At 44.3% G+C, this 272,477-nt stretch overlaps 5 protein-coding genes across 6 annotated transcripts in view; 2 read left to right on the top strand and 3 right to left on the bottom strand.

Annotated features, from left to right (window-relative positions):
• Window positions 1-10,263, top strand: part of AP5M1 (adaptor related protein complex 5 subunit mu 1) — a 10,658-nt gene extending 395 nt beyond the window's left edge. Inside the window, exons 2-8 of the mRNA XM_042864486.1 lie at window positions 3,635-4,280; window positions 6,789-7,016; window positions 7,564-7,703; window positions 8,414-8,499; window positions 8,604-8,719; window positions 8,995-9,091; window positions 10,096-10,263. Of these exons, the coding sequence (XP_042720420.1) occupies window positions 3,635-4,280; window positions 6,789-7,016; window positions 7,564-7,703; window positions 8,414-8,499; window positions 8,604-8,719; window positions 8,995-9,091; window positions 10,096-10,178 (1,396 nt within the window). The 3' untranslated portion in view covers window positions 10,179-10,263. The remainder of the gene's footprint in view (window positions 1-3,634; window positions 4,281-6,788; window positions 7,017-7,563; window positions 7,704-8,413; window positions 8,500-8,603; window positions 8,720-8,994; window positions 9,092-10,095) is intronic.
• Window positions 10,264-41,031: 30,768 nt separating this feature from the next.
• NAA30 (N-alpha-acetyltransferase 30, NatC catalytic subunit) lies at window positions 41,032-59,702 on the top strand. The gene is made up of 5 exons (XM_042863127.1): window positions 41,032-41,135; window positions 41,418-42,356; window positions 49,592-49,715; window positions 51,551-51,606; window positions 58,442-59,702. The coding sequence occupies exons 2-5, from the start codon at window positions 41,421-41,423 to the stop codon at window positions 58,577-58,579; spliced, it is 1,254 nt and encodes a 417-aa protein (XP_042719061.1). The 5' UTR covers window positions 41,032-41,135; window positions 41,418-41,420; the 3' UTR covers window positions 58,580-59,702.
• Window positions 59,703-74,493: 14,791 nt separating this feature from the next.
• CCDC198 (coiled-coil domain containing 198) lies at window positions 74,494-80,783 on the bottom strand. Its single transcript, XM_042868766.1, has 7 exons — window positions 80,561-80,783; window positions 79,088-79,170; window positions 77,378-77,464; window positions 76,929-77,027; window positions 76,508-76,670; window positions 75,023-75,449; window positions 74,494-74,691 (listed from the first exon to the last, which is right to left on the bottom strand). The coding sequence occupies exons 1-6, from the start codon at window positions 80,739-80,741 to the stop codon at window positions 75,190-75,192; spliced, it is 873 nt and encodes a 290-aa protein (XP_042724700.1). The 5' UTR covers window positions 80,742-80,783; the 3' UTR covers window positions 74,494-74,691; window positions 75,023-75,189.
• A 1,299-nt stretch (window positions 80,784-82,082) lies between these two features.
• On the bottom strand, window positions 82,083-185,023 carry SLC35F4 (solute carrier family 35 member F4). Of its 2 annotated transcripts, none has more exons than XM_042867285.1 (8): window positions 184,921-185,023; window positions 103,390-103,578; window positions 99,125-99,422; window positions 92,115-92,334; window positions 86,099-86,224; window positions 84,598-84,790; window positions 83,339-83,428; window positions 82,083-82,501 (listed from the first exon to the last, which is right to left on the bottom strand). In XM_042867285.1, the coding sequence occupies exons 1-8, from the start codon at window positions 185,021-185,023 to the stop codon at window positions 82,260-82,262; spliced, it is 1,461 nt and encodes a 486-aa protein (XP_042723219.1). In that variant the 3' UTR covers window positions 82,083-82,259. The 2 variants fall into 2 exon arrangements, with proteins under 2 accessions (XP_042723219.1, XP_042723228.1); XM_042867294.1 differs by having other exon boundaries at window positions 99,125-99,419.
• Window positions 185,024-215,437: 30,414 nt separating this feature from the next.
• Window positions 215,438-264,503, bottom strand: ARMH4 (armadillo like helical domain containing 4). The gene is made up of 10 exons (XM_042869628.1): window positions 264,488-264,503; window positions 263,747-263,957; window positions 256,851-258,256; window positions 255,096-255,314; window positions 253,685-253,903; window positions 242,953-243,204; window positions 219,433-219,464; window positions 218,073-218,177; window positions 216,017-216,151; window positions 215,438-215,809 (listed from the first exon to the last, which is right to left on the bottom strand). Exons 1-10 carry the CDS (start codon window positions 264,501-264,503, stop codon window positions 215,741-215,743), a joined length of 2,664 nt encoding a protein of 887 aa, XP_042725562.1. The 3' UTR covers window positions 215,438-215,740.
• Between the last annotated feature and the right edge of the window lie 7,974 nt (window positions 264,504-272,477).

Below are 272,477 nucleotides of genomic sequence, written 5' to 3'. Positions count from 1 at the left end.
TTTTTTTTTCCTTCTTTTTCCCTCCCTATTTGCCTTCCTCTTTTTTCCTTCCTTTTTTTTTTCTTCCTCTTTTTTCTCCCTTCTTTTCTTTTTTCTTATTTTTTTTTTCTTTTTTCCTTTCTTCTTTTTTCCCCTTCTTCTTTCCTTCTTTTTTTTTTCCTTTTACCTTTTCCTTTTTTTTTTTTTTTTTTTCTTTTCGTTTTACAATGTCTGCATTTTGTATTTAATTCTCTTTCCCTCTTCCTCTTTCTGTCTTGGCTTCTCTTTTGTTGCAAACATTTTACCTCACCGCTCTCTGTCATCATGTGACAAAGGACAAGGCAGCAGTTGGGAAATGCTGCCAGACACACAGGCAGAACACGTGTCCACTTCTGTTCATTAGCATCATGCTGAATTGCACCGAGAGTACAGAAATGTTTCGGTTTGGTTCTAATCTTTGCATACAAAGTGAGGTTGACCAAAGGAGGGCTTTTTGCGTTCAGAACTGTTGCAGAGTTTTAAGTAAGATTTTGGGCGAGGCAAGCTGGTGTTGTTGGTCTGGGCAGTGTTGCACCCATTTCCTTTGTGGGAGGAACAAGAGGAAAAATAGGCTGGGGAAGGAAAAAATGTGTGGAACAGCATACAGTCTTCATCTGAATTCTGTAAAGCTGAGAAGCTAGAAGGATGCAAAAAAGAGGAGTAAGTAGAGTATTGTCCATCTTTGGGTGCAGCCAGCTCTCCACGCTGGGCATTCCTCTGATTGTTTTAGGATTAGTATTATCGTCCTTGTATTACCTACAAGTTGAGAGATGTGGCCTCCCCTCTACAAACGCAGAGAAAGAGAAAGCCATGTCCCAAAGCTGGTGAGTGTAATCACCATGGAGGCCGGGAGCTGCTGACAAGGATCTGTGAAGTAACTTGTCACACAGTCAGCCAGGAGCGCTCCTTTGAAAAGGGCAAACTCGACTTGATACTTCAAGTGATTTCCAGACTTAGATCTTTCAAGTTCCCAGAGGAAATAATAGGGCTGTGGAAACCCCAAGTTTATCCTCCTAACTGACCTTAAATTCAACAAAGCGTGCAGACAATATAAAGAATGCCAGATCACATGGAAGCTGTTGGTTTCGGGACTTATGCACTCAGCTGGAGATACGTGAGCCCTGATCTTTAACCTCAGAGAAGACATCTGGGACATCAAAGCATTCCACTTTTTTGAGCTGATCATAACTTAATTCAAGCAACAAGCGTGGTCGCTCTCTTGAATCACTAAAGCTCATTCAGCCCAGGAAACTTTCATCTTTTTAAGTTTTCATCGCTTCCTAGAAGGGAATACTGAAAAACTGAGATCAGAAGGGCTAACTAATTGTCTAATGACTCAGCTGAAGCTGGGAAGATGCAGTGGGAGGAGGAGGAGAAGGTGGTTGTGCTGTGGGGACAGCTCTAGCAAATGCAGCCAGCTGGTTGGGATGGACAAAACTAGGCTGAAATATCTCCTCTTCCTTTGTTTTGGGAACATCAGCCAAAAATAAGAGATGCTCACCAAGGTTACCCGCAGCCTCTTATCAGTGTCCTTGCACAGGAAGTCCTTGTCAATTTTTGAGCAGCAAAAACACTCTGTTTCCTTGTTGTTCAAAACAGAAGTGACACTGGAGGGAGGTGTTTCACTGTCATCTGTATCCTGTTTACAAATCCCGTAGCTCTGGCTTCTGTCTGCTTATGCATACCTTTTCCTTACGGGAAAAAAATGGTGCTCCAGATGCATGATTAAGAATCAGACGAAAAAGCACAGCCACGAAAACAAGCATGAGGAATCATGGCTTGCCTCCAGCAAGGGGCTGCTGCTCTTGTAGATGGTGCAAGTGAGACGTGGGGGCAATAAGATAAGAACCACACAAGTGCTCAGGAACGTTACATGTGGAGGTCATAGATAAAACAAAATACCACATCACTGGGATTACAAAGTCCATGGCAATTTAAGAAACACGCTGTCACTGTATTAAAAAAAATAATAATAATAGTATTTAAAGGGGAATAAGTGAAGGCGTTGATGTATCTGGGCATTTTTTTCTCCCGTGTTCATTTATAAGTGTGGTCCTCAGCACAAACACATGGCCTGAGTACAGATTGGCTGCAGTGTGATTCAAAGGGTTCCTTCTTGTTCTGCAGTGTGCAACTCATGGCATGGCTTTTGAGGGGCCATGAGTAACTGCTATAAGAATCAGTAAAAAAGAATATTGAAAAGTTAGCCTGTCATCAGACTTAATTTAAAAGGCTCGAGGGAGTCGGTAATTTAAACAAAAAATGGTGGAAACTGATTTTTCATTGCCATTTAATAAGGGAACTCTTCAATTCTTCTTGATAGGTTTTAGTTAGCTTGAGAAGAAGTTCACCCCTCTTTCCTGTGAAAAATGATAGTGCTTCAGAGGAAAATCCTGTGCTTATTCTCAAGCATTATCTGCAGAACATTTGAAGTGCAGTAGAGTATATACATCGATGCAGCACTGCAGTTTTAGAATATACAAAACCGTCCCACTGTGATGTTATGGTTACATTGTAAATCCTTCAAAATCAAAAAGAAATGAAGGAGCAGTCATAACAGCTCTCAAATAGCATGTATTGTACCTGCACTGCAGAATCCACTTTGCTCTCCCACAAAAACTTTGCAACTGTTGCTGGAACATTTGAGCTTAGGTACACTGAGGTCTTCTCGGATTTACAGTATTGTGAAGAGTTTTAATTCATCTTGCTTGTTAGTTGAACAGCTGCTGCAGATCGGTTGTGCAAGCTCAGAAGTGCAAACCCTGTATGTAGGTAATTTCAGTGTATTTAGCAGAGTAGCAGAACTACAGCAGTAGCTGTATGTAGGCAAAAAAAGCTGAAAAAGTAGAATTTGGTCATGTGTGGCATTCGTTTTCTTAAGTGTGTGAAAACTTGTGTTTAGAGCGATCTCACCTCTTAGAAATATTTTGCTGTTGGAGTTTTGTTGCATTGGTGAGTCATGCTTGGCTTCATTAGTGTCGTGAAATAGTCTATGTATGCAAAAGGTCAGACAGATAGGACTGTAAATGGTAGACAGACAGATACACAGTTTGTTTAAAAAAAAAAAAAGTGAATGTATTTGCTCAAAGTTTCCAGTAAAAATCTGCTTGTTAGTATGATTCCTAATTACATGTGAAATAGTTTTACTGACCATGATTTAGTGTGTGATCCTCTTGCTCTTTGTGTCGGGGCAGTGCTGGCATTCACTGGCACGAGGGTACTTGTAGGAGCTTTCAGGAGTTCCATCTGTAGAATCATAGAATTGTTTCAGTTGGAAAGGACCCTTAAAGGCCCTCTGGTCCAACTCCCCTGCAGTGAACAGGGACACCCACAGCTCCATCAGGTGCTCAGAGCCCATCCAGCCTGACCTTGGGTGTCTGCAGGGATGGGGCACCAGCACCTCTGGGCAACTTATGCCAGTAGCTGAATATCTGAGCATCTGTAATGGTTGAATGAGTGTACCTGAAACCCAGCAACACTCCAAGGACTTTTGTAGTGCTTTTGCATTCAAGGAGATCATCAAGGAAAGAGACAACGTGGTTCTGCTTTTAGGAATACTGTATTTTGAGTGGGAAAAGAGGAGTAGCACTGAGACGCTCTTGTTTCTGTGTCACAGGCATTACCCCACCGTTGAGGCACGCGCGGAGGCCTTCAATGGATCAACACACGTGGCTGTGCCGTCTGACAGCGATTTCCTCAAGGCCTTGCTTTTTGAGCTCAGGCTCACAGAGGACCAGAGCTTTGTGGAGCACCGAGATACGAGCACTCGAATCGATCACTCCTCGGTGCGCTCGGTTCGCGTCGAGGGAAGGGACCTGTGGCCCGTGGTGGCTTTCCAGAAGAGCGGGCTGATCTACGCTTGCCTGCCGCTGGTTGAGGAAGCCTTGGAGCCTCGGCCGGCCCTCCTCACCATCCCTGGGCTCTCGCAAGGACTCGCTCTTCTATTTGGCATCCTGGACTACATTTCTCCCAGTCGGAAAAATGAAGCGGAGTTGAGTGCAAAAGCAGGCCAGCTTCGCACTTTGATCATACAGGCATGTCCGCTTGGCACCCCCTTAAACACAAACATCAGCAGCTTGAGCAGCTCGTTTGATGACATTCAGGTTGTTCCCGCAGACGTGAAGCAACCAGCCTGGAGATCCAACACGTATAAAGGCAAACCTCAGGTCAACGTCTGCATCACTGAAAAAGTCAAATGTATGCAGTATGACAAGAGAGATGTTGTGGACATGTGGCAGGTGTACGGAGCTGTGAATTGCAAGGTGAGAGCATTTGTTGTGCCGGTCTAACCAATGTGTTTTTCGTGTGAGCACACTGGGAAAGCAAATGCATGTTTCCTTTTACTCAGTGATTTCCTAAAATTGCAAAATTTGGAAGATTAGCAAGCTATTGCATATTAGACTCATGTGCTAGTAGTGTGTTTTAGTTTGATCTTCACTGTTTATTCCTGCATGCTTCAACATTTATCAGTAACTATTTCTGGGCCTTCAGTTACCAGCAGTAGATACAATGCATGTATTTTACCTTTTTTTTTTTTTAATTAAATTCTAAATGAAATAGAGAAAAGTCATTTCATACAGTCTTTGCATATAAAGGCTTAGAAATGGTAGTGCTAACACTTACTTCATTTCTACCTATCTAATAAATGATTAGAAGCTATTTCTGAGTCTTCTACTTGAGTGTCTTTACTTGAGCATTTTTAATTAATCTTCCTACCACATGAAAATGTAATTTTCCATCCTCCTGCATTCTATTCAACTCTTTGAAAGGGTAGATAATAGCAGGACAAGGGGAAATGGTTTTAAATTGAAGAATGGAAGATTGAGGTTGGATGTCAGGGGGAAGTTCTTTGCTATGAGAGTGGTGAGGTGCTGGAACAGCTGCCCAGAGAGGCTGTGGATGCCCCGTCCATCCCTGGAGGTGTTCAAGGCCAGGTTGGGTGGAGTCCTGGGCAGCCTGGGCTGGTATGAAATGTGGAGGTTGGTGGCCCTGCCTGTGGTGGGGGTTGGAGCTTCGTGATCCTGAGGGTCCCTTCCAACCCAAGCCATTCTATGATTCTGTGACAATGAAATTTTGAATCCATAAATGCTGTTTGTTTGACTGATGTAAGAACTGTTGCTGCAGAATCTGTGTAAAGAAACTGATTGCGTAACAATTTTGAATGTTTTTATATGTAGCAATGGTTTTCATTGTTTGATACTAAAATTTGGGGTAATGTTGACAAAATAGATCAATAACAATTACAAAACACATTAATATTTGTATTTTCTACTTTTGTTATATTTAACATTCCTTCTTCCAAACTATGCTTCATAAATTATCTTAGTGCAGTGTATTTGTAATAGCTGTTGTTGTAAGGGTAGAGAGACTCATTGGAAAAATAAACACGTCATTCCCATTTATAAGAAAGGGAGGAAGGAGGACTCAGGAAACAACAGGCACCTCTGTGCCTAGGGTGAGCATGGAGCAGGTCCTCCTGGAGGATATGTTAAGGAACATGAGGGATGAGAAGGTGATCCGAGACAGCCAGCACGACTTCACCAAGGGAAGGTCATGCCTGACCCATCTGGTGGCCTTCTATTATGGAGTGATGGCATTGGTAGACACAAGGAAGACAGCTGATGTCATCTACCTGGTCTTCTGCAAGACTCGTGACATGGTTCCTCACCACATCTTTATCTTTAATTTGGAGAGATATGGGTTTGAAGGGTGGGCTATTTGGTGGATAAGGAATTGGTTGGATTGTTGCAGACAGAGGGCTGTGGTCAATGGCCTTGTGTTTAGGTAGAGGCTGATCATGAGTGGGGTCCATCTTGGGATTGGTACTCTTCAGTATCTTTATCAATGACATTGACAGTGGCATCGAGTGCACTCAGCAAGTTTGCTGATGACACCAAGCTGAGCAGGGCAGTTGATCGGGCAGAAGGAAGGGATGCCATCCAGAGAGACCTTGATAAACTCAAAAGGTGGGCTGATGTGAACCTAGTGAGGTGAGTCAGTCCCATGTGTTCAGACTGGGAGAAGTACTCCTTGAGAGTAGCCCTACAGCAGGGGGGATGGAACTTGGTTATCCTTGATGTCCCTTCCAACCCAAACCATTTTGTGATTCTAAAGTGGATTGTGCTTATGTAATTAGTAAGAGGTGAGATAGTCATCTTCAAAGGGAGCCAACTTAAATACTGCATTTCTGGAAACTGAGTTATTTCACACCAACCATGCTGGTAGGGACTATATGGCTGAACAGCTTCCTGTTCTCAGAGGAACAAGTTTCTAGGTCGTCTTGCAGAGTGGATGGCCTTACGTAAAAGGAAAGACCTGGTGGAGTTGTGTACTGCTGAGCTGGCACGCAAAGGGACAAGAGCATGAATGTGCTGCACATGGTTGCTGTGAGAGAGCTGGCATGGGACCACAGTGGCCATTAATAGCATGCTTGAATCCATTCAGCAAATGTTGTAAATGTAACTGAATTAATTGGACTGTCACCAAGTGTGTTTATGTAATAATTCAGCTATAGCAGTAAGTCCTTGGCTTGCTTATGGGCTTATTTCTTGCTAAGACACACTTGTAAATTAAGAGACAGCTAGCTAAGGCTTCAGCTGTACAGAAAGGAGAAAGAGACTTTGTTTTGAAAGTATTTGTCAGTACAAACATTTGAAGCCAGCTGAAAAACTTTAGCGTGATGGTTTAATGTTTGTGTTTGACTTTTGAACATCTAATTCTGACTTGAAGGAAATACTGTAGCATAACTTTTCGTCTTCATTTTTTTCAAGTGTGATATAGAGGGAGCTGCACCAAATGTAACCCTCACTTTGAATCTCCCAACTAATGGCTCTCCACTCCAAGATATCTTCGTCCACCATTGCGTGACATCCATTGACCCTGCCATGCTCATGTCCAGCAGTGTTAATCCACTGGATGATTCTGTGTACAGTGGGCCTTACAAATTTCCTTTCATTCCTCCTTCAGAGTCATTCAACTTGTGTTACTACACTTCCCAGGTAATGCCATCACCGACCCTAGTTGTTTTCCAGTCCTCAAACAGAAATAAAAATACCCGTGTTGTTGAATGCATCCAGGAACATGAGTTAGTGGGCGTAGTGGTGATGGGTCAGCAATTGGACTTGATGGTCTCAGTAGTCTTTTCCCACCTTAATAATTCTATGAGAAGTGACTTTCAGTTCAATACAAGGAAATAGAAATCTCCTCATATAGTAAATTGCTTGGAACTTCGGGACTTGAGTCATCTGAGTCACTTTCATAACATGACAGTACCTCTGACTGCTTGGCATTACTGTTCATACTTGAAGTTCTGAACCACTCAGTGCCCAAATTAGACAAAGTGAATCCAGGCTAGGATGTCAAGAGCATACGTAACAAATCTATGTATTGTCAGCAGCCCAAAGGGTTTGACAGATACTGTTCAAAACCAATCAGCAATTGATAAGTTTGTTAGCCTGTAAAATACCTTAGTAATTAAAACAGCGTGTAACTGATCTTACCATGATATTGCTGATAAGTCTTGAGAATGAATATGGTTTTCTCCAGGTGCCGGTTCCACCAATTTTGGGATGTTATCAACTCACTGAAGAGGGATCACAGTTAAAAATAACAGTAAATTTGAAGCTTCATGAAAGCATAAAGAATTCTTTTGAGTACTGTGAAGCTCGTATACCCTTTTTCAACAGGTAAGAGTAAAGGAATCCTAGATACATTTCCTCCTTTTCTCTGTGATCTTCCCAAAATGAACTTCCTGGCAGTCAGTGTAACAGATTGTGCTCCATCAAAGGACCAACACTGGACATCAACCTTGGTAATGTTGGGAAGCCTTGGAATTCTTGTGACTTCTGATTGGTTCTCAATACCTCCATTAAGTATCGTGTTTTCCTGTGGTATTTCCTCACGTGAAACACTGCCACAATCCTCCAGGTGGATTAAGCCTTGAGATACTTTCTAGCCCAGGGTTACCTGCTCCTTGAGGCTGCTAATCCTAGCTACAGATCAGCTTATCAAAAATACAGTCATTTAAAATTAAAAGGATAGTTTTTATTTAAGCCTTTCAGACCGCTGCCTGACTGCACTGTCACACAACAGCAATGAAAATTCAAAGATGGAATGATGCAATGTTGGTGATGCTGATCACAGTGTTAGGAAAATGCTGTCGGTGAACTGAAGACAGTAAAATACCAACAACTTTGATGATTACTAGGTTGAAAACACATTGATTTCCTCCTGCTCTGTAATTTCTTTCCATAAATTAACAGTGTGCTTAGATACATACGATTTGTCTGTGTGCGCTTAAGTATTTCAGCATTTGTTGTTTTAACAAAATGATTATTAACAAATAACTGAATAATATTAATTCCAGTGGCCTTATTGCTCTTTTTTCACACTGCAGGGGCCCAATTGCTCATTTGGAGTACAAAGTTAGTTATGGCCAACTGGATTTGTCACGAGAGAAGAGCCTCCTGGTTTGGGTCATTGGTAAGTACAACACTCCTGTGCATTCATCATTTCTTCCCAACCTGATTTTCTGTAGGGGAAGCACAGCTGTGTAATTCCTTAACAGATGTTGTTTCTGGCTTTAGGACAGAAGTTCCCTAAATCTTCAGAAGTTTCTCTTACTGGAACTGTGACTTTTGGTGACATAGGTGAAGAGCACCCAACTGATTATGTTTGCACTGGCAACACAGCTTATGTAAAAGTAAGTCGTAGTCTCTGTAAAAAGATGCCTTAGTAGTAAATAAGTGAGAAAGATACTATTTTTATTGTCTTCAACCAACTACAAAGATATTAATCAGACTTAATTATTAAGCTGTTTTTTTTTCTCAGTATGGAGTCTTTTTTAACTTACATGAATTGACATCCTGTCATTTTGGGGTACGCCTGCACACCTGAAGCGCGTAACGCAGGTTGCCAGTATTTGCACAACAACCATGACATTATGCATCTCACTGTGTATTTCCTTTCATTCTGTAGATGTATTTTAGGATCCCAGACTTCACACTTACTGGGTGTTATGTGGACCAGCATTCTGTTCAGATCTTTGCACCAGGAAAACCCAAAATCACTGCATGTGAGTTGCTAAAAATGTCAGTTATTTTGCTGAAACAGTTACACGTTGGATGTCAATGATTTAAGACACACTTTGGATGTCAATTACTAAAATTATGTAACTAAAGTTGTACAAATCTTTTTCTTGCTGTGCTTAATGCACATGAAGTCCTTTGGAATAGGGACTGTCATCAGTCCTATTAGTCTAGTCCTAAAACTATTCTTTTACGTGTGCTAAATTACCTGTGATGTTTTACAGTGTTCTACCTAATGATAGGACTTAAACTGGGAGACAGAGAACACTTTTCCATAGTCTGCCCTCTTGCTTAGGATGCTTTAATTTGGAGATATATGTGGTCTAGAAATACGGACTGCAGGCCAGAATGCAGCTCCTGCATGCAGGCTGCGGCTGTTGCTGTCTTAGTGTCATCATACCAACATCTGCTGAGCAGAAACCAAATCTGCCTGTTCTTGAGTTAACATTGCAAGTCTGCAGCAAAAATACACTGAGAACACTGTAAGCACCAATAAAATCAGGGTACTGCTGTCTAATGGCAGCATTTCTATTTGTTGCTCTCTGTCTTTCGTGACTTCCATCAGTCAAAAGTCTGTAGATGCCTTTTGGAAGCTGTGATCTACGCTGTTAATTTTGTGACAGGTCACAGTCAGTCCTAAAGTGTAACACAAAAAAGCATCATTTCCATACTGTATGTTTTATGTCAAGTATGTAATTTATATTCATTGAACAAAATCCAAGTTATCCACCTGCTTTTGACTTAACCTCTGTTTGAATTTTAAGCTCATGACTGATACATTAGTAAAGGTAATTGAAGCTGAGACTTTAAATGTGTTATTATCAGAAATAATTTTCAAATAATAGTAAGAGTCTTAGAGTTTAAAGAGGCCATTATACCCTTTCTGTAAACTTGTAAGGATGGATTAGTAGTCTCTTAACTTGACTGAAGGAATGGCTGATTGTAAGGCACTCTGTAATGCTTATATTTCTTGTCTGTTTTATTTTTTTAGCCCGGGAACTGATTTCATCAGATTATTACATCTGGAATTCCGAAGCATCAGCACCTACCATGTACAAAAGCTTATATTACTGATGTGACTGTGATTGATTTTTGTATTTAAACAAAATAGCAAATGGAAGCAGTGCCACAATACTGTGAAAATAAATTTGTCCCTGCATTGTGTGTTTGTTTAAAAATGACAAATAAGTCGTTTCACTTAAATATATATGTTGGTTTAAAAATGTTTAGTTCTGGATAACAGCTTAAGGAAGATAATTTGAAATAGTTTTTTTTCTGGCCATTTTTAATCTCTTTTCTGACACAAAGTTTACACTCCCTTCTATCAGAAAGGTTCAAAATATGTACCTAGGGGCACAGACAATACAAACTGGTCTGACAGGGATCAGGGACACAAGAGATGGAACACATCCCTACGAGGACAGGCTGAGAGAGCTGGGGCTGAGCAGCCTGGAGAAGAGAAGGCGCTGGGAGACCTGAGAGTGGCCTTTGTGTATCTGAAGGGAGGCTGTAAGAAAAATGGGGACAGACTGATGAGCAGGGGCTGTTGTGATAGGACAAGGGGAAATGGTTTCAAACTAAAAGAGGGGAGATTTTCTGGATATAAGGAAAAAGCTTTTTACAGTAATACGGTGAGGCGTTGGCACAGGTTGCCTGGAGAGGTGGTGAGTGCCCTGTCCTTGGAGACAGCCAAGGTCAGGCTGAACCTGAGCACCTGATGGAGCTGTGGGTGTCCCTGTTCATTGCAGGGGAGTTCAACCAGATGGCCTTTAAGAGTCCCTTCCAGTTCAAACTATTGTATGATTCTGTGATTCCATGACTGGGCATGTCCAGGAGACCCTGTTACTTCACTGGTTTTGTAAACCCCAGAGCTCTACAAGGACACAAAAGTTTTAATTGCCTTATTCTTTTCCTTAAATCACAAGAATCCCATTAGTGCCCTGATAAGCAGGATATTTAAAAGGAAGAGATGTTGTTTTCATGGCATTATTTTGTGCACAGAATACACACGAGTCAATAGTTGACGAGAGTTTTAAGTGAGGAAGTATGACACAAGCAGTGCTTCTAAAAGTGGAGACAATGCATGAATCTGGATGGCCCCTGGCAGCAGAAGTTTTGAGTTCCTTTCCATGCAGGCACGCAAAAACTCACTGTTCTTAAGATCAGCAGTAGTCAGAATCTGGGGACATAAATCCATTTTTCCAAATTGTAAGACTAGTTCACAGTAAGCACAAAACAGATGAGTTTGCTGGATGTTTCAGAAAACATTGCTGAGCCAATTTCAGTAGAAAAGTAGGCATAAAAGGGAAGGACTCGGTTTGTAGAGGGTGTCTTCTAATTTTGGGAGGAAAATTGGTATCTGCAGGAACACAGGAGATGGACTTCAAGAGAGCTATCAGGATATGAGCAAATTCTGAGAGGATGATGAAAAACAGGGAACCTGGAGAGCAGCACAAAAGAAGAATGCCATCTAATAGCTGGACATGTTGCTGCTGCCATACCTCTTGTTTAACTGTATGGTGCAGGATAAATAAGATTAATGATTATGTAAGGAGAAGAGTTTAAAATGTAAAAAATGCTTAGGCTGAGATAGTAATTAATTGGTTGGTGAAATGTTCTGAAGGGTGGATTAATTCATGTGAAACTTGATATTCAGTTGAAACTGTTATGCAAACGTACAGCAGTGCTATGCTATGACCTATTTCAAGATGACACGCAATTTGCTTTGCATGCAAAAAGCGACTTAATGAATTTGCCCAGAACCCAGCCTCACCCTTTACAGCCATCTGCACGCCTCAGTGCTACAATGAATGGGGAAAGACACCTCTGAAAGGGTTTAGCTTGTGTTCTCCATGATTCAATGCAGAATTTCAGCATATGGTTTTGGCTTTTAAACTACCCATGAGAAAGATCATAGAATCATAGACTGGCTTGGGTTGGAAGGGTCCTTGAAGCCCATCCAGCCCAAAATCCTGCTGTGAGCTGGAACACCCTGCACCATGGCTCCATCCATGGCCTTGGGCATCTCAAGGGATGGACACCCACACTCTGGGCAGCAGTGCCAGGGCCTCACCACTCTCATAGTGCAAAAGAACTCTCTTCTCCCCTCTTTCAACTTAAAATCATTTCCTTTTTTCCTGTCAGACCCTGTAAAAAGTTGATCTCCCTCCCATTTATGAGCTTCTGCTGAGTCTAGCAGGGACACTGCTAGAAAGTGTCCCTGGATCTTTCTGTTCTGCACTGCAGCACCGTGGAGGAATAACTTTTCTTTCTCACAGGTGTCCAAAGAGAACTCCCCAGGACTTGCTTCTAACACAAATTGCATTCCATTTGGTTTTCCTCTCATCTGTGTTTCTAACTCCCGAATTTAGGACAGTTGCAGTACTCAGGAATGGAGGGCTGTTGCTTTAAATTGCTTTGCATACATCAAGCAATGCAGGTTTGTATATAGAGTGTATGGGTGATGTTTCCCTTCTAGCCCTGAGTTTTACATAACTCAGTAGAAGCAGTTTTGGTTAAAGTTTTGCTCCGTAAACCTCTGGGTTACAGCTCTACTATGCTCCCACTGCCATGCTATACTTCTATCTCTTTCTCTTGAAGTACTTACATTTATAGTTTTGTTACAGCTATGGTAGAACCCTAGAATGGCATGGTTTAAACAGGAGCACAGTGCTCATCCAGCTCCAACCCCCTGCTGTGTGCAGGTCACCAACCAGCAGCCCAGGCTGCCCAGAGCCACATCCAGCCTGGCCTTGAATGCCTGCAGGGATGGGGCATCCACAGCCTCTTGGGCAACCTGTGCCAGTGCCTCACCACCCTCTGGCTGAAAAACTTCCTCCTAACATCCAACCTAAACCTCCCCTGTCTCAGTTGAAGACCATTCCCCCTTGTCCTATTACTGTCCAGCCACATATACAGTCGTTCCCCTTCCTGTTTGTATGCTCCCTTCAAGGAGTCCATTCATGTATGGACTATGTGAGATATATACAGATAGATTTGCACAGAGAGTTCTTCAAGACCTGGCCAAAGAGTTCTCCAGGCATAATATTGCATTTCAGAGGACTGGAGGAAAACTAACATGCAAATATTTGAAGAGAATTAACAGAAGGGTGTAATTAAGTATTGCTTGTCAACCCAAATAAAATAATGTGTATAAACAAGAAGAAGAAAAAAAAAAAACCACCAATATAGATCTTAAATAAAGTGAACTCACTAGATCTGATAAAAAGTTGGGAGTAATGTAAGGAATGCCAATCAACATCAATCTATATTGCTGGTGGGTTGATGGTTGGACTAGATGATCTTAGTGGTCTCTTCCAACCTTAATGGTTCTTTGATTCTAAATAGTACCAAACAATCCTTCTGGATGAACCTTCACCTTTATATGGTAAAGATAAGAGAACTGGCACAACAGATCTCTAAGAAATTCATGTATAATGTAAGTTCACGTATAATGCATTAAGCACAGAGAAACTTGGCTGACTTTTCCAAATGGAAACGTCATGGTGATGGGGTGCCTTCATCAAACATGTTCTGTTTCCCACCTGTGTTATTGAACACTTTGTGGAAGGTGTGGAAAGAAATTGATTTTGCATTGAAGTTCTCAGAGGGTGCAAGGACTGAGAAGCAGTAATTGCCCAGGCCACAGGAACACCCTAACACCAGTCATCATCCACATCTCTTCAGCTCATGATTGTGTCAGTCACAGCAAGTCAAAGCATCACCAACACCTATGTGTGAGACACCAACTCTTCCCCCACTCTGGGAACCACAGGGCATGTTCATATGACCACAGAAAGAAATCAGTCTACCTAACATGGTCCAATGGTGTCAAATGTGTGCTGGCTGCTACGTATCACTGCTCAATTAAAGGTAATTTATTGCTTTTCTGTTTTCCTTTCCTCCCACCAAGTAACAAGGTATTTGGTGATACCAACAAGATGGTCTCTGCCAGTTTCCAAAGTACTTTTGGGTAAATCCCATTACTTCAGATAAGTTGTAAGCAGCTATTTTTTCTTCGTCTCCTTTACCTATTCCCTCCTCTGCATTTTAATTGTTCTGTTTTTCTCTTTTTTCTATTTTTTTTCCCCAGTGGTAGTTAATACTTTGGCCATTTGTTAACAAGTAAACACTGAAACAACAAAGCATTAAACACTGAACAGCAGCTTTCCTCTATTTGTTCACGCCTGCCTAGAAATTTGCCACACTTAGTCCTATTTGTACAAGCCCTGCTGAGTTTCAAGTCATATCACAGCTTGTGGGTAAGCCCATGTTTGTCCTTCACCTCATTTGCTGTCTCCTTCATCACTGCCTCCCTTTACCCTTGTTCTCTCACCCTGTTACTATAGAAAACCCCATTCCTCTGGGCAGTCTATTTGAACTACTCTCTGTAGCCTCCCACTGCTGTTTGGTCCTCTCTTTCTCATGCCTGGAGTTTCCCAAACTATTTTTACTGTCATCACCTCACACATCACCCTCTGCTGTCCTTTGGCTCCACAGACCCTGGGACTGAGTAATCAGCACACACAAAATGCCAAGTATTGCCAACACTGCCACTCAGGTTGCCCAGAGAGGTGCTGGTGCCCCATCCATGGAGACATCCAAGGTCAGGCTGGATGGGGCTCTGAGCATGTGATGGATCTGTGAGTGTTCCTGTTCACTGCAGGGGAGTTGGACAAGATGGCCTCTACAAGTCCCTTCCAACTCAATTGATTCTATGATAAGAAGGAGAGCCCATCTGTGGTTGTGCCTGCCCTGAGAGCACCATGGCATGCAATCCCTGCAGCCTTCAGACCTGAATGAGGCATCAGATCCCAGTTTGTACACCCACGTGCACGGGAATAGAATGATGATTCATGCAGGGGAACAGGATATGAGATAAAAAAAAAAAAAAGCTTTTGTGTTGCTAAAAACATGAATTCTTTCCCCTGTGAACAAACAGGCAGTAAAGGTGCCATATCTCTCTGCCCTGTACACACACCCACAGGGTTCATCTCCTTCCATGAGACAGAGCACACAGCAGTGTGTCTCCAGAAGGCTTTCAGAAGACACGAGCATCCTTGCAGCAGGAGTGCTGAGCCCTACCAGGGAGGGGCAGCTGCTTCCCAAACCTCCCCTCCCTGCCCCACACAGGGCTTCTTTGCCCAAGCTGCACCTGCTCCTTGGATCACCCTCAGCAACTCAAGCTGAGTGCTGATGGGGAAGGCTGAATCACTACAGGGTTTTCTTTCAGGGACTCACATCCCACAGTACGACTGAAAGCCCCATATTTTAAGGGCAAAAGCCTCCCCCCTTCCCCTTCACAGAGCCTCCTAGTAACCTGGCTGAGCCCTGTACATATATACAGATTTAGAGCTCATCCTTGGCAACACATAGCAGCAGAGAACCCAACCCAGCCCATTTTCTCCCCATGGAGATCAGCTGGTGGCACTGCGGTACTTTTGATTTTCTCTAGAAACCTGTCTCTTCAGGATTTTTGTTATATATTTTTTTTGAAGTCAAAGTCTGTTTCCCGTTTGGTAGGTGACCTGTTTAATGTTTTCCCTGTGTCTGGGAACTCCTTAGTGTAATTAGCGACCTTTGAACTCCACAACTAATCCTGAGCTATTTTGTATTCCTTACTCATCTTTAAGGCTGGACCTTTCTTTTCTTTTGAGTCCGCTGCCACAATTAAAGAAGAAACAGCTGCATTTCAAAGGGATTCCAATTCCAGAAGCTTAATCGTGATTGACATGTTCTTATTCTAAGCTATAAGAAACTCTAAGAGTCCTTTCTTGGGTTAAAACTTCAATCATTTTCTAAAAAATTATCTCAATATGGATTTTATTCATTTTCTTTGATAACCATTCTTTGCAATTTTTTTTTTTTTTTTTTTTTTTTTACTTGAAAGATGCTTTGAGTTTGCAATGAATATGAACTGCGCCCTCTGAAAGAATGAATGGTGTCAGGCACATCCTAGATGCAGCAGTGGCTAAATTCCATTTATTGCCAAAATCTGATTATGAAATCTGATGTCCGCCATGTAGCTTGACATCCTCCCATACACCCAAAAGGTAGGAGAGCTGGAAGGGCTTGCAAATGGAAGGCAACTCAAAAGCATCTAGCAAAAATCTACATTTTTACCTGCTTTCTCCAATTTTTAATAGCACGGATCATCAAGCCATTGCCTGACAGCCATGGAAGAGCCCCTTCTTTCCAATGTGAATAGATTGTCCACCAAAAAAAAAAAAAAAAAAAAAAAAAATCATGATAAAATATAAGTAATTCATTTGGCTTAGAAGTGTTGACGCAACTGCACAACAAGAACCGAGCTTGGCTGGTGTTGGAAAATGATGGAAGCCCGTTGGCTATGGTTATTTAATTATTATCCCCATCTCCCTTACATTTTATTCCATTGGGACCTCAGAAAGACAGGCTGGGGGAAAAAAAAAAGTCCTGACAATTTGTTTGCATGCATTTGTTTGTGCAGATATATAGGTGAGATGGGCACACAGCCACGCGGGCATCGCTCATAGCCCTGCGGATAAAGCTCTGCTGAATGAACGTGGAGAGCCCTGGGGAAGGCAGCAGGCACGATGCGTTGTTTCTAAGACAAAGGTCAAATAAAAAAAGGATGTTAATAAACAGCCCTCCGGTTTAAGGGACTTTTTTTAAGGATTACATCTTAAATTCCAACAAATCAGATTTAGGAGTTACTGAAAGTGAAATTGATCCATCCCTCAACCAAACTTTGCAATACTTTCCTGTTCTGACATCATTTAGATAGTTAGCTGCATTATCAGATTAAAAACCATTGTACAGGGCCGCTGAAAGGCAAAGGAGCCAAAAAGCTAAACACTGGATGAATTCCGAACCTTTTAACCTGGCTGAAGTACGCGGGTCCCTGTTATGCAAAAACCTTCAATCCTCTGCTAAGTTCAGTGGAAATAATTTTCTTGAATGACAGGTTTATTCAGCACGGATTCAGTTGGCGATTAATCCCCCTTTGATCTAAGGTATTTCACTTAACGACCAGTTACCTCGTTCTGACAAAGTGCAACTGAGATTAGCGAGATCACTAGAACACGACCAGGGTGTGCGCTTATTCTCCCCAACCTTTCAAAGCGAGGGCCAAGAATGCAATCTATTTTCAGTATTTGAAGATGTGAAGTCCTGTCTGCCGAGTTAGAAAGTCAATTGAATGCCAAATAGGGTTTGTTTCTTACGTAACGGGACCGGCGGCTCCCCTTGCTCTTTAGCAATAAGGATTCAGGATGCCGGCTGCAGAAAGGAGATATTCCCATTCCAGCCAGCTGGAATTTCTGCTACTTGACCCATCCAGGACCGTGTTTTGCAGGCAGGCTTTTCCTTGCTGGTACAAAGCTGCTGCTTTATTTCAGATTAGTACACGGTGCATGTAAACGATCTTTCCTTTCTGAAAATCCGATAAGGCGCAACATTTCCCCATTTAATCTGTTCAAATATTGTTCCTTAGGATTCACCTTGCCTTTTTTTTTTTTTTTTTTTTTTTTTGGCTAAAAATCCCTTTTCTCCTTCTCCAGCTGCAGCCCTAAGAGAACGGGAGCAGTGCTACAACCTGTGCGGGAAGGAAAACACATCACAAGAGATTACAAAAATCATTCTCTAAAACCAAAGACTTCAGGCCGCCCGGCATCTGAAGCAAGATGTGTTTTTCTTTGCTTTTCCCCTCTCTAACACGCTGTCTTTTTGCTGAATTACTGCCTCACTTTGCACCGAGCCCCAGCAGCAGTGAGGTGCCGATCCATGCCTGACTGATCAGCACGGCCGTGCACAGAGCTGGGTGTCCTCCCTGCATGTGGAAGGGAGGGTCAATATCATCCATGGGATCATTCATTCAGTGAAAAAATAAATAAATTTCCACTTATAGGATCTTGCCATCTTTAGATATTAGGTAGTTGCCTCAAAGTATTCCCTTTCGACTGAATCACTCTCCTAAAGCTACGCAATGTACATATTTTATTGCAGAGCTGAGTCTGAATTTGGGATTTCTACATTCCGCAGGCAGCCTTTAAGCCATTCACCACATACTCTGTGTGTGTGTTTACTCTCTTATGCTCTTAAAAAGTGAGCACCTCTTATAAGGGGGTCCCTGACTTTATCCCCTCTTTTTTCCCCCCATCTTCTACACACTTCCAAGCACACCTCGCTCACAGCAGCCACACAAACCCCCCCAACTCAGCAGCCCCATCACACTTCATTGGGTCAATGATACACAAACTAAGAGGGATTTACACTTTAGACAGTAACAGCTTCTTAAGAGCCATTACAGTGCCGTGGGTTTAAGAAAGAAATCCTTTTTGAGAAATGCCAAAATCTGAAGTAACACGATAGTCTGTAGGGAGCATTTAGGGGCTTTCTGGTGAATATAATTTTGCGTGTCCTCATGATTCAGTGAGAATCAAGAGGGAGGATTTTAGACTGTTGTATATATTTGCCACCATGACTGTATGAACTCCACAAAAACGCCAAGTGGGAGAAAACTGAGCTTTGATGATGACCCAAAACGTTGCCTGCCCAAAGTTACAGCACAACACAACACAGTGTCCATTAACTGTCGATCCAAAAAGCAGAGGGCACCGTGCTGATCCTTACACCATTCCACTGGGGATGGTAATTGATGACTTGATAGTGCTAAATACTGGGCTAAATTATTTAGGAAGATCGGGTTGAATTTGTATGGGATACAGAAGATGCCTCAATCTCATCACTTGTGTATATAAGCAAAAAGAAAAGTGGGGGGATGATATTTTTTTGCAGTGAGTATGTGTGTATGTAAGTACACTGTATATAAGTATGGATATAAATATGGAAATGCAACGCAGAAATAAGATGAAAATTATCTGACAAAATATCTGGGGGGCATTAATCAGTTTCGCTCACTGTTCTTCCCAAGTTGAGTAACAACAGATTTCCACTAAATGATATTGCATGTATGATGTAGGATGATATTCTCTTCTGATTACATTAAAGGCTATTTCCTAATTAACCACTGCAATCTGTTTCTAAATTTCCTAGCAAACAGCTTTTTCCACAGAACAGAAGACTCTTTCCCCACTCTGATGGTGCTGCTAATTTCCCTTCTCAGCCCTACAGAGCATTTCTAGAGCACAAAGACCATAAACTGCCTTCCACTGCACAGCCTTCTGCTCAGAGCACCATGTGCACGGCAGGGCAACCCCCTAATTTCAACGAAGGGTAGGAATACACGGAAAGGAGGGCTTGCATTACTTTGAGAAGCGCTGCAGCCCTAATGGGAAAGGCTCACATTCAGCAAAGGCCTTTTCTGCCCTCCGGTGGTGACACCAAACCACTGCTCCAGCTGCAAAAGCCTTGCAAGAATAGATTGGGGCTTGGTGATGGCGTGGTTTCTAGCTGTTGTGCTGGCTGCCCCATAGGTCATCGGTTCAGGGTGCATCTGTGTAGCTGCACCTTTGTATTTCTTAAGCACTGCAAAACTCATTGCTTTGTTGCTCGGGTTCCGCTGTCCCATCCCATTCTTACCCCTTTTATTTTACTCTTTCAAATGTTACTCTTCCGAGTAGGTGTTGGGTAGGGAATGGCTTTGTGATTGCAGCTTGCCCATTGCAAACGCCACACTTTGGGTCCCAGCCCCACACTGCAGCAGCCCCAGTCCTCTCCGGCACATCATCAGCTCAGGCCACAGCAGCTCACAGTGTGGGTGAACAGGGGCACTTTTGAAATGGACACAGGGTGATGCTCTCACATTGCTACAAAATGGCTCTACCACTTGCAGGATTTCTCTAAAGTTTCTTTCAGACTGCAGGTTCCACACCTTCAAGGCTCAGGTGTGCTTTCACCCTTAAACCCTATCAGAAATGCAGTAACAAACACGAACTATGGTTTTCTTTCCATTAGTCTGGAGATGAGGATGTTCAGGGGCAACCGTATTGCACTTTACAAACCCCTGAAAGGAGGTGGTGGCAAGGTGGATGTCAGCCTCTTCTTCCAGGTAACAGTGATGGGATGAGATGGAATGGCCTCAAGTTGTGCCAGGGGAAGTTCAGGTTGGATGTTAGGAGATATTTTTTAGGAAGAGAGGTGAAGCACAGGCACAGCTGCCCAGGGAATGGTGGGCTCACCGTCCCTGGAGGTGTTCCAGAAGCGTGGAGGTGTGGCATGGAGGGACAGGGAGGGACATGGACAGTGGGCATGGTGGGGTGGTTGGGGTTGGGTTTGGGGATCTTGGTGGTCTTTTCCAACCTTAATGATTCCTGCATGATTCCTACTAAACCTACATGGTTTAGTGGGAGCTATTGGTAAGAGGTGAACAGTTGGACTGGGTGATCTTTCAGGTCTTTTCCAACCTTGGTGATTCTATGATTCTATGATTCTATGATTCTATGATTGATTAATTAACCTACTTACTGATAGAAGCATGTTAATAATTAACACTATCTTTAATCCAGCAGGCTTTGCTGTAGCACAAGAATCACAGAATTATAGAATCAGAGAATGGCTTGGGTTGAAAGGGACCTCAAAGATTTTCTGATTCCAACAAGGTCAGGATCCAGTTGATAACTCTGCTGGTGGAGCTGAGACTGCAGACTGAGCAATTAGAAAAAGAGCACTTTGCATTGCTAAAACAAGCACATTTGCCCTCAAGCCAAAGGGACAAGCAGCACAAAGCACCATCAGCCCATTCCCACAGAATCACCTTCTGAATCACTGCACCTTCAGTCCTTTTCCCAGCTCCGTGATTGTGATCCACCATCCCAAACCCCAGCTTGGAGGAGGGCTGCTGCAGTCGCCTGAGGGAGTTCCATTGTCAGACCAACCCGAGAAGCAAACTGGGGGCTATCATCAGGGGAATAAGTCACCTCCAAACATTTCTTCACCTTCTCAACAGGTGCACGTATCTGTTTCTGCAGCCGAAGGGAGCGGGTTTTCTACATGAAACCGTAGATCCGCAGGCGAGCTCCTGGTGGCACTTCTTAATTCAATTAACTTAGTCAGTGGAACTACCGGAGAAACCAAATATGAGGAGAACAACAGGAGAGGCTGGGCCAAATTAATAGAGCGAGATCCTTTTACAGGCTCGCCTGCAATCCTGATCAGTAGCCCTGAAAAGCAAATTGGAACAAGCAAATTGCTGTTGAAAAATTCTTTCAGCGCTCTGCCGTTGCCACTCAGGCGGTCATGGCTGGGAGTCAGAGGTTGAAAAATCCCGGGTTGGGGCTAACAAAGGAGGCATTATTATGACAAACATTTACATTTTATTTATTGAAGTGCTGGAGATAGATTAGCCTCATCTTCAACCACTCGGTACAGACTGCCCCGCTTCGGGGGGGAAGACAAGCGGAAACAAGCAGTTTATTGTGAGGAAAAAATGTGTATTTCCCACTCCCAGCTCAATGAAAGGAAATTCAGTTCTTGAGGATTGCGCTCAGGAGAAAGCTTACTTCCCCCTGGCCCAGTTCTTTTTAGGAAAAGTGCCGTGCGGGGGGTTTTTCCTCCTTCCAAATCAAGTTCTCTTGAAAATAATGTCATTTTGTGCATATGGCTGACTTGACATGTGCTTTATGCAACAGTCCTGCTGATTTGCTTCGTGGAGTCCAGGGTACGCAGCGAACAAACAGTTCAAAGTGTCCAATCAAAGCCTTATACAGATGCAAACTGGTGTGTGGGTATTGTTTAAGTGGTTGTGTAATTGAATATTGTGATCAAATATGCATGGGATATTCGTTAGCCTGTAAGAAGAATAATTGCGTGTTCATAGCTGCAATTTCCACTGAACCTTTTGACTTTAAATAAGCAGTGGAAAGGGAAAGGGAGGGGAGGCAGAGCTGGGGGAGCAGGGACAAAAAGGAAGTTACATGCACATCATGGAGCATCCTGCTTCAGATCTATGTCCCCAGATTTTACTTTATAGATAATAAAGCACTAATACATCTGCAGAATAATTTGGTTTTTTGGGGGAGGGAATAGGGAAACCATAGTAGCTAGAGCCCAACGGAATGGTTTCAGCTGGAAGAATAATTGCAGCTATTAAACAGAGTAGTTTCTCTCCCTCGTGGCAGTGCTGGCTTTGGTGCAGCATTTCCCATGCCAGAACTCATGATTTTGGACTTCAGATATCCAAATGGGGGGCACCACCACCAGGACCCTCACCCCACAAGCTTGGGGACTGCTGCTATAGAGAGGCAACACCCATTGTCACCCCATTCCTTGGCTCTTGTCTGATGGACTCACAGAGAGAGCAGACCTATGCTGGTGGGTTTTGCAGAAACAGCCTCAAATCTAGCTCTGTCCTTGTCAGTTACATGGGAAAGCTAAGCTTCAAATAATTTCATACCCTTCTGCAGCTCATGTCTGCTGGCCCACATCTAGGATCTGAGGGAGCTCTTGCTCACAGAAAGAGATGTTCTTCAGCTTTTCTGTGGTTTCCATCTCTTCTCCTTCACATCTGGTAGCAGAGTGAGAAGGAAGGTCCATGAAGGATGGCAACCCTTGGTCCAGGTGTGTGCTGGCCCCAGTTCCACCTCAGCACCATCCCAAGAGACACGATCTGCACGTTGGGTGTTCTTGGCTGGCACAGCTTGCATGCTCAGGCCCAGGTGGTGAACTCCAATGATCTTCCTCTGCCAGGAGAAAGCATGTGTCCAATCTACCTTGATGTGTTGTCATGATGTCAGGTAGGGACTGTTACACCACAGTCATAGTGGGACAAGTAGATTTAGGGGGGGATTTTTGCCTGTTGATCCTGAAGATGGGCACTCCCAGCCCATGGACCTCTCTCCAGTCCCATTCCAGAAGCAGGAGGACAGCAAGCAAGTTTTAGCAAACACCCACATCCATAGCAGACTGCCCTCTGGCTCTTCCTAAACAGCAAAGGCTAGGACAAGCCTTAACAACACCAACTCATGCTAGAGGTTTGATGCAACTCCCAGCCAGCCTTATGATCTGGGATAATGGCCAAGGTCCATCTTGATCTCCAAGCTAAACCAGATTGAGCTACAACAAGATCGCCATGGACAGCAAAGCTGCTGCTGCAAGACTTGGGTACCTACAAGGAGGTGCTGCTTCATCTTCTTGGAGCGTGTTCATACACTATCAGAGGCTGCAGAGGAGAGATGTGCACTGCATTTCTTCTGCATGATCACATATGCAAGGGAGTATTCCATCCATTTGAGCTGGAAATAGCAATAATGCTTTACTTGTCCCTGAGGAATGGCATTTGGACCCCTTTATGCACCACTGTAAGCATAAGGCTTCCCTAGCCCTGTAAATAATGAGACTATTGGCACCTGGTCCAAAGAGAAAGATCACTCTATTAAATTTTAGAATCATGAAGTCCTTAGAGTTGGAAGGGACCTTTAGAGGTCATCTAGTCCAAAATTCTTTGCACCTTTGCAGTTCCAGCGATTTTATTTAAAGCATTCCATACTTTCTGTCATTGTTTCCACTTATTTTTAGCCGTTCTTTCACCGTCAAATATATTGAAGCTGACATAATTATCACTGACTTTCCCAAAGACATGTATTTACCTACTTGTTAAAAGGCTTTTTCCATGCTGCCATGCTGTTGCTGTGACAAGATGACTTTGAAGGCACAGTAGGTAAAATAATATTGTATATTGCACAGCAACCCCAACAATGAAATGTTAATTTAACCAATAAAGTAACCACATCGTAATTATAATAATCATTATTCCTTATCTCTTAACGGGGCTAAAAGTGGATTCACATTTGCCACAGAGTTCTTGTCAGCTCTGAAATCACTGCAGAGTCACTTAGAGCAGGGAAGATAGTGGCCACACCATCTCTAACTGATGGAAAGTGAGAAAAGGATTTTCTGGAGATCAATATGGCCTCATAGGCATTGTCTTCCTCCTTCAGCTCCAGATTCAGCTTCACATCCTGGTATGACTTTCTTTGTCGATAAATGGGATTTTCTTGGGAGGAGCATACATAATTTGTGCCTTTTTACCATTAAAATCAAGACTCAAAGCAGCTGTGCCCAGGTAGGTCTTGCTCTTGTAGCCAGTCACCCAGGAGGTGTCCCAGGATGTGCTCTCTGACCAGGTAATCTGAAATCAGATATAGGATGTAGCCATCATTCCTTTGTGCTTCCAAAACACTCAGCTGGCTTTGAATTAGGCGACAAGAGAAATTAAAAACAGAACCATAATAATTTGTGCTGTGATACAAGAGCTTGGGTCCACACTAGGGTAGTTTTTGAACCTTCCCTCAGGATTTTTGACAGGAAAAGTGATCTTTGACTTTACAGCTTACCTTGGAATCATAGAGCCATAGAATCATTGGAGTTGGAAGGGGCCAACCCTTAAAGGCCATCTGGTCCAACCCCCTGTAATGAACAGGGACACCCACAGCTCCACAAGGAGCTCAGAGCCCATCCTCTGACCTTGGGTGTCTGCAGGGACGAGACAAACTCCACCTCTCTGGGTAACCTATACCAGAACTTCACCACATTCTTAGTGTAAAAACCTTTTTCCTTACATCCAAGTCTAAACTCCCTTCTTTTAGGAGTCATCACTAAAAGTTAACATATCTAATGCTTTCTACAAGCAGATTTTTGAGATATCATAGACTTTCCTCACCTTAAAGAGCCATGGGAAGAGCACTATTTCAAGTAGCATGGTGCAATAAGCCCTGATAACCACTGGGCTGCAGTCCTGAAGCTGTGCTGCTCAAATCACCCTGCACAAAAAGCAGCATCTCCTTGGGAGAACTGTACCCATTACAACCCATGGTTCAAACTGCCCACTTGAACTAGAAGCAAAACATACAAATCTAACAAGACATCTCCTATATGTCCTGTTGCTGCTTCCAAAGCTGGTTTTTCCTCTTTATTCTCTGGGGATATAGCAGGGACTGGACACCAGAAAATTCCTCCTAGCCACTCTATCTTCTACCCCAGCTAATGAAGCAATGTTCCAGTAACTCCTTCCCCTGCATTAAAAGAGAGGGGGTTAAGCCATCTCTGCATGCCTTCCCGTCACCCCAGCACTCCCAAAAGCATTTAGCACCAAATCCCCACCACACATGGCATTTCATAGGTCCCAGTGGTGAGAAATGCTCATTGTCATTGGCAAATGCCACATTGTACGTTCTGGGAAGTAATGGCAAGCAAATGCAAGCGTGACTCTTTTTCATTTTCTCATCAGGTTAGAGGCATGTACATCATAGGGGTTAATTGTCAGGAACTTTAATTGTTACCCTATGACTCCTGCTTCCCTTGTGTGTTAGTGGCACACAGTCGGGGCTAATAGTGAGAAAATTTGACTGCAGCTCTACCACACTCTCTTCATTAGGCTAATGGAACATTTTCCTCTCATTTTCTCCCTAGGGTAGCTGTAGGAGTGCTACCTTATAATTGTTGCTCTTACTGTAATTGGCAGTAGTAGGAGTATGTATAATCTCATTGTCTTTCCTGTGCGGTGGTAGATTTATTTATGCCCTATTGACAATTCCCAGCCAGCAGCTGCAGCGCAGTGAGTGTTGCATTAGCCTTTCCCCCCCACCAAAGAGAAGGCAACGCAAAGGCTGTTATTAACAGAAAGAACATGAACCCAAGATGTCCCACGGGACCAAAGATCAACTTCAGGAACTGCTGACAAAGGTGTTGCTGACCCCAGGGACCCGTAGGTGGCATTGCCAAGAGTAGAGCCAACCATTGTGAATGCAATGGTTTCAGCATCCAGGATCAAGACCTGGACAACAATGTTTGGACTGTGCTACAGCAGCTGTGGTATGGGGCTTCTCCATTGGAGCAAATAAATAACCATGGAATTACAGAATCGTTTGAGTTGGAAGGGATGCTAAAAGGCCACCTGATCCAAACCCCTGCAATGAACTGACACCCCCAGCTCCATCAGGTGCTCAGAGCTTGACCTTTGCTTTTTAACAAAGCAAAGGAAAGAATAAAAATACAATACAATACAATACAATACAATACAATAAAGAGAAGAATAAAAAAGAATAAAAAGAAAATAAAAAGAAAAAAAAAGAGAAGAAAAAGAAATGCTGATGCAGAGTCAAAGGCAAAGCAGAAATAAAAGAAAAAGGTGAGGAAACAGAAGATACTTGCAATCTGCTTCTGCATTAACACCTACAGCTAGGGTCCTGTTCATGTTCACATTGACCGGGCAGGTCTATTTGTGCTTCCAGTTGTTTTGTGTCTGGAAATAGCAGGGCTGTAGCTGACCAAGGGCATCTCTTAGCAGGCACTATACCCCCTCATGCAGGTGTTTGCCAGGCACACCCCAGAACGTGACCAGGTAATGAGCTTTGCACTGGTGCTACTGTCCAGAGCACTGTAGGTGCCCCACTCCTGGAGGTGCCCAAGGTAAAGCTGGATGGGGCCCTGGCAGCCTGAACTGGTGGGGGGCAACCAACCCACGTCAGGGGGTGATGCTTTTGGGGCTTTAAGGTCCCCTCCAACCCAACCATCTTTTGAATCTATGAAATCAAAGAGGGAACAGGCACTCAGCCTCCTAGCCACACACTAAGCTTTCCAAGTTTGAGATTTCCAACCTCTGTGAACTTTCCATGCCTCAGCATAGAAACCACCCTCACATACTCCTTAAATACTGCCATCTCCCCCCACTGAGCCTGACCCATGCTCATGCCCTGGAGCTGATGCTGTAACAGAACCCAAGCCTCCCAGTCTGAGCCCTGCTGGGTGCCACTGGGAGCTTTGTATGCCCAAGAGGTAAATGCTACTCTTATCAGCACAGGATCAGCTCACAAACACTAGCACACAGATATCGATGGATGGAATGGATTTTCAGAGTCAGAAGGGAGGTTTTGCTTATCATCTGCTGCACACAGATGAGCTTATTATAACAAAATAGGTCAGGCACATGCTATAAGAGCACAGTCTGTGTAAAGGGCCCTGGGAGGTGTTCATTGTGCAGAGACACCTCACTCCTGAGAGATTTATTCCTCTTTATACAGAATGCTCAGCCAAATCATCCCAATAGAGCTGAGGGGCAGCAAACTCCCCATTCACTTCAGAGAGACCAAGACTGCAGCATCATTCACTGATTTCTAAAGTAACTACTTCAATCTGTCCACAAAAGGAAATATTCTGTCTCTGGAAAGTGTGGGGGGAAAGAAAAAGGAGGGAGGGAGGGAGGGAGGGAGGGAGGGAGGAAGGAAGGAAGGAAGGAAGGAAGGAAGGAAGGAAGGAAGGAAGGAAGGAAGGTGGACATTTGAACTGGATGATTTTACAGATCTTTTCAAACCTTAATGATTCTATAATTCTACAACTTCAACAGAAGGATGAGTTTATTTCCTGAAAGTTGTGTGTCACCGTTGAGTGGGACCATTGCTGCTCCAGCAGATCCAGACTCACAGACCCAAGTAAAGCTATGTGATCATGCATTTCAGACTCAAACCTGGAAAAATACAAATACAACACATTTACAGGATCTTGAACCCAGCAAAAGCCTTTTTTCCAGCTTACGAGATGCATATGTGATGATGCCGCAGGGCTCACTCCTCTCTATAGCCCTCACTAGTGGGCAGCTGGAAGAGGTTTCACTTTCAGCTGGTGCTAGGTCCAGCAGAAGTCCTCTGCCTCCAGCCCAGAGATAACTTCCCTCTTGCTCTTGTGAGTCCCCATCTGGAATACTGTGTCCAGACCTGGGTCCCCCAATACAAGAAAGATGGAGAACTCTTGGAGTGGATTCAGAGAAGGGCCATGAAGATGATCAGAGGGCTGGAGCACCTCTCCTGTGAAGAAAGGATGAGGGAACTGGGCTTGTTTAGCTTGGAGAAGAGAAAGTTTCAGGGAGACCTCATGGTGGCCTTCCAGTACTTGAAAAGTGTATAAACAGGAGGGGGAACGGCTGTTTGTGAGGGTGGATGGTGATAGGACAAGGGGAATGGCTTTAAACTGAGACAGGGGAGGTTTAGGTTGGATGTGAGGAGGAAGTTTTTCAGCCAGAGGGTGGTGAGGCACTGGCACAGGTTGCCCAAGGAGGCTGTGGATGCCCCATCCCTGCAGGCATTCAAGGCCAGGCTGGATGTGGCTCTGGGCAGCCTGGGCTGCTGGTTGGTGACCTGCACACAGCAGGGGGTTGGAGCTGGATGAGCATTGTGCTCCTTTGCAACCCAGGCCATTCTATAATGCTATGATTCTGTGTGCTCCCCAGCGACCTGCCCCATCACCGTTATCAAACCCTGCTGATTTGCCTGGCTGGCTCCTGCTCCATCAGCAGCTTACTTAGAAAAGTCAGTTTGCTAATTGGGAAAAGTTTAATGAATTTTTGTGTATGAAAAAAAAAAAATTATGATTATATTACCAATGTGTTCATTTGAAAAATTCATTACATTTATGTATTGTGTTTTCATGTAAATACCTCTTCCAAAATGTATTAGCAAAGAATACAATATTATGGTTCATGGTTCATGTGGTATCTGAAAGGAATAATTGTATAACTAATCAGTGAAAACAAAGTAAATGTTCCTCTTGAGCTTGTACAATAAAAAACTGAATTAAAACTATTCAGGCTCAAAAATGCAAATATGCCATGTTTTCCATCAGCAAGAAAATAAGAAATTAATATTTTGAAGGAAATGGAAGGTCTCCAAAATCCTATGGCCCAGCTCAGGCTAGACTGGGGGTGTTTTGGGGGCTTTTATGGCAACTTAGGCACATCTGCAGCTCAGACCAGCTGCAGGGGACAAGAATTGGGTGGACTTGTCATTCCTCCTGCTGCTGGAGATGTGGTGCAGGATCTTCCTCTTCAATCAGTGCCATTGATTGCAGTGAAATCTGCCATGGCCAGCTGCAAAAAATCGGGCAGAAGGGTATTTTAATGTTGTGAAGCCATACATTCACATGTGTGTAGCTCAGAGTGGAAGCACAAGACAGCTTTTACCACTGATTTCACAGGGATCCCTGTCCTTCTGTTTTTCACAGCCAAATGCCAACACCTTTCTCATTACTCAGGTGCCAGCAGGTCTGAGGGGCTTTGTTCCTACGAAAAAGCAGCTTTCTTCAGCAAAACTACAAGAAGCAGAGGTGGAGGATGTTCAGAACAGTGAGGCCAGCTGCTGAGATTGTGGGATGCAAGATGGAGTAGACAACAAAGCATGAATGGTGACACAAATCCCATCCACCACAGAACAGCTGAGGATGGCAGCACCTCTGGGTCCACCCGACCCAACACCTGCTCCAGCAGGGACAACCAGAGCAGGGTGCCCAGGACCACCTCCAGGAGGCTTTGAAGATTTCCAAGGAGATCTCACAGCCTCCCTGAGCAACCTGTGCCAATGTTCTGTCACCTGCGCAGCACAGAAGTGCTGCCTGATGGTCAGAGGGAACATCCTGTGCTCCAGTGTGCATCCATTGCCTCTTGTTTTGCACTGAGCACCACTGAACTGAGCCCAGCTCCTTCTTCTCTGCATGTCCCTTCAGGTATTTATGGATGTGGATGAGCTCCTGCTGAACTTCCTCTGCTCCAGGCTGAGCAGCCCATCTCTCCTCACAGCAGAACTGCTCCCTGGTGGCCTACATTGGACTCTCTCCAGCATGCCCAGCTCTCCCTTGTACTGGAGACCTTGAACTGGACCCAGCATTCCAGGTGCAGTCCCACTAGAGCTGAACAGGGTTTAAGACATGCCTCCTCAACCTGCTGGTGATGCTTCACCTACCACAGCCAAAAATAGCATCAGCTCTCTTAGCAGCAAGGGCACACTGCTGAGTTGGGACCCCAAAACCCCACCCCACAATCCAGCAGCTCCAATGTTCCTTCTCCCAGAAGCTCTCTCCTGCAGACAAGTTAATAGCCGCAGTGCTAAATAATTAACTTCCTCTGACACACAGCACTGAGCTGAATCCAGTTAGAAGCCCTCACGCAAGCTTTTAAAGCATTTTGGGATTTACTGCAGCAGCTTGGGTCATTATGAGTCTGCTGGCTGCATTTCACGAGCTGGTGCCAGACCTCAGCAGGAGGACGAGCCCCAAGGCCACCCCATCTCCACTCGGATAGAGTTCGAGTGTGCACTAGCTGCCTTCAACCACAAGAGTGTGCCTGGATCACAGATTTGGGAAAATGTTAGCGTTTTCCTAAATGCTGCTGCGACTCTCCTCCTTCCATACCAAGGACCAGATGCAATGTAGGCTTGGAGAGAAGCAAGAGTATGGAGTGGGGTCTGTATGAATTGAGGATCTCTGTCCCAAAGACATTTTTATATCTCCAGGCATATAGCATTGGACTATATGTTCCTTAAAGCTGTAAGCTCTGATGATGAGTCCCTGAGTCTGCAGGGCTGCATTCTTCTCACTGGTATTTAATGGGTCACTAAACTGCTAATTTCATTTGAGCTGCTTACCCAGTCCTTTTAAGCAGTGGAAAAAATAGGGATTTTTTTGAGGCAATATCCATTGGACTGCATCAGCTGGTGGCTGTGACATGTTCCAACCCATGAAAAAGGAGCCCTTCTGTAGGTGTCTGTGCCTGCAGAGCTGGTTCTGGTCAGTAGATCTCACCTTCAATGTCTTGAGATATGTTTGTTCAATACTTTCGAGTAAGTTGTTTTCTGGGTGATTCTTATAGGGAAAAATAAATTGATGTGGCAATTCCCTCTTGCAGTTTGATACTTCCTTTCCATGCAGGACAGACACACACATATTTCAAACATGTAGCTGGGGGTGATCACTGAGCAAGGCTTGATCTCACATTATTTGAGCATCAATCTGATCCTTCCCTGCAAACACTATTTCTCCTGGATGCTCTGACCCACGTGGTGGGCTCACACTGGGCATCTGAGGCCTGAGGTGGACACTGCCATGCCATAGAATCATAGAATCATCAAATCTTTTGGGCTGGAAGGGACCCTTAAAGGATCTCTGGTACCCTGCAATGAGCAGGGACATCCACAGCTCCATCAGGTGCTCAGAGCCTATCCAGCCTGACCTCTGGTGTTTCCAAGGATAAGGCACCTCCCTGAGCAACCTGTGCCAGTGCTTCGCTGTATGTATTGTAAAAAACATTTTCTTTATATCCAATCTAAATCTCCCCCCACTCTTTTAGTTTGAAACCATTTCCCCTTGTCCTGTCACACAACATCCTGCTAAATCGTCTGTCCTCTTCTTCCTTACAGCCCCTCTTTAGACACTGAAAAGCCACTCTCAGCTCTCCCCAGAGCCTTCCCTTCTCTAGGCTGCACAGCCCCAGCTCTCAGCCTGTCCTCACAAGGAGATGTTCTGCCCCTGAGACCATTTTTGTGGCCCTCTTCAGGATGCACTCCAACAGGTCCATGTCTGTCCTGCACCAAGGACTCCCCATCTGGACGCAGTGCTCCTGGTGAGGTCTCACAGCGCAGAGCAGAGCAGCAGGATGGCCTCCTTTGCCCTGCTGGCCACGCTGCTTTGGATGCAGCCCAGGGTATGGTTGGCTTTCTGGGCTCTGCGAGTAATCCACTGGTCTATGGGTAATCTACCGCAGGAATCAAGCTGAGCTGCCAAGCCTCAGGCTTGGTACAAAGTTGGGCTCAAATAAAGGTGATGGGCTTAGGCTGGTGGCAGCTTCCTATCATTTTCCATTTCTGAATAAAGACTGAACTCTTCCAGCAGCTGCCATCTGTATTGGCCTGCTTGGGCTCTCAGCATGGCATCCAGGCAAAATATGAAGGTAAACATTTGGTTCAAAACATGCTCACAGGCCACCAGGAGTGAACTGACACATTGCTCAGCTGAAGGCCAGGTTTCCTACTCAGCCACCGTCCAACTCTTCCAAAGTGGGACCTGTGGCCTGGCCTTGTGTTCAGTGCTTTTAACACCACCTTTTCTCATGCATATGGGAGGAAGGAGGGAGAGCATAACAAATGGAAACATTTGAGCTGAGGGCATTTCGGGAGCTACCTCAACTCTCTAGATAATAGCAGGACAAGGGGAAATGGTTTCAAGTTGAAGAATGGAAGATTTAGGTTGGATGTCAGGGGGAAGTTCTTTACTATGAGAGTGGTGAGGTGCTGGAACAGCTGCCCAGAGAGGTTCTCAAGTATCCCACTGTAGGAATTATGTGATCCATTTTGGCACTTTGCTTGTCAGAAACAGCACTGCCAGTCCATGGCTCCCAGAGTATCCCTTACAGCACCTGGCATCATAACCACACTGAGTCACACTGATTCGACCAACACTTGTTTTTTTATCTCATCTCCAGCACTGGTCAAAGGGAACACCTAGGAAAATTACATGAACAGGATGAGCATAAGGTGATGTTTCCTCTCATGCCATCTCCATCTCCAACAATTTGCCTCTCAGGAACTTCAGGAGCCAAAGATGTTTGCAGATGTTTAGTAATCCTCAGCGAATGCTTCTCTCTGGCCTCTTGAAGCCATGTAAGCTGTTGTCTTTCACAGTTTCACTTTATCTATAGCCTGTGTTACCTATAGCCTAAGTACCACTGTGTTCGTACTATTTTTCGGTTAAATTTCTGATGCTTAGTTTCCTTTCATAAAACACAAATTTGAAAATTTCACATGTTTTTCTATCCTGGGTGGTTCAAAAGATGCTGGAAAATATCCAAGACTCATTTTCTCACTTCATTTTTTGGGCAGATTTCAGCGTAGCGTTTTTTCTTTCATGCAAGCAATTAGAAGATCACACAACAGGTTACTTTTCCTTCTGCTTTATTGCCTTAAATAATTAGTTTAATTTAGGCTCCTCTCGTGTTCACTTTCACAGACTTTGTGATCAATATGCTTACCACCAACTGAATGCATCAATGAATATATGTGTCTATTAGAGGATAAATGCAGAAATTGTTTTCAATTCACTGACATGAGCATGCACACCCACAACATGCCTTTCGAGAGTTTAATCAAGGAGCAAAAACTTGTGAGCCCAAATAAAACATCTTTGACTTTCTCATTTCAATTGCTAAATACTCACCCAGGCTGCATATGAATGAATTGCAGACCAGAAATTATGTGCATATATTTATTTGGCAAACAAGTCTGAGTAACGAACAAATGTGGGTGAACTGCTGTGTTGGGGAAGAGAAAGCAAGGCATGATTCATTCAATCACCAACTCATTATGGCTGATTCCCAAGGCTCAAATTAGGTGATAATCAAGGATGTGTGGTGGTGAGCCTGCAGACATGGGATCTGGGAGCTCCTGCACAGCTGGGGCCAGCGCCTCCAGCACCTGATGCTCATCCGTGGCACTGATGTGTCCAAACACTCAGCCACCTGGGATCAGTCAGGGAATTACCACTCCTAATTTCACTTCGAAACACATTCAGGTGTCTCTTTCTCTGTGCCAAATATTCAGCCTAATCCACACCAGCCACTGTCTTGTAGTGTGAGCAGGGCTTTCACGTATGCACAAGTAAAATGTATCCCATGTTGTATCTGAGTCTCAGTGCTTACAGTGGATACAGAACATACCCTAAAGTCTAATGTGGATGGCTTCTGCAAACTCTGCTTCCAGCCTATCCCACAGGCTAAGCCCAGCAGGGCTTTGTTTGCAGGAAGCCCTGTCCTCCAGAAACGTCAACTCCAAATACCCATCAGTAATCCTCATCTTTACAGAGCGGCATGGCAGATGGATGAGGGCTCTCAGGATGTGAGCCTATTCCTCCTGAAGCCTCCCTGCAGTCAGCCTGGCTGGGAGAAGCCAATACTCATGCTGGAGCAGCCCCACCATGCTGTCAGCATGTACTGCCCCAAGGCTCCCTACCACACTCTCCCAAAGGTTTGAACAGGACTTGGCAATGGGTTTCCTAGGTGTTATTCTAGGACATATTACCCCTTTTTCTGCTGCCTGCTGTGGGATGACTTCATCCTGCACAAAGGAGCAAGAGATCCTGTTACCATAACGCCCGTCTACATTCGGCCATTACCTGAAAATGTGAAAATGATGCATAAATCAAATCAGATCCTATTGTTGGTTTTGTTGTTGTTGTTCTTTTTTTAATACAATCATAGAATATTCCAAGTAAAAGGGATCACTGAGTCCAGCTCCTGGTTCCACACTGTCCCAACCAAAACCCAATCCTACATCTGTGAACGTTGTCCTAATGATCCTTGAATGCTGGCAGCTGGGGGTCGTGGTCAATGACCTGGGGAATCTGTTCCATGCCTGACCACCCTCTGGTGCAGAACAATTATAGAAGGGGTTTAGGAGAGGCTCAGGAAAGCTCTCTTGAATAACAGTCCTGATCAACCTGTGTGCATGTTTCTGATGTCTTGGGAGAAGCATTGCACTGGGTGTGCTAGACAGGTACTTTGTGTGTGCACATATAACAGAGCCTGTATCCAGAGGGCAAAGAGGACACCAGTGACAGAGCACCCTCTGTCCTGAAGCTTTTCAATAAAACACACATCCAACCAGACTTTCGGCTGTCAAATTACAGGATGTAACTCAAATTGTAGGAAAGAACAGCAGGTGGATGTTTTCTATGCAAACACTGGGCTAGATAGATTGTTAGAGCAAAAATGACCTATGCTCTCCTCTCGTGTGTCCCCAGTTTGTTTTCAGCTGCCTATGGCCATGGTTTGACTCACAAAGCTCACTCAGTGTTTAGGCAAGATGGAATACATGTTCACAATGACTTGAATGAAGATGCTGCCTACCATTCGCATTTTAAAGGAGAGCAGATATAAAACACAAAACACAGTCATGTTGTGGATAAACAGGCTTCCACTAGACAACCATTTGCATTTTGACAGCTTTACCATTAAATATTTGCTGTTATTTGCCAGTCATTTTTTCCAGTTTTTAGATCAATATGATGACTGTCAAACTTTTATTTGGAATAATGAAAGCGCATCAGTGACAGAACAGAGGAATAGTATTCAGAGCACAAAAGGTCCCATTATTTTCCTTTCAGGGAAAATACATAGCCAAGAGGAACTGAATATTAATCTCAATTTTGATCTTGCTGACCATCAGAACAAGCCCAAAGGTGAGATGTCTTGGCAAGCTCTCCAGCCATCCTACTCCAGCCACCCCCACTTTCCTGAGCAGCACTAACAGGAGATGCACAAGACGCTGCCAGCACTCACTTGGAAGATATTTTTCAAAGCATTACAAAAATTCCCTTGAACTTTTGTGAGAGCTCAGCAGGCAGCACTCATCTGCTTCAAAAAGGAATCTGGATACTTTTATTTCCACAAAAAAAAAAAACCCAACAAAATATATCTGGCCCTGTCTGAGCCAACCAAGCCTCAGCATAGAATAGGCAGTACCAGTTGAATTCTTGCCCTAGGAAAATCAGAGCTGAGTTATTGTTCATCAGCATCAGGATTTGATTCAGCTTGAATGGGAGAAAAATCAAGGCATGGCTATGAGATCCCAGCCAGCAGTGTGCTTTAACTCACATCCAAGCTTAAGGCCACGAACAGTCCCAAACCACACACAAGTACTGTATGTACCGGTCTTAAGGGAATAAAATGGGTTCATGCATGCACAGCAATAAATTCTAAGAAGGATGATGTTTTAAGTTGCCTAATTCCTGCAGGATGTAGGAGTTTCTGTTTCTAGTTATCTTAAATATCTATACCATGACTTAAGAGAGAGTGACAAGACCAGCAGTGTAGTTAGGAGCATGCAGGAGTTTCAATGCTCAGGCCAGACTTCTCCCTCTCTGCTCCCCCAGGAAGTCCCATTGGAGGGGGAATTTGTTAGTTCTATTTTCAGTGCCCTGCCTCTGCAGCCAATAAACTGAGTGATGAGGCATTATCTTCCCATTTGACACATGCATCTGTGATGTAAAATCCACTTTTGGCAATAGAACATACTGCAGAAATTTGAGTAAAAGCAGGGCAAGAAGAGACCTCAAGAATCTTTTCTAATGTATCCATCCACCTATGTTTTCTGTTCTTAAAAGCTTTGCACAAGCTTCTCCAGGAGCTTGTTGCAAGATCTCACTATCTTCACAGTTCACATAATCCTCAGCAGCTTAATCAGAATTCTTAATCAGAGTTCTTGTCCTGCCCACCATGAACATGAACAAAAACATGACTGTGGCCCATGTTAATGAACCCTTTTGTAAGAACCCCAGTGTGCTCACCTTCCCATCACAGCTGCTGTTTTCGAGCCCTCTGCCCTTTTCTGGTGAGATACTGAGAATTATTCTCTGAAACGCCTTGCATGCAGCCCTTTATAATTTCATATTTGCTGTGTTTCCTTGGCTTGCTTATGAGACTGCCCTGACAAAAGTCTAACTAATGGCAGGATTCGTGACTTGAACTGTTTCTCCTTTGTCTCAAAGTCTGTTGCACTGTCACGTAAGGAAATGAGATTGGTTTAACTTCACTTATTCTTGACAAATCCACACTGATTGTCCCTAATCTCTTTGTTTTCTCTTAAATGCTTACATATTGTTGGATTATTTGTTCCAGGATGTTTCAGGAAACTGAAGGGAATCTGGTGTGTCTGTAATTCCCTAACTCCTCCTTCCAATCCTCCCCTCTTTTAATAGGTTTCCATTCCCATCTTCTTCCTTTTCTATAGTTTTGGAGGTTGGTACTCCTCTAAATATTTCCTACCACAGGGAGCTCATCGGCAAACAAAGAACAGCAGTTGGCAGAGGGCCTTCTTAAAAGACAACCATGCTTTGATGACCAAATACGCTAAATCATATTTTAAGCAGTTTTAGGTAGATTATTAAGTGGGTTTTTCAAAGGTCTGTAGCATTGGTCTAACTCTATTCTTGCTGAAATAAATAACAGATTTTGCGTTGGCTACAAGTGGAAGCTTGAAGATTTTAAAAACGTATTTCCCTTGCTCTAGAGATGTTGAGATTACATTGAAATGATAAATGGTGAATGTGGTGCCTATTGTATAGCTGTCAGCAAGCTTGAAATGTTACAGAGTCATGTGATTTTCAAATATACAATAACTACATTTTCTTTTTGCTTGGCAGATGTAAAACAAACCCAGCTGAAGTGGTCAAAGTGACCCTGAAACTGTGGGATAAGCTTATTGCAAGGAAGAGTGCCTGAATTTCCTTTTGCATCATATGGGATTGGGGCAGATCATGTGGGTGAGCAGTTCATGCAAGAAGATCAACATATTGACTTGCTCAACTTAAAATATCTCCTTTTGCAATACTGAGAGCTCCAAATGATGATGGAACAAGCAACCAGCTGGATGAGAAAATTAAAGGTGTGTAATTCTCAAGCACTTTTTCCCCTGTGCCAGAGGCTGCTCTCAGCAGACCCGGGCCTATGAGGTCTCAGCTACCAGCTTTAGATCTGCAATAACGTATTCAGTTTTCTCATACCTCACATCTGCACCTTCTCCCAAACTCTTCCTTCTCTGTGCCTTTTTCTATAAGGAGTGTGGAAGAGAAGAGCCGTGTCTGGCTGTTCACAGTGAAGCACATCGTTTTACATCAGCTCCGCTGGCCAGCTGCCAGACACTGTGGAATCAATCCTCTTCCACAAAATCATCCCTAAGTAGCTCTTACATATGTTTTCATTTGATTCCTAAGCACTAATCAAGCCCTGGTATAAAAGAAAGGCAGGGAGATTCCCTTTGTGCTCTCTGTACTATTTCTCCCACTCCAGTGTCTCCATGAAACTGGGAGACATGAGCAGAATCACAGCAAGGTAGCAAAGGCAGAAACTCTTCCTGAAAGGCTCCAGAGCTCCCTACTAGAAGGAGTGCTCTTGAATGAGGCTGCTGACACACTTTTTGCTCCTGCTGAGCCATGACTTTTTCCTCCCAAAGAGACCAGGCACTAGAAAGAGAAGCCAGCTGCAGTTCATTATCAGGGACTCGTGTGATTTCACCTGTAGCAAGAAAAAAAAAACAAGTAAGACTAAGAAATTGAATAAATATCTTCATGGTTGGATCATCCTGCACAGGCCCCTGTCTTATTTTATTTTTTATTTCCACCCCTGTCAAATGTCCCTCTCTATCATTTCGCACTTGGTTTCAACGTAGCTGCAAAGGTGGAGACGGCAATTTCACTGCTGCGCTCATCTTGACCCCACAAGACCCAGCCCTGCACAGAGACAGAAGTCATCCTCCCAGGACTGCTGCCAGAAGAGATGCAGGCAGTGACTCTTGAATCTTTCAGCACAATGCGCTTGGCTTGCGGCACAGGGTCACCGCTGTTCTGTACAACACCACCCCCTTGTGATTTCTCTTGCTAACAACACGCTAATGTGCAGTTCTTTCCGGAGCGATCATTTGGCATGAAACGCTCCCTTTCTGAGCAGCACGAATCCCTACCACTACACAGCCGGTGTCCTCAGTGGGAACCGAACAACACTATTTGACATGTACACATACATTTTGTTTTCAGTGAATTCCTCTTTTCCTATTTATGATTCTGTAGTTGATGCTTCAGGAACTTGGACAGACCTGATAGTCCCACCTCCGCACATGTTGCACCTCCCCTCTGAAAGCAGAGTGCAGCACAGAAATTCCAGGACTGCTTGTGTATGTTTGCTGTCATCTTGCATTTATTTGGGGTGCAGACGATCAAGGCCAGGATGCTTTAATTGAACGACAGCATCTTTGCCCATGCAGTTCATGGCTCAGCTGGAGCAGCTGATGCAGCGCTGCGGAGATGCTGATCCACCTCTTTCCCCAGTACGACTGTATGAGGGAAGCACTCATCATGATGGGGCAAAAACAAGGGCAAGCAGGCATGGTTGTGCTGGCAGCCAACCAGCTGCACTGTCTCAGATCAGTCCCTAAGCCCAAACAGCTGGAGACCTAAGAAGGGAGATGTGCTGAGGGCCACAGAACTAACACAGCTCACAGAAAACTGCATGTGCCTTCCTGAAAAATCAGACTGTAAAACATCTATAATGGACTTTGACAAGTGGAAAAGAAAGTGAGACATTGTTTTATTACTGTTTTGCTCATCAGCAATTGCTCAGGTGCTTGAGTAACATGATCACTGTAACATGCAGGGTAGCTGTTTTAGGGAACCACTGCTAGTAACTGAAGAACAATTTGTCTTCGTTAAGCATTGGCTGCTCTTCCTGTTTGTTGCCCAAATTAAGTGCAACTCAGCACTCTGTCTGCAACATTGTGGTGCATCTGGGACGACATCTTTACTTTGACAAGAAACAGAGTATGTTTAGATGTCAATTTTCCACCATGGTTTCCTTGATATCTAGTGTAATCTGCGCATAGATTTCCCTAAATACTTCAAAGAAAAAGAAGAAGGGCATCGAAACAAGTAAGAAAACAATACAGGAATAGTTTCCTGAGTGCTCTCTTGTTAACAGATAAATCAGCCACAGAAACAGGTAACAGAATTATTGAACAATGAACTGGAAACAATGAGGCTTGTGTTCAACCTCCATTCCTCCTTCAGAAAAAGGTGTGGTTTGCAATGATGTGAGGTTGCTCGGGGTTGCTGGAGATTCAAAAAGGAGTGAGGGAAATCTGAGGAATGAAATACACAATTTTGGTTCAGAAAGTTTTCTTTAAAAGCAATTGTCATCATAATACTTACAAGAAATAAGACAAATTTAAAGGCCAAGTAAGCACTCAGACCAAGAACATATCAACAGTAGTTTTAGGACACCTTTCATCTAACTTCAGACAGTGATAGCAGAGGTATCTGAGATGAACCAGTTATGCAGAGGTCCCTTTATTTAATGGGGTGACATCACTACCAAAGCAAGATTTACCTGCTCTGTTTTAGAAATCTAAAACGTTTAGGACAGGCTGAATTCTACCACTTCTTCCTCTCCATTAGCTTTAAGGGGAATTAAAGATACTAGCTCAGAGCACAGCTGCCCTATCCATGCTTACCTTTGGTCAGATGGATCCTGGCTGTGGACAATGAACTGTTAACATCAACATCAACATCAGAACAAGGAGCCTTCCAAGTCTGGAAGTGGGACAAATAGAGCACACAGGAGAGGGTTTTTTTTTCCCATGGTACTGTAACCTCAGTGCAGACAACACAGTATGTTTGCATAACATCACCCCATCCCACAGCTTTTGCTGGATCATCTTCCTAACACAGATATCACCAAAACATGTGGCTCAGATGCTTTCACCACTGTAACATGACAAAGGAAAATTGAATTTTAGGCCATTACTACGCTGACATTTGTTTGCTTTTTCTGTTTAAAATACTCGAGGACAGTGAACCTCATTGCAATGTCAGTGTGCCAGAGCAGTTCAGATCAGGTCCACAGGGATACTTTGATGCCTGAAAACACACACACACACACACACACACACACACACACAAACACCACTTAAATGAAACTATGTGCATGAACACCTTCACAGAGCAGTCTAAAAATCCACCTGCAAAGCAACTGCAGAACGCATAAAGGCAACGCGAATAGAGATTAGACCAATTTCAACCTCAAAATCCGAGTCTTTCCATCATCAGTTGCTTTGGATCAAAGTTTGATAACTCGTTCTCTTTCAATCAGGTGGTTGTTGGTGTTTGTTTGTTTGTTTTCCTTCTTTACTTCAGGACTCTGTGAAGTTTTCAGACTGAAATTCCACAGCCTGCTTCCTTCCTAATTACAGAACCCTGTTAGGGCACGCAGAGAAAAGGCTGGATTTCCCTTTTAAGCTCAAGCCTGTCACTTCCTTGAAAAATAACTGCAGCAAAGGAGAACAAGCAGCCCTGCAAGGCTTCCGGTGAGAAAAGGCAGAATCCAGCCTTCCTCTGCATTTCAAGGGCTGCGCGTGTGTTTTAAATAAAACTTTCCCATTTAAAGGGCTTTACTGTTACGGTGAGATCCAGCAAGGCTGATCAAAAAGCGAAGAGTAAAATGAGCGCTGCTGGAATGGGAGGCAAGGTAACGGGTGGCAAAAGGAGCGCTCTGACCAACAGCCACAAGCGCTCGCCGCACGGCCGAGCTCGCCCAACACTGAGCCGCAGACTCGAGCTGTGAGGCCCCGCCCAGGCCCGTAGTGAAGCCCGCCCCGCCGTCGCTAAGCTCTGTCGCCAAGGGAGGAAACGTCGCAAAAGCTGACAGGAAACTTGGCCGCGCGTTACGACAGCAGCGGCCGCGCTTGGCGGCCGCTGGATGAGCGGGGAGTGGGAGCCGCGGCGCTGAGGAGACGCGGGGTGAGCGGCGGCGGCGTTGGCGGGCGGGGGGGCCGCGGCGGCCGTCCGGGGCCCGCGAGGGACAGGGGAAGGGCCCCGGCGGCGGCGACGGCGGGGGGAGTGGGACGGCAGGAAGAGGCGGCGGCGGGGCGGCGAGGCGGGGCCCGGGCACCGTCTGTGCCTTTGTTCGTGGCCCCCCCGCCCCCCCTCGGCCGCGGCCCGTGAGGCCGCTGCCTCGGCCTTTTTCCCCCGTCCGGTCTGACGCTCTCTTCCTCGGTGGGTTTGTGTCGGTCTCTCCCGTAGGATATGGCCGAGGTACCGCCGGGGCCTAGCAGCGTCCTCTCCCCACAGGGGGACACACTCTCCCCCTTCCCCGGAGGAGGAGGAGGAGGAGGGGGGGGGCCTGCTTCCTCCTCCTCCTCGTGTTCCACCTCCTCCGCCGCCGCCTGTACCGGGGCCCAGGACGAGGAGGCCGAAGAGGAGGAGGAGGAGGAAGAGGAGGGACCCGCGGGCGGACGGGAGCAGCAGCGAGGAGGAGGAGGAAGCAGCGACGGCGGCAAGGGGGGGCCGCAGCAGCAGCACCGCCTCCACCACCACCACCATCACCCCCCGCACCACAACCACCAGCTCAACGGCCTCATCAGCCCCGAGCTGCGGCACCTGCGGGCCTCCCTCAAGAGCAAGATCCTGGGCTCTGAGGCAGGGGCGGCCCCCGAGGGGTTGGAGAACAAGCGAGCCGGCAAAACAATGGGCTCCGGACAGCAGCAGCAGCAGCAGCCGTCTCCCCCGGCCGCAGCACCGTGCTCGTCCCCCCTTCCCAACCACCTCCCTCCCCAGGGAAGGACTGCACCCTCTCCTCCTCCTTCTCCCGCAGCAGCAGCAGCAACAGGGGACAGGAGCCAGCCTGCTGCCACAACTACGACTGCTGCTAAGACTGCAGCCCGCAATGGGCTGGCAGGAGGGACTGGCTTGGAGGAGGAAGAGCAGGAGGAGGGGGATGAAGGTGGGGAGGAGGAGGAGTCCTTGCTGCTGCTCTCTAGGTCCTTAGCAGCAGGCTGCAGTTTGAAAGGCTCGGGAACGGACTCTCAGCCCGAGGAGGACCTAACGATACGATACGTCCGATACGAATCAGAGCTGCAGATGCCCGATATCATGAGACTGATCACCAAAGATCTGTCTGAACCCTACTCCATTTACACGTATAGGTATTTTATCCACAACTGGCCACAACTTTGCTTTTTGGTAAGTGCTGAGGGGGAGTGGGCAAGAATTGGGAGTGGTTTAAAGCTGGGGTGGAGGCATGATTAAAGGGCTGACATGTGGAAACGCTTCTAAAATTCTTTTTATGGCTAAGAGGAAAGGCCAAGCTTTTTGGAAAGTATGTAATACTAATGAATTCTCCTTCTCACCTGAGCCTGAATAAGCAAAGCTTATGTCTGAAGTTCTTACATTCATTAGCGCACCTTTCTCAGTGGTGGGGAAAGGGTTTGAACACAGGGCTAGGATCCAGGAATTCAAGGCTTCTAATCTTGGTGTTGACATTGACGTCTTTGACCTTTGGTTGCTCATTTTGTTATTCTCTCTCAGTTCCTAGGTTTGTATTTAGAAAAGAAAGTATACTTAGTCCACGGGTATCTTGTGAGTGCTTAGTAATTCTTGCACAGTGGTTCTCAAACTGACTTCAGCAGGACTGGCATATGAATGTTGACGAGCGTAGGGGCACTGTTGAAGGTTTTGTAGACTTTTTGATCTGCTTGCTTACCTTGAGAATTTCAAGTACAACTGTATCACTTTTCAGGTGTGGTAGTATATGCACTGTACAGAAATTCTCATTTTGTTCAGGCTGTCTTGCAGTACTAATGCTACCCTTAACTGTTGTATTCTTCCTTCTGCACTGTCAAAAAAAGATTGTTTTAGTTGTTACCCAGACTTTCTAAATATTTAGCACTTCTTGTGGAAAGAGAACAGCCAGATGATTTTGGAACGTGTGTCTCAGCTGACAAGCATGCTGTCAGGGTAGCAATCCATGCACAGGTATATGAGACTGAGCATAAATTGGCCTGAGGGGTATGTATGCACAAGAGGGGGGCTTAGCTGTGTTTGTTTTACTCTCTCTGTCAAACAGAATGTTTTGGGGAGCGTATGGTGCTTCCTCGCTCAAATAAATGATTAATTCTTCTCTCTTGATGCTTCAATTAAGGCAGGACACCACTCTGACAGATACAATTTAGCCAGAGCCAAGGTACCCTTTTATTCAATGGTACCTCTGTAAGATTTTAATTGGATATGAGTACAGAAGGTGAAGCTAATGGAATCCATCTGGCCTTAAACTTACTAAATGTTATTAGTTTAGGACGTGGTGTAATTTATAGTGGGATTTATATGATTTATAGGAGGGTTTCCAGAAATGTGCCTCTTACAGGCCTGAAGAAGGAATACAGTATGATTGATTACAGGAGGTTGACCAGAGTGTTACCATCTGGAACAACATAAAAATAAAAAAAATTAAAAAATATATTTGAAAATATCCTTCAATATGTAGTCATGTTGATCAGGGTAGTGGTAATTTTTCAAGTGTAGTGCCTGCACCTAGCTATGTGTGTGACTGATTTGCCTCATCTTGGAAAGAAATGCTTTCGAACTACAGATCTTGTCTGTACTTGCAGCATCAGGTGTGCCCTCAGTAATGCCAGCATGGTGTTGGATGCTATTAGAGCATCATGCATCTCTTTACTTTGCCACTCAAGGAGCAGTGGCAAACTGTTCAATAGCACTAAAGAAGATTATTTCTAATGTGTTTTTGAATGCATTCAAGGAGCAAGGAAAGGAAGTCATCCTAAGTCTATTTTGTAGCAACATCTTCTTTTAATAGTCTTGAACAATCAACAGAACTTTATTTGAACTCTGTAATTTTACTCAGTTTTGCCATTTTTTTGAAGGGTGGAATGATAGGAAGTGTGTAAAACAGAAAAGATGTCTAAAGCTGTTAGCAAATAGTTCTACGTGCATAATAACTTGAAGCTCTTCCAGTATCTTGAGTCACTTGATATAATTCTGTGACTGATTTTGGTGTTTTTAAGGCTTGTTTAGTGGTTGTCATGAAGACTTTCTGTTCTATAAAATTGAATTTGTTCCTGCAGTTAATGGATTTTTGAAATACTTCTATCTAATAACTCTTTAAAATATTTATCTTCAGCAGGAACTGCATATTCCAATTAGCAAGAATAATGTCAGGTTGGTGCTCGGAAGGATAGCGCCTGATCCCGCAGAATCATTTGTCTTTAATGCCTCACAGCCTCATACCCTTCTGGTTCCAGGTTTTGCTTTGACTTTGATTCTTCTTGGGTATGGAGCTTAGACTGTAACTTGCTTGTATTTGAGGGGAAAAACTGTAGCATTTCTATCAATTCAGTTACTGAATTTCACCATTGCTACTCTTGTTGAGGTCCTCCAGTGCAATAATTCGAGGTCTTCATTGCACCCTTCCTCCACAGCATGAGGGGAAAGAACTAACTCTATTTAAATGGACAGGATGTCTCTCTTCCTTAAATGATCAGCAGTTCTCCCTTGCTGATGTATTCAGTAAACAATCTTAAACGTTGTAATTCTGCTATGTGGCATTTTAGATCCCTGACCATGTAGAGCTTTTCCAGGGGAATTAATAACATTATTCCTCTGGATGATGACCTCATGGGTTTGGCTTGGCCTTTGCAAGGTGATGTGACTTAACAGCTAGTGCCAATCATAGGGCTGCTTGCTGCTTCTGGTTCAGGCACCTTGTCCTCACTTGTGCAAATTTGTTGTTTATCTGATTTGGGAAGTTAAGCTAGCTCCAGTGCCCTACCATGCATTTATACATGTTTGTGTGTTTGAGGGGATATAAGTGTCATGGAGTTAAGTTTCAGCCAGTTTAGCTCTCTAAAAGTGTTCATAGCAGCGTGGCACAAGTGCTGGTGTTGGTGCAAGAGGGGAGGTGAGAATACACAGCTGGAGGGAAGGCCTGGGACCAATCCTCTCTGATCACTAGCATGGTTTTGCAGTGTCAAACCATTTCCTAGCTATACACTCAAAAACAAGTTCACATTCTACTTTTAAAGGGTCTAGAAAACCATCAAAACCTATCGTTGAACATCAGATGAATCTGTGTAACCATATTCCTGGCCTTTGAGTTCACACATTGAGAGTACTTGATAAATAGCTCTGGTATGGGACACTGCTGCGTTATCTGACTGAGCTGTAGCAAGATAATAGCCTTCTCCTCCTTAAGTTGTGACTGAATGCTTAAGCTTAGATTCCTCCTGTCTTTGGAAGAGCAGGTGTGGGTGTGCTGGGTGTGGGTGCCCTATGCTTGGGTTTTATTTGTTCCCAGGAGCTTTGTCAGCCCATTTTCTCTTCAGATGACCTACAGTAACCACTGCTGTCAAACATGAGAGAGGAGAGGGCTATCTTTCTGTTTCACATCTTTAAACATTGCCACAGCTTTGTCCCTGTATTGATTGTAGGTGCATCTTTGAGGCTGTAGCTGTGTTTGCAAGTATTTTTGCAGATTCTAGAAAGTGTTCAAACTCCTTCCATTTAGGACTGATAAGTTGAAAAAAAAATTGTTTCCCAAATACTGTAGCGTGGGAGAGGTGAGCTTGGGAAACCTTGCTCTGTTCCAAAGTTTGGGTAAGAGAGGATATAATAACAGCAGGGTTCTGACTGAGTGTTGTAATCTTTCCTTTACTCATCACTGCAGAATCACTGCTCTGCTCAGCCACCTTATAAGAAAAATCTGGAAAATGCGTGCTTTTATTGGGTTCTGAACTTTGCCAGTAGCTAGAGCAGTGATTATAATTTAAACTTTAGTAATTTTAAACGAAGCAATTAATTCCATGTACATGGATTTAGATGGGCTGTAAATCCTAAATGGCCATGGCTAAGATCTTTTTTTTTTTCCTACTGATACTTTGCTGTTTGTCTCACTGGATTTCATTTATGAGTTTCTATGCTTCGCGTTCAAATTAAAGACTTGTAATAAATCATCTCCTTTTTTTTTTTCAGTTACAGAATGCTTGGGGGGATAAAAGAAGAACCAGAAAAGTTAGGGAACTGCATGGGGAGTCTTACCAGCCTCATGGCAGACCTAGGAAGGCATTCTGTCATATCCATATCCGCACCCAATTTGCAAACTGCTGCAACTCCTCTGTATTCCAGTTTCCTCTTAGGAATGCTCACGGTTTGAGACACTTGCTGTGCTGCTTCTTCCTCCAGCAAGCTTTGTGAAGGATTCAGACTCTGTAGTGTATGTGTATTTAACAGCAGCTAGTGGAGCTCTTTTGGCATTGAATTGCACAGGAAGGAATTACTCGTGTCCAGTTTCATAGAGTGGAAGCAGGGAGAGTGACTTTGTGATTTGCCCAGCGCTGTAAAGAGCTCTGACTGAACTGCCAGACTCCAGGTTAAAACCATTAGCCTAAATGTATTCCTTAATAGCATTTGGTAACATGATCGTTAAATGTGAGCCAAAGATTTGGACTGAGTTGTTCCTGTGATACTCTGGGATGGATTTTAGTGCCTGTGTAGAAAAGGAACCTGCAGTAGTGCAGGTTCTACTGCATTTGAATCACAAGCTATTCCTCTTTTAGGGGCAAGTTAGTTGGTTTAATCATCTTTAAGTGGGAACTCTGAGTCCAAAAGGCACAGAGGCAGTGGCTGACAGATGCAATGCCACCTTTGCCAATGAAACTGGTGCCAGTTCTTTAATTATAAGAGAGGCAACGTTCTTGCTGATTTATAAACATCTGTGTTAACTCTGGGCGTGTGTGGTTGCAATACAAAGGTTTTAAAATCTAGTTTGATTTGAACTTATGAATAAGAGCAGAGTTGATGCAAATATTAGATTTGAATATGCATGTGTTAATGTTGCTGAGAACTTAGGACTGAAGTAAATCTTATAGTACTCCATGGGGCTTATGATATATCATGGTAACTTGGGCTGAATTCTGTTTGTGGAAGCTTGTATGTTTAGAAGTTCTCTCATGTACGTGAAAAGAATATTTGTCTTATGATAGTCTTCTCCATATATGATGTTGTACAGGAGCTACTTTTTCTCCTTCCTTCCCCCAGCTCTCATTCTTTTTTCTTTTTCCCCATATTTACACAGCTAGATGTTTTCCAAAGAAAAAATATGACCGAGTTTTACTTCACATTTTGGATTTGTTTCCAACTTTAGATAAGGTTGGAAAGAAGAAGAAAGGAAAAAAAAGGCAACGAGAAAACTCAGGTTGCAGTGCTCAGTGTGGAAGCGGAGCAGTCAGAAGTGAAGGGGCAGACTCACCTGGTCCAAGACAGAAAGACAGATTTAAGTGTTCTAGGAAGTGGTAACGAAGTGGTACTGTATGCAACTTTGTGGCAACATCAGTGGGAATTTCCTTTGATTGCTGCAACAAAATTATTTGCTGTTCATTTAATGTTTAATGTGAGTACACGTTTAATGAAAGTAGGTTTTTTGGAAAGTAGTTCTAACAAGGAAGAAGGCAAATCTGCTGTTGCCTGAGATGGTGCTGCTCCTGAATGGTGAGGAGGAAAAGAATCAAGTGCCAGTTCGTGCTGTCTTTTTTTTTTTTTAAAGCAAGGTATAAGATTACATCTAGGTACTCAGCATAATTATAGCAATGTTATGAAGTGTCTGATGATACTCTTTAACTCCCTGCTTTTCTCAGGTCTGAGCAGAGATAGAAGATTTGCCTTGAGCTGGTACTTTGCATGCAGTTTTTGTATAAGTACAGCTTTTCTATGAAATGAAGGTGTGTTTTAGAACAAACAAAAGACTGCTTAGAGGCTGTGTATTTCAGTCCACTTGGATCATGTTTCATTTGCTGTTTCAAAAATTACAGGTTTAGATTGTTCGGGGTTGTTTTAAAAATTACTGATGTATATTGTTCAGGGTTGTTCTTGGGTGCTGTTAGAAAAATATAGATTTTTGCCAAATGCAAAAATTAGCTATATTTGTAATTATGTTTGCCTGACGAGCTCGAACCGTATTAGACTTGTTGTTAGGCTCACGCTGCATCACAGAGGTATGGAACTCATTCATTTTGGGCTGCTTCCTGTCACCTTCTAATGGGCTTCTGGCTGACAGCTGGCTTGGTTCATAACCCACTGTCCAAATGGAGAGCTGGAAGACATCACACTTCAGGCAGAAAACCTGCAGATTGGTGCCTGTGGTGCGATCTCTATCTAAGAGCTTTCTGCCTATAGATTCTTACCCTACAAGCTGCACAGTGAAACCTTCTGTTTACAGAGTTCCTACCAGAGACTTTGGGGAGATGAGCACTGGAGGCGTGGTAATACTGGCTCAGGCAGGTCTTTTTTGTTTGATGTCTCTTAGTGCTGTGAATTTGGATTATCCAGAAGCTGTTGTGCTAGCACATGCTTGTGCCAATCATGTGCTGTAGGCCTGGTTTAGGAGGCACGCTTGAGCGGAAGGCTGGTTCTCCCTGCAGATACAGGTCTCAGAGTTCTGAGGATCCACTTACACACCCATGCATGCAATTTTCAGCTTCTTTTTTATCTGTCAATCTTTCTCTGAATAAACAGTAATAATTCATTCTCTTTTTGGATGCTGCCCTGCTCTGTAGCATTATTCACTTGACTGCTGTAGGTTCTAATGTCATTAGTCTCTCATGCTGCCTAGTCATTCAGTTAACATATGACTTAGTTATTCTGTCTCTAATGTATTTCATGGTAGATCTTTTAGTGTGTGTGAGCACAGAGGCTGTGTGAATGGTTTGATAAGGAGAGGGGTTAGGATCTTGGGGTATTTTTTTCTTCTTACAATTTCAGAATGTCTCCTTAACCACACATTTTGTGTGGTTAATACCATTGGATCTGTCAGTGCGTAGCTCATAGTAAATAAAATCTCAGAACAGTGAAAATGTGTGAAATTAACTGGATGCATTTTTTTGTTTGTCTGCTGCTGGGATGTCCCACGACTGAAAATGACTGTTTGTAAAGATTAAATGCAAAGGCATTTTTCTCTGACGTGTTACGACCGTGATGTAAGCACCAGATAAAATTTAAGTATATTACCCACCCCAGCCATTGCACTTGAAAATTCAGATCACAAGAAAGAGCTTTTTACTTTGTGGCAGCACATATGGAAGCACGTATCTATACCTTAACCTGGTCTTTATCTCTTTTCTGCCCCTTTCTGTCCCAGATGTTCATATTGGTAGACTCCATAGAGTAGCACTTTGATTCTCTCCTGGACAATTAATTGCCTGTTGATGGACTGTAATTTGATTTTAAGATGATAGAGAAATAAGAGACCTTTATTCTTGTTCATACTTCTGGAAACGTTCTTAAGACTGACTTGGTTGTCGTACACAAGCAAATGTTGTACAGCTGTTTCATTTTAAATGTACTGGTTTACTAATTCTGGTAGTGCTGCAGATCATAAACTGAGAATACATACCTATATGTTTGTCTTTAAGGCCATGGTAGGGGAAGAGTGTGTAGGTGCCATCGTCTGCAAGCTGGATATGCACAAAAAGATGTTCCGCAGAGGTTATATAGCCATGTTAGCAGTGGATTCCAAATACAGAAGAAAAGGAATTGGTAAGAAGAGCCTTTTTGTTGTTATTTTTTAAATCCTACGTTGTTGGGGTAAACATAGGTGCATGAAGATTGAAGCAGAGCTGCACTTCTAGATGTGGTGGTTTGATGTCATCCCTGCCTTGCTCACCTGCACAAACTCCCCAGTGTCTTCTTCCATTCAGCTGAAATAACCTGAAGTGCCCATTCCACACGAGCTTTACGTCTGGTTTATGAAGCTAAAAAGAAAGGCATTCAGCAGCCACTTACCTCTGCAAATTACCACCATCAAATAACAACTGCAGGAATTGCTTTTTGGTTTTATATGTGCTTTCATAACTTTGTCTTTATTGTGTTCAGTGTATACATATATATTTATTTTTTTCCCAGTGGATATGTCCCCTGGTTTTCCCCTATGAATTATGTATATATTGCCCACTGGGGACAACATATGTAGCTCATTGCTGTATTAATGCTTGAAAAATAGTTGTGTATTCCTGCTTGAACAACCAAAATGGAGAGCTGTTTTGATGGGAAGTCACACAATGAAATAAACAGCTCTTGGCAGGGAGTTTGCCTTCATTGATCACTTTTTGCTCTGTTGGAAGGGATTTTCCTCCTTTAATCAAGCCATCTAGGAAACCTGGCATTAGGATTGCTCTTAGGGACCTTAATTCTTTGAGTTTGTTATTTTGAAATTAATTTTGTAACATCTTTAACTTGAAAATTATCACGACTGTTTGGGCATACGTGATTATTTTATTTTGATGCAATTCAGAAGCTCTTATTGGTGTCTGTAGTGGAGCAGAAGGAAGTGGATAGTGAGAAATGGTTCTCTCCTTTCCTTTTAGCTGAGTCATGAAGCAGCCTGCTGTGTTTTAGTTGCAGGTGCTTGGATTCATAAGTAAATAAGAACTAGTGCTGTTCTTAAGATCTCCACAAGATTTTTCCTTTGCTTTAGTCAGATCATTATTTTAGAGTTATATAAATAAATTTTATAGTTAACATTTTGCTTACTTTAGCATTATGTAAATGCTAATGTCTATCCTGCATTTATCATCTTGCTGTTGCTCAAAGCATGCTGTTAATCTGAAGGTGTTTTATATGCAGTACAGTTATGTTCAGTGAAAATCTTAATTGATTAAAGTTCTGAGGATACTTGAAAACAACCTCTAGATTCCTTGGGGTTCTTTTTCCTTTTCCTTAGCCTTCTTATGGAAGTGACATTTATGCCATTTCATTGAACAGCAGTTTTTTCCAGCAATAACTTTGAAATCAACTTTCAATTTCACCCCAATTCTCCAGACAGGTAGGGATATTGCATTCGTAGAACTGTCGTGAAATAGATGAGAAATAATGATAAATAATTAAGTTAATGCTTGACTGAAGGGAAGGGGTGGCTTCGACCACGTTATTAGTTGCTGGCAAATCCAAATGGGGAGTGAGCTGCAAGAAAAGTGGTTTCATAAGTTCTGTTGCTAGTAGAAGTATTTGTTTTAGTAAGAGGAAATTCCCTTGGAAGATGAATGCCCTTCAAGTACATGCCAGCAGAGTTTGCCTTTAAATGCAGCAAAAGGGAATGAATCACATCTTGGAAGGCTATATATAACACCATGTTAAACATAGGAGCCTGTTTCTAATATCCTTGCGTTAGAAGACTTTTGCATTCAAGCTGAGCCTCAGGATAACTTTAGGGATGATTTCAATATTCAAACTTGAGACTGCAACTTCTTGTTACATTCTTTCCTCCCTAATTTCCCCAGATGTCACAGCACATAGGTAGTACAGGTTAGCTGTACATAAACTGACATCTCTTGCACCTCCACTCTAATTAATACTTACTGAACTCTGTGTTTCAGGTACAAACTTGGTTAAGAAAGCTATTTATGCTATGGTCGAAGGAGATTGTGATGAGGTAAGATCTCCATAATCAAAAACTTTCGTATTGTTTATGGTTTGTGTTCTCCCATGTGTGAATTCATTTCACAGGTTTGTCTTTTAATTTCACAGGAATGTGTTTTGGGTGGGAGGTGGGTTGCTAATGCCCTCTTTCTTTTATAATAGAAGGGAAAAAAGCCTCAAAAACATATGGCGTAAATAAAATAACTTTCTCAATTTGTCATAAATATTCAAGTGCAGTGTTTCAGGTTCTGTTTTACATTGCAAAGCTGTCTCAGCCTTCAGTTGTTGGCATATTTTCTTCTTAAGAGTCAGCTTTAGGTTCAGTTGACCAGCGTAACTTGCATGTTGTTGTAATATTTCCATGCTTTCAGAACGCACGGGATATTGGAACAGTACATGCTGTAATATTGCAGATTATAGTTTTATTGCAGCAAGTAATCAGGTAACTTCAACAGGGCTGAAGCTGTATCACACAGCACTAAGTTCTGATGATTTAGCATGGCAGTGAAGGAAAGTGACTTAATTACTGTCAGGCTTTTTCTCTGGCCTATTTGTTAGTCTTTTACCAAATTATAGTCCTATGTTTTTGGTTTTTTTTTTCCCTCCCCTTTTTTAATGTATGAAGCAACTATCTTTACGTTCCCTGTTTAACTTGTGAGGAACTCCCCTTGTAACCAATCTCCTTAATCCTGTTATCTGATTCTTTAACTTCCATCTGCTTGCTACAGTGCAGTTGTTAGCTTATTCCTGACATCTGAACACCGTGTCATTTCAATGTGTCATTGCTAATGATCCTTTGTTACCTCATCTCACTCCATTCCCTCAGTTGTCCATAGAATCATAGACATGGCCAGCTTGGAAAAGGCCTTCAAGATCAAGTCCAACCACAACCTAACCATGCTACCCTAACTCTAACCACCCTTCACTAAATCATGTCCCTGAGCACCACATCCAACTGTTTTTAAACACATCCAGGGCTGGTGACTCAACCACCTCCCTGGGGAGCCCATTGCAGTGCTTAACAACCCTTTTTGTAAAGAAGTGGTTCTTGATATCCAGCCTAAACATTATCTGGTGCAACTTGAGGCTGTTTCCCCTTATTCTGTCACCAGTGAGAGGAGACTAACCCCTCTCTCACTGCGGTCACCTTTCAGGTATTTGAAGAGAGCAGTTTTCTGGTGTCTTTTTCTTTTTCTCCTACCATTTGTTGTATCCAGGCAGTGTACTGCAGTCTAATAGTTCTGTAGTTGTTTAAGTTCTTTGTTTTGTCTCAATGTTTTTATCATATATACTGTGCTTTACTCTATTTTCCCACTTGCTACCTTTAATGCATCTTTTCCATTGCTTTCCACTGTGGTCTTGTATTCATTTGCAGCTGCTACATATCTGAGATTTGAGGAACGAAGGGGAAAAAAACCAAGTATATCAGTGTACTCTCATCAGACTGGGAGAAATAAGATGCAGGGTCTTGAAGCCTACTGCTGTTAGAGAGTCAGTAGGCAAACTTTGTGATTCTACCCAGGCCACCAGAGTTGCAGTGCTCCCTGTGTTATGTATGAGTGTGTGTGTGCTGCTTCTCCCATAGCATTGTTTTGATACTGGACTATCTTTGAGGTATACACTTACTGAGCTCTCCTGTGTCATTCTTCTTTCCCCCTCCCCCCCCTTCTCCTCCCGCTTTAATAATAATGCAAGAGTCTTTCTTACCATTACTTAAAATAAACATGGTGAGGATTGCAGGCTACTCTGCAGTAAGACTCATTAAGCCTTAGTCATAGATTTTCATCTTTAGCCTTGTGTAAATGCTCATAAAATCGTAGGTCATTTTTCAGGCTTTTTGCTGTCCCTATTTAATCAAATGTGCTTCAGTGCAAGCTCCTTAAAGTGTGTGCTGGATGGGTGCAGGCATGTTTCACTCCCAGAAATCATCTAAGTGTTTGTGGGATGATGATTCTGAACTAATCATGCCATGCTTCTTGGGGGCTTTTGCATCAACCTGGTTTTATACGGGTACAAACTTTTGAAATGGGAACTCATGTCCAGGCAATGAGGAGCACAAGCAGAGTGTATTTCTGACTTCCTGCTACTCCAGTTGGCAGAGGCATGCCCAGAGTAATACAGTGTGTTAATGCTTAACGTGCAGGTAATGTACAGCCAATGGGAAGCATATTCCTTTCCTTTAGCAGAAAGTATACGTTTCTTCCTGATATGTGGTACAACAGTACCAATGTTTACATGTTGCATGTGGTAGATTGCTGAGAAATTGTCAGTCGTGACCAGGATTTGAAAGATCCAGTTAGCCACCTGCTATTTAAAGCTCTCAGACAGAGCTGAGAAACTTACCCTCACCATTTATTACAGCAGTTGCTGGTGGGGGAACAGTTTCTGTCCATCTGATTGATGCCTAGCTGATGAAGCAGTGCATGACAGTGACTGCTCTTTGTGAGGTGTGTAAATAGTTTCTCTCTGCTGCTTTTAACATGTTCTTCTACATCCCTAAAATCAAAAGCATGGTGGAAATACAAAGATGCTGTTGATACAAAACAGATTGCAATTCAAAAATGCTCTCTGGAAACTCGCTTAGAAAATCATTAAAAACAGGAACGTGGACCTATGATTGTCACTGAAATTTTCTAAAAGCTGTTTGTAATCTTTTCCCTTCAGTCTAATTATGGAATAGTTGCAATCAATGCATTTAGTAACTTGTGACATGTAATCTGATAAATGCTTAGTTCATTGTGGTTCTTCATGAAGTATCACAGATTTTAGACTTCTGGGGTATCAACACCAAGCCTTGCAAAAGGTGTGTGTGCCAACTCCAGCCAATAGAGCATCTGGCTGCCTTTTGTACGTTTGTTTGGTCTTTATGACAAGCACTTTTCTTAAGTTATGCTGCTTAAGATCGTCATACGGAGCTGCTCCATCCCTTAATCAGAATAAGGACAGGAAGAGTTGTTTGTTCACATGTAGACTTTCCATCTCTAACAAGTGACTGTAAGTAATTTGCAAATGATTATTTACCTCATGTTGCATTATTTCAGCAGCATGTAACTACTAACTAATCAAAAAAGGACTTGAATAAGTGGAACTCTTCAGAGCTTTTTTGGCAAAGCGTGGAGAGGAATTGTGACTTCTTCTGAGAATTCCTATGAGACTTTAAAATGTTTTAAAGTCAGATTTTTGTGAGTTCACCACTACGTGTGTCTTTCTAATTCAGTGCCGTGCTTCTAAGAGCGATGGATTTTTATATAATCCTGTTTGAAACTATCAAACTCTTGGCATCTTTAGCTTTTTTGAATCTACAAAATCATTTTGTATAAGTTTTACATTTGAGTTACTGCATATCTTTAAATGGTAAGTCAGTCAATCTGATGAAGGATGCTGGGCAAGCATCCACAGCTTGAATCCCATAATAGGCCAAGCTTATTTGTAGGAATAGTGGCCTCTTCTGTGAGTGCTGAAAGAGTTATTTTCCTCATTAGTTTATTTGATTTGGTTTCTAAACTTGAGTGCATTCAGGATTTGAGCTGAAAAAGCAAGAAAGCTTGACCTCCTTTTTCCTTCAGTTCAGATAAACTAGGTACAAGAAGGTAATAACAAGAAACATTGTATCCTGTTCTTACAGGAGATTCCTTTTTTCTAAAACCAGTTAAAGTTGACCAGAGTTGAGATAATAACTGTAAGTTTTTCTTATTTTGGGCATAAGAGAAAATAACAGCCTACAGAGTGTTGCAGAAAATTGTGTTCAAACCCAGTCAGACCTTACTGATCTACGGGAGCAGATGGGTTGCATTATGAGAAGACTTAATAGGCATGTTTGCAGAATAAAATAAAGGTAACAACTGAAGATTTTGAGCTTGATTGAAGAGAAGAATCCTTCACAAATTCAGACTAACAGAGCACGTATAAATCTTAGGTGTTTCCTTACTAGATCCAGGAGTGTGTCTTAGCCCTCTGAGATCAAGGCACTATGTTGAGATCAAGGAATTATTGTTCATTGTGCTGGGTTTTTCTTAGAAATACCAGGACAAATCTATTGCATGAGCTTTCAAGATGAGCATTTGCTCAGGTGCTAAGATTCCAGCAAACCTGAATTTCAGCATATAACCCCTCCCTTGGGTCTGCAGTGTTGGAAGTCTTCTAGCACTGCAAAGTATGCAAGCTTGCAGTTGAATACAGACATGTTGTATCACTCTGCCAGAATAAAGAACTTTCGTGCAAGTGAATGCCATTTGTAGGCAGAGTTCAAATAGGAGTTTCCTGCATTGTGGATTTACATGGGTCAGATTTCCTGTTTGGCATAATGCTTTGTTTTAATTTGAACTAAGAAGTTGTACAGTGTGCATACTCGTGTAGAAAAGAGGAACTCTTCAGGTAAATTATTGCATTGCCATAATTGGTGATAACTTGAAAGTTATTTATTTTAATAGATTGAAATTGATAAGAGTAATCAATCGAGTTGTAAGGCCTGATAGTACTATTGCATGAGGTGCCAGCAAGAGAAATTCAATCTCTAGTTCTTCCCATAAGACCAAGAATTGAATTTGCTTGTCTTAAGAGTACAGGTACAATAGACTGTCCTGTAACTTAAGAACTATGGCTATTAATATTTTAATGTTTGTTCTAGAAAAACTTCTTTTAAGTCTTATTTTCCTGCAGTGTGTGGTGTTCACTGTTAGCTCCAGCTTTGCAGTTCTTACAACATCCACAAATTAAAAAGCACAGGGGGAATTGTCCATAGGAATGTCTGAGTGGCTTGAAACTGAAGTAATGCTCAAATACATAAACAGAGCAGATTTTTAAACCTTACTGAAGGAAATCAGTGTAAATGCTAGTAACCTCAGATGCAAAGAGCAAACATGATGGAGAGAAAATTGAGTTGTTTTTCTGATAGTTTGCTTTATGAAGTAGCGTGGTAGTGAACCTAGTGAGCTGGCAGAAGAGCTGAGGGGGAGTGGAAATGCATACCTGAAGGCCAACTGTGTTCCAGGTAGGTTAGCTTAAAATGCTCTACAAATACAGGCTAGCATTTTTAATTTAAAACAGAACAACAGCAACTAAAAACTTCCTGCTTTTGGAAGATGAGGGAGTCTTAGGTTCTGAAATACAGATTACTTCTTATTTTTTTTTTTTTTGGCTGGGATTTTTGTGTAGAGTGGTGGGCATCAGATACTGGTTAGATGTAGCCATTAGTGGTTTTGTACCTGCACTGCTCACTGGCTTGCTGCATAAATTTCTTGGAATGTCCTTCTACAGTGTCCATCAGCTCTTGTTTAATTTGTGAATGTAGGTGTCTGTGGGATATTAGTGTCAGTTTATTAGTTCTGCCAGTGTTCTTAAGCAACTGTGGTCAATCCTTAACAGTAGAATCTCTGAATAACTGAGGTGGACAGCAGTGAAAAAGGCAGAACAAATTCTTACTGGTTGGAATGGGTGTGTTGCTGACCAGGTGAGGTGTGCCATAGCTCTGTTCATTGTGTTTGGAGAAAACTGGCAAAAAGAATTCAGAGGGATGTACTTCAACAGTTTAACTTCTTGTTAAACTGATCTGGTATTAAATGTGGAGGTTGGTGGCCCTGCCTGTGGCAGGGGGGTTTGGAGCTTCATGATCCTTGAGGTCCCTTCCAACCCAGGCCGTTCTGCGATTCTGTGATTGTTAATGCCAGTGTAGTTATTGGGCAGTACTTGAGGCTCCTGGGACATTTTTCAGTCTTTCCTTTCCATGGACTACACTTGGGTTTGGTGTCAGCTATTGGTGACAGCTTTTCTTGCAACTGTGGTGTTGTCAGCATAGAGGGTCAAAAGGAAAGAAAAAAAAAAAGATAAAAAGGAAGGAGCTGCTCTTTCTTCCTTGCCAGGCAAGTTGGGGACAATAAATGACCAACAAGTTTTAAAACCAATGCATTACTTGAAATGTAATGATAAAACCAATGCATTACTTGAAATGTAATGATATGCCTTTTACTTGCTCACTATAATCAATTACTTCCAGCCCAGGCCTCTCTTGCAACAGCTTTGCACTCTGTAAGTTTTGATGTGCCCTTTGGCATATGAGGAATTTTGGTATGGGCCATACAAGAAGCCCCAAATAGGACTCTGTGAACCTGGGATCTGCTTGGTGTGTGCACTCTGGGATGAGTCTGAGGTCCTTGTGCTGAGCACAGATATGTATAATAAACATTGGATCTGATGGCGGGACATAGAATGAAGGAGTTTGTATCTAGGTCTAAATCCTTCAAATTAAGAGGTGAGAGATATTCAGGGGTGAAATATAACTCACTGCATACCAAGTTCTTATAATGTGTAGAAGTTCTGGGCAGCCTGGTGTGGTGGTTGGCGACCCTGCACACAGCAGGGGGTTGAAACTAGATGAGCATTGTAGTCCTTTTCAACCCAGGCCATTCTAGGATTCATTCCAAATGTTTGTGTTCAATAAATGTGTAGCTGTTATACTGGGGGATGTGGTTTAGTGGGAGATACTGGTGGTAGGTAGATGGTTGGACTGGCTACTCTTAGAGGTCTTTTCCAACCTTGGTGATTCTATGATTTGGACCCTGAACTGTTCAATTGGTATTCTCTTTTTTTAATATATTTTATTGCTATCAGGTAATGGTTTGAAACCCTTTTCACAGCAAACAAAACCTTGAGATGAATGAAACATGCTTACAGCTACTATTAACTGCTGTTTTCTTTTAAATGTGAGGATTGAGGGGGGGGAGTTGTTTGTATAAACGAGGACTTGAAAATATCGATTCCAGAGGTTGCTCTGAAGTGTACCTTTAAGTAACAGCTTTGGGATTTGTTCATACAGCTTTCTCATACGTGCTTTCTCCTTTTTTCTCTTGAAGGTTGTATTGGAAACAGAAATCACAAATAAGTCTGCTTTGAAACTTTATGAAAACCTTGGGTTTGTGCGAGACAAGAGGCTGTTCAGATACTATTTAAATGGAGTTGATGCACTGCGTCTTAAACTATGGCTGCGTTAAAAGAATCCATCACATCAAGCAACTGACGTCCCAACAGCGCAGAGTTGTCCTTTGCATGCAATGCAATTTGTACAAAATTGCTTTGCAGGTGGACTTAGTAATTTCCATGCAGCTCTTATCTGTCAGTGTCTCATTTGAGTGTCGCACATATTTGTTGCACTTTGGCATGGCGCATTTGTTCCGAATTAAAGCCGATTGTTTCAAACTTCGAGTTCTTTTGGTACCAGCAAGATGTGCCAGTTGATAGCCAAGATAGGTTCGTTCATTTGCAAGTCTACTGACTGTATTACATACACAGTGAACATTTTATTGAAGAACCTGTTATGTGGAACACAACTTTTGGTTCCCGAAAAAAAAAGAAAAAAGCCAATGTAGATTGTAAAATTCTATAAGTATACTAACATTTCATACAAAAAAAAAAAAAAAAAAAAAAAAAATTGCCATAGTTTTCTGGAAAAAGGCTTCAATTTTAGGTTTTATTTTTCAATATTGAATTTTCCATTCTTAAATATTGGTACCTCAGTGATTAGTGAATGAAAAAATGTATTGTAGGGTGGGGTGTGTGTTACAATGAGTAACAGTAACAATTAAATTGCGTCTGCCAGTGCCTGTATAGATAAGTATATTTGTCTTCACCTCTTAAGTTTGGAGTGCATGCTTTTATTCTTTTACTTTCTTCAATTGTCTCTGCAAGGAAAATTTCTGCTTTTATTTAAATTCTGGATTTGATAATAAATTATTTCAGATTTTTATGATTTGGATACTTCTCCCAAATGAGGGTTTGGAAGGCCCTTCTTTTCTTATAGCAGGAAGTGTAAGCTATTTTGAAATCCTTGAGTAGCTGCTAAAAGAGAACCTGATGTTGCCAGTGAATCTCTGCTGGTTTTGGATGCACTTTTTTCTTTAAAAGAGTGAGGGACTTTTAAAAGAAGATATAGAAAATTAATGTAAATTGGTATGATTTTATTTAATCAAAATTATCACTAGAAGCTCTGAGAAACAGCTATTTTAAAATAGTTTGAACAATTTTTTTTTTTTTTTTTCAGATTGCTTTGCTTCAGTGTTCTAAAATGCTTCAATCTTTGGTTCTTGGTCTTGGAAATAAATTTCAAGGTGTATTGTATCCATTTTTAGCTGCTCTCATTTTCTCTAAACTTACATGAGCTAAATTATTGGGGGATTTTTTTTTTTTTTTTTCCTTCCAAAAAGATTTCTCTTCCTCTTCCTCCTCTTCCTCTCTCACTTTCTGTCTCAATTGGGCTTACACAGGTTTTAACAATACCCATCAATCTGTTCAGTAATTACAGTGTCTAGGCTTTCTTGTTCAGCGTGGCTATATAGCTCAGTTCTATGAATCGGTTGGTTGGGATTTTTGTTTTTATTTTATTTTTATTTTTCCTCCACTTCAAAAAAAAGGAGTATTAGTTGACTTCTGGAAGAGTCTGCAGGGGAGAAGAGGGGGAAAGGATGAGCTCTCAGTGAATCTGCTCTTTGGTAGTTAAGCGTACTCTTCAGATTTGCCTTACACTTATTTTTTTTTTCTTTAGGGTTTGGTTTGAGTCTTTTGTTGTTGTTGTTTTGTTTATGTTAATTACTGTACATTTAAAGAAAAAAAAAAAATCAGAAACAAAAAAAAACCCCTACCTCCATTAACATGTGGAAAAGATCCCTGTGCAGGAAAACTGGATTTAAAGGAAAGCCTTATTTTGCGCAGACCGATCGCAAATGGTGATGGGCATTTCTTACCAAGTACAAACGATGAGTTGTGTTTGAAAATGAAGACTTGTAGTAGAAATTGGCCCTTCTGAGTTTTCTGCCTGGAAACACTGTGTTTCTGAGAGGGCTTGTTTCCCCTCAGTAAGGAAAACTCGCTTAAAATGGTGCCTGAATTAGTGCTGTGAACTGGAATCTTATTTGCAGAGTTCAGAGCTAAACCTTCTGTTCAAATTTTCCTACCCCCTCTGGTTTGCCAGTTATTTAGAGCAGTTCTTCAGGAGGTGAAGGCTAAAGTGTTGGGAATGCTGAATTGATGGAAACAGGCTTTTCCCAGATGTATTCAAGTTGTCTGGAAAGTAACGCCTGCTCTGGCTTGCTTGAACTAAGGAGGCAGATAAGAGAAGCTTCGTTCCTTGTTAGCAGCTGCTGGGCTGCAAACTGCAGAGTAGGCTATCTTGTGTGCCTGCTGATGTTTAAAAACTGAAAAGCCAGACAAGCAAGTTTTCTGGAGGTTAATATTTAAGCTGTGGGTGTCTTGAGTTTGAGAGCAGACTTGAAACTTAGCCTACGTCACTTTTTGTGAAGGTACTGCCGAAAAATACCAGCACTGCTGAGCAAACTTCAGATACAGCTCTGTTTATTGTAAGAAGTAATTCGTTCTTACCATGCCATCTTTGAAAACACTGCGCAAGATAGGTGTGTGTTTCTTTTCAAAGAGCACATTGCCTGAAAGGTTCTCGTTTTGCTGCTGTGTAACACACAGTTCACTGCGGAAGAGACTGAAGCTGTATGCATTGGCTTACGTTAAATGAAGCAGATTTATTCTCTGTGTTGCTTGGAATTGGGTCTCAAGTGGGAAGTCAAGAATTGCAGAGAGGTGAACACAGATGTTCAAAATGAATTTAGCAAAAAGGAGCTTGGTTATTTCTCGTGTCTGTTGTTAAAACACAGTTCCACTCCTCCTTACCTTTTGCATTGACAAATCTAGCTAAGGAGTTTTTATTTAGATTTGCCCAAACACTGCTATTTGCTGACATGTCAGGTATGGATGTTTGCGTTATGTTGGGTTTCTTTTGTTTTTTTTTCTTTGTTTTGTTTGGGTTTTTTTGCCTTTTTTTTTTTTAAGGAAATGATCAGGTTCATCACCCACAAGAAAAGCAGGCATAGTCTAATTGGCATTGCATAGTGAATCACAAACTTTTCCAGGGCACCACAAGGCATTGCTCAAACCGAGTGCTTTGTTCAAAATGTTCAGGTCTTGTATAAGCATTGCAACCTGTATTGGAGTTTAGGTATCAGAGGGGCATCTATGGAAATGTCAAGTGTATCTCCAAATACTGGACTGCTGTTTTGAGTGGATTATATTCTTCTGTCCATTTATCCTTTTCGATGAGAACAAAAACAGTGGGGTTATGAAATGTACAAGCTGTCTAAATACAATGCAGTCAAATAAATGGTTAAGTTGTTTATCTATTTCCTTTTGGATGGAAATGTTCGTATGGTTGTTTTGCTCTGTCTACAAAACAGTGAATGTGCAGTGCCTGTATGAACTTCAGTTTCATAGCTGAACTGATGCTTTTGCCATGTGTGCCAAGTTATGGTGAATATCACTGGACTTTTCCTGAGAGATAGGAGTGGTTTTATTATTATTTTAGTTGTAACAAGCGGGAGTTGGGAATTGCTTGCAACTCTTGCAGAGATGAAAACAGGCTCTTAGAAATGCATTGGGAAGCCTATGGGTTTTGGAAATCTCCTCTGTTTTATTCCCTCTGCAGTTGCACTGAGATTCCTAAAACTTGCCAAGAACTCAGCAGCAAGTGTTGCACGTGTTTGGCCTCTGCTGGAAGTTGCTGCTCACCTGGCAGCAGCCCCAGGTCTGTTCTTTCAGCTGCTTTCCTGATTCCTTACAACTCAGCTACCTGATCACTACAGTTTTGTTATGGAGCTACACTTTCACAGATGTTTTACTACTTTTCCATTTCTTACTCTGTGCAAGAAGCAGGTTAAATTGTTTTCCTATGTCTTGCACCGCAGTGTATTTTTAGGCCTAGTACATCTAGTTAGTCCATGTGGGCTAGAGTAGACCTGGAGAAGCCTAATATTGATTTCAGTGTGAAAAAATAAGAAGTACTTTTCTAACAGACAATCCAGGCAGGGCTGGCTGGGTGATATTTTTAGGAATGAATGTTTTATGTTTTATTGCCCACTCATGCACACTTTGGAAATCTTTGATTTCTTTAAAAATAGAGTGCAGAGGGATCCTGACCCATGAGTCATACAGGGAAAAGGGGAACGTTCTCAGTGCATGCATGTTTGTGGTGAGGGATGCTGAGGCTCTCTTCTTCCTATTGATATCTGATTCCCTGTGGGGAAGGCAGAGCTGTGACTGCATTTTGCTCTTGATTGTTGCTCTTCATTGTAAGGCTCAAGGGTAAGGTAAAAGCAAGCAGTAATTCAAAGGGGTTTAGAATAGACGAGGTATTGATCTTTTAAACTTGCTGTCCTCTGCAGGACGGTTCTCCTTCAGCAAAGCGTGCCTGAGCCCTCTTCACAGGAAGATAGAAGTGGATGCTGGCAGCTTCTGTGTATTCAAGGGGAGGCTTCTTTAGATGATGCCTTGTTAGATGATTACTGGTTCTTACACCTTGCTAGGATTGCAGTTGTGTTGATCCATTGCTGAGGTACACGTGTTTTCCTCCTTCACTGAACATCTGCTCTCACTTAGAAAGCACAGCTAAGGAGAAGAAATGTCCCTTCTGTCTCACTGCCAGCAATTCCTATTGATCTCTCTTCAGCTACAATAGGAAAAAGGTCAAATCCAACTTATGATTTATAGTCTGCACAGTCCTCTGCCAGAGCTCAGTTCACTGTGTGCTTTTCTTATAGCTGTTTCTGTTACCTTAGACCCATAGGGCCTTGATTTCAGGTAATTATGAGTAAGAAATAAGAGGTTTTCCTGGTCTGAAAAGACATGAGTAGAAGAAAAAAAAAAAACATACTGAAAGGTTGTAATTAATTTTTTTTTTTTTTTTTTTAAGTTTTTGAAATATTTTTAAGTTCCTATGGGATAAAAACAGAAAGCAACAACAAAAAAACAATCCAACCTCTCAGATTTTGTGTAATTTTTAAGCAGGGATGGAGAAGGGAGTGATTCTCTGAGGTTTTAGCCATTGTCTTACAGGTTGCTGAAACATGTAATTTGGAGGTACGGGTTTAAATTCGACCTCTGCACTGACTAGAAGCTCTATCCCAGACCTAGGACATTTTCTGGCAACCCAAAGGCGATTGATAGTACCGTACAAAATATTTCTTGAACTCTTTGTGGATACTTTTCCTTCTATTGTGTGTATAACACGGCAGACTATGACAGATTCCAGTTCCTTGTTTTGGTCTGTAGTAAGGTGTGAACCACGAAGGAAAGCAGCAGAAGAGCTACACTACCAGGTGTGAAAGAGCATTGAAAGTGAAAGTTGAAAAAGCAAATGGTGGAGCAGCTTTGCCGAGGTAAGAAAGCTGTATGCAAAGCTCACATTACTACTGAAGGAGGGGACCAAAACTCTGTTAGCACTGCAGCCCCTCCCACGTGGGTCTTAAGAAACACGCTGTCTGTCCATGTCAATCCACTCCTCTCCGTGAGTAATTTGGAGCAGACAGCTAATTGAATGCTCTCATATTGCCACGGCTCTTTCCCTAGGGGTGGATGCACTCAGGAAGGCTCTTAGTCTAAGTCAGAATTAGTCTTTAATATCGGAAAGAACAAACAAATGAACCCTCTGAGTTTGATGCGTTTGATGAAAATAGTTGATGTGCCATTTCTGAATTGAGCTGAGTGTGCTTCAGCCTCATTGAGTCGAAGCATAAGGGCCTGCTGGAGGAGCTAATTAGAGTGAGAAGAAAACCAGCTGCTCTTCAGCCAAATTAAGGGTGCCCTTCCTTCTCCACTCAACTGCGGATCCTGCAGCTTTCCCAGCAATGAATGGCAGTTTCAGGTGTGTAAAGCTGCCTTTTGTCTAATTAAAGACCTGCACCACTCATGGTTAATGCTGTTGTTTAATGACAGAGTTTGCCAGAAAATGTATCTTCCTGTTTTGGGCAGAATTGAGCCAGAAGCCTTTAGGTTGCCTTAGGTCTGAAGTCTTTCAGAGGGCTGGCACATAGTGTGTTTCTGCAGTGCTGAGAACAGGAGACCTGGACCAGTATGCAATTGTAAATAACCTCCAAAAAGTAAATACACAGCTCACTCTGCAAGTAATGCCTCCTGTTTATTTCCATGGGAACGGCAGCAGCTACGAAGAGCACAATAACACTAATTGATAAAGCAAATTCTCAGCAACAGAACGTGATGGAATGTTGGTGGGAACGTTCAACATCCTCTGCCATCCCATCAACATAATGGGCTGACATAACAAGATAGGAGGCATTGCTTTCGGAGCAGCCTTCATACATTGGAAAGCAATGCACGCTGCAAATGGCAGGGTTCTGTTCTGCAAATTACAGAGATTTCTATCGTGCTGTTTGAAAGTGACATTCAAAGAATTGCTCTCTTGGGGCTGGAAAAGAAGTTCTTCATTACAGAAAGCAGGGCTGGCTATGATTAAAAAAAGAAAGTGTTCTCCTTGGGGGTTTTTTGTTTTATTGAAGTGAAAATTGAAGAGCTGGCAATCTCCAGACTGTCCAACCAACAACGGCCTGAACGGTTTCATGTGTAAGTTAACAAATGGAACATATAGAATGCATCTACACAAATATGTTACTTTGCCTCTTAAGAGACTGCATCGATGGCTGCTATATGCTCAATCTTAAATACATCACTGAGATATACCAAAAGCACAGTTACTGAAATTCCCGTTTATCACAGGGCAGTCACGCTACAGATGACCTTAATGGTTCCTTCCAACTCAAATGATTTTATGATCCTATGAGATGTGAAACATCTATGTTTTGGCTGCTTCCTTGTGGGAACAGCTTTTATATCTCTCAGCAGGAATTCTGTAGTTGTTCTGTGATAGTTTCGCAGCAATCTGTGCTTTCTTGGAAAGACCTTTGGAAGAAGAGCGCTCTGGAAACCTTTCCAGTGTCACAATCCCTACAGCCACCTACAGGAAGAACCCATTTTTCCCCCTTGGAAGTGGCTCCTTGTGTCTCACCAGCTGAAGACCTCAGTAAGTACTCACAAACATGGAAATACAACTTACTTATATCACAAGTTTGGAAATGTATTTTAGAGCATCATTCTTCAGCTCCATCCTTCTTCCTGTTCTGTCTGAGCTTTGCAAGCTTTTTGTTTTCAACCTGTCCTGGTATTGAAGGAATGAGTCACTGTAAGGAAGCTTTCTTTGGCAAACAATTCCCAGAGAACCTCAAATTTCTTCAAGCTGTGAGCTTCTGATCCTTAAAAGCTTATTTTTAAGGTTTCTTTTGAATTATTTCCAACCTCAAAAATATCTTCTGTGTTGAGTATCTAGCGGGGCTGTTTTATGGATATGCTTCTAAGGCGTTCACCTGTTAGCTCATGGTACTTTTGGAAGCCCTCCCTCGTGCTGCAGAGAGGCAGTGCTGCTGGAGATGGGGCAGTCATGGCAGTCATCCCACCTGAACACCATGAGAGTCCTGTGCTGTTGTCATGTTCTGGTGCACAAGGGTTACCTGGCTGTCATGCAGGCATGAGATGCCTGATGTGCCGTGGGTGTGCATCCTTAGGACATTTGCAATTTTCATCCTCTGTGCAGCAAAGAAAGGCTTTCCCTAGTATTATTCTACTTGGAACACAAGGTCATAGAATCACAGAATAACCTGAGTTGCTCACCGAGCGCTACCCAAATCCAACCCTGTATCTGAGAGCAGTGTCTCAGAGCTCTCTGAGCCCCAGCAGCAGCCCCAGAAAGGCAGAGCCTTTCTCTACTGCCCAACCTGAGATCATGTGCTGGTGGAGGAAAAGCATAAGAACAGCAGTTTGTAAGCTATCCTTTATCTGTGCTTGGTTATTACAGGAGCATGATCTCATGGACTTGCCCCAAGGCAGGTTTTGCTGCGGACTTCCTGCAGGAGCAGGGATTAATCTTCTAATCTGGTTCTGACACAGAAGAAAGAGCTTCTGCCTTCACTGGCTTGAGGGCTGGACTGCCTCACTCCGCTAAACAGAAACCAAATCCTTCTTTAAAATTAGTACTTCAGGAGGAAATGGTAAGCTGCAGTAAGTCATAGTATGCTGCAGATGTGTGGTGAGGGCACTGGAGGAGGTGGGGAATAGCATTGGTTTCAAAGAACAGCAGGAAAATGGAAAGCAAAGGGGGAAAAAAAAAGGAGCATTGTGTTTTTTTCAGCATCCATGTTTATATCAGGTGTAGATAAATCAGATCCTCTTAATGGAAAGTCAGATCTTAATTAGAAATCTGCCACTTTCCTACCATGTTTGGCAAGCTGAATTTTCTCCCCAAAATTCTCACATCTCCATGCTGCCCTAGCCTAGCCCTGCTCCTCCATGTGCACATGTGTTTAAGCAGTGAATAAAAGCCAGAAGAACCTCCTGTAAACATGAGGCTTTGCATAATTTAAATGCTGCCTACTTTTCCCCAGACCAGCCCAACTTGCTTAGAAATGGATAGATTTAAGTTGGAGGCTAGGGGAAAACTGAAGCTTGCAGAAACAGCACTGTGCTTGAGGTGCAGAGTTTTCCCACTGCTGTGTGACCATTTGGCTCACAGCAGATGTGCGAGTGAACCTTCTCATAGAATGGTGTAGGCAGAAAGGGACCTTAAAGACCATCCTGTTCCAACCACCTTCCATGGCCTGGGTACCCCCCACCAGATCACACTGCTCAGGGCCCCCATCCGTGGCTCCGAGGATGGAGCACCCACAGCTTCACTCAAGTGCTTGCTCTGAATTCACAGAGTTCTCAGAAATGTCAATGCATGGACCCCATGCAAAGAACTTCTCATGAAGAGTAGCAGCAGATTTAGCCTCATATTAAACCCAGACACCTTACAAAGGCAGAACTCACTACAGCTCAAGCTTTACCCCTTGTGAAAGGTTCTGTACATCTTCCGAGTTAACTCACAGCTGGCTCTGGCAGTGGCTGAAGCATGGGGCAAGGGCCTAATACTGTATTTTCAGGCACCAGAAACTTCACAGGAGGGAATTTCATCGGGTTATTTCAGTGCCCACCACAGCCCCTGCCCAATGTACATAAGGCCTAGGCCTGCTGTGGTCCCCTCAGGTGGTTTAAGCAGATGGATAGATGTTATCGTGTTGAAGAGCATGGAGTTAATCACAGCTGACAAATCCTTCTTGGTAAAAAGCATTAGGCTCCAAGACCCCACCTGGAGGGCTGTACCTAGCTCTGGAACCCTGTGTAAGGCTGTCATGGAGCCATTGGAGCAGGTCTGGAGGAGCTTTTTAGTGGCCTTTCCAACCTTACTGATTCCATGAGGCTCCTTGAAAGAACCTTGAGCACAAGCCCACGTACCTCTGGAAAACCACCTTAGGAAAAAAGACATGGCTATAAACGAGCAAGGACCTTCAGCTGCTAAGCCTTTAGGAAATGTTACACTGCAGCAAGAGATGCTACAGCTGTGTAGTCTTGACAGAAGTGAATAACATCAACCAATGTCACCTGGATGGATGGGGACAAAAAGCCCCCACGCCATCCTGTGGTTCCTTCAGACCAGGCTCCACATTCCAGCACATGTAGCCCAAGATCTCCATCTATCTGCAAGGAAAGTCCATGTTTCACTCTGACAGATTTAACTGCATGGGTCATGTTCTTGCATCTCCAGGTCTTTGTTACTCACTGCCGTTTGGAAGCAGAGATGTTTCTCCTCGAGGTCATGAGCTTTGTGTGTATTTGTCAGCTCACTGAAGCAAAACCTCTCCTCTCGCTGAAGCAGGAAGGCAGCAGTGCTTTCTGTGCTGTGAGAAGGACCAGTACAAAATATTGTTGGCAGTTCTTTGTTTCGCATTTCTTTTTGGGATCTTTTTGCTTGTCTCTCAGAGAAACGTCATCTTTCCCAGTCAGCCCTTTGAAACACCACATGGATGGCTAAGTGCAGGAAGCATCCAGTCTCAGAGCATGCTTTGCGTGCTAATCAATGAAACCAGCACTGCTGAACCATATTATGCTGGAACATCAAAACAGGCCATTAGAAAGCAGCTGGGAGAGACCTTATTGAAACCACAGGCTGGCACTGGAGGCAGCTATGAGTGGGAGACACAGCAGAGCAATGCTGGGGCCTCTAGTTGGCAATATCCTCTGCTGAAGGGGTTTGAACTTCAGGAACGCTGCTTTAAAAGCATTTCATTGATTTTCAATACAACAGAAGCCATCTGAATAAAAGAACTTTGGAATGTTGAGACAAATTTTGTAACGGCCTCCTCTTTGATTTTGTGAAACTTCTGCAAAAAGAGCTTCAAAAACAGCTTCTGAAGACCATCGGTGCCATGAAACCCACAGGCAAAGGGCTTCATTGAAAGGCTGAAGCAGCAAATAAACAGGTTGGATTCCCATAGCAAGGTGTTTCTCAAAAAAGAGCCTGAGCCTGGACACATTTGGCATTAGAGTAAAGATTTCCTTGCAGGGTTTTGTTGGCATGGATTCAGTCCCTGATGCAGATCTTGGTGCCCCTCTCTGGTTCTGTAAGCACAAAGGCAGGGCTCACAGTTCTTAACAGCAACATCAGTTACAAAATCAGAGCACTGAGAAGCTGGAAAGAGGCGAGACTGCATTCACTTTAACTGTTTCCTCATCATCGTAATCACTTACATGGCTTTTTTTGGACTATAAATAAAAGCTTTTTCTATCTCTGCAGCTTCCTAATTCCAGACACTGAACATTCTTCTCTCTATATATATACATATTTTTTTTAAGTTTTGAAACATATAATTATTTTTTTCTTCTGATGCAGATGAAGTCCAGGTTTCTGTAATTCGAATACACAGATCATAAAACTCACCAGTGGGTTGAGTCAGTGGCATGGAAATAGTCAGTATGCTGGTGTTATGTGCAGCTGGACATCCACCTTCCCACGGTAAGTGAAGATGCACCATGCTGGTTGTGCCCAGCTCCATCATTCCCCCATCCAGAAGTGACACCCCTACAGAGAGGGGACCTTGGTAGGATGGGTCCCTGCCATGGTCAGGTGTAGGAACAGTTGGAAAGGCAGCAGCTCCTTGTCAAAAACATTGCTGCGGGTAGTAATCAAGTATCATCATCATTTCAAAGATGAAGTTGAAGGAGAAAATAAATAAATGAGAGCAGAGCAACGTAGCATGCCCAAGGCAACAGGAAGAAGTGGTTATCAACACCAGGAGTAGTAGCAGTTTTGTTCCCTGCCTGTTTTCAAAAGGAGAGGGAAAAGGGCACTGGGGCACACACACAGCCTCAGTGGTGGCTGTGATGTGAGGTCCTGGTGTCCATGTGGATGGAGAGATGGGGAGCTGCACTTAGGGGTTTTTTTTTGAAGACAGAAGAGCACTGTGAGGCAAATCTGCTCCAGTGAGAAGCCTCACAAGGGAGGCTCTGTGTGGCAAAAGGCTGTATTTTTAGGTCAGCTTGGCCAAGCTGAATGAGGTGGTTTGTGTGGTAAATAGAAGGGGTGCCTGGCTTTGAAACTCGCTGTTTTCACAGCACAGAAGTCAGTTGTAAGCCACATTGATTATTCTAGGGTGGCAGTTGCAACAAGGATCAAATGGTGACCAGATAGAGGCAGGTAGCTGGCCACACAAGTTCAGTGAGGCCACAAAACTAGCAGTGCCCTGCTTTGCTTTTCTCCCAGAAGAGCTGTGAGCCAGCATTTTAAGCAAGTTCTGAGTTAATGCAGTCTGTTCAGTCGTTATCAAAAACATCATATGCTGCATAAAGCCTGATTTGATTAAAAGGGTCATTTGTTGTACTACCAGCTAATAAATGCCAGCACAGGTAACTTTGTGTCTCACAATGACTACACTGGAACAGGGAATTCAAGGCTGGATCAGCAGCATGGCAGTTTTAGTCTATCCCATGACTTAAGATGCACGTTAGCAAACCACAGTGCTGATGGAAGCTAAGAAGAACAAAAGCTGAAATGAATGAATGAAAGCCCCGTTCCTGGAGGCATTCAAGGCCAGGCTGGATGTGGCTCTGGGCAGCCTGGTTCTAGTGGTTGGTGACCCTGCCCACATTAGGGGGTTTGAAAGTAGATCAAATTTGAGGTCCTTTTCAACCCAGGTCACTTTATGAACAGACAAAAATGAGAGAAGCTCTGAGTAGATGAAGGGGGGGTCCCTGGAACCAACACAAATTGGGACACTTCATTTACACTAAGAGTCACAGGGAGGCCAAGGATAACCATGCTTGGTAAGCACAGAGAGGACTCAGCTGAGCTGAGCTTTGTCAAACTGCATGAGAGAACAAGAGCCACAACAGAACTGCCCACAGAGATGACACATCATCCAGCATCTCCAGAAAAAGACAACAAAAAGTACTCTTGGCTGTCTCACAAGTTTTGAAATTCACTCTGAGCAATGAGTCAGCACTTTCAGCATCGTGTGTTGCTTAAAGCATCAGCAGAGCATTTAAGTGAAGCTTAAGCAACACTCTGGATCCTGCAGAGAGCTTCTGTCCACCAGTAAGGAGGAAGATGCCTTGGGCAAGGGCCAAAGTCAGCAGAGACTTTAGGAGTAGGTGGAAGGGGAAAAAGTAGAGGAATGGGGGAAGAGATAAAAGGAGAAGAAGCCAAATGGAATGTCAGATTTCTCCCATGGTGCTGCTCTTTGGAAGGAAGCAGTAAGAAGTACTCAAGGTGTGGGATGAGGAGAGAATTATCCTGAAATCACAGAATGTCCTGAATTCGAAGAGATCCACTGGGATCTTCAGCTCCTACATAGCAAGGAACGACTGATCAAATGCATCCTGCTCTCCCATCTGTGTGCCAAGGGAGGTACCTGCTCTCTCTTTCATTCTTGTGGACTGCTCAGCAGATGCTGACTGCACAATCAGACTTCATGCAGGGAACTGCAGGATGAGCCATTCCCACAGCACGTCAGTAGGTGGCAAAAAGCTACAACCCTATTGCTAAGCAAGGAATAAATGCTTGTTCTCTCACAGAACAGGAGGGATCTGTGAGCAGCTCCATCCCATCAGAGATCATGTGCCTCCTGGCCAGCAGCCCAGCACTACCAACAGGGTGTGACACCCCAGAAAATGCACCATCCCTTCATACCCACCCCTCTTTTTTCCTCAGGGTCCCCTGTGCCATACTTTACCTTCCTTGAGTAATGAGTCATAGACTCGTTAAGGTTGAAAAGACCACTAAGATCTTCTAGTCCAACCATCAGCCCATATAGAAAAGCTGGGAACCCAGAGGGATTAATCAATACTTCCAAGGTTGGGAAAGAAGAGCATTAGGGCTGTGCTGCAGCACCATCTGAGGTTACCTGGTTGGACAAACCAAGCAAATGATCACACCATAATCTTCATGTACAGCCTGAAACTGAGCTTATTGAAACCATCCCCGCTGCCTGTCACATGTCCCAACAAGGGAGGGAGATAAGGGATTAATCAAGTTAGTGGAAATATCCAAGAGCTATTGATGGTGGGTTTTTTTTCATGCTTTTGAATGGTTGCAGGTGTCAGGGAAGGGAGGATGCTGGTTGGTGCTGAACACCCACATTTCTATTCAAGGAGGTCTAATGCTCTGAGCACCGGGTGAAAACAGAGCCTGGAAAGATGAGAAAATGACATAAACACAGGCTGCATGGTGAGAGCCAATTACAGCACAGCACTGAGCTTCATTCGGTTTTCTTTACCAGCTGTTGCTCTTTGCTAAGTGTTAGTAAATTGTATTTCTGCTGAGGAACAAGAAAAGAGATTACAGCAACCTGGGCCTCCAGACCTCTGCAGTAGCATCTAGCTTTTCTAAATATAGAGGAAAGGTTCTTCAAGATTTCTTCTTTTAAGTGGTGCATTTAATTACTAATGATTTAGCCAGACATTAACCATTGGTGCTGACTTTCCCCAGCTCCACTGCCTGCCTGAGGCTGAGCACAGTCATTTTGTCTGGACATTTCAGCAAAATCAGTTTGGTTAATCCTGAGCAAGAGAAACTTATCTTGCTCTGGCCATTTGTAACACAATGGGAAGCGCACCAGTGTCAGCATACTAGCAAAGTCCCAGGCTGCAGCAGGTGAAGGTTTGCTCAAAATGCAACAGTCATGGACACAGAAACAAAGAAAATAATCTGCTTACCTTTGGAAGACCACAGGTATACAGGGATCTCCAGTGAGATATCCTTGCTTCCACTGCCAACATTTAAATGAGGTATGGGAAGGGATGGATCCTGGCTTTACCCCTTCTGGTCACTCAGTTGCATTGCTTGCACCTGAGCTCACCTGGGTTGGCCCTTCCTTCTCACCAGGTGCTCCATCACTGCTTAAAGCTGTGACAGCATTTCCACTACACCATCTCACCACCAAGTCCACCACCAAACCCATCTTACAGCCCTTTCACAGGGAAAATCCTATGCTCTCGTGCCTCGGGGCAGAGATCTATCTGAACTACATCTCCTAGAATCATTGAAAGGACTTTTAGAAGTCTTTTAGTTCAGCTCCCCTGCAATGAATGAGAACAGACAAATCCCACTTCACTTCCATGCTGCTGATCCTTGCCTCTTGGCACCACCAAAATCAACCCCTGCTCATGTGCTGTCCTTCAGTCCTTCACGAGTTCCTTCAGAACTCATCCCATGCCCATCCCTGGCAGTTGGCAGGACCTCTCCAGCCTCTCCTTGCTGTGGAGGCAACCTCAGACCAGGAGTTTCATTCCATCATGACTTGCACGAGCACCATGCGCTCAGTTCTGAGCAGCCAACCTCACCCCTTGCGTAGCACCTCATCCTTCAGATGATGAGATGGTATCAAGCATTTGGAATAGGGAACTTTTCAGAACCACCTCTCTGAGTTGCAGCCCTGGCATTGTAGTGTTCCCCCCCCCCATCTTCTGGAATTTGCAGAAAGGTTTAAGTTTCAACTTCACTAATAGAGAAAACGTTTTCATTTCCAGCCTCTGAACAGATGTTGAGAAACTTGAGAGCAGGACGAGCTACCACTTGCTTCTCTCCAGGTCATGATGAGTTAACACAACTGAAAGCAAAACAGTCAAAGGACTTTGAGCATGAGAAGCAGGAAGAGGGTTTCCTGGCTTCATTGCCTCCAGAAAAGCCAATTTTGCACACTGTGAGTTGATAAATGAATGCTCAGAGTCTCCATGCAGCCTGTGCAATGGATAGACTGCTCTGCACATCCTCTCCATGGGCACTGCTCTTCCCAAGTGCTGGCAACGCCATTATCGGGAAACAAATGAGCTCTATCTGAGATAAATTGCATTTACACCAATTACAGCTCAATTGTTGACAGATGGGAACACAGAAGGGAGATGCGTCGAATCATTAAGAGGACAGGTGTATAGAAAAGTGCCAGATTAATTGTTCCAGCCCATTAAATCATTGACCTTTCCAGCCTACCCTCAGTGCTGAATTCAGAGCTCTCAGGATCCTTCCAGCTCACACACGATGACCACATTTACAAGAAAAGCACACAGGGGTGCTTTTAAAACACATGCTCCGGACCCAGACTCATTAGCAGGCCTTCTTTCTCATGAAAAGCTGTTTTCTTACTGGAGTTTGTTTTCTTGGCTTTTCCATGCACTCACACATGGCTCCAAGGAGCAGCTTTCTCCCCAAAGAACAGACTTGCTATACATCCAGAGAGGTTGCAAAGGGCGAGGGGATGAAGGCAGACAGAGATCAGTGCTGAATGGAGGCTTTGGCTTTGAGTTGAGGCTTTGGCTCTGATTTCCAAATCCTGCTTTCCCTGGGATTTTCAGTAAATCCTGGGAGAGACAAATAGCTAAAAACTGCTGAGAGCAAATCAGCCATGGGTGTCTAATTCCCCTAAAAACATGTAGAAGCGTGCCTCCTGCTGAGAGCCAACACCAGATCCACTTATTCAAGATGGCCTGGCTTGGAAATGCTGAGGTTGGAAAAGACCTTCAAGATCATCAAGTCCAACCACAACCAAACCAAACTACCCCAACAACCTCTCCACTAAAGCATGTCCCTGAGCACCACATCCAAATGGTTTTTAAACACATCCAGGGCTGGTGACTCAACCACCTCCCTGGGGAGCCCATTCCAGTGCTTAACAACATTTCTGTAAAGTGTTTCCTGATATCCAACCTAAACTTACCCCGGTGCGACTTGAGGCCACGAAAACTAAGGGGATAAGATTTCCAGCAGAGGGAAATGAATGGCCATGAGGGAGATGGGAGGAAGAGTAAACCCACCTCTCTTCTCAATGCCAAGTGAGCAAAACGTAGGTGTTTTATAGCAGATTATCCATTAAAGCTGGAGGTGAAGGAAAGTCACCTGGGACAGAGGAAATTTAAAAAAATAATAATAAAATATTTAGAAATACCAGAATGTTTATTAAAAGACCTCTGACCAATCGTTCTGCCTTTCAATTTGAATGGATGTTCTGTGGCTTAGAAAAGGATGCAGGATTAAAAACAAGCAGAAAGGCCTAAGTGACCTTAGGGCAAGCAAAACTTTATTTCAGTTGGAACTTACTATGGGGGTTAACCCAGAATATTCTCCAGCTCCTGCTTGTTGGTTCTGCCAGCCTCCTCCTCCTCCCTCTGCCCCCATGTTATTGTTGTTCACTCCACACCACTTTTCCCCCAGATATTCTTTCACATACCCAGACATGTCATTTCTGTCCACACATCAACCATCTCATTTCCAGTGCTCCTCTCTGCTGGTCTCTGTGTTCAGAAATGCTGCACATCACAAACATCATGTCTATGTCACGGTCTATCCGGAGCAGAGATCACAGCTTGTTCCTTCAGCACATCCCAAGCATAGCTGCTAGAACTCTTTATCAAAGAAGTTATCGAAGAGTGAAACTCTCTCTGTCCTGGTTCTCACCAGCGGAGGTCTGCGGTAAAGCTTCTTCTCTTCCCTCTCCCACTCCTCAGAGTCAGTGCTGGAAGTGTCCCAGAGCAGATCCCTGCTGCGTGGCTCCTTGCAGAACCACAGCCCAACCTTGCTGCTGCTGCTGCTGCTGCTGCCCAAGGGAAGCCCAGCTCTGGCATGGTGCCCTGCAAATCCTCCATCCCCTCTGTTTCCTGAGAGAGAAAATAACAATAATTGCAGTTTTCCTCAGAGGCATGCCCATCCTGTTGGGTTCAGCTGGTAATCCCTATGAGGAAGATCCTGAGAAATCCCTGCAAGATCAGAGCACGTTCCTGGGGCTGGGCAGACCTGGCACAGTCTATTCAGAAATAGAATCTTGGAACTGGCTGGGCTTTAATGTCCCTTCCAACCTAAACCATTCTGTGATTCATTCTGTTGGGTGAATTAATCAAGTCTGACAACTTGATTAATGAGGCAACTGGTTTAGTGCTGACCCATAGGAATGGTGGGATTTGCATGTTGTGTCCCAGGGAGCACATTCCTGCCTGAGATGCTTTAAGACTCCCAATGTATGTGAGTAGGTACCATCTCCAGTACCTTCACATGGCACTGTCTGATCTTCTGCTGATGGGAACCTGCTCCTGGCCCTGGGATCTTTGGTTCTGTGCCCCTATGGCTATTCCCTGGCTTCCATAGGGAAACTGACTTAGAGACTTAGACTAGTTGGGTTGGTAGGGACCTAAAAGATCATTGAGTTCCAACCCCTGCAGTGAGCTGCCTGCTCCCCCCAGCTCAGGCTGCACAGGGCCCCATCCATGGCCTTGGGCACCTCCTAAGATGGGGCACCCACAGCTCTGGGCAGCAGTGCCAGGGCCTCACTGCCCTCTAACAATTTCCTCCTAACCTCTAACCTAAATCTCCTGTTTTAATTTAAAGCCATTCCCCATTACCCTACCACTATCAGAGGTCTATATTCCTCCTTTTTATTTTGACCACGAGAGTTTGTTTTGGGTTCATTAGCATGAGAAATAGGACTTTTAAGAATAGATGTGCTCCTATAAAGCTCACTTTCAGCTTTTTCCACCAGGACCCCCAAATCCTTCTCGCAGGACTGCTCTCAAGGGGTTCTTCCAGTTGTACACATAGCTGGGATTGCCCTGACTCAAGTGCAAGACCTCGCAAGGTGGCTTTGTTGAACCTCACGGGGTCCAAATGGCCACATGAGGATGCTGAGGAGTTTTACATCTCCTCAAAACATGATTCTGCTTACCAGTGTTACTATCAAAATGCAGACTGTGCTCAGCAGGGATGAGGTCTTGGCTCCTGGTGCTGTCGCCTCTCTGAAATGTGTCAAGGACCATCTCTGAACCCAATTCCTCCATTTTTTGTTCATTGATTTTTGCCTCCCTGTGGAGATCCCGCTTCAGCTCCGCCTGGGTTTGCAAACAAGTCATCAGCACAAGCAGCAGAGGAGCAAACACGTTCTAACAGCTTGACGCAGCACGTCATTAGAGAGCTGGCACTGCAAGTAATCACACATCCAGGTAGCTCAACCAGGGCAATTCGTATTTGCCAAAACGAGCACAAGACAGAACGTGACCCCATGGGAACTTCCTCACCTAGGGGGGAGGCAAAGAGATGGAAAAACCCTTCCAATCCTCAGCCTCTCCCCAAGGCCATCCCCACGTTACCTCTCGGCGCCGGCGCGTCAAGTCCAGCATCTGCATCTTGTGCAAGTGCTGCCGTCTGCCAGGGAGGGCTCTCAGGCTCTGCCCCCTCTTCTCCAGAGTCTGTGAGGTATTAAAAGCATCAGTAAAGACACCTGCGTTGGCTGAAAGGAAAAGAAACTCCTGCTTGCCAACCCACACCCGGTCCCTCAGGTGCTGCCCAGATGAAGGCAGCGAGCGTTTTCCTGTCTGGCCGATGTGCAGCAATTTAGTGTAGGTTTTCAAAGCACTCACAGCTTATCTATCTCACAGCTAAGGGGCATGACAGAAACTTCTCATTAAAGTCACGTATGCCTGCTCCTGCTCCCAAGGTGCTGCTCTGCTCTGCTGTGCATTGTTCAGGCTGACATCAGGAGCTGCACATGGACAATCGTGCCTGCTGCACAGCTCTTGGCCCTTTGCTGTGTGCTCACCTTGGCTTTTGGGCCTCCATCCATCCCTTGCTGCCTCCAGGGCTTTGCAGCAGTGATCCCCCTTGGAGTGCCAGCAGGTTCAAGCCTCTGCAAGTGCAATATTTAGTGTTCAGCATTCCTCTTTTCATACAAACACCCAACCCAACATGAAGATACTTAGACATTCCTCCAACTCCAATTCTGGCCTGGTTGCTTGGGATACAAGAAGGAGTTTGGCACATTCAGCAAACGCTCAACATGCATCAGTATCACCATTGAATACAGTGTCTCCTGGCAGGTCACCCGAGGCCAGATTCTGGTTACCTGGCCCTGAAAACCGTCCCCTCCATCCAGCTAGACTGTTTTGGAGGCTAAGGCCTTACTCTGCAGGACTGCACGTGGTATGGAAAGTCCTTCCTGATGGAGTTCAGCAGCTTTACAGGCTGTTCTGAGCATGGATTTCCATCTCAAGAACTAAGATATCTCCTTCAGCCTCCCAGATAACACTGGCTCACTTCTAGTCTCAATACTCCTCATTTCCCACCTATGATGGGAGCTCAGCCTGACTTCCATAAAAATTAAAAGGAACATCATAGAATCCTAGGCTCATCTAGTTGGGGAAAGAGACTTAAGACCATCAAGACCAGCTATCAATCTAACACTACCAAATCCACCAATAAAACATGTCCCACAATGCCACATCCACGTCTCTTAAATATCTCCAAGGATGGAGACTCTACTGGGCAGCCTATTCCAATGCCTGAACACAATTTTTATGAACACGGGTTGGATACCAGGAAACATTTCTTCTCCAAAAGACTGGTGATGCATTGGCACAGGCTGCCCAAGGAGGTGATAGCAACACCATCCCAGGAGGTTTTCAAGAGCCATGGAGATCTGGCACTGAGGGACATGGTCAGTGGGCATGGTAGGATGGATTGGGCTTGGGAATCTGGGAGGTCTTTTCCAGCCTTATTGATTTTATGATTCCATATGTTCAGTCTAAACCTCCCTGGCACAACTCAAGGCCATTTGCATCAAAGACTCTATCTGGAAGACCTATCTTGCACTTTATATGGGACATCATTAACCTCTTGAATGTGAACAAGAGTGTCTTCTGACTGGTGACACGACTCTGGCTGGCTGCACCAAGCTGCTGCCAAAGTCTGGGCTGTAATCTTCAAGGATCCTGCAAATAAATCATGGGATCACAGAGTAATTAAGGTCCAACCATCAGTGTATCATTATGGGAGATTAAAGGCAGCAGTAAAGAAATGCTGGAGAGGAATCCCAATTCAAGCCAATGCAACCGGTAAAGGTAAAAGAAAGCTCCCTAGAATTAATAGAATTATGGGTTCCTACGTACTTCAGCTCTGCCTATGGCATCCCCATTTTCCACCATGCCTCCTCCATGCAGTGCTGCATAACGTGTGCTTTCTTTTCACCTTGCTCCCCAGCCCTGGCATACAGCTCATGGCCAGCTTCTGTGTGCACGAAGCTGAACGCGAAGCTGAAAAATGTGGCACTAGATGGCAGCATGTGACACCACAAGCTGCAGCCCGGATCACACATTGCTCACATCCCACATCTCACCGATCACTGCATCCCGCAGGAAGCAGTTTTGGGCTTTCTGCTTAAGTTGTGCCATGTGCTCAGAAAGCAGGATGTTTGCTTCCCCGTCCCCAGGCCAAGCAGAGCAGCTCTATGTGAATCTTCATACATTCACCCTACCTGCGGTTGCCGAGGCGGGTGCAGCTTGATGATGCTGCTGGCTTCATTCTCTCCAACCAGCACCGTGCTGAAGTCAAAGGGCCCTGAGGGATCAGAAAAGGAGAAGATGAAGTGAAGTCACTTTCAGTCTGCTCCTGGGCTTTACTCAACTACAGCTTTCTACCATATTTTTATTGGCATTTCCCAAACCCATCTGTCCCAGTTTCTTGCCCATTGAGGTGGTGGTGCCCCATACCTGCAAACACCCAAGATCAGGCTGGATGAGCTCTGAGCACCTGATGGAGCTGTGGGTGTCCCTGTTCATTGCAGGGGATTTGGACCAGATGGTCTTGAAGGCAGCTTCTTTCCAATTCAAAGAGTCTGTGATACTACTCCAGTAACAGAAGGTATAAATTATTGTTACCCACAGAAATAACACATGGATGTATTTGCATCTAAGAAACCTGTCTGCCACACGCCTCTCTTCTCCCTTTACAGCCCCTCACACAGTCCATATATGACAACGACCAACCTCTGTGTCTCCTGTAGCATCTCTGGGGCCTCTCCTTCTACACACAGCACCTCGCTGAGCTCTATGGCCACCCCGCTGTTTCCTGTCCTGGTGTAGAGAACAGGCAGAGAGCTGAGCCTCCTTTTGCCACAAAATCACACAGAAGGGACCTTAAAGATCACCTGGCTACCACCCACCAGCACCTGTTACTTATTAAGGCAGTGCTTTAACTGAGCTCAACCTGCCCTGAGCTCTGTGCTGTTCCTCCTGGGTGCACAGAAGTGTTATTGCTTGCACAATTAAACACGCACAGTAACTGTTACAGCTTCTCTGTCCTCCCTAAACCTGCCCTTGGGTGTCTGAATGCCATTCCATGTGAGTCATTGAGCTTCCCATATCTTGGCCTCTTGGGAGGGGGTATGGGGATAAAGGGCTGGGCTATGGCACAGAGAGACAGGGAAAAAGGTACTGCATGGGTGTTAAATCCACATTTACCAGTTGCACAAAGTGGGAGGTGCCCTGATGGGGCTGCAGTACCCCCCAAACCCAATCTGTTCACCCCAGACCACTGTCACACCAATGCTTTGTGTGCTGTCACAGCACCCTGCTGTCCCTCCACAGGCATTCCTTGTGTCCTGCTCCACGTGAGCACAAACCTCCTCCTTCACCTCTAGGTTTGGGTATGGGACATCTGGGGCACAGCACATTGCAGCAGGACTCACCTTCCCCACCTCTTGCTAGTGGAGTCAGCCTGGTGCCGTGGGGCTCTGATTTATTTTAATGCTGAATTTCACATCTAATTAAAGTCTAACTCTAATTAAGATAGTGATATGGCTGTGCCCAGCTGTGCACGTTACGGGGCTGAGATATGAATGCTGCGTCTGGCACTGCAGGGGTGCTGTGAACTGGGCTCTGAGACCATCTCAAAAGGCTCTGGGAAGGGAAAAGGTTGCTGGGAAAAGCCTCCCCCCTTTGCTCCATACCTGTAGAGGCTCTCCCATACCCGGTCTGGCGGAGGGGTGGGAGCTGCCCATGGGTTATGGGATGTCCATGCTCCGTTGTGGCTGTTGGGTGCAGGCTGGGGTCCCCCAGCACCTCCTCACTGCTGAGCATCGGTGCCACCTGGGTCACCCTGGGGTGTGTCTTGGAAGAGCTGAGACCCATTTTGTAGAGCTTGGGAAGAAGGAAAAGCCCACTCTGAAAGCAGTGCTGTGATGCAGAGCTCCTGACTGGCTGCCGAGCACAGGGTTGGATCCCACCGCCAAATGCACTCATGTGCCCTTCCCAGCAGGGTTAAACATTGACATGGCCCTGGCCACTGCTTTGTTTTTACCTCCACACGACTTTCAGCAGCACTGCCTCAGCTGGTTGAGCTGGAGGCATTTCTACAAGTGGTTCATTTGCTAAACATTCAGTCTTTGGAAAGAAATTTGATGCTCGGAGTGGGTCACAGCATCTCCAGAACCTCCCCAGGTATACGAAAAGCACCCCCTACCTTTGCTTTATCTCCTGTACTGGCATTGCTGAAGGTAAAAACAGGTTTATCACAAACCCACCTAAAACATCAAAGCCAACGCCAAGATTCAGATTGGATAATTGGAAACGTTCTCCAGAAGAGCAGTGATGCAGTGGTACATCTGCCCAGGGAGTGCTGGGCTCACCATCCTTGGAGAGGTTCAAGGACTGTGGAGATGTGGCACTGAGGGACCTTGGCAGTGGGCATGGTGGGGGGTGGGCTGGGTCAGATCCTCATCTGGAAATTTGTGTTTTTGGGGGCCGTGGGGCAGGCAGAGTGGCTTTGCTGGGGGTGGGAGGAAGGCATGGCTGCAGAAAGGCTGTGTCTGAGCAGGCACCGGGCGGGTGGGATTCTCAGTTTGTATTCCTCCAATGGATCAGCAACACGGCTGTGCAGAACAGCCCTGGATTTCACATTATTTTCCTTGCTGAATACTTAATGAGGCTCCTTGAAGGATCCAGTGCTGGGCCTGAAGACGCTGCTGTGAAGCTGCGTGCCAAAACGCGCTCGTCAATGCATGCTGAAAGGAAATGCTTGTTTTCCCTGTGTGTTTGGTTTGGCAGGAGCTGGAATTCCAGTAAAACACATCTCTACAGCTCTCTGTCGGTGTAAATGAATGTATCAACCCCAAAACCGACCTGGGGTGGTGCCCATTCAGCCACAAGTGTGACTGATCCCAGAAATGCTGGGTCACAGCTCCCCTGTGGTGACAGGGAGGGAAGTGGCCAGGTTGGTTTGCTTTGGCTTTTGAAAGGTTTTTCACTGTGGCGGATGAGAAGAACAATTGTTTGGCCCAATGAAATGCTCTAAGAAATGGGATCTGCCATTTCCCAAGGGTGCTGATGGTTCAGGGTGCTCCATTTCTCATGAGAAGGCTCTGGGAGGTACTGGGCTCTTGGTAAAGCTCAGCACCGTTGGGTTCAGTAACACAAGAGCTTAAATGTTTGTGGGTTTTTTTTTTTTTAATTAGAAAACATTTTATTGTGGTTATTTACACCCTTTCCTTGGTAAGTGTATAAATGTAAACATTTATTATAGATCTAACTCTCTTATCTTACAACTCATACCCAGTTCAGAGTAAATGGCATTTTTAAGCATACAAGGAGTGAGGAAATTTAAGCTATATTCACAGAATATACACCTGCGTGCAGTACAGTCCACCAGCCCTAAGCTAGTGGTATAGACACTGTGCCATTGGCTCTACTTCTGCTTCTCGTGTGTACACTGGAGTCTGTGATGTCGTCGGCGTGATCCTCACTTTTCTTCTCCTTTAAGCTGTTGATGAACCTCAGGGTTATTTCGTCCCACTCTTCGGGGAGCAGCATCAGCAGGAATCCAATGCAAATGATGATGGTGGCTCCCAACCTCACCACGCTGAAGATCATTTTGTGCTTCAACAGATCCACAGCTGCGAAGGAGAAACAACAGCACCATCAAAACTGCAGCAGGAAAAAGACTGTGGCATCAGATCAGCCTGGCTTATCTCCACGACATGCATCTTAGATGGCCACATTGTCTGCCATCCCCAAGAGTAACCAGATCTTGGACAATGTAAAAGACTTTTCCTTGTATCTAACCTATTTTCTTGAAGCTTGAAGCCATTTCCCCTTATTCTGTTACCACAGACCCTGCTCAAGAGTCTGTCTCCTTCCTTCCTGTGGCTCTCCTTCAGATATTGAAAGGCTACCAACAGGTCATGTCCTTTTGCCATATGGATCAGGGAGGGCAGCAAACTGGAGGTGATGCCTCCATGCCGAGCCTGCCAGCCCCACAAGTGTAATAACAGCACATCTGAGCCCTTGCAGGGCTGACAATCACATCGTGCATCTCTGACCTGCATCCCCCTCTAAATAGATGTTTCTTTGGAAATGTGCCCAGACGCCTGGAGTTGCAGGGGGGTGGAGGAGGAAAACAGAAGAGCAGAGACAGCAGCTACTGAAGAAGAAGGAGGACTTTGGAGTAAAGTTCCACGTGTATGGGCTGCCCTCATCAGTCACCAGCTCTGGGGCCGCTGCCTGCCTCTCTGTGCTCAGTATGGGCACAGCCACCAAGAAAAGGAAGACAAAAGAAATGGCTTTGGCTAACGAAAAATCCCACCATCACCAGGAGCACGCGTGGGAGCCAAGCGACATCGAATCCCTTCTGAAATACATGGCAGAACATTTTGACCATTTAGACAAAATTCTGCTTCTGCTGTCTGCATGCTGATGTGCTTATCTTCCAACCCATGAGCAAGGACTTGTACCTGCATTCCCAGGGACGCTGAGCACTGTGCCAATGGAGATCAGAATGGGGTACGTAAGCACGACGCCAACGTTAACCAGAATGTTGAAGGCTGGGGAAAACAGATAAAATAATACATGATTATGCAGAAGAGCACTAGAATGAGACTCTCCTCCTCCACTCTGACCCCAGAAACGTGATGGGAATTCTATAGTCAGAGTCATTAAGGTTGGAAAAGACCTCTAAACCATCTAGTCCAACCATCCACCTACCACCACCAATGCCCACTGACCACATCCCTCAAGACAAAGGGGCACTCATGCAATTAGCCTATGAAGTCAGCTAAGCAGGCTGTCCTTAGACCACGGTCTTGCTGCAATGTTGAAGGCAGTACAAATGCTCAGTGTGGATTTATGGAATGTTTTGGGTTTTTCTTTTTAATATAAGTAGTCCTAAACAGCAGAACTCTGGGTGGTAAGTTATCAGTACTTTTTGTCCCTTTGATGCTCACGGAGAAGGTGCCATTCAGCTCAGGAATGGCAAGGGCTTTGCTCTCAGCACCTCAGCTGTCAGACCTGCTGTGTTTTAGCATGGCTGCATTGATGGGCTGTGTACTGGCAACGACATCCTTTTTGTTTCCCTTTAATATACTTGTAGTGGAGACAAACCTCTACAATTATGAAATAATTGAGACTTTAGCGAAGGAAAGGATGTTCTTATACCTGCAAATTAAAACACCCCTGGGCTGAATCCAACAGCTTTTCTGCCTGCCTAGAGGACAGCAATTGTAGCCCTGGAAGAAGAAGTGTTAGGGGAGAGAGGAGGGGAGGAGAAAGCTGCAGGAAATGAAACAGACAGCACCAGTCTTTGCAGACTCCCAAAAAGCTGTGCAACCTCTGCCCAGAGCCTGCAGCACCCCCAGAAATGTGTCCTGCATCAGTACGTCTCCATGTCAGTGCTGCATGCCCTGCAGAGCCTGCCAGGAGCTGCTCGGCTGTGTGCAGCCCTTTGAAATTCCATTTTTAGCAACCAATCTGGGACAGAGAAAGTGAAATATCAATAACACTGCTGTAGGAATGCAAAGATGAAAAGTGAACAATTAGTACGAGCTCTCTGCCTTTGTTCCCTTCTACTAATATTAGTGCTAAGGCCTCCAAAGGAAAGTGTTAATCATTCTTTAAGGAGTACCAGTGTGCACTGAGGTCAGATTCCACGTGGGAGAGCTTTGTACTGGGTGCAAAGGGATGGGGCAGAAAAACGAGCACCTTTTTTATCACATACCTAACCAGAGGCCAGCTACTCCACACAGGAAGCCCCACGGCACAGCAGAGAAGGGTGACCAGTATTCCACCTTCGTAAAATACAGTATGATTGGGGTAACAGAGATGAAAATTAAATTGAAGAAGCCCAAGGTGGAAACAAAATGAGCAGCCTCTCCAAAATTCGCACTGCCAAGAAACATCTTGAACAAAACCTGCAAAGGAAAGAGAGGGGTTTTAGTCTCATGGCTGTTGTGGAAAGCAAAGTCCTCCTGCACAGCATCCTCCATTTCCTTGGGAATAATGGGGCACAAGAACAGCCCTTACCAGGACAGGGTGTCACATCCCAAAATTCCTTCTTAGCAGAGTTGCCCTCAATGAGTTCTTATCCCAGAGTGTACACACAGCTGGGACTTCCCAGACCAAACTCCAACACCTTGCATTTGGCTTTGCTGAATCTCATTAGGCTCGCATGGGCTCATCTTTTGAGTTGTCCAAGTCCCTCTGGGTGGCATCCCTTCCTTCTGTTCTATCGACTGCATCACTCAGCTTGGTGTCAACAGCAAACTTGCTGAGGGTGCATTTGATGCCATTGTCTGTGTTGTTGATAAAGATGTTGAAGAGCACTGGTCCCAAGACGGACCCCTAGGGGACACTGCTTGTGACCAGCCTCCACCTGGACATGGAGCCATTGACCACAGCCCTCTGTCTGTGACCTTCCAGCCAATTCTTTATCCATCTAATAGTCCAGCCTTCAAATAGTCAGCCTTCAAATCTCTCTCCCATTCAGAGATGAGGATGTAGGGTGGAACAATGTCAAAGGCCTCGCACAAGTCCATGCAGACAACGTATCTTGATGTTTATTATAAAATGCCAGAAGGAGTATAAATCAGAACCCAAACACATAGCAGTCCATGTAAGGAGATTTACAGGAGTAAACACAGCCACCTTAGCCCAACCTACAAGGTGGGCTATTTCTAGGTCAGCCACATCCCTCCCTTCATCTCTCACCTCCAAGAGCAGCTAGTTCTTTCAAGCAGGAATCAGAGCCCTGCTGTCTCTAATATACCAGGCAAACAGGGGCTCTCAGCCTGGCACGAGAGTGGAATACACAAGAGTTCTGCACTGCAGACCAGGGACGAGATGTCTGTCCCTGCAGAAGGGACACGGTGCTATCTGCTCTCACCCTCTCCTCCCTGCTGCAAATGGCCCACTTGAAACAGTGTCAACGAATGGCAGTGGCAAGAAATGGTTAAAAGATGATCCTAAACTCCTTGCAGCAGGATAACAACAGAGATTTCATCAAGGGCTCATAAAGCAAAGGCAATCTGAATATTTGGCAGCAACAGACTAATTACTCTGGTAGTGTAGACACTGTGACATCACCTGGTCACAACACGAATGACACATGAGGGGTAAATAAATAGAAGCATTTAATTCATAGGGATCTGCTCTGTACATTCGCATTATGATCATCTAATGCTAAAAAAAAATAGAAATATTAATAAACAGTGACGACCCACCTTATACAGTGCAGATGTAGAGGCTGATCCAACAGCATATGCTACCCCGATAATTGAATCACCCTGGAAACCATCTGCATATGCCATCATTACGATTCCTGTGATTGCCATTATTGCTGCGACTATCTGCACAGACAAAGCAAAGCAACGTGAAGCTCAGCACAGTTTCATTACACAGAAAGAGATTATCACTGTGGGGGGCTTTAATGAGCGTCACTAGCTATGTTCTCTGACTTCAGATCTTCCCAACTTCCCTTAAATAGGTGGTTATATACTGTTGGGAGAGATGTAAAACATAATGAAAGTGTATTGCACTGAGTGATATGGATCTATAGCATTGCAAACTGTCCTGGGAGCTACTCACATAACATCCATCATTACGTGTTTTACAAGCTAAAAACCCACTTTAAAGATGTGACTCTAAGACTGAGTGATTTCTAAGATACTTTGCTATGCAAGAGGATGAATACTCATCAAAGCCACCACTTGGACCTGAAATGTAAACATTTTGATGGGAAGCCTCCCTGGAGATCAGCCCAGGAGAACAACACTTGTGTTGGGGAACAGCTGTACATAAATGGGAGCTGTGTACATTTCCCAATGGCTGTTCCAGCTTTCTTGGACAGATGTGGCCAAATATCTTTAAGAAGCCTTTACCTTTCTGGTCAGGGTTTGTAGGGTTGGGGTTTTTTTTTGCCTCTTTTGAAAATCCAAGTCAGAGCTTCTAAGAAGCTCAAAGGAAAAAGAACAGAAATATGTATCTACACAGTATGTGAAATCCTGGGTCCTGACTCCAGGAAGCCTCATGAAGTGCCAGGGATCAGTCCATGCTTTATTCTTTGAAAAACTCCTCTTTTCCTACCTGCCCTCAGCAGGTAAATAAGGTGTCTTTACCTTATTTTGCTTTCAAAGACAGTGACTACCTAACTTCCATGGACTTCAGAGGGAAATGTTTCCTCAGACCTGGGGAAAATCACAGCTTCATTTCTGAAAGATGGGTTTTTAAATGGATTTTACAAAGAATAAGTATAGCATTAAACACTTTGCCATTATAAATAGAAGACTGTACTAGAGCTTGGCACAGTCAGAAGATGCACAAATGCAGATCCCTAATGTTGGCTGTTACAGAGTCATCAGCAGTTTGTAAGGCTCAGATGCTTTTCTCTTATCAGATACCCATTAAATTGCACAGTGAGGAGGACAAGGAGGGCCCTCTCCATCCATACAAACTAAAACAAATATAGTTATGCTCAACAGCATGCCATGTTGTAGTCAGCTGCTGAGCAGCCTGCTTGGCAGGCAGGGCTTTCATGGAATCACAGAATCATAGAATGGCCAGGGTTGGAAGGGACCTCAAGGATCATCAACCTCCAACCATCCCACCAAATGCAGGGCCACCAACCTCCACATTTAATACCAGACCAGGCTGCCCAGGGCCCCATCCAACCTGGCCTTGAACACCTCCAGGGATGGGGCATCCACAGCCTCCTCGTCCCTGGGACAACCCCAAACCAACACCAAAAAGAGATGGGCACAGGGTTAGGAGTTCTTTCTGGAAAACCTCACTTAGCTGCACATAAGAAATGGTTACCACCAGATGAACTTGAGTTTCACGTGCTTCACACACGCATGGGCAAAGATTTCTCCATAAAACCACCTGCCCTACTGCAGAGCAGTCTGACTTTCGGATCTCACAAAGGTTCGCCAAGAGTCCTAGAAACCAACTGATACTTGTACTGAGCAGATGTGAGGCAATAAAGACAAAACCCTCATAAAACAACTTCAACGGCACCACTCAGAAGAGCAAACCATGTCTCAGGGGACACACAAGGTGAGGACACGTGTAAATGTGCCCATGTATGGGAGATTACTGAGAATCAATAATCAACTCCCACGGTGAAACCAAATCTCTGAGACCTCAGTTAAAATGTTAGCACTCCTAAATCCCAAAGGCTGGAAGGGACCTTTTTAAAGCCCATTGAGTCCCAGTCCCTGTCATGGGCAGAGACACCTCCCACCAGCTCAGGCTGCCCAGAGCCCCATCCAGGCTGGCCTTGGGCACTTCCAGGGATGGGGCACCCACAGTTTCTCTATGCCAGCATCTCATCACCTAATAGAGAAGAATTTCTTCCTTATATCTAATCTAAATCTCCCCTCTATTAGTTTAAAGTCGTTACTCCTTCTCCTGTCACTGCACTCACTGACAAATTGTGTAATATTTGTCTAATACTGCTATTCCTCCTTATGGTTTATCCTAGCATACCAATACCACAGCACCCAGCCTTGAAGCAGTGCAGAATCATACTCAGTGCTTCTTTGAAATCAGAATGACGTGTCCTGTGATTCTGCAGAGCTCCCCTTGCCCTGCTTACTGCACATCTGGTTTCATCTTGGACTGCATCACACATCCTACCTCATGCATAAATTCAGATGCAGCATTTCAGCTGTCAGCTGAATCCTTCAGCCACAGTATCCCAGGCAGTATCTCCCATAAGACAAAACAGGGGAATCTGATGCAGTTATCCCCTTCTCTGGATGGAAAGAATCAAGATTAAACCAACACTCTGACCCAGTAAGTGAAGCCTTTCGTGGTTCTGGTGACCAGTACATCCATCATCCCCACAGAAAGGAACTTCCTTGTTGGGAAAATCATCTTCCCAGCCTGACTATATCCAATTCTGAGAGGCAGTGTCCTAATTTAATCAACAATTTAGAAAGCCAAGCACCTTCTCCCCTGAAACAATCACAGCAATGGACAGACATGAGGCATCATCTCGTAAGACTTCAGAAACATATGACCTGATATGGGAAAACAGAGAGAACATTATTTCAACTTCATGTACAAAGCCCTTCCTGCAAATCACACACCACTGCATTAGCACAGCTGACCTTGTGTGTTTGCTTTAGAAACCTGAGCACACATCCTGCAGACAAGCAGCAGCAAGGCCACGGCCAGGCAAGGCTGACAGCTGACAGCTCGTTAAACAAGGCTTTTAATTAATGGAAGAGTGGAATAACTTTCTTTCAGATCTTTATGGATAAGGAATGAAATAAGCTTGCCTTTTTCTTTTTCCTGGAAGACAGCTAGGCCAACTAAGAGTTAGGAACAATTGCTTTTCTGTGTGCAGCAGATGGCAAAATGGGGTGCTGCAGTAAGGAAATCTGTGTTTGCACTCTAGCCAACCTTTTTTGGGTGGGGGAAAAATGCCCCCACAGCACTCTGCACCTACCCAATAAGCATCACTTCAGCTGCCAACTTCACAGAAGAAACACAACCATGGGCTCAAACTTGGGAATGTTTAACATGTGGCTACATCTAAGCATCATAAACCCACAGAACTCTCCAAAGATGAGAAGTCATTCACACATCTGTGCTTGCTCTGAGCCACAGCTGCCCAGCCCTCCACAAATCCCTGTGTAACACGGACACAGGGTGCATCTTATTAATCTGCAAGGCATTCGTAAGTGTCCAAGCAAACCAGGTTATGGCGTAGTAGGGTCTGTGTGATGTTCCTTGTGCAGATACTCACTGTGGCTAAGGGTCTGCCTCCACCGAAACTCTGAATCCTTGCTCTTAAGTAAATAGATACACATTCATTGCTGTGTATATCAGTTTCATATAAATATTCTTTCTCCAGTGTGTGTTTTATCATAGAATGGCCTGGGTTGCAAAGGAGCACAGTGCTCATCCATTTCCAACCCCCTGCTGTGTGCAGGTCGCCAACCAGCAGCCCAGGCTGCCCAGAGCCACATCCAGCCTGGCCTTGAATGCCTGCAGGGATGGGGCATCCACAGCCTCCTTGGGCAACCTGTTCCATGCCCATGTCATCACCCTCTGTATGATAAATTTCTTCCTAATATCTAACTTAAACCTCGCCTCAGTTTTCCTCTCTCTGGTTACCCCAAGCTCCTTCAGCATCATTGCAAAGCACACACTGCAAGTAACTCAAATGCCAGAGCACTATGTGCAGCCTTCCTGCAGCTATTTGATGCTTCCCCACCCAAATCTATGCCACACCGTATGGGCAGCCATCACACCATGCCTGTCCTTATGCAGCCCACCTGAAATCCTGCCTGCAGCTGCATTCCACCCAGATGCACTGCAGATATGCCCCACAGCTCCCAGGCTCTGACAGAACAAGTAGCTGAGCTCTGAAATGCTGTCTGGGCTCCAGGCTGCTGTGTGCTTCTACATGGGGTATGCAATTACCCTTTTTATTTCCATCCCCTTCATGTCCAAATAGCCAAATCATGCCTGCTGTCTGAGATGCATTCATAATACCAAAGGCTGAGTCCACGCTGCTTTGCTGTGTTTTAGTTCTCATACACTCTCCTGTGTGGTTATTAACATCATTAAGTGTTACTCTGGCAGGAGGGCTGCTGGAAAACGCTGCTAATTACCCTTCCAGCACAGTGCATGCAGAATCTGCCACTTAGCAGCAAAAGCAGCTTCTTTCATGTGCAGGATTTGCTGTTGGCTTCCTCTGCCAGCTCTTTCTTGTACAAACCTCATGGTGTTTACAGCATTAATACTAATGCATATTTATAAAGACTTTGTATCAGTGAAAAACAGCTAATAACTGAGAATAGCTTTAGTATTCTTTACCTGCTTTCTTTAAGAAAGTGGGCTATAGAAATGCAGTAATTGTGTTTGCTCTTCTAGAAAGAGGTTGCTTTTAGGGAAAAAAAAATAGCTTAGAGAGTCCCAAATTTCCTATTTTTTTTTCCCCAGCTGGGCTCAGTATCACCTTACACAAGTGAGGAATAACAGCAGGAAGCTGAGATGATCAAGGAACCGAGGGGGGAAAACAGCCTCAGAAGTCACCGCTCCTGTTAATTGCTGTGCAGGAGAACTGAGGATTTCAAACCCTGCTTTTGTGAGCCAGCCATCAGCATGATGGGGGGGTATGGCATGCTCAGATATCTGAGTTTTTACATTTTTAATTATATATGAAATAGATATACAGATGTCTGGCTTTAGCACTGCAAGGTGAGGTGTCCATGCCTTTACCTTCATGGCACGGACCCTTTGCTGAACTCATCCAGCAACAATCCCTACCCAAAGGAGATGTTCTCATGGGACAACATATGGCTGACAATGCTCCATGTCATTACAGGCTGCCAAGCCAGTCCTGTCCCTCCAGGAAACCCCAGAACTGTTTTACTTTACACTTTTTCTGTCCTGCAAGCACAGTGATTGGGCAATGTGCTGCTGTCTGCTCCAAATGCCTGTGAGTTAGGGTGCCTTCTCCTTTCACTTCTGAACCAATTCTATCACGCTGCTAATTAAAAGCAAGCTCTTGTCTTCATCATTTTTTATAGAAGCGGCCCACTTGGATAAGCATCCTGATCCTTCAAGCTTTCCATGGCACTTCTACTCTATTGACCCTCCTGATTACAGAACTTCCATTCTATCTGACCCTCCTGATCACAGAACTTCCATTCTATTGACTCTCCTGGTCCTAGGCACCATCCTGGCCCCACACAGTCACTGGTGGGGCTCAAGGTCCAGAAGGATGACACCCACTGACACCACGAGGTCTTGGACCACCACTTCAATGGGAGAATCTGCACAAGTAGAAACATGGAAGACTTGGCTGCTCCTTAGCCAAGCTACAGAACACAACCATGCAAACTGCTGCATATCAGGAGATCTCAGATGTGGTGGTGGTTTATGCATGTGTACGTGTGGAATAAGTATATATGTTACATATTGAATACTGCTGCCTGCTCAAACAAGGAATAAAATTGCTTTGGTTAGAACCTAAGCATTTCTCACAAGGTTTAAACTAAAATTAACTGACTGTACTTAGCCCGGTAACCCAACTGAGTCTGACACCTCTGATCTTCAGGCTCACATTTGGACCACAAAGCTCAATGAGAATGGTTTCATGGTACATGCATACCATAATATGGTGTACACGTACCATAATGCAGCAGGACTATGGTAGTGCAATAGCTTATGGTTTGAGGTAAGGGTGAAAATAAGAGAGGTGAAAATCAGGCATGCCATTACCCTTGCTCCCATGAACCTGTCTTTCAGCACAATCCAAGAAAGCAAGAAGACAAAAGCTTTGTTACAACAGAACAGAGCAGAGACGTCTGTGGCTGTCAGCTTCTTTAAAGCCAGTAAATACAAGTAGTTAGTCAAAGTCCACAGAATAGAAAAGGGAGCAGTCCTTTTAAGAAAGAGTTTCAGCGTCAGACCATCTTCACCAAAAATCCGACTGCATTCCCTAAGAAAAGAAAAGAGAGTTTAAAGCTCAGCTAGGGTTCTGCTTAGCATTCACTCCAGCATGGCAAACATTCATTAGACTTTTATCACACTCAATTAAATGCTTTTCTTAACTACTCTGCACGCCCGTAAGAAAGTGTTGTTTAATTCACAGAGAGAAAATAACCAATATTTTTCTCAAAACAGCAGTTTCACAAATAGAAAAGAAGGAGCTTACCTGGAATAATCACAGTCTATGCAACAATAATCCCAGAGGTGCACACGTAAATGAAGGTCATCTATAAAACACTGACAGCTCTCAGCTTCTGCCTTCAAGGCCATGAAAAGGGTGATTATAACTGCAGTCTTTCTCTGTAGCTTGACAACTGTCCTCTTGCTTTGCTCTGATACCTCTTTTTATTTCTATTGGAATATATTCTAGTGTATGGCCAAGAGAGCTTTAGGGACTGCCTGAAAGATACCCACTGGCACGTGAAGCTGAGCCGATGAAACAAGAGAAGAGGAAAGGGCAGGGTATATAACAGGTGTATTTACAACAGAGTGAAAAGCATGAATGCAACACGAAACCAAAACGCCAACGGAGCAAACCAAGGTGCCACCAAACTGCAACACATCATTACATGACAACACTAAAGGAACTATGACCAAAATTCCCCCAGGTCTTGGATCCCCAGAGCTTTCATAGCTTTGGACAATTCCTAAAATACCAATTACCTGGAATAACTAGAAACTTCAAAGAGTGCATTGCAAAATAAATCAAGTAAAAACTTAGGTTTTCTGTACTTTATTGGGGTGTGGTAGTGGGAATAATAATCTTGGCTTAATTTCCATTTAAAGAGTTGTGTTGGGGTCTCCTTGCCCACTGCTATTAACTCTGGGGAAATCTGCTGTTAAAAAGGTTTCTTGTTTTTTACTATTGTGAATAGAAACCACCATTCTCCATTAGAAGAAAGGAGAGTAATTACATCTATGTAATATATAGGATAACCTATGCTTTATTTCATAGCTATCAATTCCCTCTGCTACTAAGATGAGCTGGGGTACAAAGCAGTCATTTTTGGCAATAACACCAACACTGAGATGTGCACTGAGCTGATGATGCTCAGGCTGGCAGATCTGCCAATCCTCTCCTTCAGTCTGGATGAGCTGAATGCTCTCAGAAGTCAGCCTGTTTCTATGGAACATTACACATGGAAAGAGAACAGCTCGTGTTGTGTATCACTTATCTCTTGCTTTGTACCTCATTTATCTGAGGTAAACTGAGGCAAACAAATAAATGTTTCAGTTTGAATGCAGGCTGTTGTACCACTGCTTTCAACAGGAGTTAAAAGTGATGAATTTCCTTGTCTGGAAACGGCCCTGCTGGCAGCAGAAACTTGACTACTTGTTGGCCTGCAGATACAGCAGCTGACACTTAAGAGATGTTTTTCTCCCTGTGAGACACAGTGGATGCAGAGACGATGCTAAGCTCAGACTGTGTCTCACTTCAGACAGGTGTTGCTGACCTGGATGCACCAAACCTGTGTTAGCATTACGAGATGCCAGAGCTGGTATGCCCTGTCTTGTCAAAAACAGATCTGAACTGTGAACTATAGACCTGCATGGATCCTGACGTTCAAACCAGTGGGAATTCTGCTGTCCACTGAGGTTCACAATTGGATTGTTACATGATTCTAAATCCAACCTGTCTCAGATGCTGTCAGAATCTGTCTTAGAGGGAACAAGCTTGTGCTATATTAAAATGAGAGACTGGTGCTTGGGCTGCTCAAAATAATGCAGGGCACAATTAACTATCCCAGTGCTGTGCCAATAGCATACAAACAGCAAAATCATCCAAGTGCATCACCGTGTCTGCAAGGCAGCAGGAAAAACTCTCTTCAAATGTGCCACGGAAAATCATGTCCCCATCACCCCTGTGCCCAGCAAGGCAAGGCACTGAGAGCAGGCAGGTAAAATGGAGCAGCAGCACAGCTGGAGAACAGTTGGACCTGAGAGATGCAGGAGATGTTGGAAATACACTCAGCATTTTTGCCCATCTATCCACAAGGAGGGGAGGGGGTTTCTGAAGCCAAAAAGGGGAAATGCCAGAATCACAGAATCATAGAATGGTTTGGGTTGGACCTTTAAGATGATTCAGTTCCAACCCCTTGCTATAGGCAGGGATACCTCCCTCTAGAGCAGGTAGCTCACAGCCCCATCCTGCCTGGCTTTGAAAAAAGAATGAATCAGGCTTTGTTGTCCTATAGATCTACAGGATGTTTGCACCCAGACAAACACAGAGCAGAGTCAGGTCCAAAATGCCCCAGCTAGGAGTTCCTGGAAGGAAGAAGCCTCAGAAAGATTTCTGTTGTTCTGGGATGGGCTCTATGGGCTGCCCAAAGTCTGGGAGGGACCACCAAAGACATCACTTATCTCTGAGTTCCCAGAAACAGTGGGAGGGATTGCAGACAGGTTCACAACTAGCAAAAGAAATCTGAAAATTCAGCTTCACGTGCCCCAGGCAATGGACTGCTCAAGTACATGGAAGAGCCCTCATCACACACAAGAGGAAACAAGGACCAGGCAAAACAGAGGCCAGTGCTTCATCGTCTCCCAGTTAAAAAAAGAAAAGAAGAAGAAAAAAAAATGTGACAGGGTTGTGCTGAGCAAGAGAGGGACCTGCTGAATTCACTTCTGTGCCTAGGAGAACTCCATGTTCCTGGTGAATAATGCTCAGTGAGTGAGGAGCTAGGAAGAATGCTTTCTCTTTCCAGCCATATCTAGATTAATTGCCTCGGGCTCTGTGAGGGCTGGTTGCTCTGTGGTTAACTCAGCCTCTTTGGCACGCAACTAAAATTAAACCTGCAGAAGCAATCGGGACATGACAGTTTTAAAACCCTGTGCTCAGGGGAGAGGATCTGTGGATCCACTCCGATACAGATATCTGTAGGCTGTTGACTTACAGACAGAGACGTATCTAAGGGCAGCTGACCCTGAAACTACGACATAAACTATTTCCAAATGCACAAGAAGTCTATTTAAAACCTGCCCTCTAACACAAACAGCTCTTTTTATTTGCAGGTAGCCCTCAGCTCTGGGCACTGTGCCATACTCTCAGGAACTGCAGCACCTCAGGCAGTCGTGGAGCTTTACTTCTGGGTCGCACTACACAGACTGCATCCCTCTCAGTTACTTGGATGCCAGAATTCTGATTCCCTGCAGAAGAATAGGTTTGCTCACCCTTGACAGGCAGCAGCTGCTGGAGCGTAATTCAGCAGCTGGTTTTAAACCAGCTTACAGAGAACAGCTAACAGACACTACCTGGAGTAACATGAATATGAAGACTAGTGCTCACATCTTGTTGTCCTTTTTGCTAGACAACCAACTCTTCACAACATGTTCATCTTTCCTTAGGCACACCTACCAACACTGTTCCTACCCCATGCCCTAAGGTTGCAGAGCACCTGCTGCTGTAGCATGGGAGTATTCTGGCTGCTGAACACGACAGTGCAAGCTCCTTGAGGAGCCAAGACAGCAGACAGGGAGGCAAAATTTTCTGACATTGGAAATACAGAATTATAGAACAGTTTGAGTTGGAAAGGACCCTTAAAGGCTATCTGGTCTGACTCCCTGCAATGAACAGGGACACCCACAGCTCCATCAGATGCTCAGAGCCCATCCCCTGACCTTGGCTGTCTGCAGGGATGGAGCATCCCCCACTTCTCTGGCAATAACTGTGCCAGTGCCTCAGCACCCTTACCATAAAAAGCTTTTTTTCTTATACCCAGTCTAATTCTCTCTTTTTTTAGTTAGAAATCATTTTTCCTCGTCCTACCACAACAGACCCTACTAAAGAGTCTGACAGGTTAGTAGTTCCCTTCCACCTAACCCAAGCCGTAAGTCTAACAGGATCCTAAGCCACATCTGCTATCAGCAGGGTTGGATTTCCTTTTGCAGAGCTTACCAAGCTTTGGAACATTTTGTTCATGGCTATTGCAAGGACTCTCATATTTCAAGGTCTTTATCATGAGGAACTGCTGTCTGCAGTACCAGGAAGGTACAAAGAGCTGTGCCTTCCACCTCGAGACAACTGAGATACTGTACTGAAATCCAGTGGGGAGGTAATAACTGTGAGTTAGTTTCCGAGACCACAAAATTTAATCTCTAAGGTAAAGTGTGAAAGGTAAGAAATACACAATTGACAGTCTTAAGAAAGCCAAAGTAAAGTTGAAGACTGAGACTTTTATCCTTCCAGGTGGAATTTATTTTTTTTTAAGAGATAAAAAGCAACAGTGGCTCTACACAGCTTTACCAGCCTGGGGCAGCTCTTTGCCAGTCACTGGCATCATCATTGGTCTCTGCCAAGATATCATCAACACTGTTTGTTCTGATCCACTGGGACTGTCTGTGGGACAGAATGTCATCTGTCTTCAAAGCCTGTAGTGAGGGACTACATCCTCCAGAAATACAATCTCCTCTGGATCTGAGGCAGGCCTGGCACCATTATACAACAGGCTTTACTGACAAGAATTACTCCACAGAAATAAAAACATCAAATGAAGCAATAAGAAACCTTAGAAAATGCAATTTGAAAAAAATAATAACAAGGACCATATCAAAAACACAAAACAAGGTGTTAACCAAGCAGTTGAGCAGCCTGGAAATTAACCCTGCTGTGATAAGGAGGCTGGATTACACCACCTCCAAAGATCCCTTCCAAATTTCTATAACTCTGAATTTAAAAACTCCAGATGATGTTTTTCAATTCTTTAAGTCATCAGAAAACCAAGCACTCATCCTGGAGAGAGTGCCATAGCCAAATCCCAGCACAAAGAGCTTGTCCAGCTGTAATGCAGCACAGACCAAGCAGGCTGGTGCCCACGACGGTCAGTACTTGCCAGCAGTCACTTCTCCCTGGGATCTGAATTCTCAATACATCTGGACTAGGAAATGCTCTGGAACGTGCCCTTCCATCAGCTCTAGCACCAGAGTCCTCCTTGCACACTTCACAAACGCAGCTTCACATCCACATGCAGAAGTTCCTCCGGGCAGGTACACATGTCCTCAGACCTGGCTGAACTTCATCAACAGCTGGGGAAATGTACCTACTGTTAAAGCGTGCTCTTATTACTCACTGCCACAAATGTTTTGCTCAAAACTTGGCTCTGGTGGATGCCAATCAACTCAATGCAGAGGCTCTATCTGTGGGGATATTTAGTCTCACCTTCTCCCTTATTTGCACTGCATTTGTTATTACTTCACCCCATACCCAGAAGCCAAGCTGACGCTGTTAATGTTCTCACCAATACTCCAGAAAGAATCTGAATGAAGGCATCGTTAACATACAAAGCACTGGGTTTTCAGAGAAGCACTTAATTAAGTGCAACCATTCAATTTCAGTCACGCTGATTTGACAGAAATGATAAATGTAGGGCCAAATTATATCTCAGATCTTGGAAAAAGCAGCCAAGGGAAAACTCTGGCCCTGCTACACTCCAGCCCTGATGGTCACAAATTGAATTCCTCATGTTCTTGGTGACAGCTGTGCTGAGCCCTCCATCAGAGGGAACAAGGTGTGGGCCACACATTGTAGATATCTGGCAGAACAGATCACTCTGCTGCAGTCAGTAATACTGTTTTCAAAGCAGCTCTACAGTGGAGTAACAGAATAAGGTCCCACCTCAAAACTACCCTGTGAATACCCTCCCTTCACAGACAAGGTCTGTAATATTGTGACAAGCTGAATTTACCTCCATCCTTTAGAACAGCTTCTACTTCACTGTTGGATGAGTAGAATAATGGAAGTGGAAGAGGAATAGTCGAATTAATTGCCCCAGGAAGAAGCAGCAATTCCAAGCCCTAAGATATGGCTTTAAGTACCAGCCAGGGTGGAACTGAGCCAGTCTGGTCCTTCTGCAGTCTTGGTGGTTGGACTGGACGACTTCTTTGGGTCCCTCCTCCGATCTTGAACTCCTGTGCTTTCAGACTGGCTACTAAAAAGGAATGGGAATTTCTACATCTGCACTGATGCAGACTAATACTGTAGCAAACACTATGCATTCCTGCAGCCTTTGCACTTGAGGCTGGAATCTCGAGTGCAACTCGCAGCCACATTGCATATGGAAAGCCTAGAGTCAGAGTTGTTCTCCCTAGGCTCTTGCAAGAGACAGGGACAGTTATTTCCATTCAGAGCTTTACAGAAGGGCAAAACCTTCTGTAAACTTCCTCTCCCCAGCATGACAGCCATTCAGCTACGTCAACTTGCTCCTCAGAGTTACAGGCAGAGGAGAGCCAAGAGCCCACCCCATGCAAAAGAGCAGAGAAGGCTCCAGAGGTGTTCATCCTCCTGGCTGTGATCCAGCAGGAGGGGGAGGAAAAGACAATTTTCAAGCTGCAAACCAGCATAGGGAGCAAGCCATCTCCTTACCCTGAAACATCTTTTATTCTCTACAGCTATGAGTCGTTTTGATTGCACCTTACACTAGCATTCTGTCAGGAGAGATTAACCGTCAGTGGAAAACTGATCCAGGCAAGAACACAAATTATACAGATCTTAGATAACAGCAAGATTATAAGCAAATAATTGACCTTTTCAACTCAGTGGAAAAAAAACCCTCTAACGATCAGTTATCCATTTATTCAAGCATATGTCACTCATCTGCTAGCCTTTTAAAAATTATTTATGAACGTGATTTTCTGCAGCACGACCTTCGTTCTGTCTTCTGACACCCTGGGTCAAACTGAGAAGTGCAGTGATTTCAGTCCTCAGAGATCAGGCTGCTTAAAAGTGATATTGCCACGATAAAGCCTACCTGAATTTTTTGATTGGAGACTGCTTCTCTTGTGCAGTTGCAAGGTGCCCGGAATAATAAATGGGAAATACCATAATGTTCCAGTTTGTTGAGAACCAAGTCATGAAAAAAGGACAGTCAAATGTCTCATAGGTGATTTTGACAAACTGCGTTGTCCCAACCCAGGAGGAAGAGACGGACAAAATGATCAGAAATCTCCAAATGAGCTTAAGAAACGTGGATGTGCAAGACTGGCACCGTGTCTGTCCCTCAGCTTCTTGGCTGCTGCTCTCCGTGTGTGCTTGTGTTCCTTCTTCTCCTGGATAAAAATCATACAGAAAAAAAAAGAGTTGCACACATCATTAATGCATTCTAAACAATTCTTAGCAAAATCTCGCTTCGTGATCCAGCCACAAACCACACCGTGCCTTTTCTCATTTAATTCCTGCATGTCCCACAAACACCAAAATCCTGCTCAGAAATACTTCAACAATACTATCTTCAAGAGAATAGGAACAAAAGAGAAACACAATAGAGGCTGGAGGTAACAGCATCTTGGTTAAGCTGTCTGCTTTATCAGCCCTTCTTCCCTTCTGTCAGCCAAACCTCCAGAACACAGCTACATCTCTTGGAACCAGCTACATTATAAAGCCAATGACTCTGCATGTTTGCAGCATAAAAGCTATCCGACCTTATACATCTGGAGCCAGAAAATGGCTCTTATTATTGAATATTTTAACTCAAAAATCACTGTTTTATTTGAAAGGTGAGGAATAAACAGTCTGGTGGTTTGATGTTTCAAGGCAGAGACAGGGATTATTTCAGTCAAGTTTCTGTATTTACACTTTTGAAGTTAAAAAAGGAAACTGAACAAAACTGAAGCTTGGCATGCCTGAAAATAAACCTCTAAAGATAAGCAAGAGGGAATCAGAAAGTTGCCATGTTTCATTTTCGTACAGTACTTTTCAGACCTAATCTATAAATCACTGGAACCAGCACTGCGGAGCACCAAATCCCCACTGACCGATGACTGGCTCTCCAGATTTACTGATGCAGCCCATGAACCCAATTGTGATTGCACAGATCCCAGCTGAAAACAACGGATCCGACTGCAGCAGCAGCTCTCTGCCTTCATTTATGCCCATGAGCTCACGCAGCACCAATGAGCTCTGATATTTACCACGTTAGAACATATCACGTAGTTTGACACAAGGAACAGGAGTTCCTTCTGAAAACCATGACCTGCAGCTGTTCTCCAATGTTAGTAGCTGCATCAATGCAATGTGATATAGTGTAAGAAACTACAAAGCTGCTGATGCTAAGGGGAATTATAGATCTACTGCAGTGAGAGCACCCACACGCTTTTCTGTGTTCAACCTAAACTCAGTTCTGACTTTCCTTCTTTACTACTGTTTCTGCTCAGCCATAAGGAAATGTAAAAGTGAGGTTTTGAGTTATTAAATTAGACTGACATTCTAAAACTGACTCATCATAACAGAGAGAGTAAAATCTGCAGTCAAGAATTTACGTAGCTGGGACATGAAGCTTTTTGTAATTGTGTGGTGCATTCTTTCCCCTTAAAAATAACAAGTATTTAGCTGCTCCACTGTTTAGTGATGAATCAAGAACTTAAATAAAATTACAGGCTGATTTAAAACATATAGATGATAATCAGAACTCTGAATAGAAAAGCACCATCGTAGCATTATCTTCAGCTACTCAGAGAATACAGATCTTTTGATAGCACTAATAATGACTGTTATCTTCTATTAAAAAGCAAATTACAGTTTATTTGCAAGTTAAAATGGTTTAGAAAGAATATATTTCATAACATCCTCTTAGGGGTTTTCCTGCTAAGCAAAACTACCATGCAATTAGTCCTTCTTCAGCTAGCAGTGAAAGCAATCACACAATGATGGCACACTAAAGCACCTTTACCTACACATTACATTTTCCAATTACCAAATAACACTGTAATTGCTGTTACAATGCATGACACTATCATTAGCATTTGACTTGGTTGTTACAGCACCAAATGTTGGGGAAAGGCACAGAAATACACACTTTTTACACATCCTAGCTTGATTTAAAAGACCTGTGTGAGATTTAGCCTAATTAAACATACAGTAGGGAGGTTTTGTAAGTGCTTAATTGACAGGATTCACCCCATGTAATGTAGTTAGCAATTGCTTTTTGGGCTAAAGATGTTGTCTAGGCTCCCTCTACACTAGGTGAGAATGGACAGGCATGTTGAGAAAATGGCTGATCTCATCCTCATGTACCAAAGGGAGATGGGATGTATGACTCACTGGAGGCCCTTATCTTGCCTTAGGCTACATACCTACATGTAAAGTGAAATCTCCAAGCAAAGTGGCACAGTAGCTTGACAATTGCTTTTGAAATCCACGAGATGCTCATACTGAAAACTTGGTCAAAGATGCACAAGGCAGAGATAAGAAATATCTTTAAAAGAATCACAGGGCTTGAACTCAAAAAGGGTAGGGACATATGGAAAGCAGACACACAATTCACACTAAAAAGGTTGGAGAACTTCCAAGTGATGAAGTTGGGTCTGAACTGAGCTGGAAAGTAGAATTTGAGTCCAGATATTGAATGCTGTGCTGAGAAGAAAATATATTCATGAGCCAAAGTGGGGGCAGATAGCATTTTACAATTAGAAAGGTCACAGAAATCCTTGGTGACTTACTTCAGTTTGAAGCTAATCAACTGACTTAACCTGTCAAGAGCATGGAAGCAATCTGAGAACTCAGCAAGGATGAAAAGAGAGGGAAAGAATGCAGGTGACACCACAGGTGACACATGCAGATGACACTGGTCAATGGCAAACTGTGCTGAAAGTCAATGACCAGAAATATCCTCGCATGCTCCTTTTGTCTGTCAGTAATGTAACTTATGTATTGGATCTCTCTGTAACAAGAGGAACAATCTTTTGCTTTTGTTTTCAAAAGAATGAGATAAATGAAATCAAAACCTACCGTTTTTCTTCTGAACTCTTAAGTATTTCATAACTACATCCTAGAAAATGATATTCTTTATATTTGTTCGCCTACCTGTCAGGTCACTCATACTTAGACCTCACCGATGAGGAAGATCTGGATAAAAAGGGTGCCAAATAAACATTTGGATGAATATGATGACACAGTATTACTCTTTTCTCAATCGAGCTACAGGTCCTTTCTTAACAAAAGATAGATTCTGATTTGGATGTACCCTTGTGCAAGTAAATATGGAGCTATTCATCCTAGTATCTGCAAAACAATGAGAACAGATGATTGGTTTTCTAGTATCTTGGGTAAGATCTTCATTGCAAGATGCCACTCCTTGCTGCAGTCATCGCCTTTAATGTCTTTCTGAGGGTTTCCATCAAAAGAGTACTCCTGGAGTACAAGATTCCTCTGTTTTCCATCCAACTCAAGGCAGAAAATAGCTGACTCTTGCTGCCATCAGTGATGAAGTGACAAGATAAAGGTTCATCTCCCACAGTTCCAGTGTGCAAGGGAGATCCAACCTGCTCTTCCTCTCCTTTTTGCTCACAGTATCTACATATACTGTTTTCCAAGTACTCAGTACAGTTACACTATTTCAGTCATTTAACTGCTCTTTCCTCACCAGTACAATCCAGCACACTCAAAGGTCTCTGGCTGCATCCTGCAACTGCTCTCATACCACCCCTGTTGATGACAGATGGACACCATGGCGAAGAAGCCAGCGTTCTCCATACGTACAGGTTCATCTGAGCTAAACTTCTGCAAAAAGCGTGTGACACATTCCCAGTGGAAGCCCTGATGTGCAGCTGCTCGATGATCTGAACTGTGACGGTCTTTTCTAGATAGCCTTCCACCCGTTGCTCCTTCTCTTCCTCTTCATCAGACTGTCCACGGTACGAGCTGAGATTGTCATTGCCTTTGAGAAGGTAAATGGCTGGTTTTAAGGGTCCTGGTCTCTGGCCAGGCTGAAGCTGAGGAAACACAACCACTTCATAAGACTAACTGGCGCGCTAATGTTAACCATCCTTCTGTGCCAACAGGATTTCTCAGATAACGCGTTCTGTGTTCCTACCGAGGCCCAGCACTTCCTCTCCCATTCTTGCTTCCTTCTTGCCTAACCCCAGTCTGCACACAGGTACAGGAAGGACTTTCACAAGGCCATGCAGTTTGCAGCACCGAAACCCAACGTCAGCACTCTGCACCGTCTTTCCAAAAACCAGACAGGAGAGGCCTTTAGCAGGCATGCTGCGACACCAGCAGCGCGGCCGTTATGCCTACCTGATCTGCTCTGCCTCTCGACTCTGCTGTGCCGACAGATTCCCGAGGGACTTCGATTCTGCAGCTCAAGAATGGGAGCAGCAGAATCTTCAGCCACAGATAGAGGGGAGAGCTGCCTAGTCATGCCTCTGTGTCTGCTGGGGCAGTTGCCTCCTGGCTTGCATTGGATGACAGATGATCGTGAGGCACCTGAGAAGAAAGAGTTTGCATCAGTTTGGCTGTAAACTCCCTGCAGGAAAGCCGGGCTTTCAAACACTGTCAGCAAAATGCATACAAACGAGTCAGTGGGAGAAAGGAAGCACACTGCAAAAATCAAGGTTTCAGCTGTGGTCAGAATAAAGTAAATAAGTAAATACTTAACTCTCTCCCCCCTTCAGATAAATGCTGCTGTATGAAAACCAGTCTTTTCCCTGAAGAAATGAGAGCCTTATGCTGCAGCATACTCTCAGCCATGCAGCTCCATCCACAGGGTCTGAACAGTCAAAGGAATCTGTACTCACGTGGGCCCCTCCTAAGCACTGACACTGAATCAGGCAAAAGGAGAGGTCACCATTCCCCATAGGACAGAAAGAAGGGCTGAGGAACAATTGGGGTTGGTGCTGAGAGCCTCTCAAGGCAAGAGCTTCCCCTTCCATCCTTCAGAACCACTCTTGAGACTCTTGAATCGGATGAAGCCTTGCTCACTGATGGGTTGTTAGGATGCAGGCATTTGCTAACTTACAGAAGAGGTCAGTTTGAAGGCTTTAAGTGCACCTTGTCATAATCTCTACATCTTCATGCACGTTGCTTTCTCTTCTGTTGCGAGGTGCAACCACCCCCAAGACACTGCGTGTCAGAGGGAGACTTTACAAAGGCAGTGAACGAGCCCCAGGTGCCAGAAACACCAGCAACACCAGATGAGAAGTTTGCTGGTGAGAAGGATACAGCATTTTACAAGTAAGTGCTTGAAGGACTGGACTAAGAACCAGAAAGAAACAGAACAGAGCACGGTGCTGGAATCTGGCCATCTGGCACATACTCCCAAACTTACTGAAGGTGTCTGCTGAAGAGGTCAGCACGTGAGCAGCACATCAGATTTTCTTCTGAGTCAGTAAGCCAAGATGACAGGCCGTTTTTGATAAGAGTGTGTGTTCATGGTCTGCTGAGATCACCCACCTCTTCTTTTGCAGCTGCAACTTCAGTTGGTGACCACTTCACCCAGCGTGACACAAGTCACATATACTCAGAGCAGCCACTGATTTTGCCATGATTTGGAGGCTTTAATACAACAAACACTTGCCTCATGCTGAAAAGCACAGAAAAACCACCATAGAACTCATGTGTAAGATGCTAAGTATGCAACAAATGCAGCAACAACCTCCTGGAAGGCAACACTCTTCATTACAACACGAGCCACTTCAGTGCGCTTGGAGCAAATAACTCCACACCAGATAACAACATGGAAGCATTTCCTAAAGCATGGATTGTATTCAGAATAACAGAGGAATCAAGTCAACACTACTGCCAGAGGAGGCTGAGGTTCATATAACTACACATGAATTACAAGTTGTGTTTGATTCACCTGCTCTAACGACAAAGACCACAAAGGAGACATTTAGAACACAGTCTATGACAGTATAAACACTGAAGCTGACTTTGAAGGACCAACACCTATATTGTTTCTAGGCAATAGATTGTTTCTCCTCTTTTTTTTTTTTCTTTTTTTTTTTTTTTTTGTGAGCATCAGAGCTTTTTAGAGCCTACAAGACATTTTCAAACCTTTAAAACGTTTTTCATCTTCATATATTTCCTTTTTAATGGAGAAAATATTGATCAAATAGCCACACAACTCTTCCCATGACCTTGTTCTGCTCATTTCACAAGTCTAAGCCTTGCTCTTCGCACTCGTCACCACCACTACCACCACAAGAAGCATCATCACACCTTTATTCGACAGCTGAAAGTTACTTCCCATCTCTGCAAGGTTAAGACAAGCAGCACCTTCTGGCCTAAATATCCAAAAAGGCACTTCCAAATCTTCCAGTCCTTAGGGAAGTTTTATTTTCACTTGCTGACTGCCTGTCCTCCACCACCAAGGCGCATCGACCCAAATCACTGCTCACTTTGATACACATCATTTAAAGAGATTTCATTACCTTAAAAGACACATGCTACATCTCAATTCATGTAATTTAGAGCAAGCTCAAGATTCACGTTATACTCAGCAGAAGTCTACCAGATGATCCGCAGCCAAAATTTCAAGGATGCCTGTTTTTCTTGTATGCAAAAAGAGCTCAAGAGTTATTTATATCTGGTACAATAAAGGAACACCAATCTTTTCCTGTACATTGAGAAACTCAGCAGCTGAGACCAAAACTGCAATTCAGGAGATTGCATTTAATTGAAAGTCACTGCTTGATATAGTGAGATCTCCTTTTATATTTGAAAGCAATCAGATAGCACAGCAATTTATCAAAATTTCCTTGTTACAGCTGGAAAGCTTGGGCCAAGGAATGCTACCGAATCTGACCAAATTTTAAAGAGATTCTTTGACAGGGAAGGTGAAGAGAAATATGCTGGGCTAATTTCTCCAACCTCAGTATCAGCTGCAAGGACAACAAATCACCATTTACAAAGCACTCCAACAAAACCTTGCACGTGTGCTTCTAACCCACGTGTTAGAGGAAAGGAAAACGGAATGCTGTGTAATTAATTCCCATTCTTTGACTCACACAATAACTACTGGCACTCAAGAAGGGATCCACTGAGACCCACCAAGCTTAGAAATCAAGAGCAGCATTTCCCACTGAATTTTTGTATACGTGAATCCCACATGCCTATGGAGACCTTGGAGCCTCAGGAGGTGAGAGCATGACCTCCCAGAATGGACAACAGGAGGGTCCTACCATAACACGGCATGTGAAAATGAAGGAACAGCTAAAAAGCTCCCAAAATACACTTCCACCAGGGCAAAAGCAGAGCAGCACTGTCAGGGTCACAATCTTTTGACTTAATATAGATGTAAACCTTAGGATGAGTGCCTGTTATAAGAAAGAACAACCATCTTGAGTGGAAATATTCATGCTGGGTCAGACTTGCTACTCAACTATTTACCTGATTTTTATTATTATTTTTTTAACTGAAAGAAAAATCTTGCCAGAGTGCTGGATCTTGCTGCTAGAAGAGTTCCTTGACTGTTTGGAGCTTATAATTGAGTGCCAAAGTAACACTCAGCCCATACACTTGACAAAGGAGGGAATGGAAAACAGGAAAAGGCTGCACAGGATCGTATCAAGCATTTAATGAATCAAATCCATCTGGGTGACTTTCCATTATGGATAAAAGCTACCCCACACTCTGCCCCATTTTTTAAGATTATTATTTATTCTATATCAGTCAAGTCTTTTTTTCTCCATCCTAGAAATGCAGACACTTTACTTTAGGAAGTAAACAATTTCTCTATATATGCAGACTAAAGGAGTCCAGCAAGAACACGTGGCTTTCTACATGCTTCTATCAGAGTCAGTCCATGTCTTGTATTAATTACTATATATTTATTCCTGTGTCATTAAATTTAGCAAGGTAATTATGCTTGTGACTAACCTAAACCATGTGATTAACATCACTGAAGCCCACGCCTTTCCACGTTCTTTAACACTGCTCTGAACCCAGGCTGATGGAGGAGGTGAGCCACCAGAAGCTGCTGCTGTCTTGGTTCCAACCAGGAGCCAGCAGCACGTGGCTTGTGCCCCCAGAGCCATTTTCACCATCCATCTATAACCTGCATACAGCTCCCTCGCCTCTTGACTCTGAGAGATGTGAAGTAAGATTTGTGGCTTTCCATTTATACACAGACTTTCATGTGCAGTTCACACAGTGAGAATATTTGCCCCTCTGTGGCTTCAGGGCTAGACAAATCACTGTTATTATGCAGGGGGCTAGGAGAGCACGGATTTTGCTTTGAGATTCAAGAACAGTGATTTTCAGATTAGTTTTGTATGTACACAGCATATTCACTGAGTGACAATACTGCTTAGAATATCAAAAAAGATGCCATTCTGCAAGGGACATCTTTTCATCTTTTATGGCCTCAAAGTTGCTACTAATAACAAAGTGAATGGACTACCAGTAAAATAATAAATTCATTACAAAATTGTAGCCCTGGGAATAACTTTAATGGCCTCATCATCAGATAACTGATTTTTTTTGCCTTTCTTTTCTTTCCTCAACAACTGCCCCCAATAGAAATGAAGAACCTCTCAAATAGATAACTGAATTCCTTTCCATAACCTCTCCATGTCCATAATACAAAGTGTTTACTAATTTGGAGACAGCAACATCTCCCTTGCTGGCATGTGCTTTGTTGGTTTGCTGTTGTTTTTTTTTTTTTAATTACAGAACTAAATTGATGGCTAAATGGATGACATGCTTCTGAGCTGGAAAGTTTCTTTTGTTTTCACAGTCCTACAGAGGAGGGAGGGATCATCCATAGCTATCACTGTAATCAGGCAGTAGGTGAGCTTTGCCAGAAAGTCACTCAAGGCATTTACAGTCTTCCTTTTACTCATACAGCATTAAAATCTGTTTATTCTACCGTGTCCTCAAAATCTCAGCTCCTAATTTGTCATTGTTTGTGCACTGACAACATGATGTCTTCACGCCACTGCCGCGGAAACAATTGCTGAGCTTTGACAGATGGATGGAGGTAGAAGCCAGGCTGGTGCTATGCGAAAAGTACGTCAATCGAATGTTCCTGCTAAATTGGGCACCAGTGAAAGAATTGACAACGCTTCCTTTGTGTTGCAACCCTACCTGCTGGTGAGCATCCACTGCAGTGAAGGAGAAGCTCACACATCACCAGCCCACCGCTTCCAGCAGCCCGTGTGCACATGCTCATGTTGGTAACAGCACACAGCCATGAGGGCTGGAGATTCTTGCAGAGAAATTCTGGTCCTAACGTTGTGCAGTAAGGAGAAAACGATGTAAAATTTGTGGCTGGAGAAACATGGGATGAGCACGACTCAAAAGAAATAGGGACTGAGTTGCAGTGCCATTGTATAGGAAGACAGCTTCTTCTGTCAATTTTATAACAAGAAAACCTCATTAGAGAGCATTAGCTATGGCTTTAATTGGATTGTTTGCCACTGCTACCACACAGCTGCGGGCACGGCTACCTAGTGGAGTCAGGTCCACAGTTTGTTTAATTTCAGCCAAAGGGACTCAGTGTAAAAATCAAATCCTGCCCTTCATTACATTGGTGTAGACCCACAGCAACTGAGTACAACCAGCAAGGCTGTTCTGCAGACACACCACTGCACCTGAAGATATTACCACCTTTAATGTGAAGTTAAAACCCAAGGGCAAAATCTCCCCCATTCTTAAAGAGTTCAGAACTAGCAGTTCAACTCAGGACATGAAGCCATAATGACATTTAGGAAAGCCAAGCAGACCAACTCTACAAGGAGAGTCTTTACAGACAGTGTGTTACGGAGGATTCAGGAGCAAGCACCTCCTACTTTGCTCAGCGAAGACAAATTATTTCACCATATCTCAGACCTCAGTGATGTTCTCCATTTAAACCTTTTGGAGGCAAGGAGTGTCTGTGTATCAGAGCTACGCACGTATGACCAGTCAGAGTAATGCCTTGTTTATTCACTCTTTGCTAGCTTGGGAAGTTTTTATGTCTGAAGGGGATGAGAAGGTTATGACAATTATTTTTTTGTCCTGGGAAAAACAAGATTTTCACATCTTAATGAAAAACAAATGACTCAGTGACGGCATACAACATTTCTCCTGCACTATGATTAACTATTGTCAAGAGCAGAAAGCAAAAGTGCAGACATTTGTGTTGTAGTTGAACAGTGACGTCCATCTGCAATTCCTGCCAATTATCTCCTCAGTGTCTGCACACAGACGTTCATTTCAAACTGACAGAAACTTCCCTCACAATTAGAAATCTCCCTAATCAATATGCCCTCCTATCCTCCTATAAAGCAAAGAAAGAGGGAGCAAATAACTTAAATTTCATCATCCCATAAATAACACAGTGCCTAATGAGGGACGTGTCACCCTGAAAAGAGGGAAAAATCTCACTATGGCTGTCATTAAGTGCCTGAAAAATGGTCTCACAGCAGAGACAAATGACAGAGACACCCATCAGGGTGATGAAAATGCATCTTGCTCTGCCTTAGAGGAGAGGATGCAAAGAACTTCCTGAAGTCACCATCCAGCCTTGCACCTCCTTGGCATTGTGATGATAATAGCACTGGGAGCTAGACCCAGCATGCCTAATGCTCCTGATTTAAGATACAGGCTGATGGACACCACCTTGATTAGACTTACAAGCAAAATCTGGGAGGGAGAAAAAAAAAACCAACATAAACTAAACCATGTATAAATATACTAATTCATAATACCTACAGACCAAGGATGCATCTCTGAACCAAAGAGGAAAAATGTGTCTAACTCTGCCAACTACAATACCACAGGTTAGCTTTGAGTGAAAGAAATATGAGTGCATCTGCACCTACCAGTATGAGATGTGGCAAGCAAGGTGCTCAGAATGGAAGGAAAACAATCAGAATTGGGCAGGAGCATCCTCACATAGCACAAGCCACTTGTGAAAACAGTCCAGGATTCCATTTTGTCCTTGCACCTGCACTGTGTGTTTCCTTCCAGCTCTTCTGATTGCTAGAGAGATTGCTACTGCCAATGTAGAAGCTTTGTCATGCTCCTGTCCCAGTGCCTGATAGGGTTGGACTGCAGATTTCATCTGTGACATCTGCTCACATAAACTGCAAGGTCTGTGAAAGCCACCTGGCAAGGCAGGGTGCAGTGTCTGCACATGCTGGCTGTGCTTGGGATGGCAAGGATATGAGAAGTGCACACAATGCATGTGCACATGTACCTGCTGTTGTTGGAAGTAGCCACAGTGTGAATAGCATTGAGATTTACCATATGTATCAAAGTTCCATTTAAGGAACTTCCATTTAAGCTCAATGAAGCCAAGTAATATCAGGTGGATATATACAGTTATTCAACTTTTGCAAATAAGGGAAGATAGAAATAGTCACTAAACAATATGCACAGATGTTTCTACTCATGCAATGGTTGATTTTTATCTCCAAAGATCCTCATAGCTGGCTGCTGATCCCTTAGACTAGCATTCCTGTATCAGTTGCTGTATAATTGCCTTGGCTTCTGCATGCCAGTCTGATAAACACACCTGCAAGTCTGTACATCCATCATTCTGTACATCAGCTGCATGAAAAAGTCATTCTGAGATGCAGGCTCTTTGGCAAACCTTGGAATATGGCAAACCTGCACGGTCTACAGCTGCTGCGTCCTAAAACCTCCAAATGGGGACTGCAGCACAAAATGGATTCAGGCTGCAGCATCGTTAAGTTCAACAGCTGTAACCATACAGAAAAAGAAAAAAAGAGCCCTCTGCAGGAGAAAATAAAAGCTTTTCTGGCTGTAAACAACCTGCAGAATGGTTTCTGGAGAGCTCTGATGCGTGAGCATAAGGGATAGCCATCTCAGGAGGACTGCAGAATTTGTTTCTTACTATAGTAAAGGGCCACTGTGTGCAATGCTGTGCTTTTCCCTGTTTGTTTTTTTCCCTCCTTAACCACTTTATAAGACTTTTTTTTTACCCATTCTCATTCCAACATAACTCAACTATCACTCTCTCTCTGTTTCAGCACAGACAAGGAATCCCATTGATTTGACATCAGAAATAATATATCAGCATCAATGTGCGGGTGTCAGAACAAATTTTGGAAATAAGTTTATTTGATAGCATCTGAAGTGCAAACGGCAGCTAGAGACAGCAGCAATGTGTTCTGAAATGTAATGGCTACGTATATGTTAAAGTTACTGGTCATAGCACAGTGTATTTAGAGGTCCCTGCAGGTGTTCAAGGCCAGGTTGGTTGGGGCCCTGGGCAGCCTGGTCTAGTATTAAATGGGGAGGTTGGTGGCCCTGCATGTGGCAGGGGGGTTGGAGATTCATGATCCTTGAGGTCCCTTCCAGGGTCAATCCAAACCATTCTCTAATTCTGTGATTCTTATAGGATTCATTTGTGGCCCTGACTGATATCAATGCAGGACACTATAAGCTGAACAAAAACTGGAAAGAGCAACTCAGCAACTCCAGAATCAGGCTTACTCTGGATATACAAATGTAAAAACCAGATCAGATAGTCTATCATTTGCATTTGTACCAGGAAGAGTATGAGGGACAGTCAACTTTTACATTTTACTCAAGGATGAACAAAAATTTGGGAAGGCAGAGAAAACGACTTTTGTATGTTGAAAGTGAAACTTCTGCAACTTCTATAGAAAATGACCTATGCACATTTACAGAACATAATATAAAGCAATTATTGGGAGTGGAATATTTTGGATTTAATTCTGTTGTCAGAAAACATTGCTGGCATCCCCATGTGCTCTAAAAACACAAGGCTGTTGTGTGAGGAGCAAGAAGCTGGAGGTCAGAGGTTTTTGTTCTGGTGATCTCCCCCTGAGTCACCATTAAGGTTGGAAAAGACCACTGTGATCACGTAGTCCAACCATCAACCCATCACCACCATGCCCACGCACTAAGCCATGCCCCTCAGTGCCAATCATAAGCCAACATCCACCTGTCTGAGAGAGTGATCCTAAGGGAACTTGTAAGCCTCAGTGCCCTAAGTTCAGCTCCAGAGCAAGCACTTCATTTTAAGCTTTTGCTGATATAAATATTCCATATGAGATTACCTCAATGGCATCTTCTGCCAGAGTCCTTTGAACACAACCAAGAGGAACATCCTTTGCTGTGACACATCCATAAGAACCATAGAATCATAGAATGGCCTGGGTTGCAAAGGGGCACAGTGCTCATCCAGTTCCAACCCCCTGCTGTGTGCAGGTCACCAACCAGCAGCCCAGGCTGCCCAGAGCCACATCCAGCCTGGCCTTGAATGCCTGCAGGGATGGGGCATCCACAGCCTCCTTGGGCAGACTCGCTTTTTCCCAGATATGCCAGACCCAGAACCAACCAAAACCAGAGGATTCTTGGGCCTGAGATGAGACCTATTTCTCATCACTTCAGTGCTGACTGAGCAACAGATAAGCATAAATCATTCCATTTGAAATCGCATATAATTCCATTACAGAAAATCTCTCTGACAAACTTTGTAATAAATTACACCAGATGTGCCTCCAATAATTTCACAGATTTATACGTTTTACTCTGAAATAAAAAGTTATGAATCTCACCAGGAAAGAAGAGAATCCTCTGAAATGCCAATGAATCTTGTCATTGCTAAAATGTAGTGACATTTCCAAAAAGCAACAGACATTATGAGTTAAACTCTCATTTTACTTTCACTGCAGCACATCGACAGTAGCTTCAACAAAAGCCATGAGGCTGCTTTGACATAAAGTCATTGTACAAGGAGTTTAGACCCAAGACACTCCTGAAATCACTCATATGCATCTCATTATCAACTAATTACGAGATAGCTTCTACTTTCAAGAAACACTGCAATAAATCCAGGCTGGTTCATCGGTCTCCTAAGATACGAGTGTAAAAGCAGTCAGCACACTGACACACAACTCAATATCAAATTGCTTATATTCATCTCCTACACCAACTATTGCCTCTCCTGTCTGATGGGTGCCTCCAGAGAGTGATTCATTCCAGCTCCCAGCAGTACTGATCCAAGGAGATGAATCACCTTTCAGAGGCATCCATCTCTCCTGTTGGCTCCGGGAAGCTCAAACAACTTTCTCAGTACTTCCAGAGGCTTACATTGAGATGCATTGAGATGACTCCAAATCTGTCTGCCTCTGGCTTGAGGCAGCACTTCGGTACCTGCCATGCATTAAGCAGGTCCTTTGGTTTCTTTGTCTGACTTAGAGCCTATTTAAACACTTTTGAGGAGCAGTGGGGTAAAAGAACATAGGGCGCTGCTCCTGCTCTTGTCCCAGTACATAGGCTCGGGGCCCAAGTCCCTGCGGCATCCTCTCCACGTGCTCTCCTGATGCCTGTGAAGGAAGCAGAGACAGTTGCAGCATTTTTGGGAAGCTGGAAGCTGCCCTATCCCATTGGGGTTCACTGGAAATCCCCACTAAAATCTTTGCTGCTCTGTAAAACCGCCTGCACATACATTTCATGTCTAGGTTAGCAGGGCTTAGTATTAGTTCTGCCTGGTCAGCCTCATCCCCAGCAAGGACCCTTCCATTTTCAGCCTGTCAGCTATGACAAGTGTGTCATGTAGTCACTTCCAGTCTGTTGCCCTTTCTTCCTTTGATGACTGGATTTTCCTTCCTTAAGGTAACATTAGTGCCATTTTTGAGCATGGGGAGCAGGTTAAGACTCCCAAACAGCTGGATGAGGCTAGGCAGTGGCTAGCCACTGTCTCAACAGCAGCAAATCACCTCATTAACCAGCTCATCCCACTGCTCGTCAAGAACCAGGTGAGGGCAGGGATTACTATTTCACACTCCCTAAAACCCAACAGCAATGCATCAACATAAGCAGCTAGCTCCATCCTCTCCTTCAGCTTTCTTTAGGGCATTTTTCCCCTCAAAAAGAAACACCAGCTAAGTGTTCAGACTGCAGAATACTCTGTATTGCACACATACTCCCAAGAAAAAATGACAGACAATTGCCTGCTGTACCAAAACCCAGTCCTGTTTGTAATTTAAGCTGGTCTGATCCAGGTAGATTGAAGAGCTGGAAGTCACGCTCTGCTGTGCAGTGCCTCTTGCTTTGCTTTTATGTAGTGCCGAATTTAACTCACAAAAAAAAGGAATCACAATTTTGCTGCTGGTCGGAATAACAAAAATCAGGACAGAGACAGCACACACCTTGCAATTTTCCAGCTCGAGCGTTCCTAAGAACACACCACACACAGCAGGAAGCAAATTCATTTCGGGCAGAACAAGCAACTTTGGAAAGCAACACTCAGCGCTCTGAAACGTCTGACACTGAGTGTAATAAACTTGCAACAGCACAGTTAAAGCCTGAGATTTCTACATACAGTAAGAAAACAACACCACGTGGAACCCGAACATCAGGAATATTTTTCAAAAAGTTTCCCTTTCAACTTTTGATTTATACTACACACATCCCTGCTGTACATTATCACCATTCTAAGTGCAGAGATCTCTCTTGCTGGACATCTCCAAGTTTCCAGCTGACACTGAGCTGTGCTGTGAATTTGGCATGCACTCTGCAGGGAACAAGCCATGTTTCTGCACTTTATGCTTGGCTGTCATGTCAGCGAGAGCACAGCACGGGTTTCACAGTTTCTACCTTGTGCTTTCTGTATTAAGGAATTGCTTCAGAGCTGACATCTTTGCAAATAAGGGGGGAAAAGCAGTGCAAGGGAACAACTGCCATCTCGAGCTGAGGGACAGCAGGCACAAAAAGTTGGTGCCTCTGTCTTTAAAACAACGATAGATCTGGGTTGTTAAAATACTAACACTAATAATATACTAACTAATAATAAATTCAATAGCACAGTACAGAGCTAATTTCCCAGCCTTTTGAAAAGCCAGAATGGAAGCACAAGAACTTTTTTTCGGCTGTTGTTCTTTCAACGTTAGTTTCTTCATCAGAAATCACTCACACAGCAACTGAGCACACAAAGAAGAAATGCAACGGCACTTATCCTAGATGATATTAAAGTGTGAAAAATGCTACCAAAGCATTAGTTAACCAAAAAACGTAGGAATACATCCACACACACACTCACGTTCCTTTCCATGGAACACAGCAGGAGCAGCATGCAAAGTAAATTCCTGCCCAGCCTTAAATATAAAGGAAAAAAAGCATTTACCGTCTGACACAGGCAAATTTAATTCAGAAACACTGTAGGATGGTAACGGTGCCACTCTTGCTGAATGTTTCTTCATCCTTTGGAATTGCTCCTACTCACACGTTCCCTTGCCTTTGGTCTGCATCACTTTTGGTCCCAAGTACTATAGTAAACACGGCTGGGGCTGGTGGCTGGATGTTGTTCTGAAGATGCTGCAGTAGGCTATGAGTACTGATTTGCTGTTTCCCTGGGAAACCATTTGCAACACATTCAAACAATGCTTGACCTCTGCTAACACTTTTCTTTCATTCGATTGTTAAGTATAGCAGATAAAATATAAATATATTTGCTATTGCTCTTCTCTAACCTGAAAGCACTGCAGTCCCTTTGTAGGAAAAGAACGATTCCACATCAGATATCTGCTCTGTGTTAGCAGAGCAGACAGGAGATTTCTCAGACAACTGCAAGGGAATTATGCAATACAATTTTCTGGTTCCTTACACTGTGACAATGTATGTATGATTACAGTAGTTGTTTTAAAGAAACTTTGAATAATGCAACTCCAATAAAGCCACTAAACCAGAATTGCACTGGGTGAAAGAGCCAGTAACATCAAGCTCCTTCTTCATCAGGTAACAAAGCAGCAGTATTGCAGGAGTCTCTCCTCTTTTAATGCCCTACAAAAACTGTCACAACTAGCAATATATATAGGCCATGGTTAGTCTAGATTCTTCCCCTGAATCAGCCAGGTCATTTTAACTCTCTTTCTTCTAAATCAATGTCTTCAATCTCATTATTATTTTTATTTCTACTATCGGATGTCGTTCAGAGCAACAAGAAAGTTTCATTGAGCAAACCATTCCATTTCCATTCAACATATTTATTACAGTAACTATGAAAAACAAATTTAGAACAGATTTCCCAGAGAGGTGGTGGCACCCCATCCCTGCAGACACCCGAGGTCAGGGGATGGGGCTCAGAGCTCCTGACTGAACTGTGGTGTTCCTGTTCACTGCAGATGGCTTTTGAGGGTCCCTTCCAATTCAAACAATTCTATTGTTCTGTATTTCCAATGTAAAAAAATTTTGTTTGTGCCTTTGCTAGCAACTGGAGCTTGGTCCTCCATCCCTTCCTACAGGGAGGAGTCATTGGAAGGCAATACAGGAAGGCAATAAAGTGGTTTGAAAAAGACAATGAATCTCCAACCCAGAAGATCACAAGCTAGGTTTCCTAAAGGCAGTCTGCACGCATCTCAAATGTTTTACATTGCAACAAGAGCCTCTTTCTGGGCACAAAATAGTTATTGCAGAAGACATCAGCTATGGTAATTCCCCTCCTGGGCATTGGAAGGTATCAGTCCATCACATCACCATACCCACAGGAGATAGGAAGCAGCTCCAAAGTCTGCAGGGCAAAGAAGCCAGCAGTGTAGGATATTATCTTAAATGCACAATCTTGTTCTGCACATCTTTTACTCCTGTTTGTGTGATCTGCACTCTTTATCATCAGGGAGCAGTGACACTGTAAGAATCAATGGCTAACACTATGGAAAAGAATGAGATCTCAAGGCTTTCTGTTCCAGCACAGAGAACAACAGCACTGGGACAGGCTACATAAGAACAACAGAGGAGAAAAAAGATCACAGTCACCTGTTTTTCTACCCAGCACATCCTCTCCTGGAGTGCTTGCAACTCTGCTCTAGCACCTTGGCTTCATCCCCTGGGACTGATAAGTCTCACCACCCTGACAGTTTTTCCCAATGCATCACAATGCACCCCATAAAGCTAATCAGCTTTTACTGCTTATCTGCATTCAGGAGATTTCCCGCACTGTGTAACAAGTGCTATTCCAAAGAAAATTATCTTCCCAATTTGCAGAAGGAATTTTATTCTCCTCTCCAAAGTGCTGAGAGTCAGCAGACTTTGTGATAGAGTAATCACAAGTTAAGTAATTGCTGGCTCCACAATCACAAGGCTATCTATTAATACAGTCTAGTCCTTGAGCGTTTATATAACATAAACAATACAACACAGATGGTTTTTAGAAACCCATTTCTGCAAATAGGAGTTTGTAATGGAATCACTAACGAACCCTAACAATGGAGAGGGTGAAATGCATGAGATGATGTCAAGCAATTTGAGACATTTCTTTCAGATAATTTCAGTGTTACTGGCAGAACGTGGTTGCATCAAAAAATAGCCTGCTTTTTTTTTTTTTTGAGGGAAGAACAGCAATTGTTTCAACGCAGTAACTCAGAAGCCATATTCAAATTCAGAAAAAAACCTTTCAAGTACCTATCCCAGCAATCTCTGCTTTGTACAACAATTAGAAGAGAAAAGAAGCAGGTAGAAAACTGCTTCAAAACGATGTGACTGGTAGCTGTGCATCCCACTGAAGACTGCAGCTTGAAAAGCATCGGCTTCTCTCATCGGCTGCACAAGTCAGAACTTTGGCCACCTATTCCTGCTCCTGATGTGAACAGCTGATTGCATCTATGCAGGTGATGCTATTGATGCAGGTGCTCTGATCCTGCCTGTGTACCACCCATCTCCTCTCTAATCACGCCAAAGAGAGGAATAAATTAATATGGAGTAGAAGGGAGAGAAGCAAGCAGTCTCTTTCTCCTGAAGTACATCCCAAACAAACCCACCTACACGTGGTGTTTCATGTCCAAGTTCACCAGGACGGCATGACAGTTACTCCACAGACTGCAAGTCTGAATTACATTTGCTAACAAGGGCTCCACACTCACATCAGAATGGGACTGATGCTGTCAAAACAACGATCATCCTCTTGACTTGCAACAGTAATGAGTTATGCACAATTCAGGGACCAACTCTAAGAATAAAGACTATTCTCCTTCACTGAAATTGCAATCTACATTCAAAGCTGTAGCAGAACTTTGAGTAACCCCAGGTTTATCTGAAGCGTAGGTCCTACAGAGACAGATGCTTGCTTACAAGCTGCACTCCAGCCACGGATGTACTTGGTTCCTGCTGACAAAAGCTGGCAAAAGACAATAAACCGTTTGGAGGTGTATCTTAGCGTAAGACACCAATAATGAGATCCCCAATAAGGACACTCCACCCCCCTGTGTCACTTGTTCATGAGGACTACAGAGAACACAACCCATAAACTCATCAAGCCATGCCGGGTTTGGTTTGGAGGGCTTTTTTTCTTCATATGGGAAAGAACTGACAACCAAGATCACAGTATTAATACAGTCCCACTGAGAAGTGATGGAATATCTGATCCCAATGAAGATGACAAGCGTGCTATTGCCACAGGGAGACAGAATCATCTCAGCTAAAGGAAAATAGCTGCAAAGATACACAGAGCACTGAATTTCCACATTGATAATGGGATTCATCTCACCTGGCTTTGAACATTAAGGTCTGAAACAGCTACACCATAAACCTTTTAAAGGTGAATGGTGAGAAATGGGTATCTCTAGAAGACAGCTTGCCTGGTCTCCCCTACATGTCTGCTGCAATCTGAAATTAGGAACTCACTGAATGCATTCATTTCTGTCCAGTGAGGTGACTTGCTCACCCCTGGCCATTTTAGATATTAAGTTAGGGCAGATGCTTCCAATGGGAAAAGACCTTCTTTGACTCTGTCTCTAGAACAGGGTTCAGATCCAAAACCGCAGTCACTGTTTGTTTTGAACAAAGTCAGTTACAAGATCTGTATGCAATCCACTTTCCATAGGCCCCGCAGCCAACAGGTCAGTCTGTTCCCAATTACCAGACCATAATACCCTCATAAACATGACTTTACTGGCTCTTGCAGGCTGAGCGTGTGTTTTAAGACGACGAGCTAGAGGGCTGTTATCAAGTTCATTTTACCATGCTGGAATATAAATTAGATGCAAGATGCAGAAGAGATAAACAGTCAAACTGAAATCAAAATGGATGGATCCTACAAAAAGCATTTCTATGTAAAAGAGAATTCAAGGCTTTAGTTTGAACATTTACCAGAAGCAAGAAGCTTCTGTTTCTTGATTTAAAGAGCAAACTCAGTCTAAAACAGCTTCCAAGGCATGCAGAAAAAAAGAATTGTAAATCTCTCTGCTGTGCCAAGTCGTATCACACGGATTATAAAGAATCATATCCTGAATTCCTTGCTTTGTCTTACCTCAGACAAAATTCTCACTGGCTTAAATACTGTTTGGTCCCAGAATATCAAGCCTATTCTGCTAGGAACCCATAAAAACCTTAGTCATGATCCTTTGACCCCCACCATACATGTACACATATCATATGTGGACAAGAGAATGTAAAATACTACACATACACAGAGCACTGTGTGCTCTCTGCAGGAGCAACAATTGCTTCTGCACACACCAGTGGCTGTTTGACCAAACACCTACCTCTTCCAACACAGTGACAGCTCATTAATCCCCTTTTGAGTGATTCTGCAATGGCATTCCAGCTGGGAACTGCTGGAATCCCAACCATCCCCTGGCTTGTGGCAGAAACTCTGCCTTACCCTTGACTTCTCTATCATCAGACATACTCTATTGAGAACATTCATACTGAAGACACACCGAAGACTCCCATATTATGCTCACTGACACAGAGATACAACTTTATCCAGCTTTTCTAGTATTCTGCAAATACCTACAAGCAGAGGATTCATTTCTGACTAAAATACCACCTAATCACCACAAGCAATATTGCTAAATTTGAAGAGATTTTAATTCCCTTGAGGGCTGAGTGTTTATATACTGATCTCCAGTGGCTCATGTTAACACGGGTTGCTATTTTCAACAAATCAGCCCAGGAATTCACTCTTTACTACCCACCCTATTTTCTAGTGGGAATAATAAAAAAAAAAAGCAATACATTCTATTTCTGGGCTTCCCAAGAAGGCAGTTCACAGAAAAAAGATTAATGGCACCAGCTAAACATCTACTCAGAGATGATGATAGGAAGATTTGCAGTTTGCTGTCACACAGAGCAGAAAAATTTTTCTCTGCTGCTGCAAGCCACTGCTTTTCCACCAAACCCCAAAGAGCTGTAGCTAAGCAGATGGCAGCTGGACCCTGCACTGCTGGCTCTGACAGCACCATGACACCAGGAGTTAAAATGCTCACATCATGGATAGACAGCTGTGCAGCGGCTGCAAGAGGCCAGCTCATATCATTTGATGTCACACATTACACAACGCTGTGCTGCTTACCACCAAACCCAAATTATCTGATGGCTGCCCCAATCCGAGCACCTGCCACCAGAAGTAATTCCACAGTTCTCAAAGCAGGAGATCTGTTCCATCCCTGGATGCATTCAAAAGCAGAATGCAGGGGGGCCCTGGGCATTGGATCTAGTGAATGCCAGCCCTCCAGGGTTGCAGCAGGGTTGGAAATGGATGATCTTTAAGGTCCCTTCCAACCCAATCCATTCTATGATTCCATGACTTGGAACTACTAACATCTGTAGCACTGCTTTTGGAAAGCTTTTTATTCAGCATAGGATTTCATAGACCTGACAACTAGTATTTCTGAGCTCTCCTTGGGAATAACAGGAAATTGAAAATTTCATTTAATAAAATAAACTTCAGATTTTCCTTAGCTACGTGACTTTTACAGCAGAAAAACCCTCCTCTATAATCATCATGAGATATACAATGATGTCCCCAGAGCTGGCAATCAGAGAAACATAGAATGGCTCAGGTTGGAAGAGACCTGAAAGATCATCTAGTTCCAACTCCCCTGCTGCAGGCAAGGAGGCTTTTTAGGTTTTTTGTTCTGTTGTGAGAGGAAAAGATCATGAAATAATATCTTCAAGCAACTAAGTAAGTTAAGAAGAAATACCAATGTTGAGCATGGGCAACCCTTCATTTTTAAAAAGGGTTTCATGCTTCATGGGAACAGAATGAATCTATATGAGCTTAGATGTGTCCTCAGCACTTGGGCATCACTGGAAACAAGATCTAAATTTCAGGCTGACAAAATTATTAGATGTTGCCTCCAACTTTAGGAATTCATTCTCGTTCATATTTGCAGAACACTAAGAAGGTGCACAATGTAAAACCAAAAAATGATTTGTGATGCCAGTGGCATCACAGCCTACGTCAGGTTGAATCGATCCTGCTGTCCTAATCCTGAATCAGTAAGGCAAAGTTTGTTTAGCACTGCATCATAAATTGCAGCTTCCAGGCTTTACTGAGGGCTAGGCACAGCAAAAAGCAAGAATCTTATGAGTAACACACACAGATTTCATCTGTAGCATGCACAGACCTCACCGGAAGGATTCAATCTCAGCATACCCTGCAGTCCAGCCTCCCTGCTTGAGAAGCAGCACTGGCAGAACTGTGAGCCTCTGAGATCATGCTTTGAGCTTCCAAAGCACTGTCTGAATGAGCCTGGGCATTCCTCATCAAAAGTCAGCTGAATTTCAAACTCTTTCCAAGTTTAAGAGAGGAGAAGAAAGGCTCCCACTTCAGCTTGGCCACTGAAACCTACTGGTGTAAAACAGCTCAGAGTCTGCAGCAATAGCAAAGAGTAAAACTGTTATCAGTTCAAATACCCAACACAGACAGAACAATAGTCAGAAGCTCAACACTTAGTGGGGTTTTTTGTTGCTATTCGGTGCTTGTTGGTTTTGTCTCTTCTCACCCCATGAAAACAGTTTAAACGTAATTGCATGCCAGATTATTACTTGCCTTCCCCATGCATTATTAACAAAACTGCCACAAATGAAATAAGCTGTCTACGTTTTCTAATTCCACAATCATGAAATGCCTCTTCTTTACCACAGGAGAGCATTTGAGTTGAGACAATTTTCATTTCGGGTTTGTCATCATGACTGTGGTGCATATCAATGACAAAGTAAATCATTTCTCCTATCTGCTATCTTTTATGTAGACAGCAGTTAATGAGATTTCTTTAGGCTTTTTGTAACACCATGACCACAACAGAGCAGCAGGCTAGGAAGCCAGGGCTGGCTAGTCTCAAAATGCCACCACCAGCACTGCAAGTTCTGCAATGGGAGCAGGAGCTTGCACCATCCAACACTGCAGTCCCCACCACTCAGATGACAACACAAAGGTCCTTGGGTGAAGAAACTCAGTATCACTTAGAATCATAGTATGGCTTGGATTACAAAGGACCTCAAAGACCATTTAGTTCCAACACCAAAGGTGAAGGAAAAATGACCAATTTTTAAGACAAAGAGATAGCATTTGTTTTCTTGGCGGTGGTGCTGCATTACATTTCTAATTTTATATTTCACAGCCCCTCTAATTTTAAAGGCTGGGTGCAGCATTCACACAGATTTTGAAGAAAGATCTGAAGCTTCAGAAAAGATCTGAAAAAGGGTAGAGGGATCAGAGGTTGAAATAACAGTGTGTGTGTGAAGATGGGAAGAACCGGGGTCAAGCGCTTAACGAAGTCAGAGGGGAAACAGCAAAGCAGTCTTCATGTGTATAAAAGGTCCCTGCATAAAAGAAAGGATTATGGACAACTGTGTTGACAGGGCCAGGGGCAAGAGACTTTAATTGTATTAATGAAAAGTTCTGTCAGCAGATGAACTGTTTAACAAGGAGAACAGTGAACAGCTAAATGGGATGAGACCAGGTACAGAATTCCCACTGCAGGAGAGCTTTCAGACGAAGCTGTCTGGCGTGTTTGAAGTGGAGCTGATTCTACCCCAGAGCACAAGGACAGAGTAGCAACACTTCCTATCATAAGATGACTGTGAGAAACAATTCTACCCCCCAGTGAAGACCACAGCTCCGGCTAAACATGCATTTAGAAACTGGGGTCCTTCAAAGTGACCACATTTAGGTACTTTTATCCTCATGGCTGTACAGGCCTTGGAGTTCATTTTCCTTATCCCGTTCATTCACTGAATTTATTTTCAGCAAACAACACTGCTCTAACAACAAAGAGGTGCTAATAACAAAACTAGCCATTATTAGTTGAGCTAATAATCAAAACTAGGGTGAAGGAAACACACTGCTAGCTCAGAATGGGTCTCAGAAGTAGGATGTTCTGCTGAATTCCCAGCTAAGCACCCCCTTATTGCAAGCAAGTCATTTAAAGCCTGTGGAACATGTGCAACCTGTGTGGCAGAGGCAGCTCAGGACCACTGTTAAGAACAAGCAAAAATGCTAGAAAGAAAAGCAAACATGGTGCCAGCAAGCCTCATTTACTATTTAGGATTCTGTGCCATTTTTGGAAGGAACTTAGATCTCTAAAAATCAAAATAGTTTGATTTTTCCCCCAGGCAGATGTGAAACCTTGCAAAGATTCTCAAAGCAGAGTGTCAGGGTTTCTCAGGGAATGTACCCGAGTTGGCTTTGGGAGTTGATGCTCAACACTATGTTGTAGTTTTCTAAGGAGAGAAAGCAAGTCCTGATTTAATGGGCAATATATTCAAATGCAATTCTAGTTTAGGCCCGTACTAGATTAATTTCCTGGAGCTCTGATGTTTACACATAAAATCTGCTACCTCCTGTTTTCTGCTATTTTATTTAAAAGCAGTTTTATTTTCCATTTTCATTGCTGATCTGCTGCCAGCGTGGCTTTGCCTCTGCAAAATTCTAGCTACGTTTATTTAGTGATGATGAAACAACAGACCAGAATCTCATCTGCAAGATATCAGTCTTAGTCTACTGCAGCCAGTGCTTGCAATTAGGTAATTGTGGTTGTAAAGACACAGCACAGTCTTCCACCATCTGCACAACCTTTCTGAAATCAACAGTCTCTGCTGGGTGCCAAAGCCCACCCATACACTTCATGAGGGATGTTCACAGGGATGTTCATGTATCCCTGGTCCAGCAGAAGAAGGAGCTTAATTCTTTTTTTCTCCAGGAATTTGGGTCTACTTAAAAGCCACAGAAAAATCAGATGGTTCCAGTTCTGTTAGCATGAGTCTGAAAAGTAACCAGTGCTGAAATTCAAGATAAGTCTTTTGAACAGTAGAAAAAATTTCAGTTTTACAGTAGAAATTTTCTACAATTTTTACAGTACAATTCTTTTGTAATAGAAATTTCAAAAATTGGTAATAAAATCTCCAACCTTTTGTGAGTACTTCTTGTCTAATCTTCATATAATCCCCCCTAATGCCTTTCAGTGTAAATCTCCACTATGTGCAGCATCTTATTAGCAAGACAACGAAAATAACACAAGAAACCTCTATGGAGCAGCATAAGGGGATTAAGGAAGGATTAAACAGTAGTGACACAAGGAAAATGTTGAAGCTGTGTATTCACTGTAAGTACTCTGCTTTTAACACTCTCACTGGTTAGTTACCCAAGCTTTAGGATTGTCCTTCAGGGATGTGTGGTAGCAGGTCTCAGCCTACATCTCATGACTTGGGGCCAGTTCTCCAAAATAAGAAGAGGGATAAGGATCCTGTTCTTAACATATATGAAAAGCTGAGTGCACACGTAGCAGAAAATGGATAGTAAAAGTTAATAGGTTCTTTCTAGACAGCAGAGCTTTGCATTTCTTTAGGATGATGAGACACTTTTAGCAATGTGAGGTTATTACTTGAAAGGTCTCCATCCCAATCACAGAGTATCTCTTCCAGAGATCCTTCTGGAGCTCGCCCTCCCAACACACATCTCCAGCAGGGGAAGCACACACAGAACCACAGAGACAGATTTTGAGGTCCAACCCCATACAAACCTACTTTGTCTAGCAGTCACCTGAATGATAACTATCCTCAGGCCCTCATTCCACTCACAGCATTCACTGCTGGTACTAAACAAAGCGGTTGGAAGTGGAATCGCTCAGATCAAGGCCCCTACCAAGATCTGTGCCAGGGAAGGGACATGCCTTTGCTTCTAGCAGCTCCCCAAGTGTGGGACGCTGAGATCTGCAGCCTGTGCAGAGAGCAGCCACCCCTAAGCTGCATCTGTACTCTACAGCGGGCTCTCACCTTGAAAAACTGGCCCTTAATCCAAAATACATCCTTACCAAATACTTAAAGTCAAGCCTATTTACTGCAAGACAGCACACTATTGATCTGGCAATGGTTTAACTTGTCAGAGGTAAATCAGGGCCTGCGGCAGAATTCTATTAAGTTATTGGAAGACCCATCTCCTCATTAGGGAAAACACTGTGCAATTAGCACTACATCCACAACACAAATAACATGGCACCAAGTGTTCACGTACAACATTTGCTGGCTTGTGGCATCTTCGAGCTGAGGACAGCATCTCTTTTACAACAAACTATGTGTGCGCATCACTCACCAGCTAGCTCACTGACGGGTAGGAGCTGCCATCTCTGGCCACAGAATCATACAATCATAGAATCATTTAGGTTGGAAAAGAGCTCCAAGATCATCCAGTTCTACTGCCAACCCACTCCCACCACGTCCATTAACCATGTCTCTCAGAGCCACATCTCCACAGTTCTTGGACACCTCCAGGGATGGTGACCCCTGACCACTATTTGGAGAAGGAATTTTTCCTAATATCCAACCTGAACCTTCCCTGGGCCAGAGCAGGCCCAGCATGTCTGTCACTAAACTGATAACTGTGCGGGTTAAAAATGCAGAGTTTAAAACCAGCCACGTGGTGAGAAAACATGACCTAAAGAAGAAACCGCTCTCCTGAGCAGGAGATCAAAAAGCCACTGCTAGGCATGCTATGGCTTCCTCAGGTGCAGTGAGCACTTGGCAAAGGGTCATCCATAACACAGAGCGGTACCAACGCTGCCAGCTTTTCTACAAAGGTCTCTTAGCAAGGTGGGATATGGCAAAAAGGGCCCTTTGGGAGCGCTGCTCCATGGATAATAGGAATGCAGTATCATGGTGCAGAGGCCCTGACAAGCATACAAACTTCTCCTCCTTTTACAGATGTGTCTTGGCAGCAAAAATTTTTGCATCAGTTTTTCATGCACACAAAATGCCTGCAGGCTTCACTCCATGGGAGCTCAGTGCAGATGCAGCTCGTTGGGAGAGCTCACTCCAACTAAGAACCTTTCTTTTCCCCTCCATCAAAACTTCAAACGTCTGAAAGAAAAAATAAAAAAGGAAAAAAGACTCCTATGTGTCTGCTCAGCCCTCAAGCCTTTCCAGTCTGCAGATCGGCTCTGCTGCAGCTCACCCAGTGATCTGCATGCAATGCACACACAGCCTGCTCTAAGGATGCAACCTCCATGCACTCACCCTGGGGAAACACACGTCCTTCTGTGTCACACCAGCTCCCTTCCAGGAGGCTCTTATTTGAGCTCCCCTGACCTCTGCTGTGCTCTTACTTAAACAGAAGCCTTTCCCTCAGGGATTGTCCCATAACAGGTATTTTGAACTCTATGGAAGACTGTCAGTTTTACTGCAACACGTCGCCCAGGACGTCTTTCTCTGCTCTCAGAAACCTTACTCTGGCAGAGCTTTGCCAATTATCACCCCCTGGGGTTTGTAAAGAAAGAAAAACTCATAATGAATCTAACTAATTACTTCAAAATGATGCTGCATAGGGTTTCATTCATTGTTCTTTCATCTCTCCTTTCTCTTTTGCATGTATTCCCCTGTCCTCTGCTCTTTCCACTGCTGGATTCCGAGTGTTTAGCTTGATTTCCACCTGAATGCCAAAAGCAGTAAGAAACACGTGAAAGAACAGAGACACAAAATAGCCCCTGCAGACAGGGGTTCTCTGCACTTTACCAAGCTGGTCATTAAGGTAGAGTAGTGATCTAGCTAGGAGGGGGCTGGATGGTCTTAGAGCAGCACTTCACCTGTGCCTTCCCAGGCCAAGCCCTCTGCCAGACACTTGCTACACCATTAGCATGGCAGGGAACACAGCACAGATAGGAGAGCAGCTCTCTAAGATAAACCTTTAGGAAGTCAAATAAGTCAAATTCTGCTTTGACCTCCTCTTCTGTAATCCCAGCTGGTTTAAGATAGCTATTTAAACACTCTCACCAAAGAGGGAAAAGCACATGGAAAACGCAAAGCGAAGCAGCTGCTCTCTCCCCAGCATAGCTCTGTGCAGCAGTGCAGGATGCCAAAAACTGGTCTTGGCATGTGAGCACACAGCAGGCTTTGGAGAGAGAAGCTGGAGGCTTTTGAGCTAACAAAGAAAAATTATTTTGAGTGCTTTGCAAGCAAACACCTTTCTACTGGATAGTCTATCTGTGTTTTGGTTTTCTAGAGTAGAGCCTTGGGTTACACAGCTGTAGAAATGAGAAATCTGGCAACCAAAAGCTGCTGTGCAGCTTTTATCATCACCTGTGCCTTCCTAACCAGAGGCTCAATTTAATTACAAAAACTGTGCTAAGCACAGATGCAAAAAACACAGTCAAAAGCCCAGAAGTATTTTCCTGGTGGCAGGTGAAGAACTCTCTCTGTAGAGTCAAGAAGCATCTATCAAAGTCGCCTCTCTTCTGTTACTTCTCTCTGTTGCTCCAGCTGCAGGCAGTCAACACTGTTGAGATTTTTCTAAAGCACAAAGCAAATCAGAAGACAAAAGTGCAGTGAGATCTGGTGGCTCGTTCCACTTGCAGAGCCCATTTCCCAGGCCAACTCTCCTGGCATGGCCAGAGCTCCTGTGGCATGTGTAAAGCAGCCACAGCTTCACCTCCTTAGGGCCCTTCCTACAGAGCACACAGATGTCCAGAAACTTGAAAAGATTGTTTTTCTGCCAATTTCCAGTACTTGCCTGGGTCAGCGGGACTTGTAAGCATGAAAGCTCAGCGAGGTACGGAGCTGCTAAGTAATATGTCCTATGGCTATAGGTCAACACAGGCTGCAAGCAGTGGGCAGAGTCCCAGCATCATCTGTCTCCGCTTTGCCATGCAGCAGCTGCACAGAATTGTTTGAGCTGGAAGGGACATTTAAGGGTCACCTGGTCCAACTCCCCTGCAATGAGCAGGAACACCCACAGCTCCATCTGCTGCTCAGAGCCCATCCAGCCTGACCCTGGATGTCTCCAAGGATGGGGCATCCTCTGTATCTCTGAGCGTAACTCACCCCAACATCACTGCAGTGCGCACAACCTCCCTCAGCAACAGTCAGCTCAAGCTAACAGCTCCAGCATTTGACAAATGTCTACAATCTCATGCAAAACAAAGTAAACAATTAAACAAAGCCAAGGACTTATGATGTTTCACCATGGGGACAGAAGAGTGCCTGTGGTCACTCACTGAGAATCTCCTATCCTTTAAAAACAGAAGGGACCTTTCCAAAACTCCCATTGCACTCAGAGCAAATGACTGACCCAGAGCAGCTGTCAACCTTTCTGTAATACACTGCTGGAGGTCAGGCTTTTCCATCTATGCTCAAGTCTCAAACAGAAATGTGACCTGATTTCCTGGAGTCCTGAGCACCACAAATTCCCATTGAAATCAAGGATAACAACAACAGTCAGCACCTCTGAAAACGAGGCCATGTACTCTTCGAAGTGGTTAGGCACACATTTAGAAGCGAGTTTGAAAATCTGGCCTGCTAATTTTACTTTCCAACAAACTGCTTCTTATTTATAGCTCAGACTGTATCAAGTATAGCACGTAGTATCCACCCAGGAACTGGGGTGAAAGGCAAGAATGAGGACAAAAACTGCAAAAAGAATTTAAAAGATTTGAAAGGAGAGAGGGGGAGGGAAAGCAGTGATTTTCTTCAAGCAGAATTACACGGGATATTTGAGAAAAGGACAGTGCATCACTCAGGGCAGAGTCACAAAACAGCCAGAGGGGCTGCTGGCAGTGCTCAGCACTACAGACCGCCGGGTAACCAAGCAGAGCTGTTATCCAAAATGTGGATTTTGAGCTGTGAATGCAGAAACTGGAGGCTTTCCTTGCAGATCTGTAAACAAATACTCCAAATCCTGTGAAGTCCAGAATAATTACATGTTCAGCAGTCACCTTGGAGGAAGACACTGAGCTGGATCTCTCACTTCTTGCTAAGTGTTAATTGTGAGGATACAGTACAGGTAGAGGCGCTGCTTCTCCTTGGCATGATTTTGAAGCCAAGCGTTGTGCTGTATGGAAAGCTCCTACTATGAAATAAGCAGCTGTGCCCCTGCCCATGGCTGGCCCTAGAGAAGAGACTGCAGAGTGGCAAGCAATCATAGAATCATAGAATCACCAAGGTTGGAAAAGACCTAAAAGATCATCCAGTCCAACCGTTCACCTATTCCCAATAGCTCCCTGTAAATGTATGTAAATGTAAAGGCCTCAGACTCACACAGCAGCAATTTGAAGCCACTGGCAATCTGTGCTGGTGAAACTAAACTGGTCCTTATGGAACCTAGCAAGGTTTTGGGAGAATCTCTGCACAGCTCTCACATCCTAAATTTCCCATAAATGTCACTTCCAGGTCCAGGTCTGAGGAACACAGCTTACACAGCCCACATGAATGAGCAGGGTAACTCCTGTTCCCAAGCCAGCATTTTGCCCTCTGGGCCATCTTTTCCCTTGCACAACAAGCATCAGATAAAGGAACAACCATCTCTTATTTTTTTCCTGAAGGAAGCAATGTGCCTTTCCATCTTCCTCTCCAGCACACTCAGAGTTAACTGGCACCCAAACAGCCCCAAAGAACAAACACACCAGAGCCTGGTCTGTCTTTTCAGAGGCTGCTGTGCTCCAGAATGTATTCCTCTGCCCACTCAGTGTGCATTTCTGCCTGGGTGAAGCCTGCTGCATCTCAGGAGAATCCATAGCTCCCTCTTGTGTCGCTACAGCACTGCTGGTACTTGCACTGAGCACCTCCAGCCACCTCTGCATCTGTTCACCTCACCTTCAAGCACAAACTCACTTTGCTGGCACCATAAATTCACGTGACCCCCACAAAGCTCATGCTTTTCCTGCCTCCTGCCTGCACATGGCACTTCCTAGGCTGCAAGGTCGCAGATCAGTATCTCAAGGCAGCACTGATTGGAGCAGAGTGAACAGATAAAGTTGGCTTCTTTCAGGATGCTCTGGGGCAGGCGCTGTATCCGGGTGTATCTGCAGGGACACAGGAGCAGTCTGCAGTGACATACTGCTGTGATGCTGCACCCAATGAAGCTGCTGGCTTGGAGGTTTCAAAAAGTGCATTTTAAGCCAATCAGAGAATAGTGTTTCTTACATTTTAGGAGCCTAAATTATTCATTAGTCCAAAGAAAGGAGCTTATTTATTTATTTATTTATTTATGAATTTGGAACAAATCCAGAAAGAAAGAAATCAAATAAAGATGCCCCGAAACACACTTCAATGAAGGAAAAGGTGTTCAGCATCCCACTTTTTACACAAGAGAGCTATCCAAGGGCCTGACCACAGCTGCCTTAACATGGAGTATTTTCACCATCGTTCTCCCACTGATGCTTTTCACACCCTGTCCCTTTCTAATATTCATCTTCAGATTCAGAGGAAACGAAGGACCAGCTGGATCAGAGCCAAGATGCATTTGTATCCATTTTTTCCCATTTCCTCTCGTTTTATATCACCGATTATGCGGTACCATCATGTATTAAATGGAATTAGCTTCTTGCTGAAAGGCAGTGACAGAAGGAAAAGAGATTTATACACTGCGCTGTTCTCTGCTAAGCAGCTTGGTTCTGATGGATGTTACCAGATATCTGTCACCATCAAATGAACCTAATTGAATCACATGGTCACGCAGGTAATGAACCCTGCAGCAGGAACTGCTCTTCAAGGTGACACCATCAGAGCCACAGGAATAAGGAGGGATCACGATGCCAAATTCATCTAAGAGAATCAGAGCTGGCAAGCCAGCAGCACCTTCCTGCCTTTGGTCTCTGCTAGGACACCGTGCCCTCAGAGCCAGTGATGACACACCGAGTGCAAAACCACAATCTGGGTTTTGCTTTAAGGGAAGTCTGAATGCCCGGATGGGATTTTCAGTGAAATATGCACACTCAGAAGAATACTGCAGAATGGAAAAAGATGGTTACTTCTTCAGGAAAGCTTCATGCGACTTCTAGCTTTTATATTCAATTTTAGCTCTGTGTACCCTTGAATCTTCTGTGTACACATACAGCATTTTGGGTCACTGCCTTTAAAATGCACAGCTGTAGGTATGTGCAACCAGTGGGGCACAGCTACTGTTTGCTCTAGGAATCTCCACTGAACTCCCTAAATCTGCTGCAATTCAAAATCTTAAATTACCTTGGAAGCAGCTGGCTTTTTTTTTTTCTTCTCCTTCTATCATTCTAATGGATGATTCTAACTTTAGGATAATCCCAGGAGATTGGGTAATTATTTACCTTCTCTTTTCCCTTTAGGAAATTTTAAAGGGTGACTCCTATTTTACTTTGTTTGCACAGTGCTTTGAGTTGTAGCAGGAGAGCTGCTGTGAACTGATAGCTGGTGTTAATTACACACCACATTAAATCCTCTTGGAGTATTTAGCAGAAATTGAAAACTAAATTATAGAAGTTTGGTTACTTTCAGTTTTAGGACTCTATTAGTCGTTTATCCGCTAAAAATACTGCATGGAAATTGCCCAGCATTGAAGCTGGACAGATACAGACAGCATAACCCAGAGCAGGAGGGCAGCACTGATTTGCACCCAAAGGACAAAGCACAAACACTACGATTCACCCAGAGCACCATCACCTCTAGAGTCTGTTGGGAGCCTTTAGGAAATAACCAATGTGACAGCTTGTGCAAATCTATATGGCAGCTGAATTTGGGCAGCTGAGTCTGGATGTTGGGCCTAGAACTCCAAAGTATAATCTCACTAACATGAAAATTGTCAATCTAGGTATTGTTAGACAGGTTATAGGTTTGACAGATCTCACACTTTGTGCTCCAGGGCCATACTAGGCTCTTAAAACTCTCACATTTTACCTTGCCTCTGCTTCCTGCCAGCTCTTTTTAGCTTTCTAGGACATACCTCAAGCTGTGCCACCACTGAAAACTAAACAGGTCTGCAGCTGTCACACCATACAATTGGTCCCTGCTGTAACCCATGCAAGAGTAAAAGCAAGTCTCTGAGAAGAGAGCAATGATTGCAACGCATCCCCCAAGCCATTCTCCTACAGACAGTGCTCTACCAGCTCTATAAATTTCCCATATGCTGAATGAGAAGGTGCTTTATAAATTTCATGCAAGAGTCCGTGTCGTTATTAATAGGGAGAATTATTAGATTTTGAAAGAAGAAGGGTTGCTGCATTTCCTATCAACTCTCTGCCATCTGATTTCAGCTTTTGGTTTGTATGATGCAGGGTGGAGCCAGATCCCTGGGCAGAAAGTGGTTCAAGCAACTCATTACCATCTCAAGCACAGACACTTGATAGTCACAACACCTAAATTCGGTATCTGTTGTAAGCAGCCTACGTGAGACCTGAAGTCAGTGTGTGTGAACTGGGACAATTCAGCTGACAGATGGGCATATGCTATTTATCTGCCTCCTATGCCTGTAGGAAAAACCAACAAAGTCCCAGGAACTGCTTTGAAATCTACCAACAGAGTCAGAAATGCAGTCAAGCATTATCACAGTTTTGGAAAGAACCAGACATCCATAGGTTTATGGAGATCAAGGTACCAATGAAGTTATAAAGCATCATAAACCTGATCTTTGAATATACATCTAAAGAGTCATATTATCCACATTTATCAGCTGACTATGTGAGTATTGTCTCAGAATTTACCACTGCTTTGAACAATCTCAGCATGTTCTTGCTAGCTTTGCTGGCATTTGAAGAGTTGCATTGTTTTCCTTCCAGATTTCCAGAGCAAGAAGCACAGGTGCTTACAGGCCCTCCAAAAGCCATCTTATCTGGCAGTGCTGACCTCTGTGGCTCTGGGCAGCCTGGACTGGTGGTTGGTGACCCTGCACATAGCAGGAGGTTGAAACTAGATGATCATTGTTGTCCTTTTCAACCCAGGCCATTCTATGATTCTATGACTAAAAATAACCAAAAGTCTCATTCTCTTTCCCCTGACAGTTGTTATATGTGACACCTGTTACAGAAACATGGAAAGCGTTGTACTTTTCTATCCTGGCACCATTTCATGCACTCCTGATGCACACTTTGCATGAGAAGAGTGAAGCAAATGAATCTAGAAGCTGAAGGGTTATGAATCAGAATCAGAAGTGAAGAATCCTAGAATCCTAGAATGGCCTGGGTTGCAAAGGACCACAATGCTCATCTAGTTTCAACCCCCTGCTATGTGCAGGTCACCAACCAGCAGACCAGGCTGCCCAGAGCCACATCCAGCACGGCTTGTTCCTACTCCAATACACTGAAAGAAAAAAGAAAAGCCTCTGTGCTCCTGAGGTTGATGAGTTGCTGGAATTTCTAAATGTCTAGCATTCACCTTGCTGCATTTAGGACTTTGACCCTAGATGTCTTTTTTCTGCCAGTTAACATACTGCAGCAAGCAAGACGCTGCCAATCAAAACACCACTTGTTCTTTGATTCTGTTTTTCTCCAAACTTTGGGAGGAGGAGGAAAGACAAAATCCACACATCAGTGAAAACAGCAAAGCTGTCCCAGGGTGCTCAATACATAAGCAAGGGCATCAAGTACCAGAAGTGCCTGCTTTAAAGATGCCTCCAAGGCAATGAGGGTAGCACAGCTCTGCACCACAAACCCACGTGAGTGCAACAACTCACTTCACCTACAGTACTCACCTACAGTACAGGTAGTACCATTAGGGGTTGAGCTCACCATCCCTTTTCTGACCTTCTTAGAAATCACAGAGAACAAAGTGCTTTAAAGCAAGGTATGTCAAAGCCAAACTTTTCTTTGTATAAAACATCCACAGAGCTCCACTTCATCACTGCTTGTATTCAACCATGACAGTACTTGGCACTGCAAATACACCAAGAGCTGGTTCCCAGCCCAGACAGGCTGTGTGCAAAAAGATACAAGAGAAACACGTAAACTGGGAGATAACAGAGGGATAGCTATCTTCGTATCAGAGAGAACACAGTCTGACATTAAACCTTTGTGCCCTTCCAAAGATAACCACATACTTCATTCTCATCAGCTGAGAAACCAAGTAGTTTTGCAGAGTCCCCCCACCCTTGAAAAGGATGAAGATAGGACAAAATCACAACCCCCAAATCACCAGGCAGACTGAAAACTTCTGCACACATTCACATCCTCTGCTATCTGCAAAGCCCTGTATGAGCACATTGCACTCCTGTGACCGTGGGGAAATGAGACCCATCTGTGCCCCAGCCACAGGGACCAACTGCAAGCAGCTGCTAAGCACAGCCATGCAGCTGTCCCTTCCTACAGAGATCTGTATCACAGCATTGCAGAGGCATCCAGTGGAGCTGTGGTGACAGCTTCAAGGGAGAAGTTATCACACCTTTAGGGTTAGCAGCATTCAGCCAGGATCCTACTGGAGCAGCAGGCATAGGGAAGAGATGCTTGGGCTCAGAGCACAGCCTCAGCAGTGCCCAAAGCCAGGGCAGAAGGAACAGGACCAGTCTCTGAGAGCTGTTCCCTGTTCATCTCAGGCTCCAGCCTGCAAGGTGCCTGTAGCCAGAGCTGGGTGCATTTTTAAATCAACTTGCCCTGTGCTTAGCTCAAAACCTCATGGATCAGTGCTTCAGCAAGAAAAATCAGAGCAACTGTGGGGACGGTGTAGTTTCAATCCTTCTTGTTTATTCATTTCAGTGCTCAGCTTAATAATAGCCAGTGCCTGCTGAGCCAATCCAACAGTCTGAGCAGCACATCATATACACTGTTTTGACTCTTCATGCCAGGGAGCAGGGACTGCGGACACTCACCAGAAGGGAGAGCTTCATTTTCTGCTATTTGCCACTATTGCCAGTTGACAAGAACAACAGCTGACAGGGAAGTGCAGGAGGAATTGAGGTTTTGACGCTCCCAGGGAGGAGGGACAGGGAGAAGTCTAGAGATGCACAGGAAACAGCTGGAGCCAGAGACATGACTGGCAGGAGTGGTGCTGCAGGAGTCCCACAACAGCCACGTTTTGCTTTGCTGTCAGAGCATATCTCCCTGCCTTCCTCTTCTCTCCCCTCTCTGCCTCTGCTGCCTTCCTCAAAGTTTCCTCCTCACCAGAATTTGACACTGAGGTGACCTACTGTAACATTTACTCAAACAGTTAGAAAGAAGAAGATTTAAGGGTGACTGTGCTGGAAATAGGAACCAGCATGCTCAGGATCATAGAATCATTTGAGTTGGAAGGGATCTTTAAAAGCCCTCTGGTCCAACCCCCTGCAATGCACAGAGACACCCACAGCTCCATCAGGTGCTGAGAGCCCATACCCTGACCATGGGTGTTGCAGGGATGGGGCACCACCACCTCTGGGCAGCCTGTGCCAGTGTTTCACCACTGGATTTTGCACATAGTGGCAATCCAGCTATAGAGATATGTTTTTACTTAGCAAGGCTTATAACTTTCTTTAGTCCTATTTGGGTGTCATTATATCATACCTGTGTTGGTGTTGTGCAGCCAGTGGGCAAAGAATACAGCTTCACTTCAAGAATGGAAAGCTGTTGCTTTTTTGCTGGGAGGTCTTGGTTATTAGCATTTTTCTCTTATGGCCAAGAATCCCACTCAAGTCTGTACATACCATTACAACTGACCTAAATGACTAGGTTTCTGTTTCAACACCTTCCAAGTAGAGTACAGTTCAACACCATTCCAGGATGTGGCTGTTGTTCTGCTCTGGATGAACTCCAAACTCAAAACAGGGAAGCTTAGACAGAGGCAGTAAGAACAGAGCATCTGATCAGTCCTGAGAAACAGTCCAATGAGTTTGCTTGTGAATATTATTAGGTGACAGGCTACAGGACCTGCTCTAGAAGTGAGCAGGCAGAAGAGATGAGATTTCTAAGCAGAGATCTGAGAATGAGCAGAAGGGTTGGGGCTGTTAGAGGATGCCTCCCTTGTACAAAGGGCAGCAGAGGTGAAAGTGTGAGGGTACTCTGTGAGAAGTTGTTTTAAAAGCGTAAAAAAGAGCAGCTCTGCAGAGCAAAGACAGCCAGGAGATTGCAGCCAGGAAGCAGCCAGGTCAGCAGAGCCCTTACAAAGGCAGGCACATAATTTATGTCTGAGACAGGAGAAAAGAAAGGAGGTACAAAGAACAAAGACGCTGTGGCCGCACCATTCCAGGACAGTGCACTTACAGCAGTGTTTGGAAGGGCACAGAGGAGGCAGAGGGCAATAGGCACTCACACAGATTCATCAAGGCTCACATACATTCCAGCTGCTGCAACTGAGGTCTGTCATTATGCAGATCTCTCCAGGTATCTTTCCACTCTCAGAGCTCTAACAGTGATGGATTTCAGCTCCAGACACTTCATTCACGACCAAGGTTAACCACGTTCCGTACTGTTTTTTATTCAAAAGTGCTGTTTGCAATGGCAGAACAGGTTATTTCTGCACCAGGCTCCTTCATATCTGTGTTTCTCATTTCTCTCAGCTTACTGGCTCATGATGATCAAAATACCAACACATCTGGCACCTCATGACCAGTTTCCACAGATTTTTCTCTGGCTATTTTCTGAAGTCAAGCCCAGTTAAAGACAAAATCACAAGTCTGGTGCTCTTTGTTGTCCACACAGCAGCTCGCGCTTGCTCTGGTCTCAGCGTGCAACTCTGAGAAGATCAACAGTGACAACTCCTAAACTGCAGTGCAGTGCCGCTGCACAGCCTCTGACCCTGGCTCTGGCTGCTTTGTGCATCTCTGGTGGCACAGAACAGCCACGGAGTGGCAGACGTGGTATCCTGAGAGCACATCAGCACAGCCCCCAGACAGTGACAGCCTCAAAGCCACGTGTCTGCAGCACACAGCTCCCTGCTGTAAATCAACACTGCCTCGGCCTTCCTGTGCTCCCCAGATCTAAAAGGGATCAGCAGCAGCCTTGGATAAGACTAGATTTTGCCAAAAGCACCTGCTCAGCTGGCTTCCTAAAGCCAATGCTGTAATTAACCAGCAAGGAGTTGCCACAGAGGGATAAGTGGTGAGGACAGCATCCTGCAAGCCTCCACCTACCTGAGACACAGCAGCTATGTTTTCCGGAAAGCAAAAGACAAGGTGACCCCCCAAACAGGGGTCTGCAAACCCAGAAAGGCTCAGTGTTTCCCATGCTGTCTGGTTGGCCTTGCTGCTGGCAATACCCCATCCCCCAGCACCTTGCTCCATCCTGCAGCACCTGCTCCAGCTCACATCCACCTCCAGCTGCACACAGCCACCTCATTATTTAAGCCACACGTGGCTCCAAGCCACAGTGCTAACTGCAAGATTCAGCCTTACACAAACCCAGAGCAGAACTGGACATCTTTTCCCTGCCACACTGAAGGTGAATTACACGTGTAAGCCCATAACTCAAATATCCAGTTTTTTTTCACCTAGTGAGTGAAAAGAGCTGGTTTCAAATAAAAGCCACATTATCTTCTGGGAAATATCTGTGCCACAATATGCATGAGCCAGAAATAGACACTTCAGCAGAAGAGAAACTGCCTCTGGTAACAGGCAGCTGCACCCTGCTCCAGCTCTATTGCATCTCTCCATTTTTCCACTGGTACTTCCCTGCTCAGCTGTCCCATGGCAATAAGAACATGCTGGAATGTGTTTCTCACCCAACAAACTTCACTACTTTATATTCTTTATATCACCTGAGTATGAACTGGGGGGTTGGACTCAATGATCTCCGGAGGTCCCTTCCAACCCATATTATTCTGTGATTCTGTGATAAATATTAGAAGAGCTGCATGAAATGGTATCTAGATCCCATTTCATCACTCCTCTCTTTATGGGAATCTAATAGATGTCTCATTTCAAGTCACATAAACAAAATGAGAGAATGCAGGCTGCTTGTTTCAACAAAACGACCAGAAAAACACAAGCAAAGAGCCAGACTGCAAATGTCAAAACAAGCAATTGGCTTTGAAATATGGGGAGAAGTTTGTTCTGATGATCCAAACAGCTTACATACTTATGCAATGCAAAGAAACAAAGCACCAAAAGCATTCTCCAACTTTCCTTCATGTAACGAGGTGATGGCAGATGCACAACAGAACGTCTCCCTCTCATCCCAGCCAGATGAGAAGGCAGCCTGCTTCTAAGATGCTCTACAGTGGTAGGGAGCTTGTGAGCATTTTAATACCTATCTCTGCTACAAATCCCCTCCTGACTTTGTCATAATACATTCACCTCTCTGCAAGTGCCTTGTCCACTTGAGCTGGATGCTCCTGGGAAGGATTCGTGTCTAAAAGTCAAATGTATGAGTGTGGTTTCAGCATAACACACCTCACAACCAGCCTTCCAGTTGCTACTGCAGTAGAAAAAAAAGCAAATATCTGCTGTAAGCTCTCAGTACCACGGGATTCAAGCTTGTCAGATACTGCTGTAAAAGCAAGTCAAAATACTGAAAACCCCACAGCCCACCCAGATGACAGCTGATCTCCTGTTTCTGCGGGAAGCCATCAAGTTAGCACTCCCAAAATGCACTCAGAACTTAAGGATGGTGCTAGCAGCTGAAAACACTGCTGGTGGCAGCGATAGCCCAGAGCCAGGCTTGGTGCAGGAGCTGGGAATGTGGGCTGGGACCTGAGCTGGATGCTGAGAAATGCTTCCCTCAGGAAGGCACCGGCTGCAGGGTGATACTGCTGCAGCCACAGCAGTGGGCTGAGCTCATGCCTGAAGCCAGACCGTCTGTGCTCAGCCCAATGCAGGACCAAGGGCTTCCTTTCCTGGTAAAATTCCAGCACATTCTTCACTGCTTCTAGTGAGCTGAGCAGCTCCAGTAGGTGATATAAAGAATGTAAGTTAGGAGCTGGTATGGGCTCATACGGCTCTGAAGAAATAAGTATTTGCCAAAATAATTTAAGTTTATGGTTAAAAACTGTTTGTTTTTCTTTTTTGGAGATTTTTACTCAATTTATTCACTTTTCACCCATGACTTGTTAAACTGGGACTACATAATATATTTATTTCATTGATTAATAATGGATTAAATTAGTCTTTACTTACTGCTTAATGACCCAGCAAAGGCCTCAGAATTTGGCTTAACAACAGTGCAGCAAGATACTTCAAGTGATTAATTACGGCATAATAATTGACATCCTTGCAGTTGTCAGGCACAAAGCCTAGTGATGTACGAAGCCTCTGTGTACAAAGGATAGAAATGATTCCAGGAACTCAGTTCAAAGTGCTTATGGCTGAGACACCATAGCTGACATTCAGCTTAGAATCAGCAAGGTTAGAAAGGACATCTAAGAGCACCCAGTCCAACCTGGACCCATCCCCACCATGCCCACTGACCACGTCCTTTTGTGTCACTGCTTTGTGAGAAACACAATTAGGAATGGTGGCAACTGATGGTATCCAGAGCTGTCATTTAGTTGTCAAAGCACTTTCCTGGCTAGGTCTCCCATTACAGCAATGAGGAGGATTGTAGGAAAGTCCAGTGGAACTTAAAGATCCTCAGCTTGCAAGGCAAAGAATCATCTGGGTGTTTCTATTTGTTCGTTAAACAGTACAAGTAAAGCCAGAGATGGCCCAAGTTTCACTTAAATGGATAAAGACCATGAGATACATTCAGCCAATAGGAAAAACAGCACAACGACATCAGGACAGTCTAAATTGTCTGTATGCAGCCGAAAATAGCAATGTCTTCAACCCAGAAGCCTTTCCACTCAGAAAGCCCACGTGTCAACCAAGTTCATTTTAAAATCTGCCCTTGAACAATAGAAGAAAGTGTCCCTCTTCAAAAAAACAAAAAGAATGGCTCATATAAATAATCTCAGCTCATTTGGCTGTAAAACAGCTATGCATACACAGTTAACAGGGATTCTTCATTGGAAGTCATACATCTCAGAACTCCTGCTCTGAGGATGAGCCAAGTATCCAGTGGTTCATTGTAAGAGCTATGCAAGATGTCCAGGGGTCCTCCAGACACCTTTCATTGATATTCTCCATGGAAAAGGACCTGGGAAAGTGTATGGGGGTAGGGGGGTCAGGGACAAAATCTAGAGCAAATGCTATACCAAGCAGATATTGAAATCCATCTGTTTTACCAAAAGCAGCAAAAATGAGGAAGGCAGTAACACACCTCCTAGAAACTGCATCTGTTGCAGTGTTAAGAAACCAGTCAGAGCTTCAAGACAAGGCTAAAAGAAGTAAAGGCTTGAGCAGTGTTTTCAAACCACGTTTTTCTGACCAGGATGGTTTGGCAGTTTCAATACCTGGATAAAATATTCCACTGACATTGGTGTGATTGCCCATCTTGACTCACTGGTGCAGTTCCCATTCTCATCAGCAGGAGCACAGGCAGCAATTGCCTGCACCTGCTTCCACCTTTGCCTGAAGAAAGGTTTAAATTCAGGAGTGCAATTTCTAAGAAAACAATTAAAATTGAAGCTGTGAGGCAGCTCAGGCTACCAGGGAAGCTGTCAACCATCATGACGCACAATTGTGAGTGATGTTTCCAGCCAAAGTGGAGCCAACTGCTGAATTCTGGTTTCACTCACAAATAGGACTCAATTGGCCTCAGCTTGAATCTCATGCTGTCAAGGGCAGCGCACTGACTTGCTGCTCAGGCTCTACCATGTACCTGATGCCAGTTCTGAATTTATGCACACTGGATAGTTGGTGGCTCTTTCAAGTATCAAGTTTGGCAAAATTCAGCCTTTCGAATGCTCAAGTCTGAGCTCAAATAAGCCCTCTGCTTTCTTAAAAGAAGTCTAATGAATGAAAAGGAAGCTTAGGCATCCTTCAGTTTCAGGGACGATCCAGTTTTGGTAGCACTTTCCTCACTGAGCACGCTTAAGCAGAACATTTAATCAATCCATTTAGCATAAAGTGACAGTTTGCCTGCACATGCAGAACTGACAGCACCTTATTTTTAGGCTCAAGTGGTAGGGTTTTCAACCTGACAATGGGAAACATCACAGTGATTCAATGACCACGTGATTGTGGCACACGGAGCAGTTTGCTGATATTCTGCTTGTAAAAGTTAAGCAGATGCTCCTTAGCTTTCTTACAATGATTTTTAAAAGTAGAGATTTTAAATGTACCCTATGACAGATAATGGGTCCAGAAACAACTGTGAAAACAAAAGAAAACATTAAAGAATACAAAAGACAGCTTTACAAACACCACCAGAATGGCTGTAAATAGTTCAGGATGTGACTGCAGGTCTTAGCACATAGGACACATATTATGTAGGTCAGGAGATGGAGGAGGATGCAAGAGGGCAAAAGCAGAGATGCCACAAAAACTCACTAAAAGATATATGAGAGATAGTGGAACTTGGCATGAAAGATGAGTTCACAGAAAGAAGAGAGAAATGGGAAAGGAGAAGAAATGCTGAATGAGGATGATTATCTCTAAGAGCAGGAGCTCCAAGGGCGAGTTTCAGCAGAAGAATCTGCACTGATCTTGCATGTAAAAATTAGAGACATAATACTGGAGCCAGCAAGTCAGAAGTCATCTGGAACCAGCTAAAATAACGTGTGCTCTCCCAAGCCCCCCAGCACAGCAAGTAACAGTCCCAGAGAGCCTCCAAGCACTGCCTTGTCACTGTCCTGTATATATGCTGCAACAAATCCATTCCAGGGTAGTGCTGCAGGCAGGTTTTGTACACCCTGATGTACACCCTGATGGTACTGTCAGGGAGGTCCTTCAAAAGTAGCATTTGCTATAGCCATACAATGCACTGTATAGATTTCACATCAGTCCTGAGGTCACCATTCCTCTAAAGATGTAAAGAAAGCTAAATATTTAAGCTTCCTTCCTTCACAATGGCAGTAAATTCGGGGAAAGGCTTTCCTGGCTCCTGGTGTACTCTAGAAGATGCAAGCAGTTGAGTCATCCAGCTTCTTTCAGATAAAAAGCAAGAGCTTTTCTTGAGACTCTCACTCTGCTCTCACTCCTTCCAATCTCAGCTCACAGGGAGAAAGCAGCATTCAGTCCCCAGCCACTACTTCACGTTGCAAAGCATTCAAGCAACACCCAGAGATCACCTTCCTTGCTGAGCAATAAATGTTCTTGCACCAGAGCAGCTGGCTCAGAGTTTAACCAGCTCTCCTACTCTGTGACAGGATAACACAACATGTCTTGGGTGTAACACGCAAGGATGCTGTGTCCTCATAAAGATGGAAAGGCCACATCCAGCCCTGAGCTACACACAAATCCTCCAAAGCACCATTAGACATAAGGCCAGAAGCTTCCTCCACTGTCCAGGAGAGTGGATTTGGGGATTCTGACAGGACTACCAGCCATCAGCTTCCTGGCAGATGCCTGTTTGGCTCCAAATCCCATAAGCTATGCTTGGCTTTCTGAGGCATTCTCCTTACGGTCATCCCTCTGTCTGTCACAAGTGCAATGTAACGCATCAATATCACACCCAGTTTTCTCATGTTGTCTAGCAGCACGCCAAAATAAGTGTTCAGATGGATGGAACAAAAACGTTTCCTACTTGATACCTAGCAGCAAGTTTCCCAAGGTGTACTCAGAACAGGACAGAGCTCAAGCATTGATTTTGGTCACACTAACAACCACTCTCAGGGTGAAGTCTAAATGCCACTCGATCCATAGGGAACTTCAAAGGCAGACTGCCCCATCACATGCACACCTCAGCAATACCCCAAGGATAAAAAGCCTGTGAGACAGCAGTATCTTTGCAATGAAGCCCCAGTGCTCTTTCAACATTTATCCCATTGGGAAATTAAGTATTAGAGAGACGCATTTGTGCCTGTTGGCTTCAAATACTCAGAGAAGTACACTTCTTCTACTCCTTTTTTCTTTTCAGTTTGCAGTCATCTGGCATTAGGCAAAGGCCAAAGTTCTCTGTCAGAGAGGACGTGATGTTTCACTGCCAGGTTTTTTGTTTTCAGAGCAGCCAAAACACTCATTGCTCCAGTTCTCAAGAGAAAATGCTGTGAAGGGGTGCTGACATAGCAGGCTGTTCCGACAACACCTTGTACTCCAGGTTACCCTGGTTCAGGTGTCCCCAGAGATCTCCACAGGTTTCTCAGAGAACAGGGAGAAAATCCCCAGAGCAGATCAGAAAGAGGAATGACAGCTAATGGTGACACTCCTGTTCCCAGGATATGGGGACCATCCACAGCAGATCTTTGCTCCTTCTAATGAGGTCTCAGAGGAGATAAGCCGTGACTGCCTTTTGGGAAATACCCAAGGCTATTTTACAGGTAGCAAACTAGCCAAAATACTAAAGTTTGAAAGCTTTTGAGACCTAAAGTGCCTTTGGACCGAAATGCTCAGTGCATTTTAAGAGAGTTATTTTGGCAGGAGGCTTCATAAGAAAGGACAAATTGCAGAACCAAAGGTATAGCCCAAAGAATTGACTGGTGGATCAGTCCCCCCATTAGCTGATACACTGCAAGAATGCCCTGGGGATGACTGTAAAGTTCCTGTGAACCTCTTGGCAACAACCATGGCTCAGGTGTGTATTGGGTCCAATGTGGGAACATCACTAATTACTGTCAGAAGACACTGATAGTTACAAATCCTCAGAGCCAAAGCTGCAAAACACCATCATGCTGGAGCACAACAAACGACAGGACTCCTTTTTCAAGAAGAAAATGCTACATGGCTGACAGCAGAATTACCATGTGCAAATCACAGTAAAAATTAGTGTTAAGGAAGTCTGCTAACAACATCACTCAAATCCTTCCTTGGAGATACGCTGTAGCATAATAGAATTTCTCAAACCTAAGATAGGGAAAGCAGGCAGTTTTCTCTGCATGCAGATTAGCTAGAAGGATGGCTTAATCTTCCTTCTGGGCTGCTTAAATCCACGCTTCTCTTCATGAATCCAGAAGGCAAAGTTAAATGCTGATAAGGTCACTGTCAACATAAGCAGGAAACAAGTGAATAAAAAGCCACAAACTCTTGGAAGTGTCTCCATTAATTATAAATCACTGGAAAGCGTTCAGCCAGTTAACAGCTGAAAGCCTTTTCCTGGCTGCCAGCAGGGAAGTTTGAAATTTACTTTGAAAATGTACAGAAAGGGAAAGATAGGGTAGGGTCTCCCGGCCATGACCAGCCAGTCACTAATTGCTTTAGAAGCCTCTGATTTCCCATCTTAACTGATGAGAGTAGATGAGACACCATCACCCAACCAAGACTGAGAAAGATCCAAATCTTTCACAGACACTGGAAATAAAAGTAGACAGACTTAATAAACTTGGTCATGGACAGAGACTACTAACCCACAATCTAAATGGGGGCCACAAAATGGAAGGCAGACAATTTGCCTAAGCTTTACAGGAAGCTTTAGAACATTCCCAAGGTCATACGAGGTGCTTATGGAACAGCAGGGAACTGAAACCGGGCCGCACAGATCCATTTCCAGTCTCAGCCCCCAAGTGATCCTTTGACTCCCCTGGAAAGCTCATCTGAACAGGTCCAAGATCATCTGCAAGCTTTAAACAGAGAGTGTAAAGAATGGAAAATAACTCTCAATGCTGGCAATATTGTCCCTATTTTGCTAACGAGTATCGATTTTTTCTTCAGCCACTTGAATGCAGATGAAAGCAGCACAGATTTGGTTCTTTTCTTTAATTCCCTCAGTCCAATGAGTGTCACTGATGCTATCATCAGACTCTGAGGACTGATTACCCATGTGCTATTTAAAGTCAGAGAGGTGCTTACATCTCATTTTATTTAAGACCAGTGGGAATTGTAGGTTAGGAAAAAGATTTTTTTTTCCTTTTTTTTTTGTGTTGATAAAGCTCTCCCATACGAAGGAACAGATCTCTAAGAAAACAAGCTGTTCTCAGAGCAACAGAACACATGGTGCCTTATTCTCCTACAGATTTATCCCTCTTCCACACTGGTGCAGAGAACCTGCTTCTCCTTTTGCCGTGCCTCCATCTCCATGACATTCTGCAAAAACTATCTTCCACAAATCCCGTTATCAAACTCATTTCCATCCATTTCAAGTTGAAGGAGCTCAAGCGGTCATACACCAGTACAACTGAAGCCTTCCACCTGTGACAAGAAAGCAGTGAGGAAAACAACTGGTCTATGTACTGTTTATTCTTTCCCCTTTGGTTGATCTTCTCGTTTTTAATTCAGATGCAGTGTGTACCTGCAAGGTGCCACTCCAAGCCTCATAGCCCTACAGCTGAAGGCGGGAGCAAACTTTGGTTATTTTTTCCAATCTTCACAATTTACAGTCTTCTTACCTTCAAAGAATTGTCCATGGGAAAATCCTCTTTGACTGCTTATATAACATAGGCTAGAGAAGCTAATTTAGGGCTTTTTGCTTCAGTCCAGTTTGGGTTTTGTGCTGTGAAATTGAAGATATTGTCTGGATGTTAAGATTACAAGTGACAGAAGTCGACAAAGTGGGGAGGTAATACCTGCCTGCCTGCAACACACACATCTACCTGGCATCACTGAATCCTATATAGGTGCATGTACCAGCTGCATTTGCTCTCTCTCTGCAAAAATCTTCCCCAGAAATCAGGCGCTGCATTACTTGCTTCTCTTAAACATCTGCTAGCTTGCTGCACAGTTCCAGTTCAGGACAGGATCACAGATGGGGCCATCACACAAGCACATATGTTAAGTTCCCAGACACAGCTGTCACCCTGCTGCAGCAGCACCCTTGCATTTCTGCAACAACTTTCAGAAATACAAAGAAATGCTACAACTTGGGAAAGAGCAGCAACAGAGAGCCATCTAAATTCTGTACCTGTCACCACACTCCTTTCTCACAGTTGTAAATCTATTACCAGTCATAGCCTCAGACACAGTCTGGGCCACGTGCCTGACACACACAGCATCAGGCTATAAATAGTCAGATATGGACACTCACGCTAGATATTCTGAAGATTATTTGATTAAGCTGGGGCTTCTGAGCAGCCTGTGTTCAGCAGATACCTTGCAGAAGCTGGCTCAGACCAGCATAACCAGCTCCCAGGATGCTGAAAGCTGCAGCTGTACCTGGTGCCCCTGGGCAAGCACCAGTGGGGACCATCTGAGCATCTCAAGCTGGATCGCCTAGAAGGAAGGATCAAACTGTTTTTGATACACACTGTTCTCATTTATCCAGTATCTTGGTACAACCTGGAATCTTGTGCATCCAGGGAGCTGCACTGCTCTTTTAGAAGTGACATGTCAAGTGCTTCAGACCATATGAACCCCAGTCTGACTAGGCCAGCACAGAGCAGGTGTGCAAGCACTGCACTGACTGTGTGCTCAAATGCAGACAAAGCTGAGCAATGCACTGAACTCACTCCTGTGTGTCATACCTATGTGTTTACCTTCCGAGAAGAAGCAGATTTGATTCCCCACTGCTTTGTATTTAGCACTGTCACCCACACTATCACAAACCAGCATTTACCTTCTCACAGATTCACCAGAACACTTTTATCCCATATAAATATGACAGATTTTGCAAGCCATGTGTAACAGACCCAAAGGCTCAGGAAACTCATCCAGATTCAAGGCAGGAGCAGCACATTCAAAGCATTTAAAACCTATATTTGAAGCCCAGTCTGAAACTCCCAGCACGGAGCTGCTCCCTGTCTGCAAACCATAAATTATATATAAACCAAACTACCTGCTGTGAGCATCCACAAGCTGTTGCAACTCACTCTACCACAGTTGGGGTTGCTTAGCTCAGCTGAGCTCTTGGCTTGTCGCAGTGGTGACTGCCATGGGACACAGCCAAGGGACAGTTAGGATAAGTCATGGCAGCTGTGGATCTGTTGTCCACGCCAAGCCCAGGAGGCTGCAGAGGTCTGACACTCACACTAGGGACAGTTTGACAAGGCTACTTGCATCCAGTTAGCCACGAGAAATCACTGAAGTGTAAAATACACCTGAAGAGAAAAAACTGCTTGATCCACATATGGAATTCTCTGCAGTCACAGGTTCAGCTTACGATTAGAACACACTGCAGATGGAGAATCTCAGGCTGAACAGACATTACTAGAATCCCTGGGAAAGCTAACATCACAGGGAAAACGTAACTATGCTATAGACAGAATGGGGAAATTCCTTGCAATAGACACTGACCTGATGAAATGGGCTAATGGGCTGTGCAAGAGGCAATTTCCCTGCTTGTTGAACGTTTTTCCAGTCTGCACCAGGATGAAGAAATGACCAGCCAAAAACTGAAAAGAAAAAAAAAATCCCCCCAAAACAGCAAAGGACAGTCACTGTGAGGGCAGGGAAACACCAGCCTTGTGGAAAGCCAAACAGCTGTTCCCATAAAATATTTCTGCTTCTATGGATAAACCTTTCCAAAACAAGAAAAGCCTATCAGGACGTGTCCTACTTCATCTCCAAAGCCTAACATCTTCAGAGTTCAAATAGATGGTGCAAAGTTATCCTTCCAACACAAAACCAATACTTAGAGCCACAACCACTTCTGTTTGGCCTTCTTTCTGGCAGTATCACTAATCACATGCAGCAAAAAAAAAATAATAATAAATAGAATCATAGAATTGTTTGAGTTGGAAGGGATTAAGAAGCACAGAACAAAGTGACAAGTAAAACTCCAGAAAATTCAAAACCCTTTTCATAGCAGGAATTAACATACTCATAGGGAAAGTGAATGTTCACAAAAGAACAGTCCTGCCACGTGGACCATGGTCCATGTGAGCCAGAGGTCCACCTAGGTAGGGGAGCCATCTCCAACAATGGCTGATAGCAATGCCCAGAAGAAGACCAGAGCCACGTGCAGTGGGATTCATTCCAGCATCATCATTCTGTGATTTGGGGATTTATAGCAATAGCTTTAAAGACAAGATCCCAACCTGCATTCAGTCCTTCATATTGCTACAACCAAAGTGTGAAATGGAACTATCAGGCAGTTTGGAGTTGTTACATCCTGCATGAAGAATCCAAAGAGAACTTCACACCACCTTCTCAACGTGAACAAGGAGAAAAAGGGAACCCTTAAGCAGCACAAAGAACATCCCAAGCCATCTAAAGAGTGCCCTGAATCCTGCAGGATACAAAGTAGATCCCCACACAGGGAGGGTGGAAACTGAAAAACATCACCTACCGTTTCTGTTCTAAGCACAGCTTTGGGATGCAGCTTTTTATCACGAATTGAAATTGTTTGATGTGAACCATTCAAAAGAAGCCCAGCATATGGTTCCTCAGTGTATTCAGAGCTCTGCTATACACCAAATTCTTCCTTAGCAAACCTCACAGATGAATGCAACCGCAATGCACAGAACAAACAGCCCTGACAGTTTCCCCTAGCGTGGCATTTGACTTGCTCCTAGGACCTAGAACAAATCCAGGTCCCAGTTTCACTTAGCATCACACAAAGCAGTGTACGCCAATTCAGAATTCAGGAGAGGAGATTTGTGATATGCACACAGCAAAATGAGTTTTGCATCTTCTGAGAAAATGAGTTGGAAAGAACTATTGCAACTAGTGTTTGAAAACCTTAAATGAACAGTCAGCAATGTATAGGACAAGATTCTGAAGACATTCAGTAGAAAAGAGTTCAGTTAAGGCCAAAACAACACCCACTAATAACAACACGAACTTGTGTGAATCAGTGTAAGAGAGCTTCTACCATCTATAATCCTTGGAGGGATGTGTCAAAATTGGCCTCCAATTTCTTACCATCTCGCCAGCAGTAAAAAAGTGACATTATGGATGCAACATTCTGGTCTTGCAGTAAAAATATTCATTAGACTCAGGAAACAAGTTGAAGCTGTCATGGAAAACAGGGTTTTCTGTCCCCTGGAGAATCCTAAAGCATCAAGCAGCGTCAAACTTATTCAGCAATTCTCCTCATTTGAGACAAGTTCATTTCTTAGTAAGCTGCAAACCATCTGCAAGCAAACCTTTTAGGAAGAACGCCCCGGTTTTGGCTGAGATGGAGTTAATTTTCTTCATAGAAGCTGGTGTGGTGCTGTATTTGGGATTTTTGATGAAAATAGTGGTGATAACACACCTACGTTTTTAGTTATTGCTGAAGAGTGCTTAAACTAAGTCAAGAACTTTTCTGCTGCTTGTGTTGAGGTGCCAGCAAGGAGGCTGGGAGCACGCAAGATACTGGGGGGGAACACAGCCAGGAGAGCTGACCCACACTGCCCAAAGGGATATTCCATATCACATGGTGCTGGTATGGCACATGGTAAGCTGGAGCAATGATGGATGAAGAGGAGAGCATTAAGAATGATGGTATTTGTCTTCCAAGAAACTGCTACACATGATGAGTCCAGCTTCCCTAGGAATAGCTGAACACCTGCCTGCCAGTGGGAAGTTGTGGATTAATTCTGTTTTGCTTTGTTTGAGTGCATGGATTCTGTTTTACCTGGCCAGCTGTCTTTATCTCAGCCCATGAGTTACTTCTACCTTTATTCCAATCCCTACCCCAACTCCACTGCGGGGGAGTGAGAGAGCAGCTGGATGATGCTGAGCTGCCCTCCAGGGATAAACCACACCAGAAGAGGTCCTGTCTGTCATTAGCCAAATGGATACACACTCATTAAATCTGACACTTGAGCACTTGCAGCTACTGAGGGTCAGGGATATTTTTAAAAAGTATCATTAACCAGAAGTTTCTCCAGCAAACCACTAATGTCTTTACGTAAAGCAGCTCACTGCAAAGAGCAAACTGGACTGAAGAAGTTTCTGTCTTTCCAACTATTAATCTTAGTGATTAATTATTTTATTTAAGGCTTAGCAATATATACATTTTAAAATTGCATGAGAAGAATTTTCAGCCTTTATCACATTCATAATATGTTTGTGCAGCTCAGCACAAGCACATGCCTTATTCCCTAAATTAATAAGTTGTGTGCCTTCTTTGTAAGGGCAACAAATGGAATTAAGCTGTCTAGGGAGTTATACTCTCTTGAGAATTCTCACTGGGGATTTAATTCGAAATACGCATATTATTATTTTTCGGTTTTTGCAAGTAACTCTGTGCTTTCGTTAGCACTTGGAGAGAGATGCTGCATTCTGCAGACAAAAACTCATCATTAGGATCCCCAAGTCCAATCCCACCCTACCATGTCCACTGCCCACGTCCCTCAGTGCCACATCTCCATGGCTCTGGAACACCTCCAGGGATGGTGATACTAGCATTCCCATGACAGCTGTGCCACTGCATCACCACTCTTCCCGGGAAGAAATGTTTTCTAGTATCCAGCCTGAACCTCCCCTTGTGCAACTTGAGCCCATTATCTCTCATCCTCCCTTTTGACAAGGATTAACTGGAGCCCAGAGGTTTTTTATCCACGTTTCCTACTGGAGAAGAGCTCAAGACCTCTGAAGTTTCCTCAGCTGCCCGAAGCAGCTCCCAGCACAGCCACATCTCTGTGTGTGTTCAGACATCTTCACACTGGGGCAGCAGGGGAGAGCACAGAGTGGCACTGCCTGTGCTGATTTCCCCCATGCTCCTAACTGCTTCCCATGCAGAGTAATTTATCAACAAGATTAATCGGAGCCATTGGAGCCTGCCTGAGCTGAATTATCTTCCAGCAGCTCTTCCTTGCAAGTTAGAGAGAAAAAGCCCAAGACAGCATATTAATTCTTAAAAAGTCAAAGTCTTCTGCGCACACAGCTGAGCAAAAGCATAAATAAAACAAAACCACATACCGTTTAACCAGCTATGTAAAGGTTAGATTTTTGGAAGTACTCAATACTTCTTCACAGCCATTCTAAACATTATAGGCAGCGTGGCCATGACTGGGTAGCTGGGAAGTCTGACAGGAGAGGAATCCTTTTGAGAGGACTGATTCTGCTTGTAGTGCTGAGAAATATCAGGTATTTGGGTCACAGTCTGCACACAATGAAGAATAGGAACCACAAGCTCCAGCATTACATGGCTGTGGTCCTTAAACCTGTACAACTACTACAGATTCTTCCTTTGCAATGGATCTGCCTGTGCTCCACTAATCCAGAACTGGCCTGTTTAGCAGCTGGTAGTAAAAAGAAAGTGCCAAGTCATCTACTTCCACATTTAGGGATGATGAAACGCACTTGAAAATGCTCAGCACTTCTGCAATAATTATAACAAGCACAAGTACTCACTTTGGGAAAGTATAATGTATTCTGGTGAGCAGAATGACATTGAAGTGGAAGCTTTCAGACATTTTAAGGGGGAGAATGTGAAGACATATATAGAGACAGATACAATTACCATCATGGTCACAAGTCCCTCTTAGGCAAAGACTGTAGGAAGGAGAAGCAGGTGCGTAAAACAGAGGAGGCTGAGGCCATAAATTGGCATAATGTAAGTTAATTCTTGGATGTGGAGCAAGCTGGGCTGCTAATGCAGCATTGCCACTCATTTTTCATACTTTTCCTAACTTACGAGGTGCTGCAGCTGTTCAGAAAACCCCTTTTTCTCTTGGGACAGCGTTCCACAATTGTCTGCTTTCTCCGCTTCCTGCGAAGGGCTCAGAGCTTATCAGCATCTCCAGCACAACCAATCACAGACTCTTCAAAGGTCTCACTGTGAGCCCCCATTTCCTCCTCTATCCTCCATTTTGCTGCACACCAGACAATCAGTCTGAACGAAGCCTCTGCCCCACTACCTAATGGATGCAGATGTGTGCATGAGATAAAGTTGCATCTGCTGAAGCCTCTGCTGGCCAATCCACATTTGGGAAATTTGGCTAAGTTTCCATCGTTTAATCAAGATAAAAACTGGGAACTTAGTTCACTCAGCTCACTTCATTATCAATACCTGATCAGAAGTCTCATGTGAAGTTCCCACTCCATGCTGGCCTCTTTGCCTGATCTGTGACATCCCATGTGGAACAGAGCCTTTCCTGCAGCACAGGCATCAACCTCAGCTTCCTCTCTTTGCTTAACAACTAACTACTCATGGAACTTATAGGACCTTACTACTAATTTGGAGGATTTAATAACATAATAATCGAATAACAAGATTGGGATCTAACTTCCTTGCAATAAAACAATGGAGTTAAGAAGTTACTAAAAACAAAAAGAACTACACTTGCACACAGTCTTCATCATCACTAGGGAAACTGGCGTTGATATATAGCAAGGAAAGAAATTCCCACAATATCAACATCAGTCTGGAGCCAGGAATTATCAAAAGCACTGTGCAGTTTCTCAGGTGCATTTTCTCTGCAATGTTTCATGCAGCAATCAGTTCTTCTTCGGATCAAGAGCAGAGATCACCTGCTGAACACTGAGGCTGGCAGCTTTATCTCCTTAGTTAACCACAGAATTCCTTTGCCTGGCAGAGTACAAGCATGCTAAGACTAACAATATTCAACTGAGATGGGGAAGTGTTACCTTATCTCAGTAAGAGGAAGGTGATGGTGAGCACAGAATGGATAAAAGCACATTTGCATAGAGAAACAGCTCAGTCTTCCCCCAGGACCTTTTCCTGACCTCTTCAGTCAGGGATTTTTATTTTTATTTTTTCCTGTAAAACATCAGCCACAGAAAGAGTGAGATGATGATGGCACCGTCCCAAGCTGAGTGCAGCAAAGATGTGTTCCTTCCTCATCCCCCAACTGGCAGCTCTGCAGATTCCAAAGGATTTACAGCAAGGCAGCAGGTGGCCACCTCCACGATAAATCACATCTCCCCCCCTCATCCAACAGCTCTCCAAAGGGCTGGGTGGCAAATTCAGCTCCCCATACAGCTGTCAGCTCTTCTCCTAGTTTCTGGAAGACTTAGATCCTAGTGCAAGGCACTTGTGAGACCCCCAGCTTGACCTGTGCACTGAGGTGCATTTCTGAACTCTCAAAGCTAGGCACTGTCTGCTACCAGGAAAGGTTCCTACCTACCACCTGTTCCTGCTGGTTCTCCTATAGCAATCCTGTCTTGGGTGGAGAACAGATATTTTAAAATCCTGTACAGAAGAGGCAGAAAACACTTAACCTTGGCCTAGGGAATGCATTGGACAAAGTAGGGCCACAACATCCATAAAACAGACAGCCACGCTGACTGCTTGTCTTCCCTTGTGACCCATGAGATGGATGTATGGTCACTGCAACACCACCAGTCCCTAAGGAGTACCTGCAGGACTGTGACCTGTTGGTGCAAGGATACTGAAAAGTCCTGTGGTCACCAGGATAAGACTCTGGCAAGGGGACTGAAGATAGAGCCTGATTCTGAGTGTTGGCACAGAGATAAATGTGTGGCTGGCCCTGCATTATTAACACACCTGTTTGTCTGTATCTGCTGGACAAAAAACACAGAACAGTAACAAAATGAAATCCAAAAGCAGAAAGTGATGTCTTTCAGCTCTGTTGAAACTCCATCAAGTATACAAAACAATATGTGATAGCACCACCTCAAAGACAGATGGAAAGTACAAGAGGCATTTCTCCTGTGTAAATGGTTGCATTTCAGCCACAGGAGGTGCTGCCAGTGGGAGGAAGAATGTTCCAAAAGGCAGGTGCTCATAGACAAGTTTGAATCCTTGCCCTGACACAGATTGCCTGGGTAACCTTAGACAAATTACTTCATCTATCTGGGGTGCAATTTCTCATCTGTAAGGTCAGAACATCAGAGGTTGCTCCATAGCATATCCTGGAACAGCCCAGAAGGACAATGAGTCACCAAAGTCACAGTTTTGATAGATGGCATCTCACAGCATCAAAACAGCCTCAACAATTGCTGGTATGAGCACACTCCTACAATAAAGGAAGACCTAATCAGAAGAGAAGTGACCACTTGGATAACAAGACAGCCCTTCCAGGAGGAAAAGCAAGTCAAGATTCTTTACTTTCTCACTTTACCATCCATAGATAAGTCCTTTCACTGGGAAGTAGAGAAAGCAAGTGCCTTTGATCTGGTGCCAGAAATTGGCTCTCAAATCAACTGTGCAACAGTATTTCCTCCCAAAGCAGAACATTTCTCAGTGTTTCTCTGCCTCATATTTGTAACAGCTTAGTCATCACAAGAAGCCTGGGCTAACGCCACCATTTTGATTAGCATCAGAGAATGAGCTGGATGACAGGCAGAAGAGCTGCTCAACAGCAGGGCCATTTGGGGGCCTGTCACTAGCAGAGTCTTCCCTCTGTGGGACCAGCCTCCCCTCCAGATGCTAGTGAGATCTAAGGCACGAATTTCACATAGACACCTGGGACCAGTCCATCTGGAGCATGTGCATTGTGTTTGCATCACTGGAGGATCTTTCCATTGGCTCCTCCACTGCTGAGATGCAAGCACTTACATCCAGGCTCTTGCCTGTGGTCCTAGATGTATCTCCCTGCCTTAGCTTGTCTCTGTGATAATCATTCAAATAATCACAGCAAATATTGTGACAGAGACTTAAACTCTGCTTTCAGTGAAATCTCCTGCAGGTTCAGAATAAAGCACAGGCTTGAGAGCTTTGCTGTAGCAAGCCCTAAATAACGGAGACGGGAAGGGAACAGCATCTACAGCTCCCATAGCATCTTGAAAAGCTAAGTGAGACTTTGCATGAACGCTCAGACAAGACAGAGTCCAAACATAACTGCCTTGACACATTGCTATTCAAAGCCTAAAAAACACTGCAGAGAATGACACCACTATAGCACTGCAGGCAAGAGCACAGGAACAAAAGCATGGTGCATTAGCCCTGCTGATCTGTAAGCGACCGGTACCATAAAAACACTGCAAAAGAGCCCCTCCCTCTGCTCATTAAAAAGCGAGAGTAGAAGTGAAGGAGCTAGACATTCTGGTGTTGTAGTTCTGATGGTAGTTTATCCAGGGCAGAGGGAGAGAACAAGTCGCTCATTTCAGTCCGCCTTTCTGACCATATCCTCTATTACATAGCTGTGAGTAAAAAAATAAGGACATCTATATTATAACTGTCAGAGAAAGGCAAGAACCAAAGTATCTCTTGCCCTTCAGGAGCTTCCATGATGCTCCTGCCCCACACACATCTTACCTCCTGCCCCCACTGACTGGCTCTTCCACTCTACAGGAGATGTCAGCAAAGCACGTGATGCCAGTGACTGCTGGGGCACTTCTCAACAGGGGATTGCTCACCTGCACCTCAACACTTGTGAGGTGAGGCAGGCCAGATGCTCTGGGGCCAGCTAAGTTAAGGACAATCTAAGATGCAAAGTAGAGGACAACTTACACAGATGAAACTACAGGAGGCCTTCAGGCAGGAAGCTTGTAACTGTCTAGCAAGGAATATTACGTGACAAGGATTTCAGAGGTGACTTTTGTATTCATTAAAATGGAAATGAAATCACGTGGGGCAAAGGACAGGAAAGCAAACTCTGCTGAAGCTTCAGTATCCAGGAGAGCCATCTCCCAGATCCTCCAGACTTGGTCTTGGACCAGATATTGGGAAGCCCTTCAAGCTACAGCACTTCTACCCAGGCATGCTTGCAGCAGGGTTTTCAAAGTAGCACTGGGCCAGAATCTCAAAGCCATCCTGGCAGGGATTTGCCAGACTCAAGCACTGAGAGAACAGAGTGAAGGCAGCTGACTCACATCTCCAAGGCCATCTCCATCACCCAGACCAGCAGGAGCAGAGAGGTGAGAGGGGACCTCGATTGGACCAAACAGATGGAAACACGAAAAAACAAGGACAGAGAAAAAAGAAACAAACTTCTTGTCAACTAGTAAAACAGTATCAGTAGTTCCTCAAAGAGGCACTTGCAACAATAAATTCAAATCACACCGTCCCCTGAGCAAAGAGGCTATAAAAACACAGATCATTAATGGCAAGCAAGCACACTTCAGACACAATTCAATCTGGGCTGCACACCGTTTAAGCAAAAGGAGGTCATCTTTATTTCCAACTCTAAGTGGTTTTTTATTATTATTATTTTTGCTTTTTATTAGCAGCGTGGGACAGAAGTGAAACAAACTCCCATTTTGATATGAACCATGCACATCACAAGTACAAAAGCATGAGGACAAGCTGGGAGGACTACAGCCCTTCCCCATTAGATCTATGGGGTTGGGGCTAATGGCCCGAGGCTGAAGTGTGGTCTGAGACATGGGGAAGTGCCTGGAGCTCAGCTGTCCTCAAGCCCTGCTGCTCAGTAGCAGAAATGTAGCATCTGTCTGCCTCCCTGCCCTTCCTGGGCAGTGAGTCCCTCTTTTCTACAGGAGGAACAAAAGCCCTAGCCCAAATCTCTGCAATAGCTAAAGAAAATAAAATAGGACTAAGCCTTAAATACAGAGAAAGCCTCATCAGGAAAACACTTTCTTCCATACCTCCTGAAAACACATAATGGCACAGAACAGTCCTGAAGCACTTAAAAGAACAAACTCCCTGGCAGACTGAGATCCAGAACAAGAAATCTCTTCTTCGGAGGTGATTTTTTACTAAGTTATGAGCAGCCTGAACCGTGACTTTGAATGAAAGAGCTAACTCAGCTTCCACTGGAGCTCCAACACTGCAATGCCAGCATAAATTTTAATAAAGTAGCAATATAAAAGTAGTCTTTTTACTCCTTGAAATGTTGCTGTACATGGAATGAGACTCTCAGGTCTCTAAACAACAGTCCATCCAAGCACTACAATGAACTACTGTTTTGTCCTAGTAAGTAGCTACTCTTACAGCGATTCAGAGAGCTGCCTTTCAGTATTCAGAGCCATAATGCCACTCCAGATAGCAATAAATTGATTTGTCAGGTCTGCTACTACTATTTTTTTGGCCAATTAGTCTATGCCCCCATCATCAAACAACTCACAAAGAGCATTAAAAGAACTTGAAAAACAAAAACAAAACAACCCACAGCAGCTTTACTTCTTGCTGTCACTACACTGATTTAAACTGAGATCAATGGGAGAGATCAAAGATAGTTTAAATACACAGCCTTCCCTGTACCTGCTGATGCACCATAATGCAAACCAGCCTCTAACCAGAATGGGAGGCTAACAGAAATATTATTCCTTTGAGGTAGGAATTACTGTGGGGTTTCCTGCATGCTGCTTTGATGGATCTGACCGCAGCCACTTTCAGACAGAGCCAGTTGGGCCTAAAGGATTGAACTATGGTCTATAAAGATCCTTCATTGCCTGCGGCAGCTGCAAGCAAAGTCTATGGTACCTTTACATACCTAAGGTGTATGTACCTTTTTAAACCCATTTCATGTTATTCTCTTGAAATTATGGGACAATCACACCCATTTCACAGTTAAGGTAGGAATAAACATTAACATTTAAAAGAAATATCTATTTCTGATTTGTCCCAAAAGGCTGCCTTCTTCACAAATTTTCTTCACCATGTCTCTCTAACCTAAGTAGAATTTGGCTTGCAAGGACTACCATAAATCAGACAGCAAAACAAAGAGGTTCTCTTTCATATAAATACTCTACCCTGAGTGCTGTACCTCAAAGAGATCAGCCTAGAAAACCTAGAGCTGCTTATTTACCAATCTGCTACAAGAGACATCATTTGAGAATTTAAAGACTTCAGAGTTAAAATCTCACAGTGTTCAATGAAAAGTATTGGCTGCTAACAGATTTCCTTTATGAGATGTACATAGATTCCTGTAGTAAAATAGTGACTCATGACAAGTGAGCATCACCCCCATCAGGAGTGTGCTGAACAGGGAGTAATGGAAAGGGGAACAGAGAAACACTGAGTAAGTGAATGGATAACCTTTTCCCCTTGGATCAGGCACACCAGAGATCTCCATCCAGCATGGAGATACATTACATAAAAGTGCTTTTTTTGTAACTTTTCTCATTTTCCTCAGCATCCCTTGGGCTCCTGAAAAAGCATCAGCATCAACTGCATCAGAGAGAGGAAAATAGCTTCTCTTGACTTCATCCACGAAGAGAGAGATGGAGGAAGACAACACAAAGGTAAATAAGGGAAAATTTCAGCAAGAAAATTCCATAGACGGGACACTGAAATAATTCAAGTGATGCTGCAAGAGGAATACATCAGCAGGAAAAGAAACAGAGGTCACTTGGATAAAGCACTGGTGAGGGCAGACAATGAACTGGATTTCTGGATTTCCCTATGGCAGAACACAGCCCCAGCACCTTTGCTTTTTGTAAAGCAGCAGATTCGTTTTAGGACGGAGCTGGCTTTGATGCCCACATCACAAATTTGCTTCAGTGAACTGAAGCAGAACAGCTTGTTCTTCCGTCCACATCTCTCCCAACTGTGCAGCCTCAGGAGATGTCAGGCTGTCTCGTGGTGACGGATGACCTCGTATCCAACACCAGCTTTCTGGAGGATGGCAGGACCATGCCAACTCCACCTAGATGGCTGCAAATCTGGAGAGTGAGAGATACGAACAGTGCAGTTGTGGTCCTCAACACTAGAGGCGAGACTGGGCTATACACAGCTTTGGTCTGCATCGTTTCAGTGAGAAGGAAGAACAGACTCACAACCAAGTTCACCTCTTTGTTATACAGATACCAACAGATCCATAGAAATAGCAAACAGCCACAGCAAAGGCTGTTAGTGGCTCTGCCTCCTGTCCACTTCCACCTCGGGCTTCGTGCTATAAATGCAGGAGTCCCTCAGAGCTTGCACACCGATTAGATGAGGCTGAAGCAGAAGACAGTAAAGCTTAAACATATTTTTGCCACCTATGTGTGCATGTGATCACTATGAACAGCAAATCTATAGTCAATCTACAGCAAATCCCTTTGCTTCAGGGCAATATTTACGGTACATCCTCCTTATTATAGCATCAGATACAAAGCAAGCATATTCACTTTTGAGTTAAGATTGCAAATCCAAGTCTCTGATGGATGTGCTGCTTTGCACACTAACATATCTTCAACACTTCCCTGCCAATCATACCAAGCAACAGCCCATGTGTGCAGAATGAAGATACTTCAGCAGTGTGACAGTACAACAAAATACACTGGGAATTAGGGTTTAGATTGCCTTAATTCCCTGACTCCCATTCCCCACTTCCTGCCAGCCATGGCATGGTACAGTGAGAATACAATCATTCTGCACAGCAATAACAGGAGCTGCAATTCAGTGCCTAAGATCCTATATTTTCCAATCATAGCAAAATATCCACACTCTAAAAGTGAAGTATTTCACTTGCAAGACCAGATGAAGAAACCCGAAGTGTTTAGGTGGTTTCAGAACAACAAGCATAGCAAAAGCACAATTGTTTCTGAATTCCCCTGGGCTGTCTCTTTGTTAAGCATTTAGATAACTAGGAAATGCAGACAGATGTCAAACCCCTTGCAGTGGCAGAAATGCAGTATTTGGGAAAACACAAACACCACCGAACAATGTTCTGGATTGCTATAGCTGGGGGGTGAAGAGTCTTAATCAGCTGCACTTCCCTCTTCAGTGACGTTTAGTACTTGCACTAATTTCATTGGACTTCCCCAGGAGTATGTAAGCTTCCACTAAAAAGACAGAGCAGTCAAGACAAGAGAGGCAAGATCATCTGTGCTGTGGAATTAATTTCTGAAGCTTCTGTCTGCTGAATTACACAAGCTGTTGGCTGGCCCCTGTGCTTTTTCTCCCTCACTGCAGAAGCAGGTAAGGGCTAAAAAGAAGCCTGGACCCTATGTATACACATATATATACCTTATATATATATATATATACCTTAATCTCTGTCGATGTTAGCTTGAAGTAGAAATGCTCCATTTATTCCAAGGATCAAAAGCACAAAGCAATCCACAAAGACCTTGGATTACTGGGCTGTTGTGTCAACAAGGCGGACATATGAAGTATCAGAAAAATGAGGACTGTGCTCTCCCCTGCCCCCATTACTACACCTTCAAGAAATCAAGCATGGATATAATTTTGTTGTTCACTGAAATGAAACAGCTCAGTCAAAAATAATGCCTCCTTCTCCAACCCATTGCAACCAAACCAGGGAAGCACATGTCAGGCAATCTACTTCATTACCACTGTTACAAAACATGATTTCACTGATTCTTCTTTTTTTTTCCTTCCCTGAGATGCCAACATGTTGGTGATTACTTGGGATTACAGCAATACTCATTCCACTAAGCAACCCATTTCAAACAACACCTAAGATTTAGACGTGCAGGGCTGCAAAAGGCTTGATGCTACTGTGTATTTCCTTGGAAATAACTGGGAAGCATTGGCTGGCAAGTTCCCATCAGCTTCAATGCCTGATCACTCCCAAAATTCCCACTATCCAGAAATTAGTGCAGATCCCCAGAGATCCATCTGGCCACACCAGACGAAACAGACTGGTTATCACTGGTCATCCAGAACGGTGCCACAGTTCTGTGCAAAGAAGTCTGAGATCAGTCCCAGGCCATGTTATTACATAGGAATATTATCATCAGTGTTTGCAGCTGCTAGTCTCTTCTTTCCACTCAAGTGCACAGTACCAAATCAGACTCAAAGAGCTGTGATCTTCTTGGACCATTTTACATCACTGCAGATCTGAGTGTGAGCTTCTTCTGAAGATAATCACAAAATTCCCATCGACACCAACAGAAGCAGGTTAAAGCCCTGCAATACTTCTATAATGCGTTTTCTTCCATTTAATTGCAAGGTAAGAGTAAGTCCTCCAAATTCAGTTAACTTTATAGCTAATGTGCTTGGTTTTACAGTCTTAGCTGGGCAAATCACCAAGGTTTGTGTTGGTCTTAATATCTATTTTATAGCCTGTAGGAGCTTTTTTGCATCCAGTAGTGAAAGAATCTTCCTAAAGAAATAAAGAATCCATCTTCCTCAGGAACGAGCATTTTATTAATATTCCAGCAAAAACATAAGAACCTCACCTAGGAAGGACTTCAAAGCAGCACTGACTTCTGCCTTGCATACTTTTAACTCTATAATCAATACGTTTGAAAGCTAGAAATTTAGCAGCTGCAGTGTTACAACACAAGTTATTATAACTAACTGACAACCTGATCCTAAATGTGAACCTTTCTTTCTTGAAACCTCACAAAAACATAATTAAATAACAGGATATGAAAGAAGAATACACATATTACACCCCAAATCATTTCATGACAATACAAAGCAAAATCCAGGGAAGTTAGCTGGGAGGATTTCAAAAGCAGAAGCTTTGTGTGCATCAACCAAAACTGACAGCAGTTCTGTTAAGGAGAAAAACACCACAGGAAACCGAAGCAATACTCTTAATTTACTGCTGAATCTTTCAGTTCTTTCCTTCCTTTGCCTTCCTTGGGAAAAGTGCATGTTTTATTCATGCTTTGAGTAACATCCCCTGAAGGGCACGTCTCACCAAGATTATCTTCCAAGGGACAATATAAATTTAATACCAACTTCGTCTGTTTCAAATTGCCAGAAAGTTTAACGAGTCCATGCATTTATATCAGGCTCTCATCAATTTCCTGTGCCTTGGTTTGGAAGGAAGAGCAGGCCCTGCTGCTAGAACTAGGAATAGATTACTTACATGCCTTTCACTGAAGACTTCTTACAGATACAATAGTGAAAATGCAGACTGATGGGAAAAGGAGCTTGCATGCAACCACCACAGACAGCAGACTTGATCTCCAGACAACCTCAGGCTGGTATTTAGCTCAAGGTACAGATGTAACCAGGAGTTAAATGGAGAGTGAATAAGTTTCACTGGAGGATGGATATTTGATTTAATTAGCACATAGCGGGATTCTTCATCATCAAGGACCATACCTAAACAAATGTTACCAGGCTTTAACTTCTTTGGCTCCATACCAAAGTTGAATATGGAAGGAAGGATTACAATATTCTCCTCAGTACATCGCTTCATTGGTTTCCTGCCTCCAGCAGATGAAAGTAATCCTACCCTAGGCTGATGACTAAGTAGTTCAAGAGACAAAAAAAAAAAGGAAAAGCCAAAGATTAGTTCTACGAAGCTGGCCTTTCTGGAGCTAATCAAATCTAATTTGCTTTAATTTGATCCTTATTGGACTCTGCACGGAAGATTTTCCTTAGGCCAGCTAAAAAACTCCTTTTTCCTTTTTCACTGTCGTGCTGTTTGTAAGAGAATACATTTACATGCAAAAAAGCAAGCCATCTCCAGATTTTATAGCAACCCAGAGATGCTGTCTGCACATAAAATCTGCTATGAGAAAAGACAGCAGAACTGAGAACACCTGCTCAAGCCCAAAGCATAAGCTGTTACTCAGTTCTTCGTCCAAGTGTGTGTTCATCCCATTAGAGAACTCTTTACCACTTGCAAACTACACTATTATCTCCCTGCCAGGACAACAACTTTCAGTCAAATGCTTCACTATACAAGATAATTCTCTAATTAACCCTCCAGCTCCATGCTTCCAAATTTCTCACTTTCATCACATCAGCCTGAAGCCATCCTAGCTCTATCAGGGATTGGCACTTAGGTATTACATCGTGGCCCCGATAGACAAAATGGAAACACGAACAGTTCTTCCATTGTGCAGGCTTTTCCACATTATACAACTCATATAACTCATCGTATCTCCAACTTCTTATCTCAGGACAGAGCAGAAATGCATATGAAATAAGGAACAAAATGAGCAAAATACTCCAAGTGCGAGGAATGAAGTCAAACTCGTCTCTACAAACCTGAAGGACAAAGAGAGGAAAAACTGCCTCATTCTGAAGGTTGTAAGTGTGTGCTCACACAAACTCAGGTGCAGAACCAAGCCTATGGCATACATTCTTGATACAGTAGCATCTCTTCTGCTTTACTGCCCATCTCCCTGTGAAAGAGGCAGAAAGGGGCAGGCAAAGGGTTAGTAACAAACTCGAAACAAAACCAATGCCACCACACAATCACAAGCTCTCCCAACACAAAGCAGTGGTATTATTGCCAGAAACTCACAGTGCTGGTCACTAATTAAACACTTCTCGTAAGTCATTTCTTTATATAAAGCAGCTGTTCTGCACCATGGATATAAAAACGCAGGAGGACGAGGGATCATTTCACCTGGCATCTGCAGGCACTTCCATAAAACAAGTAACAATCCACTACTGGGCACCAAAACATCCTAAAGGCTATATGAAAAGTAGCAGGAATTTTGCCTTCAGTAAGTTACTGGTAGCACACAAAGCACAAACTTCATTTTATTTTATTTTTTTTTTAAAGCAAACACTTCCTAGGCTTTGAAGCATGAAATAAGTAAGCCCCATAGAGAATGGTATTTTTAGCTCCCAGGATCACATGATGTGCCAATAGCTTCTGTCAGGATCATCAGTCTTGCAAATTTAAATTGATTGAAGTAATAAGAGGACTTGGCAAACATACCAAGTTGAAAAGTATGGAAGTCCAACATTTCTCATCAGACAGCACGAATTAAGCACAGTTCTCTTTATTTATAAACTCCTGAACGATTCATATTGCCAGTGCTGAAAAGAGCTGAGAAATGCTTTGCAACACAGTGAAGCCTTTTTTTTAATTTATCAACACAGCAGTTAACTTCTTTGTCAGCATTCTGCCCTTCCGTTCCAACTGTTTCCTTAAATCAGCCCTTTCTGCATTAAAAACTAATCAATTCAGTATTGCACAATTATTTCTACTACAAGCAAACAGCCTAGAGTTATTCTTGTGTAGTTCTTGTCCCACATAGATGTGGGATGCAGCAATCAAAACTTGCAAAATATGATAGAATACTCTTCCAAGCCTAGACTTACATTGATCAAAGACAGAACAGTCAAAGAAAAACTTGAGAGATCTTCTCTGGATTTTTTCATTGTGATCAGACACGATGGCCAACGCACACACAAGCATCCCTCCCACAAACACTAGAGGGATTAAAAGCAGGGAAAGCTAAATAACTGAGGATGATAGAAGAACACATATTGGTCAAGGTCAGTGGAACTGCAAATGAAAACCAACCAATTTGCATGGTTTTCTAGGATTTTACATTTCCTTCTGTTTTAATGATTTTGTGCTCTGGGTTATGATGCAGTGACTGAAGCACATAGGATGTGTTTGGGGAAAAAAAAAGAGGAAAAAGAGCCACGTGGGCCAGATTTTCTTCTTAAATACACCAGGATAAAGCATCAACAATTCCAGTACACTCTGTGGGTTTCCACTGAGGTAAAAGAGTTGGAAACCTCCCTAACTCCATCGTTATTCTTGAATTACACCACTAGAGGTAACCAGAATTTCTGATAAAGGCTGATGCCTTCCATTTTGAGAACATGAAAATTAAAGCTTCATTCAGAAGTACAGTTTGTTAACTACAGATAGCATAATTTTGCTCTCATCCAATTGCTAAAAGCAGATGTCATACAGGCAGACCCCACTGACACAAGCTGGAGTTAGGACACACACCAAGGACAAGGGGGACAGAATATGTGGAATGAGTCTGTATGCTACAAACAAGGTTTGTGATCATTCACATGACTACAAATAACTATAATCCCTTTCTACTTGATCAATATCTATAGACGTTCACTCTGAGCCTGAAATGACCTTCCCTTAAGCAGGGATTGACTAACTTGTGTCCAAGGGGCTCCACGTTCCCATGTAGGATTCCAGGACCTTGGCACTGTGTCCACATTCAAGTCTGAGGTATAAATCTTCATGTTCCCTTCCTAAAAGCCAAGGGGTTCAGCTACAGCTCAAAGTTACCCTGATTTCCCAAGGATCTGTCGTAGCTTACACAGAAAGTAGCTGACAACTATCCAGCAGTTTTAACACAGACATTAACATCATATTCCACGCGGTTCATGTTTCTATGTATTAAATGTTGTAACATATAATAACGTATACTTGTACATAATGTAATATAAGAATAAATGAGGTCAGATTAAGTAATTTTAAATGTCCCTTCTGGCCTTATTGATGTCTGTGAATCACAAGCATCAAGAGCACGTGAGCAGAACCAGCTGATCCCGCTGCCAGGCAAACTCAGCCAAGGGAAAACAACCAAGCAGCTCACTGGGCCAAATTCTACAAATGCCACCAGCATCATAGAAAAGCAGAGATCATGATTTACAGCCTCCAGATTGACTCCAAAGGAAGCAATATACAAGATTGCTTGTGATACTAATAGGTGAAACTCAGCAACTTCAGAAGTCTTTCTCAGCCCCTGTTTCTGGCCAGATAGCTTCTTCACTGGGAGATTTCCAGCCTCGGTAGGATTGCCGTTCTCTGATGGTAGCACGATGCCTGCAGTAGGCAGGCACCAGAAGAGGTAGAGGCTGACCAAAGTTGACACCACAGGCACTTCAAAATTTCACATCTCATCTCATAGGATCACAAGTCACACGCAGCAAGGAGACCTCTGGGGCCTAAACACTAAATAGAAGAACTGCTTGAGAAATGGCTCCAGTGCACAGCTGCCCTCACTAAAATTCAATGAGATCCCAGAGGATCAGTGATATCTGGGAGCCCTTGTTCATTTTCAGGTTATCAAAACCCTCCTTTCCCACATGCTTTCCAGCCAGCCAGAGTTGGATATCCCACAGGAATTGTAAGAGTTATTCTAACTTACATATAATGCACAAGTATGTTACTCAAGACCCTGGGCAGTACTTTGATCCTCATTACATCAGCATAAAACTGAAATCACAGCCTGTGCTGTAAAGGAATTTTCTGTAAGCAGTTAATTCAGGCTGAAGCCAAGCTGACAAATGGCCACATTTCAAAGCATGGAGGTGAAGGTGACAAGTTAAAAGGAGATATTAAAAAAAAAAAAAAAAAAAGTGTTTTCAACTTGTGCAAACTCTCTATATTCTGCCTCTAAAAGGAAAAAAAAAGAAACCCTGACTGTCCACAGGAGCTTATGGGTCAGATGCTCAAAAGCTGCACTATAAATAGACTCCAGCAGTCTTCTGAAAAGCATCCAGACATAAGAATCATCAAACACAGACACAGCACCTAAATATTCAGTGATCTGATTTTGAGCTCACTCACACAAGGTACACAGTGGAGGAAGGCCCTGTTTTTGTTTTGGCATTTTTTTGATGGAGCGAGTCAGGATTTATCTAGGCACACGATTACTACCCTATATTTATTTCTATTTTTAATCCTTGTGATTAATAATTAATGTTACATGGCACGTTTAAGATGAGAACATACTGCTGCTCTAGATAAAACTAATAGAGCAGGCTTTCTGGCTTTTGCAGACAAAAGAAGATAACAAATAAGCAATCTTCTCTAATTTCACACAACAGCACTGTCTGCATATGATCTCTAAATTAACAGTGCTACTATCGCTGTGCAATAGTATATAAAGTTCAATGTTATTAGTCAGCTGTTTGTTGCTTGTTTGTTTGTTTTTTTTTAATAAAAAGAGAAAACCTTAAAGAAACAACCAAGCTCTGCAATAGGGCACAGAAAACCTGAATGCATCTCTGTGATCTGCTCTTTGATTCTTTCTGGTTTGCAAGTTAGCTGAACAAGGCAAGGGCAACAATTACTGGCACAGTGCTCATCAAGTACCTTCAAATAAGTACAAGCCAAGATCAAAATTAACTCACTGTATGCACCAGCAAGTACTGTCTATTTGCAAGCAGATACACGTGAGACAAAATGCAAAGAGAGGAAAAAACGACCAATGCCTCAATTCTGTAGACCTGACTCAAGGCAAAACTCCCCATTAATTTCAGTGGTTTTGCTGGAGTCAGGACTCTAGCTCTGGAGCCTTAATTGCAGCTGAATAACCAACCCACAAACAACTGTCAGCAAATCAGTACCTCTCTCACTGAGTAACAGCAAGATTTTTCCTTTCATTAGCTTCTTCTCCATTCCACATGACACAGTGAATGCTTTGTGCCCAGCAGCTTCAAGTGATGGGAAAGTCACAAAGTGTTTGTCACCAGTATCAGAAACTGCACCTCGGCGGCTCAGGCTAACACCAAAACTAGATGGTTCTCAAGAAGACAGTCAATGGACAGCTGACTTACAGCACCATTTCCATATAGTGCAAAATGGGACTGTGGCACACATTGCCAGAGGTTTTCATAAAGGCTAAAAATGGTTTTTAAAACAGTTTGTAGTTTCAAAAGTGCTTGATAGCCTACTGCTGGGAGAGGGTGACAGAACAAAGTCATTTTGTCCGTGTCCTGTTTTGTTTCCTTACAGCATCTCCTACCGGCTCTGCTAAATGAGGATCCTGTGCTAAACAGACTTCTGGTTGAAGATTCTGTGAGCAGTAATGATACGGGTTCCAGGAACCCCACAGCTACACCAGACTGATAGCTCCAAAGCATTAACTTCTAGCTTTCAAAATTATTTATTAAAAATTAAAAAAGAAAAAAGCTGACAGCTTGATCAAACGGTTGTCACATAAACCACACACTGATACAGTCTCTGAAGAGATAGGAACAGCAGCTTCAAGATAACCCAGTTGTTGTAGTTTTATGCAGAGTTTGTCACTTAGACCAAAGTTAAGCCATCCGGAGTACGACCCTCACAGGATGAGTACAAAGCACCAGAAGAAAAGTCTTTAATGTATTAGCAAGAGGCCCACTGTTGTTTATGAGCCCAAAAAGTGATTTTCAGAAGTTAAGAAATCAGTATGATCATAGCTTACAAAGTTAGGGTTGGTATGAAGCAAGCGTTGAAGAGTTCAGCTTCTTTGGCCCTTTTCACAAGATGGCTAAAGGGAGAAAAATGAAGGGGAAAAAAAAAAAACAAACCAACCAAGAATAAAAACCATTCCTGCTACCATTTCTAGATTTCTAGTGTGCTGGAGATTCTCTTACACAAGGTAGGAATTAATACAGGTAGGAAATTAATATGCCAGACCAACCAGTGGTCTGCTCCAACTTTACCCCCATCACTCATCCTCACTCTCATGTCCTTCAGCATCTACTTACAGGTTATTCAGATTTTTCATACATGGGTTGACATCAGTTTTGAATCCCAGCCCCAGCATCCTTCAGGCCTCATGGCCACAGCTGCAACTCTTGGTCCAACTAGAGAGTGTTTTCATGCAGAGAGATGAGGGAAATGTTTGGCTGGTGGACCCATCTGTTGTTTTAAAGACTATTCTTGGCTTCTCTAGGCCACAGCACAGAAGGCAGCGGTACAGATGGTCTGGATGGGAAAATTTCAAGCAATCACCTTCATATTCCTAAATTCATGAGTTTAATGGGACCGTGAAATACTATTCTTGTGGTATTTAACCAGTTTCCACTTCACTATTTATTTGGCCTCCTGTAATTTGCTACGTAGGTTCATTTTTCAATCTGTAAAAGATCAGGGCCATGTCTACAGAGCACTCAAGTCTAACTCCAAATGGTACCTGAGCCTTTGCTTGCCATATACTGCATCTAAGAATGTCACCATCTGTGAGCAATATGCTGAGATGACTTCACTTGCAAAATGCTGGCAAAACACTGGAGAGAAGCATCACAAAACAAGTTACAAGGATCATTTCAAAGTCACTGCCAAGTTTGCCAACACTTTTTTCCTCATTATCTGCTCAAGTTCTGCCCTTGTTAATCTCTAATATAGGCAAAACAATTAGAAATTTATCTTAACATAAATTTCAAGTTCTTAGTAAAGAAATGCAGTCTCTTATATGTGTCTCAGCAGTCACTGCTCTGCAGAGCAATATATTCTGAAGCACAACAAGATGGCACTGAACAAAGGTTTGTTTGGAACTTCTGTATCTGGAGGGATAAATTTCATATCAACAACAATTTGGCCTGATGATGTACCCAGGAAAAAAGCACTGATGTCGGTTCCCTGTCAGTTGTGCAGGCAGCTAATGCTGCTACAAGAATTTCTGACAATTCTAGGAAGGAACAAGAAACTCTGCAAGAGCAGAAAACCAAACTTAAGTTGAAAACTATATATGAGCAGCTGGAAATAACAGGCAGGCTGTCCACAGATCCCACAACAATAAAAGACCAAATAGTCAAAGGGGCTACACAAAAGACAGTGAGGAGAATGATCATCAAAGGTTCATCAAGGCCAAATCACATCACACTAATGTTGTTTATTTCTGTGGAAGAATAACGGGTTTGTGAACAGAGAAGGACAGGAGAATTACAGTGGGAGAAAAAGTGCTCACAAACCAGACCTGGAGTTGCTATCAGTGCCTCACTGCTAAACAGGAAGATGGTAAGTGAGGGTCCTTTCACCATTTGTTATTTCCATAACAGAGAGATTGACCACAATGTCTAAATTATATAAAACAGGGAAGCTAGAAGTATGTTGGAAAGAAAACAGAGTGATGTTAATAACCCTGAGAAATCGCCCAGAAAAAAATAAATTCTTAATGAAAGTGAAAGGCTATTCCCAGCTAGAGCAGAGGACCAGAGGATCAGATCAGGGAACAGCCACAGTTTTCTAGAGGAGGACCAGGAGTTGACAGGAGTCCCCAAGGTGATGCTGCCTTACCTGCTGCTGCCAAAACTTTAGACATAGAAGTAAGATGGATAATCCATAGCATTACAGAAACGAAGCTGTTCTTCTCTGCAAGGCTGTGCTGGTGAGACTTTAACTGAAGACCTGATCTAGTGTCTAATTTGAGGAACCTGATTTTAAGAAGATATATGTGCTCACTATGGAGAGTCCAGAAGAAAGAAAAGTTAGGCAAATTTCTACAAAGCATGGCTCTACATAGAATGAATCAAAGGAAGATCTCTGAGGTCCTTCTCAACCCAGGCTATTCTATGATTCTATGATTCTGTGCACTTGGTTTGTGCACTACAGATGAAGGAAAACAAAACAGAAGTAATTAGAGCCATTGTATATTGCTGCAGAGGAAGAGATCAGTGTTCCCCATGTAAAAAGTAACTAGAAGAAGTATGCAAACCATAGAACCATGCAAAGAAAAAAAACAACAACCAAACAACATTTAGCCATTTCCTCATATTTCCATGAGGAAATAACATGAAAACAAAGCACTACAACAGGCTACCTCAAAGGACAGTCCATGTCCACCACTGATGTTTTCAAAAAGGATCAGATAAGCGTCCACAAAGAACAACACAGGTGAGCCTGCTCATTAAGGCAGATGCACCAACTATCTCTCCATAGCTATTTCAGTTCTGTAATACTCTAAGACACTCACAGCTCAACCCAGGCATTTCACAAATGAAATTTTTTAAAAACTGCCAAACCTCTGGCATTTTATTCAGATAAAACTTCTCCTGACCCTGGAACGTGGAGCAACAATAACAGTGTCAAGGATCACATCAAGTTCTGCCACTCTTCATCATGTAACCTCATCGGAGAGCAAAACCTTATTCAACCTGGGTAGCAACCCACTTGAAAAAGAAGACCGCAGCAGACTGAGTCATAATCTGGATTCCTGTCCAATATTTTGTCAAGTTTTAGGACTATCTTTATGGTTCTACACTTGCATACAATCTCCACAATTACTTTAAAATGTTCTGCTGTAATGGAATAATCAGAGGCAATTATGGAAGGTCAGAGAAAGAGCAGGCATAACACATTCTGTTAGCTCCTTCTAATAGTTCGTGATGCGGAGCTTTATTAATGTGCCTGGGACAGGTCAACCAGCCCACTTCAGAAATCCACTGCGACTCAGGGGATGGGACAGAAAGGATTCACAGCTTTCAGGTCTGTCTACAGAAAGGTAAGGATGATGGCTTGCAAAGCCAAAAGAAACTGGAAACATTTTCCCCGCAACGAACTCAGGGCATGCATCTCTGTAAGGACAGGTCCTGTGGCAGAAAGATTAAGATATCCTTTCTAGATAAGCAAAGTTTAGTTTTCATCCAGACTTGCACCAAAGACTGCATCTCCAGTTAATCCAGCTCTGAGCAGCTCCTTGCTCCCTTTGATTAAGCCCTGAAAAACAGCTGGACGTAACAGTAGCCACTTTCTAACCCTATGTAGCAAAGTTGGTAAATGCTGTTGTGCTTTAACTCCACTCATCCAACAGCACCAGGGCCAAAATCCCCTAAACAGGTTGAGGGGGAAATTCAAAACTTTATTCTCTGCTTATCACACATATGCATCCCAGCCAAGGGCTGACTCAGATTTATGGGCTGGTTGTCCTTTTTGTTTGATCCACTCAACAGTGTTCTATTTCCCTTGCTTCTTGTATTTTTATGCTCCAATGGAGAAGGTAGAGATTGCCTCTGCATCTCCACTGCTAGAAGATCACCCAGAGGACATGGAGCGCCTGATACTGAGCCACATTTCACATTAAGGACATGTTTATGAAAAGCAGTGTGAACAAGTTACTAATTGCATCCTTAACAAGCAAAATCCAAAGATCATCTAATAATGTTTTTAAATCCATCAAGTCACCTGCTGATGTGCTTCCAATCACTTCTTTGTATGTCTGAGCCCTTTGACATTCATCAACACTAGTGAATGTTTATGGAGACCAAAGAGTGGATGTGAAGACCACGAAGCAGTGGGTGGTGCATTTCAACAGTGGCACCATTGCTGGTGCAGATTTGTGCCAGGATGGTGTGCATGCTCTTGCTCTGGCCAAAATCCAGAGCAAATGGTGAAAAACTGTGCTCAAAAACAGTGTTTTGTAGCTGAGGATTTGTTCTATCAAATAGATGTTATTGTGCTTTCTGTAGCTGTTGTAGTTTCCATAAAAATAAATGGGAAGCATCATTTTCAGAGTGACTTATGTACAATTACAGTTAACCCATGATTTTTAATGTCCCTCCCAAGCTGAGCCATTCCATGATTGCCCACAGTCTTTTGCAGGTAGGTATCAGCAAATTGCAGCCTCATTCACAGCATACAGCATAATTCAAAACTGTGAAACCCACAGGACTTACTAGGACAGAACAGAACTACCTAAGCACTGCGTTTTTTAACTGAGGGTTGTCTTACATCCACAGGGCTTAGAGCACGAATGGAGCAAATTCACCTCTACCCAAAAAACTAAACATCCAGGCAAGAAGTGAAAGTCAAGTCAGTCTAGAACTCTGCCAACAATGAAAACTCATTAATTGCTCGTGCTGCACCTGTGCATCCATCACCATCCCTAAAACTTCCACCACAAACTCTGCTCCAGAATCCATTTACGATATTGGTGCCTGAAATTGAAAGAAGACAAAGTAATTCAGAAGTGCCCCAGATTATTGCTGCTCTCTGGTTATTTAGGCTTCCCGGCACCCTCTGACAAAGTAGAGAAAGCCAGCTCTCATTTGTTGACCAGCTGCAACACTTACTTTCCACTATCTATCAGCACTGGAACACCACTTGATAGAGCCGTTATAGGCAGCTCTAATCCAGCTTTTTCCACACACTGTAAAGAATGCAAGCAGTGCAGAGAACTGCACCACTAGGGCTCAGCACAGCTACACACAGCAGCCCTCACTTGTCCTTATTACACTGGGAGGGTTTAAGCAGCACAGAAGGGGGATCATAGAATCATAGAATGGCCTGGGTTGGAAGGGACCTCAAGGATCATGAAGCTTCAACTCCCCAACCACACGCAGGGCCACCAACTTCCTCATTTCACAGCAGCCCAGGCTGCCCAGGGCCCCATCCAACCTGGCCTTGAACACCTCCAGGGATGGACGGGGCATCACAGCCTCTCTGGGCAGCTGTTCCAGCACCTCACCACTCTCATAGCAAAGAACTTCCCCTGACATCCAACCAAAATCTTCCCTCCCTCAACTTAAAGCCATTTCCCCTTGTCCTGCAGTTATCTCCCCTTTCAAAGAGTTGATTCCCCTCCTGTTTGTAGGCTCCTTTTAGGTATTGAAAGGCTGAAATGAGGTCACCCCGCAGCCTTTTTTTCTCCATGCTGAACAAGCCCAGCTCCCTCAACCTGTCTTCGTACAGGAGGTGCTGCAGCCCCCTGATCATCTTTTGTGGCTCTCCTCTGGACCCTCTCCAACAGCTCCCTGTCTTTCTGGTATTGGTGGCCCCAGAATAACTAGGGATAACTAAATATAACCAAGTTAACATCAGCAACAACTTTCACAATCTCCTTTTCTCAGGGCTGTATCATCAGGACTCCCTGCCCAGTTTTTCCTTTGTGCTGAGGGAACTCAAAGAGCCAGCCCAGGGAATCCAGCTGGCAGCACCTGATTGTAAACCTGCTCACACGTTCTCTGCATGCAAGGAATCTCTCCAGATTCTGTAATATAAAAGCAGGAGACAACTTCACAAGCCACCTGCCATAGATGTGCAAACATTATCTCATTATCAGCCACTCCTTTGCACTTAGGCTTATGAAACAAGACCTCCATATTTTACCTCCAAAGCAGAGCAGTCATCCAATCCAACGGTGTTACATAAATGAGCTTCACACCAGTGGGGAAAGCTAATAGATTTTGTAGGTCAGTGCTACTGGCAGATATTTCTCTGAAGACCGTGTTGCAAGTTCAAGGGGAAGGGGAAAAAAAAGCATTCTTCAACTAGATTTCTGAAGGCAGGAGTCCAGTAAAAGTTAATAAGAGTGAGGAAAAACCAGGAGAAAGATCTCCATCGATTTGTTGTAAGCTGACCTGAAATTGTCTCAAAAATTCAGGGCATGTGAGGACAAAAAAATATTCTAGCAGAGAACAACTCCAAAATAAAAATAGCAGCAGTGGCTAAGAGCAGTTCTTCAAAGGGATGTCAGACTTTACAATACTTTGTGCAGCAGCAACTAAAAAGGCTTCATGTTGTCGCTACACGGCGATATTAAAAAACAGCACTCATTTCTTTGGGAAAAAAAAAAAATCAAAATGCACAGAGCACAGTAATAAAACACAACCAAGGGAAATCTGCTTTAAATCCTATTTAGAAAACCCTGAGGCATTTTTCCTTGCTCGCTGCGGTCAACACAATGTCAAATTCTAATTTTCAGCACAGGTCAGAAACGTTGCAGCTGGCAGTTGGATGCATGGTGTGGGTAACAAAACTAATTTCTAGGAATTTGGCTTTTAAATAAACAGCAGTGGTGGCAAGTCTCCCATGCTTTTTTGGTTGCTGTTGTTTTTTAGCTTATTTTCTCAATATAAGTGTTACAAGGAGTATTAAACTTGCTGTAATAACAAACTTAATGCTTTCTTGCTTTCTATGATTCCTTTTGCACAGCAGTGCCTGGGCTCTTAAAGAGCCAAAATATCTGAAAATGACTGCAGAGCCCTCTATTTCCCTCACCTAAGAAAGAGGGGAAAGCCTACTTTTTATTCTCCAGGCACCACGACATATTTGTGAGCCTAATAACATCCTTGCAAAGTAGATAAAATATTATGCATTATCTCTACATTACATCAGCAAAGATATAGAGGCCCAGTAGTCAGCCACCGGCTTTCTGCAAGTACAAAATTAACCCTGGATTTATTATTTCAAATAAGACGAGATGATCATTATGAATATTTTATAACATTTTCTGTAGCCTTAATAATACAACTATGTTCTCTCCATTTTTTTTTTAAACTGAAAAGGGTTCACAGCCATCGTCTGGGAGGCTCTACAGGCTGTTACCAATAGTGTGGCTCTGGAAATTAATATTTTATTCATTGAATTTCAGATGAAAACCTGAGACCGTCCTGTAGAAATGTTTTATTGTTTTTACTGCATCATCTCAAAGATCCAAACAAAGGGAGGTTTATTACCCTGTGACTCCTGGCATCCCAGTGCATTCAGGAAAAGCAGGCAAAAAGTGCAAAGTCTGTATGTCACTCATCAGTATCCTACACGTGTGCTGGAATGAATTATGGGGCAAAGAACGTGTTTGCTTCAGAGTGTGCTTATTTACCTTTAACAGGCCAATATTTTGTTCTCCTTCTCTCCCTCTGTCTCCATAAATATCTGGGGAAAGGGTAAGGCTCCAAGATTTCATGGGTGTTACCCTCATTCATCAGTTGAAGTACCAGCAGCAGCAGAAAATACCAGGAAAAGATATACCAGGAAACTGAATTATATGGAGTTCTCAGTAGAGGAGAGACATGGACCTGTTAAAGCAGGAAGGTCACAGAAATGATCCCAGGGATGGAACACCTCCCTGCGAGAACAGGCTGAGTGCAAGGGCTGTGCAGCCTGGAGAAGAGAAGGCCTTGGGGAGAGCTGGGAGCAGCCTTTGGGTATCTATGAGAAAGAAGGGGACAGGCACTTTAGTAGGGACTGTTGTGATAAGACAAGAGGAAATGGCTTCCAACTCATAAAGGGGAGATTTGGATTGGATATAAGGAGGAAGTCATTTACAACAAGAGCGGTGAGGCACTGGCACAGGTTGTCCAGAGAAGTGGTGAGTGCCCCTGCAGACACCCAAGGTCAGGCAGGATGGGCTCTGAGCACCTGATGGAGCTGTGGGTGTCCCTGTTCATTGCAGGGGATTTGGACCAGTTCCCTTCCAACTCAATCAATCCAGTCATTCTATGATTCTACGCTGCTCTGCACATCTCCTGTTGACCGCTCTCTGAAGCTGGATGTGAACTAGCTGCTGTTCCTGTAAGACCCCAGAAATGTTACCAAGTACGCTTCTTCAACAGTGAGCTACACTTTTCACATGGTCCATTTTCACGTGGTCCATCACACTACTTTGCCTTTCATGCTCTCCTATTAAGGTTACTCAAATTCCATCAATAGACTCAAAAGTTACAGAGGGAGGGGATAGGGACAAGGACATCATATTCACATAAGCCTTGCTTCCTTAAGAAACCAGGTTAAAAAAACCCACAGATGAAGAGTTACAAGACGTTCTGTAATCTGCTTTTAAAACAGCCTGGAATGAAGTGCAAAGTCCTAACAGGGCACACGCGGATGTGTTTGACATTAGGCAAAACAGCATCATCTTTAAAAAATGCTCCCACAATAAAAAGAGACCCAGCAGCACCTCCAAAAGCAGGAGCGTGCTCTCTCATAGAACTACCACAAGACACAGGGATATTCTTTCCTTTTTTCAAAATCAACCCTTTTTACTCTCTTCCAGACCTTAACAGCCTGCTACAAAAATACCATAAATTATAGAGTATAAATGATGTCAAAGCCTGCTCTCAGAGGGAGGCTGGGAATAGTAATCATGTATTCTTCAGTTTGGGAATACACAGACAATTTCTGTTCACAGCCTATTAAAAAAAAAAAAAAAAAGAGAGACTGTGCACATCAAAGGCACCAAATATATTTCATTTAGATCTTCTCATCTACCAGCCCAATTTGATGCTCAGACACAGGGAGAGAAGGGAGGCTGACAGGATGAAAAGGGAATGTCAGGACCAAGTAGAGTAGCTTAAGCCACTGAAATACAAAGAGTAAATGCTGCAGAAGACTGAGTATCTAGGTACTGTGTTGAAACTGCACTGCATTTGTCCTGCTGGTTTCCAGAGGCTTGCTCCCAAATACCTGAATGGTGCAGGAGATAACGACCATAACCCTCTAATGAAGACATACGAATCTTTTCCTCATTCTTCACACAAAGGATATATGGCAATTCAAACAGCCCACTGCGAGCTTTAAACCACCTCCCACAGAGGGAAACAGAAATATTTGGGGACAGAAACCAAACAGAATGACTTGTTTCACTCAGCCACACACCGTCTACCACTCGCAGAGAGGATGTGAAGGGCAGTCATTAAACAGCCACATGATTTTTCTGCTGTACTGTTATCTTGCCAAGTAATACAGCAGTAGAATCACTTTTATCCCAGGGGTAAAAAAAAAAAAACAAAAAAGAAAGAAAAAGAGCAGAGGAAATATCAGAACATTGATGCCGTTCTCCAGAGCTGCACTGCACCCTTTAGAAAATACCAAAAACAAACAAATAAACAAACAAAAAAACAGAGAGACAGACAGAAGAATTATAGAAAGAAACAAGGTAAAAACATAGGAAAAAAAGGCTTACTGTTTTTCTAGAGCTAAATCAAGAGCTTGGTTGTGAATAGGCCCTATCTAGGGGCAGCTTTTGCATTACAGTAAATATGAACCCAGACAACTGAGGTCTGTCCCTTACTGTTATTTGTATGGCAAACCTGAGACCCGTGCTCAGGTAGGAGTCCAAAACCAACAGCTGTTAGCGCTGTGCCAAGTGATAGTGATGGATTTATTCTACCTGCATTCCTTTACACAAGATAAATCTGAGAGCTGCACTTCCCATTTTGTTTACTTTACCACCTTAAACCAGTAAGCTCCAATGAACGCCTTACCTCCTCAAAGTGCTATGAAACTTCACTTCGCTCTATAAATATTTTACAACAATAATAATCAAGGGGCACATTTTCAAAGAACAGGCTCTAAAAGTTATATCCACAAAATGCGAGAGCATTGCAGCTAAAATCCAAGCACACACTCACCACAGAAGCACTTCATAGGCTCACAGAATCATAGAATGGGTTGGGTTGGAAGGGACCTCAAGGATCATGAAGCTCCAACCCCCCGCTGCATGCAGGGACACCAACCTCCACATTTCATAGCAGCCCAGGCTGCCCAGGGCCCCATCCAACCTGGCCTTGAACACCTCCAGGGATGGACGGGGCATCCACAGTGCCCACCTTACAAACTTTGGCCCTCAAACAGGCAGTGCTGCATACGTGCACAGTGTGAACCACCAAGTTTAAGCATGCTCTCTAGAGCCTTCACATTCTTCCAGCTGAATTCTCTGAGCCCATAGCTGAGGATGCCTGCCTTCACAAGGATTCAGTTGCTCTGAACTGGCTTCAAAGCAGATGTGCACAAAGGCGCTGCACAGACTCTACCTACAAATAAAGTTGTCCTGATTTCATCAAATTAACCTCCTTTCCAACGCTGAATGTGTGCAAACAAACAGGCTGCACTGGAAAACCCAACTCCAGACCAATCCATGCACATTACCCAAGAGTCCCCCCAAGAGGAATGGCAGAAAGCAGGCCTGGCACTGGACAGGTCACCTCCAAAGGACACACAGCTGCACTCCAACAAGAGCTCAACTACATTCTTCAGCTAAAAAAACAGCTTTTGTTTCTTCTTCCAAAGCTTTTTCAACACGTATGAAAAACAGCACTTCTTCAGTGACACTCCAGACACTTCATCCATCCAAACTGTCTCTTTGGAAGTATTCTTAAAACATCTGAAGTTTTCTTCTTAAGTCTCCACTTTTTTCTTTTTCTCCAGCACATCTTGCTCTGGAAAGAAGTAAGAAATGATAGAGAACCAGGAAACTGGTTCTTCTTTCCCATCTTCCCAGTAAACACTAAGTTCAATCATTTTCCACCTACTCTTTATGTTCCCAGCCTCACCTGGTACAGAGAACTGAGTGTCTTCCCATAAGCAAAACCAATCCTCCTCAATTAGAAGTGCAAGCCATGCCATGGAAACACCATGCAGAGTACATTTTCCTACCATCCATGCTGTTTGCACTGGAGAATTCTCTCTGGGAGAGCACTGGGATGCATTCCACTTCCACACAAGCTGCTACAAATTTTAGCCCCTGTAACACACTGTACAACAAGTTTTTTCTGGCACTGCAAAGAAAAACCCCAATCTGCACCCACACAGCTCCAGTGCTTCAGATTCCACGTGGTAAGTTTTGTGTAAGAAATGAAAAAGTCTCAGGTTTTAGACACAGGAAGGAAAAGGTACACAACAACTGCACCAGAAGATGCCCTTTTACTTTGAGATGCTGAACATAAATCACACTGTGTTAAACTAATGCAATGACTTTTCTGTGTCCAAACACAGTGACAGAGAACATGTGTTCTAGCCCTGTTTCTTGCTTATCTTACACAGCACAGGATTTCAGTATTGTCCTCAGACACCCAAGCATATGATGCCCATTAGCAGTAATGGATCTGCATAGCTACATCCCTCTGAACTATATGAAAAATCAGTTCCCCAGCAGGAATTTGTTTTTCAGTGAGGTGCACAGCATTTACAAGTAATCCATTAATAATAATAAAGGTGTGCATTGGTTCTCACCAAAAACATCCCTCAGAATACCTGGTCTCTGTATCTTACTTCAACAGGTAACTGCTCAAGCAATGCTGCGTCAGTCCCATAAACACTCACTTCCCAATTGCAAAGGTAGCCATAATGCCAGCACAAAGAGGTTGGACTCACGCTACAATTTCCTTCCCATTGTGGATGGAGAGATCATTGCCAGGCTTATGATTGGTCTAGCAGTGAGTGAGTGGGTTTAGTGTAAATATGATTATATTTACCCATGAGATGCAACGAGAGTGCTTGCCTCCCCTCCCCCCTGCAAAGAGTAAAACTGGAAACGAAAGTAGACTTAGACAGGCATGGGAGCCTGCACCAGCCAAAATAGATGGGACACCGCCAAGACAAGGAACTGCTCTGAGATCACCAGAAGCACTAGGAAACATCTCCCACCCTAGGGCTGAACCCTGCTCCCTCTCCTAAGCTCGTAAGTGAATCAGAAAGGAGGAAAGCAGCTTCCCATTGCCTTTACAAAGGGACAACTGAGACATTTCTCACTACCTCACTCTGCTGCACCTGATCTAGATGCTGGAGGTAGGAAAGGGCAAGTCTATTTTACCAACAATATTCGCAGGTGAAGTCTGGGAAGAATGAGTGTTCCTAAAGTAATAACAGAAAGGTCTCCTCTGTATGGCAGATATAATGAGAACCTGTGACTTGAACGCAAGCTGCATACCTTTGAATAAATTCACTCTTGTCACTCAAAAATGCTGGGGATGCTCCCACTTACAGCTCTGCCACTGCTGTGTGAGCAGTACCCTGGGTATGGACTAGGCACAGTTTTACATCTTTGTCCTGTGGCAGCCCAAAACACAGCCAACAGGGAGTCCCACTGCACCTTACCACAGGAAAGAAAAGAGATTTTCCTTCTTCCTTAGTAGAGCTGGTCCAGTTTCTGTTGGTGAGTAACTTAAGCGGCCAGTTAAACACTTTTCCCCCCCATCCTCTTTGCACATTTGCCACAAAAAGACAGATTTCTTTTTTCCAGGCATTTTCAATATTTATCATGGCAATCACCCAGCAGCAGGTTTGTGAGGAAAAACTCCTGCCACCCGTTGTTCAGCAACCAGCATGCCACGAATTCACTTTCATGGGTGAATGACTATGCAGGTAGTTGAGCAGAAGTCCATCAGCTTCCCAATGTGTAGAAGACATTATTGCAAACTTTCTAATATACCTTACCATCTCAGACTCCCCTGCCAAATAGCAGTATTTTTTTTCTCTAAGTCCTGCCAAACTTATTTATGAGACATCTTTATAGTTTGGGAACTAATTCTTGTTTAGATACATAAGGCTGGGAGGGAATTTTTGGCCATTAATCCAGTCTTCCGCTAATTTTCAGCCTTAATTTATTCATGGACCGTTCATACCCATTTGTATATGTGCCAACATGCTGTTTCAGTTTAAATAACTCTTCTTTCCTACATCTCCCTGTTTGTCCTCCCAAGATATATTTGCAGCAGTGGCCACATTCCCATCTTGGCTGGCCCAAACAAGCCAAGCTCTGAAATAAACCTTTTCCAGCTAAACATGCATCTCAAGTCCCTGAAGCCCAAAAGCTATCAGCTGGCACAGGGGCTGCTGCTGCTAGCTGAAACAGCCCTCAGACCTTCTTAACACACACAGAAGTTGATTCAGGCACCACTGCCTCCTTTCCAGATTCCTCAGCTCAAAGAAACCACCAAAAACTTCAAAGCTCCTTTCCTCGACCTCTGCTTTCCAGTCTGTCCCACTGTGTGTGCTCTGTGTTGGAGAAACTGAGGGGGTCTGGAAACTGCTGGAGAAACAGGAGAGTGTCTCCAGTAAATAGCCTAAGACTTTGTTCCTTTCACTAAAGTGATGAGGCACCAGGAGGGCATGGTGTTCAGCAAGCACAGAGATGATCTCGGCCTGCCATGTGATTTGTACTGCAGCAGAGCTGCTGGCACAGCTGCTGTAATAGCCAGGAAAAAAATTCCCTCTGATGTTTTGGAGTTGGAATTCACCTCTACGGCCTTCTACACTGTTCAGGGAGCAGGGAAGCAGAATTGTCAAGCCTCTGATACTGGCTCACCGCGCCTGTAATCCCAGTTTTATTAAGCAAAGCAATTAAGCACGGACTTAACTTTAAACACACTGTCAAAGCTCAGTGGCTTAACACAAGTTCAGACTTAAGCAGGTGCTTAAGTTCATTGCTGACTTGAGGCTTAACTTGTCAAATGAAACCAAAGAACCTTGCTTGAGCTGCTCTAGCAGAGTAACAAAACCAAAAGCTTATTCCCTACAGCAAGTGTGCTGCTGGGAAGGGCAGGTTCAGCATTTCTCCCAGCTCCAAGCCCTGCTAAGGAAGGACAGAGCTGTGACAGCACCCCTGCCCTGCAGTAGACGCAGGTGATGATGTGGATGCAGTAGGGGTGCTCAGCCAAGGCCATGCTGTGTGTCCCATCACTGCCAGTCATTGACAGCAGTCTCTGCTTCCAGCAGCTTGCATAGGTCCAGGGTATCAAGGCAGGGCTGAAGAAGAGAAGAGGGCTTGAAGCAGCATGGGGGAATGTTAAAATGAAGAAGTTCCCGCTGTAGGCTGGCAGTCAGAGCCCTGTTGGGGGTGAGATGCAGACCTCTAGACCCAAACAAGAGCAGAGAAAGGAGGACATAATCTTTGAGACAAGCTCCTCAACTAAGAAAGATACGGTGACGGATCCTGTGAAGAACCAGGAGAACAAGTGCAGCTGCTGCAGTTTCAGTACCATTACGCTGTGGTTGTCTGAGGCAGAGAAAATGGTGCTCCAAAAACCCAGCTCTGCAATGCTAACAGCCAGGACAGCACCAACCTGACTTGGAGGTGGAGCTGATGGAGATCAGAGATTAGCAAGTTCAGCTGGAACGCTTTTAATTCAGAGGTAGGCACAGAAAGGCTGTTAGTTCAGACTGGAAGGAGAGGAACTTTGTGTCATAAAAACCAAGAATACATTCAGAGATGAAAGTCAGATGAGGTAGCATTTGGAAAGAATCAAAGGGGGAAAAAAAAGCCAACATATACTCTTAAGAACAGAGGCACTAAATATGATTGTATTAGCAGTAAAAAGAAAAATGAGAAATTATGGCAAAGGAGAGGGAATGGGGACAAAGACTGGTGCCTCTGTTCTATGCCAGCACAGAATCAACATTTATGCCCTGGGAAATTAAGGAGTAACTCTGAGGAAATTCACTGGAAGAGAGACAAGCTGTTACAGAACTTCCTCAAAGTTACTCCATAAACACACAGAGACCTCATACATATATATTGTATATATTATCAATGCAGGAACTAAGGGACCAAGCCATATAGCCAAAGATAGAGGGTAACTCTGATCAGGAACCATCTTTTTGATCTGTGGAAGTGGTGGGAAAAAGAAGGAAAAAAAGCACAAAACATCATGTCTTGGCTCCACTGCTAATGCCTTATTATGCAGGATATGTTCTTTTGCTATATGCATGGATGCAAATACCAGACCAAACCCATGCTTCTGCTTAATCAGTTGGCTCACAGAAGCAAAGAAGCTGCTTTCCGTCTCTAACAGCTTTTTTAAGGATAAATAAGATGATAAAAGTGCTTAACTTGTAATTAACAGAATCATACACGCACTCTGAAGTAGGTTAGTGCACAAAAATACAGAAGAAGCAAAAGAAGAAATACTCCAGTTCCCTCAAAAACAGCCAGTCAGCACTACAGACATTTGATGACAGATTTCCTGGGCATTTGTGATCAGTCCTTATCCTTCACACAGACCCCTAGGCGTGCTCTCCTGTTGAACTACACAGTGAATGCCAATTAGATAAGGAGAGATGTAACTCACAAGCAGAATTCATAGAGCCTTGGGAACTTGGTCATTTTTTCAGGATCCACATCCCAAAAGTCAGCAGAACAACTGCTACCCACACCAGCCTTCCTCTTTTCTCCTCACCAAGGAGGAGAAAAGTCTCTAGCTGGACACTGCAGGTGATAGACAAAGAAAAGCCTCAAGGAAGGTGGTGACCAGCAGCAGAACACCATCACCAAAATATCATCCCCACCTGGTGCCTGGCCAGCTCCTAGATGAGAGCTGACGGCTATGAGAGAAGCAGAAGAAAAGCAGACAGAGCAAAGCCCTTCTGGGCACAACAGCTCATCCTCAGCTCTCTTCCCAAGCACGCTTCAGACCTGGGCAGGAGCAAGGTGTCAGTGTAAGGAGATAACTCCATGAGCTACACATTTGGACATGTGGCAGAACAACAATTCTTCTATCACTGGGAGTGGATTTAGATGCAACCTACCTGAAAGTCGGTGCACACTGCACACCACGCTGCAGCTCTCCAGCAAAAGGCACGGGCACGGTTCAGCTGCACTAAAACTATTTGAACAGCAGTGACATAATGATGCCCTCAGAAATAAAACGAGAGCTTGTGTACCTTACAAATTAGTTGCACAAACTTCCCGTTTGAAGACTTACACTTTGACAGAGCTCAAAACAATTAGCAGAGAACTGTCAAAAGCACTTGGAAGCAGCCACTCCTGAAGGCTATGTTTCAGCCTAGACACAGAAACGGAGTAAAATCTCCAAGCCAGGACCTACCAGAGGACAAGCTACTCTCACTGTTTCAATGCCAAGAGCCTGCAAGAGGCCTGACCCTCCTGAAAGATGCCACATGTAAGGTAGAACATCTTTGCGAAAACCTTAAAACATTAAATCACTTTATAAAAGCAAAAAATCACAGCCATGAGGAAAAGTTAAGCCATTTGCCAACTGCAAGCACTCCAAAGAATTACCATGGTGTTTACAGAACTTAAAGAGACTTCCTGAAAAAGTGCTTGTGGTTTAGCAGGAACACATCTTTTTCATTCACCTGAGGACACTTCACACTTGCAAGTTTTCTCATTCAGCTTGGTGGCCACAAATCCTACTTGTTTTCTTCAAACAACAAAACCTGAGATACTAATCTTTCCCCTCCAGCAAAACGCCTGTCAGCACCCAGACTTCCAAGAGGTACAAAAGGCCAGGAAATCTGCAATGAAATCTCTAGAGTCAGCAGTTTTGTGTGCTTTACTCTCCAGGTTCTGTTTAATTCCAAGTGGATGCAGCTTGTAGCATCTGCAGAACCTGCTCCTGGACCGAGGAAGCTCCTGTACTCTGGCAGTCAGTCTTCCCATGCACCCATGCAGAGACAGACAGTCACACTGCCAACACTGAATTCGGGTCTGCATTTTGACAGAGAGTGGGAGTGTTGCTGCAAGCTGAAAAAACTGCATTCTGCAACCAAAGCAAACTTGTGACTAAGTACAAAGCTGGTGCCCTCACCTTTCTCTGGTCCATCTGTCAGGCTCCTGCAGAATGCAGGACACAGTCCCACCTGGCTCACGCTCCCATGCATCCATCCCTGCAGATGGCTCTCAGCTCCTTCCTAACTGCAACTGACCTCAGCAAGGGGCCCTCACACCCACCATCTCCACCACCTGCTTTAACGACACACAAGGCAATCTTATTACTATTTTCAATGCACGGCTTGCTTTTTTTTCTCTTACAAAAAGCCCTCAGAGGTGTCCGTCTGCTAGGAGCAGCTCGGCTGTGCCGCTGTTTCCCGGTGTACTACGGCTGGAGAGCACTGCGCCGTTCTGGAAGCAGCTCACCTCCGTCGATTCCAAGGGGAGTTCACACACGCAGAGCCAAGCGTGCTCCCCGCACCTCACCGGCTGCTTGGGGTTTTCTATTTTCCCTTCCTTTTTTTTTTTTTTTTTTTTTTTTTTTTTTGCCTTTTCCTCTTTTTTTTTTTCTCCCCTTTGCCTCCATTTCCCTTTCCTAAGCGTCGGCAAAGTGCAAAGTAACTCTCAGACCACGGAACGGATCGGTTTCCCCCCCGCGGTATCAAAAAAAAAAAGAATCATTTCTTTCATTAAGAGGAACTTTCACCGTGGAACAGCTCCACGGAGGGCTGGGACATCCCCAACCCCACAGAAATCCACTACAGCCCTAAATCCTCACCCGGTTAAAGCGAGGCGAAGCCGGATCTCCCAATCACCCCCCACCTTTCTGGAAAAATCTGATTACTTTGGCGAGGAAAACGAACCATCGGGGGATGCTGAGGCTCCGGGGCCCCCCCACCGCCACCCAAACTTTCCCGGAGCAGCCCTGAGCTTGGAGGGAATTAAAAAAACAGAAAAAAGCCCCCAAAAAGGAACAAATCCCCGCATCCCTCCCGAGCGCCGCTGCAGGATGGCTGTAACCCCCCCCCACCCCCCCCAGCATCCCCCGCTCGGCACCTGGCGGGGAGAAGCCCAGCACGGAGGTAGAGGCACGGTGAGAGCCTTACTTTTCTGGCTGGAGTAGCCCGGGTAATATCCATAGTAGCCCGTGATCCGTAAGATCCTGTCCTCGATGGTGGCCACGCCGTTGGGTGCTGCTTTCCCATCCATAGAGGGCGGGAGCCGCGCGCGCGGGGCGGCCGGGCAGGACGCGGAACCGAGCCGGACACTGATGAGGACGAAAAGGAGGAGGAGGATGAAGAGGAGGAGGAAGCGCGGCCGCCGCAGCTCGTGCCGGGGCTGCCTGACTCCGCCGCCTGGTGCAGGACGGGCTCCGCAGCGCCCAGCGCGGCCGCTTCCCCCCCCCCCTCCCGCCCGTGCCCGCCCAGCCCCGGCGCGGCGCTGCGCTGGAGGGAGCGGGGAGGGCCGCGTTGTGGCTGTGAAATGGTGGGCGCCAAAAAGTGAGCGGCTGCCCGGTCACTGATACCCCACTGAGGGGTATCAGCACAGTGCTGTTTCCCCCTTGTGCTATCACGACAGCCCCCGATAAGGAGTCTATCCCCTTCTTTCTTACAGCCTTAAGAACTCGGAGCCTTCTCTGCTCCAGGCTGCACAGCCCCAGCTCGCTCGGCCCGTCCTCGTAGGGAGGTGTTCCATCCCGTTTTTGTGCCCCTCCTCTGCACGCTCCCATGGCTCTCCATGTGGGATGGAGAGCTGACACAGCCTGCATCCTGGAACGGGCCCACCTGCAAAGCTCAGGGTGCAAAAGCCACGGCTGTGCGCAGGGCTGTGGGATTGCTCTGTGTGCTGGTAGCTCCAGCCTTAATGTCACTGAGAGAAGTGACCTGAAATGGTGTCTGCAAAGCACAAAACTGTGGGTCTCCAGCTGCAAAGGGATGAATCCTGTCTGTGGGTTTCAGCATTTTGTTCTGCCCACAGGTATTCGTTCACTTGGAGCCTCAGAGCCATAGAATTAAAGTTGGGAAGATGCTGTAAGATCATCCAATCCAAGCTGTCACCTACCACCACCACTGTCCACATCCCTCAGTGCCACATCTCCACAGTTCATGAACACCTCCAAGGAACGTGACCCCATCACCTCCCTGGGGAGCTGTGCCACCATCCTTTCAGACAAGAAATGTTTCCTGCTATCCAACCTAAACCTCCCCTGGTGCAGTTGAAAGCCATCGCCTCTCACCCTATTGAAGCCGAAGCAGCAGCTGCACTCTGCAGTGCTCCAGGAAGGTTCAGTGTGCGTATCTACCCGCTGCCCACAGAGAGGTTGTGCACCTGCTCTAAGTTTCATCCAAAGCGTGTCCTCCAAATCTTTTCCTGCCTTTGAATAAAAGAGATGAGAAGTTCATCATTTGGTTTTGTGACTCATTCCAAACATTAATCCTCTCACTGGTAAAAATCAGGCTTTGAATTACTTGACTTTACCTGCTCCTGGTCCTTGTTATGCTTTTCTCTGCTAGTCTGAGAAGACCATTAGTACCCAGCCCTGAAGATATATTTATACCTCATAATCAACTCAGTATTTTCCATCCCTTCCATTGTTTTATGGCTTTCAAACTTCATCTTCACCCGCTCCTTTTCTGTCCATTAACTGTGTACAGGGAACCTGGTCAAACCATTTTGCATCCGCCGCTTCCTTCCCTCTCCACATTAATTCTTCTCCCTTTCTTGCTTGGCTAAATAAGCTCATGGCACAAAACAGCCCTTCATGGGCACAAATGGAAAATAAGTGCATTAAAAATAGCCATCACTTTGACTTTGCATGGGGAGTCATTAGCTGGTTAGTGTTCATACAATGCTTTGAAGACCAGTGTTTTCACATGCATGAATGTAGATATAATAAAGGTCTTTCGATCGTGATTTCTCATCTGCTGCACTGCTACATAATACTAAGGGCAGTTACAAATCAGTGCAAAATCAAACACCTGTAACTCAGGACTCCAAGACATAGCTCTTTTCACAGTTTCCTCACGCCCTTCCAGGCTAGTTACATGAATCAAGATTAATGACTTTTAATGATTTTCAATGTATGGATTTTTTTCTTATTTGTCCAACATGAGCACAGGCTCCCTCATGGCAAATTTACACCTACCGACAACATGCTTCTCCTTTTACTTCTGATCTGTAAATCGTTCCAAGTAGCTTGCACCTCTCCTGGATTTCACAGACCGTGGGACAGAAATGGCTGAGAGCCATTTGTTGGCTTTGGGAGGTGCTGGGTCAGTAGGAGCTGGTAAGCCTCTAACCCCTGCCACAGAATTCTCTGTCCCACTTAGGGAAGCACAGTTCGTGCAGAAATCACTTGCCTGCTGTGTTGTGTGGAATCTCTGAATAAACCACCAGTCCCCTCCTTGCCTGTTTCACCTCCAGTGGGAGTTGGTGTTATGAGAACATTACCAGCATTGATCTCAGCCTCAAAGTCATATTTCGAGACTTAAAAGTGTTACTTTGCTGAGAAGGAAAAATATGGCCGGTTCATTTGAAGGTTAAATGAATATGCCTGGATACTACTCTAAGCTTGAAATTCTTTCCAAATCCCTTGGTTCAGGCTTAATTTTTCATCTCCTCCCTTCCTTTTATCCTTAGTCTTTCAAGGACACTCTCTGCATGCCTAAACATCACTAGATTATGACAATATAAGAAAAGCCATTCTTGAAATTACTCATGAACGGTTCCTTCCTAAAATCACTACGTGCAGGGGATGGTCAGTGATACCCTCTGTCTTTTTGAAAGCTTACAATGAATTACAGTGTGGTATTGTTTCTGAATTCCTACTCTGCTGACAATTCTTCTTCTAAGAAAAATGAAGCAGATTGCTTTTTTTGCAATTAGGCTTTTTTCAAGTTATGGTTAAAGGAGTGCAGAGAAGCCCAGCTGAGTAAGATGTATGAACTACCATTTATTACCAAGAAAAAAGACACTAAAATGATGAAGGGCACATGGGGACTTATTTGTTTCATCTTTTCATGTTAACAGGCCCATCAAAGTTGCTAGCTGCAGAAATACGCTGAAGTGATTTTGCAGAGAGAGATTTGTATTTTTACCACTTTGAGACTAAAATCTGAGGGCTGATTCAGAAAAAGAACTTTAGAAGTAGCAATTTAATGTGAAATTTGTTGCTGTGCAGCTTGAACATCTCCCTTTTCTGTACAAATATAAATATTTCTCTAAAGAAAAAAAAAAAAAGCAAGAGACACCATTAATGGAAACAGAAATCAACCGTAGTTAAAAACCAGTGTTTAACTCCAGGCCATATGTTTGCAAAAATAACCTCTCGAGTCAGAGAACAACGTAGATGTCTCCTGACCATCTTGCTGATTCTGCAGACAGACAGTTCTGGTGTCTTTTTTGCTGCTCACAGCTTTCCCAGACAGCTTCAAATAGAAAGGAACAAGGTTCTGGGTATATTTCACAGCTGTCTTTCAAATCCCACAGGATGGTGCTGAAACTGTAAAGACTCTTGAGAGAATGAGTATCCTCACACAAGCACAGTTTCAAGAAGCAGACCTCTCCATACCTGCCTTTTTTGGGGGACCACGTTGGTTTTATTTTTTTTCTCCACAAGAGGAGAGCCATCACTGCCTACTTTTCATATCCTTACTTACGTTGCAAGATGCTCTGAAGATCCAACAGTAACCAAACTGAGTAGGCCCTCACACTGGACACAGCCTGGTGAATTTAAGGAAAGACAAGGGGCAGCAAATATGCTTAGAGCTAGAGCAGATCAACAGGCTTAGGGGATTACTGCCCAGCTCTCCTATTTCCCAACATAGTGAGGAACGTTTAAAGGAAAATGGCTCTTTCAAACGAAGAAGTAATGACAAGTTAATTGTTCCAAGTTAACCATTTTCATTCCAGTATTCCTTTGGGTTTCCTAAAAGGATTTGTCAGTGCAGCTTGGATTGCAACTCAACATGTCTTTAAAAAGTCAGGGGAAATATAACTTCTATGTCATTGCAATAGAATTACTTTGCAAGTTATGGGCCCTGTGCTCCTCTCCAACAAGTCTTGAAGCTGTGCTTGTGTAAAGCTAGCAAAAAAATGGGGAGAAGGTGGACCCACGGATAGGGAACAAAGTCTACAACACTTACAGGTCCTCTAACTGTCACTGGAGCATATCCAGCTCTTTCTCACTCTGCCTCACACCCAGGAAATATGAAGAATGGACTAGCCTCTGTACTGACATCAAGGTCAAAAAGGACTCACTGACAATATGAAACCATTTAGTGTAAATATGCTTCAAGCTGGCAGCGTGGTTTTAAGAGCTCTTTCCCTCTGTTTGAAAGCTGGGGAGCTTCCAGCTTGGAACAAAATTTGTGGGCCAGTTCCAAAATATTTCAGAGCATCACCGAATATTAAAAGGTTGTGATGTGGCCATGAACAAGGCAGTTTTTTTTTTTTAGTGCCCGTTGGTTTCATTGAAGGAAAGCAGAACAAGAAACAATCAACCCTTCGTGAAAATAAAACACAAAGATGGTATTAGGGATGGAGGAGAAAGCTGCAGGAGCAATAACCAAGTGAAAGTAAAAAAGCAAGGAAGAGAAGTGGAAGTGTGTGGGAAATAACTGAAAGAACCAGGAATTTTGAATAAAGGAGGCAGCCAACAACGGAGATGTCACTGTTTCAATATTTGTACAGACAATAGAAAAGAATGCCTTCCTGGTCCCAAACTCAGCTGTGCTTTCCACTCCTGGAAGGGGACCAGCTTACACCTTAGAGCACAACAGGGGCAGAAGATGCACTACGAGGATGAGCATGCTTATTCTGTGGTTAACTCCTGAAGAAGCAGCTTGTGCACATCTTTTAAGCATGCATCTGTTGAGCACAGACAACAGTGCAGCTTGAAACCATCTCTGTGCTCCAAAGCAATTTGTATGAATGTGCATTCTGTGATCCACTTGGGACACTAAGAGAGAGAGGGATAGTTGGCATTTGCTCCCAAGATGTATAAAAACGCAAGTCTTCAGTTCTAGCCAATTATTATAAGTAGAGCTAGCAAGAAAGGAGCTTCCACAGTACTCACTGCTTGTTTCCAAATAACAAAGGGAGGTAGTTACTCTTCTCACCCATGTTATCAGCCATTTCCTGGAAGCATTTATTTAGCAGCAGCACTGCCAATGTATTGATGTGTTTCAAAGAGAGGAGAAAGAGGGAAGAGCATCTCAGAACCACAGAACAACTGAGGTTGGCAGCACTTTTGGGTGCATCTGGCCCAATTCCTGCTCCAGCAGGGACATCAAGAGTAAGGTGCTCAGGCCCACATCCAAGAGGTTGTTGAAGCTCATCAAGGAGGAGACTTCACAGCCCCTGGGCAGCGGCTGTTCAGTAAAACTAAATAAGTGCTTCTTGATGGTCAGAGGGAACCTCCTGAGTCTATATTTGTGCCCATTGCCTCTTGCCCTGGTGCTGGCACCACTAACAAGAACCTCTCCACCTTCTCTACTTCTCCCTTCAGGTATTTATGGGCACAGATAGGCTCTCCCCTGCTCCAGGCTGAGTAGCCCCAATCTTTCCTTGTAGTAGAGCTGCTTATGGCCCTATGTTGGATTCTTCAGCTTGCCCAGGTCTCTCATACTGGGGTGGGGGTCAGAACCAAACCCAGCACTCCAGATGTGACCATACCACCACAGAGCAAAAGGGAAGGATTAACTCCCTCAATCTGCTTTGCCTGATGCTATATTCTTAGCAGCAAAGGCACACAGCTGGCTCCTGTTCAATTAAGCATCCACCAGGACCCCCAGCTCCTTTCTGCAGAGCTGTGTTCCTGGTGGGTCCCCCCACCAGGGGGAGGTCTGTCCAAATTGCACTGGTTGTTGCAGGTATTTACTCCATAAAAATCATCCAAGTCACCTCTGTTCATTCTTAATGACAAACATATGTATACATAAATATGTATGCATATAGATATACCCATAAACACACTATAGAACTCCATTCAAATAGCACAAGTTCTGTTCTACATCATTTTCAAATCCTACTGCTGCAAGGTCTGAAAGCAATCAGTGTCTCTCACCAATGGCCACAGCCAGGCTCTTCTACTGTTCATAATGGAACTATTAACATTTAGACCCACAGAAGAACTTTGTTGGGTACAGTGGGAAGCAGGGTAGATAAAATTCAGCTGGACTTTCAGATTCCAGATCAACTGCAGCTGCCCATGGAGGTTTTGGAGTCACTATACCTGGAAGTTTTCAAGAAAAGGCTAGATGTGGCAATAAAGGACATGGTTTAGGGAGCATGGTGGTGATGGGTTGGTGGTTGGACTTGGTAATCTTAGTGGCCTTTTCCAACTTCAACTATCCTCCAATTCTACCTCTGAACAACCTGCAGCATTTGAGAGGCACAGAGGAATTTGAGTTCTACAGTACGACTCAGAAATCAGCTGTGGTAAGACCCACTCTGATCTAGTGAGCAGCTGCTAAGATTTGGATACCTCTCCCTATCCCTTGAATTGGTGGCTGGTGCCATTGGAAATTAAGCACACTGATGCACTGACATGGGAAGTCCTGAGGGCTGGCAGCCAGGACAATACTGACTTCATACCTCAGCATCGCAAACCTCCTCTTTCCTGTGATCTTTTGTGCCAGTTTTTCAATTGCTTTTGACACCAGCAGGAAGCACAGCAGGACCCACAATGAGCAACAGCCCATGTAACACAAAAAAAAAGATCTGCAACACCAGGTAGTCTCACAAAAGAGCTCTTTTGCAGATGAAGTCCTGGTCCTTTCAATACATCTGTACCAATAAAGTCTCCCAGATACTGTTTGAAGGAGATAAGAGAGTTCATGAAAAGGTACTTGTAAAAACCTGAAAATCTCTACTACCTCCTGGTGGCTGAGATTTGTTCTCCGTACACACAGCAAAGAAGCTAATGGAATGAGCTATTCATGTGGCATCACTGTACAGACTCCAGAATCTTCAAATTAGCTCAATAAGCCCTAAAAACTCCAAATGATACGTAAGGCATTTCCTGAGCAGCAGCTGTCAGTCTATCCTCAGCTCTTTCCTTCCCACACCTCTCCCTGGCTACATCAAGTCCATTCCTTTCAGCTCCTTTCTCTGAGCCAAAAAGGAGGATCTTATCCTCTACCTTTCATTTTGGTATATCCAGACTCTCTCCCAAAGGCACAGAGATTAAAACAAGCAACATGTCTTAGTCCCAGCTGTAAGATTAGTCCTGTCCCTTGGGTTTCCTTTAAAATCAATACCTTGTAGAATCATAGAACCTCATCTCCTCTGGATATCCTAGGCTGAATTTGTGCACAGTGCTCACAGAGAGAAGTTGATCATGTCCTACTCTGCAGTGAGCAGCTGGGTGACACATCTGTGCACGTCCCCAAGGTTCTGCAGTCCCAGCACTCAGACAAGAGCTTGCAGCTTCTCCCCAAGGGCCTTTCGTGAGCAGTCCGAAATCACTTGCACTTTCATTCCAGAAGGCAGAAGCCCTTATTTAATATAAAACAGGACTCAATCCATTGATCTGAACATCATAATCCGGTGCTGTCTGTGAAAAGTGCAGAGTGCTGGCAGGTTTGACAGAGGATCTAAGGATAGATATGTTCCTATGCTGGCAGCTGGAGACCACATTGTGTACCCTAGCACATCCCAAATATCTCTGAAGTTTTGCACAAATCAAGCCCTCAATGGCTCCGCTACATAACCAGTACATGTACAATTTAATGCAAAAAAAGTTAAGAGCCATCCTGATGCCTCTGTAGGAAACTTCATCAATAGGATACTACATCATGTGTACGTCCAGGAACCAGAAGAACAGCCTGTTGCACTGTCTGGCATTTGACAGATTTGCTGACTGCATGCCTGGAATTATCTGAATTGCATCTGGGAGGCCACAGAGCAGCACTACTCAGAGGCCAATAGCGAGCACGCAGATTAGTTAAGTGTGCACATCTCCTTTGAAAATATGCTTGGGTTTTAGATAAATCACATGCAAGCAAGCTGTCCCAGGACTGGGACAGTCCCCTCAGCTGTTCTCTGCTTTCCCTGCTGGCCTCAGGAGACTGGGTACATCTCTTTTTGAGGGGTTCAGTTGCAAGCTAAACCTTTTCACTTTTTTAAAATCAGGGTTTTGTTGTTGTTGTGAACTGTCTGTAAAGATGAATTGATTTTTGTCCTATTTTTTTCCATCAGTTCACCATGCCATGCTAAGTTGAGCAGGTGGCAATTGCTTTTCTCTGCCCAGCATCAGCACACACTGGCATATCACCAGCCACCCCGACCCTTTTCCAGAAGGACATCATAGATTCTAACCCCCTGCTTTTCCTCCAGTTGGGTTTGTCATGGTTTTGCACCTTTATCATGATCCGATAGAAGCTCCACGCTCCTCTTTCAGCTCACATCTGCTGCATTTACAGCCCAGTCCTGTGAACTCTCTTGTGCCCCACAAGCAGAAATGTAGGATATGATCTGCTACATCGCAGCCTCAGACACTGCAGAGGAACCCAGCACTCTGCCTGCTGTGTGACCAGCTTGGCTCAGCCCCCTTCCCAACTCCTGTCCCACAACGCAGCCACATCCCAGAATATTCCATGGCATTTCTCTCATGTGCCCCAAATCTAGAATCACTCGTGACAAGTGGTTAAAAAAAAGACACCTGGAAGGTGCTGACCAGTACCCTAAAAACATGGAGCTTTTTCCACAGTCGTCACCACAGTGCAAATTTTCAAATTTGAATTTCATTCTTTGCAGCTGCTTCACATCCATGGGAGAAAACTTACAGCAACGGATGCCTTCTCTAAGCAATCAGAGGATAAGATACGGCTTTCAACATTTGCTTTCCCTCTGGAAACTGCTTGGGTTGAATGCATCTGTAAGGAAGAAATCTGGTGTCCCACTCCCTCTGCTGGTACGATTTTCCAGCCATTCTATCATACCAAAGGGGAAGCTGGCCCAAGGCTTTATTTCCTAACACCAATCACAGCTCTGCCATTTGGAGATCTATCACTGCATGCAAGGAGAAAACTTGGGAGAAACAGCAGGTCTCTTCTGCAGTTTTCTGATTGCATCCAGGCTGTTGCACTTGGCACTGCATGTTTTATGACTCTGCCTTCTGCTTGAGCACTGCTATTTGGAGATTTATTTCTGTCCAAAGAGACACCCCTTGCTACCTTAACTGTTCTGTGAGTAATTTTTTCCTGCTTCCATGAACATTTCCAAGTTCATATTTCTTCCTTCAAGGTCACATAACCTGCAGCTTTTTTCATTTGAGTGCTTCAATTGTTAGAGTTAGGACCCTGGTGTACACATCTCATTCTCTTCTCAGTGACATTGCATTTAAAAAGAGCTTTTCAGACTGCTAACAGAAGCTGGGAATCCTTTCAGCCTGATATTCTTATTTATAACAAAGCCCCTTAGCCTTAGTGTTGGTCAAACAGTACATAGAATACAGTGGAAAATGAACTAGGTTGCCCAGTACAGCAAGCAAAGGCAGAGATATCTCTGAGAGCTCTGGATACTTTCTGCCTGGAGTCAGTGTATGTAGGACTGACCTGATCCAGGTGTGCATCTGCATGGCCCCAGACTCCAAGAACTCCAGGGGTCCCCAGCTCCCAGGTCCTAAAGCCACCGAAACCTACACCTGATTCAGCACCAAGAGGTCATTGCATCAAGTCTCCCTCACAGGTTGGGCAATCAGCTCTGTCTGTAGTCATTCCTTACCTAAAGACCCCCCCCATAGTCCATCTAACCCCAGAACAACAGGGAAGTGGTCCTAGATGCTGTAAGGATAGAAAGAAAATCATTTTCTTCCACTTCTTTATCACAATATCAACCCTAGTTCTAGCTAGTTCTGTTTCCTGGTACAAGCTATAATCAAGTGTGACCCATAAGACCAGAAGGAAAGCAGCAGTCTGTTTTTCCCCTTAACAATCTAACATACAGTACTGGTGCCTTTTAAATATGGTCTTTGATGTTGACATGATCAGTCTGGCTTATATAACTAACATGGCTTGTCAAATCTCAGCATCAACCTACGTATTCTGCAGCCAGAACAAGCTATCATATTGAAATACTGACCTGGATAACATCAAAAATATCTGCTATTCATCACAGAAATTACTAAATCTTTCATCAGGAACAGAGCCAGCTGTTACTGTCTTTAGCGAAATAAATTGTCTTTAAATTGTAGTGCTCTTTTCTGTTTCCTAAAGCACTGCAACTTGCCATGAACATTTTGAGTGTCTGGTGGTGATAAATTTTCTTCCACTCTCTCTCACAGCATTCGAGTCTTTTTCTTTATGAGACCCAAGTATTTAATTTATTTTTTTTTTTTAAGTAAATAAAAATCAAGACAAAAAAAGGGTTCTTTGTGCGGCACTGAGATCTCCTTGAAAGAGTTTTCAGCCCTACAGAAGGTCTTCTGCTGTCTGATGGAGCAATGGCATTGGGCAGAAGTCACACTGCAGGGCAGGAAAACTCCTGTTGCAGGCAGTGCCATGCTGGCTTTCTGCTTGAAGCGTGATGTGGAACTGACACATTTGTTAGCCTAATCTCCAAAAAGAAATAAGCTTGCTAATCCCAGGGCTGTGACTATTACTGTATTGAAAGCTAGAAGAGTAATAAGTATTTCCCAGCATTCTGCATGAAGGATAAGGCCTTCTAGTCGCTTTCCTTTGTTTGTAATAAATTACCTTCCTGCTAGCTATTTCATTGTGGTATAAATCAAATGTTTCCATTTCAAGGGGATGCTTTGTATCTCTGAAACTTCTCTTGCTACCTCTCAATTTATTACATTGAGAATCCAGTTCATTACTGTTAAGGTCACAAAGTCAAGCATTAAAAAGTTCAGAAATGCCAGGCTAGATGTTGTCTGTGCCACCATATTTTATCCACCTATTCAAAGCACACCCCATACCCAAACCAGCTGTTAAAAAAATGGCCCTGGCAAATCCCCTGTGCAGTTGCCCCACTTCCAAAATCTACATAATTTAGGCTAAGTGATAGAATCATTATGTTTGGAAAAAATACACTAAGATCACCCAGTCCAACCAACAACCCACCCCCACCATGCCCCCTGCCCACATCCCTCAGTGCCACATCTCCATGGCTCTGAACATCCATGGATGGTGACCCCACCACTCCCTGTGTGGCCTGTCCATCACCACTGTTTCCTAAAATCCAACCTGAACCTCCCCTGGTGCAAATTGAGGCCATTCCCTCTCATTCTATAACTGTTACCTGGCAGAAGAGGCCAACCCCCTCTTTTCAGGGAGTTGTAGAGTCTAATTTGTCCTTCCTCCTCATCCTCACCACATGCCTAGATGTGCTGACGCAGTGGGGACAAGACACCAAGTCAGTCTTTTTCCACATTGTGAGAGCTGAGACTGTTTTCTTCCAGCACCAAACCTCTGCACTGAATAGTGTATAAATAATTCCTCGTTGGCTGTTTCTAGGACATCATCACAGGAGAAACTGGGAACTTCACAAAGTGCAAAAGTCACTTGTTTGACTTGATCTTCACAACGCACTGCTAACATCAAAAGGCATCGCTGCCCTCCTTTTACACTCAGGGAAGCAGATGCAGAGGCAGGGGCCCAGCTGTTGAAAGGATGCTCAGAGGAGCTGTGCCTGCCTTTGGGCAGCCTGTGCCTGCCCATGGAAGGAGTTGTACTGGGTGTGCTTTAAGGTCCTTTGTAACCTAGACTACCCCATGATAAGAGCTCTCTCCATCACTCCTTCTGCTCTGCTTGCCTTGCTGTGGCACAGCTGGCAATGGAACGCCAACAAAAGTAATAATCTCCTCTGCTGTTCCACCATTAAGCCAGAGAAGTTGGCTTCTTGTTGACTTGTTTGATTACAGCTGGCCTCATTACCTTGTACTAGGAAGAATTTCTCTTCGCACAGGCCTACATTACAAGAAAGTCTTTAACTGCTCACGCCCACACTACTGATACTTTTATAAACTTCCATCATAGTCATTCCCTCTCTTTTTTCTTGCCATTTTTCCTAGCACATATCTTGTTCTGTACCTTCATTCACCTCTGATGTCCTTCACTCTGCCTTTTCTTAGCTTTGCCTGTCTTTTCCAAGGTAAGGGAGCAGGATTGCAAAAAGCAAACATACTGCGCGTTACAGAAAAGCCACAAGATATTTTCTGATCTGTTATTTATTCCTGTCTAATGATCATTCTGCTGCTGAGGCTGGAAGCGTTTCAAAAGTGTTATCACAGTTTGAAGATCTCTTTCTGAGTGGTTGCAGCTAACCTTGCAAATGTTTTGTGGCCATATTGCTCTGTATTTACTACCTTTGGAAATCATTTAACATTTTACCACCTCAGTACCTAAGGATCCTTTATCATTTGTGCTTGCTTTACATTCTTCCCCCTCTGAAGGGAAGGAGCATCAGTGACAGCCGTAAATACATCCCTGCCTTTTAGGATCTGAGCCCAACCTGAAAGAAGATTAAACAAAAATCTCTGAAAGTAACACAACAGCTTCCATGACTTGTTTCAGAGGAAACTTCTGGCTGACACTTCAGGCTGAATTTCAACTCCTCTTGCTTCAGGCTTCCATGGCTAGAAAACAAAGACATCCCTAAAGAATGGAAGAGGCCAGGAAGCTTCCCCTAGCAATGTGCATCATCAGCTCTGTCTCTGAGATTTCTCCTTATGGAGAATGCTGGAGTGACTTGTCCAAATAGACTGGTACTCCCAGTGTAGAGGGAAAAGTCTTCATATAAAGACTCAGCTTATTAAACTGCCTTAGAAGTTTATTTCCCTTTGTAATTAGGTTGTAGATCTGTAGATCCTGCAAGTCTAACAGCCAAGTTAATCAGCTTTCCCTAAAGGCAAATACACCTCCAGCCTGATCAGAGTATGACAGGGGATAGCTAGTAGTGTTGCTTTGCACTACCTTTAAAAGAAAACCCATATTTCCTCTAAACATCTCCAATATTTCTCAACCAGAGCCTTATCAGTGGTATTCCATCATCTGAGTATGCAAACTCTCAGATCACAGCTTAGTTCTATAACAAAGGGATGCAAACTCTCCATCCTGCTGCATTCAGAAGTATTTTACTTCCATCTACCAGAAGGCAGAGGTGGCCAGCAGCCCAGCAGAGGCTTCATATTCAATACAGAGTTTCAAGTCCAACCTATGAGGAACAAGCCAGCCACTCCACCTACCAGAGCAACTCTGCACAAGCAGGGTCTGGGTGGGCAGGAACACCACTGGACTTCTGGTCCACAGTCAAACTCCATGCACTCTTGTCCAGCTGATGCTTCACATTGCCTAAGAAGAAAATCCTAGCAGGTGACTCATGTAGGACTATTAGCATCCCTGCTCAGAGACTGCCCCTTCATATCTGCTGGCTGCAGGATGCCCTGTTATCAGCAGACCAGTGGTAGCATGCAGTGATCAAACCCAGCAGCTGAAGGAGCAACATCAATACAAGGTAGGCATGGCTCTGGTGGAGACAGCATCCCAGCACAATGGAGGAGGGTGTGCTTTGAGCTTCATTTTAACCCTGATTTTGTCTGAGTGATCAAAGCTTCCTTGTCACACTACAGACAGGAGCTGCTCTGTTTTACCTGCCCTGGGTGATGTGCAGACAGCGATGTGTGGATGTGATGCTGTCTGTGTTATCAAGGATGTGGAAAAATCAAGAAGGAAGATGGCAGGATCATGCCAGAAACTGGCATCCAGAAAGATGTGATACCACCAGGAGATGGCTTTCTTTGCTACAGCCTATCCCTTGGTCTCATCTCAGCTCCAGGATCTCCCTGGACTTGGGGATGGATCCTCAAAGATACACCAGCACCTGACTCCTCATGCTGCTGGCACAGAAAAGCTCCACATAGGGTATTAGGACCCTTCTTCTGTCTGGGGCTAATCTATTGCTTTTAACATACAATAAATTCCATACCAAGAGTGGATAACAGGCTAGTTAGCTGGGCTTGGACATACCAATATTGTTCTTGATGCAGTCCAAATCAGAGCCTCTCAACCACCAGTACAGTGATACAAATTATGGCTGTTCCCCTCTCTGGGAGCTGCTCTGAACAAATAAGAAAACATTCACTGGATGATAGAAAAGAAAATAAAGAGAGAAGAATGTTCTCTAACAGAAGGTCTGACATCCAGCAGCAGTGTGGGCTTAGATCTTCATTCAACCAGGATCAGAAAGCACACCAGTGACACACTGGGTTCTTTTCTTTCCATGGTGAACGTATCTGTTGGTCAGAACAGATACCTCAGCTGATATTTGAAGTCAAAATGAAAACGCAATGCAAAATAAACAAATTCAGATAGAGACTCTCAAGTCTTCTACAACTCTCAGTAGCTTTGGTTGAAGTTGGAGAGCAATTTGCAATAGATAATATAGCTAATAGCAATATATAATATAGCAATAGCTAATCAGCAACCTGACTTGAACGTGCCTTATGTGAACTGAAAGGCTTTGTCTACAGATTATCTGTGGAAAGACAAAAATGACAACTACTTCTTTTAGAGGAAGGGAAGATTAATCCCACACAGACGTTGGCCATCACCAGCTTATTGCTCCTTTTGCTTCTCCAGCAATGACTCTGCCAAATGAAATCCTCCACAGAGACCGTCTGTGCAGCTTTAAAGCATTTAGCACATCCCAGCACCGTCTGGGGAATGATGGAACACATAAGTAATAAGGGAGGAAAGAGCTATATTATAGCAATGCACACAGAGGGAGTTTATGGTATCTCTCCAATCAGCATCAGAATTTTTACTAGCACAGGAAAATGAAATTCAACTGAACATATTAGTCACAGCTGAGATGCTTAAAGCAACAGGGCACCTCAAACAAGAGCCTGCTGTACTCTTCTTACCCAGCAACCACACACGTTTTCCTAGTAAAGTGAGTGCTGTGTGTGCATCATCCCAGACTGGCCACTCACAACACAAGCGCTGCTGCATCTGTACCAGGAGCAGTTGGTAAAAATCACAAAATGTGAACAGTAAGGTTAAACATTTGGAAATGCCCAAAAAAGCATTACCAGAACTCCAATAGAGGCAAAAAGTAAAAGCAAAGAAAGGAAGTTCAGACTTCTTCCCTACTTGCATGGCACAGCTTGATCTAGTCCATCTTCCTCAGCCTTGGGTTCAAGATTCGTTCACACAGTGAACAAACAGGAGCAATTACACTGACTTCCACAAGCCAGAAGTGCTTATATTTAGAGTTCAGACACTGACAGTAACCACAAATGGGCACTAAGCCTTTAGGTAGTTCAGAATGTTGCAGTGCTCCAAGGAAGGTAAGCTGAATAAGAAGCCAGAAGAATACTTATGCAGATGGTATTATCTGAAACATTTAGGGAGATTGCATTTGTAAAGAAATGTGTACAGCCAGTTATTAGCCAATAAGTGGAGCAGTTCATTGGCACAGACACAGGAATACACAGCAGGCTGCTGGAGCTCTTAGGGAAAATACAATTAACTTGATAACAAAATTAAATATAGGAGATCTATAATAAGTGTGAGCAGCTTATAGTAAACCCAAAGGGAGCATTAAGAACTCAATCCATCAATCATCACAGCACGTAACCACCTCTGGACAGCATTTCTGAAAACCTGTTTGCAATTTAATGTCCGTTCCGGTTACTCTACATTTGAATAAAGGCAATCTTTCCTGATTTTAACTGCTACAGCTGCTTGGACTTCAGTACAGAAGTGCTGCTTTGTGTCTCTCATTTTGATCTGCTCTGTCTTTATGCCCATGTTAACTATTGCAGTTCCATAGCTAGAACACTCAACTGTTTCCACCTCTGCCAAGTGATTTTTAACAAGATTCCCACCCAAACTCATTCTCTCAATCTATACAATGCAGATAATGGCATTCCTTTCCATCAAGAAATGGTGGAGCCCTGAGGCTGTTTAATAGAAACACATTGGTAGAGCTGCAGCCAAGTTTCCTTTTACTTAACCCAAAGCAATCATGAGTAATGCCATGAACTCACTGACATCACTGTGGTAGAACCCAAGCATGACAGGCTCCAATCGTTCTAAAGAGAAAAACACCAGAATATTGTTGCAGCTTACAGGAAACAATCCACTGTAACAAATTGCTGCCTACCCTGTATTACTACAAGGATCACGCATGGGCTCTGCAGCGATGACTTTGAAATTCCAGTGTGTCCACTCAAGAAAATATGATTAATTTTCAGCCTCCCTTCTCCATCAGAGATAGAAAAACACTCCCTGCCACAGGAAGGACCCTTAGGCCAACCAGTCTCTTCTTCCACAAGGATTTTAACCAAGGGGTAGAGCTGTGTAGAGGCTGTGCACAACACAACTGTCTTCTGAACCTGGAAAATTTCCATGGAAAATATAATATTTCCCCCTAAGATCACATTAACCCAATTTCAAGACACTCATAAGACCATCTAGTGCTTCTGAAGTGGGCAGCCCTGGTGTGTGCTGGTTACCAAAAGGAACCACAGCGCTGAGGAGCTCACTTCATTGCGGGAGGACTTTGAGGGACCAAAGACCTTCAGAAGAGCACAGAGAGGCAGAGGGAAAGAGCACACGCTTGAAAACACAGGAATGCTGCCAGTGAAATCATAGAATGGCCTGGGCTGAAAAAGGATCTCAAAGATCATCTAGTTTCAAACCCCCTGCTATATGCAGGGTCTCCAGCCACTAGAACAGGCTGCCGAGAGCCAACTCCAACATAGCCTTGAATGCCTCCAGGGATGGGGCATCCACAACCTCCTTGGGCAACCCAAAAGAATTGCCTCTGGCTGCCTCCCAGGGAATGTGAGGAAAAGATAAGGATGAGGACACTGAGGACAAAGGTATGAAGGCCAGGGTGAGCCCAGCCATACAACTAGCCCAGCAAGGCTTGCAGGTTCAGGCTGCTTTCACATTCACTCCAGCTCATAACACACATAAAGGACTAATATTCCCACCACAGGAACATTTAAAACACAGTCTCCACACAATGCAATTGCAAGAGGAGCTGCTAATCAGTGTACAGGACAGGGTAACCTTTGTGAACCACGCAATGAGAATTTGAGGAGCTGAAGTGAAAACATTCACTCCAAATATTTTGACTCCAGGACTGCTTTTCCTTCAGAAATATTGATTGAAGGTGCACCTCCCCACGTTTTCACCTCTAGGACTGCTCAGCAATCATCCAGATAAAAACCACCAGAGCCCAGCAGCCATGGGTATCATAACACCTCATTCAGAGGAAAGAAATAAATAGCCTGCACAAGTTATTCTTCCAGAGAGACAATTCAAATGCCTGGAAAATTACACAGGGTATGGAAAACTTAGAAAACATACACATTAAATCAGCTCAGTGCAAAACAGAGAGCTACCATTATATCACAGAGCACAGGGGTTGCTCGTGCCCCAATCCCTTCCTTCAAGGAAAGAGGACTGAAAAATCCCAAGCACAACAGATTCTCCTTGACCCCTTTGACCACTGATGGGCTTGGAGGTATTTACTGGGGAGCTAATCACCACCAAGGGAAGCCTATGTGAAATACACTGTTAGCATGAGAAAACAAGGATTTATTTTCCTCACTGCAATAAAGGCATGAGGCTGACTAACAACAGAGCCTAGTTACACTCTGTGACAGAGAAGTTTGCAACCTGGGACTGTTCTATAGAGTGCAGCTCAGGTGAGGTATTCAAACAGAGCAGCCTCTCATGTTTAATAGAAACAGAAGCTTAATCACAGAGGAGCCCCTGGGTCTCACATATGAGGCATTCTGATGTGAATAGCACGAACTGAGATACAGAGATTTAGAGACACCCTTCCTTTTGCTGCTGGTCATTAAAGCTTGAACCAAAGACCACTTGGAAGTACCAGCAAAAATTATTTACATGCACGTGAGAGAGGGAATCACACTGCTTGAATCTGGCTTTGGATCACCCCCTAATGCACTCAGTTAAGCCAGCTATTTTATTAAATCTCTGTGCCAGCAAATGCATACATGGATCTTGACAAGTCAGAAGGAAATTAAATTTCAACAAGGAGTCATAGCTTTGACAATGAAAAACTATCTGTGATATCCAGCAAGGCTGCCATGCCACAAACATCCCAGTAGCACCTTGCCAGCTATTTCCAGGAGCCCCTCAGATGAGGAACTGGGGAGGTGAGTCGGTGAGCACCTGCCTCACTACAGAGCAAGAGCCACATGCTTTGAGTCAGCATGGGATCCCAACACCAGAAGTGATCTGAAAACACAGGACTTACGTGAGGCAACACATACATAAGCTCCCATTACAACCCACCCTGCAGCCAGTGCAGCAGTCACCTCTAAGTCAGCTTTTCACAGGGTACAGCTGTCCTTTCTCATTTTTTTCACCTTTGATCTCAGACCAGCTCTGCAAAGAAGATGGAGCAGAGCTACACTTGTTCTTTGTCAAACTGAGCTAAAGAGACTCATTGCCAAGAGCTTACCTTGTGTTTAGAAAAGGGAACTTGTGAAATCCACCTCCATTTCACCTGGAAACCAAAAGATCACCTGCAGCTGTTCTTTGTGAAATACAAGAGCTGACTGTGCATCAGTCCAACCTGCACTTCTTCAAGAACCTTCTTGCCCACCCAGCCACCAGTGAGGGTAGAACAGCCTGCCTATAAAGCACGTGGGACAATTACACCCAGCTGGATCTCTGCTGGTGTGAATTGCATCAGTTCCATCACAGCTGATGCATCTGTGCTTGTTAATAAAGTGTGAAGGTAGAGGAGGAAACTTAGTTACAGTGAACATCGTGTTTTTCTGAAGAAAGATGCTATAGGTTGGCTCTAAGCTCCTGGTGGACTTGTGTAGGAGGGTGCCAGAAACCTGGAAACCAGCTGAGATCCGTGCCTTCATCAGTGCTGCAGCCCATTCTGCCCAGGAGCATCACCCCTATCATCCAAGCAGCTCGCTGCAAGGAGGTGCAGGCAGAGCACATCTTCATTCTGCCAAAGTCTATGGCAGAATTCCACTGGCCTTCAGAGAAGGCACAAAAGTATTTATTGAAAAAAATTAATAGGCATGCTCTCAGGGAAATGATCAGCTGTCAGGGCAGAATTGGTCAGAGCAGTATTTGATCTATGGACTCTACAGCTACTAGTGGACATCGTGTCCATTACAGGCAGCTACATGCTGCTTTTTTTAATGTATCAAGTAGATCTTTCAACTTGCAGCCATTAATTTTTTTTTCCTTTAAGGACTGTTCTTAAACCATTAAGCCATTAAATTAATGAATCAGGCTCCAGCAATTACCAAGAGCCACTATCAGTGAATAGATGTGCTGCAAGGACAGCGTGAACAACGTTTGTGGATGGCCTGAGATGTGACAGCAGTTTGCTGACATCCTGCAGTAGTGTCCCCATCCCAAATTAGAGCTTCTCTTGGGGAGAAAAAGGGTCCAAAATGGGGCACAGTTGAATAGTGGAACTGAGACAACCAAGGTTCAATTTAGCCACCAAATCTGATGGATTTACCTGCCAATGTATCCAGTCAGACCAGAAGGGTTTTCCCCATCATTCAGGCAAGATTCCTCCAGTTTTTCTCTCTCACCATCACCAGACACGTGTGCTCCCTCCTTCACATCCCCAAAACCATGGTGGATCCTATAGCAGTCACTTCCTCAGCAGGCATTGGATCCCTTGCTGAGTGCTACCAGTGGTAAGGTGGGGAAGTAAGGGCAGATCTGTGTTCCCCACACAAGACTTAAAAAGTCTTTGACTCTCATTTCTAATGCACTGCTGAGCAAAGGAAAGGGCCTGGCTTACCTTGAAGCAGTGGGAGATTGGGTTTTGTGCAGCCTCCCCTTTTCCCATGAAAAGCCTCTCTGTTAATAGAGGGTAGATCAAGGAGATATCACAAGCAGATCTTCCCCATCACTGGAGCTGCCACTTGCCGAGAGGGTTTCTCATGCAGCCTGTGATGTGCTGTTATATTTTATGAAAAGAACAGAAAATGTCAACTTAAGAACAGAAAATGTCCTTTAGAACACCTTGGCTCTTTCCAGTCAATTTGTACCATTTCAACGCCGTGAAGAAATGCACTGGAGCCTACTGCCATGTTCCCAGGCAGAAATTTGGGAGCCAGCACTTCAAGGTGGCATCTGAGCCAAAATAAAGCTGATCCCAGGCTGAGGAAGGAAGAAGGCATTTGGCTCAGACAGTCCATCTTGTTTGGGTACCACAGTATCAGAAGGAAATAAAGCTATTAGAGTGTGTCCAAAGGAGGGCTGTGGAGACACAGAATGGTCTGGAGGGCAAGGTGTGTGAGGAGCAGCTCAGGTCCTCCGGTTTCATTGAACCATAGAGTTGAAAAAATCCTCAAAGATCATTTAGCCCAACCATCTGCCTACTGCCAATAGTGCCCACTTGACCATGTTTCTAAGTACTACATCTCCTCTTCCCTTAAGCACCTCCACTGGCAGGAACTCCAGCAATTCCCTGGGCATTTTGTTCCCATTTGTTTGGCCCAGGACAGTCCCCAGCTACTAAATCATCATCATCCTGGGAAAGGAGCTCAAAGAGATCCCCTAAATGAGTTGCTCTGTTTTATTAGACACTCTGAGCTCTGCATCCAGCTGCTAAGGACACCAGCACACCAACATCCTCTTTCTCATCAGGGATATTGTTTTAAAGGTCAGAATAACCAAGAGTCATAGAATCACAGAATGCACAGCTTTTCCTCGCGGCATCTGAAAAGAAAATCTCTCTTTAATTTGAGATATGAAATATTCTGATCAGCTACAGGAGGAAAAAAAAGCAAAACCCCCACCCCTACACACGCAAAAAAATCAAAGTCACAACCAAACAGATCAGAGAGATTTTCTTCCACATGGCTACAAGATAAATCATTGTCCAGGTCACCAGGAAGTAATTGTAGCTCTCCTTGGAGTTGTACAGAGCATCAGAGGTTCTGCAAGGGCTGAGATTGCTTGATAGCTGCTGCACCTTCCAGACTCCAATTATCCTCTTGGCTGCTTTCAGTATCAAAGGCAAAAAAAAAATAAAAAAAAATAAAGAAAAATTCTTTCTTTGCAATAAATGATCCACAGAGTGGAGCCAGATGGGCAAAGGAACTTGGAGAAATTATTGCAGCTTTGGCTGTGCCTGAATCTCATCTATTTCTCCGGCTCTGCTCAGGAGGAAAAGCTGCATGGAAGATGTGGGGCTGACGGTGCTGCTTTCTGCACCTCATGCTCTCCTGATAAGCTGGTTATGAGCTTTAGGCAAAAAGAAAATTAATCTCTGTTCAGTGTGTTCGTTGGACTCTTCAATATTTCACAGAGGAGGAAGAGAACTGTGGAGCAAACCCATTTTGTCGTTCAATACTGTGTTCCTTCTGGGGAGCAATGCATTCCCCTGCAACAGAGCTCCAATAGAGACATTCTGCCCTTTAGAAAGGGGGAAACTGAGGCAGGGGGCTGGTGAAATTAATCTGCTAGGGGGTCACCGAGCAGTTCTGTGGTGTGTGAGCAGCAGCCTGCAGTGAGCAAGGCCCCACACCTCACTGCCCTCCAGAGGCAGACATCCCCTTGCCATCTTGCCCATTGGAAAAGGAACCCAATGGGGTTCCTTTTCCTTCGCAGAGCAAAACCTACCAGAATGCTCAGCCAAGGAGCAAACTGTTGTCAGGCACTTGAACTACCAAGGCACATCTTTCCAGTCTGCTAAAACAACATACAATGAATTTGGGCACAAGCTGGCTTGATTTCCCACTGGCCTCCGTGTTATCTCCTGCACATAAACCACATCTACATGGCCATACAATGCCAGTGGGCTGCACTGCTTGGGGCTCCATGCATCCTGCAACAGCAGAGCTCTTACGTATACATGATGACCCCGAGGTATCCATCACTGCCTAAAATGCTGCTGCTCCAGTGATTCCAGTATCCTATGTTTGGTGGATCAAACTTTGGTTAATAAATAGTTTTGGGTGAGGATGTGCTATGGCAGTGGAGCTGACAACAACTCACTCTAACCTCTGTGATTTTAGCTCAAATTTTTTCTTGCCCTGGGTAGCTAGAAAAGAGTCACTGTGCAAACTCTCAGACTCCAGTAGCACTTGACACATATGAATTTCCCAAACTGACACATTTAAGATCATAGAATCACTGAAACTGGAAAAGATTATCTGCAAGATCATCATGTCCAGCCATCAACATATGTTGGTGTGTGGACATTATACCTAAACCCCACTGTGTCTCAGAGCATTTTGCTTTATTGCAATGAAAATGATGAATATTGAGATTCTTTTCTCCTTTCTCCTGAAAGTCCACACTCTACTACCTAAAAATGTGTGCTGCTTCTAGCTTAGTGCTTCTGTTGCCTCATCTCTTCCCTACACCCAACTGGGATCGTTTCAGTGTTTCAGGGCAATACCATATATTTTTAAGCCAAGTAAGCTGGCTGCATAACAAATATCCAATTAAATGCTCATTTTTAATAGATGCTGTGCTGCTTGTGCACAGCCAAATCCCTTTACTAGCCTTCTGCTTTTAATGCAATTAAACCACATTATTCAGTTTCAATTTAAGGGGAATTTCTTCTCTAGGATGTGTTCTACCAGCTTATCCACCACTGTTGGGACTTTAACAATTCACTGCCCTGTACTGGATATAAGGATGCATTGGGTTGCTTCTGCCAGCCTTTGTCTTGGAGCTAGACATGCAAAGAGATGTTCTTTAGTTGAACCACCAGCAGAAGTTCACAGCAGAGCAAGCTCTGTGCTGCTCAAAGGATGCCGTCGCCACACGTGAGCTGGACTCCACCCATGTGGATGTAACCCTGGGGAACCCAGCAGTGATGGGTTGCTGAAATCTTCCTGTGGGGTAAGAGACTGTGGAGGCAGTGGCCCTGATGGAGTCACTTTCTCCTTATATCACATTTAAGCCTTCCCTCTTTTAGTTAGTAACCATTTCCCCTTGTCCTATCACAACAGACCCTGCTAAAGTGCCTGTCCCCTTCCTTCTTACAGCCTGTCTGTAGATAACAAAAGGCCACTATCAGGTCTCCCCACAGCCTTCTCTTCTCCAGGTTGAGAAGACATGAAAGCATTCAGACACATTACCTCTTTAATTTTTGCTTGCTAACTGGAGCTGAGAAGCAGCCACATCCAGAAACTCATTTAGCACCAAAGTGTATCACCCTCTATGGTAGAGATTAAATATCATCCTTTAGATAAAGTTTGACATAAAAAACAATTACTCTTGGCAGCACAGGTTTAAAGAGCTTTTGTTCTGCACTGACCTATAGACAGGATTAGCTTCCATAAGGCCTCATCCCAAAGATTTGGCTGGAGTTGCTAGAGAAGGATCCAGAGACCCATGTGCCATAAATAAGCTTTATGAACCCAGCACAGCTTTCTCTCCTTGGAGCCCTGCCTCAGTGGTGCATTTTACTACTTCCCTCCTTTTCATTTGAAACCCAAGAACAGTGCATTTTTCATCTAGTTCTCCTTGGCCACAGTTGTGCCTTGAATTCAATATCAATCTGCTTCTCTCCAGCTCTCCCTGCCCAACCACTCTACAGCAAGTCTCCACGGAACGCAAGAACTGAAGATGCTCAGCTGCTATTAACCTCACAAACCACGACCCTGTGCACCTCTAAACACGGATTTGTCACAGTGAGCCATCCCAGATATTTGCAGGCAGTCCAGCAAAACCATTGGCCTAAATCACAACCTGGCATTGGCAAATGATTCTGTTATGGAGACTTTACTAGCATCATAGCCGCTAGTTGAATTTTCCTGCAGAAATTCTTGGCTTATTCCTGGATACCCTTTTATATGAACACAGTCACCTTTTTTTGCAGGTTTTTTCTTTCCTCTTTTCTGCCTTATTACCAATTTGTTTTCTGTTAAAGAAAAAAGATTGAAACTGAAGTTCTGGTAATATCAGCGTTTTCCTTGCCATCGAATTCCATTTCCTCTGCTTCTGATGAAAATGACTCCATGAGCAGCCATCAGTGGCTGCCATCACTGCAGTTCCAGTTGGTTTTATGCACACAGTCCCAGGCATTCTGCACCTTGCAGAGATACAGAACAACATCACTAACAACAGCATCCAGACCTGTGGACGCTTGTGCAAATAAGGCAAGTTGTTGTCTGGGATTCTACACTTTCCCAATGGGCATCTTCTTACAAAGGGAGACAGACAACTGTAAAGGCCATATTGAGGCAGAATATTCCTATGATAACATAGACGAAGTGGTCATAGAAGAAATAAAGGAGGAACAGCATTGGGCAGCACATCACTACAAACACACAGATCGTTATTGGAGTCACATCAACTGTTTCATCACCATGTTTCTCCTCCCCATCATCACGTTTGTGCTTCACATATCGCTTTCTCACATCTCTGCTTCATGCACCCTATGGGTGATATAGGGAAGCACAGCTCACTCCCACTGATCCAAGAAGAAAATTTTCAAGCCTACTCCCCCAGCTTGGGTTCTGCTTTAGTCCTCTGCCTTCCCAGCAGCCTCCTTCCTCCTCTCATTGCCCATCACAGTGGTGCTTGCTTAGGAAAGACCTTTAAGATCATCCAGTCCAACCACCCACCTGTCACCAATATTTCCCACTAAACCATGTCCCTCAGTACAACACCTACACATTTCCTGAACACAATGCCATCACCACCCATGCTGGCTGCCTGCTGCCTGCTCACACCCACACCCTCTCGTTGCAGACAGTGGCTGTCCTACTCCTGTGCCTTTAGGGGAAAACCAGACAGCTGCTGAGCACACATCAGGCTTCACCGCAGTGCACACAGTGCCTTTTGTTTTGTCCTTCCAAAATCCATTTATTAAAACAAACCCAGCTGAGCTGCCAGTGTTGCTCTGTGTGGATTGGAACCTCTTGGCTGACCACGCGTGTGTGACTGACAGTCTCAGCCCCACACCGACATGACTTTGGGCTTTGCTCAGCCAGGTAGTCCACACCAGCCAGGTCTGCCACTGATGCTGGGGAGCTCAAGGTCATCCCCTCCATCAGGGCACATACAGCCTTGCCCACGTGGCCCCAGAATGGATCTGCACATGGTTTTCATAGAATCATAGAATTATTTGAGTTGGAAGCTACCTTTAAGGGTCATCTGGTCCAACCCTCCTGCAATGCACAGGGACACCCACAGCTCCATCAGGTGCTCAGAGCCCATCCAGCCTGACCTCGGGTGCCTGCAAGGATAGGGCACCATCACATCTCTGGGCAACCTGTGCCAATGCTTCACAACCCTTACCATAAGAAAACTTCCTTAAATGTAATCTATATCCCTCTTTTAGTTTGAAACCTTGTCCTGTCACAGCAGACTCTGCTAGAGAGTCTGTTCTTTCATGGGGGAGTTGGAACAAAACAATCTTTGAGGTCCCTTCCAATCCAAGCCATTCTATGATCTTATGATTCTTATGGCCCCCTTTTAAATACAATTTATTGTGGAAAGTTTTCAAATGACCTCTCTCCTCTGACCCACAATTTAGCCAGCAGTCAGGGACTTTGAGGTGAGACCTAATGAATGGAAGACGGAGGCTCACAGCAAGGCAGTGTGAGTGCAGAGTAACTTCCTTAGGAAATATAATTCTGGGGGCAGAGGGAATGTCATCACTTATCTTCTTCCAGCAGGTTTTGTTTTTTTTCATTGGAAACGAGTCAGACACGAAGCAAACAGCTTCATGAACATACAGATTGCTTTTAGGAGCTACCAATTAACAAAGGCTGTGCTGGTACTATTCCCCAAGTGGCCATTTCCCTGGCAGCTGCTTATTTTGAATGAACCACTTTTCATTAGAGAAGATACACACATATGGACAAACAGTTCTTGTTGGTTCTCTGAATGAGATGGAACCCAGCAAAGGGTGGGTGCCCCACTGAGTGCACAGGACACATATCAGGACCATGCAACGATGCAAGCTGTGCAAGGATGCCTGAAAACAGGGCTGGGGAGGCTACTATAAACCCAGCCTACATGCCTTCTCTCAGCCCATTCGTGGAACCATTGAATGGCTTGGGTTGGAAAGGACCACAAAGATCACCCTGTTCCAAACCCCCTTTCACAGACAGGGTTGCCAACCAATCAACTGGCTCCAGATCAGGCTGCCCATGGTCCCATCCAACCTGGCATGGAGCACCTCGAGGGATGGCATCCATGACTTCTTTGGGCATTCTGCTGCTTCTCAGACCACAAATCCATGGAGGTCCATGAGATGGTGTTCACATGCAGTCAGCCCCGTTTCCAGGAGTAATTTGCAGTACCTGCATCTGAGACTCCAGGCTCACCTGTGATGCATCACTGAGGTCTTGAAAGGTTCGTGCACAGGCCTTGCCTCACAAGTCACACCAGAGGGGAAAAAATATCCTGGTGTGGACAAAGAAGCTTCTGGCTGTAAGCTCGACATCATAAGCATGTCAGTGTTGGACCCCCTTACAGCTCCTCAAAGTCTAGCCAGAAGAATCTGGGTGTTATTCAGTATAGCCCAAAGCCAACACCTACCTCCATGTAAATCCAACCCGAAACGTCCCAGGCTGAAACTCCTCAGTGCGTTCCACTTCAAGCCCAGCTCTCATCCTTGCACCAAACATAAAAGAAATGCAACATTTGAATCTCCAAGCAATCACTTGGCAGCTTTACCTGAGACAGAGCACACAATGAACCACAGGTCAGGGAAACAAGATGTTTAAAGTCAGCTATGATGGCCAGCTTTTTATTTTCCAATGTTTTACTTTAACAAAGTGCTACATTCCATAGTTACAGTATGAGGAGTTGGTCTTGTCCAAAATTGAAAACCACAAGAAAGCACAAGGACTGCTAATATCCCTCTATGGATGCAGTGCAGTCCAAAGGAACCTCATCTAAGGTGAACCCCTGGCATTAGAGACACCATAAAAAATCAGCAGCTGTGGAGTGCAGGAACATTTTGTCAGGACAAGGGCTGAGCGTCGGGCAGGCTGCTTCCTCCCATTGGAGATGGGGCTGTGAATGCCGGAAGGGTTGTGTGTTGCCTACAACAAATTCTGGCTTGTGCTATCAAGAAATCCCAAACTGGGCATCCACGGGAAAACAGAGGTGAGCTACAAGTTTTGTGCCAAGTCAGGAGAGGATTATTGCTGCAGCAAAGTCGTCCTTGCAGCTGTGCTGTCGCATGAGGCTCACGCCGCGTAGCAGTGGCACGACCCATCTCTACATTCAGGTCACCCAGCACTGACTGTGCGGGGCCAGGGGGCATCTCTGCTGCTTCTCATCTCTTTTATTTCTCAAATGAATCTGTTTGGCTTTTTATTTTAGAAATGCAGGGACACCAGTCAAACCAGCAGAGCTTTAAGAGATCCGAGGCTTCAGTTCCCATTGGAAACCCTTTCCCCACCCGTAATCTGATAATTTCCAGCAAATTAATCTAACTCCAAGAGTTGCACAGAAAATATTTGTAAGAGCCCAGTTCAAAGTCTACTGGTTTGGGATGAGAGGAGAAGGAGCTGAATACTGCTTGTGCTTTAAGGACCTGCAGGAATCCCACTGACATCAGAGGCTCTGCAGAAAACCCAGTCTGTGCTCCAAGAGCTTCTGGAAGTCTCACTGGGACATAAGGCTGCTTGTGGCCACCCCTCTGGCCTCCACTCCAAGTAGGAATAAACTGGAAGATGTGGGGAGTATCCAGGCTCTTGGGTAGGTGCTTCACCAAAAATAACTATTAAAGACCTCTATTTCAAAGGGACATTGGCTGGGATCTCTGCACTGCTGAGCCACTCATAAAGCTGGCCCACAGTAAGCTTTCACTGACCAGAAGCTCCCAATCAAGGCATCATGTCTGTGGGTAGCAAACTCAGGAGCAAAGCATGGTAGAGTGGGGGTCAGAGCTAGATCCAGGACTGGAGTGAAGCTGAAGCACAAGCAAAATCTTTGGGCAGCCCTTCTATCCACAGATCTGGATAAAGCACAGACTCCAGAGCCAACACCGAGCTCTGCATTTGACTGGACATCCCATTTGGCCACAGCTTGCCCAGTTTGTCCCATCATACCTGTAGAACAAGCAGTCAGATACCTGCAACAATGCCATCCCTACCTGTGGCACAGCTGATGTCCAGCATCACAGTCACCCACTGTGGGTCCTCACTGGGAGATGCGTGGCTCTCACAGACTACAGGTCACCCACACTATGCCCTCAGACGCCAGCTTTGTCTAACAGACCATGCTGCCTTTAATTTAAATTCACTATGTCAAGGACTGAGAAGAAGAGAGACACTCAAACTGATTGCCACTGTAGAAAATGCTTCCCAAACTGAGGATTAATTAGCACAATGAAAGGCCCCATTGCCTCCCCATCAGCCTTTTCAATCTATCAAACTGACAACAAAAAGCCCTGCCAGGGCTGCCGTATCTGCACTCACATCAGCAGCCTTGCTCAGCCATCCTCCTCCTCCCCACTGCCTAGGAGCTCATTGGTTATCAATGTGATGTCTGCAGTTATCACAAACTACACAGGCACATCCCTGTTAACAAGGAAGTTGAAAAGAGGCTGCCCTTCACAGGCTGCTGTTGCACAAAGCCCTGCTGATCCCCAGCTGTTTGGATCTTGCTGGTACCCCTGCTCTATGCAGCAGTGTCACTGGCAACTGCTCCTCCAGGCTACTTGGCCCTCCAGACTACTTGGACAATCAGCTATGCTAGCAGGCTTTTAACATCTCCCAAGCACCTGTAGGCTCCAAGAGAGACAGGAATGAGAAGGAAACAAGGAGAGATCAGTCCAGAAGGGAAGTTCTTAGCTTGGACTGACCACTTGTGATGAAAAAAAAAGACTTCAGTTTTGGGTAGGGACTTAACAATGGGCTCCCAGGCAGTGGCTGCTTAGAGATCTGGGGTTGCTTTTAGCAAAGCAACATCTTCCTGTTGAAAGCTGCAGGAATGAAACGGGAGAGAGACAAACACTGTGGAATCCTGGCTGGGAGAGCCTGTCCTAGAGGGAGAGAAGAATGGACACTGCCTGGTGTGCTGATGGCTCTTCCCCCAGCCTGCTTCCCACCACCCAGTGGGATGAGCACGAGGGCCATGCACAGCTCCAGGACTGGAAGACTAGCATTGGCAGCAGCATTTTGAATACAGGTAGTCCTGACTGTCCTTCTCCAGGTGACTCACTGGATGGGAGGGGAAGGCTGGCAGAAAAGTACCTGGGCTCTGAAGAGCATTGCTTCCTTGGAACTGGACATCCATCTGACGACTTTTTTGTTCAGAGGATCCTCTGAAAAGAGAACTGAGCTTCAGAATCCTCTGATGTGCTCTTCCAAATGTTGTTCCTATCACACAAACCCGTTCATAGGCCCACCAGACATATGCTTACCATCAACTACACCCTTGGCAACCTGACAGCCTTTTCACCTTCACTGAGGATGAAGTCCTATATGAGTGTCACCTCATTCACTCCTCCCTCACACCTCCTCAAAGACTCAGTGGGACTCATCTCCGTCTGATCTCACTTCTCTAACCAAGTCTCCTTTGGTGACAGATGCTGTTCTCTGTATGAAGGATGACTCCTCATAGAACAGTGATTTCCACCTTGGAAACATGAATATTTTGCATAAACGTAAGATTAAAGAGTCATTGCACAACTGGCAAGAGAGATAAGTAATGCAGCCCTTTTGTTATTTGCTATTTTGACTGTGCAAAGCACCATTAGCTTCCCCTTCTTGGTTCAATGATGTCAGACACTGGCTGTTTCCCTCTGCAACTTGCTGCCAGCAGCACAGGCAGCTTGCCCTCACCCCAAGGCACCGTTAGGATCCATCTCCACAGCCCTCCACAGCCGTCTGTCCTACAGCTACACATCTTCCCCATGACCAAGAGTTCCCAACTCAACCAGCTCACCTCCCATGGACATGCCTCCAACTGGAACTACTGCTGCTTTCCAGCAGCCAGGAACCTCATGACACCCTGACAGTTCAACCTTTGGTGCCTTTCTTGTGGCATGGAGACAAGACCCATCAAATATCCCAAAAGTTCTGCCGTTCATGGAGCTTTCAGGGGGCTGAAAATGCAACTTGCAGCTGGGGAAGGAGACGAGCTCCACTGCCATCTCAATGTGAACGCAACCAGGAGAAGCAGTCTCTAGTGCCTAGAAACAGGCGGCAGAAGCTGAGGAAACCTCTGACCTGGCTTTCCTTTTACCTACCTGCACACTGAACAAAAGCTAAGGGATCCATGCAAGACTACCCATCAGTACGTGAGCGCTGGTATTTATTGTGCTGTAACAGACAGTGCTGGTAGAAAATGGACTAAAATTTTTGTGATGAATCAAAAGTTGAGGCCATTCCCACGTGTTTCCAAGAAGCGAGGAGCAGAGCTAAAGGCAGAGGTTGTAAAACAAGGGAACTGGGGAAAAGAGCGTAGAAATGTGCTTCAAACTGTATCAACAACACTATACTCGGGCACTTCTCAGATGATGAGGGATACAGTTCAAGTGGGTAATTCATTAATTAAGCAGAGCAGCTAATCTCAGCACTAATGAACTCTAGCTCAGGTAATGTTAACACTTAAAATTAACAAATTGGACAGAAGTCATTCACAGTAAAGATTTCCATTCCTGGGTTAGGTGAGAGCTATTGTTATGATTAGATTACTGCCAGCCAGGTCTGAAATAGTACACCAGGATAATAGGAAAACAATCATCCGTACAGATCAGCTCCAGCTGCAACAAGATGTGCTGTGGATCTGAATGAGGCGCCGGGTGCAAATGTGAAATCTCACTACTGTATCAAAACAAACATCACTGCGCAGTACACGTAGAGCATAGCATGCTGGTTCGACGGGGTGGTACCAACCACTGCTCAGTGTTTGGGGTGGCTGAGAGCAGCGATGCAGCAGAAAGTCCTTCCTTCTCTTCTTTTCCTCCCCTCACTCCTTTTACAAGTCACTGGATATCACAAGGACACTGCAGTTCAATTCAGAATTCGTCTTCAGAGCTGTCGGCTAGGAGCATTACTCGGTCTTGCATGCTGTTAAATTCCCTCTGCTGGGGGTAAAAAAGAAATGTTAAAGATCTCCATCCACAAAAGTAAAAGGAGCAGCATCTGGATCCCTCCCCCAGCACTCCACCTGAGAGCTCCAGTGTACATTGCTCCATAGAAACCGCCCTCCATCACCAGATTACATCCAAGATAATGAACTGGAAAGCGGTGGGGACAGATCAGGGTTTTCCCTTTCTTGGCAGTTGCTCTACCTTTCTTTTATGCCTCTTGGAGCCGTTCCTCCTCCGGCGATTCATAATCTTAATGCTGTAGAGTGCTCCGAGGATAAAGAGGGCTCCAGCTATCCCGACTCCTACAGGAACCAGCATCCCTGACATGTATCCTGCCTGTGGAAGAGAGACAGGCTGAGCAGCACTCACAACAGCATCCCTTCAGAATCCTTTTCCTCTTACTTTTCTCTGTATTGGAAACCTTATCATCACCTGCATGGGACGAGGTTTCCAGGAAGGGACACAATGTCTGGGTCTCTGAAAGAGCTGAAATGCCAAACCAGCTGTGTTCACACACCATGGGGTGGAGATGAGGGTAGCCCCGGCCAGCCCACCTGGAAACCCCTTGGCTTCCATGAATGATATAGAAAAGTTTGAAATCCTTTGGAAAATATTTCCAAGTGCTTATTATTTTACTGTTGAAGTGAAAATTAAGATTTAAACTCCCAAACTGTTACAGCATCCTCACTTAGCTCAGGCTGGGGTCTCAGTGGAGCAGGGCAGGCAGGCACAGCTCACATCCTGTCAGTGCTGCCTTCATTCTCTGCAGCTTTACCTTTCCCCATCTACAAACCAGAATAGATTTTACATCTGCTGAGGGACAGACACACAATTCATGTGCTTATCTGAAGAATGGAATCAACTGCTTTCATCTGGGACAGAAACAATGCTAACGAGAGCTGTTTGGCTCTCACAGACCCCTCCAGATCCTGCTGGGCTCTTTAAATAGGAACACCTTCATGCCTGGATCATAGGGCTCATGGCTGCATCCTGCAGTGCCTCCCAGCAAAGTCAGCCCTGCTCAGCACTGCACTTTGCAGGGAGTTCTGTGTGGCACCCAAGAAAGGAGGTGAGTGAGAACATGGCAAAAAGCCTGCACCTCCACCAGGCAATTAAGGCATTTTAATCGGGTGACCTAATTAGTGCAGTGTGGGTAGTTCTATTTCTGGGAACAGTGCTGCTGGCACAGGAGGCAAGGGAAGGTTGGAAATGCCTTTTTTGCTGCTGTCCAGCTGAGTTTCTGCATCAGAAATCATTGGTTTTAATATGATGAACGCTCCAGTCTGTCCATGAGCATTTCCAGCCTGCTCAGCCCAGGCCCTTTTACAGCCTTCCTCAACAACCACACCAATGGTTTGTACCCTAAATGCCTGCGTTGTGAATCAGCTCCAGGATCTGTCCTCCCAGCCCTCCTGCATCATGTGGCCCAACCTGAGAGGGCTTTGGCATTTGTTTGATATAAAACCTACTCTACAGGCAGCTCCAAAGCCACTTTCTCATCCACTGCCCACAGGGAAGATGAGATTTCTTTATGGACCCCAGTTCCTCATATTGACCTTCCTGGCAGAGAGGACAGGGGAGGATCAGATTGGATACCAGGGAAAGGCTCTGCCCCAAAGGGCATGGCCCCAAGCTGATGAAGGTCAAGGAGCATCTGGACAATGCTCTCAGACATAGGGTCTGGTTTTTGAGTGGTGCTGTGTGGAGCCAGGAGTTGGACTCGATGCTCCTTATGGATTCCTTCCAACTCAGGATGTCCTATGGCTCTTTGATAGGGCTCTGCCAACAGCACATGGAAAGGGTGGGTATTAAGACAACAAGAGAAAGGAGGAAACAGCGTGTGCAGATGTGATTTGTGCATGGTTTGGTTCATCACCACTTGGTTGGTGGTGAGGAGTGGGTTTTGCTGGGCTTTTCTGGGGGAAAAAATGAGCAAGATGAAAGATCTGCCTTCCCCAGTGCCATACCCTGCAGGAAGGAGATTTCTCTCTTTTCAGTGCACACCAGCAGATTGGTTATATCAATACTGCAAAGGGTCAGACCCCAGACAGCAACTGTGCTAGAAACAGAAACATGCATCCCCTTCGTGGGGACATAAACGGGTAGCCAACAAGAAACAAAGAGGAATACACAGAAGGCACATGATGCCCCCTGGCTCGTGTGGTGCAGCTGGGTAGCTCTGGTGTGAGCAGGTGACACACTTGCATGCTGTAATCCCTCCAGGCACCCAACCAGCCTCAGTGTCTGCTTTTTTTACCTTTGCTGGGAAAACCATTCTCTGTCCTTGCAATGCTCGTTCTGGCTGAATCCCATGCCAGGATGCTCTGCTATGAGCAAAGTTGACACTAGATATGTCTCCTTCCTATTGTGGGTAGAAAATCAACTCAACGAGGGCTGGGCACAAATCCTCCTCAACCCCTTCACTCCTCAGTCCTTGAAAACTGACACCCAGACCCATTCTTTCTTTTCAGATTCGGCGCTGCTGAAATTCAGTGGGGATCATGTGGGAAGACTTTGTTCACTGGGTGACAGTCTGCTCAAACTCATCCCTGCTGGAGGACAAACTTTTAACAGAGGCAGACAGTGGTAGGAAAAGGGGGAATGGCTTTAAACTAAAAAGGGGGAAATTTGGATTAGATGTTAGGAAGAAATTCTTTACTCAGAGGGCAGTGAGTCACTGGAATACGTTGCCCAAAGAGATTGTGGGTGCCCCATCCCCAGAGGTGCCCAGGGCCCATGGCCCTGGATGGGGCCCTGGGCAGCCTGAGCTGCTTGGGGCACCCAGCCCATGGCAGGGGATGGAATTGGATGGGCTTTAAGGTCATTTCCAATCCAACCATTCAATGATTCTATGTATTTTCAGGGGCCAGAGCTCTTCATTCTTTGTCTTTTTATCTGTATTGTCTCTGATCCTATTGAAGAGTTTCTAAGCCCCACTGAACCACAACATATTACTGCCTTGAAACACTCCTGTCACTTCATTTCTAGCTTCATTGCTTTACCACTGTCAACAAAGCATTTGGAAGGTTTCACAATCATTTCAAAATGTTAATATTTGCCCTAGGATAGCAGAGCCTGAAGATTTATCAGTCTGTGGCTGGTACAACTCATTATTGCACATACCACCACTTTGCAATGTCAGGGAGAAAAGATCAGGGTCTGGTATCTTTTCAGTTGCCCTATGTTCACTCCTTCTACCTCCAGGATCTGGCAGCTCTTCCTGTATATGAGGCAGGAGAGGTCTGGCCCTGAGCTGATGCTAAAGCACACAGCCAGAGCCAAGCTTTGGGCTGAGAGAAAAGGGGTGGGGGAAACTTGAGGGCAATAAAAAAGTACCTCTGGGAGCTAGAAGAGAAGGCGACCATCTGGTGCAGAGAAGTCCATCCAACACCTCTGTCTTTCATTTTGCTCCTAGCTACCTGCCAGTGACATGCTGTGGATTTACACCAATCTACACAACAGCAGCAGCTGGTTCATTGTCTCCCAGTGGAAATGTTAAGCCCCTTTTCAATTATCTTTGTAGACAGAACAAACTGCACTGGCAAAAGCTTATTTATTCCTGCAAGTAAAAACATTTCTGCTTTTAAAGTCATTGAGAGAAACACTGAGCCTCCTACCTTATCTTTCAGCTTCTCCATCCAGCTTCTCACTGAAAAATGAGACAAAAAGAAGTTAGAATCCTCTTACTTATATTCATTAGTAACAGATAATAATCATAGTATTGAAATAGATACTAATTAACTTGACAAGCTGATAACACTTTTTATTAGATTTCCACTCTTTTCGTTCACGGAGAAAACGCAGCAAATCAACAAGAGAAATTCTTTTTGAACAAGAACTTCTCATCCATACACTGGGATGTCAGACAAGGAGATAACCCTGCAGCGTGGCTGTCTCCTTCACTGGCCTCCCTACAGATGCTCTATCCTCTGTTAGGCACAAGTCTGTACTGACACCTAAGAAGGCATTCCTTGTTTTCTATTGCCCTGCTTCTCTGGAAGCATCCACTGTTTGCTCTGGGTTGCCACCATGTACCATCTTCTGACAGGGAGAGTGCTGGAGGAGCTGAAATACCAAACCAAGGAAGTTTGTACTGCCATCATAGACACTTTCATTTCCTAACAGTCCACACATGGCCCACGAAATGGGATATCCAAGAATGTGAGGTCTTTAGTGGCATGTACCTGGGGAGGAAATCTGAAACAGGTATCAAAGAACTGCTTGGCATTGAGCGCACAACTCAGTGACTCCATCGGCAGCTCTACATTTGTCTGCTCCGTATGGAGGACAAAATGCTGAGCACTTTATCATATCGTATCATATCATAACATATCATATATCATAGAATGGCCTGGGTTGCAAAGGAGCACAGTGCTCATCCAGTTCCAACCCCCTGCTGTGTGCAGGTCACCAACCAGCAGCCCAGGCTGCCCAGAGCCACATCCAGCCTGGCCTTGAATGCCTGCAGGGATGGGGCATCCACAGCCTCCTTGGGCAACCTGTTCCAGTGCCTCACCACCCTCTGGGTGAAAAACCTCCTCCTAATATCCAACCTAAACCTCCCCTGTCTCAGTTTAAGATCATTTCCCCTTGTCCTATCACTATCCACCCTCACATCAGCTGTTCCCCTTCCTATTGTTGCTTCAATAAATTCCTACTCACAGGAGATAGTCAAGAAACGAGTTAGAGGTATCAGAGTTCAGCAACTGTGCTTTAAGCCCTGAGCAAGGATCTCTTACTCCAAAGGGACACACGTGGAACCTCTGCTGTGCCCATATCTTTCTGTGGGTTATTTCCCTCAAAGTATGTTAGATCCCAAATGGAACGCAATGTTTATGGAGAGAGACTCTACTTCCAAGCCTGCCTCTTACAGGAGCACCCTTCAAAGCTTTTGTTAGCAATGTTAGGGGTTGCATGTTGGTGTACATATGTGTCATTAGATAACCCTTAGGTCTCACATACATACCAAGAAGCACAGTGGTTAGGAGGTAATAAGAAAAACCACAAATACTGCAAAGCAAAGGAAACCATCCCAAAACTCTTGCCAAAGAGCCTTCAGCTGACTCTCATTTTTCATGATACAGTTGTGTCATATACCAGGAGGACCAGTGACTGTGAGTCAGGGACACACAAAAATGGTTTCAAAATCACAGCACATGCTTGGAAGATCTTGACTGATGTCCTCAGTGCATGCATACAGGCAGCTATGTGTGTCCCTGCAGTGCATACACAGACACAGCTAAAGCTGCCACGATGCTCAGCCGGCCACAGCTCTAGCTAAGCACAAAGCTTATTTTTATATGGCTTCCACAGTAATTACATTGCATCGGTGATCTTGTCAATAGTCGACCCACTTTCTTGCAACTGAACATCATGCCTCTAAAGCAGCAATTAACTCGGCAGTATTTCTGACAGTTTGCATGTAGGGGCTGCTATTTCCACTGGAGAGATCATCTAATAATACTCTACTTTCAACAAATACAAATTCTGGCTTCGTTCCCCTCTGCTCCACAAAACATCAGCACGTCCGACGGTACCCACAGATGCTACGGTACAGATTCACATTTGCTATTTATACAATTGCCTATTATTAAAACCAACCTTGTTTTCAGCAAGGTAGAGCACATGTCAGACACCTTTGGGAATCAGCCTGAGAACGACAGCATGTGGTACGTGCCAGGCTGGACACCTCTGTGAGATGCTCTCATGTGGCCACAGGCTGCTGGTTGGCTCCTGTGACAAGTCGGTGCGCACCAGATTGCTGAGTGAAAAACACTTTTGATGCTACTCATGCACGGAACTATTTTAACATCTCTGAGGAAATGACAAGCCACTGTGTCACTGAAACCAAGCACTTTGTGTTCCAGTTATTTACATATATGTGGATGCTAAGTGTGGGGAGGAAACAGGGCCTTTTATCAAGTCAGGATTTATATCTATGCTTAATGGCTATCATCAATTGATTCTGGACTGCAGCCTCTCCTTAGGCATAATTATACATCACGAGTATTCTGAACTTGGTCTTGGAAGAGGAACACTATGGATTGCAGTTTCTCAGAGAAACAAAAAGCTTTCCAAGAACACCAGGTGACTTGCCAATGAGGCCAAGCAAATAATCGCTAACAAATACTCTATTCCATGTATTTTTCATCCTCTTCTTTTTTTGCCTTCCCTGATCTTTCAGTGTCCTGAACAAATGGCTTCAGCCTCTGGGTGCAACATCAATCCTACAGGTCTGCAGTGCCAGCTCCTCTCCTATGATTTTTGAGGACAGTGACCAGCACCAACTCTGCCTTTGCTTAATGCTGAACCCTGGGCTCCGCAGGGAGCTGAGTCAGACCACTGTGGAGCACTTCTGAAAATTGCATGCATAATCTGATATTTCCTCAGTGATTTATATAACATCTGCATCTCCTCAAATTGATTTTAAATAACATCTAGCTTAAGATGACTGGCACAGGCCAGCCTGAGCTGCACAGGGGATGACAGGCCTATGCCAAACACAGAGCACAGCTGGAATTGGAATCTGAGCAGCTGGGATGAGTTCAGTTACAGATGTATCATGCTATTTTTACTTCTTTTTGCCCCTCAAAAGTGTGCAGGCAGCCATTAAGCAGCCACAGTGTCAACACTAAAGGTGTCGTGCTCATTGGACAAGGTAGGCTGCAGTCTGTGGTGCTGGCACAGCCCTTTCTTATGTCTCTGTTCATTGCAGGTGAGTTGAACTAGATGACCTTTGGAGGTCCCTTCCAACTCAAACAGATCTATGATTCCTTAGAAGACTCCAGCCCGAAGGCAGAATCAGGAAGACCCATAACCAAACCCTTCCTGTGAGTCTGGATTTGGCCAGAGGCAGGCTGAAGGCTCAGAAGACAGGCAAGAGGTGATTTTATGTAGCTCAGATAGTCCAAAAACACCTTTCACTATGGACACCATAACACTAGGAATCCACATTAGCCCCTGTGAGAGATGGTTCTGCTTCCTGCATCAGAGACCCTAAAATCTGGGGCTGCAGCTCCTTATGTCTCACGTGCCCCTCCAGAGTCTTCTCCCACTGATTTCATCTGTGATTTCAGAGGACAAAACAGGCAGCTGGAGACTACAGATTATTCTCTGAGATATTTTTGAGCCCCTCAGCTTTCCACCGTGTCCCACAGCATTGCAACCCTTATAAGACTGGATTCAGCCAGCAAACACAAAGCTGCTCATTTGTTGTTTGTTTGTTTGTTTTTTTCCCAGGGCTCCTCTTGAAAGAGGGAGTGATTGGGTATAACTTACAACAGAGAACTGAAAAGAAATAGGCTAGGAAGCTGCCAGTCCTCTCCCTTCCCTCAATACTTGCAGGTGGCCTTTGCCCACAGTCTCACTTCTTCTATTCAGAGGTCTGCTCATCTTCAACTACACTCTTTCTCACTGGCCAGGCCTCTGGAGTCCCCTTTTGCTCTCATTTCAAACCTGCTGCAAAGCACCAGTCTCAGGGTTTACCCCTGATCTAATGCACTGTTCAACGTCTCTCCAGAAGCTTCTCCCTGCTTCCCCACCAGTGTCCTCAGAAATCAGGAGCACAAGTCCACCGGGCTGCATGCTTTGTCCACTAGGAATAACCCTCACTGCCTAATTATCCACTCCAACACCATGATAAAGTTGCTTAATAATTCTGTTCACTTCTCATTTGTTCTCTCCCTTCCCGAGATAAGAAAATGCAATGACATCCTACTGGTGAAGATTGCAATCAATAATTCATGCCCTCACCCCATCGGTTCCAGTTTTTCCTTCTTGTCTTGAACGCCCTGCTATGTTATCTTGTCGCTTCAGTTTCCAATTTATCAGCTTGTTTTAATCATATTTCCCTTTTTATCACCTAAAGCAATCCTATTTTTCCACGACAAAACAGCACATTCTCCCTCTGACCTGCACACCTCGGTGTATTTTCACACCCAGCCATCACATCTTCAACCCAGAACGTGTTGATAGTGATCTATACAGCAAGCATCTTTCCTCTTAACAGTTCTCCATCACAAACACAGCAACTAGTTTTGAAAGCGTGGCACCCAAGTTTCCATATACACTCCAAAGGGCAGAGGCAAGGCCTGAAGGACGGCGTCTTATGCTCCTCCTGCTCAGTCTCCTTGCTGTGCCCCAGTGCAAGCAATTTGCTGTAGGCAGCTCCCCTCCTCCCCACTTACACACACAAAGGCATGCACAAACCCCGAGCTGCACACCTCGCTCCTTCACAGGCCTTAAAACCTTAAAAATAAAAAGTAGATCGATTGCTTTAAATCAGTCTGGAGACATCAGGCAATCCATTCCGTATGTCACAGATTTCATCTCTTTCTCTTGCAGGTAAAACTTTCTTTTAAATGAGAGTACGGAGAGCAATTTTGCAGAAATGCTCCGTGCTTCGTCTGCTCGGCTCTGACAACTTAATGGCACAAGGCTGCATCAGCTCCCTTTCCTTAGAAAATACAACTGCCAATTTACTTACAAGCACAAATAAATAATAGAGAAAATGGCATTCTGCTGGAAGGCAGCATATTTTTAATTCCAGAAGAAAAACTATTTCTACTTGACAAGAATTTTGATGAATTTCTGCCACAGCCGCACAAAGAAAGGGAGAAACGGCCATGCTCACCCCAGCAAGCAGAATCATAGAATCAAAGAATCATAGAATAGCTTGGGTTGGAAGGGACCTCAAGGACCATGAAGCTCCAACCCCCTGCCACTTGTAGGGCCACCAACCATCATATCTAAGAAGCTGAGGTGCACTTCCTAACTCCTTCCCCTACCACAAAGATCCTTTCCACACTGCCATCTCCATGGCATGCAGTCAGCTTCCTCCTGATTTCTCCCTTTTTCAGCCATTTTCCACTTTGATCTTTGAGGCTGGCAACAGCTCTGCCTTTCAGCCTTTGCATTTCCCTGTAAACTCAGTTCCGCGGTGCCTCAAAATCATTTGTTGGCTTAGATGAACTGTTTGTTTTTCCTCAGTGATCCCAGGCAGGCACAAGATGTTAAAGCGCAGTGAAGGTAGAAAACCTCTCAGCATCCAAAGAGCACAAGGCATCAGCAGGATGCTGCTGTGAACAGGCTGTGACAATCACTGTATGATCACACATCTACGGATCGCACAGCATACAAAACTACACGCGCTCTGGGAGGTGAGATGCAAATGTTGCTTATGGGAATAGCAATGCCTCTGCCAGTGCTCACACTGGGCCAAGTTCTCCACCACTCTGCACAGCTCCTGCAGTGAAACATGGACTTAGCAGCAGCAAGAAGCTGCTCTGCTTTAGTTGATCTCACCTGCCACACTTATGTAGTAGTAATTGGATAGCAATATGTAAATAAACTCCATGCAGAAGCTATTCAGGTTACTAAGCTGAAAAGTTCACAAGTAAAGAAATGTCTCCCAGCAAAAAAATTATTGCTGTATTTTTTTCCCCTTCTTCATTCACCATAGCAGCTGAACTCTAACTAAAGGCTCAGAAAGTCTGGCGCAAGTAGTGCTGAAGATTTCAGTCCCAGCATTTAAAATTTGGCAGGCAAAGTTGTAAACAACTGGAATTTAACAAGAAGCATTAGAGGTGTAATGATTGGCATGGCCATTATTCCAGGCAAGCCACACCTGCACTGCAGAATCCTATGGCCATGCCTTATGGGGAAAGCATCACCATTCACTTGTAAGCATCTCTCAGCCTTAATGACAGGTTTTTAAAAATGCTTTATATGGTGTATAGAGATCCTTAGCTGTCCACTTCCTGATTTACAGCAACTGAGGATGTGACTTTAGAACATAAACTCTTTGTAGCATCATAGAATCATAGAACCATTAAGGTTGGAAAGGACCACTAAGACCATCCAGTCCAACCAACAACCCACCCCCACTGTGCCCACTGACCGTGTCCCTCAGTGCCACATCTCCACAGTTCTTGAACACCCCCAGGTGGTTTAGTCTGGTTACAACTGTCAGATTTAACCCCATAAGTTAGTACAAAACAAAATGGAAATTCATCTCAAGCTACTTTTTAATGCCCATTTTTCAACAAGCCTATTTTCCTCTCCACAACCCAGCATCATTCTCAGTAATCTTGGAAAGACTGCTACCTTTTACCAAATTAAAACTGGATGCTGTGAGAGGGGGAACAAAAAAAGCCAGAGAGAGCCTTGCATATCTTTCCTCTACTCTACCAGCATCCCATTGCAGCTGCAAGACAACAGCAGAACAACAGGCGCTGATTTGTGGCTCAATACCATCAAAACCTCCAGCTGAGGCCACATGTTCCTGCTGTATACAGCAAGGAGAGGCAGTGGTTTCAAACTAAAAGAGGAGAGACTGAGACTGGATATAAGGTTTTTTACACTAAGGGTGGTGAAGCACTGGCACAGGTTGCCCAGAGAAGTGGTGGGTGCCTGTCCTTGGAGATACCCATGGTCAGGTTGGATGAGGCTCTGAGCTGTGGGTATCTCAGTTTGTAGGAGAGGAGATGACCTTTAAAGGTTCCTTCCAACTCAAACGATTCTATGATTTCTCTATGCTGCTTCTCAATCCACCCTTCACCTTTCTCTAAGTGCAAACCACTAGACTTCCATGTCCCATTAACACCTTCTTATCTATCTTAAAAGAGCAGCAGTTAAACTGCAAAATTTCTCTCTGTATCTCAGTTAAAGTCTAATAGTCATCAGGTTCTGAAAATGTTCTTGGCTTGGTTGTTTTTCCCATCTATATAGAGTGAATGTACTTTTCAGAATCATTTTTTCCTGGGGACACCATATGAATGATCTGCCTGCAGCAAGCAATACTGAAATGGGGCATTTTCCATTTTTGTATTTAAGACAAATAATTTATTTTTCTTATTTCAAGATTTAGCCTTTATTTTGGCTGGAAAGATGCAGCATTCGTCAAGAAATGACACAAAGATCAATAAAGTGCTAAATGGCTGGAAATAAAAATGATGGAGTTGGCTTTCAGAGGAAAAAAGTAGATATTGAACTCTGTTTTCAGCAAACAATTATTCTAGTAATTAAACCACAAAGCCCTGAGCATCGATTAGACACCAGAAATAAAATCTGATTATCTCAAAGACTCATTTTCATGCAAATGCTAAGGAACAACAGCAGTCTGAGCAGTGCACACTTAGTCTCCAAAGGAAAATGCATTTGCCCCCATCTGGTAACAAAAAAGAAGGCTGATCCCACATTCCTTTTGCATCAAGAACTGAACATTGATTCTCAGTACGATGCAATGCTTTTGTGTTGAAATACCAAATGGGGGCTTATGGCTCCTGACACTGGTTCGATAGCCTTGCAATTGACTTCCTGTACAACCACAGGAAAATAAATTAATCCTTGTTACTTCTTTTAGTATCCTTACCATGGGAATACTACGGGTATATATGATAGATTATGTTTTGCTTCTCTGTTTCTGTTCAATTCTGCTGCAGGAGTAGGATAACAAACCAAACTCAGCCTTCTCCTCAGTGGTGAAACTTCAGTAGCTTCAGCAGAATTACAGCACTTCTACCAGAAAACGTGTCCAGACACTCTGCCATATTATATGCCTGTAGGATCCACTGATACCTTCAATAACATAAGAAGAACTGTGCATGCCACTAGAAGAAGCCCAGCTCCAGGGAGGAGGTGATAACACAACTGCTACTCATTACTGTGAGCCTACCCAAACTTCATATTTGGTGCTAATGAGGAGTTCATGAAAAGACACGGCTTTATTTAACTTGCATAATGCCTTACCAACTGTCCACAAAGGTGGATATGAACCTGGCTGAAGACTTGGACTATATATTAAGCTCCAGCTGCTTAATACCCACTTCCACTTACAGTAAAACTCACAACTGTGAAGGCTGAAGTTCTGTTAAGTGAAGCTTTATCCAGCTGAGGAAGAAGAGAAGAAAAATTCAGTAGTTTCAGTAGGGAGACAAACTCTCCCAATCACTATTGATGTTCACATCAGACCTATGGGGATGGCCTCTAAGAAGGCTGCAAAGAGAATAAGTGCAAAGCAGTGGAGAGAGAACATGCAAATTGAAGGATCTCAAAAGTACATTGATCTTACACTCCACAGAGATTTCCATAGTGAATTGGCTAAACTGGCTGTCCAGAGAAGTTGTGGATGCCCCACCCTTGGAGATGCCCAAGGCCATGGATGGGGATATGGGTAGCCTGAGCTGGTTGGGGGCACCCAGCCCTCGGCAGGGGGTTGGGGCTGGGGGAAATTAAGGTCCCTTTCAACAGAAAACATTCTGTGACTCTGTGATTCTAGGCTAGCATTCTAGGATTCTACAAACTAGAAGTCAAACAACAGGATTTGATACATTATGAAGTGCTAATACAGCACTGACCACAATGAAATATGGGGATCCAAGTCCCATCCTTGACGATGATAACATCTGCTTTATCACTGACCAGCACAAAGCTTGGAAGCCTAGTGCCAACTGAAAAGCTGGCTCCAAGGCTCAAAGCCTCGTTCTGCTTTGTAGGTGATGAAGCCCAGCAGCGGTTCAGGCTGGGCTCCAGGGCAAGTTATTTCATGTGTCTGTAGCTCAGATCCCCAAGTGCAGAACAGAGCAAATGAGAGCAGACTCTTTGTGAAGCATCCTTCACTGAAGAGGGAGCTGGCCACTAGTGCTGCAGAGCCTTCTCCAGAGCAGCACAATGAGGATAATTACTCAGCTCTTCTATTTCTAAAGAAGCCAACACTTTGCATGCATTGGAAAATGATAATGTGTTTGCCAGAAATGCAGTAACTATATCTAAAACTCTTCATTAACACAGAAATGTCAAATAACAAATTAGAATCAAGTATCTACAATTAGGCTAAAAACCCACAACAATTTGTTGCTCTTTGCAAGAAGTCATTTTTCATACTGTTTATTGCAAATGAAGTCTCATTACGTAATGATATTCAGCTCTTCCAGTACTTTGCAGCTTTATTAACTGCATTCACAACAGTTCTCTTATATAATATAAACAAGCAACATTATCTTCATCTATTGACTGGGAAGCCAGATGTGATGTATGCAGATTTGGATAATTACAGACAAAAGGAGGCAGGATGAGCCAGAGGCAGTGCAAAGCCAGTCAAAAAAAAGCAGGGACAAATCTCTTCAATGCAGACACAGGCTTTCCACCTGAGAAGCAGAATTTCCATTTCAACACCAAGAGGTTCAGAGCAGTGCTGAGTTCTATCAGCCTCACCCAAAACTCTATTTTAATGTCATAACACAATTATCCAGATGATGCTTCCCCTTTAGCTAGCAGCAAGGCTTCTACTGAAATTTGGGCCTCGAGAGACAGTGAGTGCTTAAAGTCAATGGATACTTCTCAGAAATAATGACTTAGATGCATGATGACAATCAAACCAAAATGGTTTCACTGTGCTGGCTGGGGATGAAGCCATGCTGACAGGAAAAAGCTCTCCTAGGAGGCAGAGCATGACAATCTGATGACGGGTTATCCAAATGAAGGAGCCACATCTTTATTTGGTAGACAAAGCTGGACAAGCCTGAAGAGGGGGAAATATCTCAAAACATCTTCACAGTGAAAACTCTCTGAAAGGCACTGAAGCAATTTTGTTTTGTGACTGGACTACCAATTTCAAGGGATGCACTTTGGCAGGACTGCTTTTGTTTGGCGTTTTGAAATACTATGAGGCCAAATTCAACACCTGAACAAGCAGGCCTGGCTCCATTAGGTTGATGGTGGAAAGCTCTACCTCCACATCTTCCTGGCACTGTACTTTAACCTCGGCCCCTCCAAATTAAGGTTAATTGCAATGGCTTCAAGGGCTGCAGAGAAACAAAATCTCATCAGTACCCATCAGTAGTTACAGAGGCTCTGAAGACAAATGAACATCCCAAAATCTTGTTGACTTTTGCTCCCACACAACAGGCACTGTAAAATCATCACCTCCCAGCCTGCTCTGCTTGGTCCTACAAGTGAAAGGGTTCATTTATCCTCAGACTGACTCTTATCAGCATTTTCCATTTGTTTCACTAGATCAGCTAGCTACCTGCACACCAGCTCCTTGATCCTACCCATGCCTGAAGAAAAATCTCCCCACGAGAACAGAGATGCATTAAACAGGCTAGGATGTCCTTGTGCTGTTTTCACTAACAGCGTTCTCAGAATGCCTCAATACAAAATCAGTGAGCTGTCAGAGGATGTTCTGTGTGCTTTGCCTCTCTGCTCTGAAATGAATGGGTCTGTTGCTTCTTCAAGCAGATTTAGATCATCTCAAACAATTTTCTTACATTGAAAGTGCATTACTCTGATTGGAACTGGTCAAAGACCACTGTCTGATTAGGATAGTGATAAGATGCGGCTGTAAGGAGACATTTTGGAATATGAACCTCTCTGAATTAGCTCCTGATTTTGCTGCCATCATCTGTCCAAATAACAAAGAAACAATCTGATTTACAAGGATAAAGCTTCAGAGCCAAATTTGCCTCCAAAGTAGCAGCAAATGTTTATTATCTAAAGGCTGGTGGCTACTGTACAGCTTCCAAAGCTCATGAAACAGAACTGAAAGTTTTCTGTTCACTTGACAAGTGTTGGACCAGGTCCTCCAGGAATGCATACTCTGCAGAAACAGACATACAGGGAAGTTAATGACATGTCCCAAGGAGCAGACAAGCAGAGGACAATTTCTAAAATTATTTTTGATCAGGATTGATTGTACACTGGTTTTAAAGGACAGCAAATACACTGAAGAACTTAATTCACATATACAGGCATTCCAACAACACCTCATTTCATTGAATGATAAAATTACACAGAATCACACAGAATGGCCGGATCATGAATCTCCAACCCCCCTGCCACATGCAGGACCACCAACCTCCCCATTTAATACTAGACCAAAATTGTTTGACTTGGAAGGGACCTTTAAGGGCCATCTGGTCCAATTCTCCTACAATGAAGAGGGACACCCTGCAGCTCAATCACATGCTCAAACCCCATTCAACCTGACCTTGCATGTCCCCAGGGATTGGGCAACCTGTGCCAGTGCTGCACTACCACTATTGTAAAATATATATATATATATCCACTCTATCGCAGATGACACCAAGTTGGGAAGAAGTACCAACCTGCCTAAGGATAGGAAAGTTCTATGAGGAACTGTGCAAGCTCAATTGCTGGGCTGAGGCCAGTGGAATGGAGTTCAACAGGACCAAGTGCCACGTCCTGCACTTTGGCCACAACAACCACAGGCAACACTACAGGCTTGGGGCAGAGTGTTTGGAAGGCTGCACAAAGGAAAAGGGTCTGGGGGTGCTGATCAACAGCTGGCTGAACATGAGCCAGCAACATGCCCAGGTGGCCAAGAAGGCCAATGGCATCCTGGCTTGTGTAAGAAATAGCACAGCCAGCAGAAGCAGGAAAGTGATCATCTCCCTGCACTCAGCTCCAGTGAGGCTGCACTTGGAGTACTTGCATTCAGTTTAGGGTCCTTCACTACAAGAAAGACATTGAGGCCCTGGAGTGTGTCCAGAGAAGGGCAATGAAGTCTGGAGCACAGATCTTATGAGGAGCAGCTGAAGGAACTGGGATTGTTTAATTTAGAGAAGAGGAGGACCAGGGGAAACCTTATCACTCTCTACAATGACCTGAAAGGTTGTGCTGAAGTGGGAATTAGCTTCTTCTGTCTAACTAGTGACAGGACAAGAGGTGATGGCCTCCAGTTGTGCCAGGGGAGGGTCAGGTTGGATATTAGGAAAAAAGTCTTCTGTAAAAGAGCAGTCAGATGCTGAAATGGGCTGCCCAGGGAGGTGTTGGAGTCACCATCCCTGGAGGTGTTCAAGAACCGTGGTGATATGGTACTAAGGAACATGGTTTAGTGGGAAAATATTGGTGGTAGGTGGATGATTGGACTAGATGATCCTGGAAATCTTTTCCAACCTTGGTGATTCTATGATTCTATTTGTTTTTGATGACCACATCCCAGCTCACATTGACACACATATGCCAACAGACCGAAGCTCCAAATTCTCTCCATCTCCATGGCCCCATGCGCTGGGCAGCTGCTTCAACCATTAGTTGAGATGTGAAGAGGGCTGGGGATCTGAGTAATCTCCCAGGACCCATTATCAGCTGTGGGGCTCTCACTCCTACTGACATCCTCAGGTCCCTGTCAGGTGGTAGGATGTGTCAGGCCCACATGTCCCATCATACAGAGACTCACTTGTAGGGAGATCTCTGTGAGGGCTGCAGGATGCAGCATCACCCATGAGGGATGTGGATGCAACAAAGGTCAAAAAGATAAGATGCAGCAGCAGAAAAAGGCACAACAAAATATGTGAAGATCTTTGCCAGCATTTTTGTCTCTTGGCACGCAGATAAATCACATTACATGTGGCTAAAAGTAATCAGCCTGGAGAAAGATGCAGGCATTTCATCAGACTTCTAGCAGGGGGCTCGTTGCTTATCTTCCAACAGGTTTTGCTAAATCCTGCAAGGCAGTCAGTGAGCAAGCTCTAATCTCAAAGCCAACACTAATAGCCTTCCCTGAGAAAGAAACTGTTATCCAACACCGCGTTTGAGAAATACACAAAGCCAAAAAAGATTGGGAACCAAAGTTTTCTCTTGGCTGTTTTGGAAGCATCACAGCTTCTTGGCCAAGGAGCTCTGGGCTTCAAATAGTTCTATTTATTTTTACTTACAACAGCAAAGGTTCTGCACTGGAAATTTTCTGGGGAAAGGTTTTTGTTTTTTTTTTTCCACAGCATAAGCAAAACCTCTTTGGATCACCTAAAACCTGCAATTCTTTGTAGGTACAGGAACAGTAAAGTCATGGAGCACTTTCAAAATGCAGTCCTAAACATGGAAGACTTATTGGCTTGTCTTGTAATGTTGTGAGCTGGTTGACAGATTCAGGCAATTGCTGCTCAAACCTCGTTAGAGGTTTGATGAATGGACCAGGTGAGCTGTTGATTTAAACCTGTTCATCACAACATCCCAATTTATAGATCTGCCCACTGACTGAGAAATGCCATTTGTCCACATTTATTTGAACTCCCCTGAGCTAAGGATTCCTTTTTGAAATTATTTTCTACAAGACAACAAGCAGATCCACGAAGCCAAGATGAGCTTTTGGAGTCTTTACTGAGACAGGTGTGGGAACCCATGTGCATTTTATGCATACAGCAAGTTTTCCATCCCAGTATTTGCAAACAGTGAGAAGACACTGCAAAACAGAGCGGAGCAAGTCAGAAAACGCCACTGCTTTCTGTGCTACTAGAACCAGCTCTTCTGCACTGAGGACTCAAGATATGATGCTGCCTCTGCTGCAAGGGATATGAGCTCAGCCCAGCAGCGACAAGAACTGTACAGCATACAAAATGAAGCATCAGAAATAGAAGAGGACAACATGAACTCACTGGTATCTGTTCTCAGCTACACATCTTTGGGCCCTGAGCTAAATTATCAAGCTCAGACCTCTAATTTCAGTATAAGTGTTTTATGTGGAGCTTTGTGTACCTGAAAGACAGTGTGCGCTTGGAAGCTATCTGTGGTCAGTAACAATCAATATTTTTTGTCAGCAAAAATAAAACAGGGAGAAAGAGGAGGAATACATTATCAATTACTTTTATCACTGCAATACATGAAAGCCCACTTGAGATGACACACTCCCGTGATAAGTGCTCTACAAACATGTAAAGGGAGACTGTATCTGCCCAAAAGAACCTCAACCAATACATCACCACAGAAGCTGTGATATCAGCCCACCAATGGATAACAAGACTCAGGAACAGAAGGAAGGGATTTGAGCAAGGTCACATAACAAAGCAGTGAAACTGGCAGCAATGAAGCAGAGGAGACCAGACTCTGCTTACAGCCAGTCTAGGTCAGACTGAAGGTCTGGCTTGATTAGTAACTCAGCATCTAACAGCATCTTTGGGAAAGCTTAGGGATGGGACAGTCATACAGCAATGTTCCCCTCCCTGCAAAGGATCTGATTTATTCTTTTGCTTACTCCTATCAGTTATCCTTTGGTTAGTCTTCCTCTTCCCTGGAAGTTTTCCAGCTCTACTGCATCCTCTTCTAGACGCAGAGTGGCACAAAGTATTTAGGATCAAAATGACAGCTGTCATTTTGCTCTCTTTTCCTCTGATCCCCCCAGCCTACCAGGCCCATGTTTCTACCGTAACATCCTCAATACGGTTCTCCTCTGTGCAGTTGTTGGTATCCTCAAGATGGGATGCAAGAGCAGATACTATAATGGATGCCTTGAAGCAGATTCAGAATACATGAAGAATTATGAGTTCCAGTTTTTTTAAACCCTCATATTCATCATCAGAGCCCACACATCAGTGACTACTCAGCGCTTAATAACTAATCATTGCTGCTGTCAATCAGTACTGCTGAAGAGCTCTATCCCTGCAGCAGATGATTCAGACTTGGGGATGCCAGCTCTGGTTTGAGAGATGCTGTTGCAGTGGTCATACAGGTCCACGTTCCCAGGGAGACGTCCCAGGAATAGAGACATGGAGCAGCTGGGGGAGAGTCCCCAGCAAGCACTGGGGTCTAACGCTCCACTCAACCCTCTACACAACATTCCCTGCAACCAAAAAACAGAAAAGGTCTTCTTTAAAACACTTTTTACACATATAAGAAATACCAACATCCAAGAGAAAGGTATTTTTCTCATAGGATTTCACCTGTCAGGTCAAATGGGTGGTGTGGGGAGATGGAGGTGATCTAGACCCCATGAGATCCTCCATGGGTGTTAGACTTGTCCTTGAGCCAAGGAGAGAGACCCAGGTATGCAGCACTGCAAAATCGGTCTGTGCAAACACCTGAGCAGTCATGCTGAAGAAAGGGAGATGTGGAGAAGCAGCTTAGGAAAGGAACAATAATGGAGAAACTTGGGAGAGCTCCTGGCCTCGCTTCACATCAATAAAGCCTCAAGTAAAATACATTAAAAGAAATGATAGGTTATTGGGAACAGCCTTGCTGAAACCTTTTATTAAATCCCAGGCTAGGATGAGGTTGTGATTAGGAGCTATTCAAACACACACAAAAAAAGAAAGCAAAAGCCTCTAATAATTCTCACTGTATCGACCCTTCTCAGAGATTAATGCTGATACCCAACATTTTTGCAAAACACCAATTGCTTGCAGTTTGAGATAATTATCTTATTGTCAGTCAAAATCCAAGCAATTTACTTATTTCCAATACTGGTCCCTAACTCACTCTCAGGCATGGCAGGATTTATTTGTTTATCAGGAGAGAGCATCCTTTCAGGAAGGAACTTAGATCTCATTTGATCCTCAAGTCATCTTCATTCGAACCAATACCAGCAGGGAGTAAGGGTTAGCATCAGTCATCTTGGCTTGCACTGCCTAAGCAGAGAGAGAACTTATCTACATTCTCATTAGAGAGGAATATTTTAAAACCATCTTCTCCACAAATTACCATCGCTCTCCCTGGTCATGACTGCAAGGAGCTCTTTTTCCTACAGTTTTCTCTCTCTCTCACTCTGTAGTGGGACCCAATACTTCAACCCAAAAGATCAGCCTCTGATGCAAATCCCCAGAACAAGAGAAACAATTCAGGGCCAATGAACTTTCACATTCCCTTTTTTTTTTTTTTTTTTTCCAAGGGCTGAAATGCCACAGAAACAGACAGATCTTTTGCACCATAGTTTATATCACTATTAGAAAATAAATGTGATTTCTGCAACATAAGGACAAGGCTCTTCGTACAAGGCAAAGGCCACCCAGGCGAGCACATAAAGGAAAAATTAATAACTCTAACCCAGGGAGAGCTGCTGCCCTGCCTGCATTCTTCAATCAAGCTAAGTGATTACCGAAACCCAACGGGAGAGAGGACTGAAAACCTTGTCCTCTTTCTAAACAGAGCCAAGATTTCTGACGTATATAAAGTGAAGGGGAGAGGGTGAGGCAAAGCACTCTAAAATGTGATACACGCTGCAGCACACTGAAACTGTAGACTCGAGCAGGAACTGGATTACTGCAGATTAAAAAGATAGCCAGTACACCAGGCTTCCTGTTACAGCAGGGCTGACAGATAGTGGGATGTACACACTGTCCCAGAGGAGCTGACAGACTCTGGTGAGATGCTGACAGTGCTTAGTACACATGTAGTGCACACCCTCTGCTGTGCCCATATTGGACCCCAGCCCATAATTAAGGCAAAAAATAAAATAAAATAAAATAAAATAAAATAAAATAAAATAAAATAAAATAAAATAAAATAAAATAAAATTGCATGAGTACAAATACTGAGCCATGCTTGATGAGAGGTAATAGCCTCAAGTCATAGCAGCAGAGGGTCAGGTTGGATATTAGGAAACATTTATTCTCAAGAGAGAGTGGTAATGCATTGGCACAGGCTGCTGGGAAGGTGGTGGGGTCACCATCCCTAGAGGTGTTCCAGAACCATGGAGATTTGACTCTGAGCAACATGGTCAGTGGGCATGATGGGGGTGGGCTGGGGTTAGGAGGTCTTTAAGGACTTTTCCAACCTTACTGATTCTATAATTCAAGATAGGTCCATCCCAAGACTGCAATTAGTGGATGGCAAAAGACAGAATTGGAGGTAAAAAATGCTCAGCTGCTGGTAGGATTCTTCTGTGGGCAGAGAGGAGGTGTGCATAGCCAAACCTGGCCCTGCACAAATGAGCAAATCCCTTTATGCCAGCCCCAGCTCCAGGAGGCAGCACCTGAGGCTGACAACAAATGGGCTCAGCTAATCTTACTCTGAGATAGGTTTAACCAGAGACACAAAGCTCAAGGCAGGGCTGCTGCTTCAAAGTAATGCATCTGAGGTTGTGACAGTGCAGCCACTTCTCAATGCATTCTAGTAAAAGTATCAACTGGAGTTTCCTGCTTGAGGTTTTTGTGTAGAAAGGCCTCTGCTTTCTTCCCCTTCCTTCTGACAAACTGCAGGCACGCACTTTTCCAACACAAACCATAGCTTCATTGCACCCATTTCTGACAGCCTTTTGCTTTCAGAGCTGCTTAGGACCAACCAAGCCTCCTATTTTCTCTTTCACTCCTCGCTATTCCCTTCTCTGAGTCTTTATTTCTGCTGTGAGGACAACATCTGAATGTGGCACTGCCAACTTCTCACACTTAACATGCGTGGGCTGTGCTGGCATTCCTGTGCTGTATGTAAAAGCATAGCAGATATTCCCCAAAGCAGCTTGGGACAAAATGCGACAAAAGGAAAAGGCCAACCGTGATGTGAATGATTCTCTTTAGGGAGCTGCTCTGGCACTATAATAGCATGTAATAGCTGTTGAAATAGCATATGTCAAAACAAGGCGGGGAAGAGGATTAATGTTGTTGTAAAAAAAGACATTTGGATGCATAATTTCTTTTAGCAAAGCAAACCTGATTGAATACCGTTCTGCTCCAGGATTAAAGCGTGATCACAAGCAAACTTAGAATGGTTAAAAAGAGGCGATTCCAAAGTGCACATTCCTCACAAGGAACAGAAACAAAATTTAGCCACCAGCCTGATGGTAGGAGCTTTGTTACTGCTTTGGAGAGGGAAGGGAGCTGGTGAGGAACATATGAAGGAAGGAAGTCTTAAAGCACGGGAGGTTATCCCCTGGGCAGCCAGATCAGCCAGAATGGAAGAAAACCAGCATGGATGAACTGAGAATTTTTCCTGAGGCTCCAGGTGAAAAAGAGAATCCCAACTGGTACTGGGACCTGTCCTGTTCAGTGGCTTTGTTGATGATGGCATTGAGTATACCCTCAGTAAGTCTGCAGGTGACACCAAGTTGGCAGGAAGCATCAATCTGCCTGGGTGTAGGAAGGCCCTACAGAGTGATCTGGACACACTCGACAGCTGGGCTGAGGCCTATGGGATGACATTCAGCAAGATCAAGTGCCAGGTCCTGTACTTCAGCCACAGCAAAGACTAGGTACAAATTTTAGAAACTGCATATTGAGAATTACATTGACACTCTTCATAATCTCTACGACTTTCACTTGCCATCCACAGAGATGGTCCAAACTCCACTGTGTACAATATACGTACAATATGGGGATGGAAACCAAGAAGAAATGCTGTGGAACCAGACATGGGACGATAAGAAACAGGACACAGTGCTGGCACTGAGGCCACTGTGGCTATAAGCAGTGTACCAGATGTCAGTTAGATGACAGATGTAGACTGGGACAAAACTGATTTAGGGTAAAACAAATATAGTATTTAACATATATGAAAGCCACCATATACAGCAAACTGAGATACATAAAGTCAGGAAAAGGCACAGAAACCAAGAACTGTGGGTATTACAACTCTAACTGCATAATTATTTCTTTTTCTGTAAAAATAACTATGTCTAGACTAATAACGATTAGACTGTGAATAATACAATTGCATTAGCAATAAACTCTTGGGTTTGGGTATATTTGGATGTGCCTTTTTTTTCCTATAAAACATTATTTTGAGCATAACAATGGCGTCTTCTCTGTTAAGATTTCTAGTTCAAATAGAATTACAGAACTGTTAGAGTTGGAAGGGATCTTCAAAGGCCGTCTGTTCAAGTTCCCCTGGAAGGAATGGGGTCATCTGCAGCTAGATGTTACCTCACATTTGTGGTGGCCTAGGATAAGCAACCAACAGGCTCCACTGACATTTTAAAGAACCAAAGTCCAACATACCAACCCCCACATCAACAATTTCAACCATTCATTCAAGAAGTCACAACCCTGTAAAGCCTCAAGAAACAAAAGCCACAGCTGCTCCAAACAACTCCATGCATTTTGAATGCACAAAACAAATTACTGCAAACCTCAGAGCAGCAAAATTAAAGGCTGAGTAAATGTCCCGGTCCTGCTACTGCTATCCTACTACAGACAGCAGGATCTCCCAGTTACACACACTGGGACATGGAAGGTTAGCAAACACTGTGGCATTAACAAACAGCTTGGGAGTATTTCCTTGTTCTACACTAGTTCAAGATAAGTTGCTGTGTCTTATCCTGTAGTCTGTACAATAATGATGGGGTGATGCTGCCACACGCAGAGAGAGCACAAACACTCTCAGGAAGTGGGAAAAGAGAATGGTCACAGCAGCCATCACCAACACAGAGGTAAAAGGTTTTGATCTCCATGGAAGTGTACAACAAAAGTAATTTATTTTAACATTCATGAGGAAAAACTAAAAGAGGACCCAAGAAGCGTTCATGAGGTTTGAGTTCACCTATATCAATGGCAGTTCTTGCTGTAATGCATGAACATTTAATCCCAAAAGAGGGAGAAGGGAAGAATGATGCATTTTTCTTCATTCTCAGAAAGCTTAAGTTTCCTGCCCCTCTGATATTCTCTAAACACAAAGTTTGTGTTCACCTACTAAGCAGCACTCAGGGACAACTCAAACAAGCAGAGGAAGGTTGAATTCATCTCCTGCAATGCAGAGAGGTCCCAAAGTTCTGCCAAGAAGCCCTTTACATCTGAAGACAGAGCATTAAAGCCATCCGAGATCCGAAAGCAAATTCAGACCTTCTTTCTGCAGAACCAGAGGCCATCAGAATGTTTTTTTGGAGGATCAACTTCTGTTTTGATGACATCATTTATTTTTATCATTTAGCTTTATTTTTGTCTAAATCTTGCTGGTTAGAGAGTCAGCTGATAGACTGCAAAGCTGACAGCCTCATTACTGAAGCATATAAATTGCTTTTGCTCAGCTGGAGTTAATGTAGGACCATCTGACTTCCCAGAATTGACATTTTAATGATTCTGTTTCTCTGGCACTTTTTCATTGACCACTACAAAAATCTAAACTGTCTCTTTGCTTTGCCAAGCTGCCTGTGGATCAAGTTCTCCAGAGATTTTCAGCATGTCAGCCATCAGATCAGGTAAACCCAGTAATAACTGAGCTGAGAGTACCTACTCCAGTACTTCTTGTTCTTCTGTACTATGGATGTTAGAGATAAATCTCAAAGTTCTGAAGGCCACAGGACAGAAAATCTCCCCAGGAGAAGGATATGCATGAAACATTTTAAAGATGAAAAATGCCATCTGTAAAAGTTTGGTACTTATTGAACCAAAAAAATAAGGAGAATCAAGAAGAAATAACATTTAATCTCCATTTAAGAGAATCACGACAGAATCAAACACGAGGCTGACAAAATTGACTACTGTGGGTATTCTGCAATTTGCTTCAGATAGGTTTTCAGTTATCTCCTAGAGAAACTTTAATAAAGCATCTGCAGTAACTTTGCAGGATCTGCTGCAATCTGTCAAGCTGATTATCTGCAAACTGAAGTATACAAAGTCATGATGTTCTAGCTGCAGAACTCACTGCCTTGTCTCCTCTTGTGTGCCCTTATCTTGCATCTTTCTTCAGGTCTTTCCTTGCTGTGCCATATCCCAGGTTAAACAGAACAACATCCCTCTCTATATTTCATTTGTACAGAATGTGAAATTAGTCACTCCTTGTGGAATCCCAAGGATGAGCTCTGCACCTCCCTTCCTATTTCCAAAACTCACCATGAGCTGAGACAGGCAGGAGCAACATGCCCTGACCCAGCTGAATTGAGACAAACTGCAGATCCACCTCCTCCAGGGCTGTCATGAGGCAAGTACAGTGGTTAAGAAGTCATCTTAAAATGAAAGTCAAGTTACTTTCAGCTTTAGAAGAAAAGCACTTAAAGGAAATGGATTTCAGAGGGCTAGATTTAGTTGAGAAAGCACTTTGAAGAAGAGGGTTTCAAAGAGTCCATGAACTTGTCCAGCAGATTCAAAGTTTTGTAAGCCCTGTACAATAAGTCTGGTCTGTCCAGATGCCCCAGCAGAACAATGTGGGGCAGTTCTTTTGGTCTCTTGTCAAGTTTGGTGAATTTCTTTCATTCTGAACAACACACCTCCTGCTGACACAAGCTACACATGTTGTCCTTTTGAGTGTCTCTCATGTTCTCTTTTGAGTGCCCCTGATAATACACCACACAAAGCAGCATGTAACAGGGCCAGGTACAGGGCATCTCCCATTCCCCACTCCCAAAAAAGGACACTCTGAACACTCAATTCAGTTCCTTGCTCAACCTCAGGTTTTTGGTATGAGTTCATATATGTTCTTGGTTGTCTTTGTGCCTCTGTCTGAAACAGATCATTTCCCTTCCTCTTAAAGAACACTGTAGAAGGGGAAGGAAACAATATCAAAGGGTCATTTAGGTCATCTAAACAGAGAAAGAAGAAATGACTCTTTATGTGTTTACCTGATAGAAAAAGACGGGTGATGGGGGAATCCAAAGCAAAAAAGACTGATCCCATTGCTCCTTCTCTCTTCTCCCCAAAATAGCACAGTACAAAAGTCCCATCTACTTTTTAAAGACAATGTCAGCTCAGCTTCTCCCTTCTGACTGCAACAGCTCCAAAATGAAGGCAGTCGAATCTATTTGGACACACAACCCAGCCAGGCACTTACAGACAGCACAGAAATTCACACCTGCTCTGTCTTCCAGATGCCTGGCTCAGCACTTGGCAGCTGACCCAACCTGACAAGCTTCGCAGCAGGCTTTTCCAATTTGCACAAGGATAAATAAAATATAAGTGAGCTAGGAAAAAAAAAAAAAAAAAAGTCTCTGGCCACATGATTTATTCCACATCTGAAATTTTGGGAAAGACAGCTTTTTCAAGAAAAAGAGGAAAGGTGATAGAAGATGAAGGCTGCAGGATGAAATAATACTAATATAAAACACAAAAATAGAGCTGAGTCCTTATGTTCAGAAAAAGCTGTCTAGAAGATACTGTAAGGAGCATTCTCCAACAAGGTTCTGCTCTAGGCAAGGAGCCCTTGCATCCCTGAGGAGGAATCAGTGCCATCTTCCTCCTCTTCCTGTGTGCTACATGGGGACACACCTTGGAGTTTGTCAAACGCTGCATTTCTTGACCACAGCAAAGCACTGGTACCCTCAGCCAGGACTGACTGATCCAGAGGCAGAGCCATCCATCCTGCTACACACAGTCCTGACCCAGGCAAGTAGTTACAGTGTTTTGAGTACAAAAAACGTGTACCTTCCTTAAAGGCACCAAAGATCCTGCACCAATGAAACGTGTAGAATAACAGCACAAAGCTACCAAAGCAACTCTTATCACAAACCCATGTTTCCTACACCTCTCCTCCAAGCATGGTCATGTAGCTCTCTAATACAGCTTCTCAAAGCCAACCAGAAAGTCATTAAAGACTTAGAATTACTTCCCTTGCACCGCTCCTGCCCAGTCTGGCAAGTTAACAGGACATGTGAAACAGATCTGACTTGCAAATCATCCAATACAATGTTTTCCAAGAAAGAGTTAGTGGGACAGCAGATATCAGGCCTGATACAACCTCAGTCTGCCCTTGGGGAGCAGCCCTCCCACAGGGCTCTTTAAATACACTCTTTGATTTATTTCAAAGGAAGCTAACAATGCTTAAGCTCAATGCCCAAGGAAATGGGACTACATGGAGAAAATTAAACATCTCTGGGAAGCAACAGTTCATATGACTCAACATGTAAAAGGGGCTTGGGGTTTCTGCAGTTGGTGAGCCTCTCTGTACAGCGAGATCATTAAGAGCCACGCACATTTTCTATATGGATGTGGTTCAGCTCTCACTGATTCACCTTCCTAGGCAGAATAAACTAACACAGCCATAAAGCACAGGCTCTACACACGTAGTGGGAATAAACTGGTTAATGCTTTACATGGGCCTTAAGGGTTTGTCTTGTTTAATACTTTCACCACAGGGTCCCAAGATTGGACAAAATTGGATTGTTGGATTTGCCAACATACTTCAAGCAAAAGGCATTAAAATCTCCCTGTACTGTCTCCTTTCTGTCTCCTTTCACTATGACACCAGGATTGCAGCATTAAAATTTCAGCTGAGACACACAACACAGCTCCAGGAATGATGACCAGGCCTGGAGTATGCAGAGAGCTTCTCTCCCAGGCTAAAGCCACAGGACACATTGTTTGGGACTCATTCCAATTTGACCAGTTGTTTCTGGGGCCAGGGTTTTCTCAGAAACACAGCTGCTCCATGTTTAGCCAAGTGTGTTGGAGGCCTGCTGAGACCTCCCAGCACAACGGGCTGTCCCATACACGATGAAGAGGAGACATGTCCTCCATGAGGGTAAGGGAAGAAAGGGTTTATTCACTCACCCAGACCCTGGTTCTGCTGTTCCCACTCAATGGTATCAGGAACCTGGTAGGACACCCCGGCCAGCTGGGCTGCAGGGTTCTCCAGGCCAGCTATGGGCTCCTGGGAGGTCTCGCCTGGAAGTGTGAAGCCTGGCAGCTCTGTGTCACCCTCCATGCTTTCATCCATGGAATCTATCTCTTTGTCCTCTTCATCTTCCTCTTCCTCCTCTTCTTCTTCCTCCTCCTCTTCATCCTCTTCCTCTTCCTCGGCCTCTAGTCAACAAGACACAAAAGCAATATCAGGAAAGGTCCCACAAAACAGAAGGTTCATACATCCCTATCAGTGAGTTCATAATCCCCTTTCCAAAGCCACCTTAACAAAGCCCTGCCTGTTTTCTGACATGAGAGACACCCAGACAGGTTGATGTGGAAGAACCCAGTCCTGTCTCAAGTTTCTGCCTCCACCCTATTCCTGACCACAGCTACCAGCAGAGAAGAGCAGCTATAAGAACAGAGTGTACACCCAGCAGGGCTTCCCACAGTGCCTCTTCCCAGCTTTTAGTTACAAGGACCCAAGATCTTCCTTGGATTATTCCTCTATGGGATAATGCCACGCTCTGAATTTTCAACGGTTAACTTTTCAACGCCAAAAAGATAAAGCACAGCATTTATGTGCTTTGATGATCCAGCCAAAGTGGTGCAATGCATTGGAGTAGCTTTGATAGGAGACCTGTGGAATGTACACATCATACCTGCTGTAAGTAAAGCAAGCTGCACCTTAGCAATTGCATGATGCTTCACCCTTCTCTCTTCTGCTATGGGATGCAGTGGCTCCTCAGACTAACTTAGGGAACTTTGTGGAATCTATTCAGTGTTGGGTATCCATCTTACAGATGGAATTGGCCTAGGGAAATCAATGCACATTGAAAAGCCGCTGTGCTGCTCACTGTGCTGTTACATCGTGTTACCTGTTGCCCAAGGAGGCTGTGGATGCCCCATCCCTGCAGGCATTCAAGGCCAGGCTGGATGTGGCTCTGGGCAGCCTGGGCTGCTGGTTGGCGACCTGCACACAGCAGGGGGTTGGAGCTGGATGAGCACTGTGCTCCTTTGCAACCCAGGCCACTCTATGATTCCATTATAATTTCTTCCAAATCAAAGATTTGCTTTAAAACACAGCATGTTTTTTTCAGCTCACAAGACAGGACAATTGCACTTTCCACCTTTCAGTTTTAGCCCTGCATTTCATACAAATGAGCTGCTCTTTGAATTTAGTTGCATCATCATGTTATAGCATGTCTTTCAGTACCTGGAAAAGAAGATCCTGCAAACAGTTATACCATGCAGAGCACTGAATGGAGCTTACAGGAACGTAGTTGGACCCCTACATTCACTTTATGCTTTAGAAATACATTCTATTTTACTACGTGCCCATAATCTTAAATCAAGATAAGAATTTTCTCTATCAAACTATATGCTTCCATACAGAATACACAGCCTCTGTGCACCTGAGCATGGCACCTGGAAAATGTCTGCAGGAAGCCTGCAAAGATAAGCTAAAGTAGGTCTTGTGCCTCTGCTGAGGCACAACACAGCTGTAAGCAAAAGATTTCCCAAATGAAACAGCAAAGGTGCTAAGCAGCCAGCACTCTGGAGAACATGACCATGAGCACATTTTCCCTGAATGGACTGGGTGAAAAAAAAAAAGGTCAGAGAAAACAGCAATCAGATTGTATCTGAAAATCTACCTTGGAACAAGGTTTTTAGAAGGCTCCTGTGATTTTAGCAAGCTAATTGGAGACACCTGCCAGGAGCTGGCTTTGAGAAAGCAGATATCCATCTCTGTACTTCCAAACTCCAGCAGGCAGCCAAGCTGAACACCTGAACTGAAAGTGCCAAGACTACTTATCATGCCTGAAAATCACCCAGCTTCATCCATCACCCCACAGCCACAGCACAAGGATGAGGATAGCACAGCGCTCGCAGCACAGCTGCACCAAGGGGAAAAAAGGGCTCATTCACATGACTGAAATCAGCTTTGTAACCCCCTGCCTCAAAATGCCATCAGCTTGCCTTGATGCAAGGCACAGTGCAGAGCACCACTTGGTGGTCACAGATAGGAAACTGTGCTTCTAAAGAAATGCAGACCACACGTATTAGAGCTCAGGGGTACACAAGGAGGATGGCAGGCACAAGCAGGCTGCTTACAGCACCCACTGGTTCCAGCAGATAGGGAAGAATGCATGCTAGGATGACAGGAAATGGCCTTAAGCTGCACCAGGAGAGGTTTGGGTTGGATATTACAAAACATTTCTTCTCAGAAGCAGCAGTAACAAATTGACACATGCTGCCCAGAGAAGTAACCAAGAGTGGAACTGCACTCAAGGATCTGGTAAACCGGGATGGGTGAACTGTTGGTCTAGATGATCTCAGAGGGCTTTTCCATCCTTAGCGATCCTATAATTCTGTGTGTCACACAGCCAGACCCCAAAAGCTGCAGGTTCATGTGTCACATCAGAGCCTCTTTGCAAAAAGATGTTTTGCCTCCTAAACCAGTCTGGCTTGGCACTTCAGAGATCTCCACAGCCACTCCAAAGAGGAGAGCGAAAGGACCAAAACTGCAAAGCCCAGCAGATGTGGACAGCACTTAGATTGATGTGTAAACACATCAGCATCCCCTTGTGAGTTAGTTACTTTGTGGAGCATGCTTGCAAGTACTCAAGGCTAAGCTAAGGTTCTCCTTACACAGGAAGCAAGATAATCAGACAGTGAAACATAGCCCATGGCCAACATGCTAATCTCTAATAAGGAGATGCAAATAGCTCTCCTGGTACTTGTGTGACATTATTCAAATCATGCACTCAAGTGAAGAGCAGCTGTAGGAGCACTTCTGCACACCTGGCACTCCTTTGCCAACCAGAACAGACAGAACTGGCACAGTACTCCTACTGCAAGTTCATCTTGCTCTGTAGACCTTCTTCAGTGTCTTCTTGTTTCCTTAACACTCACCAAATTCTAGACATCACGTGTCACGTGCACTGTGACCCTAAAAAGGCTTAAGTAGAGTTAAATCCTGTCTCCTTTCACTATGACACCAGGATTGCAGCAGCAAAATACCATCCATTACATTCCTATTTCCTCCTGCAGTATGGGTGATGCATAAGCAGACAATGGGAGAGTTACCTCATCTCCACATGTTGATAAATGCAAAATCCGACCCTCTGATAGAGACTAAATAAGCACTGTGTTCTGTAACGGGCTCAGTTCTGCCTCAACTGACACAGAGGAAGAAAAACTGAGAATTTTAACACTTCCCTGCTGTGACAGCAATGCAATCTAAGCAGCAGGAATCCCCATAAAAATGAGATTCCTGCTTCACCTGTCAACAATTCTGGTTATGAAGGACCTGACAACCTTGTAACAGGCATTGAAACATTGAGTTTTTGAGAAGTTAGAAGAAGGCATCAAGAGAAGCATGAGACAAGTTTTTTTGCAAGCTTCCACCTTTATTATTTGCCAGAAAGAGCAATGGTTCAGTTTTACTATAGGGCACCCGCACCACTGCTGAAACCCATAGCACAGGAGGCTGCTATCTATGCCTTTTAGATATTTTCCCTTAGTGTTTAAACATCACTGTCATGCTCACTGGAACAGGTTGCTTATGGAGGTTGTGGATGCTCCATCCCTGGAGCATTCAAGGACAGGCTGAATGTGGCTCTGGGCAGCCTGGTCTGGTGGCTGGTGACCCTGAACATAGCAGGGGGGTTGAAACTAGATGAGCATTGTGATACTTTTCAACTCAGGCCACTCTATGATTTTAAGTGTTTTCACCCTCCACCAGACTTAAAACATTATTTGCTAGAGTTTGTGCACAGCAGAAATATTCTTCTACTCTATGAACAGCACGGCTCACCAGAAGGGGACAGCTTGACTTTCACAGTGAGTTCAAGCAAACTATAAGAAAAACCCTGTAAAAAGTTGCAAGACAAAACATGAAGGTCTCAATCTCTGTTCTCTGCACCAGACCCAGAGGACCCAGTGATGTCTAGACAGTAATGCAAAGCATCATTAGAGTCCACAGTAGACTTAGGCTGTGATAATATCAAGTACTCAGCACTGTAGGGATTGAATGCCTATGAGCATCTGATGAGCACCAAAGTTGCACTCGATCAGAAGCCAGTACCAATTAGCTTCCAGTAGTGAGCCCAGTTCCCATGACTTCACGAAAAATGTAACCTTTGCTCCTGTGCCAGCACTGAGCAAAGCAGCTCAAGAGCTGAGCTACCACTTCAGGGAGCTACAAGGTAGGCCTAGCCCTATCTGAACACAAACTAAGAGGGGCAAGAGAGCACTACAGAACACTAACAGCCACCTAACAGCAACCCACAGGGATGTTATCCAGCACAATTCTACTTTTCAAGAAGTCTTGGCTTGCCAAAACGCACCAGAAAACTCAAGGGACCTTACAGAATCATAAGATCACCAACACTGACCTCTAGGATCCTCCAGTCCAACCATTCACTTATCACCAACATTCCCCACTGAACCAGCCCCTCAGTACAACATCCACACATTTCTTGACCACCGTGGCACATGTGTGCACACAGCATAGAAAACAGAAGTGAGTAATTAAGGACAAGACTGGGAATGAGGGGTGCATGACTACAGAAAAGGAAGATGCATTTAGAAGTCTCCACTAAATGACTTATTTCAGTAAACCTGTAGTGTGGGAACACATCCCATTTTCTGCACTGCTTTTGTAATCACAGATAGCTGTCAAGACAGAAAGACCTTTCTAGGAGAACACTTGTTAATCAATTGCTTTCATGTGATCAGTGATAATGCCACCATCTGATGTTTCTAAAGTGCTGCCAAGAGCTATCACTTGTGACAAAGCCCAGCTTGGAAGGAGATGACTGGCAGGAGAGTAGAAAGGCTCTAACCCTGCCCAGCTTTCTGGGTTGCACAGGGACACCTAAAAAGGGAGTAGAAGCTGACCAGGCTCTGAGTTGCACAAACACCTGTTGTGAATGGAGGCATTCAATGCCTGGCCTGCTGCACAGGTGAGAAAACAGAGCACTGAGAAGAGTACACCAGTTGGATGGGTTCTTGTCACACAAAGCAAGGCTTTACTACAACCCTAACTCTGCACACCTAAATTTCAAGATAAGAGGAAACGGAACTTTTTTTCCCCCTGCTACATCCAGGAGGGCAAACAGGACAGCAGGACTGAACTATGAGGTTTCCTTATGAGCTGCAGAAAGTTTTCAGTGCCCACTTGACAGAAAACAGACCGCAGAAAGCACTCCCCAGCAGAGGGCTCTATAAAGATGGTAATAATTTGGATTCTGATCCTAACCTTCCTCTCATATCTGAGAGGATTCACACTTGCTTTTTGAGTCCTGGCTTCTCTCTCAACACAAGGGAGCTGATGCACTTGTAGGGGGAAAAAAAAGAAAAGTATTCCAGCAGGAACAACAGGTCTGCTCGTGTATTAAGATCAGAAACAATCACTCTCAAGTGCTGCACTTCCAGCAGCATTCACTACAAAATTGCTTTCACACTGAGCCTGGCTAGAGAAAGGGCTTAGCAGCAAACAGCTATTTTAAAGTTATAAAAAGAAAAAAGTTACAGCACAAACTGTAACAGGTTAACACTGTAGTTCATTGCACAGCAGCTCTTCCAGCCCAGAGTAGGCAGCTGCTGAGCTGGACAGTTTTAAGAAGTGATTTATCAAATGAGGGCATTTGAATCAGTCCAGATTTAACTACCATGACCTATAAGTTGATAGAATGGAAGAAGATAAATGCAGAGTTTGCTTCTCTCAACAAAATGGTTTCCTACCAAAGAGGCCTGTGAGCATGGTATTCCCCCTCCCCCAGTTACAAAAGAGTTCCCATACACAAATCCCTCTTTCCATTGCAAAGAAAGCCTAGGGTCTCTCTTCAGAAGTACATAATTTAGCTACTCTACTTGGGAAAAGAATAACAAACCAAGGGTTGAGAAAGTGTCTGATTTAAGCTGCTTTCTAGACAAAAGCACAGGTGTAACCAGCATGAATCCATTGCTGATGACATGAACTGTGGTTAAGCGTTACTACAGGCAACAGCCTCCAGGACACCAAGGTTAACTCCAGTCCTACCTAACACCAAAGGTGAAGATGACTGCAAGCCCACTCATCTCTAGACAAAGCCTCATGCCACTCAAAGCATGAAGGTCCAGGAATATCTGTATCAGGATACAGAAGCTAAGTCATCTGGGTGGTTTTGAAAGAGCCAAACCATTCTGCAGCATTGCCTGCCCTGCTCCCCATGCCCAAAGGGCCATGGGGAAGCCTCACAAGCCCTACAAGCACTGAGAGACCCCCGGCAGCAGCAGCTCAGAAGTGCTGCTTGCAGAGCACTCAGAAGGAACTGCCATGTACCTGCTTACCTGAATCCACCTCCCTAGAACTGTAGGGTGAGCTAATCCCCAGATTAGGAAACAAAAGCTTCATTAAAATCTTCACCCAGAGCCCAATTACCTTTCAACAAGCATCTGTAGGGGGTTTCTGTCAACTGCTGTTTTGTTCAACTGAGGGATAAACATGGGAAAACGACAACCTTAAAATATTTTTTAGACAAATGACAAGTCAGATACAGCTAGAAATTTCAAGGTGCCTGTCCAGAACAGTAGAATGGGTCAGACTGAACCAGGCCACCTAGCCTGCAGAGTGGTGACAATCAGGATCAGGTACCTAAGAAAGAAGTGCTAGGATTTTTTAAATATGTGGTTCTTTGGTACAAAGTAGGAGTGAACAGCCATCCTCCATGAGGAAGATCAAGGTCAATCTGTACTACAGGGACAGCAGTCCTCACTTCAGCAGCAGAAATGAGCTACAAGCAACAGGAAGTGTGCTCCAAAAACATTACTAATTCATTTTGCTTGTGCTTTGTTTTAAATCTTCAGATCCTTGCCAATTCAGCTGATATCCAGAGAACTGGTGGAGAATTATAGCCTAGTGTGGTTAACTAGCCTGATGCTAAGTGCCCTTCTTATTTACAGCCCTGCAACCTCATTTAAATTTTTAATGGGGTTGCAGAGATTTAATGAAGCAGGTCTTAATCCATACAGTCAGGCTCCAAATAGCAATTGAACTCAAAGCCTTGATTTCCATTTAAAAGTAAGTAAAACTTCGCATCAGAAAAAAGGTGCCTTGTACTGCAATGGCTTAAAAGTAAGGAGAATTTGAAGAGTCATTAAAAAACTGAAAACCAAGGACTACATATGTGCCATTAAAATACCACGGATATATTTTGTGCTATATGATAAGCTCCATGTTCTGGAGAAGTCTTTACTGTAATCAGTGAAGCAAAACAGAGTTAAATCTGAAGCCAAGACGCGGTGATCAGGTTCCATACAGCTGTAGGACACAGGATTTGCTAACCCCAAAGGCAAGTCCAGCCTCATATCTTAGAGCAGCTGAAGGACTTCTCAGCCAAACACTGCATTACACAGGCATGCACCAGCTCACCAGGAACAGTGCTGTGCTCCGTCCTACACAGCAGACACTGACATAAATGATCTAAACATCCTACAACTGATTTTCTCTATCCAAGTCAAAAAAAAAAGTGGAGCTGCCCAAGGTCTATGCTTTGCTTAGCTGTACGTTGCAAGGCTCATGAGAGTGGTCTCCCCATTGCTCACAGCCTGTTCCTGAGCCTGTAACTGGCTGATTTTTATAGTGTCATTAATGGTGGACAAGACTCATGAAGACCACTTAGTCCAGCCATCCACCTACCACAAATATTGCCCACATCCTTCAGTGCCACATCCCCACAGTTCATGAACACAGTTCATGAGCCCCTGGGCAGCTGTGCACCACCACTCTTTCTGAGAAGTGTTTCCTAATACCCAATATGAACCTCTTCTGGCACAGCTTAAAGCCATTACCTCATCCCACTTTGTTACTACCAGCAGAGCATGACTCCATGAAATAAACACAACCCTAGTACTCCTCACACCAGCACTAACCTGTGTGAACAACTGTGTTCAATTTATAATTTGAGAACCAAGGTGAAGTCCTATCCTTATTAGCCAAGAGAAGCTGCAAATCAAGGCTGACTGTATCTGTACTTACATATTTGCTCATTCAACACAGTTCTTGGCTGAACCTTTTCACCTCAATGTGCCTTTCCAATCCCAGGATTACTCCTCCACCATAGCAACAAGGACTTCATCAGCTACACGTTGAGAGCTAGCCAGATTCATCAGGAGCACCTCATATTCAAGAGCTATACAGCTCAGGCTATAAGTTGCCTGTTTGCAGAGCTATTGGCCTGCTCCTGACATCACACAACAGGCAGAGCATCTCCCTCAAGTATCCTATGAATGCTGACCTGCAAATACAGCTCAGCCCCAGCAGCAGTGCTCAGATAAGCCTAGATGACTGAACAGGAACCAGCCCTAGGGCTTACATGCTGTTGTAGAGTAGTTTTGGATGCTTTCTTTTTATAGATCCACTTCAAAAAGTGCTGGGAAGCTTACAGAATGATTCTGAACAGACAAGTTGAACTAGATTTTCTCCTTGGATCCTTGAAGTCCTCCAGAGAAAGTTGCAATGTAGGGCTTTCCAGAGAGATGCTGAAATTTTGGGCACAGGTACAAAATGCAGCATTAAGTCTCACAGACAAGTAAGGCTCATCCTCAGCTGTGTCCTGTCCTCAAATCCTATAATCCCCTTATAGGATTTCTTCAGCTAGGAAGGGCAAGTAGAACCAGTCTCACTGCATAGTCCAGGCAGGAATATGCTCATTACTCTGCTGATCTCTCCAGAGGCTGTAGAGATGAGGACAACCCTATCTAGAAAGCTATTCGAAATGCCTCATGTTTGTCTGTGCAATTTGAGATTTTTTTAAAAGTTATATCCAAGCCAAGCAGGTGAATATGCTGATGCAATGATCTGCAGGCAGTTTGGTACAGATGGTCCCCAAGAAACAGAACTCTGAACAGCAGGGGTCCATATTTAATGATGAGCCAGGCCCTCAGCAAGGCAAGGTAGCAAGCTACACTGAGCACTGTATGAGCCAGCTGAGCTCACCCAGCTGCCTGCACTTCTTCCACTGGTCAACAAGCACCAGGACCTCCCCAGGACCTTCACTATGTCTGTAGCAGTGATGTCTGATCCTGCATCCACATATAGTCCAGGCACTCTGGGCTAGAGTTCAGTGTAGCTGTGTAGGAAAACACTCCTGAGCATAATGCACCTGGTACCACGTAGATATTTGAGAGTAAGCACTAGATATTGTGATTTGGGAAGGAATACATCAGCTTTCCCAATACCACTCCACAGTGAGGTGGAGGTGAACACTAAATGCCACTACAGAAAGATACCAGTAAACAGTCACAGCTCAAAAGCTTCCTCTGTGCTTAACTGGGGCAGTAGCATCTCCAGGCAGAAAGCCTGTCCTCAAGTGGTATTTTTCCCACTTCACAGAGTGTAGATTGGTGATCCCTAACACCAGGGAAAGTTCTGGCTCACCACAAAGCTTCAGTTACTCCAAAGAGTTTTAGACCATAAAAAAAAAAAAAAGCCCAAACAAACGCTGTGCCAGTTGTCATAAACACACAGCATAACAAGGAGCACCACATCCCTTGGATGACAGGCACCTGCAGAGCTGTGCCTCAGAGCCAAGAAATCCACACCCTTGCACTACTAGAGACCCATCAGGGTAAGGAACTTGTGCTGTCACTCCTGGCAGGTTTTAAAGCCAGCAGCAAGCCTGATAAAGGGCAGGAGCTGCAGCATCCTGCACACAGAGGGGAGGGCTCCCTGCCTTTGCTGCCCTCCAAACTAAACAGGAATTCAAGTTATTGCTTCACGCAGAGAAAAGATGCTGATTAGCTGTTGTCTGTGGCACCCCACCTCTGATCAGAAGAAAAATACCATCTGGCATGCCACCCCTGGAGGACTGCCAACCTTTGCAGTAAAATATGAAGGTAGGAGAAGGTCAAGATAAAGGGAGGGGAGCAAAACAGGCAGGAAGATTAATCCCTGCCAGGTGGTGTAGGCCCAGACACTGGAGTACAAAATAGGGATGGATGAGCAAACAGAAAAGTCAAAGTGAAAGAAACAACAGGAAGAATCGAAGCAATTCTCTACAGGAAAGTTATGGATGAGCCAGAGAGATCAGTGGCAGAGCTGTAGATAGACTCTAGAAAAGGACCCACTTCATCAAAACCTTGTGTGAATTTGCATCAGTGAGTTTTGGTAAATAACTGAACTAGTAGAGCATCTCAAAGGGGATGCATTCTTGACCTCCCTCAGCATTGCCATGGGAGCATGAATATGGCACCACGCATTCCAGCGAGATCTGAGGAGATGCACACTGAGGTGGCCATCTCATGCTGAGCCTTTCCACTCAGAGGGATCTCTGGCTCTCTGAAGATGCTCCCTTGACTGCTTGTTTGGTAGAGGCTCTGCAGTAGATGCCCAGAAGTAGCCAATGATGATCAAACCCAGGCTACTGCTGTTGCTTCCCCAGGAGAAAGCCCATGCCTCCTACCACAGCCACTAGAAATCAGATATGCCCCACAACACCTCACTGCTCATTTCCTGTACCACCTGGAAGGTGACAGGTTTTCCAACAGTTTTATTATCAACAGCAACACATGCATAGCCATGTACCAGACAGACCAATTGGAAGCCCACATTATCAAGATAATTGCTCCTCTCCACAGGGAGCTGCCTGCCCTTTGGGCTTGGGAACAGTGGTACCTTCTGACTCCAGCCGATCCAACCCATAGGTTACAGCTGTACTGATCTTCCTCACAGCTGGAAGAGCTGTTCTCCTGACAGATGATGCCACTGATGCTGGAGTCACCAGGACCATTGTTTTGCTGGATGGTTCCTCTGTTTGTCCAGACTGTGTAGCCAGCAATCCACCCAGAGATGGAACAGCGTTCTCACCAGTGACCAGGACCACATCTGTGAGATCTGCAGAAGACAAGAAATTTGGCAAAACAATATTAAAAAAATTCCATTAGAGTTGGCACTGAGGGATATGGGTTGGACTTTATCTTTGTAATCTCTTCCAACCTTAATGATCTTATAATTTAACAATGAGCTCCTTAATGAAAGCTTATGCTCAGGAAAGAAGCTATCAGACACTTGTACTCCTTGCTACATTAAGTGACTCTGCTATAATGACAACTTCTCTTTCAGGACAGCCAGCATTGGAGATTCCCTTAGTGAGAACATCACTAAAAAGTTTTACCTCCACTGCTTTGAGGATCCACTGCAAGATTAAAGCACTGAGGCACCAGATAAGAGCCTCAGAATCAAGTGACAAATCTAGTTGTTTATTGCAAAGATGAGAATTACTTGAATTTATAATTAAATCCCAGAAGCAAATTAATTAGTGGTAACTGCTGGAAGAGCCTTCTCCCCGTACAGAGCAACCTTACTTTAAGGAATACAGTGTAAATTGATTCTTTCCTTTGATGCCCTGCAATATAAGAACTAGCAGAAGTGCTGCCCAGCAGCAGTTTCATCGCAGCAGCACCTACTACAAAGGTGCTAAGGGGGCCCTTGCTACACTCCTGTTAAGAAAACAGGCTCCTGTGTGTACTTGCCAAAGTGACATCAAGCCAGCAGCTGGGTAAACATGACAGCTTAAAGCACTTCTTATGAGCTACATCAACCCTGGACACAAGAGCAAGAACTCACCATCACTCAGAGGTCAGGACAGGCTTCCAGTGGTTTCTGAAAATTCTTACACGAAAATCCCCTTCACTCCCACATTCTTCCCTAAATAAGCTTTTTTTCCCCTCCTTTGGACCAAACATCAGCTATCCAGAAGTAATTCCCCCCCAAAAAGGAACTAGCTTAAGTGATTAAGGCTAAAAGTCAACTTGTGAGCAAGGATGGACATGGGGGGTTTCATGTGGTGGTTTTGTTTAGGATAGCTACTTCATTTTTGCTTGGGACAAAGATTACGACCTGCTGGCACATCTTAACATGACTGATCTGCGTGGGCATAAAGCAGCAGCAGCCCAGGGCCAGAAGGCAAGGAAAAAAGGAAGTCTGACTCTGGATGCTGTATGAAGACTTCAATGTACAAGCACCAAAATTGGTGCTATGCACCACTGTGTCTCTGTGGGAGAGAACTTGCAAAGTTTGAACCTACCTTCCACACCTGGACTTCTCACTGTGGAGGTGCCTGCAGCTGTCAGCATCTGGGTGGCAACAGGGGCACTCAGCATCTGGGTGTCCTCCCCACTGGTTTCCTGGGGAAGGCTTGCAGCTCCTGTTCCCTGGGCAGGAGCAGGCAGCAGTGTCACAGCTGTCAGAGCAGCAGCAGCTGCTGCTGCCTCCTGGGCAATAGTTGTCACCTCCTGAGTAAGGCCTGCAGTGAGAAGTAGCATCAGCACCAACTCACAGGACAGCTGAAGGACTGGCATCACATATTACTTCCAGAGTCACAGTGTAAACCGCAGATCTAGCCAGTTAGCAGCTTAGAAACATATGATGCCCCATGTATAACACAAAAGTAAAAAAAACAAAACAAAAAAACAATCCTTGATTGGCCAGCCACCCCTTTATAGACAAGTAGATCTACCACAGCACTGCAAGTCCATGGTATGGAAACAGGAAAAAAAAAAAAAAAAAATAAGAATCAAGCAATGCTGTCTGCATGGCATTTTTTGTGACCAACTCTAACTCTAAGAGACTCAAGTTGTGTAGAGTTTATTTTCTACTGCATAAGTATTATTTATAGCTGATGTTTTCCCAACACCTGGGAATGGCAGAAGGGAACCTGGTGAGAAGTCAAGTGGCTATAAATTAATCTAGAAATTAATCAGTCTTGTCTCAGCACCAGCATGCAATTAACTCTGCATCTCTTACAGCAGGAAACGCATCTTCTGGATGTAGCACAGAGGAAGTTGTCCCTTTGTCTCTATAGCCCAAGGGACAAAATTAAAGATGCCCAATAGACATTAAAAAGTCCTTAGCCACAGCTCACATTCCTAACCAGCCTGGGCATGTCATTGCCCCAGAGAAGCCCCCAACATTTGACCCTGAAAACCACCTAGAAACATTGTCAGAGAACTGAAGGTGTCATCTATGCAGCTATGGCTACACAAACACTGCAGAATCAGAGCTTTGACTGAAAGGTAAGGAGACAACATCAGGAGCTTCTGTAACAAAGAAACACACAGATCTCACCACAGATTTGATTTTGAATCTGCTCTGACCATCCTTGCATAGGCCAAGAAGATTTAATTCACACTCTACTGGTACAACTTGTTTCATCATCTCCAGTCAAGGGAAAGGCACACTAGAAGACTACTCAAAGCAGAATTACATCTGATCAAGGTGAGATGTCTACAACCAAGCTATGGCAACCCTTCTCAACTGCTATGGGAGCATCAAAACAGAAGGGCCTACTTTAGGGGTACACTGCACATGAAAGCTTTGCTAAGTCATTAACATGATCTCCTTAGCAAGCCTTAAGTTGCTGCTGATGAGACTCTAATTTTCTACTGAGACCTTCAGTTTCACTTGCATCCTTCATTCCCAGCTGCCACAGCCTCTCCAGACTCTTGTTCACTACTAAACTCATCCTCTCAGCTCAAGGAGAAGGCACAGCTTAGGTCAGTTACTTCACATCACTCAGGGTAGGACACCACCCAAAGGACTATGTTAGCTTGGGCAAAGGGTCACTGTGTATAGAAACATTCAACATGAGGAGTACCTGATGCATGCAAGTTACTCATTTAAGCCACTACCCCCATACAAAGGTCCACAACCCTTCCTTCCTAGGGGAGGTAAATCACACCTTTTTCCACTTAAACTTTAAAAAAAAGAAGTACAGGCTCTAAGGAGCATCCCTCCTAAATTAATACTTAGAAACAAGTGTCTGTGAACAGACAGGTTTTACCTTCCTGTAAGCTCTCCAGAGTAGAAGAGAGATCAGGTGTTATGTCTGTTATCACAGGAGCCTCAGGTTGTGAAGGAAGGATGCTCTTCTCTTCTGCTGTGACCATGTTTATGTTTTCCAGAGAGTTCAGACCACCTGTGTCTACGTCTGGCAAGTCCCCCATGAGGGAAACATCACTGCTGGCTGTGGAAGCAACCAATACATCTTCTTCAAGCACTGCTGCAGGGGCTGTGCAGTTGATCTCCTTTATAAGCCCTGGAGTTGGTGGAGCAGATGCTGGGGATGGCAGCACTCTTGTCACATCCTCCTCCTCCTCCTCTTCCATAACTCCTAGTGGGATCTGGGATGTTTCTGTTGCCACTTGGTCCTCTCCCACCTCCTCATGCTGCATGCTTTCCCTTTGACTTGTACTCCCTAGCTTGGTGTCATCCCAGTCTGGGGGCATGGAATCAGTAGGGAGGCTGGAGGCAGTGCTTGCTGCAGTGGGCTGCTCTCCTTGCTCCACAGCTGTGTCTGCCTCCAGATGATGGTAGGCCTCAGTGGTCACAAGGGGATGGTTAGTAGCAGTGGCTCCTTGTGAAGCCAGCACCCTCAGAGCATTGCCTGTGTTGGCTTCTGGCATTCCCACCTCAAAACTCTCACTCGGGGCCTGTGCCATTGGGATGATGAGGTAGTCACTTGCCCTTTCCAGGCTGGGAGTGCTGGGCTGTGATGTGGGCACCTGCTCACTGTGGGGCTGGGGTGCAGCTGAGGGGTACAAGCTGCTCACTGCTATCTCCTCCTCTGCAGCAGCTGTGACAGAAGGAGGGTTTGCCAGGAGGCTGGCAGAGCTCTGCCCCACCTCACAGTCCTCTGTGGTGGTCACACTGATGGGTTCCTCCCGAACAGGAGGGCTCAGGGTGGTCACAGCTGTAGTCAGCATGGCCTTGAACTCTCCATTTTCATTCAGTTCTGACTTGGTGGGACTGAGCTCCTCTTCTACAGCAGCCAGTACCCCAGGTATGGTGGTGCTGACATCCAGACCCTGGCTGCCTACGATGGTACGTCTTGGGCTTACAGGCCACATTTCTCCTTCAGAAGTGAAAGCTTCACTTAGGGGCATCCCAGATGGCTTTGCTGATGCTCCAGATGGCTCCTCAGAAAGGGTTTGCTCAGAAGGGCTCAGCTTGTTCATTAAGTTTGGCATGCTTGTCCTTTCATCTTCTACCCCATTCCCTGCCCACGAGCTGTACCGGGCTTTCATTACATCTCTCTCCTCCAGCAGTGGATACGCAAGGCATGGCAGGCCAGAGGATAAGAGCAGGATGCAGCAGGTGACCACGCAGATATTAAGTCCTATTGATCTACTCATAGCTGAAGAGGCATGCATAGAAGTCCACAAGGCTGACAAGTCCAAAAAGTAAGACCTAGAGAGGGAAAAAAGAATCCAGATTACATACCCATAAACACATATTGAACTCTCATATTGACCCAGTGCCATAAATAACTAGATGACATGGACTTCCACATTTGGAACTTATCAGTTTTGCACTAATCCCTCCTACACATCCCAACCAACGGATCCCTGTGCCTCATTTTACTGTTCTAACCAACCCAAAGCCTTATGCCTTACCAAAAAAAAAAAAAAAAAAAAATCAAATCTCAATACAGAGATCAATGCAGACCTTGCCAAGCCCTAGCCCCCATGGAGCACCCTAGCTGTCAACCCAACAGGCATTAAACTTCCAAGTAAAAGTTGGTGATAAACCTGTTTGTCCTTCAAGTACAGAAAGGAGGCATGATGCTTGTCACACACGTAGGCCTAAGGCTTCTGATCAGCTATGTGCACAGTTGCAGAAACTAACTAAAGAAGGTGCTAGCACTGCAAGGCTGACCTATCAAGTACAAGCAACCATAGAGCTCCCCTTCATTTGGCCAGTGCTTGCTCAGTTCCATGAGAACCACTTCTACCTGTAAGTGGAAGAGGGACAGCGGATACAAAGGAAAGGCTGTCAAAACCACCCCTTGATCTTCATGGAAATAAGCAAAGGTTCACCTTTGCTCAAGGACACCAGGGTGAGTCATGCTTCCCCACCTCACTACGCTTCCTGTTTGTGCATCCAAACAGCAAGCACGTAAATAGTCCCATTTGTACACACAGTGCAGTTGTTGTTACAAGGGTGTATCACTCCCCCCCCACTCCATCACCCAGCCATGCGATGCTGCGTGAGAGGTAACCTCTGCCACAGCGGGAGGGATTTCAGAAATACCCCATTTGTGCTAATGTATCCAACACAAAGGCCCTCTGTGCCCTGCTGCTCAAACACATTTGTCTCTTCTTTTGGAAGAAGTTATTGTGTATGTCCAATCAGCTAGAGACAACTAGAAAGCATATCATAGTAGGTCACACAGCTATTTGTGTATTCTGATCAGAAAATGGGCCTCTTATTCCACACAGCACAGATTTCTCTAGCTGAAGGCCCTCAGGAGGGCTAAGCATCTCAGGATCCATAAGCTTAGCTGTAGCCTATCACAGCATTCAGCCACAAACCAGGTTGCTGGAGCCTGGAGCCCACAGCATTTGACACCAAGTGACTTTCCCAACACTCCCTACAGCCTTGTTCATCCACTGCTAGGGCTGTGGGAAGCACAGGCCACACACATACATACACCAGGTGCTCAGGCTCTAGACAGAAGCCACCAAGAAGCTGTCCACCAGCAACAGCACAGACACCTCCCAGCACTTCTTACCTCCAGAAGACCAGCATCCACACATCTATCTCCTCTACCTCATCCTTCACTACAGAAAGTAGTAATAGAGAACTGACATCATTCAGCAACTCTCTTCCAGGTTAATGCTTTACATGCTTTTGTAGTGAAAAAGCACCAGGACTATGCTGTACAAGTCATAGTGCCCAATAGCATGCATCTGGTTTGCTGTATGAATATAAACACATTCACATCACACCCCTTCAGCAATGGTCAGCTAAGATCAGACTACAAAGCATCGAGATTTGTTTTTCATACTTCACATGAAGTGAAGGTGCAAATTAGATTAAAATACAGTTTTCCTGGAAGAAATGGGTAGTCTTTAGGGTACTCAAGACATTTTAGCAATAGTTAAGCCTGAACAACATCAGATGTACATGAAAGATGGGCATAGTATTCATCCTGCAGTCAAGCACACTATAAATGTGTACATACACATCTTCAGGTTTCCAGCTCTAGGTTCTCCAATAGCCTAAGACACTCAGAGGATGTTAAGAGGAATACTGAAAAGAATCTCCTCCTGGACAAGCTTATTCCATCTTCAATAGGGCTGGGAATAAAGCAAAAAGGGAAAGCTGCTCCATAGCAGGCTGGATCTTAAAGACCCGTTAATGCTTCTTTTTAACATTCTATTTAAGAGCCTTTCCTCCTCCTGGCTAGGAGATAACACGGGTAATACTCTGTGTAAGCCTATCACTGCAGTTCCCAGGGAAACTTTGGGCTCACACTGTTCCTCCAGGCTGCGAAGCACTGTCAGCCACAGCTCTACCTGGGTAAAGAGCAGAGATAGCAGCAGAAAGTTCTGTGTTAAGGACATCTACAACCACCAGATCTAAGCTAACCTAGACCTCTACATTCAGTAAGATCTAGAGACAGTGGCACAGAGCACGCTGCAGGATAATGGCACAAGTTCATCTTCAGAGATTAGTCAGAGCTTAAGATCTACTTTAGAAAGAAGCTGGATTACATCGTGTATGAACAGCAGTGACCTGGCTAGCTACTTAAGCAGAGTTTAACACCTTGCCGTAGCACTTCCACTTAACACAGAATTGATCTAGGGCTTAGCAGCTGGCTGCAGCAGCCTGGCTCTCAGGCTGCAGTGGGCTATACATCTCTCCTCCTGCCTGGCTACTTATATAGCCAGTTTGCTCTACAGCCTTAACCCAGTGATAAAGCAAGCTGCTCCAACCAAGCAGCTCCTCTATGGTAGGATTAAGGCTTTTCCTTTCCAGCTCGCAGCTGGGGGAATAACCCAGTATTCCACTCTGTACCCAGCTTTCACTCAGAATCCTCCAAGCTAAAGCCCTGGAGGACAGCTACAGAGCAGCAGTCTGCAAAACAGTAATCCTTGCTTCCAATAGGAAGGAGGCAGGAGACTATACCAGCCACTTCCCCTGCACATAATAAGAAGTCCCAGGAGATGCAGCTCCTCATCTGCTAAAGCAGCACAACTGCAAGCAAGCAAACAGCTTTATCTTTAGTACAGAGAAAAGTGGCCTTTAACACCTGTGAGCCTGAAAGAAGCACAAATAGCTGCAAGGCTACAAGAGGTGCCAAAACAAGGCATTTCTGAGAGCTGCCCATCAGACTGAGAACCACCTACTACTACGGCAAGTCACCAAACTGGGGGCGAATGTAAACACTTCACGTGGTGACTCAGTCTCAGACTCAGCTGTCTCTTTGAACCAGGCTACCTCCTTTCTCCATACAATCATTCTTCACAGGTTCTATTAAGTCATTAACTCCTTCCATGGAGTTTTGAGACCTGTTTGTGTTGTCAGCTCAGGCAGAACCCAAACCTGGCACCATCGCTCCAACACAGCAGGTTTGAAGGGACATGCACTGAGCAGATCAAATCCCTCTCTTTAAATTGAACTGCAATCTGTGGATCCACATTGCAACACATGAAACCCTTTTCTAGCCCAGCTGCACGCAGCCATCCCCTGGAATAGCTTCTCACGGTCTTGCCCAGTTCACTTGATGAAAACCTGCATGACCACCATTTGCTTCTATTTCTTACTGCTGGAGAAATACATCAAGAACTTGCCAAATTGTTGAAATAAGGAAATGATCAGGTTTTGAATTAATAACCCTGCCCTAACAATTCCTCTTCCACATAGAGAAGACACTCGTGCACTGAAGCTGAAGTGGCTGCATGCATTGTTTAGCAGAGTACACAAGAGATTAACAGGTCAGCTTCAGACAAGTCACTGCCTTGCCCTTGCAGAACACAGCTTTTTGCACCTCCAGTACAAGCTTGATAATGGCAGCTTTGACTAGCTGAACAGTTCTAGATGTTCAGCCCTGCAATTCATCTACCACTTGGTATGGAAAAAGGACAAAAAAAATCTCCACAGCGTGAAGATTTAATGTGAAGATTTAGCCAAAATGTGCAAGTCAGCCAGAAATCAAGTGCTGTGTTACTGGAGTGCTAACACATGCTATCCAAGCATTATTACTTGTGCTGAATACAAAAGCCAGCAGATAACACACAACACTGCAGAGCTCCAACTCCTACTTTTGTACAACAGGGAAGACTGCCTTCATTTAATCTTCTATTGTCCTCACACAGTTACATCAAGCCAACTGAGGAGCCAGTGCTCTTACAGCATCTCAACCACCTCCAACAGCTCCTGATGATTTCCCAATGACACAGCCCCATGCTGGCACAGCCAGAGATGGATGAGCTGAACTATGCAAGGACAGCTGCATATCACCCAGAGAGACACACATTCCCCTAGCTTTGAGGGCAAATCATTATAAGCAAAGAGATTAGATTATTATTCTTTTAGGCCTGGTAGGAAGCTGGCCTTGCGAGGCACCTTAATGCATAATGCATTACCTCCACTTGGAGCATTTGTGTCTCTTCTCAGAGTGCTACTGCTGGAAGGCAGCATGTTTTAGGCATTATTCCCCCAGCTGTGAAGCAACGCTCGCTTTGTTCTGAAAGGCACTGACCACCTATGTAAATCCCTGCTCAGCTTCGCAATTAGAAGCTGCACTCAGCCCTCTGTGGCTCCTGACCCACGTCAAGTCTCAGCACTCCAGGAGTCAGAGGTCTGATAGATTTCTGAGCAATTAAAAGGATGGGAAGAAAGGGTGTTAAGAACAGGGCCAAAGAGCCTAACAGTTTGCAAACACCATAAGCGTGGCAATGCCATCCTCCAGGTTCACTGGGAATGGAGTTGTAGCATTTGGGTTCCAAACAGTGAGAAACAATCAGAAATGTCAGTGCCCAACACAACAGACAGCAAGACACAACAGATCACCTGGGAGACCACGAAGCAGATTAACTCAACCTTGTCAGGCCATTTTTATGTAGGGCTCACTCTGCTTTTTGATGAAGGAATGGGATTAGCAGTGGCTTAAGATCCGACTGCACCAGCACGCCCGCTGGTCGCACACAGACTCACCCCATTGTTGTCCCTACTTGCATTTCCAGGTTAGCTGGATGTCAGCACAAAGCCCAATACCGCCGCTGCCCATCGCCATGCCGCACCGACAGAGAGCCACGCCGGGACCGAAGGACCCTCCCAGCAGCCGCCGGCCCCAAAGGCGCCGGGACCACACCGCGGAGGGGGGGGATGAAATGGAGCCGGCGGCCCCGAGCCACCCCCCCCCAACTCCCCATCCCCATCTCCATTCGCAGGGCCCAGCCCCAGCGCTCCGCTCTCTGAGAACAAAGAGCCTGAAGGCGAGTGGAAAACCATAATAATCAATTAGAAACGAGCGAACACCGGGAGAAGGGGGGAATAAATAAATATCCTCCTTAGGAAGACAAGGATGTTGCCCAGCCGCCCTCGCATCATCCCCACGTACACAAGCACACAGCCGGCTCCCCGAGCCGCTCCCCCTCCGGGCTCACCTGCCTCCCTCCGCCCGCAGCTCCGCTCCGCAGCATCCCGGGGCCGCGCGGCCGAGGCGGGGCGGCAGAGCGGGAGACACCGCCCCGCTTGGGCGGACCGCTCAGCCCCGCCTGCCCCCGAGCAGCCCTGGGCACCCCGAGCCCCTCCCCGGGACCGCAGCTGGCAGCCGGAGGTGCGGGGGGCTGAGGGGCCCCGGTGCCACGCTGCCCCAGGGAGTTGCACCAAGCGGACGGGCTCGGTGTGGTGGCAGCCAGCTGTTGTCCCCAGTGGGTTTTAGCTCACCTCCAAAGGGTCCGGTAACTGCATGAGAAAAGCAAGCAGTTGATGGTTATAAGGATTGCACGTGCTGCTGCTAAGCAGAGGGCACTGGTGTGCTCCACCGTGAGGCGGACGGTTCTTCCCACTGCTCTGCTCACATCACTCAGGACAGACTTGAGGCCACATACATTAGTAGTTTTCTCATCTGAAGGAAGTTTCAGCTTCCAGATCACCTCTTCAGGCAATACACAAGCTGTGCTCTGGGCTGGCCTTCAGCTCTTAGTCCAAAGCCAGGACCAGACTCTAATCACAAGGGCACCCTACAGAATCATAGAATCCTTAGAATTGGAAGGGACCTTTAAAAGTCACTTGGTCCTACTCCCCTGTAATGAACAGGGGCACCACAGCTCTATGAGGTTGCTCAGGGCCTGATCCACACTCGCCTTAAAAATCACCAGGAAAGAGGCACCGACCACATCTCTAGGTAACCTGTGCCAATGGCTCAGCATCCTCCCTGTAAAAATAGTTTTCCTTACATCCAACTCAGATCTATCCTTCTTGAGCTTGAAACCATTTCCCCTTGCTCTATTAAGACAGACCCTGCTAAAGAGTCTGTACCATTCTTTCCTGTAGCTTCTCTGACTAGCTTTGCAGAAGATGTACAGGAGTACCTGGTCAGGCTGGACGGGGCTCTGAGCACCTGATGGAGCTCTATGGGCCCCTGTTCATTGCAAGGAGGTTGGACCAGAGGGCCCTGAATGGTACCTTCCAACTTCAGCATCTCTGATCTGAAAGCAAAGCCTACAGTACCATTAGCAGCTTACTGTTACAGATTCTCCTTCAGTATCTCCAACTTTAGAGGTCACCTTCCCCTCATGTTCTTTCTACAAGGAGAACATTTTTAAAATAGCATCTTACACATAGCTTGTTTCAGGGTAGTTGATGTTTTGATGTTGTTTTATTTTAAACACCTCTTAGGCCTGGAGGAGAGCCAAGGAAGCATTTTTACTCCTGCTTCCTTCTTAATTTTTTTTTCCCCCCAGTTGAGAAGCCTACAGCTAACCAAGTAACACAAAGAACAAACATTTACACCATCAGCTCCTGGAACACATAAACATGCTTTACCAAATAGCAAAGAATTACTGAAGCTCAGAACTTACCACCAGCAAGAAAAAAAAATACCAGTTCTTCTGCCTTCCTTCTTCAACCAAGAGTTGGGGCACCATAAGGCCCCAGCTGCTCTCCTAGGGTTTTATGTGCCGTGCTTTAGCTCTTTCAAAGCAGCACAGCAGCAGGTGCAGGTGGTTCTCATTGAGTAGGGGCAGGTGAGCAGAGTCCTAAGGTGCTTCTTTTTTGGCTCTGGGGGAGGGGGGGGAGGATTACAGAGAGGGAATACAGAAATAATACAGGAGAGGATGAGGAAAGTCAAAAGGTTTTGCTACGATTGTGTTCTACCACATGAAGCCAACAAACAAATTCCTCTGTACTTCCATTTATAAAGGTCAATAAAGCAAGGCTGTGTTTTGCAGATAGTGCAGTGAGATCCTACCTGCTTGCACCTGCTAAATGCTTGATTCTCTGCATAAAAGAGTTGAGGCGTTCCTCATGAAGAATTTGTTCTCTGTGGAATTTTGTGGTGTTTTGGTTTGTTTGTTTTCTCTTTGTTGTGCAACTGAAAATAACATCAGTGGTTTCTTTGTTACACTCACTCCAGTGTTTCACTTATCTATTCTTATAGTGCTTTCTATTGGATTTCAACCAAGCTGGAACCTGCCCAATTCATTTTGGTGGCATTCTGCATCCAATATTCACACTTTTAAAGGACAGATTTTTCATAGGTCAGGGCGATTTCTTTCAGGGCAATCTTGCTAAACACTGTGTAAGTTGGAGACAAAGCATAAGGAATGCCTGTATCAGCAGCCGTCCTATCAAGAAATCAAAAAGAACTCCAGAGCTAAAATAGAATCGTTTGAGTTGGAAGGGGCCCTTAAGGCCATCTGGTCCCAATCCCCTGCAATGAATGCGGACACCCACAGCTCCGTTAGGATCTCAGAACCCATTCAGCCCGACCTTGGGTGTCTGCAGGGATGGGGATGATAAGGGTGCACTCAATCTCACCGTTGATTAAAGTATTAAAGGGCACTGGTCCCAGCACTGACTCCTGAGGGGCACCACACATCACTGATCTCCATCTGGACACTGAGCCCCTGACCACCACTCTCTGGGTACAATCTCACAACCAGTTCCTCATCCATCGAGCAGTCCACCTATCAAATCTGAATCTTTCTAATATGAAGAGAAGGATGTTGGGATGTTGGTGCTGTGTCAAAGGCGTCAGGCTTGATGGAACAAACCATCAGGAATGATCAGAATAGTCCCTTCTGGTTTTACATCTCTGAATTGTACAATCTGGGTATCTGTTTATGAATCAGTATTTCTAGTGCTGCAACACCTTTATAGGAAAAAAGAGATAATGTGGAAATATGTAAAAAGAAAGGATACTCGTTCTCTTTTGTAAGGGAGATAGAGGGGAAGAAAAGGAAGAAGAAAGGGTTGCATTTCTGTGGCTACGTTAAACACCATTCACTCCCCAGTTAGGAACCCAAAACTCCCCTTGGATCCATCCTCACTCCCTGTTCTGTTTTGACTGGGGGTCTCCTCCAGCAATGGCAATGCTCGGACAAAGAGGTTCCATCTTTGGATAAGCGTAGTGAGACCTTACAGCGAACCAAAATCAATGAGAGCTTATTTTAAAATGCAGCAGAGCTTTTGTGGCTCAGCCGTTGATTCACCACTGGCTGCTCCTGTTCCCACACCGATGCCCCTCCCAGGATGCAGTACTGTCAGCAATGGGCCCACCAGGCTCCAGGCAGAGGCTTCAGCAGCCACTGTTCACCCCTCGCTATGAAGCCACAGTTCCAAATGAGAGGTGCTGTTTTCAGCCCCTTCCACTGTTATTTCTAATCTCTAAAGGTCTCAGGAAAGTTTTTAAAATGTAAAGCACGTGTAACTGATGCTCTGCTGTGCTCTAAAGCTTGCAGAGCACTTAATGTATTGGAGAGGTTTTCGCTTCCCCTTTCATTTCTCTGGGTAACTGACTCTGAATCCAAGCTGTGTTCCTCAAGGTTAAACACTTCACTGATAATCACTGTAACCAAAATAGCTGTATTTTTCCCCCATCTGATATTGCATATCCCCCATACGCTGCAAGTTTCTCTACCCCGCATAACCTGCCAAAATCACAGGCTTCTGCATTATCAACAAAAAGTCTGCAGACTGAAAACAGACAGAAGGAGGCACAGGGAAGCAGGCAGAATTCAGCTCAGAAATCCCCTGAGAGCACTGTTTTGTTGTTCATTTATATGGTTTATTAACTGAATTATTGAACCATCTGAGCTGGAAGGAACCCCTAAAGGCCCTCTGGTCTCACTCCCCGCAATGAACAGGGACACCCACAGCTCCATCAGGTGCTCAGAGCCCCATCCACCCTGACCTTGGGTGTCTGCAGGGACAGGGCACCCACCACCTCTCTGAGCAACCTGTGCCAGTGCCTCACCACCATCAGAATACTGCACCTTACAGTGCAGCTCCTGGCATCAGTGGTGAGACAATATCAGGCCTCTTAATTATGTCAGGGCATGGCACAGAAGGTGAAAGCAATTTTAAAATAGTTAACGCTAATTTCTCTGCTGAATGACTTTCCCAAATTGAATATTGGGGACATCCAGCATGTAAATCAGTGCACATCTCCCTCTGTAGTTTTGCTTTACGATTCACCTTTATGTCAGCTGGTAGCATCTGCATTAAGGGGACCTACTCCTCCCATTAAACAGCAGTCACTGGAATGGAGCAGCAATGAATCTACATCGGGCTGATGGAAAATTGACAACAGCATCCCCATGTTACAGGCTGGGAAGCAAGTGTACAAGTAGCTCACTTTAAAGAACGAATGGGAGGTTTGTAGTCAATTAGAAATGGTGGTGGTGGGTTGATAGTTGGACTAGACGATCTTAGTGGTCTTTTCCAACCTTAATGATTTGATGATTCTCTGAAATGTGATCATCACTGATGAGCAGATTTCTTTTTGCCTCAAACTGCAAACCCAAAAATGCCATCTGCAGTCCAAACAGAATCAAGAGAACCTCCTTGGATTCTGTTCTTCTTCCTTCCTTCTCACCAGTGGCAGCAACAGGAAAGCTTCACAAGGCCAAGCAGTGCCCATGTAATTCATAGCAATTAGTCCCACCAGAAGTCACAGCTTCTGTTTTCCCAGCTCTCTTGGTTCTGCAGTGCTCAGAGAGTGGGAAAGCCATAAAAACTTCCATTTGTCACTGTAGTCAGCAGATGTGACTTGGAGTGTGTACAGCAATCAGATCTGCTGAGTAGGAAAGTACCATTTTTACACCGTCACTTTTCAGAGGAGTACCACACTTCTGCTGACTTGCCCAAGGTCGCTGGAATTGGTTGCAGTTGCTCTGGGAATACAGCCCAGCAGTACCAGTGCTCACGTCCATAACTGAATGTCTATACAGCCCTTGCTCTTCTTCATACCCTTTAACAAAATCGATGCAGTTGATACCAAAGTGCAAGGCATATCACAATTTTCCCAGAGATAAAGTGCTGAAGAAGCCATCCCCATCCATATTGGAGTCTCAGCTAAAATGTGAACCATCTGTCAATTCCCTGTAGCAGTTGGATGTTTTCCCCCCGTCCTACATACTCCACTACGAAATTAGGCTGATAATAGAAAAAGTAATTGACAAAGCACCCCAAAGCAAGTTAACCCTAAGCAAAGTTCTAGCAACAACCTCCCTACTTCTTGAGGTTCAACAAAGCCATGCACAAGGTGCTGCACCTGGGTCATAGCAGCCTCCACTATCAGTACAAGCTAGGGGACATAAGGATAGAGCACAGCCCTGCTCTGCCTCCAGCTGGCCCTAAGGATGTGACTGCTTTTGTGAGGAAAAGGAAAAAGAAAAAACATTACATGACACAACCAGCTGTATACAGGGATTAAGGAAGCTTGAAGTGAGCACACAGACAAAGCCATCCGATGTGGGTACACACAAGACTGTTTACTTTCTCTCCAAGAAAAAAACAATGCTATGCCACCGAAACATGTCTAGGGTTTAGCTGTAATCCTGTAGTCTGCAGGAGCATAGGTTGGCATTTCTGCACTGAGGGCAATCCTTGGCTGCCACCTCAAGGCACCAGCACAAGTTGCCCAGAAAAGCGGTGGGTGCCTCCTGCATCTCTCCTTGCAGACAGGCACAGTGGTGACTGTGACAATAACTTGTCTGCAAGGTACTCAGAATGATTATTTCTACCAATGGCTTGAACACCAGTGAAGTCTAAAAAAAGTCAGAGAATCACTGGAGTTGGTAAGGAACCTTAAAGACCAACTGGTCCAACCCCCCTGCAGTGGACAGGGATACCTACAGCTCCATCAGGTGCTCAGAGCCCATCCCCTGACCTTGGGTATCTCCAGGGACGGGGCACCCACCGCTTTTCTGGGCAACTTGTGCCAGTGCCTCACTAAATGAAAATGAAAAATGAAAAGGACTGCATTAGCCAAAAGAAGTGTCCAAACAATTAATATAAATTGAAGAATTTTTAATGATTCTAAGGGGCTACAGTTCATTCTCAGGCATTTCTGTATATTTATGCAACCTCTTCCTTGCTTATAAAGGATACCTCTATTTCCACAAGTTACAGGAACAGGCTGCACTGTCTCACTGTGTTAGGGAGATCCCATGCTGTACTCCCCTCAACCTTCTCTTCGTAGCCACCTTCATTGGCCTACCATCTCCTTAGACAGTGAATCATTATCTTCATTTGTATTGTTATCTTGAATGTATTTATGCTCATATTCTTATGGGTTAGCATCACCATCTGTTCTTTCAACAGTCACACATTCAGGATGGCACGAGTTCTTTTTTGCATTATGCAAGCAGCTTCCGTGATGAAGCCAGCACGGTGTGGATGGATTTTGTTATGAAACACTGGCACACTTCTGAGCTCTTTGCCTTCTATTATCAATAACTGTTAGGCTCTAAAAAGACCGTCCATTACATTAAGCCACTTCTAAGATCCAGCTTGTGTTTCAGAACTCATGTTAACTGTTATTGATTAATGTAATTTAAGAAAAGATTTCCAACGGACTATAGAGACAGTGATGTGATTAGCAGCAAGCTCTGATCTTTCCTAATCTAGTGATAACATGTTGAAGAGGTAGCAATGGGCTATATATTTCAAGTAGGGTCTGTGAATTTTGTTGAAGTTGCTTTCTTTTTACGTGAAAGATTGAATTTTAAACGAAAAAGTGTTGCAAATATATGACATAGTGTAGCAGAAATGCTAAGTCATAGCCTGAAACAGTGATTGAGCATCTGGGGGAAAGGTAGGGCTGTGCCAGGGGAGCTCAGGTGAATGCAATGTACCTGAGTGACCAGAAGGGGTGGGTCCTGTCTCCGCCTTTTCCCAGTCATCATTTAAGGGTTGGCAGTGGAGGTGAGGTTATCTTGCTGGAGATTCCTGTCTACTTGAGGCCTTATGAAGGTAAGCAGTTCCTTTTATTTGTTTTTGTGCCTACGCCTGTTGTATTTGAGCAAATTCCTGCTTGCTCTAAGCCTGGGACCTTGCTGCTCTGCTGTTGTTTCTGTGCTTTCCATCATCTTTCCATCATGTTACTCACAGTAGTGCATCATAAACAGGTGAGAACTGAGATTGGAAAAGGTTGTGAAAACATCATGCTTATATTTTACGTTAATCAGAGAAGCGTAGAACCATTAAGTTTGAAAAAATGCCTTCTGGATTCCCCCAGCCCCTCCTTTACACATCTACTGACCATGTCCCTTAGTGTTCCATCTCCACTGTTCTTGAGCACTTGCAGGGACAGTGACTCCACCATCACCTTGGGCAGCCTCTGCTACTGCATTGCTGCTCTTATGGAGACAAAAAATTTCCTCGTATCCATCCACTGTGAACTGGTGAATTCAGGGATTGTTTTCCTAACAGTAAGCCTAGAGAAAAGCATCTCATACATAATGACCAGTTCAGCCAGGTCTAATTCTACATGATTTCTTTTTTGTTGCAGTGGGGTATTGCTCTAACATGGCCAAGTTAAGGTTCTGTTGTGAGAATGACACTTAAACACACTTCCAGGCATGTTTGCTTGCATATGTTTAAAGTTTAGCTTTATTTCCATATTCTGGAGGAGCATAAAATACTGATCATAAAATATAACAATGAAAAACATTTAAGAAATTCAACTCTATCTTGGAGCATTTAATTGCTACGTGCTTTTGTTTGTTTACTCTTTTATGCGTTGGCATCTTCCTCTGCTGCCTTGGCAATGCTTATTCCTATGCCAAGAGCCCACTGCTTGCTTGCTGGCCTCTTCTCTGTTCCTGCATCTCACACTGCTACAAGCTTGTTTTCTTCTCATTTCCCCCTCCGAAAAGCAGCAGCTGATATAGTGGCTGATATGAGGCATGTAGGGGTTTATACTGAATTATGGGGCAATATCTGTAGGAAAGCTGTAAGGACTCTGAGGGATGTAAGTGCTTTATGAGGTGTCTTTCTGGGCTTTGTCGTCATAGGGCTTCCTACTTTGTACTTTTTCTGCACTCCTGCTATGCTACCTGAATTCCTCCATATACAGAGCCCTTCTAGGATGCTCCAAGTACTTCAGCTCCTCAGCTTTCCAGTCCTTCTCCATAGCTCTACATTTTTGACCCCACTTTGAGATTGAAACATTTAGGAAGGCCTGAAGGGGCAGGAGCAAAAAGACAAATGGATACATTGAGCTACTTGTACAATGATGGGTAGTGCAGGGTTTGCTTGGGCTACAGCAGATGGGCAGCAGAGCTTTCGGTGTCTCACCTCACAGCCTTTTACTGTTTAACTCCACTGCACACCTCCATCTTCACACATCTTAAATAGAAACTGTGCATGTGGGATAAATCTCAAAAGTACATGAGAAACTTAATATTTAGGAACTGCTAACAGCTGCTCCCATAGTTCAGGTTTTAAGCAACACAACATCAGGATGTGCCTTGGGTTAACTGTGACAACAGCCTAAGTGGACTCGGATCACTTAGAGCCCTGACTCACTGCATGTTGCATGCATTTCAGTCTTGTTGGCTTGTCTATCTGGTGTGAGCAAATGTCCACACCTAGCCCACCAGTTAATAGCTTTTCCACTGTTTTGTTTCCTGAAGATGAAATGGCTCCCATGCACTTCTTCCATACCGATGCCCTGTGACAGACTTCTTGACGTGCGTTTTCCTCACGTAATTCCTTGTTTTCAGTGTCTAAAGGAAGGCAAGAGGTGGACAGGTTGTTTAGCAGGGTCAGGATAAAGGAGAACGGTTTGCGACTGGAAGAGATTTAAATCAGAAGTAAGGAAGAAGCCGGCTAGGAACTCGGGCTCCTCAACCTCCCCTCACACTTCCCGCCTTCCCCGTGCCGCACTCGCACCGCCTGCCGCCGTAGCTGTGCGCGGCCGACGCCGCAGCAGAGCCGAAGGAAAAACAGCTTCAAACCGCGGGCACTGGCGGGCTGTGTGGGGGGATCGGAGGGGGAGGCGGCGAGAAACGATCGGGAACTACGGGCGGTTTAACGAGCCGCGAGAAGGAAGGCCCTCACGGGGAAAGGCGCGGCTCTGTCCGTGCGGAGCCACGGGGGCCCGAAGGAGCCGCGATGCCGCTGTACGAGGGCCTGGGAAGCGGCGGGGAGAAGACCGCAGTGGTGC

Source organism: Lagopus leucura, unplaced genomic scaffold (genome assembly GCF_019238085.1).
Source record: "Lagopus leucura isolate 7727_CA_CO unplaced genomic scaffold, USGS_WTPT01 Super-Scaffold_1, whole genome shotgun sequence".
NCBI lineage: Eukaryota > Metazoa > Chordata > Aves > Galliformes > Phasianidae > Lagopus > Lagopus leucura.
Note: the sequence above shows the minus strand (reverse complement) of the source record. Positions and strands in the feature narration are given on the sequence as shown.

Excerpts from the sequence above, each read along its gene's own strand:
- ARMH4 (XM_042869628.1), bottom strand. Across the intron at positions 258,257-263,746 it reads AGTTACCGGACCCTTTGGAG|GTCTTACTTTTTGGACTTGT; the intron begins GTGAGCTAAAAC and ends TTCCCTCTCTAG. Across the intron at positions 215,810-216,016 it reads CCAAGAGGCATAAAAGAAAG|CAGAGGGAATTTAACAGCAT; the intron begins GTAGAGCAACTG and ends TTTTACCCCCAG.
- NAA30 (XM_042863127.1), top strand. The coding sequence starts at position 41,421 with ATGGCCGAGGTACCGCCGGGGCCTAGCAGCGTCCTCTCCCCACAGGGG. Across the intron at positions 42,357-49,591 it reads GGCCACAACTTTGCTTTTTG|GCCATGGTAGGGGAAGAGTG; the intron begins GTAAGTGCTGAG and ends TTTGTCTTTAAG. Across the intron at positions 49,716-51,550 it reads ATACAGAAGAAAAGGAATTG|GTACAAACTTGGTTAAGAAA; the intron begins GTAAGAAGAGCC and ends TCTGTGTTTCAG.
- CCDC198 (XM_042868766.1), bottom strand. The coding sequence starts at position 80,741 with ATGGGTCTCAGCTCTTCCAAGACACACCCCAGGGTGACCCAGGTGGCA. Across the intron at positions 77,465-79,087 it reads ACCCGCCTCGGCAACCGCAG|AGGCTTGAACCTGCTGGCAC; the intron begins GTAGGGTGAATG and ends TTGCACTTGCAG. Across the intron at positions 77,028-77,377 it reads ATGGAGGCCCAAAAGCCAAG|ACTCTGGAGAAGAGGGGGCA; the intron begins GTGAGCACACAG and ends AATACCTCACAG.
- SLC35F4 (XM_042867285.1), bottom strand. The coding sequence starts at position 185,023 with ATGGATGGGAAAGCAGCACCCAACGGCGTGGCCACCATCGAGGACAGG. Across the intron at positions 103,579-184,920 it reads GGGCTACTCCAGCCAGAAAA|GTGCCTCACGATCATCTGTC; the intron begins GTAAGGCTCTCA and ends CTTTCTTCTCAG. Across the intron at positions 84,791-86,098 it reads CTACATCTGCACTGTATAAG|GTTTTGTTCAAGATGTTTCT; the intron begins GTGGGTCGTCAC and ends TTTCCTTTGCAG.